At 36.6% G+C, this 260,180-nt stretch overlaps 2 protein-coding genes and 1 long non-coding RNA gene across 4 annotated transcripts in view; 2 read left to right on the top strand and 1 right to left on the bottom strand.

Annotated features, from left to right (window-relative positions):
- The window catches only part of MEOX2 (mesenchyme homeobox 2), a 55,141-nt gene extending 41,419 nt beyond the window's left edge, over positions 1-13,722 (top strand). The window contains exon 3 of the mRNA XM_021388390.1: positions 12,441-13,722. Coding sequence (XP_021244065.1) covers positions 12,441-12,665 — 225 coding nt within the window. The 3' untranslated portion in view covers positions 12,666-13,722. The remainder of the gene's footprint in view (positions 1-12,440) is intronic.
- On the bottom strand, positions 20,913-31,723 carry LOC110394930. 2 transcript variants are annotated; one of them, XR_002436036.1, is made up of 3 exons: positions 31,627-31,723; positions 24,800-25,340; positions 20,913-23,158 (listed from the first exon to the last, which is right to left on the bottom strand). It is a non-coding gene; the product is annotated as an uncharacterized LOC110394930 (long non-coding RNA). The 2 variants fall into 2 exon arrangements; XR_002436035.1 differs by lacking the exon at positions 31,627-31,723 and adding an exon at positions 29,375-29,528.
- On the top strand, positions 31,940-223,005 carry AGMO (alkylglycerol monooxygenase). The gene is given in 14 exon segments (XM_021388532.1): positions 31,940-32,131; positions 32,134-32,306; positions 39,088-39,218; positions 51,398-51,549; positions 109,602-109,705; positions 115,086-115,181; positions 128,571-128,637; positions 131,004-131,069; positions 131,178-131,257; positions 132,380-132,514; positions 132,979-133,095; positions 139,774-139,868; positions 141,896-142,001; positions 219,779-223,005. Coding segments are annotated over 14 exon segments (1,512 nt in total). The 5' UTR covers positions 31,940-32,022; the 3' UTR covers positions 219,860-223,005.

Genomic DNA, 260,180 nt, shown 5'->3' with positions numbered 1-260,180 from the left:
ACAGGCATTTTTAACCACTTTATCTTACCCAATGCTGTGAAAGCAGAGATGATGGAATTTCTTATCACTGTTATTGGTTTCCTGCTCACCGAGCTCTGGTCCAGGAAACACTTCTGCACATGCTCAAGTTTCATTGTGCGTGTTGTCACATTGATTTCTAATGGAAATATTCATGTTAAATACGTACAGAAGTGTTTCAGGATCTCATCCCAACATGCTAAATGGGTGGTCAAGTTACCTTTCAAATAGTAATTGAACCAACATATGCATTTCAAAGATGTGTTTTATTAAAGGCATTTAGAATAACGGACCTAAGAACATCAAATCTGATGAAATGTTACCTACTGTTTTATCACTGAAGTTGAAAGCATTTTGCACACCCATAAGCAGTCATTCTTTCTTCAGGAATCAGTGGTAGACTGAGAGATTGCATTAGATACAGTCAGTAAGATGATATATATTCAAGAGACAGTATTAAAATAACGCTGAGTAGAGATAACTATATGAGTGTGTACAGTCATCAGATCACCCTATCGTTACAATAATAACGTTTGAAAAATATTTGGAGAAATACAGTATGTGCAAATATTTGCACTGACCGTGGTTGGTGATAAGAATAATACCATGAACACTGTATATGAGAAATTATTAAATCAGTTGCTTTGAGCTTCATTAACATCTTCTATAAGTAGACATCTCAATTAGAATCTGTCTTTTTCTATACATGAACACTCATTCACTCACACATGTGAGTGAAACACCATTTTCTTTGAAGGTTTCTAGAGAAATCTTTTCCCTTCCAGCTTGGCAAGCAAAAGCCAACACTTTCTTGTTTGAGATGAAGATGTTACTAGGTTCCACTGAGTCATTTTCCTTTATTGAAATATGTCTGTTTATAAAGCATACAATTTTGTATCAAACAACTGATAACTTTCTGCCTTTTTCTTTTTCAATCTCCCTGACTAAGGTAAGCATAGACAATTAGATTATCTTCCACACCTCTCAGTAACAAGTTAAAGCCTGTGTAAAACTGAGCAGCAACAGCAAAATTTTAAAACTATCTGCTGTGCAATTTTATGGAAAGTAGTCTGCTGACTTCAGAAAACATATTCCCATTTTCAAAAGTGGTGAATTTGACCTGGAATTTAACTATTGTCCCTGATAATTTTTTTTTCTTTAAAAATAAGGTAACAATTTTTTTATTTTTAAAGATTGGATTGATCACGAAGTAGATCAATTAAAAGCATTTAAAATACTGTAAAGGATCAATATTGAATAGTGTCTCTGGAGGAGAAAAGGCATCCTATGCAAGGCAAGTGCAGAGAATTTGTCTGCTGGTTGTCACATGATGACAATTCTATGCATTATCCTGGTAATTGTGATAATTTCTATAGAATTATAATTAGTCTACCTAATTATCTAATCTAATTCTTCTATGCTTCCCCAGATTGTCACAGAGTGATAACTGAGCTGCTAGAGATACCTCCCTTCCTTCCTTCATGTTTCCTTGCTTTCCTTTCTGTCTTCCCTTTTAAAGCCACTCTCACTTAGAAGAAAAGATATTCATCCTCATAGAATTCAGTTCAATATCTTGACAAAATAAGGTCGTATGAGAGGAAAAAAAAAAGTATAGGTTAAAATCTATAATGTTAATCCAAAACAAAAGGAAAATTGAAAGGAAAATCTAGGCATAGTTTTGGATTCTAGATCATACTGAGTCAGGTAATGGTGTCATTTCTAATGCTATCAGTTAGAAATGTCTTTTTTTGAAATCAAATATTTTGCTTTGATGGAAAAATAGTCAAGGAACTGGGAGTGGCTTTCCATGGTGTATGGTAGACTTCAAAAGCTGAAAGTAGTAAATCGAAAGTCTTGAATCTTCTTGCATACCTGTTTCACAGTAGTACTTCAGTGATTTAAAGAATGACCAGAAAAAAACTCTAGGAAGCATCTGCTGTGAGACTAATTTTTATTTCTTTTTCAGTGAAGAAACTGAACTCATATTCAGGACCTGTCTTTTCATCATTAGCAGAATGAATGATTATTCTTGAGTGGGATAATTGCACCCATTTGTTTACATGCTGCTGTTATTCCTTTCTTTTACAAGCTGTTCCAGCTGAGGAGGTCAGATTTGATACCTATTTTAAACATATGAAAGAAAACATTCCTTTCTCTAAAATCATTATTACTAAATAAGAATACAGTGGTGAGGTTCCCCAGATCACTCTCTCCAGTGATGCAGTCTTTTTAGAGAAATGATATTTCTGAAGTAGTTTCCATATCCTGTATTACCACAAGGGCTGCAATATAAAAAATGGTACCTGGTTGGCAGTAGTTCCTTTGTTTGAAATCTTTGAACATGCAAGTAGTTATAACCTCTGTTTAATCACAGACTGTATAACTATTTATGATACAAGCTCCCGAAACACTGAATTTGCACAAAGAAAATTGAAATTTGTTTCAGCTAATGACAAGAAACAGCAGTGAATATCATATGAACTAAAGTATCCCCTCAGAAACTAGATTACAGACCTAACCTAACTCCCGATGGAATTAATTATTTAGCATATTTGATTTTTAGAGTTCTTTCTTTTTCTATTTTTTTCTCTTTCTTGCATGCTTTCTTCTCATTTTTTCCTTGCTTTCTTCTCTCTTTCTCACTTTCTTTTCTCTCTTTCCCGCTTTCTTCTCTCTCTCTTTCTTGCTTTCTTTTCTATCTCTTCCTTGCTTTCTTCTCTCTCTTTCTTGCTTTCCTCTCTCTCGTTTTTTTTTCTTTCCTTCCTTCTTTCATGGTGGGCACCACATTATGTAGAGGGAAGAAGAGTAGAAAATAATCTGAGGAAAATATTGTTGGGTTACAACTTTCAGTTATTTCCCAAGATGTGGGATAAATCATGGAGTCTATTATCTCAAGAAAGCTTTATCTTCCTCTTGACTATAGTAGTAATTTCAACCATACATTGCAGCTTAAAAGAGGCACTGACCAACTAACACTTCATAATTACCTTTATGGCATTTAAGCAAGCTGTAGAAAAAACACGTCTGACTATATTAAAAACTATGTAAGGGTATTACAATTTTCTACAGCCATCAAAGTAAGTCTCCATTTGAATTTTGATACAACTTACAAAATCAATTCAAACATAAACGACTCATTGAAGGCCATCTCACAAAAGTAATAATGAAAAAAAACACACAGCATATGGATCAGGAGAAGGAATTAATCCTATCACTCCCTAAAAAGGAAACCTGAGTTACAAGGCAGAAGAAAGAAATGAAATAAGTACCCCAAATGCCTAGATATTAAGAATGTACTTTGAGAGCATTATAAGCACATCTGGTGGTAGGATGGCTCTATTATGGTGTTGTAAGGATTCCAGAAGTATAGGTACATATAATTCCTGCTCCATGTCTTATGGAGTGCACTCACAGTCCCTGCTCAGTCAGCAGTTAATAATTTTCAGCTGGCAGGCCTCTATTATATTTTGAAGAGCCAGTTAGACTAGAAAATATCTTAGCTCCCTAGATATTTGTAACCTTGACAAGCGCATTCTTGGCTTTTTTGTACATCCAGATAAACTTGGAGAAGGTTTTATTCTGGCTTTTTAATATCTCACTGTGGGATGAGGAGAGGAAGCAGCTGCAGTGGGGTATCAGAGGCGTGGTTAAATGGACATTTTTATGGAGTTGATCTTGCCAAATATAGAAAGAGTAGGAGATCTTTCCACCTCACAAGATCTTTTTGCATAGAGCTAATCAAAAGAGCAATGTTACAGTTCTGCAGGCTAGATAAGGTTACCGGAATAAACAGTCAAAATACGTAATGCTTCTGTTTGCCAACATAAACGGAAAATCCCACCTAGTCAGATTAAATTCTGCTGATGGCAACGAGGTTTATTTCTCCTTAAATTTAATTTCCAATATCTACCCAGAAGCCACCAGTCATTTATAAAATGCCTGAAACCTTTGACTGTGCATTGAGAAGGGATACATTTTTGTCAAAATGAAGAGTACTTTTGCATTTGTTTTTGGCTTTCATATATGTAGTACCAACATGGACAGTGACAAAGCAAGAACTTTTTAAATGCTCCTTTCCATCAGCAAAAGAAGCAGGCAACATTATAATTTAAATACTTTTAGGCAATGTTGATATAGTACCTTGGGCAATGAGGCCATAACACATGCTGGAACATTGAATTGTTTTGGTTTTAAAAATACTAAAAGAAGTTTTCCATGAGAAAGGTTTCTCCCATACAGATGGTACCTCAGCCCTGGATCACAAGTGACTTGATTAAAATCCTTTTCACCATCACTGAGCTCAGGGGAATTTAATCACAGCATTTTTTACGTACTGAACTTGACTGATAAGGTAAGAGTCAATGCAAAGAGAAGGGCTCCACCAGAGAGATCATAAACTGACATGACATGGTTGACCATATCTGTCTGATTGATTGTGCTGTCATGTCTTCTCTGAAAGGCAGCTGCTCATTCCAAGCTTCCATGTGCTAAACACTCTCTATACACGCTATAATAATGAGCCTGCGTGGCTTGAAATCCCTTGGATTGTTTATTTGAAGTAACACCGTTAATAAAATAAAACTCTATAATACTTTTATGTTTGTCTTGAGCAATATAAATACCAGCAGTAAGAGTCACTGTGCTAACTCAATTCATTCTCTTAGGAAAGAATGCTACTAGCAAACTTAATTATAACTAGTGCATAATTTTGATTTGCAAGAGAAAGAATGTACGTGGCAAAACTTCAAATAGTGTGTTTACTTTTGCAATATTGACTGAATTCAAACAAGCAACTCCATGCACAAAGATCCAAGTGCATCAAGCTGTTACTTGTGAATGGACTTTACACTTGCAGAGAAACCCCTTGGAGTTCTGGGTGGGGAGAAACATATGATTGTGATAAGTTACATAATGCAGTGTATGTGATAATAGATATAAGTATCAGCACCTCAGATGGCTACTTTTACAAACATAGTAAGGCCCTGCTATTCCCTACCCCCACCCTTTCCTAAACACATGCCTAACGAAGATTTGGCTTCTTTTGTCACCCCTTAAAGGAGATAGGAGCTTTTCAAGTTTCTGATTTATGGTTACGTGAAGAAAATAAATAAATCAGTTAGAACAAATGGTATTGGGAAGGTACAAATGAACCATTTTTACCGTTTTTAAATGTAGAATCTCTTTCTGATTTCACTTGCTCCTTCTCAGGGAGGCCCTGCTGAACATAGCTGCAGCTCCTTGAGGCTTACTAACTTTAAAATCGGATGTTGATTTTGAGCTAGTTTGCCAGCAAAAGGCTTAAGATTGGCTTACTTTGCAGGGCAACTTTAGAACTGGTTAAAATAAATGGAAGTGGTGGTGCTTCTTTCCTGGACAAGGGTGATGACTTCTATGCCACGGAATCCGTAGGGCTGACATGGGCCAGTAGGTTACTTTCTGCTGTGTCAGCTTCTTGACATTTAACTGTCCTCATCATAAAGTAGTAGAAAAACATTGCCATACTCAACCAAAAGCCAGTCTTATGACCCAGTACTTTTTAACTTTCACAACCTCAGCTGACTCATGCAAAATGAGGGCAGCTATACAAGTTATTTCTTTTTTTAAGAAATAGAAGCTCTACATTTCATTCATGTAAGTAGGTGTTTATGCAAAGAAAAGGCAAAGTTTGTCTCAAAGAGATGTTCCTCACAAGTTAGTTTTCCACCATGTGTTTCTTTTGTAGATTTTAATATATATATATTCTAAGGAATTTAATAAAGGCAGATCCCTCAAAAGATATGTTACAGGAGTGTAAGGTAGATGGGAGTTCTAGGAGTAACCCTCACACGTTGCCTGTCTTTGCCTTTGGACAAAGGAGAGAGACTAATTTTGTCAAAAATACTCCCTTAGCAAGTCAGTAGGAGGAAAACCTGAAATGCATTGTGTCCTGTTCTGTTTAAAGTGTGTTAGCCCTGAAACCTAGTGCAAAAGGGCTTTGAAAAGAGCAGGTTAACTGATTCAGTCTGATTGTGAAAGTAATTTTGAAGAGCACTGGTGAAGCTGGAATTTCTTTGGAGGGAGTAGAGGAAGGTAATTGACTGCTGTCAAAGACTTCAGAAAGTAGAACAAAATACTTTTATTGCTGCTCTCTTCTGAAATATAATGTCTATTCCATCCCTGTCTAAATGTGGGAGGTAAAAAGGAGAATGTGTCACCTAAGCAGTAACCAAACCTCAACTGACTTTTATGTAATGAAAATCCAGAACTCCCTCCTACACCTTCCTGGGTGCCAAAAGTTCCAGCTGTCCTTTGTGCACCTGCCAAACTCCCCTTTTTCTCAACAGCTGCTGCAAAGTACTTGTGAGTATTTGGTGCAAAGTTCTGTAATGTAACACTGAGTAGATTATGTTACATCATTGAGAAGGTGACTAAAGCAATTTTAATCAGAAGGTTTTGGTACCACTCATTAATTTATAAAAGTTAATTTTCTCCAACTGATATATTTTGATACAATTTTGTAATAACTAAGAAGACATTTAATACCCAGACATATTTATTTAAATTGGTTTTAAGTTTAAAATATATTTTAAAATTCTGAGAGTGTTTTTAATTGAAAATGTGAATACTGTTAAATCATACAAGGAAGAACATTGAATAAAACTACCCATGTGTCAGACTATTTAAAATCTCATGTTATCTTTATTTCTGAAGATATTTTAAATTGATAATTTCAATTGTAAAAATAATTTAAAGTTAATAGTTTTGATTCTTGCAACCTGATCCAGTGGAAGGTCTCCCTGCCCATGGCACAGGGTTGAACTAGATGATTTCTGAGGGTCCATTCCAGCTCAAACCATTCTCTGATTCTCTGATGCTAACCCTTTTTTTTTTTTTCATAGATGAGGAAAAGAAACATGCCAGTTTTTTCCATTCCTATTTGCTTTTATAAGTGTTTTGAATAAATTATTATGAAAATGCTATCTCTGTGTATGTGAAGAAGGTAAGTTTCAGCTGTATAACACCAGTGATTTCTGTAAAGTCCAGGAATGTGACTTTCTTTAAAATCTGGCAAGATAAATGTACTATCTAAAAATAACAGGAACATTTTCAAAGCCAAAGAAAATCAAGAAGTAAACCTTTTTTTCCTTTTTAATTTTGAACGATCAGGATTATTTTTTGTTGTCCATACTTTTACCTGCATTCAAAAAAATTCAATTGATAGACTTAAAAAAATAACAATAAAAGAAAAAAGACAGTAGCTGACCTGGGACAGAATGCTTAAAAGGCTTAGTGATTTGTTGTTCCTGACACATTGTTTAGACATAATAAAGCAAATGGAATTTGGGATACTGACCTCAAAGGCTCATACTTAAAAATATGCATCTCTTAAAACAACAGTCTCAAGTGGCACAGCCCTCTTGTTTCTCATACTTAAGGTTTGTGAGGTGTTGAAGCCTTAGGTTTCAATCTTGTATGGGATTCATGCCAGTAAACTCTGGAATAGAAAACTTAATTTTAGATAAGATTTCAGAAAAGAGCTTTTTGAAAGAGAAATATCTATTTTCCTGAAAGAAGAAAAGAAGTCTAACTATTGTAGTTGCACATTTTGAATTCAGTCACACATTTTTCATACACGAATGTCTTTATTCAGGAATAATAATTGCAGAAAATACCTGTTTATCTTAATGCTAAAATCCTTTGTCAAAAGGAAATATCTACATTCTATAGCGCATGGTATAAGTTAACTATTCTTAACTTTTATGTGACTGAAGGGCTCCACTGAAGAAGGATTATTAAATGAGCAGTTTAGGTCATATGTTTGTTTGGAACCAAAATTATGTGTTGATGTCCACAAAATGAAGTTGTACTGAAGGTATATGTAAAAGACAGAACAGTGTGGTTCCTAAGCTTACTAAGGACTTTTACATCTAAGTAGATACTGATAACTTTAGTACTGTAGACTAACAGTATCAACCCCCTTGTTTTGAATCTTGTTCTGTGATTCCTCCAGAGCACTCCTTGAAGTAAATTGGTCACAGCAAAAACATTTCTCTTGTACATCAGGAGACCCGCAATGTGATATCATTTACTCAAATCTTAAGTAACAGCCTAATCATCAGATGTGGAGATGCAGATGCTAAACAACTTGTTGACTAAGGGAAAAGAGGCTGTGCTTTCGTGCCAGTAAGCAGATGTACTCAATAGACTGGCTCATAAGCGCTGATGTAGAAACAGCTGTTAATGCTACCATCATCTTTAATATCATTCATTTCCCTCCACTTCCTTTGTTTTCCATATATACATATGCTTGTTCTATATAGTTATGCTATGCGAGTCAGAGGGTGGAGAAGAGGGAGTGCATTTTAATAAATAATAGGCAATCAGATCCTGATTCTGGGAGGTGGTAAGCACAGTTGGCTCCTGCTGAAGCTAACTAAAGCAGTGCAAAAGGACTCCTACATTGGGGAGCATATAAACAGGAGGGGGAACAATTGTTTATGAGGATGGATAGCGACAGGACAAGGGGGAATGGTTTTAAACTGAGACAAGGGAGATTTAGGTTAGATATTAGGAGGAAGTTTTTCACGCAGAGGGTGGTTAAGTGCAGGAACAAGTTGCTCAGGGAGGTTGTGGATACCCCATCCCTGGAGACATTCAAGGCCAGGCTGGACATGGCTCTGGGCAGCCTGGTCTAGTGGTTGGCAGCCCTGCTCTCAGCAGGGGGTTGAAACTCAATGATCTTTGAGGTCCTTTTCAACCCAGGCCATTCTATGATTCTATGATACACTGTCAATTTTTGTCATAGTTTTAGCTCAAGTTGGCAATGGGACAAACTACTTCTTTCAATGAGAAAAAAATTACAAGGTTTTCAAATTCACGTCTTTAAGCCCACTTTTTTTTTTCTCATTCTGATTTTTTTCATTTATATTCTCCTCTCTTCCCTCCCCTCTCACATTATTTCTCATAGTGTTCTGTTCTGATGCATGTTTTATAATTTTCAAATAATCTGTGCAACTGAAAGGCAGTTTTCCATGAATTCAAACAAACGATACTCTGAAGCACTTCACATAGTTTGCTTCACCTCCTTCCTATTACAAAAATATGGATGGATCATGTATCAGTAACTACTACACCTGCTATAACTGGCTTTTCAGCTCCAAAGGAAGTTCAGAATTCCTATATCTGAATTTGATCTTCAGAGGAAATAACAAGTGAAGGACTTGTCACATATTATTAGCACTTGACCATTAGAGGCCTCATATAGAGTTCATTGAACTTGAAGGAAACACTCCCTCTGATATTAGTGTACTTTGAATTGGGTTAAAAGTGGATTTCAGTATTTTAAAATGAAGGAAATAAGTATATATATATATATCTAGAGAGAGAGAGAGAGAGAGAATACCTAAAGTATTTCCTTATGTGAGAGTACCCCAGTCCATTAACACAGCACATGATGTAAAAATAATCTCACACTATTTTTAATAACAAATTTCACTGAAATTTTTATAATATATATAAATTATATAATACTGCATCATATTATATTATTTATAATAAATAATATTTGGCATGCCGAATAATGAAATTTCTTATTTGATATTCTTTAACTAAATCAGATGTGAGTTGTTTGAAATCATTAACAACAAAAAACTTTTTTTTTAACTTTTTCTTTCTTTTTTGAATTATCACCTGGTTAGGCAGGTGATCGGAATTGAGATGAACTCCCCAGACTGACTTCTTCTGCTCATTATCTAGAAGCTGGTGCCACTTACTTCTGATATTACTGTTGAATCATAGAATATCCGAAGTTGGAAGGGACCCACAAGAATCACTGAGTTCATCCCCTGGCTCCACACAGCACTACACAAAATTCAAACAGTATCTCTAAGATTGTTGTCCAAATGCTTCTTAAACCCATGAAGCTTTGGGCTGTGACCACTGCCCTGGGGAGCATGTCCCAGTGCCCATCACCTTCTGGTGCATAACCTTTCCCTAGCCAGCACCTGTCCCTCCCTTGACACAGCTCCACGCCATTTCTTCTGGCCCTGTTGCTGTCACAGAGCTCACGCTGAGCTCTCAGCACTGCCCTTCCGCTCCCTATGAGGAGCTGCAGCCGCCATGAGGCCTCCCAGAGTAGCTGAGCTACTCTGCTCTGGGCTGAACTAGGGACCTCAGCTGCTCCTCATACATCTTGCCCTCTAGACCCTTCACCACCTTTATAGCCCTCCTTTGGACTCTAACAGCTTTATGTCTTTTCTTCTGTTTTTCTTGAAGCCACTCTTTGTATACACTACTATTTTGTTTTTGTTCAAGGACATAAAGACATTCTGAGAATTACTTAGATTTTTAAAACTTCTCTCTAATGCTGTTATTTCTTTTTACGAAACAAAATTTTATGGGGTGTTATTTCAGAAGAAGGATGAGAATATTCTATTGTACCAGGCTGAACCCAAAGCCTATTGATTTTGGGTGTTTGGACTGTGCCTGTGGTTGCATTTACTATACTTCCCTCCACCATTGTAGTCATGGCTTTTGCAAGAGAAACTTCATTGTCTTAAAAAAAAAAAAAGAAAAAAAAAAGACCCAAAATAAACAAACTGACATCTTAACTTCCCCCACATTGCCCTAAGTGCTGTGCTAATGTGGTAACCTTTTGAAGACTATTTGCTTGGACATGTCTGATATGTGATCCAAGTATGATAATTCCTAGTATCACAGCAACCAGCAACGAATACCTTTCCTTTTACACTCATTTCACTGTACATACCAGATGCTTTGCTTCTGGTGAGCTGACTAAAATAAAGCATGTTTTGGGCTTTGAGGCTTTTAACTAACCTGGAATCATTTTGCTCTTTCCCAAGTGACTAGCTTTAACAGCTCACATTGGCTTTAACTGGAACACAGAGTATAAAAAAAATAGCTATGCCTTTCTCCCTTCCCACACATGTACATACAAATCATGATGCCATCTATCGATTCAGTTGCAGTAAAGTTTTAATATAAAATTCAAAGTGGTATTAAAGGTTAAACACCACAGTGTTTCCTGGATGTATAAGACACATTCAGAAAAACAGCGTTATTGTGGCTCTATTACTCACGTTGTACAATACGTCCTGCTGTGACTGTTCCTTGCTGTTTCTTTTAAAACTCTGAAACACATCCTGCTAAGCACAGCAGAGAATACACCGGCATTGCAAGCCTCCTTGCATTTTTTCCAAGGGAAATGTTGCAGATATTGTTTATTTTTCTGTGGAACCCTCATATTATGTGTCGCATAGACACACATGTATCAGATTTTTTAGTAACATTAGCTCTAAACGGATCAAATCCAGCAATCTTCCCTTCAATCACAAGTAATGTTTTCAGTGACAGTATTATAAGCTGATTTGAAATCAGCCTTTAATCTGGTGGAATATATTTGACAGATGCTATGCACATCCTTTTTATTTTTTTCTTCTGGCTATTGAAAAAGAGTTCTTGTGGTTTGCAGAGCTGGTACTTTAGAACTGTGCAAATAATTTAGCTTTACTTTTTTTTTTTTTCTCCATATATTTCTATACAGAGAACGGGAGGAGGGGAAATGAGTTTCAGCTGGAGTAAAATCTTGGGGTTTTATGTGACTTCAAATGTACAGATATATTTTTAATCTTTCATTCGATTAATTTATTTTCCATTATCATCTGAAATAGTTGATTATTTGCTGATTTTGTTTCCGATTTATAACTGCTTTGCTGTCTGCCTTTGTGAGTGTTTATTTGTGTGAAAAATAGAGTAAAGGATTAATCAACTAGGTTCATGTAAATGCATTTGTAACATAGACAGGGAAGTCATAAGTTTTGACTGTAAGAAATGCTCTTTCAGGCACTTCAGCAAATTAAAAGGAAAAGAGCTTTTACAGTGCTCCACTCCAAACCTACCAGTTGACAGAAACAAACAGGCTGAAAGCACTGAAAATTTTTCAGTGGAAGTTCCTCTCCAAAGTAATTAGCTTCCTTTAAAATGTAATTAGAAACGCACTATAAGCAGCACTGTGGACCCCACACTGGGCTACCCAACAGCTGGGTTCTTCTGTCCAGTCCCTTGTGGGTTCTGTTGTGTCGCTGTTTCTTTATCTGTGGAATTGTATTAATACATTTTTCAAGAGCATGTTAAATTCCCACTGTTTTCTAAAGGGCTCTGAGGTCTTTGCATTGAGGGCATGACAGCAGTGATGCATATTGCAGCTGGGCCCACAGCCTTCTTGCTGTAACTATTTTACTTCCCCTGCAGTCATTATCCTCACCTCCCCAGGGCTCTCATCCCATCCCAGACTTGATCTCTTGCTGCTTAGGGAGCCCTCACTGCACTTTTAACCAAAAAGAGCTATGCTACAGCTAGGAAGATGGTTATCAACCCTCAGTGACTCCATCTCTATTTTCTTGTTTTTTCTTTTTTCCACAAAGGTAAAAGTTTGGTTCCAGAACAGACGGATGAAGTGGAAGCGGGTAAAAGGAGGGCAGCAAGGGGCAGCAGCCCGGGAGAAGGAACTGGTGAATGTGAAAAAAGGCACGCTGCTCCCCTCCGAGCTCTCTGGCATTGGGGCAGCTGGTCTCCAGCACACGGGGGACTCACTAGCGAATGACGACAGCCACGACAGCGATCACAGCTCTGAGCACGCACACTTATGATACACAGAGAGTGTCCCAGCTCCGTTCTCAGGAAAGATGCTTTGCTGGCAAGCCTTACACAGGCATCGTTTACGTATGCAAGTGACTCTGGCAGTGATTTTTAAAGTTGTTACGGAAGATTCAGGCTTATTGTGTCTGCTTTTCTTGATTTTTTAGATGGTTTACAGTAAGTGCCATGTCTTAAAGGTGCCTCAAGAGTGGAGAAGTGGAAGATGAACTTACTTTGAACATTCCAGATTTGTTTGTCATGTTTATGACAGCGGGCAGGTATTTTTGCTTTAGCTTGCACTGAAAATTACATTGCTCTCAACAGACATTATATTCTGAAAACCACAGTGCCACAAAATCACTATCTAGTGGATAAGAAATGTATTTTAACTCTGTATATATTTACCTTACAGCATTTTCCTGTCTTCACTAATTTTAGCAATGCATTCATATTAGCTGATGGCAATAGTCACTCCTGACAATAAATGGCTTTTTGTCTCTCTATTTTTGTTTTGTTTCGCCAAAGACATACAATACATGCAGATACTTTTGTTCAAGTAGAGAAAGTGTCTGCTAGGACACGTCCTTGTATGACAGACAAAACAAACGTTATGTTGCATTTACTATCAACTGCTGCTAATAGGGTATTATTAAACTTACCTAGCTCCTCAATTCTTCTTATCTTATAACTGCAAAAAGTGAGTTTTAGGATCATAAGGATAGTCCAGTAACCTGCCAGAAAATTTTCATGCTCAGTGGAAACCCCAGAAAGGATTATTCACTTCTACTTTGTCATCACTGAGTACATTGATTAATACTGACTCTGTGGAAATGTCTCTTCATCTTCAGTTTAAAAAACAGCAGTAAGCTGAAAGTTATTATCAACTGCTTATGTTGGTAGGAATCAAAATATGAAAGTAACTCAGTATTGTGTCCGCGTGTAAAATCAAGACACATTTTCTGTTATAAGCTTTTGTGTACATACAGGCAAACACCAAATCTCAAAATTTAATGCAAACGATTGTACTTTGTAAAGAAAAATGTTTAATAAATAATCCTTTTTAAATAATTCTGGTCTCTCTACAGTGTTTTCATAGGAAACTTAAAGTGTTGTTTTGTAAAAGTCCTAAAGAACTCTGACTCTTTTCAGTCTTTTCGAACTTCATCTGTGAACAATGCAAAGCTACATTTTCAAATTTGGGCTTTTAATCTTGGATAAACTTTCCACCTTGATCCATTTGGGAAACTCTTTCCTTCAGCAGGAAAAAGGCATCTAGCAGCTAATGATGTCTTCGGCCAAAAACAACAAGAGTCTGTTCAACCATTTTTCCAGATCTAGAGCGAATATAAAGGGTTAGTTTGTTGGACCTTGTTGAAATGGATTAAAATGAATAAATATCAGGAAAGAGATGCACGTTTATGTCATAATGCCTTTATTTGATAGTGTTGTTCAGGAGAAAGATACTAAAATACCTACGAAAAACGTAAGAGATGAATTATACTAGGTTCTGCAATAGAGTGAAAGAAAGAGCAAGCAGGAAATGTGCATGTCCTTGAGAGCATTCACTGAAGCTCTGCCATGTGGAGTAGTAGGGCATCATAAAAATTAAATGCAATCAAGAGATCTGAGTCTGTTTTCCCAATCCTTTCCACTGTAGGTTTGATCTTTCTTGCACGTTAATTGTTGTCATGGTCATTTTAATTTAAAATATCCAAGCAATGGGTAATTCATTTCTTTAAAGATTTCAGAGCACTTTATTGATTCCAGCAGTTAAGGGGTTTTGCTATTTGTTTCTCAGTTCTTTTTCAAATGCCTTTTTCATACAAAATCGCTAAGTGTGTGAGGAGGATAGAGAAGTAATCCAACAACTTGCAAATACTTGATATTTTTCATTTGATGACTAGATAGGAAGGTTTTTTGAGAAGTGGTGGTGATTATCAAAATAGGAAATAAAAAGTGACCGAGACTAAAACTTTTTATTCTTGGCTAAGGTTGCTCCCTGCCAAAGGAAATACACCTAAATTTTAATATTTAGAACAAACCACCTTGAATTTTCAAATACTACCTTCTTATGAAAACAAAGATGTAGTCAAATTTTATGTGACCCATTTTGCAACATAAGAGATAAAAGAATATTGTTATCTTTCAAATACCATCATTGCCAAAATGCCTTTTTAGGCTTACAGAATTGATTGCTGCCTTCCATACACTTTTAAGACTGAACTTGAAGAGGATTCTACAAGGTTTGAGACTACACTTTACAGAACAAATCGAAATAGCTTATTTACCTTACTTGAAATGTACCAGTGATGTCTTCCTAGCCCAAGGCATTTGGAGTGATGCATTATTGTGTGATTTGATTGTGATGCTTGCAGTGGGGAGGCAGACAATATGCATGATGATGGCAAACGTGAGCTGTAATAATCTCATTACAAGGTAGAATATTTTCCATTTGAGGGTAGTCTTTTTCATTTTCCTTGCTTAGCTGGATCTGTAGAGATATAAAGGACAAGGAGAGGGGAGAGAAACGTGCAAATGGATGTAAAGTGCTAGGAGAATTTGTGTTATTTTATTTAAATGAATCTTTAAACAAAGCACCAAGTTATGTAACTTTACATTGGGGTGTGACTGTGGGGGAAGACTAACAAAATTGGTTATCTTCCATGTTTTAAAAGCAGTTAAGACTTTGAATGTGGCCATAAGACGCTAACTGGATGTAGCAACATCTCAGATTATTTGAAGACTTCTGTTGACTTTAAACAAATGTCTTGTGGGTATACCACTGCGAAGTGAAATATGGTGCAGAGATCCCCCGCTGGCAGAAGTTGAAGCTACAAGTTCTAAGCACAGTGAGCTTCCTACCATGATCTTGAAGGAATTTACTTACAAGTACAGCCCCACAGAAATCCAGACATGCCTCTTCCAGATTTCAGCTAGCTCATGTTCAAGCTGTGCGCAGCAGCAGAGAACCGTCTGCTCTTTAACACTGTTTTTTGGGTGAGTGGGTCTACTCAAGACTCATCAGTGCAGACAGTGTTATGGTGGCTTCTGAACACACCAATTACTCAAAATTAGCTTATAGAATCAGCATATTATGACACTGTATCAAAGTTTTAGCATAATTTTGTTCCTGAAAACAACTTTGAAGGCTTTTGAACTATAACTTGAAGTTTTGTTGTACACTCAATAGCTTTTATCTGCCTGCAGACTAATAGAGGGTTCTTTCATCAATCCAGCCATACAGTATGGCTCATACCATTTGACAGATGGGCACAGTCAACCTCTGATATTGTTATTTGCCAAGGCTGTGCAGGCACTTGGTAGAATGAAGTTTGATGAAACTTAATTTGGTATACTTATTTTCATTAGTTCCTGTTATTAAATAGAGGCTGATCATTTCTATGTCTTATCATTGATGAATCCTACTTTTGGGGACTAATACCATATTTCATCTGCCCAGAGATCATCTTTCTTTGATGGTCTACTGTCAGCGTATCACTGAACCACAGATGGAATGTGAATACACAGAAAATCTAACTGACTATAAAAAGGGAGTGATCTCCAACAGTTTAATTTTCAACATGAAAGATGATTGGAATGCATTTCTTTCTACTGTCTCTGGGGTACAAGACTGGAGTATTTGCAGGGTTTCCTTCTCTTCCGTTATGGCTGTTGTCTTTTTATTTTGTCTTGTTTACTGAGACTTCATTGTTTTCAGATTTATTTTGGCAATGGTTGTTCAAGAGGTGTGGTTAAAGTAATACCATTGCAAACGAACTGGACTTAATTACTCATTCAAAGCAGTTTGGGGTTTTTGTTAAAAAATGTATCTTTTCTAAACTTCTTGTCACTGGATCAAAATTAGCAAAAAACGGAACCTAAGGAGAGGCTTTATACCTATGTCTTTCCACCAAATGCCAGATTTGAAGGTAGTTTAAGTTTCCTACTTTCTTAAATGAAGACTCTGAGTGCTGCAATAATGTTATTTGTACAAATAAAAGAAAATAAAATAGCATTAGGACATGCACTCTTAGTTGCTATGAGGTAAGTTCGGGACAAAAAGTCAGCTGAGCCTTTGTTTAGAATTTCCTGGCTTCAGTCAGTTTAAGTCTCTTGGGTGAGCCTGTATTTAATAGGGTACATGCAGTATTTAAGATCATCTACAAGATTCAAGAAATTTTAGAGCAATGTTTAACCAATGATGTACTGTAATTTAATATCATGGAGTGTGTGTGGATTGAAAGGGAGAATTCTGTACATAACCTGATGTCTATATTCATTCAAAAAAGGCAATGTAACTGATAGCCTGTAATAACTGGCACAGGGGTTCACTGATGATGTACACTATTACCTCATATTAATAAGAATTTACTAGAGCTCATTTGCTTTTATGTATTTCTATACATTTTCATTTAAATCCCATAGTTTTTTGACATCATTTACAGCTGAATGGTGCAGTGTGTGAATCGATTTCCATGTTATTTAAGTTTTCTTAAGTTAGTCTTATTATTCAATATGGTATAATAAGACGTTATCACAGTCATTTGTATAAACTGCAAATGTATTAGAGGTTTCTGATTTCACAGTTTTTTATTACTTCTTCCCAAGTTGTGCTTGAAGATTTATTAACTTTTGTTGTCCTTTTCTTGGCTTCTGAACTGTCACAACTCCTATCTGTGGAACTTTGGTGATATACTGCTTGCATTCAGTTGAAAAAAAATTATCCAAGCAGTAAACTTGCTTTGTATCAACCCAAGATGAGCTGTGAATGAAGAGCTCATTAAATAATAATCATAGTTGGGAAAAATCATAGTTCCTTTATTTTTAGGTGCTTTTATGTAGACAGACTCCAAAGAGTTTTTAAAGAAGGGTAAGTTTTAAAGTACTTTTATTGAGTAAATGATGGAGAACTCAAGAAACTTGTACTTTGCTGTGTCATAAGCAAGCCTTATAGGGCTACCAATGTTCTACTAATTGTGTAGCGGACACTTCATTCTGCTCTTTTTTTGGTCTTATTTGGTCCTTGAGTGATTTCCTCTTCCAACCTTCAAGTCTCTGAGTTCTTTTGGCAAAAATGATTCACAATAAAGAATAAATACATGGTTCTTCAAATCACAAATGAAAAGTGCAGTTGAGATAGGATACAGTAATTTGAATAATTACATGAAATAATAATAAAAATGGTATTCTGTTCAGAAGATTGATTTCTGTTGTTTCCATAAATGGTTTTGTGTTTTTGTTCAGAAATATCATTATTTTATACATTTTTATCTATTATGTTTATTTCTATTAAGGTTATATATTTGAATTTAAATATTTAGTTGTTATGTCCAACAAAATAGCATTATTAGTTTTCTCTCAAGAAAAAGACAAACTACTTTATTGCTGATTGGATTTTATCTGTAAATTTTTAAAATTTATCATCCACTATAAGAAAATTTGGAAAAGGTTATTTTATATTCATGAACAACAAGTTTCAGATTCACTCATCCTTCAAGCAGACAACATAATAATTTATTTCCTTAAGAATTTTCTTGTCTTATACGAAAATATTATGGCCTTCATGTTGTAAATGTGTCCTTGTTTCATTTGTCTCATCTGCAAAACTATACGAAGCAATGAAAATGGTAAATATCTATACAAGTGATTTAGTATTTAGGGACATATTCTCATCTCTGGCATCACAATGTTATACAGACATTGTATATGTTTCTTATGTCTGCAGAGTTTTTAGAAATATGCCTATTCTGAATGCTTACTACATTATTTGCCAAGAAAGTCACATGAACAGCTGAGAAAATACTGAAATGGGCATTTTCCCAAATTAAAAATTTATCTTGAAAAGTGCCCTTAGAATATTTTATGCAACTACCACAGAAATGCATTTAGGAGAGTAAAAACTACAGGGGGAGAAAAAGTTTGGAAGTAAGTCACATTATAAATAATTTTATATATGCATTTCTATAATTCTCATGTATATAATTATTCATTGGAATTGCATAAAAATGCACAATTTTTAGTTCATAAATTTTACTAAATATAACATATATTTGGTCCTTTTCTAAAACTAGCATTTATGCGTAAGCTATTTGATTCTGACAACTGATTATTATGAAAAGTTCTCTGAATTCCTTTTATATAGAATATTTTTGCTAAAAAGAAGTAAAACTATTCCAAGGAAGCAAAGGACTTCATCTAAGCCCTATAGATGGCAATGGAAAGATTACGATGGATTTCACAGCGATTTGGATTTAGCCCAAGGTATACACAAAAGTTCATACGAATCAGTGAGCAGTCCAGGATTAAGACATTAGCCAATAATTTCCAAAGTGACTGTTGACTTTGTGCCTCCGTTATGACACACAGTATCCTGATTTCAACAAAGTTTTGAGTAGCCAGTGAAAATTAAGTCCACTTTATAGAAATGTGAGTTGAGAACCCCATATTATTAGCCAGTTAAGAAAATTTTGTTCCTGGTTCTGACAAGAGTTGTATAATATTGGATTTCTATAGCTGGCAAGTCATCACATTACATTATTAAATCATAGGTTTCATAACCAATATAAAAGAAACTTGCTATGTTGCTTTCCTTCGACTATAATTTGTAGCATTAGTAGATAAGAAAAATAAAGCACATTATACAGGGGTAGGTTTGAACAGATGTTCCTGAATGGTTGCAGGGGGGTAGGGGTGTTGAGGAAGGTAAAACTTTCCTTCCACTCAGATGTCTGTCTTGAATTTCTCACAGTTTTTGCAGACAGTTTGGCTCACTTCCAACATACATCGTTGCCTGTCTGGTATGAAAAATGCCATCTGTGGTGTATGGAAGTTCTTTCTTTAAAAGTGGCCTGCTAATTATTGTTCAGGCAGGTGTTACTAAAGTGAAGTCAGGTGTCAAGCATGATATAACCTTCGAATTGCCTAAAATTGCCCTGCTCTCATATGCCGTTCCTTCCCAAAAGAGTAGAGCAGAATATTACAGAGAATTGAAAAGCTGGTTGATACAGGACTGAGATGACTCATGCAATGGTATACATTGTGGTGATGCTCAAGAACTGGAAGTTAAAGGGTGTGGGCTGAATGAAACATATAAATTTTCCAAAATGAATATCCTTCAGATTCTTCCATGCTGACTTGCTGTTCCTTCACATTTACTGTGCAGTCTTGCAAAATGTTAAAAATCCTGATGCTCTCAGAAATTTCAGACAAGGTAATAGGTGGTGGAAAGAATTTCCTTCTGTGCTTTAATAGTCTGGGAGAACTGTTTGTTGAAAAGAGAGGGGAATGATGGCTGTATTTCGTGAATGACACCTGCAAATTCTCACCTATATTCACTCTCCCATACACTCTCACTTTAAAGCTTTTTGAAGATTAATAGGATGATTAATGGGCCAGAATCAACACATGGGGGCTGGAGGCAGGCATTCAATTGATCCAGGAGTCCCAGTTCCCAGGATAAGCACTGCTGCTGCCTCTCATTTACAATACTTAGTCTGCTCCCCTGACTTCCTTACATGACATCAGCCCTCCCAACAGAAGATGAAAACTCACCACACTAGCCAGATGTCTCTAGCAGATGAGTGTTTTTAGGAGGTAAGGGATTGCCACTACAAATGCAAGGCTTCCTCTTTCCTATGCAGTTTTCAGAAGGTCTTTTGAATAAACAGTCTTTTTACTCTATGTAATCTGGGTGTTCAGAATGAAAAACAGTGTTAGCAGTTTAAAAAATGAGGATGAGGAAAATACAGGCACATTTACTCTTTTTGACAGTAAGGCTTTGCACTGTTTGCTCTATCAGTGATGAAAGTAATCCGACTTTTTCTGCAGCCTTATGCAGAACCGTTGACGAAATATTTACAATAAATTGATATGACATCGAGATAAAGTGCAGTCTTTTAAGTAACTGCATATCTAGCACTGTTATATTTTTTATCAACCCTGAGACATCTGGATGGTTTTGAACTACTAGTTTTCTATCATGAAGAGCAGTTCTACTTTCATAAAGACTGCCTCTTGTGTTTTCAATATCATGCTTAGCCTCTGACTGACTTAGCACACTGTGATTATGAGACGTACACAAAGAACTGCCATGCAGCACTACTGAGATGATTTCCTTTCTGGCTCAGCCAGATTCCTGTTAAAAGTTAGACCGACTCTTAAGAGACAAACAAAAGAAGAATTAAAGATTCAGAAACAGCACAAAGATAAGTCTGATGAAGCTGGAGCTAGGATCTAGTGAAATTAAAAGCAGACCTCGTACAAATACCTTTATTGAAACATACCAAAGACATTTCATTCAACAAACAAAACAATACAACAAATAAAAAAACTACTAAACCCAAATTGAATACCTGTCAAAATCTCACTCATTAGATTGAGTTCTTCATGGAATTTGCAGAACAGAGGCTTAGCTGGACACATTTTGATTAGAAAGAAAGTAAAACAAAGCCAAAATCCGCACAGAAATTGTTCCTGTGTGGTAACATGTTAAAGGCTAAAATCCATTAAATACCTCATCATATAATGGATTAAATGTGGATGAAGCCACTAGTTTGTGACTGAGTCCATCCTACAATGGCCTTTCTGAAACACTTTGCGAATACAGTATTTGAATGTTTCTTTCCATTCTAGCAGGAGACTACAGTCTCCTAACAAACATATACAAGAATATTCCACTGTCTGAAATTATCAGAAAATTAGTCCAGTATAGCAAAAGGCTTTTTCACTTTACAGTCCTTTTGTAGTTTTTCTGACAAGTCTGATAGAGCTCTGTGGGACAAGGTGGATGTAGGTTGCTCACAGATTTTGACGGATGAAGTTTATATTATCATTCAGATATTTTAATCAGCTTCTAAAGAATCATGCTGAAAGTTATGGGCAGCTTTATGCAAACTATAAAACCCCATTATCTCTACTTTTGCGCATCACTACTGTGCAGCTCTCTCTGAGGTGAAGATTTGCAGCTGCTTAACAATTCAGAGAATGACAACAGAATGAGTAAATGTGAACAATGATGTGTCTAACCACAACTGCAATTTGTGCAATATAACGATGAATGTTATATGAGATATGTGAGATATGATGTTTCACATATCAGTAAAGCAATAGTAAATTCCTCAGAGAAGCAATAATAATGAGTAGACATTATATCTATCTTGACTGAAAAGAAAGGATGACAATGCAGACAAAAATCATCTCGGTTCCCACTCTTCTCCAAAATGAACAAGCATATATGAAGTTGGCATAAAGCATGAGATTTCCTTTTATAAGTGATACTGTGATGCTCATGGCAATATGTTTTTTTGTCATTTTTAAGGACATTTAAGATCCTTTTTTTTTGTGTGTGTTTGTGAGTTATAAAATCAGATGAAGGCTTAATGACATATCCGAGATGAAATCAAATAATTTATCTGAATTTCATTAACCTTACTCACCAGAACTTCTCATAGCTCATATCTACTACATCTATGTCAAACGTATGATCATAAAGTACTCAATTTGAGAGCTTTTCAAAAAAATACAGTTCTTGTACTATGCAGAATTTTGATATTTGAAATAATTTCTCATTGTAACAGAATAAAGTATTTACAAGGCAAAATTGAGACTTGTGGACATATATTAAGAATGTGGGGTTGTCTTCACCCTATTGCAGTAGCTTTGGTATCTCTCAAAGGTGTGAAACAGAAAAACAACATTAGAGTAAGTATTTATGTGAGCAGTGGAACAATTTGGAGAATTGTTGCCCAGAATAGTGAAGGAAAATAATGTAGCAAGTATTCTTCTCTTCATCTGTCCAAAGAAGAAGAAATCTGTCGGCTTCTGAAATGCCAGTTTCTGAAATTGACATAAAGCCCAAGATGTTTTTATTATGATAATGTCAGTTAATTCAAGATGTTTGTGGAGGGAATTCAGGTAGGAATGTGCTTTACTTGGGCAGAACTATTGGATGCAGCAGATATCAACATTTTACACCCTAATTGCATACTTGCTAGTTCAGAACTACATACCAAATGTTTCAGTCCAGATTCTAATTTTAGTTGCAGTAATATAACACTGAAGCAAACACAGATCTGCATGTGATCACTACGGCTAGTTTCTAGTAGAGGGAAACAAAATAAAACAAACAATAATAACAACAACAAAATAGAAAAAAAAGGAAAGAATATTCTAAGAAGCATTTTATCGATTTTTTTTCTTGTTCACTACATAATAGTCAGTGTTTGCACAAGTTTAACTGTAAAAAACTTAAAAAAATAAAAAGGTGAAAAACTATTCAGAGCTCAGCTGGAGACAAAGACCAACAAATTCCTTTAGCTTTTTGACAGTGCCTAGATGCCAAGGGTACTCCCGTACTCAGTGACACTGTTAGAGAGCCTTTTATATTAATATTTTTCCCTGAATTCTGCAGAGTTGGTAGAGGGAAGTCTGTGTTTATTCTTGGTTTCCCTACTTCCCATCCTTCCTCTCACTGTGTTCCATATCCAAAGATTTTCCTCTCTGTGGTCTGAAACAAAAGATTAACATTGTCACAGAAATGGCTCAAACATGTCAACAGCAGCTTTGCTGATTGAGAACTATGATTTAAAACATAACCAATTCGCACCAAACTAGAAAGAGTTGTGAATTCAATGCATGTTTTTTTTTTTAAATAGATAAATACAAAATAATGTACTTCATAAGTGTTACTGCTTTACTCAGACTATGCAGATTGTACTGGATTTCATAGTCTTTTAAGAATAAGCATGCATTCCCCAGGTAGCTCATCAGTCCCTTAAAAATTAGAGGATGATTCATGTCAAAATTATGGAGTTGATTCTTTGCAAACCTATTCTAAGTAGACAAAACTGACCCAGACAGTTGCATTTGGACTCAAGCAAATCTTTTTTTTTTTTTAATCAATTTTTCATTATTTTGTCTTCCAGAATTTTGAAAAATTGCCACAAAACCCCCATAAGCACTCACCACCTCCCAAAGAGTACCCATACAAATTTTACTATTTTGATTCGGCTTTGGCTCAAGATATTAAATCAGTAAGAGTTTCATGACAGGTAAACACAGAAAAGAAAACCTTACAGACATCTTGATCACAGCTGCTGTATGAATTACTCTGTACACTGGAAGGATTCCCCAAAACTAAATATCAGGGAATACATTCCTTACTTATGACATACAAATTTGAAGCCTATTTCATTCCCTGAACATAAAAAGAGATTAGAAACATTTATGAATATATGGAGAACTAATTTTTGGAACTAGAATGAAAGAGAAAAAAATTGGCAGTTCATAAGTGAATTTTGTAGCAGATAAGTCTTTTTTTTTCCCTCTAAAGTAATGTGCATGAATAAATGAAATTTCTATTTCTATATTCATTTGTATTGATGTAAAAAAAAGAAAGAAAAGAAAAAAAAAGCTTTTGCAATGGTGAATTGTAGTATATGTATTATTTCTAATTTGATTGACAATATTCCAATGCTTTGTTTTAATCAAATGACTTTTAAGAGTTTTTCTGGCATTTTGTAATACATTACAAAGTCTTAGGCATGAAATGAGCTTTAAGCTTGCAAAATGAAAAGCACTCAAGGATTAAAACACTTTGTCTTTAAGTGTAGCATACAGTTTAAGAGCTTATGTATGATGGTAGTATTTAATTGCCTTACCATATGCTACTCTGACCTGAGATCTTTAGCTAGGTATCTGCTCTAGATTTCCAATAGCCTAAAAACATGGTAATTCTATAGAGTTTGGCTTTCCTTTAATTTTCCTTTTTTTTTTTTTTCATTTTTTGACAGTACTATTTTTATTGTAGCAGTTACTTGCAGGTATTATTTTATTATGTCTTGACCTGGTTTTAACACTTCTTCAGTTTGAATTTCAGCTTTTATTTGCTTCCAGAAAATTCTAGGACGTTTTAGAGCCAACAGCTTCAGTTATCAGCTTATAGGGAGATTTAATTAAAAAAGGACTTGCAACACCTGTCTTGATTGCTGATTAGGAAAGAACCAATCTAGTTTAGTAGAAGGGCAGCTATTAGCTCATTTGGTAATTGAGAGGCAGCTGGGGTATGAAGAGTACACTGCAAATGTTTCAGGTAATATCAGGTTGCATGGTATTGTATCGCATTCCCAATGTGTGGCAAGTGGTTTACCTGTACTGCAGCAGAAGAACTGGACCAGGTGGATGCTGTGTGCTTGTAGGTTTGGGTTGTGGGGAGCATTTGGTGTTTCTTGGAGGTGAGAGGTGTGTTTTGTCAGAGGTGCTCCGGCACTGGGTAAAGGAGCAGTGGGAGGAAGTGTTGAGGAAGAAGCGTTGGGGGTGACAAGAAGCAATGGTCAAGTCTTCCTAGAGACCCTGGAGCAGCGTGAGAACCAGTGGTGGGATGTAAGCCTGGAGAGGTGATGGATTCTATGGATGGTGAGGCTGCTAGCTTGTGACTTTGGGTAACAGGAGGGAGGTTCCTTTTTCCTATCGGACCTGAATTAATTGCATTAATTCAATATCTAAAAGGCAAGGAAAGGGAGCAACCTCTGCTAAGGGGGAGTACGGAGGAAGGTGAACTAGAGCTGAGAACTAGCCCCTGAGTGGCAGGGGACAGTGGCAGCAGGCTCACTTCTGTGGAATAGTGGGGTGTCCATCTCCCACCAGGCTGGCTGGCACTGGAGGACTGTTGTCTGCCAGAGGCAATTTCCCTAGAACAAAATAAAAAGAGATTTTCATCTTTCTAAGTAATTGTTTTATTAAAACTTGTTAATTGTACTCAATGTTTATAACTCATCATAGCTTATTTAAGGGAGTCATCCACAGAAAAGAATCTCTCTCTCAAGCAAGAACTAGGGATTTTCAGGATAGGAAAGAACAGAAACCAACTGATTTTCCTAAGGCAAGTAACTTATGCCCCGTTTCTAATGATTAAGAAAAATAGTTATTTAATGCCACATTATGTTTGAACACCACAAGCTTTAAAATTTCACCCAGTGATTTTCTTAAGTACATCTTCTGCTGAAAACTCTCCTTCTGTTGATATATGTGCATAATCTTTATAGTTCTTTAGGATTGTTCTTCATGCTAAAAATGTCAGTGTTCTTCCTAGTCTTGCTTGAAAGGTGGTATTTCCCGTACTTCAACTCAGGAATGACCCAAAAGTCTCCTGCCTGCACACGTGAAGTACCATAACTTGTGTTGAGATGTTTCATAATTGAAGATCCGTCTGCTGTTGATGCACATGCTCGTAATTTAAAAACATGAAAGAGATTATTCTGGTTATGGCAAATAATTATAATCAATGGTCAGATAATGCAAAGACCTACTAAATAAGTTACGACATGTCTGATCAAATAGTTTTGATGTGGAAGATCTCTACCCTGGATCTAGGGTTATGTGCTACAAAATGCTGATATACCATGCAGCATGCAACAACTTGACTCTTGGTGTTTCTAATAAACTAAACTAAAAAGATTATTCGGGAATAAAAGTGTGAAAAGTTTGATAGCAGAGCATGCCAAATAAAATCTGGAAACACCCATAACAGGTGGGCAGGCTGTTCTTCTGAAGTTATTCGATAGGCTTGCCTTGAAGATGGAATTTATTTTTCCAGCAACTCCCATCCCATCCTCTCCCCCACCAAAAAAACAAAACATATTTCTTCACAGAGGGAACAAAAGGTTAAAGTATTTCAAGAGAAGAAAATGCTGGAAAAATATAGTAAGAAAAAAACCTTAAAAATAAGCTTCTGCCTTGTTCCTCAGACTGATTACCCTGATGACTGCTTCCTGACTCATGAGGCAGCTGTACCTGTATCAGAACTGGCCACAGATGAGTCAGATGGTGTGGGGCTGTGCATGGTTTAAAAGCAACTTGTTGGAGGTTGTCCAGAGACAAGCAGCACAAGAAGCCAGCTTTGGGCAACACCGGTTACTGACCGAATGGAGAGTTCACCAGTTATGTACGTTTGTAGCTGAGCACCTGATGGACAGAACAGCCTAGGAGGCCACCTATGGACAGCTGTGCAGCTCAACAGCCAGGAAATGAGCCATGTGGATGAACAATCATTTTAGTCAGACCACATGCCTGTTTATTGAAACATCTTTTTACAGAGTTTGGGCATTAGATACTGAGATATGTTTGATGTTCTCAAGTTCCCAAGCTTTCCTCAGCAGGGCAGAGTCTAGACTACCATGTCTTCCTGATCATCCTTTCCATGTTAATATCTCTTGACTTCAGTTCGTAACAAGTTAAGCCAATTGTCTTTTTGTTTTGTTGGGCTCATCTTTCTGCTGATGAAGCATATTGAAATGCCTCGGTTCAGTGTCTAGTGACCACTCCAGCTTACACAAGGGAAGCAGTGAGAATGTACAATGTGCAGCTGGAAGTGGGGGAGGGCTGAAACCACTGCTTAGGCTCCCTTGGGAAACTCTTGCCATTACAGCACTGTTCAAGAAGGCTAATGTGCAAACAGATTAGAGTGTTTTCTGCTTGTAACTGGCTCCTAAAAATCAGTCAGAGTTTCAGGATGAGCTTGCCTGCCCATCTTCCTTGAAGTCAGCATAGCATCTGCACTAAGAGTTTTCTGTCTGTCTCCCTGTTGTTTTTTCTGTTGTTTTTGTTTTTTGGTAGTGGTGTTTTTTTTTTTTTGTCGTTTTTTGTTTTTGTTGGTAGAGTGTTGTTGGCTTTTTTTTTTTGTTAACTAAAAGTAACTTTCAAATTACAGAAAACTGAGGTTTAGCTCATTGAAGAGTAACAGAAATACGAGCATAAATTTCAATTTTCCTGCTACTCATTTTGTCTTAATAGTGTGGGCCATGATTTTCAGACTCTATATTTCTCATTATTCAGCCTTGTCTGGTTTTCTGTGTTAAATTCTATTAAGTCTGGTCTCCAGGAGAGCCTTCCTCCTGCAGTTCTCAGGCACAGTTATGTCCTCTCCTTAATCAGGCCACTGCTTTCTCACCCCATGCTACATATTCTGTCTGCTATGCTTCATGGACTATACCCTTCCAGCTTTCTTGCAGCCTGGCTATCCATTGTGGATCCAAGGACAGCACCATCTTTCTCTCCTTGCAGAAGATGCCCATGATCTGATGTTCTAGCTGACACACATACAAAGGGTACCAGAGAAAGTTTCTTTCCTGTTCAGCAAAAACCTATCTTTAAAACATAGTATACAACATATATAGCTATGTGAACAGGCAAATAACATAAAAAAACTTCCATCCTACTAGAGGATGGTTTTCCAGAAAAAAAAAATGGATAACTACAAAAAAAAAAAAAAGCAGTTACTAAAGTGATGTAAAGGAAATGTCAACTGGATGTAGCTGCATGCTGATATATGATAACCTGTATTTGGCAAATGCACCGGAGACTGTGACTCCACAAGCTGTTCAGCTGATCTAATAATTTGCTGTTGCAGAAAAGAAGTCCTCTTTCCACACCATCCCCATCTCTGATTTGTAACTGTGTGGTTCTGTCTTCTGCATCCTGCGCTTCTATGAGCCAATTAGCTCACTAGAGCAGTAATAAAGTATGTGTATATATATATACATATATATATGCGCACATGCATATTTTCTGGACTAGTTTATTGCAAAGCAAGTTTGTGAGTTAAATCAACTCATGTGGAATCCTGTCAGTGTTGGCACCAGGGCAAGGTGAGAGGTGGAAGAGATCTGTTAGAAGTGAGAAGGGGGATGGCAGTGCTGTCTACTTTTTCAATAGAAAATCAGCAGCTGACCCACCAAATGGGGAACACCAGAGCCTAAGGTGCAATTGTTGCCAATGGTCTTTATACTTGGGAACGGAGGGAAATTTTAAGAACGACAGAAAAATTCTGTTATCTGAAAGAGAAAGGTGAAAAATACCAGGCACATCACTGTTCAGAATAAATCTTGCAATACGATTAAGAACAGATTGTAACAAAGAAACACGAAGGATGAAGTTCAATGTTTAGTATTACAAAGAGCTTCCCCGACAGATCACCAGAAGGGTCTATAACTTTCTCTGGACATCTTGGTAACCCTTGAATGAACTGAACAATTAATTGAGAATGGTCATATCTGGGGACTGCTCTATAGTTAGCAGTCCTGCATAGAAGAGAGAGAAAAGACTGGAGTTTGCAGCAAGTGGCTAATTGCATGGTGTTAGGATGATCACTATGCAGCATATCCTTGTCTTCAGGTTTCTGGAGTCAATAATGCTGTTATTAAGAACTGAATATTAATATATATAGCTTATTTAATATGAGCAAATAACTTGAATATTTTTAAAAGGTATCCTACATCGTAGGGTTTATCACTTGGAAATATATTTGAAATATTTTGTAATACAAGATTTGTAACAACACCGATGCATCTAGCACTCTCCTAATGACATTCATTGCCAAGCGTAAAAATAGGCACTAAATACTTGGAGCAGAGATACGAGAAAAATCTATTATATCTACACAATATACTTACATAAAGTGTTTCTACGCACAAAGATATCAGTACATAAATAAGAGTACTCTAAACCCAGCCCAGCTCTGGATGTGATTCAGGTTGCTGTGAATGATTGCCAAGGCAGACTATATTGCCCATCCCAATTTCAACCTGCCCTAATTCCCTTTAGGAGTTTATTATTTAGTGCTGGTTTAGTGCTCAGAGAGACCCAAACAGGAAGCGTCTGGGCGTTCTCAGTTCATGAAGTGGGTGGGATGGAGTTCTTTGGAGAAAACAAAATATGATCCACCTACAGACAGTATTAGGCCAGCTCCCCAATTTCCTCTAAGTAGAACAGAGGCTTTTGTTGCCTTGGTTACTGGAATGCTCAACTGGTCAACAGCAGAATCCCAGTCTCCAGACAGAACATCCTTCTGCATTTCTGATGGCAGCATGGGATGTGAAATATATCCTTTGTTTTTGTTGAGGAAAAAAAAAAACAAAACCACAAAACACTATTAACTCTCTGTTTTAAAAAAAAAAAAAAAAAAAAAAAGCCAGCTCCTTGCTGAGGAGGTTGTGCAAGGTCACTGAATGGAGGGGGCATTGTTTAGTGGACGGTTAGACTTTTCACTAAAGCAACATTCCTGGATGTTTAATTTTCCATTCTTTTCTTAGCAAAGAGAATAGTGAGCACTGGAAACTGCATGCCAAATTTCAGTGCTTAGAGAACATCAGCAACTTTGTACAGCCAGATAACTGACGTTTGTTTAAAAATTGTTCTCCATCTCACTAGAGGTGTAGCTGTTTTATTGCTATCTATTCTTCCTTGAGCACAGAAGCTGGAAAACACAACCATCTGCTTCCCCTGTGAGGTATAATCAAATCCAAATGATTTCTTCTAGTTTCAAATGCAAGAATTTCAGTGTGGTGATACTTGAGTGAAAGTTTACACTGAAAAGGGGATCCAAATTAATTTTAAAAGTGTTGAGTCCCAAAAAATTATTGGTTTCTCTTTGTTCCCAGAAGGGTGCAATATGAAGTAGTGGTTCCATTGTACTTGAAATATCCCCAGTAGCCCTGGTTCCCTTGTCCTGGCAGCTGCTCTTTTCACCCCAGATCAATGCCCAGGTACTGGTAACCTTTATTACTATTATTTTTATTCTTTTTTAATGGAATTAAAATGACTAATTTTTAGTCATTTTATCTCTGTGAGATGCTAGTGGAGCAAGATAAACACCAGCAACAGCTCAGTGTAGCCTTCTAGGATGCTGTGAATGAGAATCTTCGTTATGATGAGGTCAAGCAGCCGGAATGTGAGAGTACTGACATAGAAATACCTAGGCTAACCTAAATGAAAATGTGTCTTTTATCATATGACTTTGCTTGTGAGAACTTTTGACACCCTGAAAATCTATTTAGAAAGAAAAGTGTGATTTTGGGTGAATTTGGAAGTTTCATTTTGATGAACTGGGGTTTTAGAATTTAATAACTACAAATAATTTTATAAGAACCTCAAATAGCCATCAATCAACACTGGAGTTAAGAGCACTAGGATGTACTTTTAAATAATTTTATTAAGCTTGTTTATCAATATTATCAACATCATTTTACTAGCATAAACTGTGCACATTAAGAGAATGCAGAAATATAGCTTATGTTTCATTTTTAACTGCTTGTTCTCTGTTCAACTTAGCATAAAATGTTTCCAGTAAACTTGTACTATTGCATGACATACTATTGTAGTGTTACATTATTCAAGCTGTAAGATATTGTTCAAATCTAAACCCCAACTGTTCAAATTGAAGGACATGGTTTAGTGGGCATGGTGGTGATGGGTTGGACTAATGGTCATAAAGGTCTTTTCCAACCTTAATGACTTTATGATTCTGTAACTATGATTTCAAACATCACATGTGCATTACTTCAATTATTTTAATGTCAATTTCTACATGTTTCTTTTCCTAAACAAAAAAATTCAGCTCACAGTACCTGTCACAGTTCCTTTCAAAAAATAAAGGTTATTTTAAGGCAGATATTTTTTCTTAATAAGTAGCAGTATGTGTGGTGAGATCATTGATGGCAGAACTTACAGTCCATTTCTTCTGCAAAGACTGTAAATGGAACTGAACATTTGTGAGGAAGGGAATGTTGGGACATGGTGTTATTTTATTTCTGGTCAACCTATTTTATCACAAAAGTTATGATTTTTACTGCTGACAATCATATGAAATTGACTGACTAACGTTTGATGGGGAAATGCATGTTCCTGAGCTTCAGATCAACAGCCTAATGTACAAAGCCTGTTCTTATTCCAGTCATTTTAAAATTTCTACAGCTAACTAGCATACATGTGTTTTCACGGTTTCTTTACATCACTCCTTTCTTAAGGAAACCATGATAGGTGGTTTCTAGAAACTGCCTAGAGCGTAATCATATTAATCAAAGCCATATAAAATTGAGCTGTGATAAGCCCTTCCTATAACTAAAAAATAGAAACTTTGCACAGGAGGAGTGCTTTACTGACCAGCGTAGCTGATCAGAGGAACTGACAGGGACACCTCACCTTGTTTCTCAAAAACACAAAATCACACAATGGCTCGAGTTGGAACGGACGTCAGAGATCATCTAGTTCCATCCCCCGCCTGGGGTGCCACCCACCAGCTCAGGCTGCTCAGGGCCCCATCCAGCCTGGCCTTGAACTCCTCCTGGCATGGAGCATCCACAGCTTCTCCAGGCAGCCTGTGCCAGGGCCTCACCACTCTCTGAGTAAAGAATTTCCTCCTAACATCTATCCTAAATTTCCCCTCTTCTAGTTTAAAGACATTCCCCCTTGCCCTATCACTATTAGGCCATGGAAAAAGCTGCTTTCCTTCCTGCTTATAAGCTCCCTTCAAATACTGGAAGGTCATCTACATAATGATACAATGAAAAATAATAAGAGGAAAATCTGCATAGCAGCATGAATCCAAAAGAACTAGGCAGCTTCTCTGCTGCAAGCCCACTCAGCGCTACGGGGAGACAAACCGAGACCGCGGGGCCGGGCTGCAGGCCAGGGTGGGCGCGGCCGCGGTGGCCCCGCCATTGACGCACCTGCGGCGGCCGCAGAGCCGGGTCGGTACGGCGCGGAGCGGCGGGGCCATGGGCACTACGGCGGGGCAGCAGCTCCGAGCTCTCTTCTACGTGCTGCCGCCCGGCGAGAGCTCCTTCCGCACGCTGGAGGAGGTGCCCGACTACGTTCAGAAGGTGAGAGCCCCCTCTCCTCCTTTTTTCCGGCAGCATCATTTGCCGGCCCCTCTGCCCACCCTGCACCCAGGCACCACCTGCCTTTTTCCAAAGGTTTGGGGAAGATGTGACTGCAAAAGGGTGCCCAAAGTAAGATGAAATACCTTGTCTTTCACTGTCTGCAAGCTGCCTGTACTCTTCTAATGTATTATAAACGAAGGCTCAGATGCTTAATCCTGGTAGCAGGAGGTAGAGTTTTCAGAGGACCACCCCACATCTGAGCATTGATGTTAATGCTGTTCAAATCGGCAGTGCTGAGTAAAGCAGAAAACACAATACTGTCTTAGGCTATTCAGGCCAAGATCCTACCTTTGCAGATCTTAACACAAGCAAAAAGTCAGGTCTCTGTGTGCCCTTAAAGTTAGTACTACCAGCTCAAAGAAAAAAAAAATTCATATTTAAAAGAGAAAAAAACACAACACAATTCATTTTTAAAAGAAAAAAAACATAAAGGTTGTTTAAGAGAATGAGAACAAATATTTGTGTTGGGACAGTGCTGTCTCCTGAAGCTCCGAGGCAAGAGTACAGAGGTCAAGTGTGAGAGCTCCCTTGGCAGCAATGTGTCCTTTTCTCCCCTCCCACTCTGTGTATCTGCTTTCATGGAGGTACCTTTGCTCCCTTCTGTCCTACCGATTGCACATATCTGTCATGCCACATACCTTGAATCTGCCGTGCAGCAGCTGCTATTGGGCTGTAGTGGGGGTGCTACGGGGTTGTGCAGTGCTGTCAGCAGCTTACCAGGAATCTCAGCATTCAGCAACCCACTGCTGATAGTGGCTATCAGCAAACATTGTCCCTTTGGACAGGATAAGCAGACAGCTGCTGCAAACCCAACCTGTGTATACAGTGTCTGGTTGATGGACTGCTTTCCTCAGAGGTGTTGTGCAACTAAGCTGTACAATCATGTCAAGGAGGTCTGTCAAGAGCCTGACAGTTTTGCTTAGTCAGCTGATTGCTCCCTCCAGTTCTACCTATTGCCTTTCTCTATCTCTTTTACTGTTCCCACGTTTTCAGCTGAGTGTCGTACATTTTCTTGTCAGCACCATTCCTTAGCATCCCTGGTCTTCCTTCTCCCATAGAAGCTTGTGCCATATTCTGCTCAGAACTTGCCCTAACCCATTATTCCTGGTACTGAGAGCACAGTTATGAACATATGTGGAAGAATTCCTAATTCTTCTTAGTGTTATAGGAATGGCTGCAGGCTTCTGCTGTTGTACGGTTCCCTTATGATAAGTTTATAAGGCAATATGTATTCAGCAAAAAACACTAAAAAAAGGTTTCTCAGTGTAGTTATACTTCCCGTACTTGCTGTCTTGGTATAGTTTTAGCAGGAAGCCCTCTTGGTGTATTTGTTGACATCATAATTCTATTGTGTGTAAAAGTCTTATAGTGGTCCAACTATCTCAGCTCTATAGGTTTGGTCTGAACTTAGGCAGTGTTTAGAATTTATTCTGGCTGTATCTTTGTGGGCAAAAGTAACTTCTGTTCATTTCCAGCTGCTTGTCACTGTGTTGAGCTGGTAATAAATGGAGACCTCAGCTCAGATAACTCACACTCTAAAAAAACAGTGGTGACGATGATGTGAAATAACCTACTGATTAAATTAGCGACTCCTAACCTTTTTTTTTTTTTTTTTCCTCTGAGCTACTCTTCAGCTGTGGGTTTTAGATCTTTGCTGTATGGTCTGTCATGTACCAGATGATGTTCCTAGCTCATTAGATCACATGATGCCAGCTGTGGGGATATGCACCTTCCGTCATTAGGCAGGCGAAGGAACCTTCTAGTTCATTTAAATAGTCTTTTTTAGTGATTTGCAAAATAGAGCACTTCTGGTGATTGACAAAATATATCCATTTTGTAGAAGCAGCTCCTTTGAGCTGTACTTAGTCGTGTTGTTACATCTGTGAGGCAAATGACAGAAATGGTGAAGCAGCTCTAATTTTGAAAACTGGATAGCTTAGCCTAACTTGTTCAATGCATTTTCTCACTGTGGTTATATAGCTTCAATTTTCAGAGGCAGAGAGGCCCCTGATCTCTGCACTGTGCTGTTTGTTCGCATAGCTGTATGTGAAGGCCCCAGCTACCATTCAAAACATAGGCTGATCAATTACCAGAGACTTGTAAGCAAAGCTCTGCAGCAGAGACATGGAGAAATAACCCTTCCAGCTGGTCTCCAAAACTCTGTGAAAAGGGGTCCAACTTCTGGACCACAGTCAGTGGAATTTATTTTTATTTGGGCTTCTGTCATGTAGACTTTGAAAGCCATGACTTCCCCTTAGTTCAGGAAAGTGAAGAGGAATTACAAGGCAGTTGTATTTCTCCAGGTTGGAAGACCCTGACTCCAACCATGGATACCAGAGCTTACCTTGTCCTTTTGCAAACATCCTCTGCTATGGATCTAACAATACATTTTGCATGCTCTGCTTCTTGGATTCTCTCACACTTAGCAGATGGGCTGAGAGAATCCTTTTTGATCATTATGGGAAGTTTTCATGAACAGAAACAATTTCACTTTGCTTCTTGTTACTTTCTGGAATTATCTCTTATGCTCAGTAAAGACTTTTCTGTAGTCAGACCTCAGAGGAGAGTGCACTGGTTCCTTCTGCTGAAAGCCCCCAAATGGAAACATTAAGCTTAATAACTGCTGTTTTTCTTTTCTATTTACTCTCTACATTGTAGAGCCTAAAGATTAAGTTCACATTTACACTCAATTCACATTTTTAGGCTTTGCTTCTAAATAATGAGGCACAGAACCTGCTTATTTAGTTCTATGTGAAAGTTGAGATTCTTACATTAGGAGGACCTGGGACTTTAAGAAAACAAACTGTTTCAAGGCTTGCAATAAAATGGTGAATTTATGCTGAGTTTCAACTGAGAGTATTATTTTTTTGCAACTGTATGAAGTAAAAATTGGTTTAAAATGGTCCTTCACATTCTCTAAGTATTGGTTACTTGTAAGGGAAACTCTCTTACTCAATGTAAGGCTTTCAATTTATGGTCCAGTTACTCACAAAACCCACAAAAACTAATGTAAATCCCCATTAAGCATTTCTGGTGATGGATGAAGAGAAAGAAAGTGGAAACAGAGTAAAACATTTATAGATCAGAAGATATCAAAATGGGCCAGCTGCTGTCTCTGACCCGGGAGTCAAACAGTGGCTGTTGCTTAGTTTTATGCCAGTTGCTTGCAGAGGCAGTACTTAAAAATTTTGCCAGAACTACCTGTCCTCCTCAGGTTCCTTAAGTGTCTTTGCTGTCATTATAAATAAGAAAACAGCAAAAAAGCAAAACAAAAACAAAAACAAAAAAACCCGAACCACCAAATCAGTGACCAACCAAAAAGACTACTAACCAAACAAAAAAAGAAAAAAAAAAGAAATGTTTAGGCTACTTGAAACTATTGTCTGCTTTACTGACCACATCCTTTTTTCCAGTTTTAATTATTACCCTTCTGATGTCTTACACCTTTTTGGTTTTCTTTTGTTTGTATGGAGTCTAACTTTTTGAGATCCTAACCTGTGGAAATAACTATTAGGTATTATGTTCATAGAAACTACATACTAGTCTTGACACAGTTGATCACTTTGATCTGCTTTGAACACAGTATAATGTGGATGTGTGGGAGAGAGGTAGTAATTTCTTAGATACCAAGAGGTATGTCATAAATTTTACAAGCTCCTTGATGGGCAGGGGGTTAAGACTGCCTGAATGTTTCTTTATCCTCTTCACTATGACACTCCCTATTTGTGAGTCAAAGAGTGCTGTCAAATCTTGGCTACCTCACAACTTCACAGTGGGAAGAAAATATTTAATGAAGTCAATGGGAAAGAAGTTGTATTAGTATAAAGTCAAGTATTTTAACCATTTCAGAAGTTACTAGGTAAAGTGCTACACAGAATACAAACATCATATATTTCCTGTGCACTATTTTCATTTAATGAGTAAAGAATTCCAGTTGTTCTGCTCTGAGTCCATTTAATTTGCAGTGCAGCTTCTGCTGCTCCATATCTATAACTTCCAACCTGCCAGTGGTCTATGCTAGGGCTGACTCTTAATCTTGTGGTCAAATATTTCTTAGTTGTTCTTACTAAGACCATTTTTATCTCTGCTAGATGTACAGGCATGATCATCTGGCCTGTTTGATAAGTTAGGGATCTGTTGTTTATCTATAGCAACTAAAAGAAAAGAAAAGCAACATGTACTACCGTACCTATCTAGAAATGAAGGAATTAAAACAAGAAGCATTTATATTTTTCTAGAATGCTTCAGTGATTTCAAATGGAGGGTGGTTTTTTATTATTTCAAATATCAGAAGATTTACCACGCTGTTTTTGCTGGGAACTGTTTAGGCTTTATCCTTAGGTTTTCCTTTGCTTTCAAAGGTTTTATATCATCAGCTAGTGTGTATCCCAGAGAGGCCTTTAGATATCTAAAATGCAAGCTAGGCATCTAAATTAAAAAGTGCCATGTTGATATTAATCTCTGTTCATCTGTTATTGTAACCTAACCCTGAGCTGCTGCAGTTTATGAACTTTCACATTTCCTAGACGCTATAAATCTCTTGCTGCTTGCATGGTTTGAATCATCCCATTCTTTTTCAACTGAGCAATCTGGTCTATATCCATCTTAGTCTCTTTGGTGTCCCAGCCTGGTAGGAATTCCCAGATCATGTCTCACTTGGCAATGAAAATGAGCACTGTCCAAAATGCAATGGCATTTGCAGAAGCATCGTACTTCTTCCATGAAAATACGGTATAGTCACGAGCACTGTGGATGGTTTCAGTGTGTGGGTCCATGTGTTTGCAGGTCACTTGAAGGAGGCAGTGATAGAAGAGTAAGGGGAACATGACTGACAGTGTGCTGCTTTCAATTAATGGTGGGTTAAGAACTCATTGGTGTTACATTTCTCTATCCCTTAAAAACATGGTGGGAACTTTGTACCTTAATATCACAGAAAAGGTGACCTAAATTTTCCTACAAAACGAGGTGGTTTAAGGAATGTTCATGTGCACAGAGATCTGATGGAAAGAAAATTGCTGCTTCATTGCCACATGTCCTTTAGTGGTGGTGATGGTGGCTGGTGGGGGCTGGTCACTGCCTTATCGTTACTTTTTCCTCCTGTGAACTGCAAGGACTCCAGCATCAGTAAAAACAAAGCCAAAAAAACCCAACCAAAAATCAGTAACAAAAAAACAACCAAACAGAAAACCCTGAACGCATGTGCTCTGCCAATTACTTCAGGTCAATCTTTTTTCGTTTTTCAGGATGCCGATGAAAATTTGAAAACATCTGTAGCAATCTGTTTGCACTGATGAAGCATGGTATTGTCACAGTAATGTTGCAGTCCTATTACTAGTGATGCCCGTACCTTTCTCTACTGGGTGCTGTTCTTGTGTGTTTTCAGTTTGTCCTGGGATTCAGGATGTACAGTCTGAGTTAAATCCTAAACTGAAGCAGTGTTGTGATTGAAAAATGCTTGTCTCGCACAATATTACAGTTTTCTTCTGGAAGGCAGAAAATGATTTGACAGCTGGTGCAACACAAAAGAAAAAAGGGTGCATTGCATCATTGCCACTTGGTCTGTAAAGAGAACATGTGTTATGGCCCAGATTGGAATGGACTTCATAGTTAGTTCACATAGCTCCTAGGTTCTTTGGTGAAAATGCATACAGAAGAGCTGTTACTATCGGCAGCAAAAAGCATGGCAACAGATTTGGTAAGTAGAAAGAAACTCACGTTAGTATCTCTTTTAGATGGTAGTGTTGGATGCCAGATTCAGTGGCTGAACACTTTCAAAAAACACATAACAAATTGAAAGCAGATTCTGTTTTACCTTGGGGTTAGAGGAGTCCACTAATGTTGCTGCTACTACTGATTTACTTGAATATGAGACATGAGTTTGGAAAGATTTTAGTATTTTGTTTTGTTGCCATTTAATAATTTATGTGCAGATGATATAAAATAAATTAATATGGCATGGGGTTAGTGCACTAGATTTATGCTGTTGTATATATGAAATGACAGCCTAGTAGGTTGTACTTGTTTATAAAATCCATGAGGAGTGTTACTGTATTTATCAGAGTGCAATAGCAGCTAGAAAGATGACAGCCAACCTGTAGTGGAAATGCTAAGTCACAGCTTGAAACAGTGATTGAGCACCTGGTAGGAGGGCAGGGCCACGCAGGGGAGCTCGGGGGCAAGCAAGGCACCTGAGTGACTGGAAGGGGTGCAGCCAGGATCCACCCTTTCTAAGACTTCATTTAAGGGTTGGCAGTGGAGGTGAGGATGTCTTATCTGGAGATCTCTGTCTATCTGAGGGCCTTCTGAAGGTAAGCAGTTCCTTCTTCTTATTTTTGCATCCTCTGCTGTGGTGTCTGAGTGGATCCTTGCTCTCTGCGGCCTGGGACCTTGCTGCTCTGTTGTGCTTTCCATTACGTTACACAATCTGAGAAGTATTTGGTGATGATGTAAGCTGCTCTTTGAATCATAGAATGGCTTGGGTTGGAAGGAACCTTAAAGACCCAATGCACCACCTGTGGGCCACCCACTAGATCAGGCTGTTCAGGGCCCCTTCCAACCTGGTCTTGAATGTCTTCAGGAATGGGGTATCCACATCTTCTCTGGGCTACAGTTCCAGAGCCTCACCACCTTGTGAGTATGAAGTTTCTTTCTAAGGATCCTGAAAAGGTGGATCTAATCTTGCTTGTATTGTGACTTTTTTTTTCTTTCCATTCTTTTCTAGAGTATTCCATTCTTCATTGCTTTTATTGTGTTGGAGTTTGCTGTCAGCTGGGTTCAGAAGCATAAACTGCCAGGTCGAATCAACGATGGCATAAGTTCTCTTTCATTGGGTATCCTGTCTCGACTTCCAGAGTAAGTATGTGTGTTACGTTAGCTTAAGGCACACGATTTAAAGTTGAGTTCAGTCATTATCTTGTCTGATTTCAGTGGACTTCTAAAAGATTTTGATGCTTGACAGAAATGTTGTAAACATGATCATTTATTTGCTCTCTCCTGCATAAAAGGCATAAGATTAACTTGAATTACTTCATGGTGAATGTATTTTGAATAAATACCTATTATTAATTACTAAATACATACTGGTAGGGAATTTGACTAGTTAGTTCTTAAGTGCTTTTCAGGAGCTCAAAATAATTCTGAGGAGTATTGTGTTTTAGATCTTACTTTTCATGATGCGAACTTCCAGATGATAGATTTTTATTACACTTTTTCTGTTTAAAAAGTGGTTAGGTTTCTATTTCCTATGTGTGAATTTACAGATTGCTGTCATTGCGTATAATCTGTTCATTACAGGAAGAGAAGTTTGAATTATTTAAATTTGACTATATAGTATATTTTCAATTCTTTTCAGTATTCCCACAGTTCTTTTCTGAATCCTCAACAGTTTTTCAGCCTTCCTAGTGTTGATGTCTCAAATGCACTCCATATTTCAGAAACTGCTACATCAGTGCCAAGTAATGAAGTCATTTGTTCTTTATTTCTACTTTTTCTTCCTCTCTTTATATATCCCAGGTCCATGTTAGTCCTTTCAGCCATCTTTCATCCTCAGATACTTTTTTTAGATTGTGGTTTACATTCCTCATTCGTAGGCAATGTGTTCTTAAATTTGGCCACACAGAAATATATGGATGATATATTTGATCATCCTAAAATGTTTTGAATCAGTGAAATGCGGTCTTCGCTACTTACGGATCCCTCATTCTTGTCATTGCGAACTTTACAATCTAAGTTAGTGATAAAATACATTAAAAAAGCACAGAAACAACAACAACAAAAAATCCCTACTGGCGAGTCATATCCATTTTCTTCTTACTTTAATTCTGAAATCTGTAAGTCATCGACTTTGTTATTTATTGAAAGTTTGAATTTGTACAGTATTTTTAGACTCCTTAATAAAGGAAATGTGAGAAGTCTATATTCAAACCATTTTCTGCCCTTTTAATACGACTTGTGAACATGATTGTGAAGAAGGAACATGAAGTTTCTTGTCATATTTTAAGCTATGATAAATGTTAAAAAAACACTGGACTTGTGTGCACCAAAACACAACACTAATGAAGGCTTACTCTCATTTTCATGTAGCTAAAACAGAGAGAGTTCAAATATCACTTTCTTCAACTCATATTTTTCTAGACAGTAGTATACTTCAGTTTTACCATATTTATTTTTCTTATCTGAAATATTCAGGACTGATGAAGTTAAACAAGGGGACTGAGATATGTGTGATGAAGTTTAAATGGTTTTGTGAGGTCTTTTGGCTGCATTTAAAGAATACTAAAATGCTTTAGAGGCACTAATTCCTGGAACAAATGCTTGTTAAGAAAACTAATGTTGCATGTGTGGAACGCAGCTTAGCAAGGTGCTGAGTACTTTTATTATTTTGGCACTCATTACTTTGCTGCAGAATTTGGCTTGTGGGCTAGGCAGTTTTCTTTTGGATAAGAAATATTTTGTAAAGTTAGTTCTAGTGAGCTAAACGATCCTTAAGGAACACAAACTTTGTAGGACCAGGCAGATCTACAGGATCAGGGCACTTATTCATTGATTTACCAGCACAAGAAGTCTAGAAGTCTTATGCAGGTCACTTGCACTACTCTCTGATGGCTGGAAGCATGAGACTCTTCTCAGTGGTTCTTTCAAAAAAAAAANAAAAAAAAAAAAAAAAAAAAAAAAAAAAAAAAAAAAAAATGTTAATATCAGAGTTCTAATAGTGCCTGCTTAGAGTAGGTCTCCTTTTATAAATAAGAGGAGTTGGGAATATTAGACTTGCAAAAAGGCTTGAACTGTAAAAACAGAACAGTTTACCCTTCTGTCCTCTGCTTCCGTGGTGTGAAAGAACTGGGTTGGAAAAAAAGTAGTGCACACAAAACCCGTTGCTAAGATTTTCACTTCAGTCTTTCAGGCAGGAAAAAAAAGGTAGGGAAAGCTGACAGAAACTGCTAAAACAATATTTCAGCAGAACCCACAGCATCAGGGGAAATAGTAGTGCAAATCATTAACAGCTGAAGGTTAGATTAACACACCATTGATTGTATCCTCTCCCAGGGACTAATTTTCATTTTCTCAACTAGCAGCAATGGTTTGCCACTTCCTTAAAAAAAATCTGTGGTTGAATCTAAAATGGTGGGCTTCAGTCTATTAGTTAGAATGAAGCTTCAGATGCGTCATTGCATGGAGGTCTTTAGATTTTATGGAAAAATTAGGAGTCACAGACCATATTCATCCTGTGAGCATGTTTTTCCATTTCACAGTCTGTATAACAAGTACTGCATCTCTTCAGGGAAAACAATATTTATTCAGTGTTTCTTACTTCATTGTTAGAGCAAATGCAAATCATAAATTATTGATATTTATATGCCAAATATATATAAAAAAATAGGTGCAAGAGGAAAAGTCTAATCAGACAAGGTAATGTGCTTTGTTTTAGGCTTGTTAGACTCAACAGCATGTAGTAAGTAGAATTGCTTTGCATGTGCATATCACTTCTAAAATAGTCCATACGCTTCCTAAATATAATTTTCTCTGCTTTAATACATACTGTGCATTTCTCTGCATCTATGAATGCTAAATTTTACATACAAAGAAAAGTAATTTGGAGGAAAGGGAGAAATTTGAATTATTAACCTTATTCCCTGCAACATAAATGTTGGTGGTTAAAAAAATTTCTGAGAACTTTATTCTAAATAAATAGCTAACTTCTCTAACAAACCACTGCCAGGAGGCTTGAAATGCTGCTTTAAAAATATTCTCCCAAGAGAAAGTTTATTTTGGGTATAAATATCCACTATACAAGTATGTGCATTATTTCATATTGGCCCATTTCTTCTTTTAAAGCAGCAGAACATAAATCAAAAAGTGTTTGGGGGATAACTGAGGTAGGTACATTTTCAAACTAGTTGGGAAAGTCTCTGTTCTTTATGGTCATGCTCAATTGCCAGCTTTTAGTGCACAGCTCTGCAACACAGTCATACTGTGTGTGCAAATTTATATGTCTAATGGTTTTGTCAGTCAAATCTGCAATGAACTTTCCTATTTCTGAAGAGAACATTACAATTTTTTTATATTAAATACTTTGCTTTATGAAACAGTAGAGGTTCAAGTTCTCTGAAGTGGTGTTGAACATCAGAAAGCAGAAAATGCTTTTGGGTTAGTTCATATTACGCCTCTCAAGATATTTGCACATCAGCAGTAGTTCATTCAAAGGAGTACAAATCCTGTTTCTCCTGTAAACCAGTACCGTTCAATTCTGTACATGATCTGGATTTTGCATAATTCTTTTCCAGAAGCGAGCTTGAAGGGGTGCTTTCACATACATTTTAGGCCAACACTGCTGCCAAATGAAACACCCTTGCCTGACTTGTACTTCTGTTTGCATATTCCTGTCTCTGATCCTTCTCTCCCCTTTTGCCAGCATTAGGATTTGTGTTGCTTTGTGGTGAAGTGGCCCAGGAAGGACACTGAGCACCTCACCCCATCATACTATTCTTATCATGGCTTCACAAAATCTGTGATGAGGTATGGAAAAAAGCAGTCAGGGTAGCAACATTAGAAATACTTGATTGTTTTGTAGTAGTACTGAGTTACCCACTTTGTATGTAAAATTGCAGTCTGAAAACAGAACCTCTCAACCCTTATTAGTTACAGTGTGCAGAAATGATAAGAATGCATTTGGTTGAGATTGGTGCAAGCAGTTCACAACCCCATGGAGCTGGCAGTGTCATAACAGAACACAAAATACTTGCCTGTATTAGTACAACCATTTAAAGTAAGTCTTGGCTTTCTAAAGTACTTCCTAGATACTTCACTATGCTTAAGACTGTAGAAAATTATAATCTCCTAAATCAGTGATTGTATCTCAGAAGAAAACTTGATACGTGCAGTCTCTTGTAAATTATATTTTCACTTCAAGACTTATTAGCTACATTTTTTCTCCACATCTGTTTGAATAAAGCTTTGGGCAGATGTTTACTTAGACCATGGTCAGATGTGTTGCTTCTGGTCCAGCTGCCCTCTCAGATCTGCCAACATAACTGCACATTTAATTGCTCCCTAACCTGGTCCTGACAAAGTGATCCAGCTAAAAGCAGAAACAAAAGCCCCCCAAGAACTATAAAAGAGGTGTTTAAACTCGGCTGCGTTCATTTTGACAGAGCTGGGTCAAGGAGCAGCTATGCATGCAATTATGCTGGCGGGTCTGAGGGCTGGTAACCACCAGACTTAGGGCAGTGATGAGCAGATGGGGCCAAAATGGAAAGGTAATCGCTTAACCGGATTAAATTGCAAGGCTGCTGATCTCCTACACCAACCGAACTTCTGGCTACTGCACTTCTGTCCTTCCGATGTTCATTTACATAGTCCTCCCTTTCTCTTGTGTTGGTTCAGGTGTCCACCTGATCCCGTGCTAAGGTATTTCAGATCAGTATGGGAGCAAAAGGTGTCTCCTGAACTGCAGAGTGATGGGCAGGTGAGCAGGACTGGCAGCCAGCAGCTGGACTGGCTTAGTCTCCACTGAAGCTGCAGACAACTCCATGACTTTAGCAGCTACCTATGGCAATATAGGCACTGCTTGTCAATAGATGTTTCCATAAAATAGGATTTTGATAGGTAACAAGCTTGAAGAGACAGAATCTACTCACCACCCAGTTCCTCCCACTCTTCAAATAGTGTTGCATAGTTATGTATTTCGTAAGAATATCCTCCTGGCTGCACTGTCCTATATGCTCTGCTAATTGTTCCCACATTTTGCCAAAGGTCACAGCTCTGTAAGAATAAGTTTTGAAATAAGTCACTAATTCTCTGTAGGTAAAGCACTTAGAGTAGGATAAACAGCATCAGAAAGCGGGTATGGCTGTGCATGGGAATTGGCAGCATTTTTAGCAGGCAGACTTGCTTCTGGAAAGGAATTTTCTAACTCAGTTCAGTTAAGCTAATAGCAGGGATTATACATGAACAATCTTGGTTTGGTCTAATTCCTTTTTCTTGTTTGCCTACTTCATCATCAATGGATGGAGTGGGGCTAACTCAGTAAATACTTGGTTATTTAATCCACATGAGGGTTGCTACCTTCTTGCTGCACCAGTTTAACACAGCTTTATAAATCCGGTGCAAGCTACACTGTCTTTGGAAAAGTTCAAATCTAGCTGTGCCCGTAAAAGATGCCAGAGCTTCCTGCCTACTATCAGATGTTCATCCCCACCTCCCTGCTCCCCTGTTACCATCTCCACCTCTGTCAGTGGTGGGTGTTCCCCTGGACATGTCAGCGGCATTCAGGAGTTTAAACTGAGAGTTTTGCAGACCTGGTTCATTGTGTTTGAGAAGTGCTGGAAAGCATCTGTGTGAGCATAGCTGCTGGCAGAGCACAGGAGTACCAGTGAGTAGCTGTAAACAGCCTGGCGTGCATAGTGTGCTACTTTCTGGTGATGACTAAGGAAAGCTCTGAGCCAGAGTTTAAGGCTCTGGAGTTTCTAATGAAATTATGTATAAGGTACTAAGTGTTAATGGGCAGAATTCAGGAGAGAGACCTGGGAGAATCAGGATGTTCTCAAACTAATTGACTGAAACAACTAGTAGTCCCTACTATCATGTTCAAGAGCTTGCCATGTTTCACATGAGCCTGTCAGGAAGCCAGTTACTCTTGTGTGTTGTAACCTCTTAGTAATGAGACAGCTGTTTCCAGAATTTGTGTTTGTCTACATCTAGACAGTGGACCAAAAAAAGGGTCTCTGAATTCGTGAATATCAGAGCCAAGTTTTGCACCCAGCATGATTTTAAAAGTAAAAATAATCAGTTAACATTTGTTCTTAGATATATTTGTGCTCTTCTGTGAAAATACAGGCTATGAACTGGGTTTGCTCTTATCAAAAACGTTATTAAAGTCAGTAATCTCTGAAGCTCACAAAATATACAAATTTCTCTAACCCTTTACAGAATAAAAATTTATGCAATAACTATTTTTCATTAAAATAAATTTTATCAGTTTGCATGTGGTTTTTTTTAAAAAAAACAAAAACAAAAACACCAACTCTCTACTATGTAGAGTACTTTTTTGACTAAGGTACTGGTCTTTGCAAAAAAAAAAAAAAATTATTAGGCTTAAATAAGAATTCCACTAGATGGAGCACCGGGGTAGCATTTTTAGAACTGGCTAACAGTTTGCTGGGTCAACACTTAGTAGTAGAAATTAAGGAAAAATCTCTCAATGATTTTATAAATCAGTGAGAATATTAGTCTTGTGTGAACAAAGTCAAACTATGACTTTAAAAATTCAGAAATGTGGCAAAAGCTGTTTGCTATAAATTCTTTTGTAAATGGTTTCTTACTTCAACTTTTGTACTGTGATATCTCACAGAAGCTATTTAACTATGAGAACAGTCACATTACCACTTTCTTTGTTCTAGATAACTCGTAACTTCTGCTTGTACATGACCTTTGAGAATATAATGAGCTTGTTCCTAATCTAACTCAAACGCTGATGCAGATTTGCTGACTGCAGCGGAACAGCCACTCTTCTGCCAGTAGGAGAGATCAAAATAGATTCTTTATTGAAAGAACATACTAAGTAAGCTCTTGTATTACACATGTATGGTGTTATTTGTATAAACATTAAAACATCAGGTCTGTTGCCTCACAGAAAATGATGTTTTAGAATCTCCTAGCACTGCTTGTCCTGAATGTACTGGAACTCAATTTACTGCTCAGTGTTCTGGCTAGGTATAAATAGATCTAAAGAAATGCAATTTCCATTCTTACAAAGGAAGAAGAATAATCTACTATGCCAGAAGTACAGGTGTACAGAAGTAATTAAATTAGAATTTGAAATTTTTTCAAGATGACTTGTACGCAACTTTACCAAGAGACTGTGTATAGAGTTAGGACAGGAGGTGTTACTGCTGTGGGTTGTATCATGAAAGGCAGTGGAGTTTCTCAAGAAAATATTTAAGTATTTAACATTGGTATTTTTTATTGATTGCTTCTTTATGTATGAAAGAGCAAAGAAAACAATAAGTGACTCAAGTTATACAGACAGGACATATTAAGAATAATGACACTGCCTTTTGCTTCCAAAGCCTGTTTTTTCATGTTTAATACCACCCACTATTAGAAATTAATACTAGTGTCTTGAATTGGAGCACCAAAAATGAAGTGAAGCAGGATCAGGTCTGACGAACAACAGGTCAGCTCTGTCAGATGACATCTTGGGTAATAGGGCAAGTAACACAGCTAGTATGGATACCAAATTTACCTCTATTTCACTTTGCACTGGAATTGATAGTTTTTTTTTTTCCACTTGAGGAAAACCGGGGATTTGCATTATTTAGGTTAAAATGCCAGAGAAGAAAGCCATACTGAGGAAGAGGAGAGGCTTTGATTCAGCTTTTGTGTCTGGTGGGAACGTTTTTTCAAAATGTAGGTGCTATTTCCTGTAATCAAGGGCTTTCCAGAGCCTGATAATCATTTCCCAGATGTATCATTTTGGTGAATTATTTTTTAGCCTTAGGTTATTTCATGACTGATTTTGCATATTAAGAATGGGAGAGGATCATATTCATCTTGATGATAGAAAACAGGGAATAGAACTCCCACAGCTCCCTCTCCCCTTCCCTCCATCTTGTGGAAAGTTTGGCTTTGTGCTAAAGCGTGAAAAAAGCCTCGACTGCAGTATGTCAGGCATATTTCAGTTCGATTTGTGTCAACCCTAATAAGTCAGCTGACAAGGTAATAAATTGGGTGTCTGTTCAGGACCTGGCACCTGTACAGGAAATAAAAGGGGATTTCAGTTGCAGGAGGTTTGCTTTGTTTTGCAAATGGACGTTTTTTCAAGGCTCCTCTACCTCCTTCCCCTTTCTCCTCTTTACAGCATTCATGTTATCAAAATGTTTATTTCAATTGTGACTGAAGCCAGTTTTTCATCTGGAAAAGGAAGCTCTATGAGGGTCTTTGGAAATGGAAATCCTTATACTTTCCACTCTGAAACAAAAGCTTACAGAGCTTTTAATTATTCGTGTGTCCTGCTGTTACGTATATAGCCTGAATAATTTCCAATTACGGAGGAGAAACTGCCTTTGTTCAACACTTTGAAACTTTACATTGATGTAGTTTGAATCAGCCTGGGACAACTTAATTTGTTTAACCTAGGGAAACAATGTATTAGTAATACCTCACTATTTTTAATGATAATATAACCTCCTGACCGTGGTGTCTTAACATGTTTCCCTCTGTGTCTGACCTCCAAGGATGCAAGTCTGTTAAAGCCCTTGAGAGCTGAGGCTTTGTAGGTCCAGCTGTAGATCTGTGTTTTTTAGCTCGGGGGCCCCAGGTTGTGTCCCAGTGTGATGTGAGGTGGTGACTGCAGCAGTGGCAAGAGCCTAGGTTGTCTCCTTGCGGTCTTCACTTTCAATATACAGTTCTTTCCTTGTGCTCGGAGAGGCAACAGCTATTGTGAGAAGGATCAGGGGACTTTTGGTGACTGTCCTGGGGACCATGGAAGACTTTTCCTGAAAGCTGATTCCAGTCTCAGAGGTTGATCTGTGAGCTGGAGAAAGCAAAACATGACCTGGTATTCTTTGCAGGGAGTCAGATGCCTGTTCTTCCAGTTGAATTTTCTCCACATTTTCCCTACTTCATTATCCCATTGGGATCTACCATAAGTAGATCTTCATGTCCACGTGGAGGGTTCATCTCCCAGAATTTCCTTCTTGGACTTTTTTAATTAGAGGAAGTGATAATCTGACCCAGTGGAAGGAGAAGGAGGAAATGGTTTATTAAAACAAATACTGTCACATTTAAATAAAGCCATGTATGAACTTAAGAAACAAGGAGATAAAAAACATCTCTCTGAGTCAAAACAGTTGCCTAAGTGCATACTTTGCGCATCATAAGAAGATTTTCAGCAGAAATATTCAAAATCTGAGAGGATTGATCTATGTAATGTATATAATAAGGTTTTCTATGTAGTCTGTGTGTTCTAGGATTTATTGCTCCTTATGCTGAAGATTGGACTAGATGACAAAAGTCTTAGCTATCTGCTTCTATCATATTTATGGTTAAAAACTAACATTTAAGTGAGGAAAAATTTTCTTAAGTTCTCCTCAGTGTTTTCAAGAAGTGAAAATGGAACTTGAGGGAGAAAAAATGAGCAATATAAACCTTTAAAACTCCAAGTGAACTTTCAGAGTTGTAACTGAATGCAAGCTCTGGACTTTCCTATCTATCACACTGTAAATTTTTAAAAAATACTTAGCTAAGCAACTCTTCTTTTTCCAGCACTGCATAGTGATATGATGGATTACTCCAAATTAATCATAGTAATCAGCTGATGGTATGTGTTGTAGAGTTGTGATTCAAGCATGAAGGAAAGAATAAGCAAATTCTGACTTGTATAGCAAATTACTCATTAAAAGAAAAAATGCGTTGTGAGGGTAGCTCAGGTTTTACACCTTGGCTTCAGCTTGTGGAAAAAAAATGAAAAAAAGACTCAAGGGTGAAATATTGAAAGCTGATCAAAAATGGAGGAAATGTACCAGTCCACGTGTCTTTGGATGTACTGCAAAGGCATTATATGTTAATAAAAGCAAAAGAATAAAGTAAGAAAACAGTACCTAATAATAACTGATACTGTATGTTGCAAAAGGTGTTTTAAATTTCCTAGCCATTGAAAAGATGTTAAGAAATGACCATTTCTTTGTGTTTGAATAATATCAGCTCCCTCCTGACCTGTTGTGAAAGTGATTGAGAATTTATACTAACCTTTACAGATGCCTCGTGAGGTGAATTGCAAAAATCTGGTTGGACACATATAATCTTCTTTAAAAATATTTATAGAATGCAGCTCTTATGAAAATTAAACATGTTCCAGGTGTGTAAGGTCCAACTTCTGGGCATAGATCAGTTGTTTTTTTCTTGAAGTTGCAGATACACCTGCCATTGCAACTCAAGAGAAATCCTTAATCTGCCAGCTGCCAAAATGAAAATGGTTGAGTTTTGTTGTGTTTTGTTTTAGCTTAACAGATGAATTGGTATGTTTGTAGTAGATGTAGGAATGAGTTAGTTGTAGGTAAGATATGGCAGCTGGCTGTGGAAAAGATATTATTTCTCATCTTCCCAAGGAGCACCTCCTTGTAAAGCTTCATCTTCTCTGCAAGATGTGGTGGATGTGAGGCCAATCTACTCGATGCCTGATCTTTGGATTTTCAACTTACTTTGTTCCTTGTTAATAATTTTATTTAAAATACCGTTATGGAAAGAGATGCTAATGCTGGGAGCATAGAAGTACTGAATATATGTCTCTGTTAAAATATGAAGGTGACCACAAGATTCAGTGAGAGCATGATTTCAAGATGAAACAGCAGTATTTTTCTGAGATTCCATCCTATTTCAGCCCAGCTACTCAAAAGACAGTGCATGACCAGACTATTTTCAGGAATGTTCAATTCTACGTGACCAGTAGACATATCAGAGTTTTCCGAGGTTGTGAAACAAGGTTTTGGAAGAGAAAGGATATAATATGTTCTCTTTTTAGTTCTGTTTATTCAAGTATTTTTGGGGCTGTGCAGTAAACTAAATCACTGAAATCACCTATATATGAAAAATAATCAAGCTGAAGAAGAAAAAGGCCACTGAGAAGTGACACGCAGATGAGCAGGTACAGATAGAGAGACACATGGCATCCTCAGAATGAGCTCTCATACATTCATTGTGCCAATCCTGGTATTAAATCCCACTCTATACAGAACTCAGCTGAACCAGTCAGGACCTGCAGAAAAGGAATTATCATAGAATCATATAATGGCTTAGGTTGGAGGAAACCTTAAAGATCATCTAGTTCCAGCCCTCCTGCCATGGGCAGGGTTGCCAGCCACTAGATCAAGCTGCCCAGGATCCCATCCAGCCTGGCCTTGAATACCTTGAGGGATGGAGCATCCACAACCTCTCTGGATAGCTTGTGTCAGTGTCTCACCACCTGGTGAGTTAATAAGGTCTTCCTAACATCTAACCTAAATCTCCTATCTTTTAGTTCAAAGCCATTCCCCTTTGTACTATCACTATTGGGCCATGTAAAAAGTCAGTCCCCCTCCTGCTTGTACGCTCCCTTCAAGTACTGGAAGGTTGCAGTGAAGTCTCCCCAGAGCCTTCTCTTCTCCAAGCTTACAAATTCCAACTCCTTGAATTTTTCTTCCTACGAGAGGTGCTCCAGCCCTCTGATTATCTTTGTGGCCCTCTTCTGTGCCTCCTCCAGCAGCTCTGCGTCCCCCCTCTACCGAGAGCCCTAGGCTTGAATAGAGTACTACAGACGAGGCCTTACAAGGGCAGCGTAGAGAGTATGCTCAGCTCCCTCACCCTGCTGGCCACTGCTCTTTTGATGCAGCCCAGGATACTGTTGGCCTTCTGGGATGCAAGCACACTGATGGCTCGTGTCCAGATTTTTGTCATCAGTACCCCCAAGTCCCTCTCCGCAGGGCTGCCCTCAGTGAGTTCTTCTCCCAGTCTGTACTCTTATCTCAGATTGCCTCTACCCAAGTGTAACACCTTGCATGTGTCTTTGGTTAAACCTCATTACGTTCTCATGGGTACACTTCTTGAGCCTGTACGATTCTCTAGTAATTTGTCATACTCATCCTCAGTCTCATATGTAACCACATCATATTTACAATATTATGGTAAAGATCTGAGTTCTTTTGAAATAATCATACATTTGAGTTTGAATTGAAAATGATTGCCTCTACAATTCCAACTTGAGAATTAGTGAGTTTCTTCCAGACAGGTGAGAACAGGAGCACTGTGCCACCTCCAAGGCACAGGACTGTTTAATGGTTGCTTAGTGAGCATGCTTCATGCCAAAACACAGGTGATGAGTGGATGAGAGCTCATTTTAAAACCCTCAGTAGTACTTTTGCTTCAGGTCTGTGAAGTTGAAGTCAGTAGTGGTATTATTACTTGACAAAGATTATGAGGGTTGGACACTGTTTATGTATGTTACAAAAAGACTCCCATGGTAAATATATTGATAAAAACCATTTGGTTTTCTGTTTCAGTGTTTTATTCAGAAGTGTTGACATAGTTAGTTACATCTATGTATGGAATAACTACAGACTCTTTGAACTGCCCTGGGACTCACCATGGACGTGGTATTTGACGTTTATGGGAGTGGACTTTGCATACTACTGGTTTCACCGCATCAGTCATGGTAAGTGTTTGAGTTTTTTGTGTCTTAAATATCAACTGTGTTAAATATTTTGGAATAAAATGAGGTATTTATTTTTGTTTCTTTACTTAATTTACTTGGGGCATGCCTAGCTGCTTTCTTCCCAAGGATTAGCAAAGATTCACTTTCACTTTAAGTATGAAAAACAGTTTGTACGTCATGCAGTATGTCTTATAGATACGACTTCATGAAAAGAGGGAGTATATTTTTGAAAGCAGCACACAGCATGAGTAGCATCTTACAGGAAAAAAATTAAGTACATAAAATTTGTATGTTATAGTATCCTGTATGCCTGTGTGAAAAATGCAGCTTCGTACAAAACTAAGTGTAATAAAAAACAAAGTGGCCAAAACAATGATAGCTTATCTGGATAGCTTCATCTGTTTCTATATAATACAATTGATAAATGAATGAAAGTGTTTTTGTAGTTTGTGTTTAGGTAGACACACATTTTATACATATGTATATACACACCCACATGTTTATAAGGCATTTCAGAAATCCTGTCTGCAATTAACGTTTGACTTAAACGTGATTATTATTCTCTTTTTGAGAAGTACATTTTTAACCTTACTTTGCCTTATACATGAATTTAAAAAGGATTCAACCTGTATTTATTGTAACAATGAAGGCTGTGTAAATCATGCCAGTTACTTCTGTTCTTGTATATTGTGAAGGCATTGTAATATTGATTCCTTTTTGTATACGTTATGTATTTCCCTTCTACGGTGACAACGTATGCTTGCACTAGCCTTTTGCATTCTGCTTGCAAGTGCAATAACACTTTGTATCAGTCCTAATTTTAGGCCTGATCTAAAGCCTGTAGCAAAGAAGTAAAAATCTCCTTCTTGTTTTATATTTTGGACTGGGCCTCTCAAGGCAGAGTGCCCACAACCAGCAAAAGCTGTAAAATCTAGTAAGGAAAATTTATGTAACATGCTTTCAAAAAGCAAAAATGTTTTGATGCCAATAGGTCTGTGGTGAATGTGGAAGTGGGTGAGAAAGCATGAGCTTCTGTGGGGAGTGGGAGGTAGGAAGGGTCCCTCCCAGGTGGGGAGAACAATGCAGGGTGGGTGCAGGGTGACAACAATGGTGTGAGGGGCCAGGGCTCGCAGGGGGATGGGGCAGGAGGTGAGGAAGCGTGGGGAGCTGGAACAATGTGCCGGGGGGACATCACGGCTGGGAGCTGGAGCTCTGCGTGGGTGTGCGCGAGACTGGGAATACACTTCGCAAACAATGACATTAACAGTGCTGGCAGGGCTGCAGCCCCGGCTGAGAACTGGACCAGGGTGGGAGGATATTCCTGTGTTTGTAGCTAAAAAATAATTGCATGAAGGTTTTAGAAAATTGCCAGCCCGTCTCCATTTTCACCAGAGTCAGTGGTAAGATTCCCAGTGCCAGAGAAAGGAGCGGGCTCAGCTCTATGCTTTCTAAAGCAGTTGCACGTTTTTCTGTTCCTACAGCAACTGTGAATTCACTTTCATCTGCTTCTCTGAATCTTGAGAGGAACGTTGGGAGTGCACACTTAGAAATGAATCACACAAGCAGTTTTAGAATTAAAATCCAATACAAATCTCTCAGTATGTAATGAAGCCGTGGAAAACACGTAACAAATGTTACCTGAGCATGTTGACAAATGGTCACAAATGTGACCTGAACAAATGTTGTTCAGGTCTCAAGAAGGTCAGCACTGAGCTATTCTGTAAAAGTGGTTAGTCTTCTAGAGGCTGCAGAAACAGTGCTTGCTGTCAAGTCTGTGCTCTCAGCAGGGGACTGATGCAATGTTATAGAAAATCACTGTAAATGAGGATTTTAGCATAAACAACACTCTTCCTCTGGTCAAGCAGCAATAATATCTGGAACAGGGCAATACAGCTGCAAAAGTAGATTGATTCAGAAGTTGGAAAGGAGAATTTGAATGTAGGATATGCTTTTAAAAATGTAGATCCCTGAAAAATATCTCTGCACTTGGAGATGCTGGATCAGTCTCTAGTATAAGTGGACAAATACACCCTTGTGCTAGAAAGTGACAGGGCCTGATGATTCAGTCTTGGATTCTAGAGCAAATTTACAAATTAATAGCACATGTGTATATCCCAGGAAATTGAAGCTATGTGGACTTTGTCTGGGGATGTAAATAATAGCACTAATTGTTTCAAAATGAAGAAAATTCAGGTATGTTATGTCATAATCATACAGCTTTTCCTGTCTATAAGAAATTACTTGATAAGACAAACTCATGGCTACTTACTACCTTATTTTCACATTGTCTATCCAATAATTGGATTATTCATTCTGCTATTCGAATAAAAAGGCAGAATCCTTTCAAAGTTTCCTCTGTAGCAGAAACTCTAACGTGGAATATCAAGTTTTTACCCAGTACTTGGGAAACTATTTTTTCTCTTTGCTTTATGTGTGTAATAGCTATTATCATAAACTGAAGTTATACAGCAACAAGAGGAAGTATTTTTAGGTGTGACCTCATTTTTTATTTAAAGGATGAAGTTATTCTAAGTATGTGCTTGTATTTTCCATTGTTAGCAGTAGATACTGAAAAGTTAGAAAATGTTTCACTGCTTATTCCAGCATTCTTCTGGGCCTGATCCAAAAGCCATGGCAGTCAATGGGAGAATTTAGTTAGCCACTGTTTTTTCTCTTGGTGTTTTAATGAATTTATAAATCACTGTTTTCAGTGTTTGTTTCAGAAGAAACAATCAGTATTGCCATACTACTAAAGAAGAAAAAACTAAAATAACATCTTATTTTTCTTTTTTTTTCTTTTTTTTTTTTTTTTTTAGGGGGAAGGATATGCGTGGGTTAGGGGATTTTTAGGAGATATTTTAATCTAGCATATATGGATTACTCCTCAAGCTTCCTCTCCAGGTGCAGAGTCCTTCGCAGAGTTATTATTGCTAGAAAATGGGATTCATCGGTCCCAGGGCAGCCCAGAGCCCTGGCTGTGGTGGAGCACACTCCTCCCTGAGCTCTGGCCTCGCTGATATGCCTGTTGCAGACATATGACAGTGGCAGTAAGGAATTTAGAGACTCTGTAAACTAATTTCTTCAGCAGCCCCACCTTTTAATCAGGGGAGGAAATCTAGAGATTTCCAGATCTATGCAAAAACAAGGAGCTGTCACTCAGAGACGCGCTGGTGATGAGCAGTGGGTTTTGAGGACAGTTTGAGGTCTCTCCTCTCTGCTTTTAGGCCCTGGGAGAAGCTGTCCTGGTCTGGTAGCCAGCAGGTTCAGAGAGCCTGTCTCTTTAACTACAACTTCCATCACCTTTTCTTTTGTTCTCCTTTACTGCTGGGGAATTTCCATTGCTTCAGTGTCCCTCCCCTCAGACAACCTGGGAGAAACAAGTTTCCTTCAGCTGGGCCAACCTTGGCGGCTGCATTGTTCTGCCAGGCCTGAGGCGGCTGTGTCAGCTGCCGAAGGGATACGTGACAGGGTCCCTGTCAGCAGCAGGCTGAGCCAATATCAGCCCATGCTTTGAGTTACGTGTGAAGCACATAAAATAAGCGTCAACTGATAAGTATATCCTAGCCGGATTCTCCAGCTGCTATGTAAAGTTTTGAGTTAATGGAGTGTCTCTTAATAATTCTGTTTATTTATGGTGGATAAGAAATAAATTAGGCGTATTCTGGAGCAACAGTCTCTGAGCTCTTCAGATTCTCCCACTCCATAGGACCGTTTGCCTGAAACGCTTCTGAAGAGTCAGAAGACAGAGAAGAAACCTTGAGAATTTGTTTTCGCTTTGCCCCTCAGAAGGCCATGCCTCAGATCTTTGGCAGAATGTCTCAGCTGAGGATGCTGAGGAGGATTTCTAAGATTTCCAAGAATAAGAAATTTTAACTCTCTAAAATACTCTTAGCTAAAAGTTTTCTCTTAACCTTATTTACCTGTAACGTACTTTCTACCTCTTCTCCCAGTAAGCATCTTTAGTTACAATTTCATAGAACAATTCAGCAATTTGCAGCTGCTCTTCCCTACATCACCCAATGAATTCTGAAAAACTTGCTGTGAGGTGACTACGTACATGAAATCACTGAAATTTCTTGATACAGACTATGGGATGCTTTTGGCTTTCTCTTTTAAGAAATCCAACTCTTCTCAGCCATCATGGGGGGAGTTTAGCAATGGAGCAGGAATTGCCCGCTGATGGAGGACAGAGGCAGCATAAGCCCGATTCACTGGCACAGAATCTGTGCATTACCTGGAGACTTTAGAGAGCAGAAAAGGATTTTTTTTGAATCAGTAGTGCACAGGTGGGTAACTCATCCTTATATAAGGAACCAGAGGGATCCATATATGGATAAATTAGGGCAGGCAGTGTCTTACGATTTATGCTGTTTAAAAGAAGGGAATGGGCAAGAGTAGAAACTAGTCCTAATCCTTCTGTTAATTATACATTTATTCTGCAGTTAATAATACTAATATGTTAGCATGCTGGACACTAGTGCTATGCTATGTTCACTGTTTAATGAGAAGATGAGTTTGGACTTGCAAGCTTGTTAAAGAAGGAGACAGCAGAACCTAAAATTTTTTCAGCATTTACATTCGCCACTCTTTTTGGCGAGTGTATTGGAATCATATGATCATGCTATCTTTATTTATCTGACCCATTCCTGCCTTTGAAGTGCTCCTTTCATCTGCATTTTATAATGTGCTTGTCTGAAGTCAGTATATCAGAATGGACTTGTTAAGTAGATTTTATATTAAGAATTGATAGTATATTGAAATAATTTTGGATTTAAGGGATTTTAGTTTTATGGGAAATTCATTATATTAAAATGATGTCTGACTTTTGTTATTGGGAACATGGTCAGAAACACAAGGTTTTCTTTTCAGAAAAACCTTCATTTCCCTTAGAAAAGCAGTAAATGAGAATATTCTTTCGCATGCCAGAGGCTCCATTTGGGGGTGCAAAGGAGTGGTTGGGTGGTGGTTCGTTTTTTTTTTTTTTTTTAAGCATTTGGGAAAATGATACTGTTTACCTGGCTGGCAGTTCAGCGCTATATTGATTATCCAGCATGTTTAATTCAACCCCAGTGAAAGACAGAGAACTTTGGAAACTGTCAAGTGCCTGAATGAAGCTCTGCTCTTTTTCTTGTCACAGCTTGTATTGATTGCAAAGGGAATTGATACCCAGTGATTAAGAGAAAAATATTCTCGTCTTGTGAATTTTAGAGAAAACATTTTTTGTCATTCTAGTAGTTGTTATTTTTTCTTATTACTTAAACAGGCTTGGGAGAGCAAGATATTAAAATGTTGACTCTGCTTGCCTCACAAAAGTAGCAAAAACCGTAGCCGGTTGTCATATTTTCTGTTCTGTCTTCTGATTGATTCTAATCTAATACTTGCAGACAGCATAACATGAATTAAAAATAAATAGAGAGTTCATGTGATTATAATTCATTCCCTGCCTTCCAATTCCACTATAAATAAATGACATCATTCATTGTTTCTATATGCTTATTTTTACAACTGTATCTTTTACATTTCTTTTCAGAAACAAGAGGTGTTCCTTTATCACTTATCATATAATTTTCGGAGTGGGCAGTAAATTTGTAGAAGACCCACAGTCAGTCTCATCAAACCAAAATGATGCCACTTCTGCTGACAGTCAAGTGTACATTTTGTTTGAGAAAAGGTTCTCCTGAAAAACCCTCAGCTGCAATCAGGCTTCCTGACGTGGAGTGGTCCAGAATCCTGTGAAATTATAGGAGCTTGCTTGTATTGTTTTCAGGTTGCTATTGTTCATAATAAGTTCCTGTTGTGTGAAAGTCTGATTTCTTGTATATTGGCAGGAATAATGTCCTGATCTGAGGTGAAGTGGACTTATTTTGGCTGTTAAATTTGTTGTGGCACCCACAGATATTGCAGACCTCCTTCTGTTCTGCTTTAGAAATTGTGAGATAAGTTGCTTTCTGAAAAATCCCTGTAATCTTACAAGCTTAGAAGATGAGAACAAGAGAAAATATGGATTTTTTTTTTGCTTAATTCTCACTTCTAAATATCCAGAAGATGATTATAAGTGAATAGATTTTTCTAAGCATGTTATGTGCCAGAGGTCACTAAGATTTGTAAGAACAAATTCCCTGACAGGTTAGACTACAGAAGAAGGGATCGACTGCTGACTTTTGGCTTTTTAGAACTATTATAGACTGTGTTCTGGAGGAGAAATTAGTACATGACTTGCTGGTATAGGTGAGGAATTAAACATGGTGATCTAGGTTCAACAGCTAGTCCAGGAAGGCATAAAACTGTTCAGTGTTGGATGGTGGAAGGATATCAGAAGAGAAGTTACTGAAGACTTGCCATGATTCTTGCATGTTTTCTGCAAGTATATGATAATTGTCTTTCATGGATCTCTATGGTTATTGTGAACTAAGCCTTGATACAAGAACAAAAGCACTGTTTTTCATGATGTCAGAGACCATGTACCTCTTAATCTTAAATATAATGAAATCTATATTTGTGAAAGTGTGAACTGACTTTTTTTTGACACAATTTTTATAGCAAAAATTCAGATGGCATTTCCTTCCATCTTCTCTCAGCATTGTTTATCTTTTCTCAAGCTCCCACCGTCAAGAGATCTGGCAAGCTCCCCAGTACAAAATGAAAAAGAAACTATATTCCTCCATTTTCTTAGTAGTCTTTTCTTATGGCTGGGAAAGGGGCCAGCACAAAGTTAATGCTCCTCTTAAGCATCGCAGCAATCCTGCTTTGAGGATTTACATAATACATTGTTCTTGTCAAGGCTCTCTATATAGACATGCATTAAGAAGAGATACCTGTGTTTGTCTGGAGGGTGCAGTCTCATCTTTTTCCCATATGCAGAGCCTGAGGTTGTCCGTGACTGCACGGGCCAGAGGAAAAGTTCTAGATCTGCTTGTCAGAGGGCAAGTTAGTAACATGGTTTTTACAGGGAAAAATTAGAAATTGCAAAATAAATATCCTTAAATACTTAAGTCCACAGGGAAAATCTGTTCTTTTTCATCTATTTTTTTTCTCTTGAAGGTAGTAGAACCTAAAGTTTCTGAAGCTTGTCATGAATTCTGAATCATTTGTGAATTGACTGTCTTCTGAGATTCCCCAAGGAAATTCACACAGTGTGTGGATTAAATGAGTGGCTAAAATGAAGAAACTGATACATTGCATACATGGCTGTTGTGATCATGGTGATGTGTCTGACTATTGGATTAACCTGATAGGAATGTTACTGAGCACAAATAAATAAGTATCTTCTTGTGTGAAATGGGAGAAGAAAGTTTCTATAATGTAATGTGGGAAGGCCATTTGGAAAGACATGTGACTTCAAACATTTGTAGCCTTGGCTACTGCTGCCCTCTAGTCTGTGTGTGCATTTTTAAAGGGGAGAAAAATCCCTTTGTAGTCTCAGCGTGGAGACAGGAATGTGAAAATATCTAACACTGTGAAGAAATAGTTCATTTGACATAGTTTTCCGAGTGTGTTGCTGAAAACCAATGAAATGGTGCATAACACTTTATGTTCTAGAATACCTTAAGAAATATAAGTGTGATTATTCAAGTTTTGAATTGAGCCTTTTTGCATTTGGTGAATATGGGGAAAGAGAAACTAGTACTGCAGCAGTTAGTAGATCTTATTCTAAGGATGTTTTACCTGAAAAAGATTTGGAGTAGTTCCACTAGATATACTATTTGACCTCTCAAATGTTACACAACTGTCTTTAAACAAGTGAATTCATAAGTTGAGAGAAACTTTGTTTGGAAGCTTAAGGAAAAGTTCAGCTACATCTGTCTTGTTTTCCTTTTTTCTTGTCGTGAAGTTTAAATATGTATTTTATGTTAGAAGTATATACTTACTCTAAGTGAAAACCCACCAGAGGATATATATTATTGTTTTCCTTTATCTAATTTTAAGCCGTGATACTTATTTCAGTGAAATGTTTCTTACTAACTTAAAGAGAAATTAATATGTATTTCCTAAATAAGCTGCATACAAATCACTTGATCCAGACTTTTTTTTTCCTAAGCCAGTTTCAGTGATTTTGGAGATGGTAGCTATCTGTTTCTGTTACAGCATATTTACATACTTGCTAAAGATCTTTGTCATGGGCTTGAAGAAATGGTCTGTAAGGCGGAAGGTTTGTTTTTTATGACCCTTCAATGTTTTACCTATCTGCTGAAATCAGCAGATCAGCAATAAGAGGTACCAAATGTAACAACAGTTTTTAATTTGTTATATGAAAATGGAATTGTAAGGAATTAGGTTTAGAGTAAAGGCAAAAGTCATAAAATTCATCAAACGGCAGCGCTGGTAACTATTTTTTGTCACTTAAAGTAGAAGCAGAGTCCTAGCGAAATAAAAGGCATTGCTAAAACAGATGGCCCATTTTTGTGCTTGTGCGTTTTCTGTTACAAAAAAAAAAGTTGTATTTCCCCTGCTGTGCTAGTAAAAATTGCCTGGTCATTATTGCTGTTTGTCAGTCTGTATAGTTGTAAAATGGAGAAAGAAACAAGCACAGTACTACCTCTTAGAATCCCTGATCTGAAGCTGCACTTGAACTAAGAGGTGCTCTGAAGTACTTCGCAATTACAAATGGTTGTTTTGAAATTTCTTTGAAAATGCTTCTCAAACCGTGCAGAACTTAACTTTGGGGAAGCCACATGTTGCTCTTTGCAGACTACCTGTGCGAAAAGGTAAGGCAGCACGTGGCTGGAGGTGCAAGGCGAAGACGCGGACCCTGCTCTCTTGGTGCATGGGATAATTCCCTGGGCTTGGATGTGCCCTTCCGCTCCTTGTTGGGACACTGCTTAAAAAAAAACAAAAACAACCATTGTTTAGGACTGGGTGATATCATAAATATCATTATTTACATTTCTTTCAAGGACACATGTTCTTCTAGCAAAGCTTTCTGTAATTAAAATAGCTTTCCAGTGTGTATCCATCCATACACGTATATTTCATGTGTTTATGGTTTTTGGTTATACTTGGTATCAGCTAATGTGATTGACAAATATTTCCAAATGCTCACGACCTGTCTGAGATAATTTCAGAATTAGATATAAATAAATAATACCAATTGACACCTTCTGATTTACTGACTGAAGTGCATTCCTTATGGGGAATAGGTGCGTGATTATTTGAAAATCTTGTAAAGGATATTTTTTCTTTTAAGTTAATACAAATTCTGAAATGGCTATTTAGGCAGACTAAAAGTGCATTCTACCCTCGCTCCCAAATGGCAAGCTGAGCCTTTCAGAGTATTACTTAAATTTCTAGAAGCTGGATGTCTAGTAGTTTTTCTTGCTAAAAAACCTAGTGAGGCCGTTACCATACTTTATTATGTATTTAAAGATTGCCAGTTAACACTTAAAATGCGTTTGGAGCAGACAAAATGTTATTGTATCTGGAACAGGTTCTTTGCATGTATGTTTCCTTCAGTGCATCTTTATTGCCTTAATTGAAGTATTTAAATTGCCAAAATGCTTTTTGAATGCACAGGTTGCAACCTCCACACACTCACTAAATTGATAGTGTGCTGGTGGAGGGTGTAACCTAACAAAAAAGGCTAACTAAAGTTTTACTTCTTTCTATTTTTAAAAGCTAAACTTATCATTAAATACTTTCTGTTATCACTTCTTTTTTCTTTCCTAACTGAAGATATTTAAATAATCCACAACACTTCTCAATTAGATTCAGTCAAGAATTACTAATTGTCAAATCTGAATGAATTAATCAAGGTTAAATATTTAAAAAGTAAAATTACTCTTTTAATCTTAAAAATAAAAAATACTCTAAAAAGAAGATAAGCATCCCATTTGCAAGAAGGGTATCTATAGTGTTCTCATATGTAAAACTGTATAAAAGACATATCCTGAGTAAGTATCACTGAGCTGTTACGATATTCATAGTTGGATTCTGCAAAGCACTTGGATTGGAGCACTGGATATTGGTGTCTGATTTAATTATTTTGATGGCTAAGTGGGAGCTGAAGTAGTCTGAAAATTTCTTCCCATTGCTGGCAAACAGAAATTGTGTATAATCATATTGTATTAGTATGTATGTGTGAGGAAAGGCAAGGTTTTGAAGTGTCCAGGAGAGCACTGAGGTCTTGCTCTCTTGGTTCAGTTGCATTTTTAACAAACTTTTCTTCCAATAAAGTACCATCGTTCCCAGCCTCACTGATGAGGACATGTAAGTGGCCATCATTACACAGATAATCACTATGAATGGCTGGGGTATTCATTACTGAATGTAATACAGAGCAACCAGGGTACAAGAGCTTGTAAAATATGGATGAGAATTTTTTTCCTTGTTACTTTATGGAATTCCTTTCTATTAAATAAATGTATATCAAAAGTATCACTACTGTTCTAAGCACACCTCTGCATTTTATAGCTGTAAGTTCAGCTGTGGCAAAACTGTTGCTAAGAAGGAAAGTGCATGTTGATACATTTTCATAGGGAAATGTTTCAGAAGTCACTGACATCATATTTATGGTTTTCATCAACTCTAAACAGACTTATTAAATTCAGACAGAAAAAAGTATGTTTTTTTAACGATTTTACAGCAGTAGTGTAAGGTGCTTATACATGCATAATATATTTTACATGTTTTTGTATTCTTTTATTTTCTTTTAAATTATAGACACTATTAACACTGAGATCCAAAATACATTCTACATACTTCATAATCATAAAAATTTTTGTGTTTTTTTTTCTTTTTCAGTAATCTGTGGTGTGCTACAGAAGTAAAAATAGAAGGGGCTTATTTGCACAGAAGTGCCTTATAGATTAAGACAGTTTTGATTGGAAATAGCTATCTATGTGTGTTTGTGTTTTATTGCTGTGTTTTTTCTAAAAAAAGTGTTTCTGAGGTTTTTTATTGACTAGGAGTGATATGAGACCAGAACGATCAGATCTGTCAAAGCCATCTCTCATGTCTTCCCCGCTTCTCAAGTTTTCTTGTCCACGTATTCTGAAATGAAATAATTATATTTTTTTCATTATAAACATCATTTTAGTAATTATATATATTTTTTGTTGATTTAAAGTTGAAAAGTGAATCTAAACGTATTACGGAGAATGCACGGTTAAGTATGTATGCTAGTTATATCATTAACATCTTCCCTTGGCCACGTGGGTGAAATAAATCTGAATCAGAAATACTTGGCGGCATTCCTGTAGAACAGCTGGCAGTCTGCAGTGTGCCCACAGTATGCATTAAATAAATTCATATTAAATGTAGAATTTTAAGTGCTATTAATTTTTGCTCTTTTTTCTTTGGAAATATTTATAAGTTTTAAATTAACGGCTCTTTTAAAAGCACTTAAATATCACTAAGCAGAGTTAAAATGGGAAGCAAGATGCTGGTTCAGAGTAATCGTAAATGGAAAGTGAGTGCAACCTCAGGTAAAGAACAGAATTCGAAAAATCATTGCTAGTCTGTATTCTTGTCTGAACAACATTCTGAAATACATTCTGAAAATAATTTCGGAATTCATACCAGCATAGTTATTTTGAAATCTTGAGTCAGAAATAAATTTAAGTTACTGAACAGTAAAAAAAGCTAAACTTACTGATGGAAGATAGATTCTGAAGTGATTGATCACATATTATTTTGCTAAATACATTTGGTAATAATATTTAAATATTTTACAGTGATCATTGTGTTGTTTTTTAGTTTTTTATTTTTAACGAAACTCACCTTTGCAAAACACTTTTGAAGTTAAATCTCTAAAATGAGAGAAGGATGGCAAAGGCAGATGAAAAAACTCTTCTATGGAAATCTTCAAAGGAATTGATATTCACATTTCCTGCTTTGTGACTATCCCAAGTATGAAAGATTCATTGCCATTATATAGCTTATTCACAAATCAGTTCCTACATGTGACTTCAGTAGTTTCCTCTGGATTTTGTTCTCTTCATTCTTTGTAAAATGCGTAACACTTACAGCCTGTTTTAAGATGCAGGAGATTTCGCATGCATTGCAGATATGATTGTGTTATAAATACAATTGCATATGTATGCTCCCTGTGGCGACAGAAGTACATATTCACAGAATAAAAGCAACAGTCAAAGGAATCCAGACTGCTTATTTTTATACTTACTGATATCCCAGGGAAAAAGGTAAAAAGCAGTTTATAAAACCTGGACAAAAGAAGGATGTAACTTTTTTTTTGTACTCCCTTGGGTTGAGTCTCAGCTGAAATAACTGACAGTTTTTGGACTTACTGAAGGAAATGATGAGTGAAGATAAATATCCAGATGTTTTCTGGCCAGATGTATAAGGTTACATTTTGGAAGGCATGAATACTTTACCTGTGTCTGTCTTCTGAGAAGGAGTTTGTAAATAGTAAATGTGCTAAATTATCTCTACAATTTTGGGGAAGAAAATGAGATTCAAACTAAAACTCTTGTGTTTTGCCTTCAATCTAGTTTCTTAAAAACAGATGCAGATTGCACATGCAAATTTACACAGCATGCGAGTGGGATTTTCAGAAGGGTCATTATGTCTGTGTAGCTAACTTAATACTCTGTGCCTTGTTTTTGGGGGAGATGCAGCTTAAGGAACTGTCTTAATTTTCCAACAGGAGGAAATAGGTGTGTCTGGTCTTTGAAAGTTTCCTATTTTCCATTCCCAAATTTCAAGCTGCTTATTTACGACAACAAAAACTTAAACCTTTATTTTTTCCCCTCTTTCCCCCACCCACGCTAAGTCTCTCCCTTTTCCACCTAACATACAGATCTGCTTCTTTTCAAATAAATCGTTGGAAGTAGCTGCCTGCTCGTACACCAGCACAGCTCATCTCAGCTTGTGCTTGCTCTCAAATTTGGGAAGAGGAAAGAAAAGTCTTGTTAAAGTCAAGTAAATAACTTAGCTGCTAGGCAGTAGGAAAAATATTGGATTTGATTGTGTATTATTCCCATATGAGTGAGATATACTTAAAATTGAAAAGAAAACCAGCTCCCTTAAAAGTTAAAGGGACAGAGTTTCAGAAACTGGCAGCCAATTTGCACCTATAATTATACCTTAATGTGAAAGGGATTTTCCTTTGCTTTTGAGGGATAAAAGGGGTCTTGCCACTGAACTTCATCTCTCCCTACTCAGGCTAAAGAGCAACCTAGCTCGGGCAGGTAGGCAGTGTGTGGGAGGTGAGGCAATGCTCCTTTAGAAACTCCAAAAACAAGTGTGTTGGGAGTGAATTTTCATTTTTTTTTTTTTTAATGAAAACCATAATGTTTTTAAACAGTGATCATACTCCTGGACAGGAAAGGAAGTGCTAAGCATGGTTAAGCACTGCAAACTCACTTAATTATTATGGCTTGTAATTTTAAATGGAAACAGCCTTTAAAGTTTTTTTTTTGTTCATTCTGTTTATGTAAATTTGTGCTCTTATTCTTTGTGTGTAAACATTCGGAAACATATCTGCCATATAATTATGAGCTTAGTATCTCCTTAGAAAGGAATAAACTTCAGAACTTCCAGAAATCCATGCCTCAAAGACACAGGTTATCCAACCTCACATTTCTTCTCCAGATGATGAATTTCTCCCCAGTTTTGTATGAGAACAAATGAGCTCTAGAGCATGACCTGGAGGGTTAGCGTTGGCAAGCAAGTAGAAGTAGCTTGTTTCAATTTCTACGCGATCCTCCTGATACTGCACTGAAGTGTCCTGAAGCGCTCAGGAGAAGGGACGCTACCAAAAGACTTAAAAATCTGGAGGTATCACTAGATACAGATCTTTGCCTAGGAGGGGAAGTGACTACAAGGAAGAAGTGGTTGTAGAAGTGATATTATCCTGATTTATATTAAGGCTGGGAGATCCTGGTCCTGGGAGTTCATCCCTGCTGGCAGGGAACTGGAGCCCTGCCACTTACAGCTGTGATTTCCTCATGCTTGTAGAGATGGGAGAACAGAGAAACAAAGCACTTGGTTCAGCTTTGCTAGTAAACTAATTGTTTTTCAAGCATGTCGTGATGGCTCATCTGTGCATTGCCAGTTCTTGAAGTATTTATCATGGCTTTACAGCTCTATTTGCAGTATGGGTTATGAAATAATGTTAATATTACTTTCTTCTTTGGCTTTGATTTCTGTGCCTGGAGTACAAATTTACTTTAGTTTAATTTTTGCATCTAGGAAGATTGAAATAATTTTTATCGTAGTGGAAAGGATTTAGACTACAGCAGGCAAAGTGCTAAAATTTTAGATATTGCAAGAAGGGAGAAGAGTTGGGGAGGCAATAGGAAATTCAGGTAGGAAAATGCTATGGATCTGAATGTGCAAGTGGAATATGGAAGCACCACTAGATATGGGGGAGAAGATGAGGAGGAATGGAAGGAGCAGAGGAATGTGACAGAAAACAGTAGGCGCTTGGGCCATGTGGGGGAGTATGAGTGGATTCAGAATGAGATGAGGAGGAGCGGTCTGAAGTGAATATGAAAGGAGGAAATTTATAATAGATTAGTGGCTACTGCATTACATAGTTGAGGGTATAAAGCCTTGTCCCGTATAAGCCCGGAGAAATTTTGTCATTAATTACAAAGAGTGTGTTTGTGCCAGAAGTGAAATCTTCTTTTCATATCAGTCACTGAGAAATTCTGTATTTTTTGTATACTGCTAGATGAAATGTTGCGGAATGGTTTGGACAACCCTTTTGTGTGCTGAAAATACCCTAGTTGCTTCCTAATTAATGCTTCAAAATCTTACATTTATCAAATGAATAGAAGGGTTTTGCAGTGCATAGAACTGGTGAAAGTGGCTTTTATTGGGACAGCTGGGTAAAACTGCCCTCTACCCTCAGTTACGAATGAAAAGGCAATGGCAAATGCTGGAGGAAAATGTTTTTGTATAAGATCTCCACAAGAACAACTCTTCAAAGATATTTAACATTGTTCATTTGCTTATGTAAAACAAATGGCTGTACTAATATTTGTTAATTACACATAGATTTATATCTGTTGGTTAAGTAATGCAAGCATGTCTTGAGGTGTGCTGAGTGTTAATTTAATTGCTGAAAAGCTTCACGTTTTTTTTGGTGGGAATAATATTCAGTATGTCATGACATTTGTGTGAGGTGATAGCACAAGATTTTACACATGAATCATAATAATTCACAGAGCTTATTTCATCTTCCACTCTAGTAGTATACGGTTACTACACAAATAACTTTTGGACAGGAAGTAAGAAGAATACTGTAATTAACTGAAATTGCAGGGGAACTTAGGTAGTCAGAATATAATTGTGCAAGGCACAACTCTGTCAGGAAACAGGATTAACTTTCCTGTTCTTTTGAAAAATGCCGGATGATTGCTAATATTTATAAATGGTTTTTACACATCAAATGGATGATGATGCCTGTGACAGAGAAGCTGCCTTTAAAATTATGCTAAGCAGTTGGTTCCTCTGACTAAATGATAAGGATGCTTCCTCCACAAGGAGCTGTTAAACTTCTTTCTTGCAAGCTAGGTCTACTTAAAGGTGCCACATCCAAATCTTGAGCCAGTCTTTACTAGCTTTTCAGGGCTAATGTGATCACAGTATATTCCAAGTAAAGTAAAATTGCAAATGACTGAATAAAATCAGTTTTTTTTTGAGGAAAAACAAAATCCAACAACATACAAAACCCAAACAAATCCCACCCCAAAACAACCACAAAGGTTATTCTATTCTGTTACATCAGACACTGATACAGGAAAACTCAACATTGCAGATACTCGTTCAGTAGCACACTTACGTCTAACTTTCAAAGGATTACTACCCTCTCACTAACTTCAGTAGAAGTTGTTTCTATAATCTATGTAATTGCTGGAAATCTGTACTGCGTGGCTTGGAAGTAATGCTGGACAGGTAAAGTCAGAATTAAGGTGTGCCAGAAGAAAGAATGCAGCAATAGCAACTAAGTATTGTCAATTTAAATCCAAAAGGGGGGGAATGATATTCAGTTCGGGAATGAATTTTCTGTATCTGTGATTTGTTCTAAAGAAAAGTTTGGAATGCTAATTAAAACCAAGTATTGCAACACACAGTTCTGACACAGGTGAATGCTCTATTGGCAGCTGCTTTGAATGGTAAATATTAACAAGATCAAAATGAGCCCCAGTGCAACCCTACTTTACACTTTCGATTTCCATACATTAGCAGCTTTAACTGTAAGCCTGTTGTTCTTCAGGCAAGTCATAAATTTAACCTTAGAATATTTTATTTATTACTTCTAAAATTTCTTTGCAATGTTTCTAAGGATTTTATATTTATGTCACTGTCTACTAATTGAATTTTTTGAAGAAGTTTACAATTAATAGTGATTTTGAGATTCGGAATTCTTTTTAAATCAGATTATTTTTTTTAATCCATAACAGTGAATAATCCCATAAATTCTCTGTATGCTGCTAGGTTGATAGTTACTTTTACAGTACGATGACTATTAAATGTCATTTTGTAAAATAACACTTAATATGGTACTGATTACTGTTCAGTGTGTATACAAGTGTTTTAACCTGATACTTCAGGAACACTTTTCTTAATGCAAACAAGAATTGTCAATTCCACACCTAACTTTACTGCATTGACTAAGTCTACAGGGTAAAATTTCAAAAATCACATGCCCATTTAGTGATTTTGAGAGATTTGTTCTGCTCTTGATGTGTGTATTTATATGGAAATAAGATCTCTGTAAGCAATGTTGTTGATGTTAGATAACTGCCAATCTTTCTGATGAAATAGTATTCTGCACTTGTGATCTGAAGTCTGACAGTTCCATATCTTGATTTAAGGAAAGCTAACAGAAAGCTAATATCTGCCTTTTGGACTTTCCTGTAGGGGAGCAGATTAGCAAAGAGATAGAAAATGTTAATCCTTTGTACTCGCTTACGTATGTCAGACATCATGAACACAATTCTGCAGTGTTTCTTAGCGTAAGACTTCCCAAGATGTAAAGAAAACGTTTTTGTGTGGAGTCTTACTTGGTCCTGACATTTACGCGAGGACACAATTCACCACAAACCTTTCAGTTCTCCTCTTCTTACAGAGAATAATGAAAGGAGCCTATTCATTGCAGTCTCTTGACGTTTTTGTGGAAAACTAATAGTTCAGTTGCACAGGCCCACTCCTCATCTGAAATATGAGCAAGGCCTGGAACTAGAGCAATCTGTGCCCACTGCATATTTCTGCCAGGATGCTGGACTGTTGCCATTGTTAATAATGTTGAACCTGAAACCAACATCCACAGATGAAAGAAACAGATAAAAATACTTATAAAAGATCAATGCTTATAGTATAAATATAAAAAAGATTATATTGGAAAAAAATATGTAGGAAAACTGTTTATTATTACATTAGGATTTAAAGTATTTTCACTCAGAAATGGCCTTTCCTCATTTTGTACTTGGGGAATATTCCTTTGGGAGCAATGGCAGGATGTTTTCTGTTAAGCTCATTTTTTTTATTTTTTAACTAGAAAAGGAGAACTGTTTCTAGCCAATTTTTCTTTCTTTTTTTTTCCCTTGTAACTAGGTAATAAACTTGTATCTATAAAAAACACTTGCTAGAAAGTGCTGTTATCTGTTTAAAATTTACGGAAACACTGTATTTTGATGATACAATAACTAATGCTCAATTATAGAGGAATTCCTCCGGAAGAACAAGTCATGACTGCAAGTGCCAAATAAACGTAGCAGTGTGTGACATTCATAGTAAAATTTCATAACAATAGTAATCCAAGCATTATGTTCTTAAAGGAGATTGTGTTGATGGCACTACAGCTGACCTGACTGTATTTGATTTCTTGTATATTTGAGGTATAATGCTACTGAACTGTTGATGATTGAACAGGGGGAATTACTGTACATCAGGTGAAGAGTCATGGAGTTGTACTCCAGGTGAAGTACTTCTTAAAATAAAATCAATTGTATTGAGGCTGTGGAGTTCACAGGAGCATGAGTCTTTCCTGACATTGGTACCCGTAAATGTATTGTTGAAACTCAAATACCTTAAAACCTTTGCCAGGGGCATGATCATAAAAATAAAGCAAAATGCTTTTGTAAGGTCCTATAAAAAGGAAAATATTCCTAACACTAAAGGGAAGAGAGGAATGAAGAGAGCCTTTTTTCAAAAGTTGAATATTACCATATAGAATAAATTTGATATGTGGATCACCACATGGAATTTCCAGGTAGGCAGAATGTACTGGAGAGGAGTTGCAACTTAACACTGAACAAGACTGCTACTGGGACTAGTACAAAAGTTGAAAAAACAGAAGAGAAATTCAAAATAAATGTCATGTTATTATGGTATTGTTTGGTAATTATATTTTTATACCATTATTTTATAGTCATATGTAGTTTTAACAATTCTTCAGTCTTTTTAAAAGCAAATTTAAGTTATCTCAGATAAAATATTTAAGCACTTATTTTTACTAATTCATTAGAATAAAATATTCATTATCTTGCATAATTTTATTGCTATTGCAAAACCCATCAAATCCAAACCTTCAGCAGGTTTTTGTTAATAATTGTTTCATTTTAGAATTTGACAAAAGTATTTTAAAACATTTAATGTTGTGATTTAGGTTTAATTTTTCAGAACAGCATAAATATATATGGCTAGCGTCTGGATATTGTAATTTATAGTCTGGAAATATGGTAAAGATCTAAATTTTTCTCATGATTTGAGGTTTCCAATTAAATGAGACGATCCTTGCAATTCAGAACACATATTTATTGAAAGATGAATTGTTTTCCATTTTAGATTTTTTATTTTTTATTTGCAGAAAGGGTTTGCATCATTTTCATTTAATAACTGAATCAGAAACATTAATTTTTTAGTTGACTGCAGCAATGTGCTATGGCTGTACATAAACATGATTTTCATCCATACAGGGTGCGGAAAATAGATTTTTTCATCTTTAAGAAGCAGTGAATGGTTATTTTATAGTATCTTGGATAATTTATTGGGACTGATACTTCTAAAGAAGATTTGTAGAATCAATTTTTTAATAGAGAATTTATTACAGTTATTAAGGATAAAGTGAATATGTTTTCCATCATTCAGAGTTCCAATAACTTGAGAAGAATAGGTGACCTAAGGAAAAGGTATGAATGTAGCAGCACTTGTGGTAGAGAAACAAGCACGCCTTGTAGTGTAAGGGCTGAATGTCTTAGAAAGGTCCTCCAATTCTCTTCTACTTCAAGAGTCTGTGAACTCTTGCAAGGTAAGAATAGTTGCTGCTATTGCCTGAGAAATTAGGAGGTTGTTTGGGTTGGAGCCTCCCATACACGTGGAAAACGTCAGTGGAAGTGTTGCTAGGGATGTGCTGAGGCTCTAGCACGTCCCCAGTGGCTTAGAAGGGAGGGCCTTTTCCTTACTGATCTGTGACTTGTTATGTACTTTATGTCCAGCTGTAGTGGAGGAAGTATGGAAAAGTCATCTTTGCAGGAAGAAATGTTTTTGAATCTATGCACGTTTAATGGATGGCTATTTTTATATTTTCACAACATTATAAATATATGGAGTTTTTTCTGTTTTAAAATGTTTACTTGAAACAGATGAAAAACTTCAAAAACTATGAGGTTGAAGCTGGTAGAGTAACAAAATTTATTGCTACTTCTAAATACATCAGTTGCTCCAAAAGTAATACCTCCTGATTATTTCCATGGAAACTACAACAGTTACCAAAAGAACAATAACATTATTTGATAGAGCAAATTCTCGCTACAAAACACTGTTTTTCAGCATAGTCACCACCGTTAGCTCTGCTTTTTCACCACCAGTGAACAAGAGCCTGTGTGCTGTACTCTTAAAAATTTGCAGCAGCAGAGGTGACCCACTGTTTCATGGCTGCTGTGCCAGTATCATTGCTAGGAAAATACTGCTTATGCAGTCCATCTGTCACTGGCCCAGACAGGTGGAAGTCAGAAGGTACAAAAATCCATGGGTGTAATAGGACAGTCCAACTAAGATTGACAGTGTTCTCTATGGTCTTCAAACTGGTATGGGGTCTGGTGTTACCACATTGCAAGAGAAATGTTGTTTTCTTCTCTGGCCTGACTCTGGAAGCTTGAGCCTTCAGCTTAGTCAACTTTGTGGCATAGGCATTAGATTTGATGGTTTGTCCTGGAAATCCAGAAGGATCACACCTTTCCTATACCCAAAAGACAGTGCACATCACTTTACCCAGTGAGACCTGTGTCCTGAACTCTTTCTTCAGTGGGGAATTTGCATGTCACCATCCTATGGATTGCTGTGTTGACTTTCTTGTAGTGGTGACACCATGTCTTATCGCTGGTACTTACGTGATTCAGGAATGTCACCTTCAGAGTCGTATTGTTTTAATAGGTCCTGACTAACTTGCATATAATGTTCTTTCTGTTCCTGTGTGAACAGCTGTGGGGCTCACCTGGTGCAAGCTTTGCAGTATTTCAGTGTTGCCACCCCTGTTTCTAATGCTTTGAAGCTGTATTTGATTGAAGCTCTATACAAAGTTCCCCGGTCATAAACAGAGCAGTGCAGTTGAGATGTTTGAGACGCTCTTCATTTCATGGTGTGACAGCTGTTCTTGGCTCCAGAATCTAGCTTGTCTTTCACATTGCTGGCACTACTGCTGAAACACACACATGCACGCACACACACACACACTGCCTCACTATGCTCACATCCACTGTTTGGTCTCCATAAATGTTCAAGAGTTGAATGGGTGCAATTTTTTCTGCGCTGAGGAATTCAGTGTCACACCTTTGCTTCATACGCACTTCATGTCAGATGCCATTTTGTCTGGCTACCCCTGTGCTGCATTCTGTCCCGTGGCAACAAAAAGTGATGGAATGTTGATAGGAAGGTTCAACATCTACTGCTATACCACCAATATTTGCCTGTGACGTAGACCAACATAATAAAATAGGTGGCGTTACTTTCAGAGCAGCCCTCATACGTCTTTAAAATTGTCATACAACTATTGAATGGCAAACAACTTTTGATAGTCAGTGCCCTGCTTGTGTTGAAAATTTCGGGATGTTGTGTTTTTTTGTTTTACCTTTTTTAACTGCTATTAAACTATACAACTGTTGAGTTGTACATGTAAAAAATACCAATAAGTATGACTAAGGATCTTAGTAGACAGTCTTCTTGTCTTACTTTTTATGCCATCCTCAACACATGGAGACTTTGGATTATCACTAGTTCAAGAACCAAAACCAGAGATTTCCATTAGTCAGATTTTCAGATCATATATTAGATAGTCATGGACTTCTGAAGCATCAGACAGCATTCTTTCTGGCGTTGATAGCCTGTGAGAGAGACAGATCACTTCACATAGCCAAAGTATAATCCATATAATTTTTCAACTTATGTTGATCCCATGCTATGATCCTGAGTGAATTTGAGAATAAAACATTAAATGGAAATGTATAGATGTTTTTTTATGTGAGTATCATTCTCAGATACTTTCTGGATTTAAGGGATGTTTTATTACTTTCTTATGTCTGAATGGAACAACATAAGGCATACTTTTTCCACTGAGAAGCTGAAGAACGTTATTTCTTGCAGAATAGCTGTGTTCTGTAGTAATTTCTCCTGTGCAGTTAACTGCTACTTGATTGAGGTGGTTTATTTCTGATGGCCATGGAAACACAAAACTCTAAGACTACGGCGACAAAAGATGATTACTTTGTATTGAATTTTGCTGCTTTGGTTTGTAGTACTTAGAAGAACTACTACAAGTTATCTTTGGGAGTTTTTTCCAATCTGTAGTTACCAACCACCTAAGAAAGTCTTTATGCTAGGTGGCTTTTGTCTCTTATTGCTTTGAGCAAGAATGTTTTCTTTTGCCAGATAAAGTATGCACCTGCTGAAATCACATTGTGCTTCCTGCTGCTCTGTCACCTGGTTTTAAGTGTGGATTAGGGGAAGAACATACCTTAGAGCAATTTGTAGAGCAATTTTTTAAAAATTTGTCTTGTATAAAATCACAATATATTTTTGGGAACAGTTTTAATTGATGGTAGATAGATAAATGTTGATAATATCTTTGTAAAGGGAAATGTATTTCAAAATTTAATACTTTCATATAAACATATGTATGAAATACCTCAAAAGAGGCAAAAATATGGTTTTATACAGTATGAGTGTTGTTTTACTTCTGCCAGCAATTCAATTCTTGAATGAAAAGACATTTCCAGTTACTCGGTGTTCAGAATGAATTTGTTATGAAACATTCAAGTACTGTTAATGTTTTCTTTCTTTACAAAATAATAGCTCGGGGGGGCAATACTCATTCACCTAATTACTTTTAAAATTGTTTCTTATGCTAATGGTTTGTTTCATTGATCTACTCTTTCACTTTCAAAAAAAAAAAAAATACGGAGAAAAAGACAAATTCTAATTTGAGACAGGTTAACCCCCATTTCTATAGTAAATAGATGTGGCAGTGACAAAACCTTCATTAGCTCTGTCTTATTAACTTCAGAAGGTGTAGTCTTTAGTTTAATAAAGGCCCTGTCCTCCAGCTGGATATGTGAAGGGAAGTGCTCCCACACCGAGCTTATTGAAACTAACGTTGCCTTTATGTGAACATGTTATACCTATCTAGACCTTATGGCATTTGATACAGTGAATGCAATCTACTAGTCATCAGTATTTTATAAAAGTGAGCAATTTAGTCCATGATGTCTTAATGCCTCACCTGTCATATTACCCACTTCTATTTATCATTTAAATTATTTGCATTGTATAGTGCTCATGGTTTCTTTATGTTGTTGATTTCTACATATTCACTTTAGAATTTGATTTAAATTCCTTGTGCCTTTTGCAGTACGTTACCAATATATGCTTCTGGCACATTGTTCAGTTTATAGCGGAGAATATTACTTTTTTATTGGTAATTGCACAGCAGATTATTATGTGGTGAAAAAAATCCATTCTTTTCCTAAGGCATAAAACCAAGTTCCTGTCTGTTCTGCGGATGTTAAAAATCCCTTGACACTCAAAGAAGAAGAGTGGGAGTATTAACTCTCAGGAACCCTTGGCTGAGTATCCGTGAAAAGAGTCTTTCTCCTCCCAGCACAGGGGACTAAGCTTGTTAGGAATGCTTACTGTGAAAGAAACACTTTATGTAATCTTAATAAATAAAATAAATTTAAGGGCATTTTCTGAAGCAGGAGGGGAGGAATGGGACCGAGTTCAACTTTTTATGTTATTAAGAAATATGCAGAGTAGGACAGATTATCTGAGGATTTGTCCAAGCTTCTAAGCATGAACTGCTTTGGGGAAAATGACTGTAAAAATAATTTTCCCAACCTATTTTTAATATTTAATAACTGGGGGAAGGGGAGCAAAAGTAATTTTTCTCCCTCTTCCAAAATGCAAGTAGAATAAATAGCCAAACCACCTGCACTGTAAAGGTCATAAGGGTGTTGGAAGAAACTTTTTAAGAGGGTGGAGAAGAATCTCCTAATTATTTGAAATGACAGGAGATTGTCAGTCAAGGTGACTGCTCCAAGTTGTAATATTAGTAGCTGGCACATAAAAATAAAGGTATTCCACTGTAATTCAGTATAATTAGAGTCTCTAGAATACTTGCATTACTTTGTCTTGCAGACTTCTTACAGGCTTTTTGGATTTCCAAACTTTTCCTATATGAGGGCGTGACCCCTCTTGGCTACAGGAGCCAAGCCTTTGGGAACTCGGGGTGGTTCTTTGAGGCGTGGGCTATCTGGGCTGACACTGGTCTGGCAGATAGCAGCAGACAGGGCTACTGTGCCTAGCGGAACTGTTCGCTGCCCGTGCTTTGGCTGGGGCCTTGTGTGAGTCTGTTGTTAAGACAAACAGGGAGAGCGGATGCCAAGAAAGACCGCCCTACAGAGCTGTGGATAGATGTTATTATTTTTAAGAAGCAGCCCTCTGGTGATATTACAGGGCTGACCCTGTTAGCAGAGGCTTCATAAATCTTTCTCAAGTGAAAGTTCCTGGCCGCGCAGGTTGGAGGGCAGACAAAAGAATCAAAAGAGCCAGGATGTGAAGTCTCTGTACTGTACATGCGAGGGCTGCCTGTGGGACTCTGCAATAATACAACAATAGCCAAGATTGCGAGGCACAGCTTCAGTTCACTGCTTGCTTTCAACTGCTTCTAATAACAGTTTTAATTTTAGATTCCTCAAGGCCTTCTGCCTAAAATCTTAAAGCCATAACACTTCTTTAAAAAATAAAAATTAAATGCTATTGAAATGCCAGCTTAGAAAAGTCTCTAATTTTTTTCTTAGCATGGTGATTAGAGTAGAAAACATGAAAAGTTAGAGTAGCTAGATACAAATGATTAATTTACTTTAACTTTCCACATATTTGCTGTGATGAAAAGAATTTCATATAATGTAATATTGGCCAGCCTGCAGGAAACCATTTTATCTTGTTACCACTTGAGCTGGATGCTTTATAGTACAGAACCTTCTTGAAGGTGATGAAGAAGAGGGATGCTGCCAGTCTCAGACGAGAATGAAACTGAGAAACCTTCTTTATGGTTAATATTTGCACCTGTTCAAAGATGATATGTATGTACGTAGGGTATACGTAGCCTGTCTTCCTTCTTCAGTGCTGAAGTCACAGGCCTTGGTGTTTGCCAGCTATTTATAGGTGACGCTGTAAATAGGATTTTCAGGTCCAAAATTCACATTACTTCTTCACTGTAATGCTGGGCTAATAGTATGAGTAAGTTTGTTTTGTGTTGCAGCAGTATTAGAGAAGACATAATCCCTAATTCTAGGGTGTACCTGAAGCTTTTCTTTTACTTCTCTGTGCAGTTGTGTATAAACAGATGGAAATTAATTTTGTTACATTGGAATCCATATTTCTTGAGTAAGAAGAAAGTGATGGGCTGAGAAATGGAAGTATAATGCTTAGACAAATGTGCAGGACAGCTTTAAGGCCATTTAAATTGAGTAGGGAGAGGTTGTGTTTTTTTTTTTTTTTACTTGGAGCTGGGACAGGAGCAGGATGTATGTTGGTAGAGTTTATGTGCTGTAGTATTTCTAGGGCGAGTTTTCCTTTCTTTATTTGCTGTTTTAACATTTCAGCATACCATCATTTACCCAAGTGGAAAATTTACGTGAGGTGAAACATAATGAAAACAAATGAGCAAGGCTTGATTGGCTTTGCAATTTACGTAAAATGTTGGCAAGAGCTGTGATTAAGAGTTTAAATTCACACAGGCTTAATCAAAAAGAAATTAAAATCCTATAAAAAGTCTGTAAGGATTCCCTTACAGAAACCAGAATCGTCAGGAAGAGCTAATTTTCTGTGTTTATATCAAGATCAGGAGAAAGGAGTGGGAAATAAAGCATAATTGGCAGTCAAAATGTAACTAATGTATGTACATCCATATTCTTCTATAAAATGTGATATGCAATGCACAGTATAGAGCTGCAAGCTTGGGGCAATATTATCCAATAGAAGAAACAATCTGATCTGTTGGGGAGGGAGAGGTACCGCTCATGTGGATTCCACCTTGTTGTACATGCCAGAAGTGAATGAGCACAAAAGTAACAGTGGATAATGGGTAGATTTAATATTCCTCCAGGTAAATCTGCCCTGACGTTATCTCCTCATAACCGATGTTCTGTTGTTCAGTAGTTCAGGAAATTCTTTCTGTAAGTGATGGAAAATGTTGGACAACTCATATTTATAACTCACAAACAAAATTAGAATAGATTATTCTCTGTATGACTGTTGCCATTCATGTTATCCACCATCAGAAACACAAGTCTTGATACAATGTACTATAGTATATTTTAATAGCATGCCAGAGAAATAACGGAATAGAAGTCTAATAAGTTTTAAGTGGAAGAAACAAACAGAGAAAATAGGGGGAATTTGAAAAGAGTTAATGCTTGTTTGACAGAAAGATTTACAGGTATTAAAGATGTAGCCAGTCACATTTTTTTATACAGTTTTTTATAGCTTAGGAGACTGGAAAAATGTGATTTTAAAAATGAAAGATAGCATATCAGGAAAGGGACTTCATTATTTCACAATTGAAGTTTGAATTATTCAAGCTAGCTGTTGTTCGTATTTTATTACTGTGGCCTGAGCCACCTATTTATAGCAAGTTTCACACAGGTGCAGATAGAAAAGAATTTGGCTCAATAATTCTAATCGTAGATGCCTGATGGTCCTGTGTTTTCCAGTCTTTACCAAAATGAAAAAAATTCCATTGTTTCCAGAATGTGGATTTATATAAGTCAGTAAGAAGGAAAATGGGCAAGGTAATTTTGTAAATGAGCTTTAGTAATGTTCAGTAAAACTTTTGAACATTATTACTGATTTTTTTTGTTTGTTAATGGAAAATAAAACCTAATAATTATACCAGGAGCGTGTTGTTCCTGGGACAACTAATTATTTCCTTCTTGTGGGTGTGAGCTTTTAATATGTTTGAAGCTGTGATATATTTTTGGCAGACATTTCCCAGGTGTTCCAAAATTTGAGATTTGCCGAGTGTGTGATCCTGATGGACTTTGGGCAGACAACAGCTTAAAGTGAGTAAGAGAAAATCAAAGTGCTACATTTTGGTGTGTGTCTTACTGACATACTAGGAGATCTTTGTTTTAGCCAGCCACAGACCTTTTATATTATGCAGACTGTAATCAATAAATTGTGTGCTAGTAACAACTATTCCATATATCACATCATATTTCTGTGTTTAGGGGCCCGGATCAGGTTAGAGGGTCCCTACATTTTATTTATATTAAACTGTATCTCTTCAGCTCTTAAAGCCAGGTTAAGAAGAGTTGTTTTCCCATTCATGGTAATAACAAAAAAATCACTTCTTTCTGCCAAAGAGTAACAAAGCAAGGCTTTCAAGAGAAAACTCCACTTACCAAACGTTCTCACTCGCCCAACTTACTAAGGAATTGCAAATAGTGCAAAATAAATGGACTACCTTCCTTGTAAGAAATCTTCATGGGCCACTGCTCAGATGATCATTCTCAGTAGTCCTCTAAAGGTAGCCAAAGATGCTTTTGACAGTAACAATTTATATACTTTAAGATGGAGTCTGAATTATCCAGATTTATTTAGCAGGAAAGCATTTATTTAATTTTCTGATTTTTATTATTTTTTGTTTTTAATTAACAAGAGATTCATTGCTCACCCTTCTCTAGTTTTTATTGTGGACATGAATGCATATACTGTATGTGTGGTTCTGTAAAATACATTGACTCTGTAAATTCTGCAAAAATATTAACATGTCCCGCTCTCAGCTTTCAAAACCACATTCATTCAGTAAACGTTCTGAGTATGCCGGATATGTCAAGTTGCACTTTGGCAACAAGTTTCTTGGAGATGCCCAATACTTTGTGATTTAAGTGATGAGATTGGAAGGAAGGACTGTAAAAAATGCAAAATAAAACATCTTGTGATATGCTTTCTGTCTAGCTGTTAGGTAGTCTGTATAAACAGTTGAACGAAGAAAGGAAGCATCTTGACTTAATCAGAATAATTGCCAGAGATTTAAATACTGTTACAAACAAGTAATTTTTTTTATGAAAACTGATTGGAGGGAGCCTGCGTTTAATATAAAAAGCAGGCTTTTCTGCTGGCATTGGAGTGAGAACAGCACTGTGATCTGTGATAACAGCATGTGACATGTCCAGTGTCCTGTGTTCTAGTGGTTGTTTTGCTTGGCCAGCATTGCACAGTAAATTCCATAGGATTTTGTCCCCCATTGACTGTGCTGGTGACAAGATCTGAAGTCAGTCAGCAGACAGAAAATCACCAGCTATTCGGCATATTGTTTGCATGTGCTCGACTCTGCTGTTTGCTGTTTTCTGTAATGTTTATTAGCTGCTTTCATTATTTTTTGTAGTAAGCATTGCACTTTCTGATCCAGAACAAGTTTAGAAAGCAGTAAAAGCTGATTTTGTGCTGCTTTTTACAGTTTTCACTATGTTTAAAAGTAGAAGCACATGACAGTTTATTGAGTTGCATTGATTTTAATGAGTTTTCAACAGCTCATCTTGCATTTTTTTTTAAAAAAGTTTGCAATTCTAATGTAAAATTTCCTTCCTAATCTATCTCAGTTAGTTGTTCTGATTGCACCATGAGTTTTTTTTATTTCTTCTTTACTGGCAAATATCAGCATATTGATTGTTTCTCAGTATTTGAAAAAAATGCTCTAACAAATACCCTTGTTTCTTGAAAAGAAGAATGGGGAGCATACGGTAGCATCTATGTACACACCTGTGAGAAGGAGACAGAGAAGGGACTAGAGCTGAATGCTCACCCACTAGTGAAGGCCCTTCCTGTATGAGCTGTACAGTGGTTCATATGCTGATGCTTTTGTGCAGCCCTCACAACTCAAATACCTCATTGCCTCACAATCATAGAATCATCATAGAAGGGCTTGGGTTGGAAGGAACCTCAAGGATCATCAAGCTCCAAGCCCTCTGCCACAGGCAGGGCTGCCAGCCTCACAGTGTTATATTATGTATTTCCTCCCGTGGGGATATTTTCTTTTCCAAGTAGCTTTTGCAGGTAAAAGAAAATTATAAAGACATCTGTCATTTCTGTGTCTTTTGTTTTTGTTGTTGTTTTCTTTTTTAAATTTTAACACACAAAAGGATTTTCTTTCTGTATTCTTTCCTTTTGATCAAATATTATGGTATCAGAAATAATACAATCAGATAAAAATACCACTTAGTAGATATTTTTTTTTCTCCTATCATGCTGATCCTTATTTTAATCTATATGTAAAAAACTGCTGTTAGAAGAGGGCTTTCTCAGAAAACAGTGATTCATGAATGCCTTTCAGAGATGACCTAACTTTGCAATATTGAACAATGTCAAAACATTTGTCACAGTGGAAGGCATAGACATTGGTTATGTGCTGCGTAGTTTGGTGCCATGTGTAGCACACAGGCATCTTTCACAACAATCTTATGAAATACATTTTTCCATTCAGCATTTTCGTTTCATATTTACTGTCCTTAGTGGGAAGCAGCAAATGAGTGCTAGAAGTTTACCTGTTACTTCCTCTTGCTTTCCCACAACAGAAACAAAACTACAAAACTACATTTCATCTACTGCTATTGACTTAATGTAGGATTATTCAGTAGGAACAGTCTAGTTGAGTTCTTGGCTGTGAGTAAGCCATACTAGCGTTCCAAGAAGAAAATACGTACCTACATGGAGATTTTCACATGGATGTGTTGCCTTTTAACAGTCTAACACTTTATACAGATGGCAGATGAGCTGAGTGGTTATTGATGGACAAATGAGCATAAATATATATTCAAGGAATTTAAAAAAAACAAAAAACAAAACAAAAAAAAAAACCATGCTGGAGAGCAGGATGTTTTTAGTATACTTACACGTTTCCAAAAAGCTTTTTTCATGTCTTTCAAGCAAATTATGTGCTGTGCAGTCTATTTTCCTTTCCTCTTTTTCCTTCAGCTGCACTTCTCTAATGAGTTTCAGGAGGTGGTTCTATTATTTTTTTGTTGGTCTCCAAGTGTGTAGACAAAATGCTGAAGTTATGTGCAGCTTTGCAATGACAAGCAATTAAAATCTTGAGATGCTTTTGGAGGAAGTCTGGACTTGTGGTCCTGCTGAAGACTGGATAGGAGTCGTGATGCAGGAGTCCCTGGGTCTACAAAACGGTTAATGTTTTCACTGCAACACTCCTTGCTATCATACCAAAGGGTTGACTTAAGTGCTTTAAGAAGCAGCATTTTGGGTGAGGAATGCCACTTTCCCATGTAAGGCACAGGTCTTAGGACTGCAGGGAAATGCTAAATCATGAGAAGGACAGGATTTGACAATTGTTGTTTGAATTTTATTTTGCTTGTCTCAAGTTCAGAAGGACATAAGCACTCTCTGAAGTTCATGCCTAATTTTCAGTTTTTTCTGTAATTGCTGCAGTTCTGACTGTGTTTGTATGACTGTTTCCAAATGACATCTATGCTGGGAAAGGTGGGTTAAAAGGGAAGTTAGACAGATGATATAAACAAGGATTACAGTTGTCCTTCTTGTTTTACAATGCCAGACAAAATAACCCAGTGAGATGAATTATCCTACTGAGTGTTACCTGTAGTATAAACTTGTGGTGAATGCCAGAGAGAGCAGGAGTGATACAGGAAGAAGAGGGGGAGACTAGCCTAAGGGTGACACGTGATCATCGCTGCTCTGGTCATAACAAACTATGAGATGAGCTTTGCTGTGGGATCTGACTTCTCTCTGCATCTCTGTTCCTGCGTCTCTGTTCCCCTTCCACAACAAATGCTTACTTTCCTTGTTCCCAGGTGAAAACTGAAGCAGAACAACTCCAGTGTAGCCAGGGTGGCAGCAGTGGGGGCTGTGTGGGGCTGGATTTGGCAGATTTGCACATCCCTCTGTAAATCCTTGTGTTTCTATCATTTGTGATGGATGTGTGTTATTCAGCTCTACCAGAGGAATCACTGCAGAGAAAGCTCTTGTCTTTTCACTGCTGTGACAACCAAATGCTGATGCAGCTCTGGCAGAAGGCGGCGTGTCACTGCCTCCCTTCTGGTTGCAGTTTCAGTGATAGATGTGATTGCTAAGCATTTTCCGCACAATGTTGTTTGCTTTCTTACTATTTTGTTTTTGAGTGAGAAAACACGTTTGGTGCTTTGTTTTTTTTCTGTTTGTTTCTTTCGTTCATTAGAAAAAAACTTCAGCAGTTGTCCTATTGCTTAATTAAAACGTGCCAGTGGGGCTTTAATTCCCTGGCATCCTATGAGGAGGGAACAAAGAACAGTTTGGAACAGCAGCTCCATTGATAAATGGCAAGTCTGATAGCATGTCACTGTTTTTTCTTGTCTTCAGTGTGCTGCTGCGGAGTTCTGATGTTTGATGATGTTTGAGCATTGAAAGTTTGAGTTAAACTTTTGGACAAGGAGATCTTTAATACATCTGCTACACAACAATATAATTAAGTTATATTTCTCTCCTGGCTTAAAATCTCTTTTAAATAGTTTGGACTAGACTAGAAACATTTAGTTTGTTTGCTAGATGTTTGTATTTAAAGTGTTAAATATAAAACTAAGCTTAACAGAATGCAGCAAGTCACCTCAACTCAGATTCAGCTGACCTGTAAACAACTGGAATTATTTTGCATTTGAAATATATCAATAAAATAATTAAAAAAAAAAAACTCTGAAATGAACCTTGCTTTGTTCAAGTATTTTTTTTTCATATTGTGGTTAAAAAAAATCTCTGATCAGTTAAGTATGAGATGTGTTTAACCTTAGTTCTAATCTATACTGTTACTACATTCATTCTCATAACACAAGAGAAATGCCTCCTTGTAAACTTCTATACTTCTAGTGGCCCAGTGGGGTAGAATAAATAGATCTTTTTTTCGTTAGCTATGTATCTACTAGCTGCTTGAAAAAAATCGTAATATAAAGACACTCAGAAGGGAAATTAATATTTTATCTATTTGTTTCTAATATAAAGTTGAAAAGGAAAGTGGAGATTTTTCTTTCTTTAATAAACGAAGGACACATGGATCCGTTTGCATTTATCTTTCCATTTTGTATTCACTAACTCTTCCAAAACACAATATGTCATAAAAATATTCTTTATATAATACATAATAAATATATGCAACTCCAGGAACTCCAGGTACTTGTTATTTCTGAGTAGTCCAAATACAGAGACTTGAAGAATATCCCTCTTACTAGGAAGATAGGGCCACGTGCAAACGTTGGAAGTTACTCTGTTTGAAGCTTCTGCTTGCTTTTAAACCAGTCTAATCTCTGCTCCTTAAGTCACAAAGTAATGAGGATTTTTTTGTGCTTATTGGCAGATTTTGGAGCCAGCTTGTGATGCCCTAGAAAACATAATGAGGTGTCAGACTAGAGCAAATATTGCAAAAAGCTCTTTGAACCATCCAGATTTGAGAATAAAGATTGTTTTCTTACATAAGTTAGGAGAGTTGGCCTTTTCCAGTTCCAGAACCGTGTCCATTTAGACTGTACCCAGAATGTCCTCTGCTTAGAGTGACTTGAAACTTCAGTTTGTACTTCCAGCAAAATGACTGTGTGCCTGATTGCTAATCTGGACTGATTTTGCTCATCTGCTCTACAGACTGAGAGCAATATTTTTGTCAGTCCCTGAAGCACTTTCCATACTTCTCTACTGCAAAAATCTGCTGAGGCAGGAAGCTGAAAACTTCTAGTTCTTTTCATTTTCCTGGGATTGCCTGCATCCTTGTAGAAGAGCTGGAGGACTTGACAAAGAAATCCCACTGCTCTGGAATGATGCTTGAGGAATAAGCTGCGATTACGAGGAAGGTCTCCTGGGAAGAACAGCCCCAGACATGGAGGCCCTTCCCTGCTCTTCCTGCTGCCAACAATATCTGTTTGGAGGAGGCTGTTTCCAGTTTCTCCCCACTTGACCCCAGGTGTAAAGTGTTTTCCTGTTGCCTGATTAGAGGAAAGGCTGCAGTAGGGGGAAGAAAAAAAAAGAGATTCAGGCTTCATTCAGCATGTAGTGGATTATCTATGTCTCTTGAGATGGCAAGTGCCTGCCCAACCCTATTTCCAGGGTGTTTCCAGTCACACCAAATACATTCTAGAAAAGACCCAGGAGCACATTACTTTGCAGGAACAGGATGTTTTTGTTTGCCAGTGAGTGGATTTAGAGACTGATCACATCTGAAAATCTTGGGCTTGACCTTAGGTTATGTACGCGTAATTTGTAGATGTATCCACACAAAGTATGCACATTCATATTATCTGTGTACATAACATGTAGAGTTTGTGTGATTTGCATGTACCTATTTCAGGATATGATAAAAAAGAAGAGAGTGCTGAGCTGTTGTAGCTATTCTTTTTCTTACACAAAACTTAAAATTCTGGTATTACTTCTTGATTGATTCCAGCTATGGCCAATTTGGCAAATAAAAAGTAAAATTTTCCAGTTTTTTTAAGCAAGCCCACAGAGACAATGTTGAGAAAGGAAATTGTATCTGGCAAGTTAAAGCTGCCTGGATCACCGTTCTTTACTTCACTACAACATACACCCACAGAAACTTTGAACTCCACTACATCCTAAGTTCCTACTGGCTTCATTTCCAAAGATTCAAAATATTTCTAATAAAAGAAATAATTGGCCAGCTTTTTCCTCTGAGTTTTTAAAGAAATGGTGTGACCTATTGTTACCAGTTTCCAAAATTAATGGGTGAATCATAAGACATAGTTTATTTTTTGGTTTATAATTTGAAAATGTTGGCCCTTGAGTTTAGGATTTTTTGTTTTCATTATTCACAACATCATTATTATAAATGTGGGAAACCCACTGGGAAAAGAATGCTGCAGACACACATACACAGATCCCAAATCCAACCCCCACATTGTGATTTTCCTATTATTGCCTCACATCTGGAATGTGTAACTTGCAAACTCAACCATAACAAGAATTATGGTTGAGCAAGTTAAAAAGTTTGCATTTTGATGAGTAGAGGAGTAAAGTTCACCCTGATAAGAACATTTTTTTAATTCATTTCAAGCCATGCCTTTTTTTTTTTCTTTTTTTTTTCAGAAAGGAAAAAAGAAAAGAAGAAAATATGTTCTAACTTTTATCCGAAACCCAGGAATCTAAAACCCTGCTAATGAAAGTGCAAGCTCAAACATCTGGCTTGTAATCAGTACTGACTGTACTCCACATTGTCTTGCATGGATATCCAGTCCTTTTTCTTCTTCTTTTTCATCTGTACATTGCAGCTGGAACATAGTGGTTTTATTTCTTTTTTTAGTTCATAGTTCTCAGCTCTTGTTTCAGTGAATAGCATAGTAAAGGGTAAGCTGACAAAAGGGGATTGGATTGGAGGTTTCAGCTTTATCTCTCATTAGACATAACTCAGAATTTCTGTACTGATATTTGAAGGGAGTAAAATGTGAACAAAGTCAAAACAATGTACTTCACCTTTCAGTGCTGATGAAGCCTAAAATGATTATATGTTTCAGAGTAGACTGATATCGTCATACAAAATAATGTTTCATCTATCCTTGATATTATTCAGCTGAACTCAGTAAATGTACTTCATGAATGATTTTCTTCTTTCATCATTTCTAGATGGATGATTAAGAATTACTGTATTTATGAAAACCTTTGTATACCTTATATATATCTGAAATGTTGATTATCTGTAGATTCTGTGCAAATTAACAAAATGCAGTTTGTGAGTGTTGTCTAAATGTGAGTTTGCATTCCCATGAGCTGTTCAAGAGTGTATAGAAAGTGTGAATCCACAGTTGCACAGTAGTTTTTTATCTTCTTTAGTTTCTATAGCTAAGCTCTGACAGAGTTGATAAAATTAATTATAGAATGACCTGAGCCTGATTCAGCAGTCTTACAGACTTTTTAAAAAAGAATCAAGTGTATCCAATTTCCATTTCCATGGTCAAAGTAATTGATTGAAAAATTACACAAGTACTCCAAGAGATCATGACCACCAAGGTATATAAAATTATCATTCTATTTTGTATGCTGATACTGCCAGTTAGAGGCTTGAGTGTTGCCAGAGATGTACTTCATCCTACATGAGTAAAGAAATTGAAGATTTGTGGGCAGAGAGAAGTCAAGAAAAAGCTTGCTAAAGAAATGTAGAATGTCAGAATATTTTCACTATGATTCCCTAAGAAAAGTTTGTTAGGAAGTTATAGTACAGTAAACCTGGAAAGATCTAGTGCATTTCCAAATAATAGTTATTAACTGAAAAGTTTGATTTCTTAACCATAAAAATGATGATTACAATTGAGAAATACAATTGAGATAAGTAAAAAAGGTGGATCAGTATCAAGCCACAGTGAGCACTGAGGGATACAGATGCAAAACTTTATGGCTGCAGATGAATAAGTTATTACAGTTAAGATTGCCACAGCTTCAGACTAATATTTCTATTAACTGTTGATGAATTTACATGAGTTATTCTGTAAAAGAACAGAAAGATCTCTGACTACTGCAGCTATACTCATAATGTGTTACGCACACTTTTTTTCACGTGTGCACAGTGAAAACATCATTCATGGAATAGCTTCCAAACAAGAGCAGGCAATCCTGAGAGCTTAAATCCTTCCACTCCTAGAGTGATCGGATCAGAATGAGGAATGATTGAACACTGTACAAAGAACACTGTAAAGTATGAGTGAACATAAGACTAGCGTCTGCACGCTGGAATTAGCTCATCACCTGAAGTTGAAAACAGTGGCTGTACAGGATAAAGATATTCAGAGTAAACAACTCCCTTTATTCACAAACATTGTATCTTTGACAAAATAATTCAGTCTCATTAGCTACCCCCTAAAGAAATGCAATATATTCTATTAAACTGGCTGTCACTTCCTTTCAGTAGCTCAGGTTCTGGATTTTTCATGTTTTACAAATGCACTGTTATTTCTACCTAACGTAGGGTATTTTTTTTGTTTGTTTCTTTCTTTTCCATTTTAACTGTACATAGATAGCTAATGATGAAATGAGGACAGAATTGGGTGTGCATAAAACTTGCCCCAAATGGATGTCATTTCTCCCCAGGATGGTAGAAGATTGACAGCACGGCAAGCAATATGATTGGTACAAATTTGAGATAATTTGATTTCCAGGTACTGAATCTACTACTTGACATATAAACTAGTCTATTGTAACTGTAGGGAAGATGGTGAAATGAAGACATTTCCCTTTTCACTAGGTTTTCTTTTCACTACTTCCAGACAGGCTGTTGTCTGTTAAAAATCTGGTTCAAGCACTAGTTTGTCCTCGCAAAAAAGATTGCCATTAGTAATATTGGTTATGCTTACCTTCCTGCTGTGTTGCAGAAAAGGAGTCAAACTGACCATCTTCTTCCACATCCTGCAGAGGATCTGGCTTTCCCAGCTCAGTATGAACACATGATGTTAGGATGGGAACAAGAGCTTCAGCATTTCACCAGGCCATTGCTGTACTTCCCCAATAACCATGAAGTAAAAAATCCAAAAAGACTTTAGTACTTTCTGTGTATTTGACAGCTCTTTACTGATTGCAAAAATTAGCTGCTTCACAAAGCAAGCAAAAAAGTAACATATCTTTAGATTGTTTTCAATTTCACAAATCTAGATCTGATTATACAGTACCAGTATATCAATAATTTTCTATATCTAAATATACTTAGATAAAGGAATAAAGATGACACATGGTGATATTTGAATATAATTTTTTTTGCCAAAAATAAAACTGTATCTCATAAATGCAAAGAAGATATCTAAAATAATTACCTAAAACTAATGAGAATTTTTGCTTTCTGTGCTCCATTTTTGTTTTAACCTTGACAAAGCAGGAACACAGTTGTTGTTTTTTTTTTTTCCCTGGAAACTTATAGTATTAGGCTCTTTACCCATTCTTTCTAGTTGTTCTTCCATTAAATGAATTGTTAACTCTAGCATGGGCTTGTGGGCAGAGATTTTCACAAGTAGGCTAGAATAAATTTCAGTTAATGTTTCAGCATTTAGATCGATGCTTTCAATCTGGGGGATGCACAGGTATCAAAGAGGGTTCATAAGGAGGTACTATATGTATGGGAAAATTGTGTAAAATCTCTGGACAACTAGTACATGAGAAGTTGTTCATATATGTTGTTCCTGTATTATTAGTTACCATTCTTCCTCATTCATTATGTTTGGACTCTTTTTTTGATTGTAGCATTCTTGTGTTACTTTTTATCTGAAGGATTTCATATGTATAACTTGGCCAATTCCAGAGAATTTAAACCTGTTTATTTCAGAGTAGATGAGACTAAATATGTGCAACTGAACCTTAAAAATTTACCTTCTTTAAAGAGTTTGTTCTGTAGTTTGCTTAGTCAGTTGCTTAGTCTCATTAAAGGGTTGAGTAAATTTTCTGTTAAACTTCATCAAGGCTCTTCTAGATTTGTGTACCCTAAGCCTGAATTGAGATGTGGGGCCAATGTAGCCGTAGTGCTCAGAGGTTACTGATGTTGAAGTGGTATGAAGTAGTAGTACTGTGTTGCAATGCAGAAGACTGGTTCTACTAACAGAATTTTCTACCACTGTGTTATTAGTATATCTCGTAACTTTAGTACAGATGTCAAAATAATTGCAGTTTTAACTGTTTCTCCTCAATACCCATGAAAAATGTTCAGTCTCAATAGGACTTCGTGATTTCAGAAAACAAACAAAAAATAAAACTAGAAAAAGTGAATCAAGTAGATCATACACATTCCAATATTAAAAAAAAAAACTTAATTTGTTATGGCTTTTTAATCTTGTTAATTTAGAAGGTTGTTTGTGAGTTTTCTAACAGCAGTCTTCCTAACTTAGGGATTGTTCTCCAAGGATGCCTTAAAATGTCAAGAGGACCACCTATTGGAGATGGATAAAAATAAAAAATTGAAGAATATGATTTATCTCTATTAATCTTTTTCTATTTATTTTTATAGCTTTTAAAAATTCATTTATTTTTGTAGTAAAAATTTTAAGTCAGTAAGGTAATTCCAAATTACTGCAACTGAATTTTCATTATTATTCATCAGTTAGAGATGTTTAAAATTTTTCAGGGAACCTTTCCACCCTCAGGTGTACTCCCTTTGGAAGAGTTACTGGAGACTTTAAATCCAGGTCAAAAACACCATACTCAGAAAAAAAAAATACTAACTGGTCATCTTTTCCGAAGCAGTGACAGTTTTGGCTGATACTAAAATTACAGTGACACATTTGAAAGCACAAGCTCAAATCTGCCACTGGATTTTATTTGGAAATATAGCCATATGTTCAACATTCTTTGCTATTATTAAAAAAAATGGATTCCTTCAGCAAGAACGGTGTTTCCTCATTTTTGGTTCGTCTTGGTTTTGATTTTAAAATGCAAAATGGCAGTGTCATACTGAGGACAATGCAGAGCATTTGGGCTAATTTCTGTGATGAGGAAAGAGTCTGGAAATGTTTAATATAAAACTAACTTTTTAAAGCTAATTTTGCTTCCACAAAGCTTCAATAAATACTAAGCTTCATGAAGTCAATAGAACTATGATGCTATGAGTTCCTTTGGGTTTTTGATTGTAAAAGAAATCATGCTAGCTATTATTTTATTTTATCATGTCAGGATAATATGATACTCAAAATAAGGTTGTTCTTTTTCTTTGTTATCAGAGAGTTTATTGTTGGCTTACAACAGCTGTTTATATTATTAACAAAGAAGTGTATTTCTTGAACACAGGAAAAAAAAATTCAATTTGAAGGTATATATTTTATTTATTATTGCTATAAATTTAGCCAAGAGGATTGCTTTATAGAAAAGTGGATTCAGAATTTTAACTTCAAACAATAATACTATTCTGATGTTTGTTACTTAAATAATCTGTTTCTTCCTAATTTTTCATATCCATAACACAAGATCAAAAACTCCTTTCTAGTCCTAGCAGAAAAGCATAATACTAAAGCATCTTTAGACTGTTTTTTTCTACAAATGCTTTCAAATCTAAGGATTTTTTTTTTTTGCGCAGAAAAATTATATTTTAGAGGTTTTTTGAAATTAAAAAAAAATGGAATTTGTTTTGAGAATGGAATTGTTACTGTTGGCTAGTGTCTTGTGAACTGTGAGAAGTGGCGGTGAGTTAGGAGGAAGGTTGTACCCGTCTAGGGTTGAATTTATTGTTACCAAGATCACAGGGAGAGAAATCTGGGTGGAAGGCAAAGAACAAAGTTCCCTTGCTTCTTCTATGGATCTCTAAATACATCACTAGCATCTAGATAGCAGTTTTGTCGCTAAAACCTGAAGTTGGTTTCTGTAGAGTACAGTAAGGTAAGATTTTCACAATGGCAATAAAAACATCTGTTGGATCTTCAGTATAAGAAAACTGATGTCTCTAAATGTGCTAAGGCTGATTGAAGAACAGACCACATCTGTGCAGATTCACTGCAGAACACATCTGCCCAGCAGGTCCCATGAACAGTCCAACTTGATACGTCAGTTCAGGGAAGAGATGATGTGGTCGTTTACCATGACCATGAGCCCTGCAGTTAAAAAACACTCAAAAATATTTAGATTAATAAGTAAAGCTAACAGAGAAAGTTTGTTTGCATGTATGAGTGGGAAGCGCCATTTCATATTTTGTCTGCATTACCTCTTCAAATTTTAATACTGCCATTTGACTTTCAACATGCAAAATGCCTACATGGTGTTGTCAGGTGATTGCATTTGGTTGCTAGGAGACAGGTACTGCCTCTTGATTTTTTTTCCAGTTTTCTAATCACTTCAAGCCCATCCTGATTGTGAGCTGCCTCCAAAGATAGCAGCCCTGATCCCCCCACTTGACTGCCCATTGCTTTCCTCACCCATCTTTGCTCTTTCTGCCATCCGTAACTACTTTGTTGCTCTGGTACTCATCTGCTTTTTCCTTCAGCTGATGCAATTTATTAATCCAGCATACTACCGAGAACAGGCTTTTTGTTTGTTTGTGTGTTTTTATTTGTTTGTTTGTTTTAATGAGTGTAAGTCTCAGAGTTCCAGGAAATGTATTCTTAAACTACAGATAATATAGTTACCATTGTTATCACCTCTAAGTAACTTCACCTAGCTGAAACAACATATGCATTAACTTTCAACATTTTTGTAGGAAATAAATTAATTTTTTTACTTTAACACCAAGTGCCTTAATGAGTTAAGTACAAGATTTCAACTAATAATTTCTAACTAGATCAAATCCATAAAATATTGATGATAAATTCCATTTTAATGAAGTACTTATATTTTGATAATAATATCATTTGCATAAATATACATGCAATATTAAAAATCTTGTTTCATAATTATGCCTTAGTACAGCTTTTAGTATAAGTCCTCACATTTCTACAGAATACTTCCCAGTGGGGTGAATGACTGGGGTGATTCTTATTAGCAGGATAATTTACACTTTGTACTTAATTGTGCTGTTAGTGTTCTTAGTGCCATTTCCCCTGAAAATAATGTGTTTATTTTAAAATTGCACTTATTTTTAAAATATTGGCATATTGAAATTTATCATGATCTTTTCAAAGTATTGTTGACAGTATTTTTTCTATAAAAAGCATCAACTGTCTCAAGCATGACCTTAATTCTATCCGTTACCTACTTAGCCAAGTCATTTATTACTCATTTTCATCTATAAAGAAATGTAGACATTTTGGACTTAGTAAGTAGTTAAAGTGAGTACTTTATGGATTTATAAAATGTAAGTTCTTAATATTCTTAATATTACAACTGTTAAAGTCTCCTTGGAATTTTAATATTAGTGATTGGTTTGTTCTTAACTTACATCTGCAGCCTCTCGTCTTGGAGGATTTTCTTCATAGCTCCCCCAGTAGTACTGAGGCCACACATAGCAAATACATGTTTGTTGCTTATTTGTAAAGGATTTGACCTATCCTTATGCTTCCCTCTTGCAGCTTCTCCCTTATGACCTCATCATTTCACTCAGTCAAGCCTTGTAAAATGTTGTTTGTATGTGGGAAGTACTTCAATAATTTCCCTTGGTTGTTTTTTTGGTCATTGTCCTAGTTGCTATGGTAGAATTGGTTGCACGGATGTATTTTGAGATGAAAATTTTTCATGATAGTAGTGTACGGCTTTCTCAGCCGTCTCTTGGCTGTGACCTTTGACATCTTCCCTCCCCTACTTCTGAAACCATTTCCTAATAGAAGCCAGCAGATCTTGTCCATGATAGATTGTAACTCTGGGTAGCAGCTGGAGATCTCATCAGTTGTGCAGTGTGTTCTGGTGCTCATTCATTAATTCAAAATAGTGGCCATAAGCAAACTCCAACATGCACTTTTAAGTTTGAAAGTTCTGTTGTGCAGAAAACTAGGGTGGTAAATAGGCTCTTGGTAAGATCCATGTTCATAGTCAATCAGAATAGATGCTACAACTAAAATTGTCAGAAATTAGGTAATGTAACCTTTACCTGTGTACCGATAGATGTCTGTACTGCAGAAGTGTTTATCATTAGGTAATACATAGCTATATACTTACACAGAAGTATGCAGAATAGAGCTTGTTTATGGACTCAAAATCTTATGTGTATATTGTTCAGCTGTCTTGATTTTAAATTTGTACAACTTTATCTTCTAAGGAGCCATCCAGTTAAAAACTTAAAATGATACCTAATCTCCTTGTGTCCTTACCTGCATCTCTTCCATATTTTAAGTGCTTCTGTACTGATCTTTTAGGTTAAAGAAACATCAGATCTTGACAAGTAAAGTAACAGAGTGGATATTTGAGAGGCAGAGAAGTGTTCTTGTTCTTTGTCAAGACCTTTACTAGACAATAGAGGATGGTCAGGGATGTAAGGTGGCATTTTTGACCATGCTCTGACTACCATAAACATCGCTTGAAGTCATAGCAACTGGACTGATTCTAGACCAGGATTTCCCTTGAGGGTGTTGATGAGGTAGGGCAAGGCTGTATCTTGGAAAATCAGCTAAGCTACACTGTGTGAGCTGGAGCTGGTAGATAGCTCTTGCAGACCTGGAACTATAGCTTGGCTATTTCAGAGATTGGATTGAGGTGTTCAAAGAACAAAAATTAGGCTCCACACTCATAGAAATTAATTGTAAAGATCAGGGGTAAGTATCTTAGGAAAAAAAAAAACCTGGAAAATTCAGTGCAGAACAGCTATATTTCTCAATAGTGAACTCAATTATATTTTCTGATATGACCTAACATTAGTCAGTAGTTCAGTTCATCTTCTCAAGATTTCCATCTACATTTTGACAAAGTTAAGGAAAGAAACATTTCTACTTTTTCTTCTACTTTTTCTTTATGAAGTCTGTTTCTAAAGGAGACTTTTGCAGTACAAGGAAGAAAACTTTGGTTCTTTATGGTTGGTGATCATCTTGATTTATCTGAAAATTTGATGCAGATGTTTGTCATTCATGGTTCACTCGTTAAGCTGCAATAAGACCACCCCACCTGTAAATTTCCCACATGACCTGTGCATGAGGTCATAAACCTTGGGTCATGAGGTTGTCAATTGATATGTAAGCTCCCAAGATCCATCAGACACCGAAAGTGTGAAATTCTTATAAAGATTAAGTCCCAGAAAGTTTATTACTGGTTTCCAGAGAGGGCCATTGATTCATGGACTTTATATCTTCAGTTGCTCTACTGCAACTCAAGAGAAAACTGAAAGGCTACTGCACGTACAGGCACTACTGAGGCCTCGGCACTTTTCAGAATTAAGCCTTATCTGAAAAGCTGCTTGTGAGAAGGGCATTTTTTTTCTGATACTCAATTTATATGCCTCTTTTGTCTGTTGTAGTTTTATAAAACAGATAGTGGTAAGAATACTTAAAACTACTTAAAACTACGGAAGTGTGTAAGGAAAATGCAGAAATAATATAACAATGTGAAGCAAATCCCTTTTATGAGTTAACGTTTATAATATTTTTATTTATATAGTAAACTGACAATTATAGAAATAATCATTTATTTTTATCCCTAATCTGGATTAAAATGAAGGGCTTCAAAGCAATTTACAGAAAAATGAGACTGTACGTTGGAGTCCAAATATCTTTAAACAGTGGGAAAAAAAATGCTTATCTTCATAGCAGACCCACTCAGATTTTGTTTAAACATGAAATTGTGCGATCTGATTCCAGTCTTATCTGTTCACTTGATTTCTCTGCTAGAAGAAAAGAGTTGAATTAAGTGCAAACAGAATGTTGTAGCCATACTATTCATTTAGAGCTTACGAGAATTCTGTGAGAAATGTGTTTGCTATGTATTTCCCATTTTGGGTGTGTTCATCTGTTGATCTAAGAGCCAAATAGAATATTGATACCCTTGCAATTATGCTGGAAGAGTTATAGAAAAGACTGGAGTGGCTGGCAGAGAAAATGTTTGTGCTCCTTGTTTCTTTTAACTTTTTTTGTGTCTTTTTCTCTTGATATTCAGACTGACTTTACATGTCCCTTTTGCTCTGCTGGGTGAAAACAAGAGGAGAGTTAGTCCAGAATAAATATCTTTATTAAATTGTGCAAGGGCAGAAGAAAATTTATATAAATGAACATCTGTAAGTACATTACACTAACATAATATTTAGTCAGATGATCACATACTGATTGTGACTATGGCCTTTAAGAGAAACTCCACCAAACTACCTCTCAGTATATTTTGGTGCAAAATAAGCTCTCACAACTAAGTTTATTGCATTTAATGCTTATTTTATTGTGCTGAAGTAATGACATTGGATTAATTGATGGAATACATGGATAAATACTAACTTGTTTAGTATTGTTCAGTAACTTATACAAATGCTGTTGAAACTCTACAGTGAGCAAAATAAAAGAAAGATCTCTAAATCCCTGTGATCTTGTTTGAACACAACACTTAAACATACATTTAATCACTTCTCTGTATGTAACACGTCCCCGGTTAACAAGACACTCAAGACAAAACTGCCCCACCTGACTTTCTTTTAAAAGTGACAATGCCAGGATTTAGGACATTCATCTAAAGCTATGCTTTACCAGCAGATACATGTATAAACTAGAACAAGAAAACTCTGAATACAGATGTCCAAAAACGCTGAAATGAAGCAGGCTGGAAAAGGATGTGAAAATCCGTATATTGCCTACCAACTGCATTATTCCAGAGTGGAGTGGTGCAACCCAAGGAAATTTATAGTGACATCTCCATATAATGTTTCCTGTGCCCCTGGGAAGGTCTCCTTCTCTCCACCACCTCAAAAGCTTGGCTTTGGCTATGCTCATTCATCCTGTCACTCCACAGCCTAGTCAGCCATATTTAAACAAAATGTGCTGTATACTGTCGTGATAAATGGCAGACAAATCAGCCAAGCACCCATACCATGTGTCGATGAAAATGCTTGCATCTCTGCGGAATCAGGGTCAAGAAGATGCGTAAAGTGCATTGTTAAAGCTATTGTTGAAATATGATCTATGCTGGGGAGGTGTAGTATATTTTTAGTTTCAAACTCTTCTCTAATATTCCAGAATTGTGACAAAATGAAACAGCAATCAACAACTATGGATATTAGTAGCTGAAGAAATCTAACATGTTTCATACCTGTGAAACATTTTTAATAAGCCTAGAGAAAGAGTAAGTATAGATAAACACTTTTGTAGTTTTCTCTAAGACTCCTAATAGATGTGAATTGGAATTTAGCAGTTAGACCTGCAGCCTCATTCTCCTGCACCTGGAATGCCTGCAGAACAGAATCAATGCTCAGACACTTACCTGGAAAGATGATGACATTTTAAATGTAAATACACATAAATGCAGAATAATCTATAAAGGTATAATTCATAAGTATATGATAGGCGCAGTTTACTCTGCCATAAATATTATAATGTATGACATCAAATTGCAGTGAAGAGAACTATTTTTGAAAGTAAAGATACGTGTTGAATGAATGAACTCTTGCATCCGGTTATAATAATGTTGTGTGTTGCTCCTGCACTATTTTAAAATTTTTTCAGTGGATTGTTAGAATTTTTACAGCATCAGGATATGCCTTGCAACTAGCAGTAAGTTTGCTTTCTTAACAGCAGTTTAGTTCCATGGTCACGCAAAAGCCATTCTCACCTTATCCTGTCTTAAAATAAGCTTTGTATGTGGAAATTGTACAGTTTTGAAATAAATTAATGCAAATTGAGAACTTAGAGTTGTTAAACAACTTCTTGCACCTGTGAAATGCCTTCCCAAAGTTGTATTTACAGATTGAACCGTGCCGTATATTAGATGAAGGGGAGATTTGGACATGCTTGATGCAGTTGTAGATTAATGTATCATTCAATGTGTGACTGACTACAGGTTAGTCATGGCCATTAATTTTCCTTCAAAATTTCATCTTTTGATACAGGAAATATATTTTAGATTTTTTTTGTATCTAGTAGCATTTAGCCCTTACAGGTTAAGGTTTTTGGGGCTTTGTTTTGTTTTGCTTCTCTCTTTAGCTTTCTACATGGCTTGCTACATAATTTGTGCTATAAAAGGCAAGACTTCTGTTACACCTACCAGTTTCTCTTCTGAGTAGGTAGCATTGTAAATTATTAAGTACAACTACGGACAGTGTCATGATAACTTTTAATGTGATGGTGAAGTGAGAGCATTGATCCTATGTAATTTGAGTCAGAAAAATATGAACAGGTAAACTATTTGTAACTCCTTACAGCTGAATAGGAACGTAAGTAATATTAGTAACAGAAAAAAGGCCATCTGGTCCAGCTTGCTTGAGTTTGTTTGATTGGTTGATTATAATCTCAACCACCTGCTTTTCCTCTGAGCTCTACTTCACCAGTCCTATCCTATTCCAGTAACAAATGTATCTGTCTTTTGTACACCTTTATAAATCTTTCCTTATAAGTTTGGTTATTCAGACCTTATGTGGTCTTATGGCACAGGAGGTCCCAAGTCTCAGAAGAGGCGGGGGCTTCTAGATCTCACATACTCAAAAATGCATGGAAATAAATGCTCCTGATTTAAAAGTTTGTAGTCTACATTCAGAACAAGTATACAGATGATTATAAGAGTGTTGAGGTTAAAACTAGAACATCTGTGTGGTAATGTGGTTGCCTTGACCAATTACAAAATGAAAGTGTTTATTTTACTTCTACCCTGAAAAGCAGGTATATGTATAATGTTATGGCATGTACCAGTGTCCTACTAAGACATTTATTATTCTTTTTCTCATTTTTTTTTTCTGGGTAGTACTATGTTTCTTGTAATTTTCCTTGGGAATAAGGAAAGCATTTTGTACCCGTAAACGTCAGCTCTTTTTGCCAGAACCAGAGAGAAGTAAACATTGGCTCCATGAAGCAATATTTTCATTCTATAAAAGAAGGCACAGAGATATGTACTGTTCCATCCCTGTCTTTTAATTCTCTTTTCATTTTATTGAATATATTACTTCTCAAAGGCAGTGGTTAAGTAATTAGGAATATGATTTAAATGAGATCAATACAACTTAAATAACCATTTAAACAATAACTTGCTCAGTTTCTTCAAAATAATACTTACATACATATCTTTCCAGTTCTTTGTAAGTACATGTGAATCTACTGTCCTGATGTGTTTCAGCAGCAGTTGAAATATATCTATAGAATTTGCTTGTGCTCATACCTTGGCTTTCTAAATATTTATTTATTTATTGCTAGGGGTAAAATAATGAGTGTTTTTGTACTATAACCACTAGCTATAGCCTAGATTTTGTATTACTGGCACCAGGTGCTATAAATTATACCACTTTGATTGTCTGGGACTTGATTCCCTTGTGTTACCTTTTAGCAATTCCTCCAGAGTTTTGGCAAAGGATATTCTTAGCCTGGACTGATACAGTTGGGCTGTGTCTCTCTCTGGCCTCCGTTCAGCAGTTGCTGAGTGCCTCTTGGCTGAGCAGCCGAAACCAAGACTTCATCCATTGCTGGGGCCTTCCACCTAGAAATGTTAGTTAGTTTTGGGATGAATACGGGGTAGTCATTTAACTTATAAGCTTTGAGAGCTCCCATGCTGGGTATAGAGATAATGAGTACTGGTGTGCATATAAAATATCGTATGAAATTATACATAAAAACTTGCTGTTTGATATGTCTTAATGCACTGTAAAAATTTGTACTTACAAGTATGTTTTCTATAAAAAAATCAACACTTTGCAGATAAAGAGAGATTTTCTGTTTCCCTCTCCTCCACCTCCAGCTCTGGGAGGAGATTGGCTGTGGACTAGCAGGATTTTTTTGGTAGACTAGAGTTACATTTGGCACAATCTGCCTAAAGAGGCCAACAGCATGCTCTCATTTTGGGTAAGTAAGTTTGGCTAGCAATGGATTTTAACCAGAGATCTCCAAGATGGAAAAAAAAAAAAAGAAAAAAAAATCCTTCTATTTTTATATTTAAAATAAAATACCCTGCACTTGCCAGATAATAATGACACTTTATAAAATAGAGGAGACTATTTTTCTTAGGCAGATCTGTTTCCTATATACAATTTTAGTGGTCGAGGTAAGTCTGCAGTCTTGTGTCTTGCACTTCATAGCTTTAATGCTTATTTTTGTGTTTTTGGAAAGTATGAAGTACAATAGATGAATAGTGCATTGAGCTTCCAGCCTCAGCTTGTTTTTATAGTGTAAAGCAAATGGGTAAAGGATAAAAATTAATTAATTACAGTGAAATATATTACTATGTCAGTTAAAAATCATTTCCGTCTCTGAAATCCTCTCCTTTCTGTTAGCTCAGCTACAAATTATCCAGACATTAGATGTAGGTCTTTAAAGTCAGAAAATGTAACAACAGCCAGGAGATGTGGCTGCAAAAACCAGTGAGCATGTAGATGGAGTGTTTTTACAGGTCAAGTGCTATACCTGTCCTTTAACAAATCAGTCTGAATTAGCAGTTTTGGAGCCTGTTGGTATTCCTGTTCCCCAGTACCTCCAGATTCATCTGTTGGCTGCTGTTGTTTGCAGCCCTCATCTTAAACTCCTAGGCCTGGAATCTGTGTCTGCAGGGAGTGCTAAAGCAGGTTTGACTCCACAATTACCACTACCAAAACTTAAAGCAAACATTGGAATAGGTGCTACAGTAGAAGCTCCTCTGCGTATGCTTTTACCAGTCTTCACCTAGTAATTATTTATTCTACTTCCTCTTTCCCCAAAATATTTATATAAATATCACCTCTGACTCATGGTTAAGGAATAAAACACGGTATCATTAGCAATGGACAACCAAGTAAAAGGCCTTACTGTGGAGCAATTTATGCCTTTTTGCTCAACGTGTCTAATTAAACTGCTGTAGCCCCAGGGATGGCTTCAACATAAAGATGAGCTTGAATTTGTGTAGGGTTAACTTAGGTATGTCTTTGTTCTGTGCTGAAGGGATGGAGCAGGGTGTAGTGGGAGAGAAAACGTTGAAGATTGCATTCTGGTGTTAGAGGTGTCCTCTAGATAGTTCTTGCTGATGGATCTGGAGCTGGGCTGTACCAGATGGATCCTGGCTTGGATCTGTATTAAAGAAAGCGTACTGGACTCTCTTTCACTTTTAAATTGTCGCTGTGTGCTTTGACAAGTTGCCTGTGATTTGGTCTCTTTACCTTATCTGGCTGTATGGCTTCCATGTCCTTCTTGTTCAAGTGATAAATGGAGAAGGATGTTAAAGTTTCAGCCTACTTAATAGTGCCCAGAGCCAGTCTGTTCTGTGACAGTTGGAACAGTAGGTAGCTATTTGATGCACGCAGAATATCTATGGTCAGCTGTGTTTTTTTAGGAATGGGAGTATAAGGTAAACACCAGTGAGAATGCACATTTCTTTTTGTATATGTCACATACACTGAAAATAAGCAATGAGTCTGTGACTGCTAAATAAGCTTACAGTATCTGTTACTCCAAGCGTATATTAGCTCATTATATTTCTGAGATAAAGAATGTGAGACATTTATAAAACAAGCATATAAATAAATATGACTGGCCTAGATGCTAGAACTTGATTTCAAGGTGTTAACAGTCCTTCATTTTGAACTGCATAATATATAATGAACCTGTTTCAAAATCTGGTAAAGATAATGGACATTTTTTAACTGAATTTAGTAAGTTTTGGATCAGATCTGTACAGAACACAGAACACATCTGCATTGCCTAAAATGTCTGTCTCGGTTTTTCTGTAGTTTGTAAGTCCACAAGCTGGTGGGACTGAATTTGTGCATACTCTTCTTCTTTTTTTTCTTTATACATATATATTTTGTTGCTCTAGAATACTTAAAAAGTTGATTTAAGGGGTATGGTGCATCCTGAATATCCCCCAGGCTTCCCTGATATTCTCAGTAAATTTTAATGGATTCCTTTGCAAGTCTAATCTGCATTTCCAAGTATCTATCAGTCAGGAACTTAGTTAATAAATCAATTAAAACCCTGCAGGAGAATACTCTGTAGAACTAATTCTACTTTTACACCTGAATAACTGCACTGCATTATCAGTGTTAAGTCTTACTGTTTCTGATTTTGGAAAAATGAAGAACCAAATAAATGAGTGCAGGAATCCAGCCTACAAAGCTGAAGTTGAATGAAGGGCTCATGGATATTTCTTTTTCAAAAATGTGTTTTTGTCTCTGAGTTGGACAACTTTAATTTCTTCCCTGTTCATTTTTGTTTTCTTTCTTTTTTTTTCTTTTCTATATTTCCCTAGCATTTTTTGAATGTATTGTTCTGAGGGACAAAAAGTAAGATTAATGTGGCTAAATTAATATCAGTTATTGTTTTCTTCCTTATATCCTGCAGCTTTGTTTTTCTGTAGCATATGTGAGTTTAGAGTTTTGAATATTGTGGGAAAAGGTTTCACTGGCATCCATTCTTGCCATTAAAGTGCTTCCCATCTGAATATTGCCTGCCAAAGTATGTGGTATCCTGTGGAGCAAGAGGATGAGGACATAGATTGCAATGAAGCTGAACAGTTTGCACTTCCTAACAGTGACACCAGACATCAATCTTGTGTAGAGACAGCCCAGAAAGCAGGAGAATAAGAACTCTCTCTCTCTCTCTCTCTCTCTCTCTCTCTTAAAAAAAAAAAAAAAAAAAAAAAAGAGAATTATCCGAGGTTTTTTTCCCCATTTCATTCCAGCAGTTTTCTTCTAAGATCCTCCAAGATGAATATGTTTGCAAATCATATAAGCTGACATTTCAGTGGCAGAGAGGCTTTTAGAAAAAAAATATTATAAAAATATATAAGGAATTTGAGAAGTAAAATATGTATCTATAGGCTCTCTAAAATAACTTTTTTTTTGTTTAGAGTTAACTTAGTTCCAGTTCTTTTTATCATCAAGCTAAAGAATAAAAAGTGCTGATTTGGTCACAGCTAATGTGTTTCACACATTGATACCACAGTTTGACATCAGTATTCAGCAACAGCAAGTTATATTATACAGGCTGACAAATACTCAGAACTAAGGATTGCCAGCGCTGCAGTCAGCCATATTTGGAAAGGCTGGACTCAAGTCTGCAGTTTCTATAAATTGACATAGCTCTATAGAAGTCATTGTGTACCAGCTGCTGAGGATCTTCTCCTTTACACAGGAATTTGTTGCAGGTTTTAATTTTAATATATAAATCTAGTTCAACAATGATTTGTGGTTGGGCGAGGACCATATGCTCCTCTTCGTAGTAAAAAAAAAAAAAAAAAAGGTGTGGAAAGGGCTAAGTGCTGCAAAAACTTGCTACAGCGATGAGCTGCAAAAGTTAGTATATATGGTATCACTCACTCAGAAGGTTGTGAGAGTGTCAGGTAGGACAGTGTTGCTATAACCAGTAGGAACTCCCACAGAAGAAAGGGTAACCAAAGGACTTGGGCCAAATTGTTCATGTATGCTGGGAAATGTGACATGGCTTGGGACTGGGCTCACAAACTGGATTTGATGCTACAGTGTAGTTATCTTCTAAGATACTGTGACACTGAATATTTATGAATTTATTTATTTGGTAATAATCAGAGCTGTTTTCAGATTATTAAATGTAAAGAATCTATCATTAAAGCCAGGACACACAGAAAATGGTCCCACTTCTTACAACCATGAAAGGGACACACAGTCGTGTAACAGCTGCTGCCATCATGATTCCTCACAGTCCAAACATACAGTTCTTTGCAACAGAGATCACTCAGAACTCAGGTAAATAAAACTGACCAGCTGCAAAGCTGCACCAAGCAGCTAAAGAACTGGCTCAGGGAAGGTGTGGGAAACAGGTTGCTCAGGCAAGTTGGTATGAAAGAATTTGTGTGAGACACAGCAGTGTACTAAAAAAATTAAGAGTGAAGTCAGAGACTGAGTCAGTGTGAATTAATTTCTGAATCCTTACTTAGTAATTATTTGTGTTTTTTCATGGTATGTGTGGAGAGAGACCGTTCAATTCTCAGGAACTGTATGAAGAACTTCTTACAGGCTGTGGCTTAGGACTGACCTGCTGTAATGAGTTTGGGGTTGTATTTGCATTGATATAACTGTGTTGCAGGAAGTGTGACTCGCGCAGCTTAGCTTCTGAGGGAACTACTCAGTTCCCTCAGAAATAAACAGGAAGTCTTGAGGAGCACTGGGGCTTTTTCTAGTCTTTCCATTGATGTCCTATGCTTATGAAAAAACACAGGGCATCTATTGGTTGAGTGGGCCATTGTTTTTGGCCTGGCCAAGCTCTGCTTTTCTAACCATGTTATATCTTAAATACTTTACAGATTCAGAAGTGTATGACAGTATAATTTAGTCCTCTCAGATTTTTTCAGTGAGGGGATATGATCTAGCCCATTGTTTGTTCTGGGTAGCATATGTAATACTTTGGCTTGTCCTGGGTCTTCCCACGTTTCCCTAGACCATTCTGCATCTTAAGTTTTGCAGATCTTATTGTGGATTTTCATGTGGGAGCAGTTTTGTGTTTTCAATTGGTATGGCAGCAGATCAAACAGGAGATTTTGGCGTGTACGCAGATTCTGGAGGCAGGTTTTATAGAAGGTCGCTCCAATTTTTGGCATGTAAGGCATGGGAGCATATACCATGTATTACTTGATTATAAGTTAGCCCACTCACTAAATAGTTTGCTGACCACACAGAGTAATTCAAGAAGAGAGTTGAAAAACAGATAATACTAAACAAAACACAGAAAAAGCACATCTTGCATCATGGAAGAATCAGTGCATAGTGATATTTCCTAGCAAAGTTGCTGGATTACAACTAAGTATGCTTCAGAATTTCACTTTGGAGCGTTATTTTCTGTTTGAGACTGCTGGTGTGAGATGAAACATTGTCTGTGCTGTAATTACCTGAGTCCTGCAACATTTAATTGTAAAATGACCAAAGAAGAATAGATTGAGGCTGAAGGGATGCTTCTGACTTGTTCTGCTTAACCTCCTGAAACAGACTCTGGGAACAAAGGCTGAAGTAGTCTGGTTCTCCTAACCAGCAGTGGAACTCCTATTTTCTAATTGCTGAGAATTGATCTCATCAGATATATGTGCATAGGGGGTGCTTTCGAATAAAAATGTTCAGAAGAGGGAAGTTCAGAAAACTTTTTAAGCAATACAGTAAATCATTTCTAATTCATGACTCGATCTCAGTTCTACTTATAGTCTTTTGACTATAGATGTTACTGTCCCAAGAATACAAATATTACTATTACTCACTGTAGCCAAGGCCACGATGTCTTGTTAAGATGACTTATTAAAAAAAAAAAAAACAATAAGAAAGATATATACATTTCCCTGTATGCAGGCTTCTCTGTGTGTGGCATGTGATATAGTCTTCCAGATATGTCCTTGGATCTAATCTTGTTCTCGTTAAACCCATACAGCCCTATGCTTACATTAATGTAGCTGAGGGAAGAATTTGTTCCTATAAAAATTAAATTCACAGTATGACGGAATTAGAGACTTTTGGCATACAACCTATCTCACAACACTTACTGAACATTTAAATGAAAAGCATAAAGCAAAGTTGGATCAGAAGAGTAAGGAAAGAGGGACCACACCACAGCAGATGTAATAGGAGTCAGGCGTGGGTCATATGTACTTTTGACATAGAGGTGATGATTAATCTGTGTAGAAAGATTTCTTTCTTCATGGTTTAGTGGGCATAGTGGTAATAGGTCAGTAATTGGACTAGATGAACTTAGTGATCTTTTCTAGCCTTTATGATTCTATGTGAGATATAATGGATTCTAAGGTGACTTCTCAATTTTAATAAAGGCATCCACAGTGTCCCAAGGCACAGGCTTTTTTTCCAACTTTTATTTAAAAAAAAAAACAAAACAGTAATTGTCCCTTCCAGCAATAAAGTTATGAATTTCTGTCTCAGTGGTTGTTCATCCAATATAGATTTCAGGTGGGAAGGATAACCTTTGAAAAAGGCTCTGCATGAGAACAGATCTGTCCAAAGATTTCAGAAGCATGTGTGGAGAAAATCAATTAGAGCAGAGTGGGAAGGTGGTGAGTAATCAAACAGTTGTGATTTTGTAAATAAGCGGAGCTCGTGGTTTATTGGAGAAATTAAGCAACATGCATTCCTCTCTGTTTCACCTCTGTAAGGAGAATAAAGTGCATATAGAAGGAATGACTGGAAGATTTACCTTTCAGGCTACTTTCATCAACTATCCTAGAGCTTCTACTAATTCTGACAGGAGAAAAGTAGTTTCGTGGCATGATCACTTTTCATTTGCCATGCTGGGGTCAGGAGAGACCACACTGTTGGTGAGAATTTCTTGTCATGTGTCTGGCTTTGTGAAGTTCATGGTAATCTGGTAATCTGTAGCAGCAGGCCATGTAATGTTCCTGTTTTCTAAGTATATAACTAGTTCAGTTAATCACTATACAAGGAATGTGTCTAATCTTGTAAGATGGCAAGTGTAGTCAAACTGAAGGTTTTCTTCAACTAGATGCTAAGAAGAAACTTTCACTTGTTCTCTTAGCTACAGTCAGTGTTGACGGAAAGAGAACAAAAACTTTACATGACTCAGCATATGGATATGGACATATTTCTAAATCATCTTGGTTGGGTTTTTTGTGAGTTTTTCTTAGATTCAGAAATCCAAGTGCAGTAAAGCTGCATGAAAAGAAATTGTCCCCTTTTAATTAAAAGATCTATCTGAACTTTTAAACTAACTGAAGATCCATCAAATCTTTATCATCTAATAGATCTTGAGGATTGTGAAAAATTGTTGGTTTAAATGACACAGCTTCTTGAAATTACTAGAGATTATTTGGCAAATATATTTTCTCCAGTTCTTAATCAAAATGTGATGGGATGTGGAAATCACTGAAACAAACAAAAAAGTCTCATTTTGAAGTTCCCATGTGCTGTGTTCTCAAAGAGAAATCATATGTGTACAGTGACCAGTTTCTACCACCACAAGGGAATACTTCAGCAATGAAATATGGACCTGTTGTTGGATCTATCTTTTGGCCTCCAAAAGGATTTCATTAACTGGGGGGAGGGAAAGTATCTAAAGTATCTCACATTTATATTGTTCTGGTATGTAAAACTGAATGTTTATATTTTGATTAAGAAGAGGTGGTAGGGAAATAGGGGATGGGGGAAAAGATAATATATTATTTTTGGCTTTTCCAGAAGAAAGAGAGATTAAAGTATTTCCATTTTATGTACTTGTGATGAAACTTACCCCTAGCAGGGTAAGGGCCTCCTTTGCCAATGTGAATTTCCTTGTCTTCCTTTTAATGAGTGGAGATCGGATACCCTATTTGGACACAGGGAAGACAAGAACAACTACATCTTGCTACTGAAGTTAATTGTTGTTTAATACATCACCTTTATAATTGTACAGGATCAATGAATATTTTCACAAGTCACCTAGTATAAATCCTGAAATATTCAGCATGTAATTCCATGAGAGAATGAGTGGTGCCATCTAGATAGGTAAGGAAGGAAAGAAAATTGGTGCTATGCGTTGTGGATGATGGGTGGGTTATCATCTGGTACTCAGTTTTCACTCTAGCTTGTCAAGTCTACATGAAGTTGTCTCAGACTCAGACTTGCAACTGCTAAATTAATTGGCCTCAGAGCAGGGGAGAGATTTGGATCCTAATCATAATCCTAAAGAAAAATGAAGATTTGCCTTTTTTTTTTTTTTTTACCATGAATCCAATATATTAATTCTATTGATAAAGGAAAGAAAATTAGAGATTGGGTGAACTGAAACAGAGAGAAATAGGCTCTGGTGGGACTTAAATGTAGCTTTGCAGCACTGATAAAGCATTGGTTGTCAAGATGCTGGAGCCAGGCTTTTTGCAGAAGTGCATGATGGAAGGACAAGAGTTGGTGGATTTAAAAAGAGATTCTGACTGGATATAAGGAAATACTTTTCCACCACGAGGACATTCAGGCCTCATGGAATGAGTGATGGTGAGTTTACATAGTTTCTGTCTTTGGAGGTTTCCAAGGCTTAGCTGACCCTCAGAAACCTGGTAGTTGTTTCTGGTGTGAGCAGGTTAGACTAGACATCTCCTCTTGTCCTTTCCAACCTGAATTATCCTGTGATTCTATGATGTTCACTCTCCTCAATCAAAACGAGTGATTTTGTGCCTGTAAGTATTTCAATTAGGTAATTTTTACATTTTCTGTAACAATCACATTTGACTTAGAAAGTATCATCAAAAATTTCTTTAGAGCATTAAGTTCTTTTTTAGGGCGGGAAGTTCTTTTGCCTATTTTTTTTTTCTGTGGCTTCACTGGTGAGTTTGAACTGGAGAGATCTACAAAACGTGATAATACTTCATTTTTCCTTAAACAACAACAACAACAACAAAAAACAACTGTATCTCGCTCTTATTTTTGGTCATTATATACTAATAAATATTAGAAAGTATAGTGAGATGGTCTTTAATGATTTCATTCTCATTCAAATGACGATTTTTCATTTTGCTTCAAGTAATCATCGTTACATATGATAGAAAAAAATGAAACCACAGCTCTTTTATAGGCACGTACTTTGCTGTTTGGGGTAGTTAATGAGCAATCAGCTGTATTCTTTAATGAGTGCTTGATCTGTTTCTTACATTTGTGAGATGTGTTTTAGCTGTAACGGCGGTAATATTTTTAGTGTGCTAATGGTTACAGTCTGAGTTTTGGGGTGATCCATTTCACACTTATTCCTGACATTATTCTTCTGTTTCAAATAAAAGCAATGGATAATCTGTTTCTTCACGTTAATGCTGGGGACAGAAATTATTTCTGACCATCAACTCTGTTATGTCAAGGAATTTAACACAGATGGTGACATTGATGTCAGTAAGAAGAGGGTTTAGGAGGAAGATTTAATTCACTTAACTGTAGCAGAAAAAGTCCAAAATAGCTTTAGCACTTAAATTACTTTTGACATAATTTTTGTTTATGTCCCTAATATTCCTGTGGTATTATTTTGAGTGATAGATCATTTGCAGATCTGAAAGATTAACATTTTACCGATATTCAGTTACCTTGTTTTATACCGTTGTTAGTGTAAGAGGCAGTTTAACTGAAAAATGAATGCTAATAAAATGTCTTTTTAGTAATTCGTTTTGAAAGCCATTTGACCTTAACTAGAATGAAAGTAGACTGTAAAAATCATCATAGATTCTCTTCCTTGAACTTTTCACAATGCAGAAAAATGACTGAGGGAAAGAAGCAAGATCCAGTTACTGTACCCTGTTTGTACAGCTGTACTTCATTGAGTGGAGGCTTGTGTTACACACAGTTTGTGATAGGAAGTAAATGCTTTTAAAACAACTAAGGAGACAGGTCTTTAACCTCCACCTTTTCAGATGCTTTGTTCACTCATTTAGCTTCTGTTGAGGCCTTGGGAAACATTTTAAATACAAATTATTATTGAGTACTGAAGCTCACCTGAATAATTCATCTCCTAGTGAGCTCATTAGGCAGGAGTAAGTCAAGAAGGTTTGTTAGCGTTATTTCTGTGGTTGTTTTTTTTTTTTTTTAAGAGAGATCTCTAATTCTTGATGCAATGAACATTTGCTGCTTCAGCAATAAATGCCGTTGAAGAAGGAAGAATTCTAAGGTTGGGTGTTAAGTAAGTTTTATGATAACTGAACCTACAGTTTGAATTCAGCAGTGGTAAGGATTTTCAGTGACTTAGAGGATACACAGAAATGATGTTGTCATGCAGTATTTCAAAAATCCATCAAAATTCATTACATTTTAAAATCTCATCGTCTAATAACATACGGGTCTGTTACTTCCTGTTTCAGGACTGTCTAGTCCCCTGAAATGGGAAAGGCATCTTAAGATTCATTAAGGGGATTTTTTTGCCATTACTTCACATTGCAAACGCATATTAATCAACAGGCCTGAAGTACTGAATGAAAGCTTGACACTAGATAATTTCAAGCCTTTAAATACACATTATAAGATCATTCTGTGAGTAGCATTATAATAACTGCCAACAGCACTTCTCTAATTGCTCTGGTGAAACAAGTCAGTGGTGATTGTACCACACAGTGAGTGGACAGCTAGTTAATTTGTAATTTCTGTAATCTGCTGAGGCTTTGTGTATGCTTCATCCCTTGGGACGTATGTGACCTTGAATTAGTTTTTGTGCTAAATAGGCATTATTTGATCCACGTTAGCCACCCACTTTCTCATTTTGTTGTGATTAAGGTCTTCCTCATTGTTTGTATCTTTATATCTGATGGCCATGAATGTTTCTGGCTTTCTTTTCTGTTTGATAACCTCCCACTTAAGACTGTTCACATATCAATATCACTGTGAAGAGAGCATCCAAATTTGCACTTAATGAGAAAATGTTTTGAAATACAAACAGGATTTTGAGATATTCTTCTTCACTGTAGTACAACAGAGCTGTCACGCTTTCCAAAAAAATACTGAGACAGGTTTTGCCCTTATTCCAGCAAATTTTATGAACTGTAACACAAGAGAACAACTGCTGTCTTCTGACTGATTCCAGAATTTCCAACACTTACCAGCAAGAAGCCATTTCTTTTTCCATTTGGGTAAAAAGAGTGGGCAGGCAGTGGTGTTTTGTGGTCTGTGGTACAAGTGGATTTACGTGCTCCAGAAAAGCATAAGAATAACAGCAGATGCTGGTTAAGTTGTTTAAATATGAAGCATAAGACTTCTGGAACATTTTGTCACTCCTTCTGGTGTTGAATTATAACTTCAGCAAACAATGAAAGCTTTAAGACACCGTCAGTCCTTGTCTCTGTTAACCCATTGAGCTCCTAATGAATCTCATGTTATCAGGAGACTGAGTTCAAGCTTTCTGACTGTTTAGCTCTCTTCTGACATCTCCTTCTGCTCCTCCAGTGATGACTTTAGTTCCTGCTACAGTCTCACCCTCATAGGCATAAAAGTTACACTGACTTGTATCTTCTTATTGACATTTAACCCAGCCTACTGAAACTCAGCTCTGGACATTTGTTTTTATTTCCTGCTTTGCTATATTACACTACGTTACAATAGCAAAGTGTAAATTGGAGGATTAATAGTATTTAGCTGAAGAAAAAAGGCCATGGGAAACAAGTGTTACTTTATTCTCTGGTACACGCGTCATTAGAAATTATGTGTTTTGCAGAGGTTAATATACTGTGGGCAGCGCACCAGGTACATCATAGTTCTGAAGATTACAACTTGTTCACAGCCCTGAGACAATCCTTTCTGCAGAGATACACCTCCTGGGTAAGTTGCACAAGATTTGACAAACAGTATCAATATGATTTAGTAGAAGTGAAAATACAGTGTTTATTTCTTTTCAAAGAAAAACATTAATTACTTAAGATATTTAACTCTGAAAAGCAGGGGAGATGAAACTGAACAATCTGAAAGTCATAAGCTTTAAAAGTACATTCATCAATGCTTTTAGAGCAAACTTGAAAAGAGATACTGTAGTTAAGTTTAAGAAGGCTAATTCTTTTTTAATATATTCATAATTTCCCAAATAAAAGAGGATAATTTTTTATTTATTCATGCATAAGTACAGGAAAAGTTCAGAGTATAATATAACAACTCTAAAATTTGTCTGTGTAGCTGAGAGGAGCAGAGAAAGAAGTAAAGATTACTTTGGACATGCAAGCAGATTTATTTGTCTCTGCTTGTATCATATGTGTCAGCACTCCAGTAAGTCAAAGAAGTATGCCACCACTTTTACCTAGTTTTGTTTCAGATAAAATTTAAATAGTGATCTGTGCACACATCAAATAGAAAGTAAGATAATTACTCATTTACAGATGTATGAACATATATTTTCAGGTATGTTCATAAATTGAACATACTATCCCATTTTTAGTTCTGAACTCAATGTAACTGCCATTTTTCAACAGTTGCTCTCTGATATTCTCTTTTGAATTTTTTTTAACTTAGATTTTTGTTTCTTTTTTTAATATAATAACTTCAGAGTTTGAACAATCTGCATTAGATTTTAATGTTAAACACACACACACATATATATATATATATACAGTGTATATATATAAAATGTATAAAAAGCTGTGCTCCAGTGATGTGTAATACAGGTGGGTAGAAGAAACCCACAGTCCTCTGGAAATCTCTATCACTAGCCTATGAACAACTGGATTTATGCTCACATAACTGAACATAGATTTAGCCTGTTGTTCATAACTTTTTCAAGAGCATAACATGAGATAAGTTAAAGCAGCAGATGCCAAAAAAAAAAAAGACAGGTTCTTTTGGAACTTGAGAAAGGGATACTATTTCTTAGTTTTATTTCTTAAACTCTTTTCTGTAAATTCTTGTTAATTTTATTCATAAAATAGTCATCGGATGTTAGCAGCAGTGCCTCAACTTTAAATGGCCATAATGAACAATAGTGGAAATATCTCTGTCACAGCTCTGCTTCCTGTATAAATACAGCCATGTTTAAGACTTAACCTTTGAACATATACCCATTGGGACCATATGTTCAAATGCTTAACAAAAACAATAATTCAAAAGAGACAAAAAGCCTGTGTGTGTACAGATGGGTATGTGTATGAGCACTTTGTCTGCTTGCGTGGTTCTGAGGATGATGCCTTTGAGAGCACAAAATATTCAGGGAGGCCAAGATGTCTGGTTTTCTTAGGTTCTGGAGACCATCCTCAGGACCACACTGGTATCACTTGGCAAATAACATGCTCATTTAACATTGATTTGCTTTGAGCAAAGGGAAAACAGTATCGGAATCCATAATATTTTTGTGTGCAGTGTTTTTTTCACCAAATATTTGATATTAACCATAGCATTTTGTTAATGTAAATATGAATATTTTCCTCTCTCCAGAACTTTGGAGAGGTGGACTGGTTTTCTTTCTCCAAAGCCTTAATGTGCATGAACACAGTTCCTGCTAATTCTTGCAATTCTGTTATTTTTGGACTGCTAGACTTTCCCAGAACCCCGTGAATGTATCTGCTTCGAAGCTGAAACTCAGTGAAATCTTTAGTTAATCTCTGAGAGTGGTCTGATGTCACTGAAACTGTACTGTTGAATGCAGTTTCCATCCAGTTTTGGGGGTGCTGTGAGAAAGTTGTGGTGGATGTTGTGGGATCGTGAGACTTTTCTGTTGCCAGATCTGTATGTGTTTTAAGTTAAACACTGTAAGATAAATAAATCAGCATATTGATCTGTGTGGGTTGTGCTTGGGCTGATTGAAAAGATGTGAAATGAAAGAGGAGAGAAAAACGTGCTTTAAATACAATCAGTGGTATGAGCTGTACTGTCCTTGAAAGTGAACGTCTATCGCTTCAAGTCATTTGCTCACAAAGCATTTCCATTCGACCAGTGGACAGGCTGTGGAGAAGCAGACCTACTGTTAGACTGAGAAGTGATTTTGAAGCCCATCTGAAGTGAAAAAGATGGAAAGAATGTATATTAATTTTTAAGAGGACATCAGCAAGCTAATGTATACATTTTTTTTGCAACTGATGAAATGCTTAGGTAAAGTGCAATTGTGAAAGTAGAATGCAGCATATGCACCATGAAAAGATGTGGCTTAGTTCTTTGAGTACCGGTTCTTACCTTTCCTCCAAGGGTAAGATTTAATTTCAAATTTATCTAAAGCTATCTAATTATTTTGGATCTAAAGGATTGAATTATACCTCTTCCTTTAAAAATGGTGGAAATGCCTGAATATAATTTTAGAAGGGAAACAGGTAACTCTTTGTTCCAGCACACAATCTTTATTTCCTGATAAATCCTCACAGAACCGCACCCTGTGTGAACTAGCTAGCTAGCTGGAGGCACCTTTCCTGCAGAGCATCAGAGCATCGCTGTGCCCCATAGCCCCTTTGCTTTGTGCTGACAAGATCAGCAGCTAGTCCCAGAGACACGGCCTGGAGAGAGATGGGCTCAGCGCTGGACCTGTTCAGTAAACTCCGCCCTTCTGCTAAACCTCAGAATATTCACATCTTTCCATCTCTTTGTCGAAGCATTTATAAGCTTTTGCTTAAAAGTAGAGACAGAAAGATAGAGCATGCCCCATTCAGAGAGCGTTCAGCAATGTGGTGGACATACGCAGTTGCAAAAGAGCCAATGCCTTAATTGCTGACACACAGCTGTGATGCATGAATCCCTCTCCGTTTCCTCAGTGACTGCCTTTCCTGCCAGGTTATCACTCACTGTGGCTTTCTCTCAGTTTCTGTTACTGACTCCACACGTGGGAAAAGATTTGAGTGTGACAAACATTTTTCTGCAGTTTTGACCAGAAATTCCATCTCTGAGCCAGGAAAGCTTTTCTTCTCCAGATTAGTGAAAGCTAGTGTGTTCCCAGGAAACGTTTGGTTTGGTGAATTGGTATTTCCAGTGAAAAACTATTAAAAATGATTTTTTTTTCTTTTTGATGTTGATCTTGTTGCAGTGCAACCACAAATGGGAGAATTTTTTTTTTATATATAATAGGTTTTCATCTCTCTCTATGGCTTCATCTTTCAGAAATGATCTTTCAGATTCTTTATTTATAAAATAAAGTTTACGTTGCAAGAAAACATGAGGCAGCTAGGAAAGCATTCTCAATTTTACCTATTTATATGAAATTTCCTTCATCTCACTGTTTAGTAGGGAAATCCCAGTAGTCGTTGTGAGAAGTAGGTTACAAAATAAATGTGAAGACAATCCTTCCTTCCTCTCTGAGTTACCTGTAAATACCACCAAATTGCATCTGCTACTTTTAGGGGAAAAGCATGTTATCTCTAACTCTGCTTTAAATCCTGCGATCGCTTCCATGAATTATCTGAAAACCATCTGTTGTTTTCTTTTTTCAATCAACTTCCTCTCTGTTCTTTTTTTAAAAAAAAAAAATCCTGCTCTTATCATGCCATTAGACAGGTACAATCAATAATAAGAGAAAATTGCAGTAATTTTATTGGCCATGTGTCCCAGTCCTTCCTTGGCTTTACTGTAAGATTTTGAGAAAAAACATGCCAGCCCTCTGGCTGTCACGAGACAAATATCACCCAGTCTCTTTTCCTGGAGCTTACTGCACTTTTAGTAATTGAATACTAAGGGAGTCCAGGTTGGTGATAGTCTGATCTGCATTAAGTATTTAACTCTAAAAGATGCTTCATACCCACCTCAAAATTTCATGCCTAAATGCCCCAGCTCTATGATGACCTTTACTAGGTCCCACCTTCAGTAAGAGTAACTATGAATTTGTGTGTTTACTGAGATTGAGTGATTATGAGGAATTGAATATGTAAAATACACCTTCTCAACACATTTTTCTCTTTTTTGGTTTCAAAAATATTACACAAACACTTCAGTCTTCAAGGACTGATTAAAACAAGATAGTTGATGTCCTCTAAGTTCCAGAAGCTCAGTGCAGTCCTTCTACTACCTTTGAATTCCTTTACATCTTGAAAAAGAACTTCCAAGGCACTTAAACAGGAACAAGGTATGTATAGTTTGTGGGGCAGCTGTGATCCATGAAGTCTTTGAATGTAGCTTTTGAAATCACAGCTGTCCCAGCCCTACCAGGTAATGCAGAAGCTACTGTGATTTAATGGTTTCTTTCCAGTGTTGAAGCCAGCAGACCAAGCTGGAGTTATCCATTGGCTTGTAACAATGAGAAATCACTGTGGTGATTTTTAAGAGTGTCAGTCACATCACAGGGATGGAAGTGCATTTGTTTCACAGCCCCAGCTTGATGTCTTACCTACTGGATAGACCTCTTGACAGAAACTGGGGGAATATCAGCATTAAATACTACGTGTTGTTTTTCTGCAGACCTATGCTTAAGGAATTTCTGGCTCAGGAGGCCTGTCATGGCTATCAAATCACAATCTCTGATATTCAAAGACTATTTTGTGGGCGGTACAATAGGAATTTGAATCTATTTAGGGAAGAATTAACTTCTCAATACAGCTGGTACAATGCAAATTCAGGTAAAAGGGGGGGAAAAAGGTTACTTTTACATGTGAAAGTCTTGGAAGTCTTATCCTATTGCTCAGCCAGTTGAGGAATTGATTGTGAAATTACTGGGACTTTTCTCTAAGAATCCATCGTATTTTCTAAGGAGATAGTTTGCTGAAACTAATTCTGTGCCAGCACGTCTTTGTAATCCAGCAGTATATCCAGGCTTCAAGGGAGATGCTGTGAGGAAGTTAGGGTAAGAATTTATAATCAATTTTGAAAGTGGAGTAAACTGCCTTATGCTTCTGGTGCTCACATAGGGGATGGAAAAGCTATAGTGATATAAATTTACACCTTGCTTACTCTGTCATAATTCTCCCCTAAAAGTGAAGCCTTCATGTCAAGGATATGTTGCTGTCTACTCTGTGTAGTTCAGAGAATAAATGTATCATCTCAGGATTTCTGAATTCTTCTCTTGATTTTACTGCTTGCTCACTTTATGACTTTTGACAAATAAATTTCACAGAAATTTATATCTCACTTGCTATTCTATGTCTAGTAGCAATATAATAATCAGTATCTATTCTATCTAATGTCTACATTACAGAGGCACTTTAAGATGGAATTATCTTGTGCAGTGCTTTGAGCTCCTGAGATAGTACTTCATTATATCATCGCAATTTTAGAATGATAAGTGTATATTTTTTTCTTCATTTTCCAGATGTTCAACTTACCCATGGCTCTTTTCATTCCACCGTCAGTGTTTGCTGTTCATCTGCAATTTAATCTACTTTACCAGTTTTGGATACATACAGAGGTAAACCCCCCCTTTTTAAGCCATGCCTAAACAGTTAGCCTGGAGCAGTGTCCTGGAAATCCACTAGCAGCTGATTTATTGTGTAAGAAAAATCTTTGTCTGACTTCTTTAAGGAGAAACATCTGTTCATTTTTATTCCTTTTTCTGAATATATATAGCAAAGTTTATAAGAAGCAATGAGGCCAGTTGGTCCTAATTAGATTTAAACAAAAAAAAAAAAAGGAAAAAAAAGTAACTGTAGGGAATCAAAATTTTTTGGAATTTTAATACTGTATTTTCCTATTTTGCAGCTTATTAAACATTTCTGGCAGATAACTGCAACTGATTCCATTCCTAAGATAAATATCATATGGAAAAATATCCAAAAAAAGTAATGCTTCTTAAAGATTGTTTGGAGTTGCGATTGAAGTCAGATTATTATTTCCATCTTAATGCGTGTAGTTCTCAGATGAAAAGATTTTGTTTCCTGATAGCTATTTGTTTATGACTATACCTATTTATTTGTTTTGTGAGTGCATATGCAAAATCCACTTTATGTACATATAAAGTTAATAACCCACTGCAATTATTAAGTAGTTTCCCTCATTTCTCAGGTAGTTGAACAGCCTTCTGCCTTCTCCCTCACGCTACTTTTCCATGTTATGCCAGTAGCACGCATGTTGGTAGCCCCTACTGGGCTGCTGGCTAATTACCTCTGCAGTAATTTTACTCCCTTGATTACTCTGATGACTCATGCGTTTTTGCTCCGTAATTTCATTATGCCATCTAAAGAACAATTATTTTGGAAAACAATTTTATTCTATTTATTTGCTATTCTAGGTGATCATGTTGATTAAATTCCTGTTTTTATATTATCTTTTCTGTGTGCTTGCCTAACAGTATATATATATATATAAAACAAAACACCGCAACCATCAAAAAGAAGCTATTTACAGTAGCCCAATAGCAAACTTTTATTATTGACGTTCCAGTTCTGTTGGACAAATTTCTAAAAATAGTTAATATAGGTCTCAAGTTCTGAAAATGTGAATAGCAAAGGTTTACAGTAAAATGTAACAAACTGTACCAGAACTGCACTAAACTCAAGTTAATGTTGCCAAAATACTTTGAGCAAATATGATCCAACAGATTGAAATTATAGCAGATAAATTCTCAGAGTTGCATGGTAGCAGTTTCTTTGACCATGCCTTGGGATCTCCAAACTGGTTTTTAGGTGCTTTATTCTGAAGAAAAATATCATGTGCCTCATTTAGCTGTGCTCTTCTGTCTGAAGCTGTTTGTTCCTCAGCTCAGACGTGTCTCTGGTGTTTAGCAATAAGTTAATGAGTCCAAACACTGATGCCACAACGTACATCTAAAATGAATTTCAGAGGCTTATGAATCACCTAATGTCCTAAATCCTTCATAGGACTTTAAAGCAGTTTTCATACTGTATGAGCCAAGTTTAGACAGTAACAAGAAGAGGAATGAATTTCACTCTCAGTGACAAGATAAGCACTTCTTCCTGCTAAATTATTGTGTCAGTAGGAAAACAATGAATCTTTTATGCAGATCCGGTTGGTCCAATCATAGATCTTTGTTTACAAAAGAGACATATTCTTAGTGTTGACATTATTGAAATTGTAATGCGGCTAAAATCATTTGAAATACTTCAAAGTCATGCTTTATGGTAAAAACTATGTCAAAATAGAAACAGGATTACGCCGTATTCTCTTAATTGTAAGGAACTAATAGACAAGAGAATATAAAGGAGGGGAAATAGCAGCAGCTATTGTAGACATGGAGGTTTATACTCCATATTAAATACTAGCCAGTATTTTTGATTAAGTTAAAATGATTTTTAACTGTTACACTCAATTTTGTTTATTTTGTGACTACTGTTACAATTTAACTTTTTAGAGATTTGCCCTCTGATTTTCTTTTCTTTCTAACAGACCTTTTCCTGACTTTTAACAGCATTAAAGAATGAAAGTATATGAAAGTTTGTTCCTAAGGGAAGGGATTTTATTGAAGTCAAGATTTCAGTTTGGGGATTTTTTGTTGCTTAAAGAAATAGTTCAAATTGAATTTAATAATTTAAAAAGTGTCATTCTACTGTACTGAAACTGTATGCCATGTTTCAGCTTAGAGCAAAAGTTCATAGCCCAAGTATGATCCCTGATATTTTCCCAAATTTTGCTTAAAATATGTTCAGTACTGTTTCAGACAATACTCAGAGAAGTTTCCTGTGTTATTGGTTTGGCATTCTTCACGATTTGTTGTGTCAGTTTTTGGTTTGCTTTCCTACCGTCAGCTAAGGCACAATCCATTTTATTTTTACTCAAGTAGCTCATGTATTCCTGCGAAGGCAATCATAAAGATCATCACATACCCACTCTTTCTGTCTCGGAGTTCTGTATTCTTGGTATGAATTTGCTTTTGTCCTTTTTTTTTAAATAAGTACATGATTTTAAACATTGAAATTTTATACAAGAACTACACTATACCATTTTTTAATAGTAATAAAAGACCTTTAGCACTGAAATCAGGAGGGGCTGGTGGATGAGAAGCTGGACATGAGCCAGCAATGTGCCCAGAAAGCCAACCGTATCCTGGGCTGCATCAAAAGAATTGTGGCCTGCATGTTGAGAGAGGTGATCTATTCTGCACTGGTGAGACTTCACCTGGAGTACTGCATCCAGATGTGGAGTCCTCAGTACAGAAGAGACACTGACCTGCTGGAGCATGTCCAGAGGGGGGCCACAAAAACGATCCAAGGGATGGGACAGCTCTCCTACAGAGACGGGTTGAGGGAGCTGGGGCTGTTCAGCTTGGAGAAGAGAAGGCTCTGGAGAGACCTGATCATGGCCTTTCAGTATCTAAAGGGAGGCTTTGAGAAAGAAGGGGGCAGATTCTTTCACAAGGGCTGTTGTAGGACAAGGGGAAATGGTTTCAAACTGAGAGGCAAGATTTAGATTGTATATTAAAAATAAATAAAATTTAAATAGTTTTTTTTTACATTAAGGCTGGTGAGGCCTTGGATCAGGTTGTCCAAAGAGGTGATGGATGCCACCCCAGAGACATTCAAGGCTGGATGAGGCTCTGAGCAACCTGATCTAGCTGTAGGTGTCCCTGTTCATTGCAGGGGAGTAGAACCAGACCTCTAAAGGTCCCTTCCAACTCAAATGATTCTATAATTCTAGATACAAGTAAGGCATTTCTGTAATTATTAAAGAAATAAAGGGTGCCCAAGAGTGAAAACACAACTGTGTGATTTAAATAAGTTATGCATTTTTCTTTACTATATTCAACAAGTAGAACAATTTCTGCTTCCTGAAGTCCACTTTTTTTCAGTACTTCTGTATGTTAACACACTGTGTACGTAGCAATCTGAAATATCACAAATGTTCCAAAGACTTTTTTTAAATCTCAGAATAACACCTAATAATATTGAAATAATTGCAATCATTGCTTATTTAGATGAGAAAAAATAAAAATGAATCCATAATGGTGAATAAAATCAGGATCTCAATAAATCAAGGGAAAACCATTTTTGGTTCAATCCAGTCCTACTTATGCCAATGGAATGACTCAGTCAGTAGATGTGGCCTTAAATGGGCAGGGAGAAATGCTTCTGTGACTAGACCATGAGAGAAGTTTAAAAAAAATAAATAACTAAAATAATATTTTGGTTAAAGAGCACTAAAAATCTAATCTTTCAAAAGCCACAAAATGTTTCAGGACTGTTACTGACAGGCAGAAATACTCCATTTCAGTTTATTTTCACAGGTGATTTCGAAAGTCTATGGCTTATATTAAACTATATCCTTCCGTTATGCATTTATGACAGCCAATAAGTTAGATGCGTTTATAACCTGATAGACACCTGTGAGAAAACAGAAATTAGTTTCTGCTGGTTTAGCTGTAATTTTTATGAGATGTCAAATTGTATTTGGAAAATATCAGTTGAATCAATCCCTTTTGGTAGTAATTGTGGAGGCAGATTATTGCTTGCCTGTTTGATCTTTGATATGAATTAATTTCTGTTTAATTTTCTAATTTGGGGAAAGACTGTAATTTTTGCCTTTTACCGTACTCATAGAAGTCATATTTCTTGAAACATCTCTTTTTCCCTTGTTTAAGTCTTCCTATATCATCAAAGCAGATAAAGGTGATGCACTCCAATTAACCAGGAATAACATGGCTGAAAAGAGGCAGGAAAGGACTGGGAAACAATTTAGCAGCACCTTATACAGGCTGGCAAAAGGGAATTGAAATTACTGTAGACATAGTCCAAAACGTGTGTTTATATCAGAAAACACTGATTCAGTGCAGTTTAAACTTGCTGTGGAAGTATGCCAAGTATGCCATATTTAATGCCACCTCCCCCCCCCAAATTCACAATCATGAGACACATAGAAGAGCAAAGAGAGCATGATTTCACTAGGACACTCCCGTACTGTGTGCAGGTTGAAGCTTGACTTTCTTTAGCTTTGACTTATGCTCTGTTTTCTTTAATTAAAAAAAAAAAAAAAAAAAAGATAGAAATTGTGGAGACTTCACTCCTTCATAAGGGGAAATTCTGTTTCTGGCCACGCGAAGCACATCAGCTGTCAGTGCAGGTGAGTTGTTGTGGCCCAGTCCTGAAGTCCTTAAGTCCATTATCTCTTACCTAGGAAGACAGCCATATTCAGAAGCAATCTTCAATGCATTTTGAAATGCAGGCACAAATTCAATAAGGAAATTAAACAAGGATGTTAAAGAACGAAGTAAAATTAAGTAAAATACATACAAATGCACATAGTTCTTTTAAGTAACAACACACTTGTGAATACCAAATCAATATCAAGATCTATTCTTTAAGATCTAGTGGACATAGATGTCTCTTTAAGCAGAAGCTATTTAAGACAAATGTCCAATGGGTGGCTGTTAGAAGAATTATAAATTCTTTAGGACAATGTGATAAATAAGTGATAGGGTTAGACAACAGATAAGATATTCAAGGGGATAAGGAGCAATGGTCTTAAACTAAAAGAAGGTTTAGATTAGATATTTTTACTTAGAGGGTGGTGAGACGCTGGCGCAGGCTGCCCATAGAAGCTCCATCCTTGGAGGTGTTCAAAGCCAGGTTGGGTGGGGCCCTGGGTGGCTTGGTCTGGTGAGTGGCAACTCTGCCCAGGCAGGGGGATTGGAACTGGGTGGGCTTTATGGTCGCTTCCAACACAAGCCATTCAGTAATGCTATTATTCTGTATACAGTTATTATATTCTATATTCAGGACCAAAAAAGTGAGATTGATTCTTTATTTTCTTCCATATTTCATATTAACATTTTCTTATGCAAACCTTTTGCACGTGGTATGCTCCGGTCTCTTTTAAATAAACAAGAAAGGAATGGAGAAGCAAACAAGTGTAAAAAGGGTTATTTAAAATATTTTCAATAGTTTAGTGGTTTAAAAGCAATTTAAAAATCTATCTCTTAAAACTGAAAATGAGATTTTGTATTAAAAAAGCATTTCAACAAAATTTAGTTGACTATAATGTGTTTGAGTTTTTGCTTTGGGAAAAGGACGCTTTTGCTTTTTGTGGTTGTTTTGTTGAATGGGAGGAAGATTTTGGTAATAAACTAAATTCTTCAGTAGTATGCAAAATTGAGATGATCTCCTGGTAGGTTTAAAAAAAAAATCATAGACTGTAAGTTTGCAAAAGCATACATTTGTGCTTAATGTGTTGTACTGTGAATAGCTCCTAAAAGGTCAGTGAGTAATGAAACATATTTAATGTTAGAAGATTTTGTGAATGTTTTTGTATATAAGTGCAATGGATCACAGTGAAAACCAAGTTTGATAAACTAATATTGTTCCCTGGCCAAGATGAAAAGCAGGGTGGTTGTTTTTTTTTTTAGTTTAGTGTAGATGTTGGGTTTTTTTTGTCTTGTTTTTAAGTAGACAGTGTTGTCAGTAAAAGGTAAAATCAGTAATAATCTAATGCGTTCAGTATAATTGCAAAATTGAAATCTCTCTTGAATTTTTCTCTGGAAATTCACTTTGAATTCAAATAGTGTATGCCAACCAACTCTTTCATTTTCTGTACTCTAATATGTTGGCTCATTTAGTGAAAGAACAGTCTTCTGTTTAATTCAGTCACTATAGCCAAAAAACATATGAGTCTGTTCGATGTGTGGTTTCAAATCAGAAACACACACAGCTGTCCTATTCAAGTTACAAGGGATTCATCTAAAAAGTTACTGTTCATGAGGCTTTTGCAAAAGGTCATCAGAAAGATGGATGCAATTTAGAGGTGATATACAGCCATTCTCCTAATCCCATATTCAAGTTCGTATCTGATATCTCTCAGTGACCCAGGTGATTGAACTGGGGTTGCTAGAAGCAGTCCATGTTGTCTGACATTCTACCATAGAAGCTGGATATTCTCATTCTAAAACCGGTGGGGAATTAACTAATCACTGATTTGCGTAAAGAACAAAATTTTGTTTTGCGAAAGAAAGTTCTGGTCCCATTCCTGATAGCTGATGCTTCAAAAACTCATTGTTCATCTTCCACAAACTGACCACTCAAGCATTTACAGTGGGGAGAAGGAGAGAGCAAATAAATCAATAAATACTAGGGAGATAAAAATATTTAATGCAGACATGGCCTTTGGAGGTCCAAATAGAATATATACATGATATAGACAGTAAAACTCAAACATGATTCCAAGAAACAAAGAGATCTCACTACTTCAATCCAGTATATATCCCAAAATGACTTCCTAGGTTTTCTGACCAGCCTAGGGGATGCAAGTCGTCTTGTCATTGCACTCGCCAGAGAGCCGAAAAGTACAAAGCAAGCAGCACTATCACTAAGCAGAAGTTCTAGCAATAAGTGCAAACTGTGTTCCACTTTTCCATGATTCACTTCCCCCTCGTTGGAGGAAAAGTATTACCTTTCTAGATATATAAAGCATATAATTTTTTTTTCTGTGTTAAAAGTATAACATGAGAGAGAGATAATAAAACTTTCATAAGAAAGCAGACCTGGGTTAGATATTCGAAGGAAATTCTTTACTTATAGGGCGGTGAGAGGCTGAAACAGGTTGCACATAGAAGTTGTGAATGCCCCATCCCTGGAGGTGTTCAAGGCCAGGCTGGATGGGGCCATGGGCAGCCTGATCTAGTGGTTGGCAACCCTGTCTACAGCATTGGAGTTTGGAACTAGATGGTCTCTGAGATCCTTTTCAACCTGAGCCCTTCTGTGGTAACTTTACTGTTTCTTGTGTAGCTTCTCTTTCAGCTAAGCTGATGAATAGAGAAGGGCTTAAAAATATCTGAATCTTTTAAATGAGCTGAGTAGTTTCCTGAGCTTGCTTAATACATTCTGCAGCTTAGCGTGCAGCTCAGGAGCTGAGATCGTTTTCATTCAAAAACTGCCTACTCAATAATCAGCTTATTTTGGAAGTCTGTGATGGATGGACAATATCCAGCAAAGGAATCCTTCCCTTCCCCTGTTGCAGCTGGGTCCATAGTGAGGAAAGAAATGAAAAGAGTATGGGACAAGAATATAAGCAGAAACTTGATTTATCATCCTAATAATTAAGTCCTTGAGTTTGAGTGCTGACTTCTGCTCCTCACATTAAAGACTCTTCTTGCAAGATACAGCTATGAAATGTTTAGTTCAGCAGTAGTGGGTCTCTCTATTATTAATCTACCGTTAGAAACCCTAAAATCAAAAATCTTATTTCAAGAATTTTATTTAGATCACTCATGTCTATTCTGTCCATGGAGAATTATCAAGGTGAGTGTGAAATGAGATACTTAGAATACATTTCAGTACATTCTGCATTCTGCAAAACAATCTAGACTTGTTTACCAATTAAAGTTAATAGAATAATGAAAGGATACTAAATTAATGAGAAGATAAGTTAGACCAAATTCCAAATTCCAGCCAAAAAAAAAAAAAATTTATATTCTCCACAGTTTAACAAAGTTGCATTTAATAATCTTGGGTTTTGCTCATAGTTGTACTCATTGAGAATCTATTTTAATCGGTTATGGCTTCAAAAAGAAAGTAATATTTGAAAGGCATTTATTTATTTAAAAAATCACAATGTAGGGTGATGACTGTATTTTTTTCTTTTTAAAGAGGACAGTGAAGAGCTACAGTTCAATATATTTGGTTTGTTTCAGGACTGGCATATGATTTATTGCTCTCTGTTTTTTTTTCCCGTGGCCACCAGCATGTATTTGTCAAGCTGATTAAAAAAATACTGAAATTGTATATCATTTTTTCTCCTGGAGTTTGTTTAAAAAGCTTGACTTGATATATGACTGGAAGAGTGACTTTCATTTTGCTCTGCTATTTGTAATATTGCAATTAAAACAACAAGTTAGTGATGGTTTTCTTTCATTGTAGTGGACAACTTGATTGACATATCCAACATGTGCTTATCTTTCTACTAGAAGGCTTAATTAGACCTTAAAATTAAATAAAAAAAAAAATCAGAAGTTGCATTCACTTATTGAAAGTGGTAGCTGAAATATTCATGTCAGATGTCTATTTGATTCAAACCTTACCTTCTGGTTAAAGCGTAAACCAATGAAAAGTGACAACAGTCTGCCTTCAAGATAATTTATTATAAACACATTTCTTAAGTCTGTGTGTTTATTGTATAAACATATCCTAAACTTGACTATCCATTAAAACTAGGCTTTCACCTCCCATTCCTACAATCCAGATTTATCAGAAATTCACCCCCCTATTAAACTCTTTATGATCCCAACAGGCCTGATTCCTTTGGCTTATTTTATTTCTAAACTATAAATATTGTTTTTTCGTTCCTCAGCGTGGAAATTTGGCTACATCCATTTTACATGCTTACTGGAATAGAAAACTGCCTAATCAGATAGGAAAACAGTTGGCGGTATATAAATCAGGGTTTGCTGAGGATTTCAAAGTGTGAAACCGGGCAGACAAGCATGTATCCTAGGAGTTCGGCCTTTCCCTAGCCTCCCCGTAGAGAATTCACATGGCTAATATGATCACCAGGGCCATCTGTATAAATACATGGGTGTGTTGTCCTGAATTAACACAGCAGCTCTATTGGGAATGTAATTAAAGTCTTATATTTAAATTTCCCCACCCAACTGTTTGAAATACAGATTTATATACCAGGAATAAAAATCTTATCTTACTTTTGATGAAGAAATCAATTGTAATACCTGTTCTACTACCAACTAGTCTAGCAGAAACCCTGGATTTAAGTTCAGAGTGCTCCTTAGTGATGCTTCAGGGATGAATTTACCCTCTTCTGTCCTGCAGATCAGTAGCACTATGATATTTAAAGTCATGCTCTGCTACAAACAGCTTTTCTTATACTTGAAGAAAAAAAGTTATTTTTATTTAGCAGTGCTTTTACTGTAACATTGCCTCCTCTGCTCTGTCGACATTCCTTCTTAACATTCATGTTGAAACAGAGTTAAGCAAAGATTCATGTTGTAGTGGTGACAGGAGGAGTTGTTACACAAGATGTAAAGTTTCCTTTGGATTTCATGTCACGATTTTTTCTCATTATTTAAACAAGAACTACATTGAAGTGGTGCAGGTACCAGGCAATAAAGATTTCCCTTGGTGCTGACAAACTCTGAGACCGCAAACGGACGTGCTTACATGCCGCAAGAGATTGCATGATGTTCTTTTCCTTTAGGCAAGGGATTGCTGTCACAAAGGAAACATCTTTATATAAGAACGGCTATTATAGAAAAAGTATATATTTCTCATTTTATATGAAGGTTTCACTTCTGGAATTTTTTATTCAGTGAACTGTGGAAAGTCTGTAAGCACACAGCTCTTAGCCTGCTTTGTTTTTTTAAACTGCTCTTGAAGCTGAAGCTGCTTCAAGTGTTCTCATAGTGATTTCGCTTTATTGTTTAGCCGTACCTTGGTGCTATAATGTAGAAATATGTTGCTTTAAAAAAAAGAAAAGAAAAAAGAGGAATGTTTGTTTTGAGAAGAAATCTTAAAAGTCTTTTCTGAATGTTGTATATAAGATACTTAAATGTCAGAATCATCTGCAGTATATCAAACCTATTTGTAAGGTTTTGTCAGGTGAAAATTGTTTTGTGGCTATATGATGTTGAACAATAAACAAAGCAAACAGGAAAAGTTTTGCAGGAATGCTGCAATTCATTGTGCGTCAGTGACATGAGAGCTTAGGTGAACATGATGTGTTAATTGAGAGAAAAATAGGAGACAGGAACTGATTTAGAACAGTAGTTATCTGTGTCTAGGTAACTAACACAAGAATACCCCTTTCCACCCTATCCCCCAGCCATACTGGTCAACATTCTGTTATAATCATGAGATCATACTAGGAAAAGAGTTGGCATATATCATTTTTTAAGGCTAACTGGAGTAAATTTTCTGTCTCCCAAGATAACTGCTAGATGATAATATATTAGAATTATTTATACTCACAAGCAGAGTCTTTTTCCTTTCAATAAGGAAACAGGGTTGCAATAAAGGCAATAGAGATATTGAGCCATGAAATATATATATATATTGTGAAACTAATTTCCAGTAAAAAAAGGCTGAAACAAAGCATTTAGTGCATGAAAAAGCTATAATAGTAGAAAGTATATTCTTTTTCTAATGAAAATATAAATTGTAAGTCACAAAATATGTGATTTATTCAGATACCATATCAAATTTATTTGATATTTTATATATTTTTAAATTGAATAGTGTTTTTCCAGAAATGCGAAAATGTTTATTCTAAAAAGCCATTTTGAATGGAAACCTATTTTAAGATTAAAATGTTCTGATGTCTTGAATGACTGAGATCTGGCAGTATATATATCTTGGTGATTGGTTGCAACTGCAGAGTGTGCCTGGTTACTGCTACTATAAATATTTACCTACTGCATTGTGATTGATGTTCTTCAAGGAAAATGTCTGGACACAATGACACAGACATCTGCCCCACAGCAATGAGGGTAGATTGACAGCTGAAAGGTTGGTAGCTGGAGCATCCACCACTGCTTTTCTCCTCTCTGTAACCTTCTAGGCATTTTTTTGGACACTGACTGTTGTTCCACCCCATTAAATTTTGTTACAAGCCAACTCCTGCAAAGTTCATTTTTCTTCACTGTGATTTCAGTAGACTCCTGTTAGCTTCAGATGACAGGGTCAGAGAGAGTAAAATCTTGCCTGGCAAGGATTATCTTACTATCCTAGCCCTTGCAGTTTACTCTGATGAAGGATCTGCTCATAGGAATTTTGCCTCCTGTGGTAAGATGGCAGAAAGTAGAAAATGTCAACAAAATTAAAATGTTCTTCATATTGTGCTACTGCAGGAGGCTTCAAAATCCACGGTCACAGAGGTGATGTATTTCTCCTTGTTGGTATTATTTAAGTTTGTATTTATAAAATGTATTGCCAAAAGTTTTCCACTGACAATAGGTTTTTTTTCTGTTTTTTTTTGTTTGTTTTTTTTTTCTATTTTCAAAATATGCAAAGTGTATTGGAGTAAGCTTACTGATAGCAATGGAAATTTCTAGAAATAGCATACTGTACCATTTTGAATGTCTGGTGGAAATCTATTCTTGGTGTGTTTTAGCTGAAGTATTAATTTACAGATTGTTAATTTCAGCATGCTAGATTTTTGCTTGGCCAGGTACAGAGTTTTGTACCACCTCTGAGCTTCCAAGTCATTTGATTATTTTAATGAGATGATATTTCCATCATCGTGTAGCTGACACATCTCTGCAATGGAGGCAATCTGAATGAGTAATGAATCAAAGTATACTTGGTTATCAATCAATAATGATGCTGCAGGGAAGATATTTCAGTAGGTTTGCAGTAGTCATCACCCCCAGAATGATGACATAGTGGGCTGGGAACTTTTTAAGGGACAAGAGTGATTTCATTTTCTAAAGAAAATACTTCATTTAGAATTAGTCAGAAGTAGTCATCTAAAATTTTACTTAAGTTACGGAGGTCCTCGGGGAAGCTCCAGACATGAAGGTATACTTCAGCATACCTAAGTATTATATGGAATTTTGAAAGGATGATGTTTGATTTGAAAATATTAAATTAGTCAGCTGGATATTGAAGACTTCTAAGCCTTTATTCTGAGGACATTTTATTAAAATTCACCTGCAGGCTAAAAGTGAAGACTGCTATTCCTTAGTGAGGAATGTTATTCCCTGCTCTCTTGGCACAGGTTTGATTTATTTTCCCATTAAAAATGTTTAAGAATTGAACTAAAAATATACTGAAACTAAGTAGATCAAAATTAGGTGTGGTTTAATAGATAGATTATTGTTCTTTCAGGTTCTGGGCTATAGTTCAATCTAATACACTCAATTGATTCAATTTAGTGGTTCCATCTCACATAGTTTAATACAGTGGGATTTTCTGCGTTAGGGATGAGGGAAATAGATCTACCATGAATGATGAATTGTTTCTCACCTTTTGGTGGTCTTTTCAGTCTTGAACTTATTTTGAGTGGGTGCTGAGAAATACACATGGCCCTACTTATGTTGTCCTTGGCTTCTGAGTTAAACAAAACAAAACAAACTTGTCCCAGTGTTCTGCTTTTACAGCCAGTGTGCACAGGATTTTGAGACAGATGCTCCAGATGTTGCAGTTCTCTCTATCTGAAGAACTGGACAATTTCTGTACTTCTTTCATTACAGAAATGCTGTGCTTAAGCTAATAATTAGAAGTTCTTTTCATGTTATTAAATATAAACATAAAAATATTAATTTTATTTTTATATTTGATTTTTTCATAAACTTAATTCATAAGCATTTTATGACCAAGCTTGAATCATTTGAGTAAGTTTATGGCAATCATCACTTTGTGTCATTTTTGACATAGCATTGAGAGGATTGAGGCTGGATTTCCTCTATTGTTGAACTGTTGTCCTGGGTGTCAAGTTCACTATGAGTTTACTCTGCTGGGGTAAAAAGAAGGGTGTTGGTAGAAGGAAGAAGCAGTCAAAGATACTGAAGGAGATTGTTTCTGTGACACTGCCAACCATTTGCTTAGGCTGACTTGAATTCAAATTACTGGGATCTTAGAGTTACACTGCTTACCAAGCAGTGCAAATGGATACAGATAAAAATTGTGAGTGAAGTGATCTAAATAGAATCGTAAACTGATAATAAAAGATAAGAAGAAAGTGTGCTGATTGATCAAAAAGAAATTTGATTTTTAACTTGCATTTTACTAGGTTTCACTTATTTTTCCTTGAAAATTCTCCTAATTAACGCATATTAAGGCAAAAAAATTGTGTTCTCATCTTTTTATGCAAGTCTTGTGGAGACAAAAATCTTTATGCCTTTTGTCCCCTTCTTTTCCCTCCTTCTCACTGAGTTTTCAAATTCAGATAAACATTATTTCTTTTCAAGGTTGTCACTAACATTGGTCCATTGGAGTGGATTCTTAATACTCCTAGTCATCATAGAGTTCATCATGGTAAGTTAAAAGCATAACCTCTAATTCCTCAGTGGGCTTTTGCTTGTATTCAGTATTTGGACTGTAATAAGAAAGAATAAAAATTATGTTTTATTATTATAGAAAGATTTTAATTTTGATAACTGCTCCAAAAATAGCTCTTTTTATGTGAGAAGTTACATAGTATTAAAAAATAATTTAAAAAAACTTAGAACTTACATTTAATTTTTAAATCTTTACCTTTGAGGTTAATTACTGAGCAGAAATGAAGCCTGGATAATGTGAGATAATTTGAAGATTTTGAACAAAATAGTTTTGTAAATATAAAGAATGACAGAAAAATATCTCACTCTCCCTGACTGCTAAAACATAATCATCTTATCAATCAGTATCAGATGCTCTCACATTCAAATTCATGCACTAAAAATGCAGTAAGACGTGTTTTTCATTTTGAAGTAGAGCTGTTAAACATTTTGGTGGAATTTAGTTTCAACTGTCTGAATTGTTTAAAAATATCACTTTACGCATTGCACTTGTCAGCTGATATGAATTTCTATCAATATTCTGAAGAATTAGAGATGGAACTACATATCTAAATTTGATTAATAACTCCACTGAATCATGAAAAATGCCATGAACATATCTGGGGAATGGAAGTGGATTTCATAGATGTCATTGTCTCATTCGGAATGCAGAGATAACAGGGAAAAAGTAACGGGAATGGAGAAGCAAAATAATTTGAAACAGACTAAAACGTAGTCATATGTAGAGAGGATGTTATTAATATTTATTATATCCTCCGTGTGTAGAGTGTTTATAGCACTGTGTAGACTTTTTTAAAAGGCTATGGTGCTGTAACTATCTAATCCTTAAAATTTGCACAAGTACTGGTAATCCTGGAGGGAAACAGTCTGCTCTTATTTGCTCTGTGTAAATCCAGACTAATCCTCTGAACCTGATCCTGATCAGAGTTGAGCAGAATCAAGTATTGTACAGTCGCTCCAAACAAACTCCACAGTTTGATTTTAGTCAAACGTTTAATAGATATTCCATATACAAACGCATTCCCTAGCAAATAGATTGAAGGATCACTCTGAATTTAAGCATAGAGGTAGGATCAGATATATAGCATAGAACAGTAGAGACAGCTGAAGGGCAGTAATGAAATGATTGTGTGTAAATACATTTGGCATGCACTTTCTTAGGTATAAATTAATAAGGTGATTTTTTGTTACTTCTTTAATTTTCCTTTGTAGATATATTTTAGGTGAATTTACTTTCCAAATACAGTTTTTGTTGCACAGAAGTTTTCGGTATGACATGTTATATTTGTATATTTGAATCTGAGTAGAAGGAGAGTTGTACGCTTTGTCAGAAAAAAGAAATTTTGTAAATACGTAAAAGGTAGCTAACTTACTACTCAGAGTTACAGAATTGTAGCAGTTGGAAGGAACTTCTGGAGATCATCTAGTCCAACCCTTGCCAAAGCAGGTTCACTTAAGTAGGTTGCACAGGAAAACATCCAGGCAGGTTTTGAATATCTCCAGAGAAGGAGACTCAGCAGCCTCTCTGGGCATCTTGTTCCAGTGCTCTGTCATCCTTACAGTAAAGAAGTTTTTTCTTATGTTCATATGGAATTTCCTGTATTACGTTTTGTGCTTGTTGTGCCCTGTCCTGTCACTGGACACTACTGAAAAAAGACTGGCCCCTTCCTCTTGACACCTACCTTTATTTTGGTAAGCATTGGTAAGATCCCCTCTCATTCTTCTCTTCTTTGGGCTGAACAGTCCCAGGCCTCTCAGCTTTTCCTCATAAGGGAGATGCTCCAGGTCCCTCATCATCTTTGTATCCCTTTGCTGTGCTCTCTTTAGAAATTGCCTTTTTTGAACTGAGGAGCACAGAATTGGACACAGTGCTCCAGATGTGACCTCACTGGGGCAGAGTAGAGGAGGAGGATCACCTCCTTCGACCTGCTGGCCAGGATCTTTTTAATGCATTCCAGGATACCATGGGCCTTCTTGGCCACAAGGGCACACTGCTGGCTCATGGCCAACCTGTTGTTCACCAAGACACCCAGGTCCTTCTCTGCAGGGCTTCTTTCCAGCAGCTCAGACCCTAACCGTACAGATGCATGCAGTTATTCCTCCCCAGGTGCAGGACTATGCACTTGCCATTGTTGAAACTCTCTACTTGCCCAGGTCTCACTGAAAGGCAGCACAGAATTCTGGTGTGTCGGTCACTCCTCCCAGGAGTGCATCATCAGGAAACTTGCTAATTTGCTCCTTAAAACAATTATTAGATTATAAATTGATGCTAAGATTTCCTTTTATAATTCACTTGCATGTATTCTTATATATGCAATGACTTATCAATCATTTTTATTACAGGTAGAAATCCTTACTGCATTGACAAAAATTATGGTGGCACACTCATTATCTGGGACAGGATATTTGGTAAGTAAAACCCAACCAAAACAAGCTGTTCTCTCTCATTTTTAGTTAACGCATCAAACAAAATGTATGTATTAATTTTGATTTTTCTTTTTTTACTTCTTTCGTCAGGAACATTTGAGGCAGAAGATGCTAAAGTTGTATATGGCTTAACACATCCAGTAAATTCATTTGAACCCATCCTGCTCCAGGTGCTATCCTTTGTATCACTGATTGTGTTATCATCAACAAACTCTCAAAAAGAGTGCTTGTTGTTCAAAAGGAACTCTTCTCTGGCATAACTGAGATTAACTCTGCATTGCTACATAGTCAATTCAGTATCCACAGCGTCTTCAGTATTTCATTACTACTTGCTGCACTGAACATATACTGGGCATGTAGAGCCATTATGAAAGCACAATACAGTAAAATTATTAACTAATTACAGTGGAGATATAACAATCCTCTGACTTACCCGGTGAATGCTGTCTGTTTTGACACACACACAGCAATACGTAGAGAAGTACAGACAGAAAATAAAATCTGTTGTTTATGTCTTCTCTAAATACTGCTATTTCATAAGTAATCCCATGGTGTGATATTTTTATTTTTTATCTGTTTTGCATATTTGATCTTCAAGATACTTCATAATGATTTGTGTTGACAGTGTTATATAGCAGCCATCATGTTTTCAACAAAAACTGTTTGGAATAGAAGGGAAAAAGAAGAAAAAGTACTTAATGTGGTTCTTGGTGGATTTCTTGGTCCAGGCTTCACTTCATCTGGATAAAAAATTCTCCATAAAGCTGTCAAGGACTGAGGAGTGTGGAAGTCCCCATTTATTTTACGGGGACTTTTTATGGCACTTCACTCCACAAGGCATCTCAAAGAATTAGAAATTCTACCTGAAGGAGTATCTGGGCTGGAAGCTGGAAACATGGACAGTCTGTACTGTTATATACATATATATATATATATATATATATATATACGTATATGTATATATACATATACATTCCAATCAGCACTGAGTAAGTTAGGAATTGAGAGTATGTTGTGTCAAGGTCCCAATAACAAAATTCTAGTTTAAAGCCATCATAAATACAGCTATACAAAATACTGTTAAGTGTTCTGGATTGCTTATAGGAAGGAAAGATTTTCCTCCTGCCTATTTCACTCAGGTTTTCTGAACCTCTGTCTTCATCTCTTTTTAATGTATTCTCTTTACAGACTTGCAAAAAGTCATTTGTTTAAGAGCTAAGAATGAGGAAAATTTAATGTTTTAATAAATTTTATTTTACTAACAATGAAAAATCACTTGCTCTTTTTTTAAGTTACGTCCCCTGGCTCATATTTGGAATACGTTTTGGGCCACACCTGGATTCTGCAATAAGCTTTCTGTCATATTCAAAGGGCCAGGCTGGGGACCAGGCAAACCTAGACTTGGCCTTCCTGAGGAAATCCCAGCGGTAAATATAACATGTAGAGGCTTTCAGTTTTGTGTAATTTACTTGGACCTCTTAATGCTACTGGATCAATGTTAAGAACTCTACACATGCTATTTTAAATTAGCAAATTAGCAGTCATAAAGGGAAAAGACTGAAGGAAATGAATGTTTTACTTGTGTTTTTCTTTTTATTTGAAGGAAAAATATATCTTTTTGTTTATCTTTTCATTATTCATTTCCTAAAGAGATTTTCAAAATAGTTCTATAGAGTAAGGTAATTTCTCTTTCTGCTATGAATGTGCACACACACACACACACAGTTAAACTGTCTAACAGTAGACAGTATGTATGTTTGATTGTAGATTACCTTTGTGTAATTACCTATGTTCCTTAACCTTTTTTTGTTTGTAATTTTAAGGAATACTAAGGAATAATTGGCTACAGTGGATCACTGTTGAAGGCTGTTATCTGTTTTGCTTCATATAGGTCACTGGAAAAGAAGTTCCCTTCAGTCCATGTGTACCAGCTTATCTTAACTGCTATGCAGTGGTACATTTTGCTATAATAATGGAGTTGTATATTGATCTTCTTGCTACTGTGACTGTAAGTAATTCGAATCTTTAGGTAACGGCATTTCATGCTGACAGTAATATGACACATAACGTGCTTACATAATAAAGCAGAGAGTAGAGACTCCAGTCATAACTAGATTCTGTAAAAGTATAATAATAAATGTGTAAGCATATAATTATACAATACTAAATATATATTAAAATATTTACTAAAATATTTAATAACTATATTAATTATTTGTGCAATTAAAAATAATAAATGTTCTGTAGAAAAAGTAAGCATCTGCAGCAGGCTTTAGGACCTTGTTCAAGGAAGAATTTATCTCAGATTTGAAGTTATGTAGGTTTTAAGATGTCAAGGTTGGTCAGATTTTTAGAGGCCAGTTTTGTCCAAGCCTTTTCCTTCAGGCCATGGCCCTGCCCACCTACCTGCCACTGGTCCCTGTGCTCTGTGCATTAGGGGCAGCTCCTGTCACTGTGCCCTGATGCTTTGAATGACACGTCTGAAACTGGCCAACCAGCAGATTTCTGAATATAAGTCTCTTTTGTCTGACCATGGTCATTCTTGAAGGATGCTGAAGAATTGCCAAAATAATTCAGAGTTTACAGAAGTCTTGTCCGATTGTTGGAATTTTGGTTTTCTGACTTAGAAATTCTTGCATTCAATTGCATGAAGAGACTTTGAATGAAATAATTTCTTGAGAGAAAAAGCAGCAGGCTTATCTCAGCTCTTTTTTCGTTTATTTATTTATTTATTGTTTAGATGTGTTCTGAATAGCACATCAGACCAATAGAATAAAACTGTTTTTAAGAAATATTTAAAAAGTATTTTGTGTAGTGTTCTGATAGAAAGGTAAGTCAGGAATCATAGAACCATAGAATCTTTTCAGTTGGAAGGCACCTTTAAATACCCAACTCTCTGGCAGTGAGCAGGGGCATCCACAGCTAGATCAGATTGCTCAGAGCCCCGTCCAGCCTGATTTTGAATGTCTCCAAGGATGTCCTGTCTGAACAACCTGTTCCAGTGCTTCACTACCCTTATCATAAAAAACTTTCCTTACATCCTATTTAAGTCTCCCATCTTTTAGTATGAAACCATTTCCCTTTGTCCTGTCACAACAGACCCTGCTAAAGAGTCTGTCCCTTTCTTTCTTATAGCTCCCCTTTAGATACTGAAAGGCCACTGTTAGATCTGGAGCCTTCTCCAGGCTGAATAGCCCCAGCTCTCTCAGCCAGCCCTCACAGGGGAGGTGTTCCATCCCTTGGGCCGTTTCTGTGGCCCTCCTCTAGATGTTCTTCAAGAGATCCACATCTCTCCTGTACTGAGGACTCCACATCTGGATGCAGTACTCCAGGTGAGGTCTCACCAGCACAGAGCAGAGGGACAGGATCACCTCCCTCGCCCTGCTGCCTACAATTCTTTGGATGCAGCCCAGGATACCATTGGCTTTCTGGGCTGTGAGGTCATGTTGCTGGCTCATGTCCAGTTTGGCATCCACCAGTACTCCCAAGTCCTTTTCGGCAGAGCTGTGCTCTATCCTTACATCCCCCAGCTTGTATTGATAGTGGAGGTTGCCACGACCCAGGTGCAAGACTTTGCACTTGGATTTATTGAACCTCTTGAGGTTCATCTGGGCCCACTGCTCAATCCTGTTCAGGCGTACTCTTCTGATTAATATAAGTTACAATACACATCACTATAATCACTATCAAGGTCACAGTGCAGAGAATTTAGAGATTGCAAAACAGTGTACGTAGTCACTGTACATAGTCTATCCTGAGAAATTTCTGAAGAAAGGATGTAGTCTATCCTGAGAAATTTCTGAAGAAAGGAAATTAATCCTAAGATGAGCATAAATACCTACCGTATGTACAAGATATACATTGCCAGTGATTGCTATGCTCATATATCAAGAAAAACCTCTGCAAAATTTTCAGGACATGCTTCTGAATTCTTGCATACATGCAAAAACTCATGTTTCCCTAGGGATCAAATAAGTTGTTTATTTTCTTTGTTAATATTGCTTTTAACAGCAAGAACTAACAAGACTAAGAACTAACTAACAAGTTCATGAAATTTTTCATATTTTTTATTTTTTATTTTTGTATTTCTCTGGTCCTGGGAGGAAAAATGGATGGTCCAAATTATTTTCTTTGCTGATAACTGCAGCTGTTTAAGAATTAGTAACAAGTTGAAAAATGCACCCAAACCTCATATGATCATTACATTTTTGCAAAGAGGGGAAATATCTTGAAGATCTACCATGTATGAACTTAGTGCAACAGAACAACTAGAAAGTTCTCTGCACAAAACTGTGGGGTAATGAGGTAGTAAGGATAAGAATGAGAACACGGGGGACTAGAAGCACTTCATCTCAGGACATAAACCTTCAGTGTTGCTGTAGAAAGTGCTGGTCCCAAGGCAGAGTTCCAGCATCTCTCTGTAGTACAGTGGGAAAGCTGTCATGAGAAGGAAGCTTGTGTATGAATAACTTTACTTGGCAAAAATCTCTCTTCAATATCAGTTTTCCACTACACTGAATTATAAAATGGCTATGGATACAACTGGAACTTTCTGTCTGGCTATGAATTATGTCATAACTGTGGCATAGCTCCATAAATGGAGAAAGCTAACTGTTTTCCTCATTTTTAGGTGTAAGTTCCATTTCATAATAGCCATAAGACACAGCATACAGCTATTACATTTCTCAAGTGATTACAGTTGCTCAGTGTTTGGTCTCACGCCCTGTAGAAGTGTTAAGTTTCTCTTATGTGCAGAGAGCAACCATATACCTTCGGTATGAATGACCTACATTTAACTTATGAAAAGAGCAAAACAAGAAAGTACAAATATATATTTTCCACAGGAGAGAGCATACAGTGTTTATTTTCTATATAGCAATCTGTACTATATCCAGAGAATAAAAAATATTTCTGAGCTGTGCACATCTAGATCACTGAAGTAATGGGATTTGGATCAGTCCCAGAGAGAGTGCTAGGAGTGTAAAACTGCAGTACATTCAAAGCAAAAGTCTCATAGCTCCAGAACTGCTTGTATCACATAAATCAAAATGAAGTCTACCTTAAACACATTTTGTAATGTCTTTTTGTTGTTGATAGATACTGTAACTTTTACTGTGATTATAATGCCGTGAATATGTGAGCACTTTTAATTAGATAAACAGTATGTGGTGATATGATAGGTCTCTTGAAAGTTTAGAACACAAGTGATATAGTCATTCAATAGGACATGACAAAGTAGTGTATATGGAATATTGCTAAGTACTCACAGTATTTTAGGAATTCTCAGTTAAAATAAAATTCATACAGAGACACCGAAGAACACAAATTCCATAGCATTGTATTAGCATTCTTCATTCAAATGTTAAAAGTGTCTCATATAAGACAGCAGGGCATCTGTCAAATTATGAAACATGTTGACGTCTTTCCTAGCATTTCTGTTGAAACACCGAACACATTAAGATGAGAAAATGTATTTATGTGATATTTCAGAAGGAAGAAAACTATCTGGAATTTGGAACCTTTCCATTTCCACTTAAAAACACATAGGGCATATTTCCTTTGTTTAAATGTATTTTTTCTTTTTACCTAATTAAAAAAACCCAACACTGTGATTACAAAGCAGTGTAAACATCTTCCCAAAAATGTGTTATCCCCCTTTGTTTTTAAGTCTCCAAGACATTTTTAAAAGCTTTCAGTGAAATCAAAATCCAACAGAAATATTTTTTTCTGTTTAATTATAGCCAATAACTACATTGCAAAGTTGTGGCTGACTCACAACTGAGAAACCTGCTGTGGTCCCTCAGGCTTCTCTGTTTATGCAAGTAATCCAGTACATAAATATTCATTTATATGCATGGATGTAATTTTAAGAGGTATGAAGATGACTAACAAAGGTGTAAAATGCACATTCTTTTCACACTGTAACTTGCAGTATGTAGATTCAATGTATGGTCGCTATCTTAGTGATATAACTCCCAGACTATTTCATTGATTTTGCTAGAGTCATACCAAGAAAATGGATGCCCCAGCTGTCAGCATCCGCTTCACAGGGTGATACAAGTTTAAAAGGAAATAAAACAATCAAGACAGTATGTAACTATACCACTGGAACTGTATGGAGAAATTTAGGAAAGCAAACTAATACATCAATACTTATGCTATGTTTTTCTGGTTTTCTAAAATCTGTTACTCCCATATGGCATCTTGATGTATTTCACTACAAGTTTCCTGGTAGTTCTTGACTAGGAACACAAATGAAGGAACCAATATGTTTGTGATACATTCCTTTTCTGTAAAATGTGATTTTAGCCATATATTGTAAAGTAGCAACTACATGACCTCATCAAAATTTAAGTATTCAGTTCTCTTGTTACCTGACAGAGAGTCAGAGCCTTACATTCCTTTCCTCAGACCAGAGCCCTGCCAGTGTAAGGACATTTTTAAGGCAATCTGTAGAAGCTAGTGCGTTGCACTGCTAACACGAAACCAGCCACCTGGCCAGGACTGTGTTTAAAAAAGATGCAACTCTCCAATTTAAATGTGAGGACAGAATCTAAAGAGGAAAAAGTCTTGAATTACAGCCCCAGTTCCTTGCAAAACCCTTTATCTGACTAGGAACTATCACTAAAAAACATAACAAAGCATTTCTCAGAAATTTGTGAATTGCCTTATACCTGTGCCAAGTCATGTTTTTCTTTGCTATCTTAGCTTTAATTCTTGAATTTTTTTTTACGACCCAGCTTCTATAGGAAGCTTAAGTGGGAAATTACTGTGGCAGGATGAACAGTTTAAGAACTGCTCTTTTTATTAAATTTAAATAGTGGCTGTGCCAGATTTTTATGAAAAAAGTTCTGTCCAAAAATTTTGTCACTTCAAAACAAATTAGTTCCTGTCAACAGTGGAAAATTGCTGTACAGTTTTTGGATTCTATAAACTGAAGTGTTAGAAAAAAAAAAAAGAACCTTCAATGTAATCTTTTATTGACATATTTTAAAATCTGTATTGGAAATTTGAGAATGTATTCTAGTTGAGAAAAACATTGATATAAGGATAATCTCATCGGAGCATTTTTACTTTCTTGACTTAAGCAAGAGTCTCAGCACATAATTGCTATGCTGAGTCCTTCCATGGTTCAATATCCAGCTCAATATCGTGTTTCCTATGGTGACCAGTAGCAGATGCTCTGGCTAATAGTGTCAGAATAGTGTAGGATATCCGTTCTTTAGGTCTTCATCTAGGTAGATGATGACGGTAATCATCAGTTTGAGATTTCATAATTTTACCATGAGGAAGGATGGAACAGACTGCAAATGTAGCATTCCAGTAATGAATTTGATCTACCCTTGTATAAATCTGTGCAACAGAGTGGCTTGACAGGTGTCATTTGTGAGAAGTGTGTTCTGGCTTGTAAATGAGTGAGGCTGCTGTTTAGCTCATGCATTGCTGGGATGCTGTTTTCTTTGTTCAGTAACCGTTTGTTAAGGATATCCAAGTAGGTGCTTGTGATTCTTCAGTGTAACGACAGAACCCTACCCAGCTTGAGTGTGTGGTTTGATGTGTTTTGCAAACATGGGCACTGTAAGTTCACACAGCTGTAAAACTTGAGATTATTCTCCTGTGGCCTCCAACACTCACAGATACTTACCTTAGATCTCTTTGCGAGGTAGGGGCCACCACTGAAGGAAAGTGGGCTTGCTGCAAAGTGGACTTTATTGAAATCAAGGCAGACATTCATAGATTTTTATTTTTCAGTGCCTGCAATCTTGAGGTGCAAAATACTGTTCATAAACTTTATTGCTGTTCAAACCAGAAAGAATTCCTATAACTCAGCAAGATGCACTACTTTCATATTGTTTTTTTTTTATTGTTGTTTTTTTTTTAAAGAAAAAACAAAGACTCTTCAAAGCTAATATTTGAGAGGAAGCAAGGGAGGGAACAAGAAAGATGGTTAAATATTTGATTTGCAAAGGCAGCTGTGTAGAATACAAAAATATTTAATAAATTAAAAGAAAAAAACTCAGACTTCACCAAGGAAAATAATTTTCTTTTCTGATTGTTGTTTCTATTATTTAGATGTAAATACTGAGGACATAAATCCTTATGCTGGTCTGTGTCCAGATAATAAAACACATGTTAGTGTTTAAAAGTTTTCAGTCTGATTGAAGTCAATGATATGAGTTGAGGAGTTTTCCTGAATTGGGAACCAAGTGTTGATTTGTCATGAGGGAACATTATTAATTTTGTTTCTTGTTAGAATGTACCTGTATTGTCATGTCATTTGAATTCTTACTCTCACCGATGTTTGTTTTGGTATTAATTGGGATTTATAGATGGCAACTGTAAAAACGTAGTAACATAAAATAAAAAAACAGAACAGGGCCAAGGTGATTTTTACTTAGAAATATGATTGTTCCCTCCTGGGCTACGGCACAAGGAAATCAAGCAACTTCAGGAAAGCACATGGTGCAGAAGTGTATATCTTAATTATTTTGGAAATAGAGGCAACTATGAAAGTGATTACTGCAAATTTTTGCAAAATAAACTACAAATTACTTCAGAAGCAGACACTGAAATCACTGAGAGAAAGTTGAAGCTGCTGTTCTGTTAAACTCTGTTTCTCTTCAGAAAATTAGCCTACATTAATATTTTTTCTATATTTTTCTGTTTGTTTTTTTTTTTTTAACAGATGTTATCGCAGGAAACTATTTTACTGAGAATTGGCATTATCATTCTATCTCTGACCTCTTTTGGATTTCTTATGGAGAACAGGCAAGATATAAAGCATGTTTTTTTCTTCTCTCATTCTACATTACAAACATTATAAAGAAATCTCAAGTGTGTTCAAAATTATATTGATAAAGAACTGTAGATATACGCTGACATGTATGTTTCTGTCTGTTGACTAGAAGATAAAACATGAACAACCAATGACTAAAACAAGGAGTGCTCCAGTAGCAGTTAGTGGGTATGCAGAAGCACCAGCTGCTCATGTCCTCAAATGTGCTTGCATTTGCTGGGTCAGCATCTCTCATTTTGTGACACTGGCAGGCCTGTAGACTGTCCCAATGCTGTTCAAGCTCAGCCGTATTGTTTCAGTCCTATGTAGTAGCGTATCATGGGTGTCAGATTGGCTAATTGTATATGAAAAGTACATAAGAAGAGCAGACTCAAACTCATGTGAAGGATAGCATAGATTTTCAACTAAATTTGGTCATTATGGATTCAAGTCAAATTGGAGCTTGAGAAATATACCACCTCTGTGTGATGTATGCTCTGGAAGTATTCCATATGAGTGCTGTGACCCTACAGAAAGCTGAATAGCAACTACAGTTTCATACAGAGAAACTATGAGTATTTGCACTGCTAACACAGAAATGTGGAATAGAATCTCCATTGTTGTGCCACTAATGTTTTGCACATGTTGCTCATTGTCTTTTTCAGAAAAGAATACATTTTGCTTGTATGTTCTGAATGGTTTATTTCAGGATAGGTAAAAGTTTTTCAAGAAATCAGAGATCCGTATTGTTTACAAACTTGGTAAGGAGAATTAATAGAAATTTACAGAAATGTGCCAGTGAAAAGATTCTGAGCTATTCAGATGGCAGTTTTCAGAATTTTGCTGTTGTCACTTCTATGATTAAAAGATATGTTTATATGCGTGCGAATTCACATATGTTCTCTGCGCATAGAATCATAGAATCACCAAGGTTGGAGAAGACCCACAAGATCATCTAGTCCAACCGTCCACCTTCCACCAGTATAACCCCACTAAGCCATGTCTCTCAACACAACATCTAAACGTTTCTTGAACATCTTCAGGGACGATGACTCAACCACCTCCCTGGGCAGCCCATTCCAGTGCCTGACCACTCTTTCAGAAAGCAGTATTTCCTAACGTCCAGCCTGAATCTCCCCTGGTGCAACTTGAGGCCATTCCCCCCTTGTCCTGTCACTAGTTATAAGAGAGAAGAGGCTGACCCCCAGCTCACCACAACCTCCCTTCAGGTAGTTATAGAGAGCGATAAGGTCTCCCCTGAGCCTCCTCTTCTCCAGACTGAACAATCCCAGCTCCCTCAGCCACTCCTTGTAAGGCCTGTGCTCCAGACCCCTCACCAGCTTTGTCGCCCTCCTCTGAACACGCTCCAGGGCCTCAATGTCTCAATGCCCCTTCCTTGCAGTGAGGGGCCCAAAACTGGACACAGTACTCAGGGTGCAGCCTCACCGGTGCTGAATACAGAGGGACAATGACTTCCCTGCTCCTACTGGCAACACTATTTCTGATACAAGCCAGGATGCCGTAGAATCATAGAATCATAGAATTAGCTAGGTTGGAAAAGACCTACAAGATCACCTAGTCCAACCATCCACCTACCACCAACAACCCCACTAAACCATGTCTCCCAACGCTATATCTAAACGTTTCTTGAACATCTCCAGGGACGGTGACTCAACCACCTCCCTGGGCAGCCCGTTCCAGCGTCTGACCACTCTTTCAGAAAAATAGTATTTCCTAATGTCCAGCCTAAATTGACCATTGACCTTACTCCTACTGGCAACGCTATTTCTGGTACAAGCCAGGGTGCCATTGGCCTTCTTGGCCACCTGGGATACGTGTGTGTTCTTACCTCCAGAAAATTCAGTATTCGAATTCCATATAAGCTGTATACTATAAAAATGTAACTGAAAGGCCGAGAAAGGGGATTTGAAATAGGTGCAGGATTCACAGACCATTTCTACATTCTGACTTTCATTGAAGTTAACAAGCAAAAAAAGAAATGACATTAATCTGCGTTATTTCCTGTTTCTAGACCCCAAGCAGGAATTTTGGAAATCATCCGCTGCTCAATCTTCTTAGGAGTATACAAACTTGGCTATTTAAGAAATCAGCTTTCTTTGTTGGACTACACGTATGAAGTAAGACATTTATTTTGAAATATTTAAGCTAATGACCTTATAAATTATTACTGTCATAAAAAATGAGAACATTACAAATGTTCATTTGGCTTCTTTATTTTCATCACATAATTTGAATAGAATATTGATTATTATTTTTTTTTCTTTTAAGAAATGAATTTCTTTGATATAGCCAATTTGTATAGAAAGAAGTCAGAAAGCTATCTGCTTACCAGTCATTGCAGAAATATATTTTCATTAGAATAACAGAAGTTCATTCCTGAATTTGAATTGAGTGATTCCTATTTCACTGGAACAAATCTAAAAACTTTGGAGGCTGGAAAAGTTTTAAATATCAAATATTTTTCTCTGTACTTATACTATACCTCAGGAACAGACTTTTAGGCATTCAAAAAGATAGGAGACTGGACTAAACAGGTATTTAATTTGCTTAAGTTCAGTTACTTTTGTGTTCGTAGGGAATGTTTTTATTGTGTTTGTGATATTTGCTTTTTAATTTACTTTCTTTTTTTAAGCAAGGTTGGTTAAAATAACTACTTCAGTGTGACTGGAGTTTGATAACACTGCTGAGCTACAGATTCTGATGCCTTTAACATTCCCAAGCTACCTTGTGCTGGTCACCAGCAAAGTTGGTTATCAGTAACATTATGAACCTTTTTAAACTAGTAGAAGTGTTATCAGAAAGTTATTTTTTTGGCTTAAAAACACACACACTCAAAAAAAAAAAATTAAAAAATAATGATTGAGACTCAGACCTGTTAGTGATTAAATTCAGAATGATTTCTGTGACTTGAAACAGCTGCAAAATACATAGCAACTGATAATTTCTCTAAGAGGATATTTCTGGTCATGGTGCTGATTCTCCTGCTTTTCCCTGAGATCAGGCAAAAGGAGAGCATAAAAATATATTATACTACTGTGTGTCTTTTTCCTTGATACAGGAAACAATAATTAGTGGACAATATTTAATGCAAAATAAACATTTTTTTTATATTGACTGATACCTGATAGCCTACTATAATAGATAGTCTAGAAGTAAAGAATTTTATTATTTGGCAATAAATTCTACAGCCTGTGATCAATAGCTCTCAGACTTCAGGTACTTGGGTTTTCTAACTAAACGTGGGCTGAATTATATGTCAAAATGTACCCTCTAAATTTCCCCCAACTTTTGCCTTTCTGATGTGCATATATGTGAAAGGTTAAAGGAGTAGAAGTAAAATTTTCAGGTTGATATTTCTATTTTTTTTGGAGGGAACTATATGGTTTCCTATTATGTCATGAAAAAAGAAGTTACCTATTCTGTTCCGTATTTGCATCTGTCATTAAAATACTAACCTCTTTGCCCTTTCTCTACTGTACTTTCCTCTGCTTTCTTGTGCAGTTTTTCTTCTTCTTTTCTTTTTTTCTTAATGTTATACTTCTTTGACTCTTTCTTAGTCCCTTCTTTGACATTGAGTAGGTAGTTCATTTTTAATGAGAAACAGGGGAAGCTTGCTCACATTATTTTCTTTGAAAAAACTTAAATGGGTGTCCTCCAAGTTGTTCACTCTCAACGAGACCAAATCAAATAATGCTTCTGAAGAATTCCAGTATGTCAGAGCAAGTGACTTGCATTTTGTCATAAATTATCAAGCTTGTGATATTAATAGCTTTATGATGTTTGTGAGTCTCCCATCTTGATATGCATGTTTTACCATCACAGGCTTTGCTTGTGCACTGTCAATGCATTATACAATTTCTCGATTTGTGGTAGGAATGTTGCTATGTATACTGTAGTATTTTTTAATGGAATTTACAAGAAAAAATTCTGACCAAAAGGAAACTGCCAGAGATTTGACAATTTCTGTTGAAAAGTCTCTTCAGATTATTAATGTTTTCAGTCATTATCCATGAGATCATTTTGAACCATAAGACTCCAATAAGCATAATAAATAAATTGTTTTCACCTAAATTAGAACTAAAATTTGTCCTAAAAATTGTTTCTTGTTCAACATTCATAAAACCTATCCTTCCTAAGTAATGAGATAAGTGCAAGAATGATTTTGCCATACGTTATGTTAAATCATGTGTGACTTCTCTCTTCTCGTGCCTATGGTTCATCTACTTGCATTCCTAATTAGTATCTTATAACCACTAAATAAAATTTCAGAAGTAATCATCCATGTAGTATTATTTGTAGGGTGCTCTAACTAATAAAAATAAGTGGTTAAACTTCAAATGATTGCCTAACATGGGATTTGCTGAATGTGCAGTTTTGAGCTTAGGCTGATCTGAACGGAGAGTTTCACCAAATCTAAAAAATTAACAGCTCAGTCCTGACTACTCCTTTCTCTGTTCCTAGTCCTGTATCCCTGTCGCTGTCTGCCATTTTAGTAAGTTAGAGAAGATCATAACATATTTGATAATTATCAGAACTACTGAAATTTTTACCTTCCGCGTGAAAACTAAAAAGAAAATACAGAAAAAAGAGGAAACAAGAAGAGTAGAAGAAAGGAGAGAGCCTTTTGCTGTTACACTAGCGCAGGTGACTGTGAAAATCGCAGCCAACGACTGCCATTCCATCAGGAGAACCAGCCCTGCCCTCTTTCTCTGGCACCTTAATCTCACTACCCAGCTAATTCAGTCACCTGGCTGCTCTGACAGAGGCAGCCAAAGATTTACCTTCATGTAAATTCTATGATTTAACTTCGTCTGGAGTAAGAAAGTTCCCTAATGCAGAGGTCCACGGAAGTAAAATGCAGCTAGAGGTGGGTAAGAAAGAACTGCTTGTTTTGGTAAAGCTGCAGTCTTCATATAATTGTTTATTGTGTCCACACTCCAATAACCACAGAATTGCATCTGTCTATGCTTTGAAATTCTGTATTAAGTAATGTGGTTACCAGTCTTGGCTCGGTTGTAGCTGAAGTTCTTCCAAGACATATTCTTGAGAGATCTCTCCTGGTGTTTTTTCCTTTTCCAAAGAAGACAATAATTCTAAGTTATCAGAGTTAGAAAAATAATCTTTTCTTCTTGTGGGAGGTGGAACCCTACACATTTCTCAGCATGTATTTTCTATTCCGTGTACTGTGTATGTTTCATATGCTTGGGCAAAAGAAGTAGGCTGTGTTGTTGTTGTGTTTTTTGGTTGATTGTCTTTTAGAAACAAGACATAGTGAAGTTTGAAGAACTTTTTAGATCTTATGAGAATTCTTTCTGGGATGAAGTTCACTGCCCACCTTGGTGATAGAGATATTATATTTGACTGGATATAGACAGTAAGTTGAGAAGCGAATGCATTTCTGTTCAAGGGTCTGTGCTGCCACAGCCTATACTAGTGAGTTTGCTGTAGGCTGATTATTTCATGCCTGTGTAATGTGATGATCATGTGTATTGCTATTGCCAAATCTTTTTCTGTCATACCGGGCCTGGAGTCTCCTAACCACCTGGAGGTAGCAGAAAACATTGCTTGTACATTCAGTTATGTGACATTTCAGCAGGCACAATATGTAAAAATAAATTTGTGATGATGGTACACCTCTTCAAAGAATTTCCATCTAGCTTCTCTGGTTTGGCATCAGTCAGCATATTCCATGAGCTGATTTTGGTTGAGCACTGGCTGTTATTTAACAGTAATACTAATGAGGAGAAAGTAGAAATGAGAGCCATTGACATGTTGTTGGAACTCTTGTCTGAAATATGTTCATTAACTCCCATAGTGGCTGCAGCTCACTACTGTGACTCATAAGCTGAGGGAATGAGAGTGAAGAAAGCTAGAGAAAGAAATGCACATGTCTATTTTGATGTGCCTGTTTGTCTTTTTTTTTTTTTGCTAAGGCTTTATATCTGAGAATAGGTCTGTACACCCAGACTCTTCCTGCACCGCTTGGCAACAAAACCGTCAGCAGTCATGTATTTACTAATGGATAGGAAGGATAAAGATCTGTGACAACTTTCACTGAAGAAAACTGAGAAAAAGAGAGGATGTATGCCTGTGTGAAATCTTGAATGAAGTACTTGTTTTCTATTTTGTATGGGCATGTGTTGCATTAGAAAAATAACCAACAGTGGAAGATATATAGAGTCTTTTGCAGCAGATTATAATTCAATCCTTAACTAATGAAGGCAGAAATGAACTTCTTTGTGGTCAAATTATTTATTTACTCCTCCAGAGCATATAAACTCTGTAGATGCAGCTGTTCCAAACGTTTTTGGAGACAGTATTCTGTACCAAATCTCTGGTCTTCGATGCAATTCTTGTATTTCTTACGAGCATGTCAGCTAATTTGTCTGGATGAAATATATAACATCTCTTTATTAAAGAACTGATTTGCACTGTACTCTGCATTCCACAGCAGTCCCTCTTAATGTGATATATATCCACATTACTTACTTCTCTTTTCATTATACAAAGGCTTGCTGTTGCCTCACTTGTTTCTTAGTGTAATTTCCCAGAGTCAGAATACTGACTTATGAGTACTGACTTAAAACAAACATTTACTCATAAGAACTTATTTCCACATCAGCGATAGTTTTCTGCTCTGCATCATTTTTCCTTGGTCCCTCATTATGGTCATCTATGCCACATTTCAAAGTGCAGCGTATCCTATATTTGGTTTCCATTAAGGTGAAGGCTCCATGCCCTTTGCAATGATTTATAACCTCAGCATTCAGGCAGTCTCTGTGCCCTAACTAGATTGGCTGATGTATCTGAAATGTATTTTTGAAGTGATGGAAGGAAACTACTACCTCATGATAAAAAGCCTTGTCAACACACATGGAATTAAATAAACACGAGTTGTAATCTGTATTTTCTATGTTAGCCTCATTCAGAAAATTCTGCTGTACCATGCAGTAGACTGGACTTTTAATATTCTTGACAACTACTCTAGGGGGAATAATGTCCCTTAGAAAAAGTCACAGTAAAACCTGGTAGTAGATTAAGTTCGTTTCCACTTAGGTGTGACAGCAGTCGTTACTGATTTTAGACTTAGGCAGTTTGAGAATCGGCTTCACCACCATCAACTACAGACTATGATGTATAGTTCCAGATGCTCTGGCCAATTGACCGTAAAATTGCTCTGCATTTCTGGCAGAGCAATGGAGCTGGAGCTTTTAAAATCTCCACTCCCTGAGCTCAACACCCTCCCCCCTCTGCTTAAAAGCTGCTCATTATTCTTCTTCTGCCCACTGATCTTAGCAAAAGAAAAACTTCTGGAATCAATTAGAAGTGTCTGCACTTGATGAGATTTGCACGTGAGTTTGGAATTGCGAGGCTTTGATAGTGTCAGCCAACAGCTGCAGTTTCAGGTGGTAAAATCGGGGAAGGAATTTTCCAGGGTTTATTTACAATCATAAAATAAAACAAAAATCAAGACAAGTTGGAAACTATCTAGTGTATCATTAAAATGAAGCCTCAATTGGGTTATATATTTATTTTGTCTGAAAAAAAAGTAAACCGTTGGTCTATTATCAGGATCTTTTCAATTACCTTGCAGTTATTAGGCAATATAGACTGGTTGTAATAAAATGCAAGCTATGGGCTGCTTGCTGTAGTTCTAACTATGAAAGAGGCATCTGCTATTACTTTTGTCATGTTAATTGCTCAACAAGACAAGGAGGTAGTCATACTTAATGGAAATCAGAAGTGTGTAGTCAAAGATGAAGCAAAGGTGGTATTCTGAACATAGAAAATACATATTCACATATACTGTCTGGCAATTTTGCATTTCACTTTCAGCTCCAGCTAAATAGGTGACTGGAAAAATAACATTCATATCGATAGTTCTGATGTTTATTTTCTGACCCTTCTGAGCAGTTAGGGATTGGCTTGTATCTGCATGAGCTTTAAACATAACAGCCATGCCAAATCGTGGAATCATAGGATCATAGAATTAGGTAGGTTGGAAAAGACCTACAAGATCATCCAGTCCAACTGTCCACCTTCCACCAGTATAACCCCACTAAGCCATGTCTCTCAACACAACATCTAAACGTTTCTTGAACACCTTCAGGGACGCTGACTCACCATCTCCCTGGGCAGCCCATTCCAGTGCCTGACCACTCTTTCAGAAAGCAGTATTTCCTAACGTCCAGCCTGAATCTCCCCTGGCGCAACTTGAGGTCATTCCCCCTTGTCCTGTCACTAGTTATAAGAGAGAAGAGGCTGACCCCCAGCTCACTACAACCTCCCTTCAGGTAGTTATAGAGAGCGATAAGGTCTCCCCTGAGCCTCCTCTTCTCCAGACTGAACAATCCCAGCTCCCTCAGCCACTCCTTGTAAGGCCTGTGCTCCAGACCCCTCACCAGCTTTGTCGCCCTCCTCTGAACACGCTCCAGGGCCTCAATGTCTCAATGCCCCTTCCTTGCAGTGAGGGGCCCCAAACTGGACACAGTACTCAGGGTGCGGCCTCACCGGTGCTGAGTACAGAGGGACAATGACTTCCCTGCTCCTACTGGCAACGCTATTTCTGATACAAGCCAGGATGCCATTCGCCTTCTTGGCCACCTGGGCACACTGCTGGCTCATGCTCAGCCGAGTATCGACCAGTGCCCCCCTGGTCTGTTTCCTCTACACAGTCTTCCATCCACTCTGCCCCAAGCCTGTAGTGTTGCCTGGGGTTGTTGTGGCCAAAGTGCAGGACCCGGCACTTGGTCTTGTTGAACCTCATCCCATTGGGTTTAGCCCAGAGATCCAGCCTGTCCAGATCACTCTGTAGGGCCTTGCTACCCTCAGGCAGATCGACACTTCCTGCCAGCTTGGTGTAGTCTGCAAACTTACTGAGGGATGAGATTGTTAACATTCAGATATGCATCTGAGAGTGTCTTTATAAAGATCAAATCGTGCCATTTCACACACATTGTTATTAAATTCGCATTGCAGACTGGTTTAGTTCATAAGTCAAAGCATAATTTTTCTAAAAGCCAGGAATGCTACAAACCTCATCAAACTGGATTCTTTTCTACATCGTAACACATGGATATTCTCCATACCAATGAATTTCTTCACTCATATAAATCCCTCGTAAGTAGATGTGTTTATCTGTGCAATTGCAACTCCAGTAGTAAAGTGTTAGCTGGCAGTTTTGTTTTTAATGTACAAAAGCATTGATTTGCTTCATACCTAAATTTATCCTATGGTGATAGCACTATTAGGGAAAAGTGTATGTCGTTTTTATCTTCTCTTATTTAAAGGGAAATAGTTAAATAATAAAAAAAAAAATGAGAAGGAGCTTCCAGTGAAGGAACTCATGGAGGCTGCCTTGTTTGTAGAAGTAGTCATCTGTATTTGCACAGTGGTATCTCTGCACCACTATTCAGGCAGTGCTGGCATAAACTAGAGTGAAAGGCAGGTGTAGGGATGGCCCTTTGTGGTTTGGATTCTGTAGAGGAGATGCAAGTGCAGTTAAAGCAGGTTCATGTTTCTTAGCAGAGCTAGTGCTTACCAATCAGTTTATGCTTTCCTATATGTTTTATGTTCAGTGATGATTCAAGATATAGCATAATGTAAAGCAACAAAGGCAAGGGTAAGATGGATGAGAATGAGAGACACTGGCTTACTTGCTGAGATTTTCTTCCCATGTATGTAGTGGGGGAGAGGCAGAAGATGCCTCCTGAATGCATGCATCAGATGATGTCCTTGTCGCTGTGCCATGCACAGCACCCCAGAGCAAGGAGCATGCCAGCCTTACCGTGTATGGCTGAAGTGAGCATGGGCTCTGCAATGTGGCTGTCATTAACCTATCCCACTTGCCTGCATGAGTGTGTTTTGTAACTACCTGATATGGCAAATTAGTGGACTTCTTGCTGAAATCAGATAGTCTGCCACCAGAACTGTTGCAGCTGACAGGTGGGAATTGTCCCAGCAATAAATAGAGGAAAACTGTGCCTGTGTTGCCAAGACCATGAAGGCAGATGTCTTAGTTTGAATTTTATCCTCGACATGACGTGCAGAGGGATTGAATTAGCTTTTAGGAGATGACAGCTTTAATTAAGCCAGCTATTTCTGATGTGGAATAAATCTGGGTTTGGCAGATACAAGGTGACCACAAAGAACCAGTCTAGTGTTTAAACATTTAGGGTATTTTTGTCTCACAAGACTTAAATAGAAAAAAAACTAACTGTAGAAAGAAGGGAGATGAAGGTACAAGATTATTCTTCCTGTAAGCATCTCATTCTATTTTGTAGGAGTAACCATAACATAGTGGCTATAAATATTTAATGTTTTAGGAACATAATGGCTGTGTGGTACTTACAGATCCAGATTGTAACATATGCTATGGAAGGGCCAAATAAATATCTATATTTAGAAAAGAAAAAAAAGTAGTACATTGTATAGTATTTTTTATCAAATTAATGATTGGATTGTTGTTTTGCACAGCCTATATTTTTTCAGTAGCTGTTAATGAAGAGCAAGGAAGGGAAAGCACAATACAAATTGAGTCTATTTTTGTCTACTACGGCACCTGAAATAACCACTGAAAACTGGTTCATGGCATTTTGGCAGTTGCATTCTAAATTCTAACCAGCCAGTGCTTGTTATATAAAGGGAGCAATAGATCAATAGGATAAAATCAAGCTGTTGTCTTTGCTCTGATTTATTTTTTTATTGCTGCCTTGTTTTTTTTGTATACATTCTGTTTTCTATGATGTTTATAGAGTCAGAGGATATAGAGAAAGCAACAATGCTACACTTATTTTTATATTTGGGTATTACGCAAGGCAAAGAGAATGTTTTAAAATTTCCTTTTCCTGCCAATGCCAAATAAAAATTGCCTGATGAAAGAAGATTAGCAAATGCTCTGTTTAACAACTGATTCCCAAATGCAGAACACACAAAACACTTTGTATGTTTAAAAGTTAGAAATAGGTGTTATGGGAAAAAAGTACATATAAAGCTCTAGTTGTCAGTTGAAACTAAGGAAGAACAATGCAGAAACCCCCATAGAGTCTGGGAATCATCACATCTGTCTTGACAGAATTAGTTTGGTTTATCTTCATATCGAGCCCATTAAATGCCCAGAATAAATTGTTTATTTTGCTAATTGGAAGCTAATACACAGCTAAAAATGCCTGGTTTTGGTTTGAATATTTTAAGCTTTTATAAAGAAAAAGTTTCTGTATTTTTTCCATAGCTATTACCTGATTTCATTACACATCTGTATATGAGTATAAATCTAGATATATTTATTTCTTGTTGCCTTCGTGTAAGTTGGCTACAAAAAAAAAAAAAAAAGCCAAGTGTAAGTAACAGTGAATAGCAGAATGTTAAGAAAAAGAATCTGACAGTTAACTGCATTGGTTTATACATACATGTCTCTATATTTCTCTCATTTTTCCTTTGTCTGCAGTCTAGTTATATTATAAACAGACTGATACTTGTCTTTAAGCATACATAAAACTTCCTACCCCACTTAGGTATGCAGTGTAAGAGCTGTCATGGTCATTTCTTCTTTTCAACTTTTAAATAAATGCAACTTAAACATCATTTTTATTATATTTTTTTTTTCATGTGCACATTTTTTTTTCAGTTCTCTGTGGCATTCTCTGAGTACCTTCTACCACAGGAGTCCAATTCTAATACTTCGTTGGGCTGTCTTCGCTCCTCATGAAAGCATTAGTCTAAACTGTGCCCATTCCTATTGTCTTATCAATACTTGAAAGTGTTAATTAATTTCTAGGGTCATCTAGTCCTCATTAAAGCACTTCTCCAGAACATACCATGAGTGAGAAGCAGGAATTCAGCTGTCATAAACTTGTAAATGAGACAGAAAAATGTGTTACCAACATATCAACAATTAAGATAACAGCTTAATAACCTCTAAAAATTAAGGGACAACTGAATATAATTTGCTGTGAACTCTGAGTAGAAGTCTGGCATAAACTTTTATACGTTTAAATATTTTAAAGCATAGAAAAATGTTTGAGATTTTTCTAAGTGAAAGGGACCCATTTTTTAACTTAATTTTCTGCTTTATTCTTTTCTCCTTTTTCTTTTAAATTCTATTTTTTCTATGTGTGGAAAAGGAAATTGAGACAATAAAATAACCTTTATAGAAGAGTTCATTGTAAAAACTTGAAAAATAAAAAGAAGAAAAATATTACAAAACTTTCAAAAATTAAATTCCTACTTGGTTTTAGCAGACTTTAATTTATATTCCAGGCCAATATCGCCAACTACGTCTACTAAATATTGCTTAAAAAGAAACATCACATTCAGCCTTCTCCATTTAACATAAAATTAAATCTTCAACTTGCTCTAAGCTCATTAATCTTAACATCACACATTTTAAGAAATAAAACATTTGAGTAAATTGTCCTACCTCTACTTCTAAGAGTAGAGAGAGAATAGTATTTCATCTGAGTGGCTACATGAGGACCTAAGATTTTCATTAGTGAGATGTGATACTTAAAAAATAAGAAAAAACTGTTAAGTTTTAACACAGTATGTAGCATTGGTACACTGTTAGAGCTTAGGATCCAGATGAGCTTTTTCACACCCTGTTTGTTTCTGTTTTTATACTTTACTTACTGATAGCTCACTTGAAACAACTACTACTAGAGTAAGAAAATCTCAGCAGAGGCTCCAAGATCTTAGGAAACCTTTCAGAACTTGAAGGAGAGCTGAGCTGATCTATGCAAACCAAGCACAGAAATATTTCACATGTGTATGAGGTGCATAGCTGTCGAAGAATTCTATCAAATGAGAAGAAACCATTGAGTAATAGTATGTTATACTTTTATGTGGTTGTATTTCCCATTGTAATGTTACAGTGTTACTCTGGTTAAGAACAATGTATGAATTGATGCCATCCTAACTTTGTCTTCAAGTATCTTATTGGACTATTCATCACTTTCTAAGTATTTACTAATTTCTGCGAAGTACTTGTAGAAGACTATCCATTTGACTGGACGGTTCATCTAGAGTCTCCCTAGCCAACTACTTCTGTTGTTTTGTTTTGACATTTGTGTGGACAAAATTATGTGGCCTTCATTATTTTATTTTGCTTTTGTAATACTATTAAACTATACACTGAGCACATTGCAGCTGTAGAATCTATATGTGTTAGACTGCGTGTATTTAGTCATATATGCCTGTAATTTCAGAGAACCCATAATCCGTTTGGAAGTGGAGATTCTGATTTTCTGAATGTTCATGTGTGGACAAATGTTTAGTTTCTGGGTTAGACAGTCTTCAGTCTTTAGAATGCAGATGGCCTCTGAAAAAATGTGTTAGAAAGGGAGCTGCATTGTTGGATTAGTTGTAAAGAATTGAAGCTATACTTAATAGTTTGCAAAACAAATAAAAGTAGATCTGCTGAATATCCAGTTTTTTTGAAGGAAATCTGCTAAAACAGGACGTACTTATGCCTTCAGGCCAAGGTAGAGTCTTTGAGAGGAGACTTTGAAATTGGTGGCCATAAGGTATACTATCAAATGTAATATTATTCTTGCTGGAAAAAAGGTGTATGTATTCACATATTAGTGAGGTTGAAAGTGGAATGGAAGGAAATGACAGATGTAAGATCTGGTGGATCATCTGCAGCCCATTCAAGGCACAGCTGGTCCCAAAGGTACTGCTAACACAATAAGAAGTTCCTTCTGTGATCTCACTCGTGCTATGTTATAACATTCAAACTTTAAAGAGCTTTACAGGGTTTAGAGAGCTTCATTTCCATAGCTTATATTTTATTCATCCAGTCCAACAACACTGATTTCTTACATGTTTAGTCATATCTTTACATATAGATTGTCTCTTTGTAGACTAGAGGACAAGATTGAAGAGCTATGGTTGGATACAGTATAGACACAAGCTTATAGTATTTCCAATTGTTCATGAGTTCCTGAATCACTAGTTTAAGTCTAAATGTAGTATGAGGATGTTGCTTTGTCCCCAGATGAAGATGAAATGTTGCTCTTATTTGTGTTCATTAGCATAAGTTTTCTTCCTTAATGTTTTTTGAGGTAGTCAAAACCACAGGTTCAGCTAAAGCTGCACTTTTGCCAGGTAAGAATGCTGTATGACTTTTCTTCACCATCATTTCCCTATTATGGTTAATGCAGTCCATCTTACTGAAACCAAAGAGCTATTGCCAGTACACCTCTTAAATTATTCTCAAGCTGCCAGCTGTGCCATTTGGCTTTGATCCTTTCTTTCATGGTAATTGTCATGCTGAAATGTAAAACTAAAATATATTCTGCACCCAAATGTCACCTTTTTTTGTATTTTTAGAAGATATTAATCTTCATGAGATTTCTGCAGATTTTACCTGATATTAATAGTCTTCTCTATGTGCTATTGCTGCCATCAAGTGTAATTATATAATTATGCATGTGTAACTGTTCACGTACTGTGCTTTTTAGGGAATACCAGCTCTCTGGAGCTCATTTTCATCCAGCATTTTCCATACCACTTAGCTTAAAAATAATGCTTAGCATTGCACGAAACACATGAAACACCTAGTCATTTTATTTTAATGGGAACAAAAAAAAATTGAAAAATTCTGGTTGTATGTGCACTTTGAAGTATGTTGCTGAGTGGAAGAATGGAATGCTTTGTTATTAGGTGAAATTCAGTAGTTCAGTGACTTGCTTTTCTTCGTTGTTTTGCCCTTACTGTTAAGATAATTGAAAAAAAATTGTAACATCAATGTAAATAAATTCCCCTTTAATGCAAACAATGATACTCACATGGTAAGAAAAACAACTTTAAAGTAATCTTCTTGCAAAGCATTTTTTTTAAATGTTTTCCAATTTTTTTTTTCTCAGATTGAAAATATTTAAAGGGAAAAGCATTTTTTCCCTGTTTATTTGTTGGTTTAGGGATGTTATTCTTCGGGTGTTTTTGGCATTCACTGTACTGAGGAGGACCTGAAGCATCTTGCTACGCCTTCACTCCATGATAACAACTCAGTATTTTAATGCACTAATGAGAGACTGGACTGTAAGTAGCAAAATATTTCTTCAATACTGCCACTGTTCAATAAAGGGTCTAGAGGGGCTAAGACATTCATTTTTGGGGGGAGCATTCTCTGTGAACAGTAATGAGATATAAACATTTTGGTAAATAGAATTGCATTATTGGAGATATGAGAAGACAAGGTCTTGGATGAGAATCCAATGAGTAAGACTGATTATCTCAGGTATGTTGTTTAGAAAGAATGCTCATCTGGATGTAGTGATCTCAAGAGAGACGGAAATCAAACAGTAAGAGATGGCAAACAAACAGTGATGATGATACCTGGCTTACAGGGAAAGAAGGCAAAATCTAGTTGGAAAGAGAAGAGATAAATAATTTAAATTATATTTAACTTAGGCTGACAGGCACAGAAAAATATCAGGAAGGTTGCAATGTTGTTGGTGGGGTGTGAAAGAGAAGTATTGGGAAAGAGTGGAATCTGCGTGATTTTGTGCTGGGGGTAGTGTTACGTGGAAGAGTTCAAATGTAGAACAGGGACAGAGCTTGCACAACAAAACCATGGTGTATCTAAGCCATAAATAATGACAGAGAAACTTTAAGCATAATGGTATGTATAAGTAATGACTGAAGAACTGAACATAATGGTATAAAATAGACTTTATACAAGATCTAAACAATTTATTTTTCAGTAAAAGAAAAAATACATAAAAATATATTTTATATAAAGAAAAACATCCAAATGTACAACAGATTTATCCTTGCTAAGTTCACCATAATGTAACATATTTATTTAATTGTTTTAGAACACATGAAAATGAAATTTCTTGGTAACTGGGGCACAGCATGCTGCAATATGCTAATACTATGTACAAACCATGTACTTCTTGTTGAAGAGAACTGACTGAGGATTTATCGGGGGCTATTATATAGTTATTCTGCAGTCAGCACTGTCTCTGAAAAAGACAGAACAAATTGAGGAACTGGTGAGAGTGCCGTAAACAATACTGATGACAAATCAGTCACCAGAAGATTTAGAAATTAAACCTTTGCTATATAATGTATAGTCTGAGGTAAACTTCATTTTTTAGCTTTCTACACATGCGCTTAGGTACATAGGTATGTTGTACACAGAGGAAGAACAATGTACACAGAGGAAGAAAATACAGTGTCTTTATGTACGAATACATTACCAATACAGAGGTTTCAGGAGAGAGCTTAAAATAACTGAGTTGCTAGTGAGACAGGGAAACTGGGAGAATTTCTGAGGTGAGGAGGGAGATGTGAGTGATGAACCTGTGTGAGGAAAAAAATGTGAATGAAAGGAAGGAGAAGAGAAAGCAATTTGATTTATCAGGTAAACAGGAAAGTGTTTTGGAAAAGAAATATTGCTAATGATATTGCTGTGACGTATATTCTGGAATCAAACATCACTAGCTCTTCACAGGATTGTTCTCTTTGAAGTTCTAACAGATGACATTAGTGGTAAAACTGAAGTGAAAATTTAATTAACTGCTTGAGGGCTTTTAAAGCAGTAAGTTCGGTGAAATGGTGAAAAATTAAAGAGCAGTTCTGAAGGAAGCTCATCTGAGTTGGTGATTGTATGTATTTTTTTTTTTTTTTTTTACAAGAGAGAATGAAAGTGTATAGGCAAACACCTACAGGGTAAGCAAATGGTACAAACACCCTTCTAAAGTGTTCTTATTTTTTAGTGACTACTACCCAGTGCATAATTTGAGAATGTTCTCAAGCATCTATACCTGAATGAATGGTTCTGAAGTTTCACTGTAGAGAAAAGTAGAGATAGTATTTTTTGCATTAATTAAGTATATATATGTACTTTCAGAGGTATAAGACATTATATACATTGACTTCCATTTCAGTGGCTTATAGAATCATTAGCTTCATGATTAGAAGCTTCGTGAAAAGAAGTGCAGCCGGAAGACTTCTGGATGATGATTATAACATGAAGTTTTGCATGTGTTATTACTGTTTTAAAATAGCCATAATACTGACTTTGTGTGTTTGTGAAAAACATAACTTGGAAATGTTTGCATCTAACAGTGATCTATTTTAAGTAAAAGAAGAATATTGTTTAGCAGCTAGTGAGAAGTGTGAATATTGTGATTGGCTACTGCACCAAAACTTGCAGACAGGTGATATGTAGAGAGCAAATGAATTGCTACTGTGTAAGCTTAAAACTGTAGATGCAAAAGCTAAAATAATATTTACCTATACATGGTATAATGAATCTTTATTGGCAACTGGTATTCACAGACTACTTGAAAGGTGGTATTGGCCAGACACAAGTTATTTGGCAGAGATCTTGCCTAGTATATATTTGCAGAGCCTGTCTGCATAAGGACGCTGGCAGGTTTACCCTGATTTCTATTCCAGGTGACAAATTTCTATCCAAGCATATGAGTGATCAAATATTTTCCACTGGAATCTGGGCACTGTAAAATTTTCTGAAGCTGAGTAGAAAAATTGCAGGATTTGCTTGAACTATAATAGCCTCTGCATACCAGTGTGACGGCAAAATATTTCCACTTGGACAGTATCAGGGTGAACTGTGCTGTATTGAATTAAACATTTTTCTGGAAGACTGATGATATTTTGTTGCCACTTGCCAGTGGCATCCTCTCTTAGCCTAGAAGTTGTGGTCACCATACTCTTCAGTTAATATCTCAGTGAAAATTAAGCAGCGGTGATAGAAAGTACTGCTATACTAACTTTTTCTACCAAAGCAAAGAACGGGGTCCAATCCAGACGAAAGCTATACCATAACCACATTAGCTTATTTTTTTCCTATGTGAAGCCAATTAAGAAATAGAACAGTTTCCATTAGTTTATTTGTCTTTCCTGGAGCAATTACAATTGCTAAACTTTCCTAAACTGTACAAATGTGGTGTCTCCCCTTGTGACAGGTTGTTTAAATTTATAACTTAAGCTAGCATTTCCATCTCCAGTAAAAGCCAAACAGACATTTAATTATGGTGCGTGACGTTTCTGACTAAAATGGAGCCAACAGAGCCTGTCAGACAGCCCTCATTGTTCATGAATTTTGAACAAATTGGAGATCGCTGGATTTATAGCCAGGTTTTTCTCTACTATTGTTTAAAATAGCACACATGGAAAACACGCCATGGGTGTGTTGTAATTCTGCTTTAATGATGTAACACTTGGTTTCAGTCAATTGTTGGAGGATTGCAGTAACACTGGTTTAGTGCTTCAGACATTGCATGTTCCTTAGCAATTATAGTCCAGCTTTCAATAATGGCTTTTGGCGGGATATCCACAAGTGAAGTCATAGCAATTTTGAAAAAGAGCTAATAAAAATACACCTGCCTTGTAGTGGAAAACGAGCCTTTAATATCTTTCTTTGAAGTTGAGTGAAGCCCACAGCATTAACTAACAGATACCAGTATTATGATGCAGTAATCCACTCCCCCAGGGGAAGTCAGGGATTGAAGTATGAAAGGCTGCTATTTTTTAGTCACATGTTATTTAGTCACCATAACATCATGGAGGAAGAATGGGAATAACAAGGTGATAATAAAAACTGGAAAGGAGTGTTAGCTGTAAAGTCAGGAGTATGCAAAGCAATCAAAAACTGTAATTCAGGGATGCTACAATTTAATTGTTATAATAGATCAGTTGTTAGTTTTAATACAGTTCCTTATTTAAATGCATTTATTCAAATCCACTGTTGTTAAAACAATATGTAGAATGCTAAAACAATATTAAAAAAAAAAATTCTTTCACAGTACTTCTCAGCTTTCTATATGGTTTCTATTCTGGATCAGTTTAGCATTTGACAGCATTTTTCACAGGCACTGAATATTTAGCCATTAATAATCCTCATTTGATTTTCTTCACCAAGAGATCTACAATGGGTTCATTTTGACCTTTTGCTAAGCTCTCTTTTATATTCTTTTCTGATATACTTTGCATGTTTTGACTTCTTCGTCATTTTAGGAAGCATGTGTTGTTTAAGCCTAGTGGCACATAAGGTCAAATTATATGTCTTTCTAAGGCAGACCATAATGTAGTAGCTATACAGTTATTAGCTTCTGTTTGGAAGAAGTGTAGCAAAATACATATTTTCAGTAAAAATGGTGGGGAAAAGATCCAACCTCTTTAAGTACTTCTAAAGTTAAAATAAGGACTTCAAGGATCCTCTGTGAGGAAAGGCTGAGCCAACTGGGTCTGTTCAGCCTTGAGAAAAGAAGACTTAGAGGGGATCTAATTAACGTTTATAAATATCTTAAGTGTGGGAATCAAAGGGACATGGCCAACCTCTTTTCAGAGATCTGTGGGAACAGGACAAGGGGAAACAGCCATAAGCTTGAGCATAGGAAATTCTGCACCAGTATGGGACAGAACTTCTTCATAGTGAGGGTGACGGAGCACTGGAACAGGCTGCCCAGGGAGGCTGTGGATTCTCCTTCTCTGGAGGTGTTCAAGGCCCTCCTGGACACCTACCTGTGCAGCCTGCTGTAGGGGGGGTTGGACTCAATGATCTCTAGAGGTCCTTTCCAACCCCTACAATTCTGTGATTCTCTGATCCCTTTCTGCCTATTGCTAAATTAGTGACTAGCAAGTCTCTAGTGACTATTATTTAAGTAATAATATCGCTTATTATTACTATTAATAAGTGACTGTCTTGGTTTAACTGAGTGGAAAGCGCATCCAAGAATTCCCATATTTTAAGGCATTTATTAGGCATAATTACTGTGTTTGTAAGGAGCTTCTTGAATTACAGTGTTAAAGACTTTAAGCCATAGAGAAAGTTGGAATGTAGTAAGAAACACAGTCCCATTTCTCTTCTGTGTTCCACACAAAGCTCCGTGATCTGTTATGGCACATTTGTCCCATCAGAGACAGCTGTGTTAGTCCTAAAGTAGTGAGCCCTCCTGAAGAAACTTTAAGCTGGCTCAACTTAGGCTTACCATTTTTCAGTGTGGTACATTAAACAGGCATTTGGTGATCGCTCTTGGAGGGAAAAAAAAAATCATAAGGTTATAGGTACAACTGGCCTCTGGCAGAATCATTTCTAGATGGAAGGGAAGAGAAAATAAAATGAATAGTATATATATTATCACTACAACAGAATTATTCTGCAAATCATCAGAGCTACTTCCATATTAATCACTACCTATAATTTATGGGAAAAAAAGCACAAACATTTTTGTCAGGAATTTGTCTGAAACCCAAAGCAGTTCAGGAATCTGCAGAATACAAATCTTACAACTAGACCTACAATCTCAGCTATTGCAGAGGCTCTCTTTCTTAAAATAACCAACATTTGAACTATACACCTTCAGGGCTGGGTGTTACTTCTCTCCACCTCACCCACACCCCACCAGCATAGCAGGGTCCTAAGTGGAGAGGTTAAAGATAAAGGGCGCTTAACCCCATGCTGGCCTGATCAAATACCATTCCCTGCTAACACAGGAAGCAACATTCATCAAAGGGGTATCACTTGAGTATAATCCTACAAAGACATGCACACATGCTTAACTTCACATTAATGGGACTCTTTAGATGCATGAAGTTAAGCATGTGTTTCAAATCTTTGCTGGATTGTGCTCAGTATTTTCCTTTCCACTAACCTGATCCCTTTATACAAGGCAGTTACCTTACTGGTCTGAAATGCTGGAAATTCTCTTTGGCTATGGAGGAGCTTTTATGCGTCTGAATTCACTTACTGATCTCCCATACTCACTCTGAGTATATAACTTTATTATGTCTGTGGTTTCTATTTTTGTTTAAGGTTAATAACATTTTTGCAAATTTCAAGTAACTCTTATAGATTGGCTACTTTTTCAGATAAAGTATTTATACAATAATTTTTTCAAACAAATATCAAAATGATTAACACACAAAACAACAAAAAAAAACCAACCCAAGCTATTAAGAATGGCATAAGCATGAACTATTTATTATTTAGTTGCAACTATATAATATGCAGTTTTTATACCAGTTCACAATCTTACATAATTCCTTACCATAATATTGCTGTAACCTAGCTAAAGGTACTATCTATTTTACTGATTTTTTTTTTTAATTGTATCATTCTAGGAGTTGGAAAGAGATGAAAGAGTTGTTGTTCAGCATTAATTTCAGTAAAATAATATAAAAATTTTTTTGAATTGGAGAAAAAATATATCAGTAGACTCCAGAAATAAAAGGAAATATAGTAAGTTTTTCAGCTACTACCACATTTAATTTCATAGTTAAGTTTAAGCACGCTCTGGCATCGGTGGTAGTCACAAAGATTTTGTTGTGCTGAGTAAACCAGATCTATCAGGAAGTTGATCCGTCACACTACTTGAGGACTTCATAGTACTGTCACTCCGCATTTTACTGCTGCTCTTTTCTTTGTAGAATTCAAGTGTGTAATTTGCATCATTGCTCTGAAAGTAAATTGCTGTTGAGTCTTGACACCTGCCAGCACTGGTATTCATTTCAAGCTGTAAAGCACTACTTTGAAATAAATTTTGGGAAACTCATTAAATGTTGTCAGCTATATCGTCCATACTAGCACAAAATAATATAGTTAAATATGTCTGGATTCTGTTTTCTATTAACAAATGATCAAAAATCTTTGCCAATGTTTTCTTGCATTTTAGAAGTATTTTCTAAAGCTAAATCCACTGATTTTTTACCAGTTCTGCACATGCTGTTTTTCCCATATGTTCCTATATCAGCAGTATGTTCAGTTTCTGTTTTTGTACTTAGGAAGTTCAACATCCAATTAAAGGATTAACTGGGCCAAATCTGACAAGGGCTCTGAATGTGAAATTCTCCTAGATTCTGTTATTTCCATGTTCAGATGTAAACTAATTTTAACCATACTAACAGAACGTAGTGCTTGAAGTCAGTAGAACCTGAGTTTTGACCCTAACTGGTCCTGGATAGCTCCCAGCTATTTCAGAGGCATGGACTGTAAATGTCTGAGGAAATAATTTAAGTGTAGGAGTGGCATAATGCTTATGATCACTGGATTACTCATTTCTAACAGGAATCTTCTCTGCCCTGTGAAGCAGATTTATCTTCCACTTTTAGGCAGATTATGTCTAAGCAAATCTGGATTGAGATCTGTCATAATGAAGATGACCACTACAAATGTGAAGTATCAAAGGTGTCTTTAATCGTGTATAGTCAGCATATGATTTCAGCTGAAAAGGGCAAATGAATTGGTATTACTGTGGTGTTGATAGTGTTTTAGTTTTTTTCAGAAGGTTGTAGGAAGAGCACTAGAGGAAGAAAACCACTGTTATCATTAGCTTAGTGTGTCCTTCATACTTGTATTCCCACAAACTAGAGTTGCCAAGTCCATTTCAAGAGAATGTGTTAAAAATACTTTTTTCCACAAAAGAAGCTAAATACAACATAGTAATGCCTTGCCAAATAACTGTTATCAAAACACTTTTTTCTTGAACCTTCGCTAACTTCAATCATAGAGACTTCAAACTTGTTGCCTTAATATTCAGCTACCTTAAAATTCTTGCTGTTCTACTCCATGCTTCTGACTGCATGGAGTCAGTCTCTCGTCAGCTCCTGTTTCATCAGAGAGGTCAATCTTGAGCCTATGCCTGAAAGTTTGTATCTGAGTTCATCCTGTCGAGTCACTCCTTTCTTTCACTGAAGTGATCGCTTAAGTCATTGTTCTGTCTAAGCAGATGATTTTTCAGCCAAAGATGTATTAAGAATTCTCAAGGAGGAATTTGTGACCCCCATAACACTGGTCATGGGAGTGCTTTGCTATGGCTAATAGGAAGTCTTGAAAAAAGGTAACGAGTAGACAAGATGTGACAAGAACCAAATTTGTCTGCTGGTATGTCTAGACAAGTGTCTTAACTTTCGCATGAATAGCTACTAGACACATTAAGGAAGGGAAATTGTATATTGAAAATCTAGTAGTTAATTGCCTAGTGACTAAGCATTAAACAGACTGCAAGATAAGATACAAGAATTTTGCTACTGTTCATAAGTAACTGTGCTTACAATTTTGCGTGCATGTTTAACCTCAAGCACATAATGATTGCTACTGAACTTGATCAAGTTCTTTTAAAGCGCTGCATTTTCTTGGATCTGCATAGTAAAATCCCTGCCATTTATCTGTCCCCATCAGCTGAATCTAGGCATAAGACAGTGTGGGGTAGGAGGGAACAAAACTCCATATTGTTGCCTTTTCAGTCATAAATCGGAGATGTTTTTAATGTTTTACATGTAGAGTGGTATAAATCTCAATGTTTTAACTTTTCTGTGTATGCTCTAGATTACACTTGGCTGTCTGACAGAATGCTGTCAAGTAAATGACCAGTAATAATTACCACTTGGTAAAAATTGAATAGGGATGCAAAACTCATAGATGCTCTGCAGAGTAATATAGTCCTATATGGCTCTCTAAGTTATGGTTCATTAGATATATAAATAAATCTTTTCCATGCACTGTGGAAGTATGAAAGTAAATTGTCATTTTAACTTAAATTCATATTAGTAAGGTAGTGTATACTTCAGTATCTTAAATGTGCTTGTTTTTGCACTGATACCATGCTATTGATATAAATGTCAGTGTTCTCTGGTCACCTAGAACTGGATAGTAATAATACTAATGAAAAAAAAGTGAAATTATTCCATCAATTCTAGTTTTGAACTTTCTTATACCTCTTCCCAGTGTTGTGAACCCAAGAGAAAACAATTCCTTTATTAAGTCTGAAGCCTAAAATTCCACTGCCTCAGCTTTTAAGAGGATTTTAGAAAATGAGGAGCCCCACCTACAAGAGAGGCTGAAGAAGGGAAAAATAGCCAGTTTACAGGCCTTGTGGGATTAATAAATCTTCCTGTATTCCTTGGAATCCCATTGAACTAAAGTTATAGTGAGGCCATAGAGACAAAGGTCTTATGCCTCTTGCTTTCTTGATCAAAGTGGAAAATGCAATGTTATGGAGAGAAAATGTTTTTTTCCCCCTCTTAGATTTATCTCTAAATTGCTACATCCCAGTTGGTTTTATAGATGGAAACTTTGGAATTTCAGGTTAAAAAATTAATTTGCCAAATAAAATATTAAGTCAGTGACAGTGGTTTTGTAACTGCATTGGTTAGGACGTCTCACATATTGAAAGGACGTATTTCTGTGCCAGTATGGGAGAATTTGGAAAACTATTCCATAGCCAAAAATGTGAGCTGTTTTTGTCCATGCTGGAAAAAAGATTGTCAAACTGTAAAGGTAGAATTAAGGAATTTGCCTCTACTTAGACCTCTTGTCCGAGAATTTTATCTGAGAATTGACATCATGGTAATAGCCTTGCAGTGTGACAGTGTAAGAAGAAATCACCTACTGAATGCAGTGGAAGAGCTTTCTGAACCTAGCTGGGAAGGACAGAAGGGAGGGGAAAGTCAGTTGAGAATAGTTACTTGAGATGTGATGTGGGGGGAGAAGACACTTTGTGATAAGAGTCACCATTTCAAAAATACTACAAGCTAGCCACAATTTGAAGACAAATAAAAAAGGGTGGGGATTTGTAGAATGAGGCTGGCCAGGAAACAAGAAAAAAATATGAAAAAAATCCAAGAGAAAAACAATATTTATAGTCCAACAGGAAAAGAGGAAATGAACAACAATAGCGTAGCGCTTGTGAAATGAGTTGAAAGGAGAATGTATAGAAGGGTGAACAAAGATAATGCCTTCACTTTATACAGTGCAAAGGGTGGTGAAAGAGGAGTTTTCCTGAACGTAAAAGGGTGCATTCATAACTGACATGTGCACCTATGTGCCCATCTTGCTTTGCCAGGATGGCAGTAAAAAATGGACAAATTCTGCTATTTTACTTTTGAAAATAGGGCCTTCTTTTCAGCTCAAAAGCCCAATAAATCTCGATACATAGTCATCTCTGTGAGGTATTCTTGTGTATGATTTGGTGTAGTGGCATCTAATTTAAGTCATCACAATGAAATACTGGAGCTGGCCCCAAGAGATTTATACAGGCTGTGTCCTATCGTCTTCTATTAGCATGTGCTAGTTGCTAAAGGCTGTGGGAACCACAAGTAGATTAAAAATGAAATAAAGCTTGGATCTGGCATAAAGAAGCTAGTGGGTCCTTCCACAGCAAATCGAAGCCCCTCTTTCCCACTGCCAAAATGTGTGTCATCTTATGTTTCATAGTAAAATTTTTTTTATTGCATATAAATTTAATGACAGTTCTTTATAGAAAGCTCTGACAATAGCTCTTTTGTTACTATTGTTGATGATGATTTCATGAAGTTATTTGTTTGTTCCAGCATAGTATGTACTCTAAACATTAACACAATCACAAAGCTTTGAGACATTCTTACAGCCGTGACTAAGAACAAATTAGGAAGCAAATTTTAGGAGCAAATTATTTTCAGATTTGCTATATGATGAACTTCTCAGGGAATGTGCTATGTGTACTTTCATAAACATTTATCTTAGAGACTTCAAACAAAGATTTCGTTATTCTTTGCAATATATTTTAGCAATTCAATTGTACTTAGTCAATAGGATTATAAAGCAAATCATGAAAATACATGGTGCTAAGTGCCTTCTTTCTAGACAAAGTTATAGTAAGATACATCCATCAAAACACTGACATCTTCTTCCCCTTCAGCTGAAGTGTGGTGAACCATTTGTTAGATCACCAAGAAATGTTTTGAAAATCAAAGGCAGAGACAAGAAGGTCATTCATGGCTATTTACTCCCTACTGAAAGGAATGTTATTTGTCGTGAATAAGTTAAAAAATAGATACATTTTTTAGATGAACAGATAAAACAAAAGAAAACACATATATGATCCTAAAAATATAAATCTGTGTATGTATATGCATGTGTGTAAAATATGCATTTATATATTTAATATGCATAATGATATACACATGTATACTATATTCTTTGGTATACAGCATGTAGTATACATTATTTATCATAGGAAACACATGAAAAAAGAATTACTATTCGACTTCATAACGACAAACAAGATTATCAGTCTTCATTTTTCTTTGATTTAAATTATTTTGAGTTTGTTTACATCTCTCAAAAATACAGAAATCTAAGTGGTGTCCCAAATTACTAGCACTTACATATGTACTACAGGTTCAAAGCAAAGGTTTGTAGTCACATTAGCTTTGACAGTACTATGATTAAGACAATAAAATCCGTGAAAAATATTTATTAAGAATTAAGTATTTTTTAGGGTCTTGCAAAAACTGTTTTGATCCCTTTGCTAAAAATTACAGATGACTTTTTTTACTTGCATTGCCATGTTTCATGATATGTGTTTGCTTTATTAATGCATCCTGTAATGAACTGCTTGCATGGAAGGACAAATGAAAAAGTTCTTAACTGAAGCTAATGTGTCATCCAGTGACCACCCCCACCCCCCCCAAAAAAAGAAAAAGTGAAAGAATTTGTTTGACAAAATGTGGCTTTAAAACATGCAGTAAAAACATGAATTAAAGTTCTAAGATTGGTTGTAGTCTGAATATAGCGGTAAAGGTAAACAGAAATCAGTGGTTTTCTACATACAAAGCAGAAAAAGGGGGGCGGGGGGGAAGGATAGACTGAATTTCAAACCAGACACTTTCACTGAACTGTGGTTAGGGGGTCTCACAGGACAGAAACCTATAAGGTTACAAAAGTTCAAGAATAAACTAGAAGGGGTTGTGGAAGAAGACATGGAAGGTTTTTGTCTATAGCTGGTTTAGGCATTCCTTGAGCAGAAAGGTCTTAGCAACTTAAGATGTGTGATGCTAAATGTAATTTGATTTCTTTTTTTTTGCATAAAATATGATGGTTACTTTTTTTTTTTTTTTTTTTTTTTAAAAAAAATTTGTGTTTTTTTTTTTTTTTTTTTTTTTTTTTTTTNAGCAACTTAAGATGTGTGATGCTAAATGTAATTTGATTTCTTTTTTTTTGCATAAAATATGATGGTTACTTTTTTTTTTTTTTTTTTTTTTTTTTACCAGTATGCAGGTAGGAAGGAAGAAGTTCTAATATAGCGTTACAGGACTGTAGGCTTTTCTTTGTTTGAACTTTAAATATCAGTTTTCCATGAAACTTTGACTTTTTGATTTTATGTTTGCAGTTAATAATTATATAATTAATTCTTAGTAGGTATCTGCTGGTAATATATAAATTTGTGTGTTATTAAATGCAAACCAGCCATCCACGATCAGAGTTAAACAAAAAAAAAGTGGAAATTTCTTATTGATTCTGGAAACAAAACAAAACAAAACAAAACAAAAAAACAAGAAAAAAAAACTTAAGCCCAAGCTGCTTTCTGTGGGAAACTGATATCCAATTTACACAGTAATGCAGCACAACTGGAAAAAAAGGATGGATACATCAATAAATTTCAAACAGAAATGTGAATTTTGCTTACTATCATACTTACAGTAAAGTTTATGAAAAATATACGGGTAGATATTGATATTTCATGTATGTATGTTAATTAAAAGAAGCTTTCATTTGGAATTGAAAGCTATGACTTTGTTATCAGATGGATCCGTAGATAACTAGATTATTTCCTAAAGTCAAGAATAAGACCCATATACATATGTCACTCTGGAAGTAATGCTTCTTGTTTATTTCCATGAAAACTACAGCAGATAGAAAGAGCACAGTGACACTATTTGATAGAGCAAATTCTCAGCTACAAAACACTGTTTTTCAGAATAGTCACTACCATTAGCTGTGTATTTTCACCAGTGATGAACAGGAGCCTGCATGCCACACTCACAAAAATCTGCATGGCCATCTGGAACGTGACTTGTCTCCATGTCATTGTCATTAGTGCTGAAAACAAACTACCCACCACCTCACTGTGCTCATATTCACTGTTTCGTCTCCATAACCGTTCAGCAAGTGTCAATGAATGTCAGTGGGTGCAATTTTTTCCACATGGAGGAATTCAGTGACGCATCTTTGCTTCGTACACACTTCCATATCAGATGCCATTCTGTCAGACTGCCCCTCTGCTGCCATCTGTCACACAGCAACAGAATGTACTGGAATATTGGTGGGAAGGTTCAGCCTCTGCTGCCGTACCACCAATATCTGCCTCTGACATTCTGGGCCAACATAATAAAATAAGAGACATTACTTTTAGTGGAGTCCTTGTAAAAGAAACCTCTTCACGTTTGCATCTACTTAAGTGGAGTTACAGATACTGTAGGTTGGCTGTCAAGCTGTAGACGGTTTAGGTAATAGTGACAGGAATGATTCCATGACTGCCTTCCAAAATCTTTGTATGACTGATCTCCTGGAAACACTTTCCACAACCCTTGGAGAGCTGAGAGTAAGGGAATTCCAGGGGCGAGGCAAGGCAGGAAATTCTGCTGGCTTCCAGGGTCCTGCTGCTCCAGGGCGAGACAGAATTTAGCTTTTAGTATTTAGTAGCTTTATCACAGGGGAACCTGGAAGTTTCAGCCTTGGCTGTCTTCCTTGGATAAAAAGCTTTATAGAGGCACCACTGTGTGCAGCAGATGGGAGGTAGGATCAGGGATACACAAACAACTCTGTGATTGCCCTCTAGCCTCATGCTGATTTCTCCATTAATCAAGAAGTGAACAGATACTTTGGGTAGCCACACTTGTAGGGATTCAAGGACACCTAAAATTCATCACAAATAGTAAACAAAATAGGGAACACTAAAAAAAAAAAAAAAACACACTAAGTTTTCTTTGGCCCTCTGTTTCCCTTTTTTATAAGAGTTTCCACAGAGCAAGAACCTTCACCTAATTATTACAGCTGTTTAAAATCCTATTGTTTGGCAACCACCTTGTTTCTTTTCTGAAATGCATTTAAAAAGAAAAAAAAGGAGAGGGAAAATACTATTATATGAATGGCACGATGCAAGGCTCATTATCTTGGTGAAATATCATATTAATCTGCTGTGGTCAGGTTAATGCTATATTACTTTAGTGCCTAAGCTAATGCTTTCTCAGGCAGCAGATGGTCTTTGCCCTTGTGAGCAAATACTTAATTTATTGATGGCTTTTTGCAAACTTCAAATATTTTCTTAAGGAAAATAATAAACATCTTCTATTCTCTATGGCAGTGTGACATGGTTCTTCTAGCAGCAATCCAACTTTTGTTAAAACCTTTGGACCTTTGGATGTTTAAAAGGAAAATTAGTGTTCAGTGAACATCATCCACTACGTTTTTGTGAGCAGTGGTCCTACACCAATGAATGTTTTTCCTGTGTATTTGTGTTCTATTTACCCCTATACACGCTCACCACAGTAACTCATTTCCGTCCTTGTTTCTCTCCCATTTGCAATTCTCTTCAGGCCTTGCTGTTCTATCTTTAGGTCCTCCTCATGTCCCATGCCCACTTCTTTCCTTAACATACAAACATCAACATTGGGTACGGAAGAAATGGAACAGGTGTACCCCTCATGCAATGTTGAAAGGACTGTGGCAGAGAACTACAGGTTCATAGAAACAGGATAAGTGAGATGAAGTTATAGTATTAGTAAAAAATAGACACTGGGCTGGATGAACCACTGAAAAAGCCCCCAGTCCTTCTCCATCCCAGTAGCAGGTCAATAACTCTTCCTAACTGCCATCATGGTAGATGTATTTCTAATTATTTTTTCAGTAGTGGTCGCTTCCCAGGCAATGTATTTCAGTATCAAGTTGTTCTCACAATTTCAAAAGTTAGCAAGCCTGAATAATCCTTGTTATCTCTTGTCCTATCCTGTGTGGATATTCTTTGATTTAATTTATTTTTCAAACAGTTATGCTTGTTACACATAATGTAAGTATTTTTGAGGATTAATATACATCTATATATATATATCCGTTTGTAAATTGTTTGACGTTTTCTCAAAGTATGTTCCAAATATTTCCTGTTCATTTTGTCATGCATTTGGAATCAAGAGAAGTTTGTGATTTAGAGAAAATTATGGCTTAATATTCTTTCTCAATAATGACACTTATGTTCTTAATACTGTTTCTTTTAAGGCCCTGAGAACTCTCCTCAACTCTTTTCCCCTTAGATAAGTTTTTCTTCATATCTTAATACCAAATTTTTAAGTTTATTGAAAGCTTCCATTCTGTTTCTCTCTTAGTCCTTCCTCCTATCCCAATCATCACTAGGTGATATTTCATGGTTACTGTGACTTAACAAGTTATATTTTGATATTCTCATTGTGTTCCCTTCAGAATAAATACAGAGGATCATTCTTTCTTTTTACATTAACACTTTCTGATCAATTATCGTGGAGTAGTAAAAGAGCTTAATGGACAAGCTAGATCTTTCTTCATATTTTTTCCCCCCCAAAAAATTCATGATGGTTACGATCTTACTTAGGTTGCTCCAAAAGTAATGTCCCCTACTTATTACCATGGATACTACAAGAGATACAAAGAGCACAATAAAACTGTTTGAAAGAGCAAATTCTCAGCTATAATACACTATTTTTCAACATAGTCACCACCGTTAGCCAATTTTCGTGGATGAGCTGATTGAAATGCTCTTCATTGCATGGTATGACAGCTGTGCATGGCCATTCGGAACGTGACTTGTCTTTCAAGTTGCTGTCGCCACTGCTGAAACACACCCCACCACCTCACTGTGCTCACATCTACTGTTTGGTCTCCATAAACATTCAGCAAGCTTGAATAAATGTCAGTGGGTGCAGTTTTTTCCAGAGGGAGGAATTTAATGGTACATCTTTGTTTCACACGTGCTTCCATGTCAGCCACCGTTCTGTCAGACTGTCCCTTTGCTGCCATCTGTCACACAGCAGCAATGTGTAACGGACTCTTGAAAGGAAAGTTCAGCCTCTCCTGCCATACCACCACCATCCACCTCTGACGTTGTGGGCCAGCATAATAAAATAGGAGGCATTACTTTCCAGTGCAATCCTTGTACATTCTAACTAAGGCTTGTATCATGGATTTTGAGAGTTGCTCCTATAAAACTTCATACTCAATAAAATTAATTCTTAAACAGCAGAGATATTAAATATAATTTTCAATAATACCAGCTTGATTTTGTCTAGACTTAGATGCAAAGTTGACTCAAAATAAAAATACGAGCTTTTATGAAGCTTTGGTATTGCACTGAGTAATTTTCTAGTTTCCCTGAGCAAAGGCATCAGATTTTCACATACGTTCCAAATATTTGCAGCTTTTCTGTTCCTTTTAATAAAATAAGTTAAATGTATGAAGTAAACTAGCTAAAATATTGCTCAGAGCAGCTCTTTTACCATCTGATTTTGAACTTAATTTTGAATGTCGTGTTATAAGCAGTAAGAAGTAAATCACATGAGAATCGATTAATTGGCATTATCAAGAAGTCTGTAAAAATAATTACTGAAGCAGAAATCTTAAAGATTGTGAAGCATTGCAGTACCTGGAATGTGAACAGCAGGCAGTAGAAATTCTATAAACCAGGGATATTGCCAAACCTTCTCAGGCTGAAATCCAAATGAATTTTTTTTAACCCAGCCAGATTTTTTATATTGAACCAAGCAAACTGCAGCCCTAAGAGCCCTCACATGTGCTCATTCACATTGCAAGTGAATGTCAGTCTTTAAGGTGCCTGTATTAGATACCAACAAAAATCTGTGGAAATGCTGGAAACAGTGCTTGTGTAACACAATTTACAATGTGATGTGCATAATGTACAAAGTGAGGTTTTGGTGCTGTGAAAGTTTACATACATTATTAACATTATGATTATGGGTAATTCCTGAAGAATCAGATCCTACAAGTCTCCCTCAAATCACTTTTAGTTGAATGTTTTTAAAACTGCAAGACTCAGCTTGCTTTTCAAAAGGAGTAGGAATCAAAAGGAGATATTCTTATAGGAATAACTTCATTTAAGAAAATAAGCCTACCACAAAATCTTTGCTGTTTATTTGTTCTAGCATCGCTGTAAGCACTGCCACAGTTTTCTTCACTTGATAGTCTCAGCACACTTTCACATTTGAGTACAAGATTTATGCTTTGGTGTAACCGTTACGCTGACATTCCAAAATAGTCTCTGAAACAAAATGTTGTTATTCTTTGCATTCTTAGCAGACTTGAAATTGTCTCATAATGTCATCAAAATATGTTCTATGATTAGAGTTCTTAGATCTGTGTGAGAAGAGGGAAATCAAGCAAATGAGAGAAAAAGGAAATTTTGTCTATGTGGAGCATGACCTTAGTAAGTATGTCATAGTGGCTGAAATTATGACCTGACATGAAAAATGGACAAAGACCTGCCTGTTTTGCCATGACTGCTGAGGCAGAGGTCACTCACAAAGCAATGTCTGGGACAGTGCTATCCAATTGTAATAGAGGAAAAACAAAAAAGCAGTTGCTAATGTGGTTGCAACTGTCCTGTTAAAAAGGAGCCCAAGTAATAACAGCTTTAATCGGTTACTACAACTGAATTCTTTTAAGAGTTTTTAATGTTTGTTTAAATAAAATTGTGGCATAAGTAAATATTCTTTAAATGAAAACCAAACATGAGCCATGTTGTACAGATATGTAGTGGCTCTCTGCTGCAGCTGCTTCTCAAAGAACTACCCTGAGAGAGGGGAGATTTTACTAGGATGTGTAATTGATGAGTAATGACTTATTTCATTCTGGAATGTGATTTGTAGTTTTGACTATAATAAGGGAACAGATGGCTACGTACATTGGCAACATTCAAATGCCCAGGTATATGAACATTCAGTATAAGCATACCTATAAACATGATTTAAATTGAAGTCTTCTTACCTGTTGGATGGGGGCCCCTTCTGTGTGTTTATGAACGTGTCTGTGTTTGGTTATGAGAGACAGAGCTATGCAGAGCTTTGCAAAAAGCTTTTTTTTTTCTTTTATCAGAATAGTGTAATATACTGCCCATTTCATAGTAGTCTAACACTAGTTGCTCCTTTAGTGGGCATAGAAACAGCCTTTGGCTTGCCCTGAAAGTTATGTGTATTTAACTCTCCACACCAAAGAAAGGCTGTCCACATGCTCTTTCTTTGGGGTTGGTTTTGGAGACCCTCCATCAGTTGCTGGACGGGCAGGAGCATTGCCTAGCAGCAGCAGTGCTCTTTTCTTGCACAAGATGCAGCAGGTCAACAGAGATGGTGACTGTCCAGCATCACTCACAGGTCTATTTTATGGTGAAATCTATTTGTTTGTGGAATTGACTTTCTGGATTAATTCTTTGGGAATGTTTAAAATATATCTGTGCAAGATACTGGGAAACAGAATATAATTTTATTGAAATTATTAACTTTATTATCAATAATATGGTCTTGGTGATGATGGTGATGATTTCATTTTAAAGCAAGACTAAATTGAGCAGAAGCACCTCTAGGGCTTAGGATAATGTAAGCAGGACTGGGCCCAGCAGTGTCTGTGGCTGTGAAAAGCACCCTGAGGAACATACTGTATGGCTGTTCAGTCCTCCAGTTCTTCTGAAGCCTTAATAGCAGGTTGCGGAAAACCTGTGTATGTGCAGTCTCACCTGTAGAACTTTGCATGTAGTTGGTTTGAACACTGCTGAGGAGGACATCTTTGTTATCTAAGTGCTGCGCTGAGGTTCCTTATCACCCGTACCTATCTTGTAGCCTGTGAACCTTTCAGGGTTCATAAGTAAAGATTTAGAGGATGCCCATAGATTGGTGTGTGGAGCACAGACCTTTCATTCCCCTGTCTGCGTGCTCAGAGAAGTGCAGTTGCAGTCACTAAAATAATATTTCCACTAACATACTAATTTCTATGGAATGAAGAGCCTTTAGTGTTAGACTTTATATGAAGATGATGAATCAAAGAAGGGCTATTGCCTCTAGCCATAGATACAGTGCATAATCATCTTTGAAATAAATCTTTTTCTTTGGTTTGTGAGTTGGAAATCACTGGAGGCTGGAAGGATGTTCTGAGATACCCAAGTATGCTTGCTCTGTGCTAAAACTCTTCCCTAGGCACTATATTTTGGTCCCTGTTATAAATCAGATACTGAGCTAGATAGTTCTTTGTTAATGTTCTTAATCTTAACCAAGAATAGAACAGCAAAGACATCTGGCAGTTTGTCAAGTAAATTCATTCAAATTTTACAAATATTTTTATGTCTTTTTGCAGGTTTTGCTTGGTCAGTGTGGTCTGTTTTACTCAGTTAACACTTAACGCATGTCAGTGCTACTACATAGGGCACCTTCCAAAGAAAATGACACCACTTTCAAGTGCTATACTCTTTTTTTTCTTTCCAAATTGTGTCCTACGTTTTTCTTACCAAACACTCTCAAGCAAATTCTAGATTCTTCTCCTTTCTGAAAACAAATTCCGAATTCCTTCATTTTTTGTCTGAAGGTATGTTTGTTTAAAAGTAAGTTTTAAGTTCCCCTTAAAACTCTATTAGACAACAACACATTATTGTTCTGAGATTTTAGTTTTATTACCAATATTTGCTCTTACAATCTGCTCTGAGTTTGCCATGACAGCTTATCTAGGTTGTAGATGTGCTGTGCCATAGAGACACTGAGCTTGATGAATTTTTGGCTCAGTCCAAACACTTGAAAAACATGATTGTTTTTTTCTACTAAGCTTTTTTCAAGAGTAGACTAGGCACTTCTGCTCAGAAAGAAACCTAAACTAATGAACTAATTTAGACAAGGGTTGCCCAGTGAATTGCACATATGGCTATCTGAAACCTCCCTGACCCTGCAGGACTGGGGAACACAGAAGTGAGGCAATCCACTTTCTGTATGTCATACTTTTAATGCTACCAATTCCAGGAACATTTATCATTTGGGCTATTGCCTTATTCTTTCACAAGGAAACGGCTCATAACCCGATTTGTTCCTATGACAACAAATCTACTTCCTCCCTAAACTTTGATCTTACAGAAACAAAGTTTAGAATACCATATCTTTGGTAAGAAGTACGCTTATTTGTTCTGTACAGGACAGGTTTCACCTGGACTGACTTGAGGTGAACTTTTCATTGTCTATACCTGTGTTTTCGTATTTTGATTGGTATTGCAGATTCCCAGCGTATCTATATATATATAAACCATAATGCAAGCTGGCTAGATTTTGTTGTTCAGTTACATGAGGAGGAGATACTATAACAAATGAAATAGAAGGGTCAGGACAGAATCAAAGGAGAATACCTGCTTATTCATATTATTCATAGTCCCTCATGTCTGAATTTAAGCTTTAGTAGTCATTATATGTGGGATCTTTTTTAAAATCATCATAGTTACAGAGTAGAACAGAGAATTTACGGGTCTTTTTTCGGTGAGGACTAGAGGAGAGACACTGAAAGACTGCTGATGTTCTTAAACACAGAAGAGATCATAGATGTGGACTCTAGACTTCAAGTGAAGTATATAGACAGGAAAGAATCTTTCTATTGACTTCAACAGAAGAGGGATTTCTCCTGTGGCATGCTTTTCTGATGGTTTTCATTTAGTAAAGAACTTAGTCATTGGTTTTTGTTTTTTTTTTTAATTTCTATTTCTGTGCTATTTCCTCAAGCTTAATATCTTTTAATTTTTTTTTTTCAGTGGTATACATAACTCCATCAGTTGCTTTTAAGCTTTCTTAAGACTCTTTCAGTTTGGTCTGTGTAAGAAATATGTCATTAATTCTATTGCATTGAAGCACAAACTGAACTTTATGCTGGATATCTGTTTTTGCCCCAAAGGTTTTCTGTTAATTTCTAAACAGATTTGAGCCTGTAAAGGTCCTGTTTTTAGATTTTCAAAACCCAGCCCTTGTTGTATGTTGTCATACCTACTGTTATATCTACATACAGTATAAAATTACTATTAGTGTGCTTGAAGTGGCCTGTCTTCCATTTTGTTGATAAATATGTCTTGAAAGTAGTATGTTGTCTAAATGTTACAAAGCAATGCCAGACACAGAGATTTCAGTGGATTTATTATTTATTTATGTTTACATAAGCTAATAAACAAGCCATTACTATTAGAACAGTTTTCCAGAGTACTAGCTATGTTCACAAAACCGATTCTAAAGAAAAAAACAAGCTCTGCTATTTATCATTCTGAATAATAACAACTGGAACCTTCACTTTCTTCTAATAAGTTACTACTGTCATGTGCAAGCCTCCTTATATACCTTGGATAATAAAATAGCTGTCACTTTTGCATGTGGAATTAGGTATGTGGTGATTATATAAAAATGAACACTCTTCTGATTCTAAATGTGAAAAGCTGACCTTTTAAAAACACTTTAACAACTTTTAGTGTTATCATAAATCTTAGCAATTCTTTAATGTTGCAGTTTTTTGGTTGCATATATTACATTAGTTCTTCTACGAGTCAACTTCTGTTACAGGGAAATTTGGGCCTGGGGCCAGGTAGAGCTTTGGAGAGCTTTTAAGTTTGAGAGCCTGTTTCACAGCTGGAAGGCTCCCCAAAGTGAAGTGATCCCAGAAGAATATGTTTCCCATTACCCAAATCTCTACCAAATCATGCCTTGTAGCTCTAAAATAATTAAGACTTTGGAAGCCCCAAGAGGTCTTTTTTGATCCATGAATGAAGTTACCCCAGGTTCAAATAACTAAAACCTGACTCTCTCTTAACCAATGAAACAGAAAACCCCTCCATTTGTCAATGTAACATAAAGAGAATGCTCCAAGATGTCAGTCTTTACACTTTAATGGATTCAATCTCAGGACGTGTCAAAAGTTTTGATTGTATTTTTTGGAGATCAGGTCTGTCCAAGTCCGCAGGGCAGAAGAGTTAACATTCTATAAAATATGATGCAAAAAGACATGTTACTTTATTTTGACATTTTAATAATGATGAAATTGATAAAATTAGAACAAACTCTTCAATTCCTAATGTTGCTACTGTGTTGCTATCTTCTTTTGTAGCAAAGAACACTGTGATTAATTTCAAGAGAAGGGCTTCTGCTGTAAGATAGGAAGTACATGTTTGTAGGGAGGGTAACATACCAATTTATTATTAACCCTTTTACTTATTTTAATAATCAATTAAATTGATACAATGGCTATGGAAGATATCTTACTGAGAAAAGACGTAGAGGGTATCAAGAAGTAATGCTAAGAAATGTTTCCAGAATTATTGGGGAAAGAAATCCACTGGCAAGATTTTACTGGACAAGTAGCAGGATAAAGTTAATACAAGTATTTAAACTTCTTAAAGAGATGTTCAGAAAGAGAAATGGATGATATTCACAAACTGTTATTCTTACAAGATGAAACTCATAGGAAACATAATATCAACATAACTTTCTTCCAGTATTTATTAGAAAAATTCAGTGCTTTTTAAATTTAGTAGAACCTGATGTGGGATGATGCGATGTGTCTTCTACTTCTGAAGTGTCATTTCAAATAAAAGAAGATTTTGCAGGATGCTGCCTTCTGAAAATTACTATTACAACAATTCCTGTATTGTACTTGTTTAGCGATTTGTGGATAGTTGAAAAAGAAATTGGAATATGTAGTGTAAAGCAAAAACTAAAATCACTTAGGTATCTGAGAATTTAAATGTGCTCACAAATCAATCATTCATATAAATTTAATTATGCTTTTATTAAATCGCTGATGAAATTTTAATCCTTTGATTATTTGCACCTGCAAAATATCAGAACTAAATGTGTATTGCTTAACCTGAAAATTTTGTTCTGAAACCAATCCATTCACTGGAATTTCTGATGTGGTAGAATTAATACAGGTGGTATTTATTTTTTATACTCCCATGTTTTAATACAGCATAAACATAGTAGTTAAAGTATTCAGTTAAAGAGCAAAACAGGTAAGCTGGTTCCTCATTTACATGCTTTCCATTTAGCACATGCATATTTATGCTAGTTGGGCTACCTGCTGAATGAAGATAGTGAAATAAAAGTGGCTTAAATGACATTCTATATTAAATTGGCCAGTGTGTCGTATTTTTGGCCAGATTAATGTACTCGTGTTCATTGCTTAGAACCTCTTTTGGAAGAAGAGATGTGAGCTGTTGGGGATTCCTTGTAAATACAAGTATTTTCAGCTCACAAATTGCTGACTTCCCATCAGCTGGCAGCAATTTCAGACACTGGCAATTGAAGGCTAGATTATATTGATGTCTAATGATTTTACAGCTTCATGTAAGTCTAGATGAATTAGGAAGCAGCTAAATACAAAACTGCCTCTAAAAATTTCCTTTATGCCAGAAGTACCCAGATTTCAGCTGCTTTGCTTGTTCAGGACTGCTGCAATCTGAGTATCCCCACCTAAATCTGATGGAGATTAAGATGAACTTTCCCTGCCTGTACCATGGGGACCTCAATTCCAGTATGCTTGTGCAGACTGTGCTTATGACATTGACAGGTTCAAGCTCCCTTCAAGATGTAGCAGCAGCCTTTTTTGTTATAGCACGTACACTATTGGTACTTCTCCCTCTATCCCTTCAATTGTAGTAGGTTGGGAATGAGAGCAGTTGTTCAGGAAGCAAAAGAAACAGGTGTACTTCTTTTTCTATTTGAAAAGACAAATATACATCTTCCATCTTGCAGAGCAGAACTTGAATCACCAGACATTATCTGTATTTTATCCAGTGAATGTCATTTTAATTTGAAGTTGAATAAATCACAACAGAAGCTAAGACGGGAACTGAGATTTCTCAAGCCAGTAGTCTACAGAGCCCCGTTGGCCTCTTTAGGTAGAGATTTCCTCATTTCTTGAGTCTTTTATTCTTGATTCAGCAGGAGGAATGAGGGAGCATTTTCTCTTTTTTCGTATAGATTTTGGGGGGTGATTGGGGCATTGAAATTAATTAGTATCAATGTGATCTAGGAACTGAGGAAAATTAATAAGTAATTTTCCTAAACGATTTTTCTAGTGACTTTATAGAGACAAATTTTTGGAGGGCTACTTTGCAAGGGGTTGTTACAGTCATCAGCACTTGCTTCTCTGAACATATTTTAGGAGTGAACCTTGCTCAGTATTTTGAGGCACCAACAGTTGGGTGCTTCACCTCAGGCAACAAGCTTGAACATCTGACTCTGGAGATAGGCTCCAGAAGACTCTTGAACTTTCTGAATATCTTCTTGAATATCATTTTTTTGCCTTTATATTTATAAAGTGTCTTAAGCAGCTATGTAGAGTGATTGGCATCTGGGTTCCAATTCATAAGCAGTCTCCTAAGGTTTAGGCACTGCACTGTGGATCCAGCCTGGGATTACATTTGAACTCGTGACCCAGAGATGTTTAGCTCCATGTTATATTTCCTGTCTTTTGAGTCATCCAGCTCCACCAAACATATTCTTACCATTACTAAAAATGTACTGCATATTGGCTGCTGACAAGTTAGACTCACTTTTGTCTAATTGCTTCACATATTACCAAGATTTGTACATCAGACCTAGCAGTGTTATTCTTTTGTGCTTGGTCCTTTATGCTTACATATCAAGACTAAAGTAAAGTGTTCTAAAAAAAAACCTTGCCATATAATTAGATTTATTGTTACATTCTCCATTTTTTCTATTAGTCATTAAAAATGGAGGACAAATTTTCAGCTGATGTGAGTTGCTTTAATAAATTCCTTTTCTTTCACAGTTCCTTTAATAAATCATTCTTCTTCTTGAATGTGAACTGAAGTGCATTGATTTATGCTTTGAGATTGAATGGATTAAATTTGACTTCAGCTTTTCATCTGTTGCATTAATCATACTTAGCAAAGACCTATATAGACAACATATTTGTAAGGACTGGATGTCCTTACAGCATGCTGTTTCCCATACTGTAGGTAGAAAGATGCATTGTCAGCAAGCAGCCAATTGTATTTTATTTTAACATTGACAATTAAAATCATTTTTCAGGAACACCGGGATATTAGAAACAACTATGCTACTAGATATTGGCAAGTAAGAGTGTTTACTTATTTTAAAGAAAAAAAGTGAGTAGAATGGACAGTTTCTGAATGAGAATGATTAATCATGCTCTGCATGTGCTGAGTAAGAAGTATTTAACTTGTAATTTAAAGAGTTATATAAATAATATTGGATACTGATGACTAACATCACTTGAAATAGAATTGAAGTAACATGTTGGTATTTTCACAATTATATGGAATAAAATTTGGATTAGTTATTTTAAATACTATAATTAGAAGTTATAATATGTTTTTAAGAACAGCATTGGCCTGAGGAGGGAACAAGGAACATCCTCTGATTAGTTTCTAGAATGGAAATGATTTTGTTATGTGTATGTTTATTTTCATTTTTTTCTCTTATATTTCTTCCTCTTCCTCTTCTGTTCAGCCTTTCATACCTACATGAACAAACACACTTTCACTTCCACAATCAATATTTCATTCTCCTGACTTTCAGCATCATTCATATTCCTTGCATTCCTTTTCAGCAGTGCACACTTACTCTTATAACAAAAACCACTCATTGTGGCTAGGCAGCAGAGGTCAGCACTAGTCTTGCGTCACAGGTCAAACAAGATCACTTACATTCTTTATCAGGGTCAGTTCTTCTCCCTGGGTGGGATATGAATTTTTTATTTATTTTTTTTTTAAGAGGAAACAGCACATATGTCCAACACTCCTTGTTCAGTATTTCTTCTGGATGGTATACCTTCATCTTTCATCTACTTTTCCAAAACAAGGGATGAATCACTCCTAACTGATCCTGCTAGTTCTGCTCAATATTAAGACAGTAAAGTAACTGCAGAGTGTCTTTAAATACACTTGTGTTGTATGCAAAAATTAATTCCATAGTTTCTGAGATATATTTAAAGAGATATCCAGTGTGTGTAACAAACATTTATGGAATGTTCTAATTGTTTGTTAGTTATTTTTTTGCTTTTTTTTTTAAGGAGTTTCAGAATTGTATGTATTTTTCTGCTGCATGTGATTTCAGACTTACTAGTGTAATTTGTCTTAGTATTATAAATATTGTTTTTCTTCATTTCTAGCAGAAAATGAGTGCTTGTTCAAAATAGTACTATTTAACTGGAATTCTGGTTAAAAACATTTACATTGTTAGTCATAATTTTTCCCTATTTTAAGATAATCCGTTTTACATTTTCCAGCTCTAAGAAGGCAGTTACAAGTATTTCTTATTATTCATGTCTTTTATTGATCCTAAAGGAAATAAGGTATTAATTATGCTTTCACCACTGTGTATTCCTCTTTTATGGATGAATGACGTACACACAAGAAGTTCTGTTACCAATCTTCTCATTCATGACTGATTTTTTTTTGCCAGTATTTGTCAGCAAGATCACACTTCTATGTAAATTTATATTATAAACATTTCCTGGAAGATATGGCATTCTCTATTCTGTTTACACTATACTTGTCCTTTTTGGTCCCAAAAGTAGGAATTCAAAATTACCAGTATGAAAACAAAATAACAAACCTTTATTGAGAGGTTTTAACAAAGATAGTCATTTGTTTACATGTTAGATGCTTTTGTTAGTAGGCTTTGTTAGTTATTCTCCAAAAACAAGAGATGTTCCTCATTATACTGTTCACTTGTGATGGGAAGCAAAAATTTTGTCTTTGTTTGGAGACACTGATACAACTGATGAGCCCTAAGAGTTCTCTCATGGGTGCCTGTGTGATATAGCTCTGTCTACACTAGAAGGTAGTGCAGCACAACAGGAACTGATCTCTAGAGCAGACTGATTCATTCTTAGAATTTGAGTTAGCGCTGTGGATGTTTTGCCTTAGCCTGGATGTAGACTGGTGATTGGCCTGAATTCCTGGTAGCTGCTGGAGAGAATCAGGTGTCCCACCAGACGGCATCTTCCAGTTGAGTTTCATCCTGAAGGAATCCAGCTCTGACGCTCTAGAGGTGCACTGTGAACCAAAGTTCAACAAAGTTCTATCGCAGGTAAAGCACTGGACTTTAACATCTTCCTAAGTACAGGAGAAATTCAGTATTTATACCTGATATCAGAGTTCTTTTTTTTTTTTTTTTTCCACCAGTTTGGTTTGTCACCTTTTTTTCCTATATTCTTCCATTTCTGTGTTAGTTTGTCCTTCTTGCAGTCAGGCTCTGAGAAGCAGTTTCCTATTGTATTTTGAAGACCTTGTCAAAGAGACCGAGAGTTTTAGTTTACGTTTTAAGTGGACCAGCATTCCTTACCTAGGTGTTGACAAAGAAAACAAGGGGAAAAAGGAGAAAAATAAGGCTTAAGGGAGGCTGATGTTACTTGTGGGAAAGTGTACTCAATACAAAAGAGACCAGTCCTTTGGTGTATTTGTTCATGTAATAAGAGTAGTTTATCAGTTAGCTGACTTAACGCCACCACCTTATGTTATCAACATTTGCGCTACAATAAAACCTTAGTTTCTGTTGTTTCATCATCCCATCATACGCTACCCTACAATGCGAGAATAATCTATTTTCCACAGTCCATGGATGGAACAAAACTTAATGTGAAGATGAAACAGAGGGAAAAATGGTAAACCAAAAAAAAAAAAAAGAAAAAAAAATCCCAATCAATTTTACAAAACATGCAGTAGATCATAACTCATTGGCAAGGTATTGAGGTTGAAGTAAATAACAACCAGGCAAACATGCTGCAGTATTCACATGGACACATTCTTAAAATTGTTATTTTTGCTTTAAATCACCAAATAAACCAGGGTGTTTATATAGTATGTTGGGAAATATGTGCAAATAATTTCCATGTATATGTATTTCTTCTTCTGAAATCTGCTGTTTCTGTACAAAAACATGTAGATTTACCTCGTGTAATTAACTGTGTTGTTTGATACACTATTTGATGGAGCAAATTTTCAGCTACAATACATTGTTTTTCAACATAGTCAACACCATTAGCTGTGCATTTTCTCCAGCAATGAGCAAGAGCCTGTGTGCCATGCTCATAAAAATCTGCACTAGTGGAGGTGAGTGTTGCTGTCGCCACTGCTGACACGCCACCCACCTCCTCACTGTGCTCATATCCACCATTTGGTCTCCATCAATGTTCAGCAAGTGTCGATGAATGTCAGTGGGTGAAATTTTTTCCGCATGGAGGAATTCAGTTACATGCCTTTGCTTCATATGCACTTCTGTGTGAGGTGCCATTTTCTCAGACTGCCCCTCTGGTGCCATCTGTCACACAGCAACAGAATGTAACTATATTGGTGGGAAGGTTCAACCTCTACTTCCATACCACCATCTGCTTCTGACACTGTGGGGCAACATAATAAAATAGGAGGCATTACTTTTGGAGCAGCTCTCGTGTGTTTCCTTGCAAAACGTTTGTGTATGGCATGTTTTATTTCTTAGTATTTCTCTAACTTGACCCAGAAGGTTACAATGGTGTCAAATTTGCCCAGCAGTACTGTTTTCTTGCAGCACAGCTCTCATTTAAGTGTAATCCACGACCTCAGAATTTCTACTTTGAACTTTCTAACGTGGTTTTACACCTCCAGAATTTCAAGTGTAAATGCTTATCATTTAATGCTTTAAATGCTTTAAAAAAGATTCATCTTCATAACTGTCTTCTGAATATTTTAGTATATATACAGCTTATGTATTCATAAACAGTTTATGTATATGTAAACCAAGATTAGTTGTGGAGATTTAGTAAATGATAATTACTGCTGGAGTATGTCAACAAATTGTTCTGTTTTGTGAAAATCTAGATGCATTTTTTTTATTTATGTAGGTGGAACAACTATGTGCAAATTCTGAGCTCAGAAAAATGAATTATAGATATGTAGAGGAGCAGTGGACCTGTCATCACTCTGCCCAACACTTGCATCACGTTATAATCCTGAAAAAGCTTACTGCCCTGTTTCCATTAATTTTGGTAACTTATTTTGGCTGCTGCATAGTCCAAATCAAGCAAAGTGTCCCAGCATTTAATTTGAAAATTTATGTGCTTTGAAAAATTGTATAAGGCAAGAAATATTCTCTCACTTTTATGCTGTAGCTCAGATTTACATTTCTAGAGCTTCCATCAGCTTTGGCTAAATGAAGATTAGTATGATCCAACTTCTGAAGCTGGGAATTCTGCCAGGGCTCTGGAAGTCTGAGATCTGTGAAAGCATGGTGCTGCTCTATTACCTGAAACTTTTGGCCTTATTTTCAAGATTTTTATGCACTCCTTTTATTTTCAGATATTCTTTTTCTCTAAGGTTGGAATCTGATACTAGTTTTTGCTTAGCATCTTTTGCACATCGCCAAATTCTTTATGAAGCAGTTCCCCAAGTTCAACTTCGCTGGCTCTGGGGATATGTCAACAAACAAGTAGTGGAACTGGCTTTACTATAGGTATTCCGATCTCTTCTGAGTTTTCACCTTGATTAATAAAACAACCCTGAACTTTTAAAAAATGCTGATGCTTAGAAGGAGTAGCCTTTATTTCATCCGGTCAGTTTTCTCGGCACTTGAACATTGACTTTGAGTGCAAAAAATTTTTCATAGAATTTGCAGACATACACCTGAGCTTTAATACCCAGCTGTAATCAATCAAAGTTAAAATGGTGCGGTGAATGAAATGTAGTGAATCAGTATCTCTGGATGAAGTTTATCACAATGTAACCATTGAAGTTATCAAGTACAATGCATTATAAAATCAAATACATGAGGGCTGCTCCAAAAGTAATGCCTCCTATTTTATTATGTTGGCTCACAATGTCAGAGGCAGGTGGTGGTAGTATGGCTGTAGAGGCTGTACCTTCCTGTCAGTATTGGTATATGTTGTAGCTTCCATGGAAATAAATAGAAGGCGTTACTTTTGGAGTGACCTGTGTACATTGTTAGGGGGGGTCTGTTATCTGATTTTTTCTATACTTGTTCTGCAAACTATATGTAAAATAATTTATCAAGATGGTAAGAATACAAGTTTCAAATTTGGAGGTTGCAGATCTCATCTCCTATTTACGTATATTTTCTGAGAATTTCTTCTTATGTTCATATAGCATAAAGTATTTCAGAAACTGCTTTGGAAGCCAAAGAAAGGCAATATGTTCATACATACATACAGAAGAAGCATTTGGGGTAGAGCTACCAACAAAGATAAAACAATACAGAGGAGACTGTTTGTTTTTACTCTTTTTTGTTTGCAGTTAGCTGAAATTAAAATTATCATGAGGCAAAGTTGTAACTGCAAGAACAGATGGAAACCTTTATAAACTGAAAATTTGGCAATTGTCCTTTAAGAAAATAATTGTCCTCTAGGAAGATATCTAAAAATATATATAAAAAGGTTCATTACAAAGCAAATTAAAAAAAAAAATCACACACAAAAACCCTGTGCTACCTTTATTTTCTTGTTCCAAATGAAATAGAATCCAAGGCAATGCTGCTACTTATAATTAAAACATAATTATTTAAATAAAAGCAATTAAGAAATTTTGGGATAAAATAGGGTGATGTTGCTTTGCTTTCTCATATAAGTAAATTGTCATCCCTGATACTTTAGCAGTGAACTTACTACCACTAGAATAATTTGAAAATTGAATATTTTTGAAATATAGCTTTCTGTAATTTTTTTTTTTTTTTGAGGGAGGTTATTTTTGTCTGTTTGCTTTGGGATTTTAGTGGAGTTTTTTCACATCCCAGTTCTGAGTTATCACCCATAAATTCTGTGTCTGGGAGGGTTATTTCTTTTCTAGTGATTAGATGCACTCTTATACATTCAAAAAATTCCAGTGCTTCCCACTTAGTACGTCTTTCTTCTCGTTCCTATCAATGCTCTTTTTTTAGGGGAAGAGAAAGGAAATTAGAAGTATGGGGTGTAGGGAACTCTTGACCCACTTTGAAACACAAGACATAAATCGAACACAAATGACTTAGCCAATTTGTTGCAAATGTTTTCAGCTAATTCTCCAAGGCTTTTCCCTTGACACCAGAAGAACTTCCCACCTTTTTTTTGATTCACTCCGTTGCAAGTGGCCTACATCACATCCGTATGCTTCAGCTTGACAGGTCACAGAAAGTATACACGAGCCTTTCACCTCCAGCTGCCCCTCCACTCGACTTCCTCTAAGCAATATTGGCTTCTGCAGCTAAAAACTGCTTTTCACATATAATGAAATTCACAAGTGCATTGGAGGAAATGTGTTTTTTTTTTCTGCCCCCACAATTTCAATAGCAGTTTATTCCTTTAAAAGGCAAATTGCAGAAGGGAATAACTTTGAAAGCAAACTGGAAATATAAAGACAGGAAATGAGTCTGTGACTGTATAACTGAGTTCATAAATGGGTCCTTTTTTGGTATGAAACTGGGCTTTTAGAGTAGAAAAATCACCTACTTAACAAAACCATTCTCTGTTTCAGCACTGCAGGAGCATGAAATAAATCCATGTTTCTTTCTAATATATCATTCAGTCTATCAAACTATTTCCAAATGACCGGAGTTCTAGCAGTGCAGCAGAAGGTCCTGTACCTCTGCTAAAATTGTGGATTTTTAATATAATCCTTTGAATTTCCTTGTTCATTCTGGTTTACAAAGATGGCTATAAAGCCTTCCTTAACCTGGAGGTGAGACAAGAGCATATTTTGTCTCAGGTCATGAGCTACAGACATCCTAACCTCCGGCAGAAACCTCTTTCAGTTTTTTGTTTTATTTTGTAGTGAGGATTTGTGGATTTTAATTCAAACATACTTCAGGGTAAGTGTCAGAATGTCTGTACATACCTATTCTAGATTAACAGTTATTCAGAATCACCAGGATCACTCCTAGAGTACCAAAATTATTTCCTAACGTGTCAGGAAAAAAAAATATCTTGCTTACTCTGTTAAGGGTAGCACACAACCACCACAAATTTTTTAGTTTGTCTCTAGCTTGACTCCATCTCCCAGGTAAAAATATTAGAGATTAGTTGTTTGTTTTTTCCCCCTCCCCTTCCAGACTCAGTAAGTAAAGAGCTCAGACTCACAAAGCATAGTTATAGTAGAACAGTTCTGTGGGATTTAGGCTGATTTCACTAGAGAGGACTTTCCTCCAAGATCTGCTATTCTTTTTTACTTATTGAAAAGCTCTCCTGGTTTCTATTTTGCTTTTTGTGCTTGTTGTTTAAGCTTTAAGATGAGACTCTCATGTATCTTTCCATAGTCCACTGCTCCATCAGTTTCTTACTGCTTTATGACAACAACTTTTCTTCAAACTCAGAGATTTGAGGCGAAATAAATTTTGCAATGCTTTTTCTGCCAAACCTAAAAAAATCTGGGAGACTTTTGCAGATTTGGGTTACCAGAGATTGTATTGTGCATCTCAAGGTGAAAGTACTGCAAAGCACGTGTACCTTGTAAGCAAGTGAAGGATAAAGGCAGAAATTATTGTGCACATGAAAAGATCAGAGCTGGATTGTGGGTACAGTTTAAAAGAAGAGATTGTAGTGAATGAGAGAGAGAATGATGAATTACTGATTTTGTGTGGATGAGATTAGCAGCTGTGATGGGGGCAGGTTCAGATATTCTGCTTTTAGTAAAACTAACTTTGTGCTTTAGAACATGATTTTTTTTTTTTTCTCCTTAGAAAGCTAGGTGTTCTAAAATGTACTTTATTGCTATAGCATAAAGGAATCTTGATGTTACCTTAAGGTATGTGAAGTGTAGGACGTGCATCCAAAATGTAAGATGACTGAGAAGACTACTGAGTGGTTAATAAGAGTTTCTTTGTGTTTTGTTTATTTGCTTATTTTAATCTTACAAGTATCTATGAAACAGGGAACAATAATGAGATTTTCATGCCAAGCACTGTGACTTTGTATCATTATTAGCTACTAAGAAAGAAGCTATAGAAAAAATGTTGTGTGGGAGAGGGTGTGGAGGAGGGTCATAATAGTTTTTGTTACGTTTTTTTAAATGCGAAAGGTGGCACTCTGAGTCATGTTACACTAGGTATCTGAAAATGGCAGATCAAAAAAACATTGAGATATATTTGATTTGGCATTTAATTCTGGTCAGTAAAACCTGTGAAGCTATCATATTTCTTCCACCTTTAATTTTGCTTTTACAGGCATTTTTGTCTGTCATGTTGTAATGTAGGTTTTTCCTCTCTCTTTGGATAGGCGGTGTAGGAGTGGTGTTTTAATTATTTGAATAGATGGGAACTTTGAGAAATATTAGAATTGTCTTCATTGACAGATGAATTATATTTTTTAAAAGAAAATTGAATGGACTCAATAACATCTTAAACTTATTTAAATATTATATTCTTTCCTGTGTATAATGGAAGGAGTTTCTTTTTTAAATTCTGAACTAAATTCCACCGTGTTACACTCAGACAATTTAGTGTAGTGAATGCAAAATAGAGCTTCTACGATACATTTTGCATTCACAATTAAGTTATGCTAACTACCTCATCATTACCCCAGGATACAGAAATTAGTGCTGTTTAAAATGAAATAGTCTACATTGAGTTTTAGCCATTTTTTACTGCATTGAACCTTTTAGTGGTTTGCAAAACTCGACCTCCTCAATGTTGATTGACATCATTTCATTACATCAGATGTTTGCTCATATTTATTGTTAATAAATGCTTGTGCTCAGTTATGTCTATTTTATTTTATTTTATTTTATTTTATTTTTTGCTGGAAGGGGTTGATTTTTTTTTTTCCTCAGCATTTTTCTCTGAATTGTACTTGAAAGATAACAACCTTACTTCTAGACAGATGAGCATGTATGTATAGTAAATTTTGGATGCTGGATTTCTGAAAGACTGGTTCTCTTTTCTATTTAAAGAAAAATAACTCAAAGTTGGCATAATGCCTTTCCACAAGACCTATTTTATCAGTTGTCTGAAGATACATAAATGTGTTAATATACAGAATATCATAGCAATATTTTTACAGAACAACTTAAGAATCTTACTACTTTTCATGCAGCTACATCCAACATCTTCACTTGCATGTGTTGTGAATTACACTTACTGCTGTGAGGACACCTGTACCTAAGCTTAGGAGCTGGCCAGCTGGGGAAGTGGCTAAGCCACCAGCATTTCTGCTTCTAAATCCACAACAGTCAAGTCAGATACAGTATACAGAAGGTACAACAACCTCCTTCAATTTTTAATTTAAAATGTAAGGTACTTTTTAAGGTATTCAGATTGAAAGGAGAGTTCAGAGTTGAATTAAGGTTAGGAAAGAGATTCCTTTGTCCTTATGTCTTTGAGAGGAAAGTCTTAAGACTCCTGTTGAGCAGCTTAGGTGCCTTTCACCTCTGTCTGCCTGTTTTTACGAATTGTTTTTTTGGGTATTTTTGGATTTTCTTGTGATTTTTCTGGAACCTGAACATCTCAGGCACAATATCTGAAGGTGTTAGTGGCTTAAGTGGCTTCAGGTGTTTGGCTCCCAGTTCCTATTGTTGTCCATGACAGTTAGAACTCTACTATTTTTAAAATGAAAATAATTTTAAAAGACTTCATTGTCCTTGTAATTGTTTGAGTTCTCTGAGTCACCAGAGAAATGTTCATCTGGCTTTCTGTATTCTATTCTATTCCTCTCACTAAGGCATCATATTCCTGGCAGGACTATGCTAACTTCTAACTCAATTAACAAAACTCCCCAAGCTAGCCAGGGTTCAAACCTGGATCCCTCCCATCAGCCTTCTTCAGGAATATTATTGCACACCTATCTGCCAGCTGTCTCCTTCTGACCTTCCTGTTGCTGAAGGTCACCCTCAGGAAAGCTTCCAAAAAATTCTTGTACATCCCCTTCCCAGACATGAATTATCTCCCTCATTCCAGCTTCTGTTCCCTCCCATAGGGAGTGCTGTTCTCTCCATCCAGCAATGCTATGAACTCCCAGGCTTCAGGACACATACTCTCTCTGTGTATCATTTACTTGGATGCAAGGTAGATAGTTAATCACTACTAATAGATGCAATTAATGAGTAGCTTTTTTATGATATTATTCTTACTTATATTGTTTTCCTTGAAGTAAGAGTCATCATTATGCTTAACCTCACTAAGGAAAAGAAATTGTTAATGTACTCAGGAATTTGGTTTAAATATTTGCTGAAAGAGACTGGCAAGAAAATATCTATGAGGGCTGCTACAAAAGTAATGCCTCTGTTCAGAACAACCTACATATGTTGAAAGGGAAAAGGAAGATGCAAAAAATGAAAGACCTATTTGATAATTAGGTTGGGTTTCAATACAGCAGAATAATTAACTTTACCCCGAACTTTCAAAGAACCTTCAAAATTTTTGAACATCACCAACACAAGTGAATGAAGGCATAATGATCAAAGAGATGAGAATATAACCAGTATTTCTTGAACTATGATTTTTTTAACTGTCTGTGTGTATAACTTTGAGAGCAGTTTATAGGACAGTGAAGTTACTATGGCCTTGGGTGTTTCATAAATTACTTTTAAGGACCAGTTGAGAAGTCCCAAGGTTAATGGAGTGAGTTATGGTTATCTCTAAATTTATTTAAGCTATGAAAAATATTATAGTCAGTCAGAGAGCTTTGCCAGTGATAAGACAGATCACACTATGTAGAACTCCTCCTCTGCCTCCCCCAAAAAATCAGTTCTTGTGAAGAAAGTAATTATCTCAAGGATTAGAAATGAGAGAATATATCCTGTGAATATCCTCATGACAATTTCAGGCAGGAACAGAATGTTTCAGATTAGGTAACTCTTCCTGCAGAAGTCCCTTGCACCGTTGTTTCTGTTAAGGAGATGAAGACAAGTTGCTGGAATTCATTATTCTAGGAGAGGAATTTTTTTTGCGTTTCTTCACTCCAGTTGGTTGTCTCACTGTGCAATAACAAGAAATTAAGAAGAGTGTTCAGAAGCTGCTGTTCTTGGTCCTCTGTTACTTCTTCGAGTTGTCTCATTAAGGAGGGTGGGACTACAAATGTGAGTCAGTTCAGGGTTTAGCCTAGTGGAACATTTTCACAAGAGAGAAAGGGAATTTTCTCTAGTTTGCTGGTCCTTCTGGTTACTTTCATACATTCTAAATCTGTCATCTGCTTCAAGTTTTGCATGTGCTTATGTGCATGTAGCTGAATCTTAAAGAAGTGCAGATGTATGTGTATTTCTGAGAAAGACATGCCTATCATTCCTCTTTGAGTTAAATGGTCTTTCAAGCATTCTTCAGATACATACTTTTCTTCATGGAAAAGTGCCCTGTCTCATTAGAGTGGTTCTTCATTCAAGCGAGTTCACGGTTGTTGCACTGATAATTAGTTAAATAATCTTAGAAATTGCAACTACTTAGAAAAGTTCTGTGCATATGGTACTTATGTACCCCTTTATGTGGAAAAGAAAGTAGACCTATTTAGTGTGTGTTTTTTTTCATGTACATCCAGTTACCTGCATGCTTTTGTGGTCTATACACAGTTCTATGTCTTGGCTGTAAAGAGTTAAACATTATTAGGAAATTTCATATTTAAATTTGTATTTGTTCTTTTATTGTTCATTGTTGCATCTTTCTGATTTTTTTTAACCAAACTCTGCTGTCATGGCTGATTCCTGATGGAGACCAAAAGAGTGGATGTGAGCACAGTGAGGTAGTGGGTGGTGTGTTTCAGCAGTGGTGGCATCAACATGAAAGATGAGCCACACTCTGGATAGTCATGCATAGCTGTCACACCACGAAATGAAGAGCATTTCAACAGCTCATCCATACAAGTTGGTGGCTTATGACCACAAACTGTGTACGGAGCTGAATATTGGCTTCAATACATTGGAAACAATGGTAGCAATGTTGGAATATCTCAAACTTTATACCAGGTGAGTCCCACAGATGCTTACACAGGAACAGAAAGAACAACATATGCAAGTTTGTCAGGACCTATTGAACCAATACGAGGCTGAAAGTGAGTTTCCTGGATCGCATCATTACCAGTGATGAGAGGTGGTGTCACCACTACAAGCTGGAGTCAAATGGCAGTCCATGGAGTGGCGACATGATTTCCCCATTGAAGGAAAAGTTCAAGACATAGCTCAGAGGGTGAAGTGGTGTGCACTGTCTTTTGGAATAGGAAAGGGATGATCCTTCTGGACTTCCTGGAGCCCAGGTAAACCATCAACTCTGACTGCTGCATTGCAACACAGACTAAGCTGAAGGCTCAAATTTCCAGAATCAGGCCAGAAAAGAAGACAACCTTTCTCTTGCAGTATGATAATGCCAGGCCCCATGCCTGTTTGAAGACTGTAGAGCACATTGCCAGTCTTGCCTGTACTGTCCTACCACACCCACCTTGTAGTCCAGATTTAGTGCCGTCTGACTTGTGTTTATTTGAGCCAATGAAAGGTGGGCTTTGTAGGCAATGTTTTCTTAGCAATGATGTTGTCATAACAGATGTGAAACAGTGAGTCACCTGCACTGGTGCAGATTTTTAATAGTGTGATATGCAGGCTCTTGCTCATCACTGGCGAAAATGCAGAGCTAATGGTGGTGACTATGTTGAAAAAGAGTGTTTTGTAGCTGATAATTTGATCTATCAAATAGTGTTATTGTACCCTTTGTAGCTGTTGTTATTTCCATGGAAATAAATAGGAAGCATTACTTTTGGAGTGACCTATGTATATTTAGTCTTTGGTACTGAATGATTTTTTGCAGAGAAACTGAAGTATATTTCTTCTGAACTGGAAGATGAAAGGCTGCCCTGACTACTACTTGCAGCAGTCTAAACAATGTGAAAAATTCTGATAGACTTTATCTTAAAAAGAGTTTATCTGTAATACTTACTTATTAATCAATATCCTTCGAGTCAATTTGTTGAGCTGCTGAGTTGTTGATTTTGAATTTCTTTGTTTGCCAACAAATCAACAGAATGTTGTTTGAGCTGACAGAAAAAGAGCGGGGCAATGGGAGAAAATTATCAGTAAAAGCAACAGCTTTCTAACAAAACTTCCATCTGTTCTTTCATGTACTTTTCTTTTTTTATCATTCCAGAAGATCCCATGGTGTCAGATGGCAGATTTTATACCACAACCAATCACGATTTGACCTATTCAGCAATTTCTGAGTGTCAGTAAAACAAAAGCACCAGCAGCTCTTTACAGAAAAACATTACCAGACTTTCTGAAACAAAGGCAGCCCTTGATTTTCATTCTGTAAATCCCAGTAACTCACTGGGTGAGTATGTGTGCTGCATGTCCTCTGAGTACATCACAGAGCTGGCAGCTGGGAGTCGGGCAGCTGTAAGTCTTTGTTAGTGCTGGCTCTGGTCTGCACCGGCACCGGCACTGCCAGCCCCAACGTGATTTAGAAAGTCTTGAAAGGCTGGGGTTACAGAAGCCTGTCTCTAGTTACATCCACTCGGCACTATGGTAGTCGGTCTCTGTTTTGTTATGAACAGGATCATGACCCAGCATCTCTGTGGTGCTAGCAGATTGTCCTGATATAAATGTCAGAGGCCCAGTACTGTCCTACCGTAGCTGGGTAGTTCTTGAAGTACAACTTAGGGCTGTACTTGTATGCATCTGCTTCTGGGAAAATATTGTTGTTTTATGCTTTCTGCTCTTTTGTACCTGGAATGATGAGCGGACAATAATCTTGTCCTTTCTTAACATTAGTAGGTAGTATGTATGTTATTGAAGTTAGTGCTGGTTAGTACTCAGAACTTAAATGTGCTAAAAGAAAAAAAGGGAAGAGTCATTCTGACAGATTCTTCATTTCTGTTGGGCATCTTAATATAATTTTGACTTATGTCAAAGAATATAATTAAACTTGAATTTTAAATGATGCTAGAGAGGTGTTTGCAAGCTGCTTATTATTTAATAATATTAAACTAATTAAATTCTCTCTCTAATCTACTTGTCACTCACTAAAATTCAGAGGGGGAAAATGGTATTTTGAAATCTGGTTAGACAGAAAGTTTCATGCCTTAGCTGTATTTTTTTGTTGTTGTTATAACTCATGTCAAAGAAATGATGTATCACACTAAACCAACTCATATGGAATTTAAACTAGTTGGGAAAAGATTTAAAGATGCTCACACAAGACCACCAATCAGTGTCAGCAACTAGATGTACAAATCAGTGAATTGCTGTGTAAGTGCTGGCATCATCAGCCATTTATATTCAAAACTATGACCACAAAAAATAAAGCAGTGGATAACAACCAACCAACTCAAAAATGGTTAATAGATCCTCCATCATTGCGTGAGCTCCAGGGTAGGCTGTCTGTTTTCTTTTTAGTCCATTATATTTTTTAACACATGAAACAATTTTTTTTACATCAGATTCTAATCTCTTATCAATAAAAGAAATTGGTTTTGATTTCAATGTCCAAAAATAAGCATTATGTTATGATTTTGCTGTCAGCAAACACATTTTATTAAGGGGTGTAACACTCTGAAACTAGTCAGGAGAGAAGACAAAATCAAACGGAAATGCATTCCTCAAAGGAGATAGGCTACTCTTTTTTTTTTTTTTTTTTTCCTAAGCAGTCATTAACAATCTGTTTCTGAAATCTTAACTTTATCAACTGCAGATAGGAGAGTGGAAATATGTGTGGAGAAACTCTTTTTTGAATGAGTTCCATTTTCCCATAACTCCAGTTGGGATGCATGATAAAATTATCAATGAAATGTCCTAATTTGATCCTTAACCAAAGGGATGTTGTCCTATGAATCATCTGTGTTTGTGGGAGGCAACACTGAAGCTAACAGAGCAGGAATGGGACCCAGATGTTTTCTGGGAAGCTAGTTGCACTGTAGGCTGTGTGTATTACCTAACATAGGCAACCATATGGAAGAAAAGGTTGGAAACATCCCATTACAAGTCATATATCATTGAGCTGACAGCAAGGATTTCAGCTTGTTTTTGTTTAAATCATGAAAGCAGCTGCTCAGCTGTCCAGCTGTATTAAATTTAACCCTTTTCTAGCAAATGATTTTTGTTTTATGAAATGGCAGCAAAACTGTTTGGTGAGCATGCAGAAAAAGCCAGGTTAGAGGGTCGTGCAGTAACCCATATCCAGCCAGCAGGACCGCAGTAAGGCTGGCTACATCTGATGTTAGATGATCATGTAGCCTCACGATACACCTGTGCCTTATTAAACACCAGTGAGCCCCCTATCCTGGAAAGGTTACTGAAGAAATACGTACATAAAGAGAGAATCTGTAGATTTTTTTCCTTTTATCTTACTTATTGTTTAATGGGTGCACACCTTTAGAATGAGCCAATACTTTGTGTTTTGTAATTTTTTTCATTTTTTCTTCACCTTCTATTTTCTATTTTTCTTTTCCATCATTGTTGCTTCCTTCTTTCCTTAGTTTTCCTTTCTCAGGGATATTCCCAACTCTGCTTCACTACCTCCTTACTGTACACTGTTTATTCTTTGCTGTATCGTAAAGAATTTCCTTTTTCTGTAGGTTTGATATTTATATATATATTTTTTTTTTAAAAAAAAAGGAGAAAACAAAACAACAACAAATAAACCAGCACTTAGTTTGCAGAAAGGCTGTTCCCTTCAGTAGGAAACAAATTCTGGCCTCCAAATTAATCCTTTTCCACATGTGTGTCAAGTAGCTTAATGATTTATTTTTTAGCACTCTTTTGCTAGAGACTTTAACTGAAGCCTAACAGTTACAGTTAAGTAACAACCATATAGTAAGTACAGACTTTAATTTCCTGTATAGAAACCTGCAGAAGAAATAGAAGGAGGATCCAGCATAATACCAAACCAGTTTAGTAGTTTCAAAACACTAAAACATACTAAAATAGTTTGTCTTGTACTTTTTGCAGGCTGTAATATTTATTCTGTGCTACATCTATGCTGCTCACCTCCATGTCTGAGTCTACTGTTATTCTCTGTCAGAGTATGGAGTTTTTCTTATTTTGCAGCCTTTATATTGCAGCTACAGTCCTTGAAGAATACTTGAGAAGAATTTCTTCCACATTCATAAATCAGAATCTGAAATGGTATGCTTACACTGGCAAGTAACTAGCTAAGTATTTGATAGAAATATTTACATACAGACAGTGAACACATGAAGAGCTTGGCAACACTTGCTTTCAGCCAGTACTTCATTTCACAAGAGGACTGATGTAGATACAATCAGCAGTGACTGAGGGTCTGAAAAGGGAAACATCTCTTCCATTTTTAGGAGGGGAGAAAGGAAGACCTGGAGAACTACAAGCTAGTGAACCTCATGTCTATGCCTGGAAAAATCATGGAGCAGATCCTCCTGGAAGAGATTTTAAGGCACATGCAATTTGAGGAGGTGAACCGAGACAGTCAACACAGCTTCACCAAGGGCAGATCATGCCTGATCAATCTAGTGGCCTTCTATGGTAGAGTGTTGGCACTGGTGGACAAAGGAAGGGCAACTAATGCAAGTTATCTACTTGGACTTCTGTAAGGGTTTGACATGGTCCTGCATGACATCCTTATCTTTAAATTAGAGAGATATGGTCATGAAGACTGGATTTTTCAGTAGATAAAGAATTGGTTGGAAGGTCACAGCCAGAGGGTTGTGATCAGTGGCTCTATGTTCAGGTGGAGGACAGTGATGAGTGGTGTCCCACAAGGGTCTATCTTGGGACTGCTGCTCTTCAGCATCTTTATTGATGACATAGACAGTGGAATTGAGTGCATCCTCTGCAAGTTTGTGAGTAACACCAAGATGAGCAGTACAGCTGATACAATAGAAATAAGAGTTACTATCCAGTGGATCCTGGGCAAGCTTGAAAAGTAGACCCCTGTGTATCTAAAGATGTTGAACAAGGCCAAGTACAAGGTGTCGTGCTTGAGTTGGGGCAATCCCAGATATGTGTACAGGCTGGGAGAAGAAATCATAGAGATCGGCCCTGCAGAGATAGAGATCGTGGTGAGTGAAAAGATTGACATGGGCCAGCAATGTGCATTTGCAGTCTGGAATGACAACAGTATCCAGAGCTGCATCAACAAAGCAAGCCAGCAGGGTGAGGGAGCGGACTGTCCCCCTCAACTCCATACCTGCAAGGCTCCATCTGCAGTACTGCATCCAGGCCTGGTGCTCCCAACACAAGACAGATGTAAAGCTATTGAAGTGACTCCAGAGGAGGGCCACAAAGATGATCAGAGGGCCAGAGCACATCTCCTATGAAGACAGGCTGAGGGAGCTGGGCTTGTTCAGCCTGGAGAAGAGAAGGCTTCAGGGAGACTTGTTGACTTCCAGTACTTAAAAGGAGCTTATAATCAGAGAGACCAACTTTTTACACTGTCTGATAGCGATAGAACAAGGGGGAACGGTTTTAAACTAAAAAAGGGGAGATTTGGATTAGATCTTGGGGGGGAATTTTTCATTCAGAGGTGGTGAAGCACTGAAACAGATTGTCCAGAGAAGTTCTGAATGCCCCATCTCTGCAGGGGTTCATGGCCAGGTTGGATGAGGCTCTGGGCAGCCTGATCTAGTGCCTGATATAGCAGTTGGTAACCCTGCCCGTGGCAGGAGGGTTGGAACTAGATAATCTTTGAGGTCCCTTCCTACCCAAGCCATTCTGTGATTCTGTACAGGCATCAAGATGTATATTTAGTAGCAGTATCAAATTCCTGTTAGTTTTGGAAAAGAAATAAGATCAAGAACCAAGAACTTGCACTCTGGTAAAGAGCAAGAAAAAATGTCTTCACAGGCCTCAGGTGGCCACAGAAATATTCACTATGCACAGGTACTACGAAAGACAGCCAAAACACTGCCCATGTGGACAAGATGTAACTTCTGTAATAACGTTCCATTAGTAATTCCATTCTTGGAGATAAATCTTTCTTGTTATTTTAATACTTTCACTTTTTTTTCTTCTTCTGTTTCCCTTTCTATCTCTGTAAATTATTCTTCTTAAACATTCAGCACTACCTAGGATATCATATATTTTTCTGCCTATAACAGGTACTCTGTTTTCTGCTAAAGACAACTGTTGTGACTTTCCAAGATTTTGATCTCTGTTTTGTCTAGTCCATACTCACTGTGTAACATAAGGTTTACACCCATGTTGAGTAAGACTAAATTTTTTCTTCTGGTCTGTAATTCAGGCTTCTGGTATCACATTAACACCCCGCACCAGTGTCCAGCCTAAGGCAAATAAGCATTTTCCTTGTACTCACAGTAATAGCAGTACTCCACCACTAGTTATAGTTACCTCCCAGAAAATTCTTATAGACAATTCTTCACTTGTACCTATTCTCCTTTTGCAGAAACATTCTTTCTTCCTTCTTGCAGCAGTCTTTTCTCTGTGTTGGGTAGCATTTGTTCCTTTACTGAGTATAATGCGTCTTGGATCTGTGAGGAGAGTGATCTACCTCAATTCATACTCATTTACTTGACCAGCGAGGCTTCTTCAACCAAAATAAGTCTGGAGCATTAAATTTCTTCAGGGAACATACAGAAAAGACTTCTGAAATGTTTTGCTCTCTGAAAATATGGCAGTTTTGGTTAAAAAAAAAAAGTTTGTTTGTGGCTATCATATATTGTCTAACTTTCTGCAGAATGAGTTCTATTTGCATTGCTTTTAAATAAACATTTTGCCTTAATTTTATATTGGATTTGGCTTGACAGTCATTCAAAGAAGCTTCAGGTTATTTTCCTTCCCACATGCAATATGTTACCTGGGTATGTTCTGCACGTTGATATATTCCTTTTGAAGTTTCATTTTTGCTGAGTTGCAAAGTTCTTCAAATCACTGTTCAGCCTAATAGTATGCTCTTCCTCACTTGTTTATAGGTTGTTGTGTACATCTAAGGCCTCCGACTAAGCACTAGCTTCAAAACACAACTGTTTGATGCCTCATTAGATTTGTTTGTTTTGTGTATTTTGTTTGCTTTGGTTGTGGTTTTTTTTGTTTTTTTTTTTTTTTTTTTTGTTTGTTTTCATTTTGGAAAGCAATCTACATGGATTACCTGCTAGCCTGCTTGACTAGCTGGGCATGTCCAAGGCTCTCTGCAGTGTTTCAGCTCTTACTCATAAAGGAGCAGAGGGGAGCAAAAAGGTCACTCCTTACGGCACAAGAGGCAGCTTGAACTCCTAGAGCCCTAGCTCAGAATCTCACCTCAGCAATTCGACCTGATTTTGCCATGAGGTCCTCCAGGTGGCAATGCAGACAAACTAACAGGTCAGAATGTGAGTTTAAATACACAAAACTGGGAATATCTAAAATTTAGTTTAGCAAAGTGAGCATTTTGATTATGTTTAATATAAAATAAGATAAACAAAATCATTTGGCAGGGCTGCCGAGTTCATGTAAACGAGCTCTGGGTATAAAACAAGATGGACAAATGTGGTTTATTCAATTCCATTAACATTATTAGTGATTTCATAGCTAAGATAGAGATATTTTTAATTTAAAAAGATCATAATAACAATAATTAAAACGGAAGCCTCTAAAATTAATCACTGTTATTTTTTATTATTGGCACTTAATTCTTCAAGGTTGTGTATAATAGTTACTTTTTAGTCCATGCGGAATGCATGCAAAACATCACTATTATGATTTCATATTTTTTGTGAAAATTTTGCAAAGCTAGAAATAGATATAGTTACATATGCACACAAAATGTACATGTTTGTGTATGTATACACAAACATATCTGGCTGGTGGCAGGTTTTCCCATATACTTATTCATAAATATTTACGCACCAGAAAATCAGAACTAAACTCTTCACAGTAAGATACCAAAAACTCACCCCAGAGATACATAAAAGACTTAAACAGGATTTTTCCCTATTGTGCTACAGAGATGTTGCAACTACAATCAAAAATGTAAACATGCTCCCAGTGTCAACCTACAGGAGCTGACTTAAATATCTATTAGCTTTTGTGATTATGTGAAAAGGTGATTACCTTTTGCAGCATGCCACTCTAATATATCCTCCAAAATACACTGCCCGCTCGTTAGCATGCCAAGTTGGCAAGACTGATTTGTTAGGGAATAGAACTTCAGAGAAATTTAACCTTCTCAATAGGAATTAATTACCAGATGCACTTCTTTTAAGCTATCCATAAGCTTTTTTCTTTTTTTTTTCAGAAAAGAAAGTCCTCTGGAGTTTCATGAAATGATACTCGATTTCTTTTTTATTTTCTTGAAATTTTGTGCCTGCTTATGCAATTTTTTTTTCACTTTTATTTGTAGTTTTTTGCTGCACTGATATACGTAAAGAAATCTTAAAGGTAGTGTTCCTAACACACACATTTAATTGTATGTTTTCCTTCTGATTTCATCACTATGATATTGCTTTAGCTAAGCATTCCACACATAAACCTACACATTAAATCTTTTGTGATGGATTACCAGGCCACACAATTATTTACAGAAACCACACAAATGCTCCAAGGGGTAATTAATTAATGTGAATTAATAAATATAAAAATTAATGATGTGAATTACTATAATGCTATGTAATTTATAACATTTTCCTCCCAGAAAATTCCAAAGCAATTTCTAGGCTACATTAGTCACTTCAGACACTCTAGTGTTGAAAATATATTTCTATTCTGTAACGTGTGATTAGATTTTATCCAGAGCATGAAGAGTAAAAGCCAGCTCTGACAACCTGATATTTGGGGATCTGTAATTCCATTCTATGTGTGTTTCTTAGTGTGTGATAATGGCTTCCCTGATCTTTTTGTTGTATATAATGGTTGAAGATTCTGTGATTTTTTTACAGATTAAAGGTTAGCAAAGCATTTTGGGAAATATTTTTAGCTTTTTCTGTTCTGTGGGTTTTTCTGAACAAAATATTTATTTATGTAGTTTCTTATCTTTGTGGGAACTAAACTTGATGATTTAGAAAGTTCTTCCAACCATATGTTTCTAATATCTGTATCCCTTGAAACTCCTGTAAATTTGTGTTTCGTATTGTGGAACTGATATATTGCATTAGCATTTCTATTAAATACATACTTATTTATAATGTTCTCATCAGTACAATACCAAAGCAGAAATAACAATTCAAGTTCCAAATGGGATTTTATTTTCTAAGCCTCTAATGTCCACCTGTTACTTAAGTGACTTTCAATAGCTGCATTCATTCATTCATGCTCTAAGTAGAGAAAATTGCACCCTACCTGTGAACTCCTTATTTGTGCTTCCTTTTTTGCTGTTGTCGTTGTTTGTTTGCTTTTTCTTTTTCCATCAAGTGTGTGAGCAAAGCTTGTTGAAACCTGCTGGGGTTTAGTCATTTTTCCTCCAGGCCTTCACTGATTTGCCAATATAAAAAATTCCATCTTTCTTTTTCCCTATTCAAAGTGAACATATCGCTTAGCAAGCAGTTTAGTGATATTCATCGAATGACATCGTTTGGAAGAGACCTTAAAGATCTTCTAGTTCTGACCCCCATGCTATGAGCAGGGCTGCTACCCACCAGATCATGCTGCCCAGGGCTTCATCCAGCCTGGCCATTGAGTACCTCCAGGGATGGGGCATTCACAGCTTCTCTGAGCAACCAGCTCCAGGGCCTCACCACCTTCTGAGTAAAGAATTTCCTCCTAATATCTAATCTAAATCTTCTCTTTCAGTTCAAACCTATTCTCCTTGTCTTATCACTATCAGACTTGGTAAAAAATCTCTCTCTTTTTTTATAAGCCTCCTTTAAGATCTGAAAGGCTGTAGTGAGGACTCCCCAGAGCCTTCTCCAGGCTGAGCAAGCTCAGCTCTCTCAGCCTGTTTTTGTTGGAGAGGTGCTTCAGCCTTCTGATCATTTTCATGGCCCTTTTCTGGACTTGCTCCAACAGTTCCATGTAATTATTGTGCTGGGAGCTCCAGAGCTGGATACAGTACTCCAGGTGGGGCCTCATGAGGGCAGAGCAGAGGGGGACAATCACTTCCTTTGCTCACCTCTCTTTTGATGTAGCTGTCTCATGTCCAGCTTTTCACCCACCAGGACCTCCAGGTCCTTATGTGCAGGGCTGTTCTCAAGGATTTCTTCTCCCCATCTGTATTCGTGTCTGAGATTGCCCAACTCAGGTGCAGCACCTTGTACTTGGCCTTGTTGAATCTCATTAGGTTCACTTGGGTGCACTTTTCAAGCTTGTCCAGGTCTCTCTGGATGATATTTCTTCCTTCTGTTGTATCACCTGCACCACTCAGCTTAGTGTTGTCAGCAAACTTTCTGAGGGTACACTCAATCCCATTATCTAGGTCACTGATGTTGAAGAGCATCAGTTCCAAGACAGACCTCTGAGGGATATCAGTTGTCACTGGCCTCCAGTTGGACATAAAGCTGTTGACTAAACTCTGTGGTGACAACTATCCAGTCAATTTCTTTTTCGTCAAATAGTCCACCCTTCAAATTAATCTCTCCAAAAAATGTCATGTGGGACCACGTCAAGGAAGTTCAGGTAGATGATATCTGTTGGTCTTTCCTTACCGACTTGTGTAGTCACTCCATCATAAAAGTCTGTGAGATTGGTCAGGCTCAATTTGCCCTTAGTGGAGCCATGCTGGACATGTCCAGTCACCTCCTCATCTTGCATTGCCTTACCATAGCTTCCAGGAGGATCTGTTCCATGATCTTCACAGGCACAGCAGTGAGGCTCACTGGCCTATAGTTCCCTGGTTGTGTCTTTCTCCCTTTCTTAAAAATGGGAGTGATATTTCCATTTTTCCAGTGGTAAAACTGGGGGACTTGCTTGACACCCATGATTTTTTAGAATTTGATGGAGAAGAGCTTGGCAACTACATCAGCCATTTCCTTCAGTATCCTGAGATGCACGTAATCTGGCCCCATAGTTTTGTACATGTTCAGTTTTATCAGGTAGTCTTGAACTTTCTCTTCGCCTACAGTTGGAGGGATTTTGCTGCCCCATCTTCTGCCTAGAGGTTCAGAGACACAGAGACATGGGAAGCCTGACTTCCAGTGAAGACTGAGGCAAAGAACTTGCTGAGTACATATTCATTGTTGCCAGTTCTTCCCTCTCATTTATCTGAGGGGATACACTCTTTTCTGGCCATTGTACCTATAGAATCCCTTCTTGTTATTCTTTGCATCCCTTGCCAAGTTAAGTTCCATCTGTGCATCAGCTTTTCTGGTTACATCCCTATGCATCCAGACAGCATCCTTGTACTCTTCCCAGGCCATGTGTCGTGGCTTCTACTGCCTGTGCATTTCTTTCAAACATCTCAGTTTGACCAGCAGGTCTTTGTTCAGCCACACCAGTTTCTTGCCTCCCCTACTTGATTTATTACACATGTGGATGGAGAGTTCTTGAGCTTTAAGAAAAGTGTCTTAAAAGGTTGCTAGTTCTGATCAGTCTGAGTATATAAATATTGTTTCCACAGAATAAAATTCATTCTGACATGCTATTACTATCCATGTGTTCATGAAATCTGATCCAGGATAGGAACTAGGTATGTAGGAGGGAGGGGTTGGTATGTGAGAAAAACACACACACAGTTCTTGCTGCAGGTGGGATGCCACGGCAGGCATCCTTTAAAAATTTTCTAATCCCTAGACTAGTATCCCTGCTTGAGGAAGTTCTATGGTAGAGTGGTTTGCCTATTTACTATCTTGAGAAATAGAAATTCAAGTCTTGTTCCATCTTTATGCAGAAGATTGTTCTCAGTTAAGAAGGCTGCAAATGTCTATTTGATTATTTCAACAGGAGAACCAGGCTGGTCTTCATAAAAGGTTAAGCATATGATTAACGTAGATATAATAGAAAATTCAGTTATTAGTATGATGGAGACACATCAAACATTTGCAATAAGCAACGACTGAACTTCAGGAAAAGCAGAATCCATAAGAAAATGACCACAAAATTTTGAAAAATAAATCTATTTTGAGTTTATTCTATTTCCATAAAATTCATGTGAAAGAGTTGAAATATGTTGAATAAATTATGTCTTCTGAAAGTGAATCTAAACATGCCTCACAGAAACATAGCAAGCCTTTTCATGGCTGAACCATGACAATGCCAAACAGCTGAAGTTTTCAAATGCATTTTTTTAATGTGAACAGAAGAAAACAGAATCTAATCTACAGTTATATCATTTGAATTGATAAATTCTTGTCTGTAATAAGCTCATCATATCAAAATAATGATAAATGTATGTTTGGCCTTATTTCCCAGTTACAAATACACCCCATACGTCACATTTGTTTCCTTTTTAATCAACCACACCTTTTGCACAAATCTCTAGGTTGTTTTTTTTTGTTTTTTTTTTAACACCATCAGGATAAAACATTTAATTTGTTCTTTAGATGAATATATCTGAGTCCAATGCTTCATAAAGGGGACTGCAGGGAGGAAATAATTAGTATAGGTCTGATGTGGTTTGCATAGTTTTCTAACCAGTTCTATAGTGAAAAAAAGCCACACAATCAATTTTGTTAAAGATGTATAATGTTATTTCTTTATCTCTCCAATTTTTCAGCTGGTCATATTTCAGTATTGAATACAAATGCACAGAGGAATCTTCAGACTGAATTCATTCAACAAAACATTGGACACAATTACAAAAACATGCAAAATATATTTTCCATTTTACAGTTATTTCTGGTCTTTATTGTGGATGTATGTGGGAGAAGAACTTTATTATAAACCCTTTCATGGCTTGTTTTGGGATGTTTTATGTAATTCTATGCCTTTGCCACAGTTCCATAGTAGCCTGTGGAAGATAACAGTCCAGCTCACCCAGAGTGCAAACCCCATGCTACAGTTTACCAGTATATATATCAGTATGGGTTATGACCTTGTGAGCACAGTTAGGTATGTTGATCCAGGACAGAGTCCATGGATCTAGCTCAGAATCCATGGGTCAGAATCAGCCCTGTGATACGGTCCCCCAGAAGGCTACTCTCACAGCTAGAACAAACCTATCAATTTAAATTATTTCCTCATGTGGGCTTAGCAAATGAAAAACTCATGGTTGTTCATGTAAAAATACAACATCTGTGTCCAAACATGTTTGGTTCTTTGTCACATTTATCTTTTTTTTTTTTTTTTACTGAATACATTTACATTGTACTACAGCCTGCGATAATCTTGTTTATATATTAATCTATGGATAGCTCATCTATTTCTTTTAGAGGCACCTAGAGGTGCTTTAAAAGCATTTTATGAACCAAATAGTTTCTCTTTTATTCCAAAAATTGTGCTATTATAATAACTCTCTGAACATGTAATTATAATATTAGTAGTAAATCCTTTTAGAAATCGACCAATCTTCCTGCAGGATCTGACAATAATTTCTTTAACAATCGGGATGTGACTCAGATGCTATACTCCAAATTGTCTATAAAAACCTTTCCTCAGGTCCTATTATCTGTCATCACTATAGATGCGCCTATAAGTTTTCTATAAGATTATCTTGTTGCTAAGCTATTTTACTCATCTGGACATCATTTGTTTTATGATGCAATATTTGTTCTCATAGCAGAAAAAATAAGTGGATTTCTCTCAGTCTTTCAGGGTCTATCCTGTATTTTTTATGTGAATACTCCCATAGATTTTAGTAAGACTACTTTTGTGAGTAAAGGTTGCAAAATTAGATCTTATATCAGATATATCTGAATTTGTCAGAAATATATCTATACTTCTATAACCCTATCTCCTTTCACTCTCCTGCTTTAATGATTTTTGGATAACACACTTATTTTCCATATTTTCTGTATGATTAAGTATTTAAGTATGCTGGATTTTAAGAAAAAAAGGAAAGTAATGTTCTATTTGTATAGTACTGCTGAAAGTATGATTTGATTGATGTATATGCATAACTGCAAAAGAGTTTGATTCTGACAGTGCTTTGAAGACAAAAATAGAGGATACTTTATAAAAACTTGAATAATTTGTCATGAGTCAGTTGAAGGATAGAAAAATAATACAAGAGCTAGCACAGCAAAATATTGAACAGCAAAACATTGCAAATAACTAAACTAAAACTAGAGGCAAACATACGCTATTACCTAAGTTAATTAGGTTTCAGCAAAACCTCTTTGATCCTTATTAAACAAATGAAAATTATGACATCGTTACTAAAATAGCTAGCAAGTGATTGACTCTTATTGTCACGAAAGGACACTTTATCTTGGGCAGCCACCTGACATTTTTAAAGACCTCTGCCACTTACTTCGGAGAAAAAAAGGGGATATCGCTCACTTTTCAGGTGCTAAGCTATCAAATGCAGTGTTATGATGACTTGGATGAGAAAACAGAAAGGTCAGGAGCTGGTCCTTTTGGAATTGCAATAAGTGAGTTGCAAAGGAGAAAGTGAGACAGGGCAGAATCCAGTTAGTGTATACTACAGGCAGCAAAATTCCCAAGGCTCTTTCCCATGTGAACAGTTAGGGACAACATGTTGCTCAAATACAGTAGCTCTTTTTCATAATTTGTGATTTCCTTACCTGTTCAAACTCGTTGACTTTTAGTGGTTTTATCAGGTGAAACCACTTTCTTCCTCTTATTCCATTTCTAGATGATTTTGTATGTGATCCATCTTGCCAGTGGTTTCTACCTCTAGGAGGGGAGAAGCAACTTGCGTAGCTGAACTGTGAGATCACCACTCAGAGTAGATCTAAATCCTTTTTCTTGTAGCTTAGAAATAGTGTATCTACCACACTGGATTTCACTTCATCAGTTTTAAAGCTCCCCAGTCTGAAGTAAGCACTCAGAAAATCTCTTCAATAATACTTCTTGCAGGATTTGTCATGCCAAGGCCATTGCTCTGTCTGGGAAATGCACTGGCCTGGAAAGCAGCTTAGCCATTAGCACAAGAACACTCGTGAGATAGTTTGATCAGTGATGTAGATATAAGTGTCTGCTGTGTGGATGGTGATCAAGATGGCCGTAAAAAAAAAAAAAAATTGTTGGCCTGAATGTAAATGAAAAGTCTTGGTGAGTGTAATGGGGAGGAGAGGGAGAATCCTGAGGAAGACCGGTCCATTGCTGTTTGAATAGTCTGACCTGAGTCTTGAAGCAAACATCATTCACATGTCTTACGGGAGAATGCCTTTTTGATTGTCTGATGAGGAGAAGCACTACTTTTATAGAGCTGCTCATTCCCAAAGCACTTTACAGCTCTTGATGGAAAGCACTGATCTTATCTGCTTGCATCCCCTTTTGACTGATGTTTCTTCATTTCATAGAGACTGTGACAGAAGGAGCAGGCACTGACTGAGCGCTGCAGGTAGCAAGCAGGTGCAGCTGTGCATGAGGCTGACAAAGCTGTCCTCAAAAGCAAATGAACTGTAATCTTAACTGAAAGTCTTGATCCACTGAGCAACAACTAATAATTAAATCCAGATTTACAGTGTTATGTGCTGTTCTGCTCTTTACATATCAGCTCTAGCTATTTACTATCCCATTTTGATGTATATTAATTAACTTTGCTCGAATTGGGCTAATTTTATCCTTTTTATCCATAATACTTCAAAATATGTTACTGGAGAAAAATGTTGTAGGGAGTCAATCTAAGTGCTATCAAACATCTATGCAACCTGTTTGGAAGAAAAGGATAGGTATTTTACCTACTATTTATATGGAAAGGTCACTGGTCACCAATATATACACCAAAAAAAAAAGCTAAACATAATTACTTAACAGTTACTATACAGTATCATAAGCTATGTTCTAATGTCATATGACTTCAGTGGAATTTAGGAGGTAGCTGATGGTATATACAATCCTGGTCCAAATCAATATGAAACATAACTTTGCATATGTACTTTCTTTGACTTCTAGGAATTACACTCAGGATGAATACTACCCCACAATTCAAAATCAAATCCATACTGTGACATTCAGCCTACAGTCTGACTGAAGAAACTAATCCTCTTTCTAGAAAATGCATGGGATATATGTACTATCTACATATTTGGATTTCTCTGTGTGTATATATATGTATAATACACACTTCTGTGACTAACATCTTTTCAAAAAAATAAAGTATTTTTTTTCCCCAAAATATTCTCTGCTTTCATAATTAAGGTCTTTATCCTGATCAATAAATTTCTGCTCAAGAAGGGAGGATGGGAGCACTAGCACATGCTCTTACCTTTTTTATAGTTTGAAATTCACAAAAAAAAAAAAGGCTTGTTGAACACTCAGTTTTTAGGTAATCAGTACCTGTGCTGCCAAGGATTATTGAAAGCAGCTGGATGCCTGCCTCTGTACTCCCCCCTTCTTGGAATGGCTGCCAGAACAGGTAGTCAGAAACGGAAAGCAGAAAAATATTTAACCATCTGTGCTCTCTCTCTCTTAGGAAAACAGCTGTGGCTTCCATAGGAAGAGTTCATTTTTTCCCATCAGCCAAGACTGTGGATACCCCTGGGTCCAGTTTTGGCACAGTGAGCCAAGTAGGATGCAGTTTATGGCTTAAAACTTATGAGAGAAAACGTTCAGACAGTCCCATCCCTGGCAGAACATTGAGAGAAATTCCCCAGGCTGCAAGCCACATGTGGGCCTCTGACCTTTTATTAGCACACCATGGGAGAGGTTAACAATTGTTGAGACTTCAGTCCTCCCTTTGACATACAAATTAAACAATACCCAGCAGCCTTTCCAAGGCAGAATCATATTTAGGGCACAACATCCCTTTTAATCTAGAATCCAAGACGGGGGTTGGGGGGAAACAACAAAACTTTAGATTAGGAAGATGATATATTTCTATACAACTGAAGTCTGGATTTATAGTTTTTCAACATTTTATAATTGTTCACTATATAGTGACTTGTGACTTCTTTAAGCCAAAGTAATCATGAGATGGAAACAATTTCTCACACCATTTTTAGCTCTTCATTCAGTCAGCACCCTGATCTATGAAGCTAAGGTTGCTCAATAGCTGGAGCCATATGAGAAATACACTCAATTATCTGATTTTTAAAGATGTCCACTGTGTTTATCCAAGCACATAATTGTTGAGAAAAAATACCATGGATTCAGAATTATCAATATGATGTTTGTCACAAAAAAAAGTCATGAAGTGCCAAATTTGTCTTTGATATGACCTTATTCTTTCTGCATTACTGTAGTGAATGAAATTGTCTTAGATTTTACTGAGATTGGGTTAGAAAGTGCCATCTTTTGGGGGAGATAAATGCTCTCTGTTTTTCAGCTAAGGAGCTGTAAATACTAAAAGTCTAATCCATGGCAAAGACTGCAAACTGAATATCCCAGCATCCCAGACTTTTACTGTAACTCCTTGACTGTTCTTTCAGAGTCTCAGAGACAGATGATTTTGACTATGCAGTGCCATACTTCTTCTGTGCAGAGACTATACAGTGCATAAAATAAGAGTGAGCAAGCTCATGCATCTGCAACCAATCTTTGCAGCTAACATCCAAAGAACCAATGGAAGCTGATCTCTTCCTATCTTCCTGATGGGAAGCATGTTTGAATCTGTCCAATGCTAGAAACTGGGGAGAAAAAAAAAAAAAAGTAGCAGCAGATTTTACTTTTCATCCCCTCAGTAAGGTGACCAACCACATCTGAGAATTAAGTCGATGAAGGTTGGTTATGGCAAAAAATGTTTGCTAAGTAGTGATTGCTTTGTGAGCTAAGCAGTCTCATCATTTTTAGCTGCTGTTGGCAAAGCAGATGGTATTAGCAAACGTTAGTTTGAGATGAAGAATTCCTTTATATTCACTGTGAATAAACAGAAATACCGGACTAGCAGGGAGTCTGCACTGAAGAAGGATCAATTAGTTACAGCATAGACACATGCCTATATAACCATTTATATACCTTTCACAGCTTCCTTACATAGCCAATTCTAATCCTATACCATCCTTCCAGGCAGCAGGTTTTTTTGTTATTTTCTATGAAAATCTGAGATTAAAAAAAAAAGATATAGAACTCTATTTCATTACCTTGAACAGTAACTTTTTTTTTTTTTTTTTTTTTTTGCGTTATTCTTACACATGTCGGAAGATTAATTTCATTCTATCTGCTGTTTTATTTTCTTCAAGGATACACGGAAGAATTTCTTCAAGCTTTCCTACAAGTCAACTTTTCTAAACCCTTTATCAGTTTTATTTTCTACCTCAGGACTATGTCCAATTTATCTATGTTTTCTTTAAGACTTCACCAACTTAGCGCAGGCAGGAATGATTACTGTGTTTTACATGAAACTCTTCTGTTAATATCTTCCACGCTGGTATTGGCATCTTTTTGAATCAGTGCTGTATGGTTGAGGCATGTTTAGCTTGTGTACTGCTCCAACTCTCCAATTTTTTTTTCTGATATGCTCCTGGCTGACCTTTATTTCTCATTCATATTTGGGCATTTGTTTTCTTCTTCTTAGATATAGTACTTCTCCCTTTGATTAAATTATACATTTCCTTCATAATCTCCTGTTCAGTAAAACCATTATGAAATGTCCTTCTATTTAAAAACAAAAAAAGAAAAAAGGTATTTTGTATTTTTTTTTAATGTTAGAAATATTATCATATGTGTGCGCCTATTTTTTCTCTGAAATTCTAATTTCACACTCATTTTGTAGTATAATAACTGATTCATTGATTCTTTCTTACTGGAGGCTTTTCCTCCAGGTTTGTTGTGTACCTTCCATGCAGAACTTTCATTTTATTTGTATTTCTTTACTTTTCCTAGTAGAAAGTCTTGATGGGTAAATAGGAAGATCAGTGGCTTAGCCTATTTGAATGCAACTGTGGTTAATATTGAGTACAGCAACTTTTACATTATCAAAAGACAATGAGATTTGGGAATGGGAGTTTCCCAGAGAAAAATATAAACAACAAGCTAGAACACAGAGAAATTTTGTTGATTGTATGGCAAGAAAGTGACACATCAGTAGTCAGAAGGAGATCTGTTCTTTTTTCCATGTACAGTGATGGACACTGGGCTGGACTGACCTCAGCATTTTTCTTTTCCTTGGAACTTTAAAAACAGTCACATTTTACTGCTTTTGGCCTCAAAAAAGAGTTGGCCAGCACGATGGGTGTGTTCTGTCTATCTTTAACTTGGACATGTATCTTCTATGGCAGGATTTTTCCTTTATGGTATCAATGCATATTAATGTATTTCCTTTGCAGAGAACAGCCTTCTATGTTCTCCATCTTTCTGATGAAAGGATTAATTTATCCTAAAGACATACTGGCTTTCAGAACAATCTTTGTGTCAAATGACTTTTAGCCTTGATCTCTGTCTTCCAGTCTTCCTTTGAATATTTTTCTGGTGTTTTTTTTGTTGTTGGTGGTTTTGTTTTGTTTTTCCCACTGTACTGGAAATCCTTTCTGCTTGTCACTCAGTTGTTTTATCCCTCTCTGCAAATTCCTATTCCCTTCTTTCACATTTGCCATTAGTCACAGTAGCCAGCTTTTTCCCATCACTTCTTTTTGACATCTGCAACAAAGTTTTCCTGTCAGTGATCTAATGTCTGTGGGTTTATAGTTAAAAGCTGGGATTTTTTTTTTCCCTCCACAAAGTGAACGTATTCTGATTTCAGAGCTTGTACCCAGTCAACTTTCTCATAACAGCATACTTAGTACACCAGCGATCAGAGATCTTCCTCTTTGCAGCCACCTTTGTCAGAGAGCTCCAGGCTTACATCACAGTCTTGGTTTTGTTCACCATCACCAATGCACTTACGCACAATAGCCACACTCTGAAACAAAACCCATCTATATAGAAACATTTTTTTGCTTGTTAATAATGGAGAGATTGGACACAACTTTTTCCTACAATAGTGTTGTATCAAATTGATATAAAAATGGAGGGCTTACAGGGATTCATTTATTCCTGTAAGTGCTTATCAGGTGAATGTTGCATAGCGAGGTAATGTGCAATCCAAATTTCAAAATGTTGCCATTATCAATTTTCCTTCTGTGTTCAAACTGCACTCATTTTTTTTGCTGTAATTTTCTTTTATTTTTATGTGAGCATGATGGCTTCAAGGGCAGGTCATAACGTCCATCTTATAAATGAATTTGCTACATTTTAAGTAAAAAATCACTTCACCACAGAAAGATTAAGCAGTATAGTACCAATGATTTTATAAAAACAATAATCTTCCTCTTACCGTGTACAGCAATATACATGTCTAGTCTAGAGTATTGCATTTTAAAGCATTCATTTCTTTAAGTCAAAGGAGAACAATTTAAATTTGATTAGATGTCAGATCACTGCAGTAAACTATTGATTAAGGGAAAACAAACTTCGTATTTTTTCAGCAAAGGAGGATAAAATTCCCTTTACATACATTTTAGCTTATATTTTATAAAGTTAAATACTTCTTTGCAGCAAACATCTCTTTTACTCTCCAACTTGTGTTTGAGCTGTAAGTGATGCAGTCAGGTGTATGTAATTTTGTTACAGCTGCTGAGAGGCATAAAAGTAATTGAGATGTTTCATCTCAATGGGTACACTTCCTTTTTAAATGTTTAAAAAAATAAACTCAACAGCTTTAGCCAAACTGAGACAGAACTATCTCAAATATTTTGTTTCTGCACTGAACAGCTATTAATAACTCTTTCAATCTCATTTGGCCTTGTAGCCTGCAAAAGATTAAACCAGTATGTTTACAGATAGAGATATTTCTAAGATTTGTCATCTTAACTTTATGAAAGCTTTATTTTTAATTGTTTTTCTAAAGTATGCTGAATTTTTTTTTTGCCTGTTGTTTCTCAAATTTGAGAGAAAATGAAAGCTGAAAAAAATGTAGACCTTTTCATTTAAAAAAAAGTGAAGTTCAGAATTAAGTTCTAAAAATGTTGATCTATATCTTTCAGTCCTCCATTGTCAAAAAGGTAAAAAGCATTATTTCACTGATTTTCCTTCCAGCAGTGCACCCTTCAACCAGTCTGGTATGACAAAGCTAGTTAGTATTAGAACACCACACAATGAACAACTCCAGTGATGCTCATCTCTCTTGTTCATCCGGGGCAAGTTATGGAGCCAGCAGCCAAGAGATGTTCAGAGTATGGACTGGATTTCCCTAAGTTATGGCACAGTGCCTGGAGTTTCTGGCAAAATTGTAGTTACTTGTAGAAGTTTCTAGATCGGGTAGGAATGATAATTTTCATATTTTTAAAACATAAGCCCATGGATTTATACATCTGCCCACAATTTTTAATTTTAAGAAATGCTTTCAAAAGAAGGACTTTAACCACTGCAAGTAAAATCAGAAAGCAAATGCAAAGAGCTGCAAAATGTGTTTATCTGACACATGTTTTTAGGTGATACGTCTTTCATGTGAATTTGAAAGTTTGGTTTTAGGAATACTATAAAGCCACCAGGTTTTCTGACATGCACCTAGACATAAACACGGGGACTAATAGGTAGGTACAGATGAGAACTAATTTAAGACTGGCAAATACTGAGAGAGCAAATTGTGGCTCTTTCTTTGTTTCCCAGAATTAGTCATTTAAAAAGATAATGGCAGTGCGGTGGTACGAATTACTGGTGAAGTTGGAAACCTGGGAAATAGCACAGTGAGCTAAGAATGTGTAACAGAGTAAGTAATATGTTTGTATCTTTTATGAGATTTTTAATCTCAAAGGATGATTGACAGTTTATAATTACTAAAGATTTTTCTTAGAATTCCTTTTAGAAAGCAATGTAATGGTGCAGAAGTTATTTTAGAGTGTTGAACATATAAGAAGACTTCAGTTTAACAGAGTTTTGCTTTAGAGGACAACTCAAAAAGGCTAAATGTTTTAGAATAATTTAGGTATTTATGCATGGAATTAAGTAATTTACTATGGTAAGTATTCTCAGATATTTCATTAAAACATTCTGACAACTTTTGTACTGAAGATCATGGGGCGAGTTCAAGTGTATATCAATAAGTATAATGTTGATACCACCTCTAGCTTGCATTAGCTCAATGCAAAGTAACATGCTTTGAAGTTCCTATTCATGATTGACAGCAAAACTTCATGGTTTCAGGTCTTTGTTTTGCTTTGTCTTGTTTTTGTCTTTTCAGGAATTAGGTAAAACATTCTTAATCCTAGTGTTTAGGTTGTGCATTGTTCTTTGACCCCAGAAGAAAGGAATATAATAAGTAACAATTCAATAGGATACGTATACAAGTTATTTGAAAGGCCACGGTCTGGTAGGATTCAAGTTATTTTGCTGGCAGCACATAAGCCATTTTAGATCTGCCTGTGTGAAAATCCTCATGTGTTTCGCTGAGGGATGCAAGGTAGTAGCTCAGGTGCAGTGCCAGGAAAGTCAGCCAACCTGGTGTTGTGCTGAGACTCTTAGCAGCTTCTGTTGTTGCTAACTCAAGCATCTCTGCAGTGCATTTCATTTCATAGTAGGGATGGGTCCAGCTGTGAAAGCAACTGAGGGATATATATCCTGTCTCCATATCTTTCTTTGTCTTTCCTGGATATGAAACATAGGACTTTTAGGATATGAGGGCATTTACAGACTATGTTTTCATGCTTTATCTAGCTTTAGAGACTCAGACCATATTTTAATAAAAGAATAATGTTTAAAATGTTTAACAGAGTGGGCAGAAAATGTACATATCGCTTCCCTATTATTTTCTCATAATCTGCTAATTATGAAGTACAAAACTAATGGAGTATATCACACTAGCAAGAATCCTGTCCATGAGTGAACTGTCAGTATTTTTTTTGTGGGGGATGGTAGTATTTGGCTTAGTTATGTGTGTGCCAACCATCTATTAATACACACTTTGTTCTATGTCTGGGACATACTGAACCTGCGAAATGTGTGCTGCACCAGTAGTCTAAATGTGTATGATGAACCCTCATGGAGAATTTACAGACATCCTGCTACTTCTGCAGAAATCTTGGACAAATGCTGTGAAGCTGCCACTGTTGTAGTTCCCTTCTATTCACAGTTCTCTCACCCCTCCCCCTCAAAAAGATAATACTGATCAGCTTCCCACTTTTTGGTTTCCAAGTACTGTTTTTGCAAATTTTTTGCTAGCACAGCAGTCTACTTGATCTATGCACTCTATAAGTGATTTCAATATCTGCTGCTAAAATTGTGGTATTACTCTACTAGCCTCAGACTGCTCATTTCAAAACACTGACTGCACTGAGAATGAAGACGCATGCAGCTATTACCCAGATCCTGACATCTCAAAACAGTAAACCTCTTGCTCCACTTCTGAGACATATATTTTCCATCTCCTCTGTGTAGTTCAGCACATTCTTGTTTACAAGTAGTCTTGTATAGAGATGTGCGAAAACAGTGATAGTGTTAGGGAAAACTAACTTGTGAAATCTGGAATTGTTTATTTAACCATTTTGTTATTATACTGTATTGTTATTATATTATTATATTGTATTTTATATTAACTATTATATCAGTTTGTGCTCTTCATATTAACTACAAAAGAATAATGATATTATACAGAAACACACTTCTCAATCTAAAAATTATTCTTAATACTCATAATGTAAAATGACTTCTAGTGCTTTTGTAGATAAAGAATATAGAAAAACCTTTGTAATGTTTGATTTGCAATATCAGTTAAACACTTTGCAGCATCATTTACAACAACTGCCAGTACTAGGCCTATTTTATATGTGAACAGTCATCCTCTTGAAGTTTCTGGATGTGCTGATTTTCATGAACCCACACTAGAGCTAGTTGTGTACCCTAAATATAGTGGATTTGTTGAACAGGTACAAACTACCTCTGCAGTGAAATTTGGAGTGAACATCTCTGAGCAGAACCTGAAAAAATGTCAGAGAATCATTGAATGATTTAGGTTGGAAGGGATCTGAGAAATTGTGGTTCAAACCTTTTCCTTTCCTTAAAGTAAGGGTATCTTTGGACACTTGTCTGTATTTCTAGACCAATATCTAAAGTCTTCTAATTCTATCCGGATGAAATCTGCAAGAAAAAACCACAACACTGTGTCTAGGCAACTCAGATCTACAAAAGTCATTACAAAAAGAGAAAATGGCAGAAAATAACATTAGCGATCATTAGCAAAGCTAATCACACAGAATTGGGTGCCTGAATTTAGCTAATTATTTTAAGATATTTTACAGCTTAATAAACTTAGATCATTCCAGTGGGGATTTATTGTGAACAGCAGATTCAATCCTGCATTCAGTCCGTTAGCTAAGGTATCTTTTTCTTATGAATAATGTTATTTACATTTCTGTAGACTTATTCACAGTGGGAACACAGGCTGGAAATAGGAAGACTATAGGGAGAGAAATAATGTAAATATTTGGAAGAAGTCTATCTTCTTCCAGCAGTCTAAAGGAGAGCCCATAATGAGTTTGCAGTTACTTGAACACATAGAGGTAACAAGTACTTATACTGAGGTGGCAAAATGTTTGCATTTTTACTTTCCTAGATATATGTTTGTGAGAAATTCTGCTTTCAAGATTAACCATTGCATTCTATAACTTTTGTTATCAAACAATCGTAGAATGACAGAATGGCTTAGGTTGGAGGGGTCCTTAAAGATCATCTAGTTCCAACCCCCTGCCATAGGCAGGGTTGCCGGCCACTAAATCAAGCTATCCAGGATCCCATCCAGCCTGGCCTTGAATCCCTCCAGAGATTCAACATCCACAAACTCTCTGGGCAGCCTGTGCCAGTTCTTCATCACCCTCTGAGTGAAAAATTTCTTCCTAACATCTAAATCTTACCTCTTTTAGTTTGAAGCTATTCCCCCTTGTTCTGTCACTGTCAGACTGTCTAAAAAGTCACTCCCCCTGCTGCTTGTAAGCTCCCTTCAAGTACTGGAAGGCCACAATAAGGTCTCCCTGGAGCCTTCTCTTCTCCAGCCTAAGCCAGCACAACTCCCTCAACCTTCCTTCATAGGAGAGGTGCTCCAGCCCTCTGATCATCTTCATGGCCCTCCACTGCACTCGCTCCAACAGCTCCACACCCTTCCTGCACCGGGGGCCTCAGGCCTGGACGCAGTACTCCAGATGAGGCCTCACAAGGACAGAGCAGAGGGGGACAATCACCTCCCTCACCCTGCTGGCCAGCTCTCTTTCGATGCAGCCCAGAATGCAGTTGGCCTTCTGGGCTGCAAGCACATGCTGCTGGCTCATGTCCAGCTTTTTGATGTATAATAGCATTTGTGGAGGGACTTTTATCAGTGTAAAAACAAGAAAGTATACTCTTTAATTCTGTCTGTTTCAAAATTGACTAAATTAGGAAACAGATACATAAATATTTTTACCAAGAGGCAAATACTAGTCAGTTTGGACCATTTGAGAAAGAATGATAATTCATGTGAAAAATGTAAATTTATGTGAAAATTTAGATAACTGTAAAAGGGAAAAACAAGCAAACAAACTAAAATCACAGTTAGGATCCTAGAAAGTTGAACAGAAAATTCAAAATATCTATGTGTAATTTTCAGGAACTATGTTTTCTCAAGTATATTAAAAAAAATACCAGTCAGATAAAGTTTAAGTTGCCTGGTGGAATGCTCTTCTGCTGCTTCCTGCTGCCCACACGACTGTCTGCTCTAAATTCTAGCATGTATCAGCTTGGTTTTCCATTACTGACGTCTCCTGACTGCACCATTTATTCAAGTGGGACAAACCTTTTACCTCCAAAATATGTAGCAGCAATCAGAAGAAACTGAACTCCAGCCCCCACAGCAAGTTTCTGCTTGGTCGCCCCATGCAGCTGGCTCTGCTCACTATAGGTCAGCATTATAGCTATAGAGCCAGCCAGAACTTCTGTCATGCAAGGGAGGATGTGGCCTCTTAATTTTTTTCCCTGATTTTTTTTTTCTCAGCCTTGCAGCATTATTATTTCATGAATACGTTGTTTTCCATCGAGTACTGGCAATCCTGACGTTGATAGGCAGTGAATCAATACTTTTATAGAATGATGAAGGCAGACTTGTTCTGCAGACCCACAGTGTGCATTATGTGGTTTTTCATTTTGGATATAACAACTGCAATTTGAAATACACCCACACAGGCACTGATTGCATGCTTTACAAAAATCACAATGAGTAATTTAATTAAGAAAGAAGAAACTGCATCACTCTATTTTTAAAAGAAAAATTCACCCAAGATGTTTTTTTCATTTTCAGTCTATAATCGCAATAACCATCTTTAGCTGAGAACATTTCCTAGGGCTTAATGGCCCATAGCTGTGCTTCTTCAGGTGATCATCATCTCCCAGCAGTCATTAATCCCCTACAAATGCCCTGCATTTCAGTCATTAAATGTGCTTAAGCATGCTTCTGAAAATGAAATACTTCTATATTTAATGTGTCTTCCAGGAATAGAAGTGATCTTTTGAGGTGAGGAATGAAATGAGTTTAGTAGCATGTCAGAGAAGTACTAATTATGACAAGTGGATAAGATCTGTTTCTAGAGGTAGCATGACAAAGAGTTTTTCCACAGTCAGAAGGTGTTATCGTTTTATGTGTGCCACAATTCACGTGAATCTCAGTTGCATAACAGGCAAATCAGAAATGCAGATAGTTATTTATGATTGTTTTTCTTCTACATCTCAGCATAGAAATAAAGCAAATCTCACAAACCATGAAGAGTATGTGCCTGCAGCACTGCTTCTCCACTCCATAGCTGTAAAATTGAGTCACTCAGTGATTTAGTCAAGTTTTACAGAGTTCTTGTGATAACACAGGAAGAAAAAAAAAGTTGAATTTTTCTGAAACTCCTATAAACAAGTATTTTGGTAGAAATTTGTGGTCTTCCTTATAAATGAGACTACAAATATAGCACTAATAGTGTCATCAGAATTTCTAAATATGCAGCCTACCCTTGGTCAAGTAGCATTAAAATCTTCAATGAGAAAAGTTGAAGAGAATTTGCCTTGAAAGAGAATTTTATTTTATTTTATTGGTGTTGAATTGCTATTTTGTGTTACTTTCATGCTAATAACTATGCAGTGTACAGATTATGCGAATCTGTACCTGTCCCAGATAGGTTGTGAGGGGGATCAGACTTCATTCCGTCCCATGCAGAATTAGTACCTCTTAGATATTATGGACATTTTTTATTTATATTGGACATTCAGATCTCATGTTCTTTGATGAATGACTGTGCAGATGAGGACAGTGGTAGGTTTTTGGACCATACATTTTTAAATGGTGAAAGTTAAATGATGATAATTTTAAAATTGGAGCTGTCCTAGTCAGTATTTTTATACTGCAGATAAACCTGAGAAAATTATTATAACTTTACTCCAAAAATCTTTTTAGTTTGAATTTTCTCTGTCCCTTCAAACAAACAAGAGATCACCTGGACAAAATATCTTCCAGGACAAATTGAATGTTCAGTTCATGTTTACTTCAATTACCCATGACTGTCATATTTTTGAAAACTTTGTTCCAAATGTGAAATTCAAAGATTTATATCAAAGATTTTAAAATGCAATATTTCACATATACACATGCACACAAGCGCTTTTTATCTTGCTCTACTTGTTTAGACAAAGGTATAACCTGAATTAGATTCAACCCTGCAAATATTCCCACTTATCCCCAAGTGGTTTTTAGCAAGCAAACTAATAATAATAATTATAAAACAGTAGATTTCTTATTAAAATTCACTGGCTAGCAAAAAATGCATGGGGCAAAGGAAAACACTATTTTTCCTAAATTATTTCAAATCTAGTTTGTATCTCAACACAAATAGTAGGTTGGGGAATAAGTATCTATCTAAAGTACTGCAACTAGAATGCTTCATTTAGCACAGACTGCTTTTAAGACTACATTAGGTATTTGTGTACTACCATGCAACTTGCAATGCTAGCAATCTTCAGACGGTATTTGCCAGAAAAAAAAGTCAACATTTTTGCACCTACCTTCTGTCACAGCTGGTGTTATTGTCCTGTCTTTTTGTATGTAACTCAGCACTCCAAATCCAATGTCTATTCCAAGATAGAGAAGGTCATACAGACTTTACCAGTTACCTTGTTTTGTTACCATTCAGAACAAACAAATTGAAACAAGAAGGTACACAATTAAGAGTACTATAAAAAGAAAGCATGCTTTCTTAAAGTGAATTTATCAGTATGCCTATAATACTTGTGTAATCTTTCCTTTTATGAGTTCTGTGCTTTTATCCACTCATGTTTACAGATAAATATCATTTTTAAAGTATTATGTAGTGCTTATCATTTTAAATTTTGTATTGCAGATCTTGTTTTCCCTCTGCATTGCATTCTGGGGAATTCAAATTATGAAGCGGATCACTTCATCTAAAGATAAACATCTCTGAAAGAACAGATCTGACGCCACTTTAATTATGGAAACAGCACTTCGGAATAAACTCCTAAGTTCCTTGGAATTAATCAGCTATGACTCTTACTGAATCATAGTCATTTTACATATCATAGGAAGGGTTTGATTTCATATGGAGGTTTGAAAGATTCATTGGGCAGCGAATTTATTTTTATTTGATTTTAAAAATATTTGATTTGCCTCTCTATTTAAATAAAATGTTCATCCATAACGTATATTTTTTTGCATTCAAGGTATCACAATGTCTTAGAAGCCATGTAAAATTAATTGCATTTTGCAGTACTTTTATTAGTAGTTTTATTAGTAGTTAACCATATGTGAAAAGTATTTTCAGAATAGGAATAATTAAAAACATATTTGTAGCAATCTGGTATAAAGCAACCGGCTGATATATGAATATCAGTTTTTTCCATAATGATCTTGTGCATTTTGGTGTTCCTAGCATACAGCTTCATGAAGATGAATAGCTGAGGCAAGAAAATTATTAAAAACAGCATGATAAAATGTCTCAAACTAGTATGAGTGGAAATATCTTCAGAAAGGTTGACGGATATATGCATTTTATAATACAGGCTTTCAGTTTAGACTGAATTATTTAAGGAGTACACCTGCAGTTGCCAACCTTAGATACTGATCAAGCCAGCACTTGCACACAAGTATCCCATTGACTAATGTTACTCACATGACAAAATATTTGCAAGGCTGGGCCCTTAATTCCTCGTAATTTCCTGCTGAGGTGATCTCAGGGGAGATGCACATCTTTCAGGAGCTGCTGGAAAGATGGTTTCTACTAAGATAGGAAAATTAAATACAAATGGTAAAGGGAGTCTTCAAACAGCAGGACTGGCAAAAATACTGGAGCTAGGTTGTTTTTCTTTCCTCACGCTCTTCCAACTTCTTTTGGCTCCAAAACTTTTAGTAGTACTTAAAGTCAAGTAGCTAAAAAATGCAAGCTGTCTTGCATGCTTCAAGCTAGCAATAATACTTGGATTAAAAATGGTGTTGTTTTCTTTTTTTTTTTCATTCTGTTTTCCTTTAGGATATTAATGGCATGCTAACAGAATTCTCATATGAAACCAGCCTATTTTTAATTAACGCATTTTTTCAGTCTTTAGCCATAAAAGATGCCACAGACTACGTAATTGGATGATTCCAATAAATCATCAGTCAGACGGTGAAGTTATATAAATGAAATTGAGACAGTGTCTTGTGGAAGTATCAGCATAATTTTATATAAATTTACATAAATTCTTACTTTGAACAACAAGTTTTAAGTTGCTCTGTATTTAGATCAAGTGACTTTTGCCCATCACTTTAGAACCTCAAATACTTAATTGAGAAAGTAGGTGTTTGTTCAGTTAGACGTACTAACATCTGGGCTGCAAAGTAAGGATGATACCTTCCTAAATTTAAGGCATGCTTAAATAAAAGATTTACTTGTGGATCTTCTTCACTGTAAATAATGAGAAGATTAAAAAAGAATGGTCCATGAAATCAGTAGAGGAAATTGTATTTAAAATACTTGTTTAAAAGTTTAATTTGAATGTGTACTCATAAGCTGGTATAAGTAAATATCTGTTTAAGAAATGGGTAAGTACAATTGTATACCTCTGAGTACAATCTCATGATTAACATACTTGTGCAGAAGCCAGTTTCACTGTTTCTGACCAAAACTTACCATCTCTTTGCCTGAATTTCCCCATCTGTGGAATCGCAGTTATGGCAATACTGGTTGTGTCTCTTGCCATAATTAAAGTACAAAATTTGGATCATTTCAATACAAAACTATTACTGGATATTTTAGAAAATGGCAGAATCTGATTCCAGAATTACAACACAATCTACTAACTTTTAAATTTACTACCTAAGTTAGTGCACCTGTACTTTCAAAATTTGTAACACTGACATCAACATTACCTCAAAAATGTTGAGGTCAATTTAGTGACTGAGTACTATAATAAAGAGTCATATTGAAAGTCAGTTTCCTTTCCAAGACAAGAACAGGATAATGGGATAGTATCTTCTAGTTTTCTCTTGGTCAGCTGAGGTAAAACTCTATGTATCTCTTTCTGCAATGGACTTTCAACTCTCTGTCTTACCAATTATATTCAAGACACTGAAAATCTGCATTTAAAAATCCAGTCTGTGAAGGATAATAATGAAGATCTGAATTAAATTTTAAAGATATAATTAATGCCATTAACTTACATGAAGAAATGAAAGGAATGTGATTTCAAAAGTAAATTCAAAAGTAAATTCAGATTGAGATATAAATATCTCATTCCTATCAGTGTTCAGAGATATTTGGACAAAGCCCTCATTAGTATGCTTTAATTCAGCCCTGAAGAGGTCACGCAGTTGGACTAGATGATCTTTGAAAGTCGGTTCCTAGACCTCGAATAGAGCCATTATTCAATATAAATCACCAGTTTGTTATTCTATCACTTGCCTACAAATAAATGAAAAAAATACAGATAAATGACAAATACAACAGGCACAGTAGTTTAAGTAATATATTATTCGAGAGAGAACAGTTGTACCTGTATGGGATCCATTCTAATAAATAAAATATGCAAAATACAGGCATGAGGTATAATCTAACCATATAATTTCTAAAGCCTACTTAGAGAGACTGAACTCTACAGAAGCCTTACTTTCCTACCTTTAAAGTCTCTCACTTCTCAGCTTGATGGGAATTTGGAAATGAAACATTCCTCTGTTTGCCACCCCAATTTGGCCAAATTTTCTTGGGGGACCTACCGCTGGGAATATCTTACATGTCTAACAGGGCTGTGTCCCTTTTAAAAACTTGTAACCTAGTCATTAAAACAGAGGCCAATTTATTTTCTCTTTCCAAGGAATTTTAAACCTCAGTTTCCTACTTCCAAGAGCTGCTGCCATTATGTATTTTATCAGAATAATGGTGCAGGAGAGGAGCAACTTGAGAGAATGGTTCCTCTGGCTGAAGTCTCAAAGAAGTTCATTGTTTTGGATATTCAAGACTCCTGTATTTTATAGTAAAGTCTGCTCTGTATGTATAAGCAATTCTTTGGTTACAGAATGGAAGTGAAAGTTTGCCTTTCCCAGAAAAGAGAGCTTCATGGACAGGCTTGTAGAAACACCCTTGACTGCACTGTTCTCCTATTAGCTATGTGATAGGTAGCTATATCCCTGTCAAGTTGCTTGTCATATTTTTATAATAGAAATTATTTAAATTTTTAGACACCTTAAACCAATACTAGATCTAGTTATACTGTCTCTATTCTTGAATAATCAAGAGGCTCAGGAGGCCAGGTGGCTAATGAATTGAATTATGCATCATTAATATATTACATACTGTTAATTGAATGAATTAAATTCTGACTACAAACATTGCTTATCATTAGGATATATTAGTGACGTTTTGGTATTCCACTCCTCTTCCCTCACATTTTTAAGATTTCGTGGCTTATTTATTTGTTATTTGACCATATTGTTTGGTTCCAACAACTGTAAGTGAATTATATGAGAGTATTAGTGAACAAAATATATATATTTTTTGTTTAGCAGATGTTGTGCAAGTAACTGTTTTTCTTTTAGAGATCCACTGTTCCATATCTCTGGAAACACAAATGTTCTGCAGGCTAAAGCCTTAGTATCACATGTCCAAGTGAGGAACATTATAATCACATTTGTAGTGTATGTGGTATTTCTTGAGACTTCCATTTGGTTTTGTTTATCATTAAAATTCCCAGTGTCACACACCTCTGGGATTAAACCAAAGATCAACAGAATCTTCTTATTTTAGCAAGGGTGTTAAAAAGTGACTTCCCTTACTCTTTCCAGCTGTTGTACTGTCACATCCTTACACAAGGCCTTGCCCAAAGTTTGTACGCAACAATATCAGGTTACTGAAAATCCAGAAGTAAGCAGCTGAATCCTTTGTTCCCTTGAGACCTGACTCTGTGCCACTGAAATCACAGAAAATCTTGTTGCTGACCTTCAGATTGGAACATTCCCTATGTTTCCCTATTGCAAGAATGATGCAATATTCACTGCAACTCAAGCTTTGCTACAGTGCATTAATTAAAAGTAGCACAGCTACTTGTTCCTGTAAGCTGCTACCATGGTTTTCTTTGTGCTGTATTAAAATCAGAGTCTTTAGATGGATAAACAGTGACAGAGGAAGTTACAGCTGCAAGTTCTACATAGCAGATACTAAGGATTGGAGTCCCTTTCATCTTTCCTGTATCCAGATTTCACTCCAGTCTGTGGGATTATGGCATTGTTACCTAAAATTGTCTAAAAGAAAGGAATTGATCTGTTGACATATTCTGAAGTTTCTCTTTAAAGGCAAACAAAGACGTATTTCTGTGAGCTTTCAGGGTTTTATATCACGTAATTAGACACTGCTAGGCTGAGTGGCACTGAAGGGTAAGAGTTGTTCAGAATTTTCTTCTTTGATCTTTAGATTTTGGTACATAGAGCTGTGGCTCAGACATGGAGTTCATCAGGGAGAGCAAAAAATAATTAAAGCATTGCTGTATCTTATGATACTATGCACACTATGATGCCCATAGATTATGTTTTCCTTAAACACTGCCTTCTGGAATCCTATAAATGCTGATTTTGTTTTGTTTTATTTTAATTATTTACATTTATTATGAAATGTTTCTAACTGCTGAAAATGAGCCATAGAAGTTTCAAAATCTTAATACGATTTTATCATAATAACATAATAAGATTTTAACAAATAATATTTTAAAATACTTTCCCTTTTAAACTAGTAATTACTTGAGGCTTGACTAGTGAACTCTTGGGATAGCTAATGGTGGAAATGGGAATGGGAAAGTGGGAAAAAACTATTCTTGGTCACTCCTTTTTCCATAAGTCCTCTGGTTTCAGAATGAGAAAATATAATGAGGCAGAGTTTTCCTGGGTTTCCTGATTCTCTGCTTGTGTTTAGCCTGTTACGTTTGGGATTACAACAAACTGTTCCAAAGAACAGACACTTCAAGGGCCCACTATCCTGAATGATTCTCAGCACACACAACCCTAAGTCATATTGTGTCGTGTAACCTCTCACTCCTAGCAGGTCTGTTCAATGCAAAAGAGAGACATACTGTGTACTTCAGGATTCTGTGTTTCTAAAAAGGAAATGAGTGTAAAAATACAGAGTTCAAAACCAAGATACAAACCACAAGGTGAAGCAAAATAAGATATCTCACGTATTGGAGCAGTGCTTCCATATTAATAGGGCCAATGGAAAACTTGGCTCAGTCCTTTGTCATTTTTGCCCCACCTATGGAAAACAGCAGAAAAATGTGGAAACATTGAGTAAGAATGAACTGCTGAGTGTCCTTGTGTTTATGGTTTGGCAAAGAAAAGTGATACAAAATGAATCCTCTTCTCCCTCCCCTTTCTATATTTTTAATGCTTCATCCTTTATTTCTGCCTGTGTCTTCCCATTGTGTTTATCTATCATTGCAAAAAAATCTCTCCTTCTTGCTTTAGTTGTTTTTTGTCAGTTGGTTTTTTGTTGTTGTTTGTTTGGTTGTTTGTTTTAATGTGTGGAGATACCTAACAATACATTTCATACCCACAGAGAAGCTATGTTTTTTATTGATGAGAGCCAAATATATTTATCTAAAGCTGATGACTTTACTGTTCCTATTAGTCAACATTATGTTCTTCTGGTATTCAAAACACACAGTGCAATGCTCATATATTTTTAATGTTACGTTTATTTATTTCGTATATGTCTGCCTAGTTTCCTCTAATGATTCATCTTCTATTTCCATTCCAGTAACATGGCACAGTCCTTTTCCCATTTTCTACTCCCTTTACTGAATCTTTGGTACTAATTTCTTCATGTTTTTTTTCTCTTCAGTGCTGTGCTTTTAGCTGGATGACTTTGCCTTAGGAAGTACTACTGCAGTTTTTATGCACTATATTTTAACCTGCTGATTTTAGTGTAGCAAAGAAAGACAGTCCAGTAGTAATAATGCTTGATTAAATAGAGTTTGAATGAATTATGAAAATCATGGAACATTTCAAACGCTATGGAATTTATGATGATTCTGCTGCTTAGATTTCTCCATAAACCTTGAACACGTGCACTTTATCAGCACATAAATTACAATTATAGAAATATTTGCCAGGAAAGAAAAATACCATAGGAAGACAATTGATTTACACTTTTTATATTAAAGAATAACATATTAACTTACTGTGTGTGATCGTGTCTCTTATTGGTGACTATCTGCATTGAGGTCACGAGCCTGTTTTTTGAGTATAATGGCATTGCTTCTTTGCTTCAAGTAGCAGCTTTTGTGATTTCAATTCTGACAGCCCTTTACCTTCTCTCCACTTATGACTCATAGCTGACTCATTACCTTTAATCATTCTAAAAGCACAGATTTTATTTTTACTCTTCTGTTTATCACAGTGCAAGAAAATGCTTTGTGGGAATGTAAGGTGTTGTACACTGCATCATTGTAGGTACCAATATGCTTATTTCTGGAAAACTCTGAGTACTCCCAGTTCCCTGTGCATTACCACAAACACAATTCCATAGTGATGTCTAACGGAGGGAAGCCTGGTGATCAGGGATCAGTGGGAGAAATAACAGGGTTGCTTCTGAGACTGTAAATGCAATGTTTGCCATTGAAGGTCAGATCATCTTTTATTTTCTCATATAAAAAACATTTTCCATTACATATGACTGTTATAGAGGAATAACATATTGTTGTCATCATGGCTAATAATGAGATAGCTGATTTTTATTCTTCATTAGCAGTATTTCTGTTGTTCATGAGAAAAATCTTAGAGTATCTTAATTCCTATGATATTTCTAGCATGCATATCACCATACCACTTAGGCAGCAGAGGTCATTTAGGACATACAGAGACCCTGCTGGAACAGATCTTACCTCATGTCCTTTTTTAGCAAGGTGAAATTCAAACTTTAGATGGCCAACCCAAAGCTGAAGGACGATGTTTTCCACTTGCTTTTTTTATTTTTTAATGGTTTTAGCAGTGAAGAGATTTCATACAGTCCTCATCCTCAGGTTCCGCAGAAAGAAAACAAGAAGTTCTCCATGAAACTACTCACTAAGTAAGTGTAAACCAAATGGGTCTTCTAATCCATAGTAGGGTTTTTTCTACCTATCAAGAACATGAAATAAAATGCTCATGGATTTAAGCATTTTTCATTTATTTGCAATGCATATTTTCATGGTCCTGTCAGATTTTGTTGCATTTCTATGCAATCTAGTGAAATTAGGCAAGACGTAGCTCTGGCCAAAGAGACTGTTATAAAAATGTCCAGTAAAATGCATTACAGAGTACACTACTTATCATATTTCTCTAACTTAACAGGATGAGTATACAGGTTTGCATACAATGCTTGTGAATCATCAGCAGAAATCAATTCTAGCTGATAGATGCAGTGAATTTAAATTATATGGTTTTTTTTCTTCATTCCAGAAAGAAGAAAGGTTAAAATAATTTTTTCTAGATATTATTTCACAAATAAAATAGTTGTAGGCAGTGTAACACAAAGTAAGAGCTAGGAAGCTAGTTTTTTTCAGTATATTGAAGAAATTCAGAAGTGACTTTCTGTCAGATTATAGGAGGAAACAGCATTAATAATAACTAATATTACTGTTAATAAGTTTTAGAAAAAATGATAACTGTATTATTAATATCAGTAGAAGTAACTCAGCATTTCAAATTCATTTGCACAGTTTGAGCTGTCAAAATTGCCAAAAATGTGCAATGGGATGTTTTTGTTTTTTCTGGAAGATTTTCTGGAACTTATGGAAAATGTAGTTATGTAGTCTAAATATATTCTGTGGAAAATACTCAACTGTAAGACCCGTTTTCCTGTTAAGGAGGTTTCAGAGCAACAGAACTAGTAGTGCCTGAGTCCTTGGGCATGTCTGGTTAGAAGACATGTATTTGCACTCTAAAATGTGGAGATTTATTCCTGAATTCACGTAGAATAGAATATGTAGATACATTTTTATGTTTTCCAGAAGGCATAGTCATATTTTTCAACTACTCTCTAGTATTTCTGGAGTTAAGTATTTCTTAAGTTATTACTGACTACATATGCAGCAGACAATAAGGTTAAAAGGGGGCAAAATAATAATATACATAGCCTTCTCTTGCTTTCTGTTCCTCTAGGAAATAGTTTCTGATTAGGAAAAAGTGAGCTAGAAATATATAGAAATTTATTTATTTCTTTCAAGCTTTCTGCAACTTATTTGCTTGTCTGGAGAAAATATGTTGTTTTTTTTTTTTTTTTTTTAACTATGCATTGGATGTCTTATCAACCTTTTTCCTCATCAGCTTTTCATAGGTGTGGATGAAACTAAAGGCTATATACAATTATGTACTCCATGCGTTTGAGAAAATCTGAGTTCCATTAATGATTTTGCTGCGCTGTGGCAGTCAGTATTGGAGGCCTCTGACTTCGACTTTTTTTCACTGTATTCTCTGAAAGGTCTCCCTGCCTTTCTTACCCCTTGTACAGGAAAACTATATCAGTGGGGAAAGACAGCTAAAATGCAGCATCAAAATCATGGGTATGGATTACTTGTGCAAGAATTTTTTAAGAGTCAAGAAGAGTTATGCTGTGCTTTTTCTGCTTTCTGGCTGCCCATTTTGCAAAATTTCTAGAGGCAGTCATTCAAGTAAACTCCTTAGGCACAGTGTGTGAAAATCTGAGGTCTACTTTTCTCTAATGATCTGATTCCAAGATGGAGAGTCTCCCAGATAGGACTCCTACTGTCAGTAGCACATGAGAGAAGATTAGTGAGAGACCCTTCTTTAACAAGAACCAGCAGGTGAAAAGTTAATGGAAAAGCACCTTGCTGTGTTCCTTAAGAGCTAACTCTACACTCTATGCGCTCAGGTGCTGTCATTTCTGTAGGGCAGAAACCCTGCTGCCTGAAGTGTGTGCTCATTCTTAGCAGTCTTCAGCAGGAGCTGATGCTTTTTATCTTTGGGAGATTCCCATCACACCACAATAATACTCTTATTAAAATAACAATGATAATTAGGTAAGAAAGAAGCAACAGCTTGTTCATATTTCAACAGGGTTTTACTAAGAAGAGCACAAACTTTTGGTGACATAAATTGGGTAGCTGTGCTGACCTTTGTGTTTGGTTGTTTGTTCTTTTTGGCTCATTCAAATGTCTCACATCCTAAATTCATCAAACTATGGTTCAGCCAAACTCTCTGTAGGAAATGGTTTAAAAAGTAAGTGCAGTGGCATATTGTAAGTTCTGTGGCATAGAGCAAAATTTTCTTTTAAAGATATTTGCATTAATATACAAAAGTTTCCTGGACTGGGAGTCACAGACTTGTCACTGACAGAACCATCTGAATGTCTGAGTCTTTGAATTAATGCATAGTTCTGGGATTCTAGGCAGAGAAAGAACTTTATACAGAAGTAATGGGGGTCTATGCTGGAGAAGTCATTTGCAAAAAATTATTCAGCTGTATTTGTCTCTTTAGTCCTTCAGAAAATTGCTGGTAAATATACTAACAACTTTTTGGACATACTTGTTACTCAAAATAACTCCCAACTGGCACAAGGTTCACAAGCAGAGCATACACAGCCTTCAGGAATGAACATGGGACCTATTTGCATTGGATACTGACATCTTGTGGTACAGTTTTTGGAAGGATAGATCGTGCTGCAGTTTTTGCAAAACTTGCACCAGCACAGATGAAATCAAAATGACATTCAACCAATGGGCTTGCAGATATTTATTAAAAAAAAAATCACAAGTTTTTTGGTTTTTTTTTTGTAAAGCCAGAAAGATTCCCATCCCCGACTGTATTGCCCAAATGGTTAGAAAATGTTTTATAAAGTAGCTTGATTTCCAAGACAGTAGAGCTGGCAGAGTTATCTCAATATCATGTAGTAGACTTTAAAGAGTAGCTACATTGGGTTTTGATACGTTATTCCAAACAGTATAAAAACAGATTGAGAACAGTGAATTGTTTCAACATTCCTATAAACAATAGGCTTTATGTGTTTTAGGGGTTAGACAGAGAGGGCAAGGAATCTGTGTCCTCAATACAAAAGTTGAAATTTTCATCCAGCATGGGTAAATAACTGAAAACATTTTACTCTGAAGATTCAGTTATCCATTTCAAGGAGCATCGTCATGTTTTGACATGTCATTCCAAAAGCAATAGTGAAGCTTCAAAGCTGACTTAATCCAGACATGATCCAAAACAAGAAGAATAAACGGTGATTCTAAAATACATTGCAGTAGTGTGCAAAGTGGAATAAAGGAGAGGTAGGTCATTCGTTATAGTTAAATCAGGAAAGAACAAAAAGCAAACAGGAAAGTACTTACTAGCCCAGGCACTGAATAGGTTCAGACTTTCATATTCTGTGAAACTATTAGATGTTATTGATCTAATGGTGAAAGTTTAAAGAATGAAAAGATGTGCAACTGTTTGGTTGTCAGCTCCTCATTTCAATGCCTATTTTAAAAAATTTTGTTCCCATGCTGGTATTTCATGCAGTCTGGTAAGGCTTTCCTGCTGCCTTTCTTTTTGACTGCATTACACAACCAGCTCTCTTTTATATTTTGATAGTGACATCTATTGGAACTTTGAAGAATAATCTTTTGGAAAAAAAAATCCAAACCTATGTTAGTAAAAGTAATTTTTCTGACAACTAAAATTTCCAGTTAAGCAGGTAGATAACAGTCATAGAAACATATGCAAGAATGAAAATACCAATTAAAAAAAATAGCAGGAGTTCATATCAGTTTCAAGGTAAAATCATGCATTTTTTTCCCTTCTGATGATGGGCGAGCTTAGAAACTCATCCATCTCTCATTAACCAAAGCTGCAACTTTGAAATGAAAGAAATATAGAATTTTATTGAATCTGTTCTAGGTACAGAAAAGACTTTGACAACTATTAGCAATGCCAGCTCTAATAGAGTGAATACAAGAGCAGTTAGCCAGTCAGCAAAGTTTTGACAAGCACCTGAAGTCTGTGTTGTCAGGAGCACACAACCATCCACATTAGTTAGAATGAAAGCAGTTCCATTTCTTTCTGAGCAAGCCATGTTCACAGCTCTGGGTTATATTGTGGATATGGGGCAAGGATCCTGGTGCTAGAGGATTGCTGTTACTGTTCTGATTCAGAGGAGTGAAAATGGACTGTAATGTAGGATACATACACAATGAATAAATGTGGCCAGTGTATTTACATTTTTTAACTGTACATGAACTATGAGAATAGCATTTGGTCCCTGGTATCAGTAGCAGACAGCACTGAATAGCAGTACTTCACAAATCCTCCAAGTAGGAGATTCAGAATATGCAAGGGCAGTGCGTAGTGGTACTCACATCTGCCAGGGGAGCCCATTTCCCTTCTGCCACTACCAGATTCCCTTCATACACGCCAGATAAACAGACCTTATTTTCCTCACACTGTGTCCTTCAATAACATCCATGATGTTAAGAAGACCCTGATATTTCGTATATTTGCTAGAGGTTGTTTCTTTGCATCCTTTCTCTTCTATTCTTCTTTTCTACATGGATACAATACAGAAATCACTGATATTTCTAAGGATTAAAGAAGTAGCAGATTTCTCCACTGCCTCAGGCTACAGATTTTGTTGTTTTGGTTGTTGTGTTTATAATTGTTTTCTTTTATGAGTAGGTTTTGTGTTTGTTTTCTTTTTTTTTGTTTTCTATTTTCTTTTGGAAATATTTTATTAATCTCAGTTAATTCTGATTATTATTTTTCCCTAAAAATTAAATATTTTAGCTATGTTCTTCCTGGTGTTGTTTCACATATCTTACGATACGTTTTTGCTCTTATTTATCCTTGTGTGTCTTCACCAATCTCATTGTGGTTTACACATTATTGACTCCATTGTGACAATAAAAGCAAGGCAGGCAAGGAGCTAGTCAGGCAGGAATCCCACTATGAAAGGAAAAGATGAAATATGATCTTACAGTAGCAAACATAATTGAATCAAAGGATCTGACTGGAAGAGTACTTTCTAATGCCTCAGATAACTTGAATATTTTCTGAACTACATATTTTTCACATTTCTATGTATAAACACTTTCTTACACCAAATAAAACGATTGACAATATCTTCAGTTTCTGTTCTCATAGCAATAATGTATCCATTTCCTCAGCTGCTGGGGGAGATATGTTCAATTATTACAGCTAGCATTATGGTCTCCGCTCTTACTCATATCCACTCTCATTCAGCATTTACAGATCCTTATGGAGAAATGAATGTTAATGAAGTTGTAAAAACACTTTTTATGATGAAAATATATCCAAATTCATCTCACCTTTCATTTATCTAATAAGGATGATATACAATTTGGTGCCTTAAGACTATCTATGAAAGAACAATATAGCAAAGTATCAAGTAGTTTAGCCAATATATTTTGAATTTTCTGCATAAATACTGTTAGAGAAGAATAATCCTGTGATTTGGTACTGTATGTGTTTGATTCTATAAGCAGTTTCAGTGACATCAGTTCACTGAGTAAATGATGTAGAATCACTTTTTGCCATCTAACAGTGCTTTCAGTATCACTGATGGCTGAAATGAATATAAGGACAATACTAGAAGGTACAAATGAAAGCTTCTTTCTCTAGGCTTGAGCATGAAAGGAAAGATTTTTTTTAACTGGAAAGAGTAAAACTCTAAAATCTGTGCTGGGATTACAGCAAATAAATGATAAAAAACAGCATGTAAGGACAGCACAAAGATCTTTTATATACCTTGTTATTGTATGGCCGGGCACTTTACTATGGCCCCAAGCAGACTTTGGAAAGATTTTTTAGACTTCTTTGTACTGTTCTTATCACTCAGTTGGGTGCATTAAGCTCAAAAATGTTTCTGCCAATACTTGCATGATGCTCTGCTAATAATTTTATTGGAAGGTCATAGAATCATAGGATGGTTTGGGCTGGAAGGACCTTAAAGACCATTTAGTTCCACCCCTGCTGCCATTAGATCAGGGGGCCCAGGGCTCCAGCCAGCCTGGCTTTGAACACTTCAGGGACAACGCATCCACAACTTCTGTGGGCAACCTTTTCCAGTGTGTCATACTAAAGAATCTCTTCCTATTATCTAATCTGTCTACACTTATTTTAATTTTAAACCATTACCCCTTGTTCTTTTATCAGACACCGTGATAAATAGTCTCTCCCTATCTTTCCTGCAGGCCCCTTTAGGTACTAGAAGGCTGCAGTGAGCTCTCCGCAGAGCCTTCTCTTCTCCAAGTTAAACAAGTCCTGCTCTCTCAGCCTTTCTTCACAGGGAAGGTGCTCCAAACTTCTGATCATCCTTATGGCCCTCCTCTGTACCCACTTTAACATTACAGTCTGAGAGCACAGGGCAGAGACATCCTGCCAAAGTCCATCCTGTCTTGATAGATCTACATAATTCTCAGGTGTGATGGACTGCCCATGCAAAGCCACATGGATGCCTACTTTCCCAGTACATTCCCAGTTTCTGCAATATTTTAGACTGCAGGGGTAGCATGCTGGTTTTGCCACATCACCAGATCCATGTTGATGCAATGTATTAGAAAGGCACTGCATTCAGAGGAAAGACCCCTCCCATAGACACCTAAACAGGTCATACAACCAGAGGTGCCACAGACTGTCCTGTTTCAGTGTCTGTCACCAATATCAGACTTTGCACAACTTAAACTGCCATTGTGAAAATATGGAATGGACTTTATTTGTAACGATTTGATTTCATATTGAGAAGTAAAGGAAGATTTATCTTGGTGATCTCAGCTATGATCAGAAGCATTTTCTGTCTCAGAAAGGGCAAAGAATGGTTAAAATGTCATTAAAACAAAATGAAAGAATTAGCTATAGTCTGCATTCTAAGGAGAAGCAAAAAATTACAGGGAAAGATCTAAGCCTAACTAGATGAATAAACATATACTAGGAGTAAATCTCAGAATCACAGAATTACGGAGATTAGAAGGGACCTCTGGAGATCATTGAGTCCAACCCCCTGCTAAAGCATGTTCCCTGGAGTGGGATGCCCAGGAAAGCATCCAGGCAGGTATTGATTATCTCCAGAGATGGAAGGAGACTTTTCAGCCAATCTGGGCAGCGGAATGGAAAGAAGAGCTTTGTCTAGGAAGCCAGACAAGAATAAGGCTCAGCTGAGACCTGCAAAGTGTTGAGCTCAGAAGTTGCAAAAGCAAAGGAAAAATAAATTCAGAAAGTATGTGTAGAAATCCAAGTGATTGCTTCATTTCATTTTTAAATTAAGAAGAAGATATGGAGTAAAAGCAGGATGAGGACAGATCGTGAGTTTGAGTTTATGAAAAAGAAAATAACTACTGCAAGCAAAACTAAGTTTAATGAGTTCAACTTTGGGCACCCATTATTCACTGTTCCAAAATAATGAAGAAATAAGGATGCTTTCAACACTGGAAAACAGCAGATACTATGCTTCTATTAAATAAAAGTAGAAAATGACTAAAGTAATTTAATACTCATCAACCTGACCTCAGTAGAATTCAAGAGGGTTTAAAAAAGAAAAATTGAAAATGTGGGGATAAATATGAGACAGAATAAAATGTGGCATGGGTTAATGAAAGTGAGAATGTCAGAATAATTTGCTGCCACTTCTACATTTCTTACACATGGAAAACGAAATGCATCTCATCTATCAACACTTTAAGGAACAACTTTATATGATGCCACATAGGAAATTATTAGCGTAACTGGGAGAGATTATGGTAAATGCAAGAACTGTAAGGCACATAAAGAAATAGACTAAATGAGTGACTAGGTACACTAGTCTCAAGAAAAGCCTGCTGAATTGGAAGATGATGGTGTTGTGTGACATGATGCGATGTTTATGTTCTGTAAAATCACAAGTAGAAAGCATATCAGTAGGGGATGATCAGTAGCTTTTTTAATACTGTAAAATCAAGGTAACATCAAATGAAGTTGTAGACTGTTATGTTCAAAAGAAAGTAGAGTAAAATTTCACCTGACTTAAAGTGTGGAGTTTGCTGGTTTAGAATTTTATAAGTATAAAAAGGTTTCATGGATTAAAAAAATAATTTGAATTTATGGATAAGTTTATGGAATAAAGAAATCTATCATGGTCTATTCAACACACATACTCAAAAAGATCATGTACTATCCCTAAGCATTTAGGTTAGAAGACAAATTTGTGTCTCAGTTTACCTGTTCTAATTTTCTTAGGAGCTGACAAAAAGAAAACCAGGAGTTTTCTCGACAAGATTCAGTCTTGAGGCTAGTATTACTTAGCTTTTCCCTAATTACCTTGGCAGAGAATATTTCAGTGCAGAAATGCAAATAAGCTGATAAAGCTGCAAGACAGATTTGGATATAAGGTAATCTTAAGGAACGGAATAGCTGAAAATGAAATTTAATAACACGAACTGTGGTATCATTCACTGAAGGACTAATGATAAAAATCTGCTGTTAACTCAAAACACAAACAATCAACAGTGATCAAGAAGGATGACCTGGGCTTGCTAGTCAGCTTGAGAAGTTTCTGAAGGTCTGTGCCTGAGAAAGAAGGATTTAATCAGGAAGGTATTAAGTCAGAATTTCCCTGTTAAGATAAAAACGCACTAGTTCTGTTTTTTCAAGGCATTGATGAGATCCTATCCATAATGCCATAATAGCATAGAATCATAGAATCATCGAGGTTGGAAAAGACCTACAAGATCATCCAGTCCAACTGCATATACAGCTCGATTCACCTATACTCAGGAGAAGGCAACGAGACTATTTTGAGTCTGCAGAATGCTTTTTCATTTGAAGAAACAAAGCAAAAACTCAGACATAATATGATTGTATTTTCTTGGATATCTGTAGATTGTAGCTGGAACTGAGAGGGTCCAGTTATTCTTGTTCAGACTGGGGATGCATCAAATGCTGTTTTCTGGCCAGCGTACTTAGCTCTCTGCCCCATAAAGGCAGGATGGAGGAAGATGAGAAAGCTGTGTCTCATGCTGGCATGTTATCAGGACGTGACTGAGAGGCACAAAAATACAATGGATAAATCAAAAATTAATGTAAAATAAAAATTTGAAGGTAGAGGTTTTGGAGTAGCTTGCTAATGTGATTGGTTGTCTTTAATATCAGAGTTCCTTGTCCTTCCTCTCTGGAACAGTGTATTTTTAGCAATATGTGCCGTTTAACAACATAAAGTGAGAAATATATGAAATAGATACTTACTTTTTCATCATTTCTTGCAAACAGAAAGGTAGAATTGTTCAGCTGAAAAAAGAATTCAGTCAGACTGGGTGTTGCTCTGCACAGAAAAAATTAAGGTGTTATTTCATGTCTGAGGCAAATCAAACAGAGACAACAGGAATTTCAAGCCCAATTACATGTATGTTGGTCAGGAGCACTGACTGTGATAATATCAACAACGATAAAAGGAGTAGGAAGTTAAGATTTCAGATTTTGGGTCTCCTCATTTCTGCAATAGTTGCTACTAAGAAGTAGCCATTTACATGTATTTATTGTGTAGGAGGCATCGCATGGTTTTACATGGAAAATAGTATTTATAAATGAGACTCTTCTAAGTGACACTGGTTTATATTCATATGGAGTACAACCTTTCTATTTAACAGCAAGTGAGATCAAGGTAAAAGTTTTTTTTTTGCAGATGGGATTTCATTCTTTCAGCAACTAGATACTGAAGGATGATACACCCATATATATTGATTACAAGTGATTCTGTCATCCTCTCCTAACATGCCCTTAATTCATAACTGTTTCATTCTCTGATAAAGTTGTATTTAACTGAGGCTTTATCTTGAGTACTCAGAACTTGTGATGTTCCAGCAGAATCTGTTCAGCTCACATTACAGACTGTGGGCTTTATTTATGTGGTATAATGCTTTATATATAAGCCCTGAATTGATTTATGTTGATTCATTTACTGTAATGCATTCTTTATGCAAACATATCAAACCATGTTTTCTCAACTGAAATCAGAGGGCTTAGTTTCCAGTATGATTCAGTGTTCCACAGTTTTCCTTTTTTTTTTTTCCTGCAGTGTAGGCTAGATGAATTATTTATTTTCTTGAATCCTAAATAGTACTTCATTATTCTGTAACTGTTCTACTTTTGTTTAAATACTTCAGAATAACTTCTGTTATTTATAAACAGAGTTGTTGCAATTTGTCTACACCAGCAAAGGCAAAGATGTTTCATTGAAGAAAGAATGTAAATTTATTTTCATTTTTATTAATTGAGGTAAAGCTTTGTCATTATTCCTTCTCCCCCCCTCGCCCCCTACAGTTTGCTTGTATTGCTCAAAGACACATGGGATCTTCACAATTCATTCAATATTTGTTACTGTCAATAAACTGAATAACCTATTCTCCTTCTTGTCATTGCATTTCATTGACTACTTTGATCTCCTTCAAGATGTTGCTTGATGCAGCATTAATCCATTGGCTTATCACTATTAAAGTACTTCACAGATTTCTTCTGTTGCTTATCTCCTAGATAAATTAATCATATTACCTTAGCAGTTCCTCTCTGTTAACACTGTTGTTTTTCCTCAAAATTTCTTTCTTAGAATTGTAACAAAGAGCTGCCTCACTAAGACTCTACACCTGAACACTTGTACCTAATTGGGGCTATTAACAGGCTAGGTCTGGGACTTCCTATTCACACCTGTCTTTTTACTGGTATAATAAAAAAGGAATTCTAGACTGCAGGTAAGTATTTTAACATGCTAATGCAGTTGTATAAATACAGAACGTTTTTGGCTTTTGTAATTTGCTATGCAAACAGAATTATTTTGGTATTTCTAATGGTGTACATTTTTAATATGTATGTGTGTAAACTGGAGCTAAGAACCATAACCTATAGTTTTCTTGATGGTTTATTTTTGCTTTTGGATTAGTTTGGTTTTGTTTGTTTTTTTTTTCCTCCTTTTCTCTACATATTACTGATGGATTATTTTTTTCTCTTTGCCTTGTTTTCACATCCTTCTTATGCAAACCTGAGAGTGGGCTGAAGATCTGGTGTTTTTCCTTTCTTAGAAATAGATATTTAATTTTGTTGAGTATTATTCAAGAACTTGGTAGTATAAGAGTATTCATACTGACAAATTACATTCTCAAGAATTATCTGTAGAATTTTGAAGTATCCCATAATCAAACCTGACTTTGTAGAGAAAGTAGTCCTGGAAAGCTGCAGATGGTGATGATGGTGCCCACAGTCTTTCTTCTGAGTCTTGCAAATGACTGACTGGTCCAGACAGCTGTAGCCCCTGTTGCTTGCTAGCTTACTCCAGAAACTAGTCTTACTGTGTTGTTACTGTGTGTTATTTTGTCTCTACTCATCTTTTATCCCTTTAGGGCAGAGACCTTATTCCTATTACTATTATTTAAGATTATGAATGTGAATGGCAATGTTAATATACTTGTAACTCTCTCTCTGCCTATTAATTAACTTACTTTAATTAAAGTTGTGTCTCAGTATGCGTTCTGGGCATTATTTTTACTGAAATATGTAATTTTTCATTACTTTAAATGAATATTCATTTAATTTCCTATCTCACCTTTGAGCCCATTTTGTAAATGTCAAGATTATTCTTACATCCCTCTGAGTCTTAAATACTCCCCTTATTTTAGTATCACCTGCAAATTTAATGATTTAACTTATTACAGCTTTACCTAGACCATTGAATAAAATATGAAAATCTACTGGTGTTAATCTACAGCCAGCCCCATGGGACTTCGCTGCCTTTCTGTTTTCCCTCCAATCCATTTTGCTGTCTTTTTTGTGGTAATGGCTGGTACCTTGTTTCTTCTGATCCCTGAAGGCAAAAAAACTGCATCAAATGTGGAGTCTATTGAAGGTGTTACAGTTCTGTAGGAAGAAAGCAGATGCCCCCCCAGAAACTAAAGTTCAAGGACTGGAAAGAGTCTGATGTCAGAAAAAGGACCTTCAGATGTGAACACAGGGTTACAAGTGTTTGATATTGGAGAAAAGTTTAAAGCCTATTTTAAACAAAGATTTACTCGACTTACATAGAAAAATTCTTAATAATAACAATGATCCATCATTTTGAATTTCCTCTGAACCTTTTAAAAAACCCAGCTATGTCAAGCCTGTTGGTTTACCTGGCCCAGTAATGTTTTTCAATTTTTGTTTAGAAGTAACTGGATTTCTCTAACATGATTTGCTCTTTCCATATCCACATGACTCATAATTATTAAATTTTGCTTATATCATTATATCCTTTAAACTGATATATAAATGTAACATCTTTGTCTTAAAGATCATACTTGGAGGCATGAAACTTCATTGGTTTATCCTTGTAGATATAAAAGAACTAAAGGCGTCCATTACAGGAATGGGCAACAGTCCGACAGCTCTGAGAGAGTTGACAGTTAGAGGGAATTTCTCCTATTTTTATTGGAGAAGTGGGGAGAATTATACTCATGGACTTTGAGTAGAAGGGCTAATCTGAGTGTCAGCTTGATCATGCTCTTTGTAAGAATTAGAATGATAGTGCACACAAAGATGTGTAATTTCCTAAATCAGCATTTGCTCTAGGCGGATGTTGTGAGGGGCTTCTGAGGATGGCCTGTTATTTGTTTAGGGTGTTTTTCAATACCCTCTTTTGTGTTTACATGTCTTTGGTACTATCTGTTACAAAGAGTAAAAATCTAGGAGTTGAAGTTTTTAACCAAGAGCCTGCGGGGAAAAATGTTTGAAGAATTGACAGGAGGTTTCCTTTAATGCAGGAAACAAACAAAGGAAGAAACCCCAAGAACTGGCATTCAGTAGTCAGTCAGATTCAAAACAGCCAAAAGGAGATAATTCTTCTGTAACTGATCTGTAGAACCCCTTGTCTAAGACGTCATGTTGGTTGCAAGCAATCAGTATCTTCACCATGAGCTTGTTAGTGACAAAAAGAAACTGCATGCTGCTCAGGAGGGGTTTAAGATGAAGGACTGGAAGGGTTGGAAGCTGAGAGAAAGCTAAAAAGTGCTCTGTTCTTTTATCTCCTTCTTAGATGTTGGCTTTTGTGTTGTGTTTATAGTTGCTTTTGTGTTGGTCCAGCTGCAAAAAGCAACAGAATAACTATTCCCTTGACGGGGGAGGGGGGGGAGGGCCTTTCTCTCTGAGATGGTCGACAAGATGTGCTGTTAAGTCCCAGCAGCTGGAGCTTTTACAGTGATAGTGTTGGAAATTACCAATATTAGACAGTGTTTACTAGCTATAGAGACGTATAACTTCTGTGGTGAGGTTGCTAAGTGGAAGAAACCTCTTAAAGGAAGAAAGAGGAACTTGGGCTGCATACATCTCAAATGGTCACAGCTGCTGTCCTTCAGGCCTTTCATAAGTGCAGCTTGATAAAGTAGACATACTGTGCACTGCATATAAGAAATGGAAGTAATTTTGAGGGAGGTGTTAATAGTAGGATCCAAGTGTTTCCCAGCCTTGTTAGTTAGCCAGCAGGGGCTGTATTTTCTCTGCAGGTACCTACAGAACACTCCCACACAAACACACTTCCCTGCCCTCCTATTACATCCTCCATCTTATAGGATCATGACAGGGGAATGAAAGCAGGCATTAAATCTTTGTTTTCACATCTTGCAAATCATAGCCTGAGAACTTACAGTTCTATCTGTATTTGTGCCTGTCTGTGAGTGAACTCTAAGAAAAAGGTTTGGGAGAGAATGATTTTACAAGGTTGGTAAACTACTGTTCAATAGCCTTTATTCATCTAGAGGACCTTTTGCCAGCTGATACACCTTACTAGCAGCACAGACTAGGCATTTATAGAACCACTGCTTACAGAATTTCTTTCATGGACAAGCTGTTCATACTGTGAAGGAATACAGCACTAGGCAAAGGAGAATAAGCAATTGTTATTGCGGCAGCAGTGTGACCTCATATCCCACTGCTAATATAGGCATAAAAGCAATGGAAGATTAATTTTCTGTTTATTTCCCTGTCTGTAAAAGTGTATCTCTTCTACATTCAGCTTCAAAGCAAAGAGTGAGATGGAAAATTTCATTGCTTTATTTACTCTTATCCTTACTAGGTTGAGAAATTCTTGTTCTATTAAGTCAGATGATACACAGATTCAGTCTCATATTTTTATAAATGTAACAATATTTTTTAAGTCTCGATGGCAGAAAAGAAAGTATGAAAATCTTTAAAGTAGCAAAACAAATGGCACAAATAAATGTTAGAAAATGCATTATGGGATGGACCCTCAAGACAAAACCATGGGATCTGGACGAAAGGGCTATGTAATACACTTCTTGCACTTAAAATAACCTAGATTCAGTTGATAGGCTGGTAGAAAAGTTGTATCTTATATATAAGATAAGGCAAGTACAGCCTTGTACTTGCTGATAAAAACAGCAAGTACAAAACAGCATATCAATGCAGTTCAAGAATGCTTGACTCATAATAGTAGAAAGTAGGATGTGATATTTGAGAATTAAAACAATGAGTCACATCAATCTGCAATCTACTGTTTGTCCGTATTTGATACTGTAGAAGTTGCTAGTGTAAATTTGTAATTTTAGAAACAATAATGCAAGACCTCTGATTTAACTCATATTAAAACAGCGACTGTACAGTTGATTGTGCATCAGGATAAGGTTAAATGTACAGAAATTTCTAGCCAGTTCTGTATAATGAAGGATAGAAGTTACTGAAGTTGATGCTGCTTATTCTTCACTGTGAAGATCCATAGATGATTGTGTTTGTAGATCTCTGAGACATGGGGCTTATCAGACATAGTGTTTTAGAAGCATCCTTGCTCATGGGTCTTCAACCATTCATTACTGTTCCAGCAAATACTGGAAGATGTTTCCAAACCACTTCAAGCAACAATGGAACATCATATTCAATCAGAAAATGGATTTGGTTTTCTGATCTGCTTAGCCTTTGGTAGTAGCCTTTTGGCAGATACAAAGTGACCCTCTTTTACTGAGGTCTGAGCTCAGTATTCTGTAAATGAAATTGGTTTGCAAGGTGAGAACTGGAGGAGTGATGCCCTTCCAGCTGTAAGTGAGGATAAGTTTGTGACTACCTGAGGAACCTGAACATACATTAGTCTGTGGGTCCTGATGAGAGGCATCCCAGAGTTCTGAGGGAACTGGCTGACATAGTCACCAAGTCACTCTTGATAATATTTGGAAACTCATGATAGTCAGGTCAAGTTCCTGGTGGCAGGATAGAAGGTGGTGTCACACTCATTTTTAAGAAAGGTAGAAAGGACAACTAGCGAACTACAGAGCTGTTAGTCTCAACTCTATGCTGGAGAAGATCATGGAGCAGATCTTCCTGGAAGCTATGCTAAGTCACATGGAAGAGTGGGAACCAGCATGGCTTCACCAAGGGATCCTCCTGCCTGACCAACCTCGTCACTTTTTATGTTGGCGTAACTGCATCAGTAGACAAGGGAAGAGCAACTGATTTCATCTATCTGGACTTCAGTAAGGTCTTTGACACAGTCCCCCACAGCATCCTTCTCTCCAAATTGGAAAGATATGATTTTAATGGGTGGACTGTTCGATGGACAAGGAACTGGTTACAAGATCATACCCAGAGAGTGATGGTCAACGGCTCAATGTCTGAGTGGAGATCAGTGACAAGCAGTACCCCTCAGGGATCAGTACAGGGACCAGTGCTCTTTAATATCTTCATCAATTATATTGACAGTGGGACTGAGCGCACCCTCTGCAAGTTTGTGAATAACACCAAGCTGTGTGATGTGGTCAACATGCCCAAGGGATGGAATGTCATTCAGAGAGGCCTAGACAGGCTTGAACAGTGGGCCCAGGTGAACCTCTAGAGGTTCAATAAATCCAAGGGCAAGGTCTTGCACCTGGGTTGTGGCAAACCCTGCTATCAGTACAAGCTGGGGGATGTAAGTATGGAGCACAGCCCTTCCAAAAAGGACTTGAGGGTACTGGTGGCTGGCTGGCTGGACCTGAGCTAGCAATGTGCCTTCGCAGCCCAGAAAGTCAACTGTATTCTAGGCTGCTTCAAAAGAAGTGTGGTCAGCAGGTGGAAGGAGGTGATCCTATCCCTCTGCTCTTCTCTGGTGAGACCTCACCTGCAGTACTGTGTCCAGATGTGGAGTTGTCAGTACAGGAGAGTTGTAGACCTGTTGAAGTGCACCCATAGGAAGGCCACAAAAATGATCCAAGGGAAGGAACACCTCTCCTATGAGGACAGGCTGAGAGTTCTGGGGCTGTTCTGTCTGGAGAAGAGAAGGCTGCGGGGATACCTGATAGCAGCCTTTAAATATCTAAAGGGAGGCTATAAGAAAGCAAGGGACAGGCTTTTTAGCAGGGTCTGTTGTGATAGGACAAGAGGAAATGGTTTTAAAATAAAAGAGTGGAGTTTTAGATTGGACGTAAGAAGTTCCTTACAGTATGGGTTCTGAGGCACCAGAACAGATTGCCCAGAGAGGCAGTGGATAACCCATCCCTGGAGTCATTCAAGGTCAGGCTGGACTAGGCCCTGAGCAACCTGATCTAGCTGTGGATGGCCCTGTTCATTGCAGGGAAGTTGGACTGGATGATCTTTAAAGGTCCCTTCCAACTGAAAAGATTATATGATTTTTTTAAATGAAGTTGGAAAACATTAGAGACAATTTTCTTTATCCAATCTTTATCTATAGTACAATCTTCTGCAACTTGGTTCAGAAGTAACTTGTTTAAATCTTCTGTGAGCTTGCATAAACTGAACATTAGTCGTCTTTGGGTGGTTAGCAGGGGGAAGGGGTAGACCAGATAACTGGAGGATTGACACTAAAACATTTTTTTCCCATATTTTCCAAAGAATAACACTGCAATTCATTCTCTTTCTCCAGTAAAACTGCAAAACAATTATTTTGCTGACTTTGTGCAATTTTTTTACTTTTAATTATTAGAATTATTTATCTTTTATTAAAAAACTTTCAGTATTTTACCTAAATGTAAAAAAAAAAAAAAAAAAAAAAAAAAAAAAAAAAAAAACCATGTATGCTTGTACCCGGCTGTACTCAGTAGCTGAAGGTGGCAGTCATCCTGGACTCCCTGTTTTCACTATCTATGCCTCTCACAATCAAAAGCTCATAAAGGAAAAATATTCCAATATGAACTAACTTGGAAGAGACCTTTTGGAGGCTATCTTTAATTCTCCTCCTCATTTCCTGTTTATTTAATGGGAATTTAACCCCTTAGTACAATTGCATCAGTGATATCTGTTATTAAGGTAATGCTTAATGCTTGCTCCTGTGGGAGATGAGGAAGGTCACTTTGGTTTTGTTGGTGTAAGCAACATCTTTATAAATGTTCCTCTCCCAAATGGCTGCATTTCTCAGTGAGAAATTAGAATTTAACAATTCTGCACAGCCTAAAGTTACACTGTATGATGATTCTTTTAATCAGCTCCCTACGTTGCTACTATTAAGCTTTGACATTTTTGAATAATAGGATGCTCAAAAAAAAGAAAAAAAGTGTTATATAGTTAGCCTAATTTATGTTTTTAACATGAGCAGTAATTCCAGGACGATTCAGACTGGAATTCGCTTTCTCCTGTCAAACAGAACTGAGAGCCTGCAAAGAGAACATTTGGTTCAATCTGGAATAGTGCAGCTCTTCAGGAAATAAAACTTATGACCTGTCTTCTACTTGAATCAACATATTTCCAAAGAGAATGCTTCCAAGCATAAGGTTATTGTACAGAGCTCTCTTGAAACTTTGGTGACAGATGGAAAGTAAATAATAGCAGAAATTCTGAAAAAGAAGAATTTTGTTGTGTTTTGTTAGGAGTTTTGTTTAAGTGTGCCATTTTATGCAGGCATTGCACTTATGTATGGGATATTTCAATTTGATGTGCTTCAAAAATTGTTGTTATATTACCTTTTGGTACATTTATCTTTTCCTGAGTGATCTTCCAGTGATCTTCCTAAAGTATTTTATTTTCTTTAATTAGAAAAGGTTCCTCCACTACTTGGAAAAAGTTGTTTTAGAAAGGGTAGATTTAAACAGTGCAGGTAGGGAAAGAGTTGACCTAACTTCTATATTCGTGCCACTGAAATAATGGTTTTGAGAGCAACTGATAAGAAGCTGGATAATAGGCTAGCTAGCAGGATGTCTGTAGTCCATCAAGAACTAAATGAGATCTGTATAAAGCACCAGTATAACTGTAAAATCAAGACATGTAGACTGGAAAAGAACCAAAAAAGACATTTAAAGATATGTTGTAAATGGAGCATGCGGTTGTGATAAAAGACTGATAGGATGAGAGGTAATGGCCTCAAGTTGCACCAGGGGAGATTCAGGTTGGATATTAGGAAGAATTTATTTTCTGAAGGAGTGGTCAGGCATTGGAACAGGTTGCCTAGGGAAGTAGTGGAGCCACCATTTCTGGAGATATTCAAGAACCATGTTGTTGTGGCACTTAGGAGTATAGTTTAGTGGGCATAATGGTGATGGACTGATAGTTGGACTAGATGATCTTAGAGGTCTTTTCCAACCTTAATGATTCTGTGATTCTCTGACTGAAACTTCACTATGTATTTAGCATGTCCGTAAAGCAGATAAACTAATTCAAAAAATCTTAATCGTTGCCTAATAACATCTGGTTAAAAAAAAAAAGAAAGAAATCAATGAACATGTCAGGAAATGGTTCTTTCTTTATCAAATAGATAATCAAATGGTTTTGATTAATTATATTCAGTCTGTTGAAGGGGTAGAATTTGGACCCAGTACATGATGCTTCATTTATTGTCTGAAGAAGAAACCCAGCTGATAAAGCCCAAACAGTAAGGTTAGCTGAATAAATATGGTCTCTGGTATAGAAACAGTTTATCCACTTATTAAATTGCTGGAGTGGTTGTGGTGTTGACACACTGGAAGAGGCACACACAAGAGGTCAGAAAAACTGAGGTGGAGCACCCATCCTGAGACATAATACATGGTCCAGGACATTGTGGCTTCGTCACTATCTATACCTCAGTGCTCCCATCTGAAGATGCAGAGAGAGTTGTAGAATCTGTGTTCTACAAACACATGCAGAGAAAACAGAAATGGCTTTTAGCCCTGAGGAAGTATTTTGCTAATGATGTCTTTGAAGATGGTCTGTGCCTTATGCTAGACATTAAAACTCCTACTAAAGAAGACACAAGACATTCTGAGAAGAGAAGGTTCAGAGAAGTATTAATTCAAGCCTTTTTTCTGACTTTAAAGCATGAGAAATAGCTATTTCCAGTTCATTAGATGCAGCAGATGATTATCATTCTATCCAGGTAAAAGATTTCTTAGAGCAGATTCGCTCTACATCTTCTTCCCAGAGAGAATAAAGTTCTCCTGCATGTTACCTTGAGAAGGAATCAAAAAGAGATTAAAATTCAGAAGTATCCATTGAATTACTATTTTTAGGATTGTGTTGTAACTGCTTTAGTAAAGAGAATTTTAAAAAGTTAAGATCTATTCAGGAAGCATCAGAGCTGTAATCATCATGGTATAAAACAGCAGTTTTGCTGCTGCTAAAATAAACCTAGTTACAATAAATCACTTTTTTATTTAGGGTTTTTTAAAACACAGATATTAAATAAAAACCTAGTGCATTCTTGATCTTTCAAAAGCTCTAAAAACTGACACAGAATGCATATTCTCTGTGATTTTTTTTTGTGAGTTCTGTGAAGTACATTGATTTCCTATTATCTTTAGAATATGGATATACAATTTAAATCAACAGTCAAGTATTGTGTGATCGAGTCTCCCAAAATCCCACTTAAATACCAAGGAGAGTTCTTAGCATAAAACAAATTCAGGTTGTTAATCCTTTACATATTTAAAGTCTCTTCACATCATACAGCTTGGTATGAAGAATTCCTAAGTATACAGTTTTAATTGTTGATGCATTTTTTTAATGCCTTTATGGGGAGATGGACACATACAGCGTGTTCTGATTGAGAGTTAGTTTAAATGTTCAAATCTCTTGGAAAGCGTACTCTTTTGGGGAGGGCGTTTACAACCCATCATGAGGAAGAAGATGGTGATCTTTTTCTCTGCTAATCCTATATTCTGAAGGAACTGTGAACGCTAGAGGATAGACCATTGTCAGAAGCTGAAAATAGTAATCTTTCGCTAATTTAAATCACAGAATCACAGACTATCCCAAGTAGGAAGGGAACCATAAGGATCATCAAGTCCAACTCCCGGCTTCACACAGGACTCCCCAAAAATCAGACCATATGTCTGAGAGACACTTCTTGAACTCCAGTAGCTTGGGATCTTGACCACTTCCCATGGGAGCCTGTTTTAGTGCCCACCCTCTCTCTCAGTTAAAAACCTTTTCCTGATACCCAACCTGAGCCTCCCGTGAGGTTTGAGGCAAGTAATTCCATCTGTTTGTTTTTTTCTCGCCTTAGTCCAACTGAGAAGATGCTGTCCTTTTGGGGGATCCTGAGGGAATGGTTATGTTGCATTCAAAGTAAGATGGATAGAGATAGATGAGCCCCAGAGTGATTTGCAGTGGCAGAAAGTTTTAGAAGCTCTTGTCTTGTGGTTCCATAAATAGAAGACTGACTTGAATGACTAACTAGTTCTGGCAAATCAGGACAAATGACTTCAGCACTATGTTTGTTTGCCTTTTTCTCTTGAAAATGGGTATCTGCCAGGGCGGGGATTAGTTGTGTCAAGACAGGCATACAGAATAGTAGTACCAGACTTCTGGAGTCAAAAGAGGAGCAGGCAGGAGGAAAAAGATGCTGACATCAAAATAATTTCAACTAATATTGTGTGAAAGATATATTCAGGATTCTTGAGTTCCTGCTGGCAAATCTTTTGTTTTGTTTTGTTTTGTTTTTATTGTTGCTCTTGCTCCTGTTTCCTCCCACAGTGAAGTGGGATCTAGCCCTAACACTCTCTAATGCTGACTGCTAGTGGGCCTAGCTTCAGCAGAGGGTTTTTTAAGGTGCTTGAGGTGTGGACGGTATGTATTTAATTACCTTACAACTGAATGAAAGCTAGAAAGGGCATCTTATCATGTAGTGCTCTAATCAGCGGAATGATGGATATCTGGAGACCAGCATTGTGAATGACTTTCCTATCGGTTCCTTAAGTTCTTTATATGCCATCAGGTAGACACATGAGCTAGCAAACTGTCCGGAATTCTGTTCTTAACACAGGAGGAAGAACACACCTTAGTCATAAAGAGGTCTTTCTTTCAGAGGTCTTCAAAGACATCTAGCTCTCTCATTGATGAAACATAATGAATTGAGCATGCAAGAGGCATCTTCACTTGATCCCATAAGGAAGTTTTTTTTCTTTCCAGTACTCAGTTTCAGGATTACTGGGGCTGGTGAGCACTGTGAAAGTGTCACAAATTTGCTTTAGTTATATAGAAAATGTGGATTTATTTTTTTTCGTTATAGAATTCAAAAGCCAGTGAAAATTGTTGTTACTGTTTGTGACAAAAACTGCTTTATAAAGAAGCACCGCACAATAAAGCTTATGGAATTGTGTCTAAAATATGTAAACTTATTGAACTCTATTCTTATCTATAAAATACTCAACATACCACTGGTTAACATTTAGAGCCTATTGAAAATGTTGCTAAATCAAAGCTTAAGATTTTTGAAGAAACAGGAGATAAAATAAGAGACAATTTACTGCAAGGACAGGATACAAAAAATAGTTGAATACAGGTGAGATAGAAGGAAAATTTTTCAAACCTTAATAAAATTTAGTTGTTAGCATAGGAAGTTGTTATTATTTGCATGCAGGTAGCTTTTCTAAAAAAAACTTTCCTATTTATTCCTTGAGCCTTGCTTTCTATGGATTATTCTAGTGCATTTTTTCCCTAGTAGTTCATAAACGGATAATTCATCAATCAGTTCTCAAATCAGGAGTAAAATTCTTTTCTTTTCAAATCCATCCATTACAGTAGATCCTACTTACGTCCGATTTAAATCTTGAAAATGTACTGGTGCGTAGAAACAGCTAGGCCAGGTGAGAAAGCATCCGGTACTTTCCTCTAAATTTTGAGACATGGAGGAAAAGAGCAGAGCCATGTGAAACTGGCTCAACTGCCAGGGCCTGCAGCTGTGTCAACACCACATCCTAACTGCTCAATGTCTCTGACTACAGAGAGCAGCTCTTACTCCATATGGGAACAAAGTGTTAGTTTCTGATAAACATTGCCTTCATTTTAATAAATGAAGTATGTTAGGATCTGTCTTAATGGTTTAGTTGGCTTAAAATGACTCTTTACAGACAAATTATGATCCTTTTTGGAATTCTGCTGGGGCACAGGTGAAAGAAATAGCACTGTAGAGCAATGGAACATCAAAGATTCCACTCTCACTGTACTCACACCAGATCTCATTTGCCTTATCTATTCTTTGCTTCATAACTCCCCCTCATATCTCATGGGTGTACACAGTTAACATGCAGCCACAAAACTTCTACTAAACCTTTTACCAGATCATTACTAACAGAAGTAGATGGACTTCTTCAGTAAAATTCTTGTAGCTGCTGTTATAGATGAGTCAGTAGGGAATTAGGCTAAATGCTCATTCATTAGTATTGAGTCAATAGAATCGAGAATGACCTTGCATCTAGATCTCTGTCCCTATGATTTACATTCTCTCGATGATTAACAGTGGTTGTCAGGTAATTAGGGATACCAAGCATTGAGTGAATTCAGGAAAAACTTTAGACAAGTCGTTATTGTGATTCCTTTATTACTTTTTCAAAGAGGTAAACAACCATCAAATAGGAAGAAAAAATAATAATAATTTAAAAAAACAACTAAAACAACAGCAAAGCCTCCCTTCCTGTAATTAACTTTCCTATCAGAAAGAGCCATACTATCATGTACATCTTTCTTGAGCTGTTAATGACATGAGTTTAAGAACATTCATCGAGTAAAAGGTCAGTCTGTTCTGTCATCCAATATTTAGGCAACTATTTTTAGACAATAACAAATAAAAAGCTTAAAGGATATTTTTACTGAATATAAAAGAATACTTGCTCTACTAATAGCTTATTGATTGCTAACAATCTTTTATGGTAGCATAGGATGTGATACAGTCCTGAAAAGACTTTACTGAATGATAGCTTTTCTGACTATAGTTATACAAGAACACACGTAAATGGGATTTCTCTTTTAAAGTTAAGGTAGTGGGGAGTTTTGTACCTTAACACATGGGAACTCTGTACTCTTCTGCACAGACTTTTGTGTTGCCTTATGATCCCTGAATAGAATGATCTACACACCAGTTTAATCTGTTGAATTTTTTTGTGTGTTTTCCCACACAAATAAAAAAAACATTTGACATAACTTTTGCTGGCTTTCTGAGAACCTAGTTTGGCATTTGGCTTTGTACAGATGTGAGTTTCTCCGGCAAAATATATTTCTGTAGCATTACAATAAGATTAATGTAAGCAATTTCTGTCCTTTCACCACCAGCATCCTTGAAAGGGAGAGGCACACTCCTGCCCTAAGCCCTATTCTCTTTTGGATGGGCAGCTCTTTGAATACTAAGAGAAGCCTGTTTGTTGCCTCCCTTTCTTTAGAAACCAGATGTTAGCCCAGTTGGTGCCACTTTGGCATAACTTTCATACAACTGGAGGTATCTGGTGCTGAAGAGTCCCCAGTATTGACTATATTTCCAGGCATTTTAGTTAACTACTGAGGCAGAAACAAAAGCAGTTGTATGTCAAGCAGCATGTGGAGCCCTGTACCTCAGAGTAAGAGGAGGGGATTTGAGCATCATGTTATACTACAAGGGCAACTCACTTCTTAGGAATCGTCTATGCTCAGAGAATTGCACTTTAAGGAGCACTGATTTGAACCATGGACTTGATTGTATATCTTTCCATGTAAAAACTTATTTTAAAAACCTTTTAAGAAAAAGAATACGTCAACTTTTTTTTTTTTTAATTGACAATGTCAGTTTAGAGTAGGTGTTGATATTTTTCATTTAATGAAAATCTGGGGTTTTTTTGTGAATTGAAAGGGAATGTTTATGGAGAAATACTAAAAATTATTCCGTCCTGAACACTGACATGCATAAACAAACTTTACAACTGGGGAAGGTTATAAAGCAGGTATGTTTATTACAGCACTGCGCCAACACTCCAGGTGCAAGGGGGGGTATCCCCATCTTAGCTTGCACATTGAAAGGCAGAAAACTTCCATATTTAAAGATCAAAAGCATACGTATTCATAGCATTCCTGAGGGAGGGAGGGACTATTACAATTAATTCCAAGGAATCATTATAACATGCTCCACCCCAGAGTCACATCCCTTGAGCATGCGTAGTGCCTCCTGGTGGTCATCTTTGGGGGTCGTGGGGTCGAAGGCCATATCTCTTCTTCCCTGTGTACTCTTGACCTTGGCATGGTTGAAGAGGATGATCCAGCTTTGGCTGGTTTTCTTCAGGATGAAGTCTCCAGTTCAGTTCCAAAAACCAATAAGCAGCTTCTAGGTTTCCTTGCCCCATTAACCCACATCCATCTTTTATTGTTTGTTTGAAACTGTATTCTAACCCTTTCCTCCCTCAAGACTGATACAGTAATAATAATTAGAACTAACAAAACAGAAAAAAAAAAAAGTGATATAAACATTTTCAAGGGGGAGTGGGGTTGGGAACTAGATAAATTAAAGTAATATTGCCAGAATTTTTTATCCTCAAAAAAATCTTTCCTGAGTTTTATATACAGGTATTGATTGCAAATTAGAAAAAAATATATTTTAATTTCAGAATAACACTTTATTTAAAGAGTGCGACTATACTGAATCAAAATACCTAATTATAAGGAATCAGCTTTGCTGAATAACAACTTCAGAAAAAAAAAAAGTGCTTTAAACTATCACTTGTAGTACTCTGCAGTCAATTTATAGTAACACATTACTAAATATTAAAATTCCTAAATCAGCAAGTCAAACTTTATTCTAACAATGGGCTAAATTTCTTCTGTTACATCCAGCAAGGAATTGGTGGTGAAGGAGAAAGAGTTTCACAAATGTATATGTGCTTCATAAGGTAATGTGTCAGTGCATGTGGAAGAGATAAAAGTATTCTGGAAAAAGTTCAAAGGAAATATCTTTGTAACTATAGAAACAGAAGTCCTTCTGCCCTATGTTGGGAAGAAAAAAGATTAAGTTAGAGTAAATTAACATCTTCCATTTAGTACCAGTTTGGCTGAAACAGATTTGTCCTCTAGAGCTGATGAGGTTTTGGAAGAGATAATGATGAGATATCTCCATAAAACTGCAAATGTTTTTCTTATGACCTGGGGACAGTCTTGAAGTAAGAGCATCTTACAGCATTGTTCACTCACATATGATTGAAATCAAGCTCAATTTCAGAACAGCTCCATCTTACACTTGGCTGGAGTTCCAGATTTTTTGCCAAATATGGGAATTGGTTATTTCAATTTTAGTATGGATTGGAGTTTTTAAGAACAAATAAATAGAATTCATAAGTTCAATATTGCAGGAATTTCAACTTGAAGAGTAACATAAGAACCATGAGCTTCTATATTCCAGTCCTTAAATTTACCTTTGGGTAACATTTCCTTATATTAATCATAACCAAATCATCCTTATAAGAAGATGACAATATAAAAAAGTGGCTCATGTTAAACTCTTCAACCAGTTTACCACTGAAACAGACATGGAGAGCAAGACCACAGGTATCATACGCTGTACTGAAGTATCTTTTAATTAAAAAAAAAAAAAGTTTTTAGTTGGCTGTTTGTTCACTTTTGTCTTGCTTAGAATAGGCCGACCCTTGAAGAGCTTTCATTCATTTATTTAGGGCTACAAAGATGATGAAGGGTCTAGAGGGCAAGGTGTATGAGGGGCAGATGAGGTCCCTTGGTTTGTTCAGCCCAGAGCAGAGAAACTGAGGGGAGGCCTCATGGCAGCTGCAGCTCTCACAGTGAGTGGAGGGGCAGCGCTGAGCTCTGCTTTCTGGTGGCAATGACAGGGCCTGAGGGAATCGTATGGAGCTGTGTCAGGGGAGGGTGAGGATGGATATCAGGAAAAGGTTCTTCACCAGGGGGTGGTCAGGCACTGGAACAGGCTGCCCATGGCTGTGGTCATGTTACCAAACTGCCGGAGCTAAGGTGCATTTGAACAATGCTCTCAGATATATGGTCTGATTTTTGGGTGGTCCTGTGTGGAGCCAGGAGTTGGACTCATGGATCCTTATGGGTCCTTCCCAGTTTGGACCATTCTATCATTCTGTGATTTATTTTTCTTTCTGAAAAAGAAAAGCATGGGGAAGGAAAGAAAACCTCATCCACTTTAATTTTACCTAGCCCAGTGTCAAGAGTTTGACAGCTGCTAAATCTTACTGGAAAACTATAGGTGTGATTATTTTGTTTTGTTGTTATTGTTGGGTTGATTTTGTTGTGTTAGTTCAATTCAGGATTTTTTTTTCCCTTCAACTTTGACTTCAATTATTTTCCATTTTCATTTGGTTATCAATTTTATCACATCTTATAAAGTGGATTATTTGCTTTTGCATGTACAGAATGCAAATGATTTGAAGAAATGAGTGGTGCATCTGCTCTGTATTACCATTATGTAAAATGTATACTGGAATTAATGTGGTTTTGAAGATATTTCTATAGATTCATCTCTAATGTATTTTAAAATGACAGTATGTTTTTCCTAAAACTTGATTTACACCAAATTTTGAAAATCATCTTCACCTGTTAGTGAGCCACCAGCTATTACAAACGAGTTTTCTAGAGGTAAAATTTTAGATGCAAGTTTTGAAGAGAATTTTGCCTTTCTGCCATCTCTGTGGCATTCTTACAAGGCTCAAGAAGACTGAAAGTTCAAGTGGGGATTTCTGCAGTGAAATGACTGCAGAAAAGTGATCTTAGCCATTCCTTAGCTCATCTCTGAAGCAAAACTATTCAGGAAATAGTTTTGTAGCTGTGGTCTGAAGCCGTACTAGCATTTTTTATTCTGCATTATGAGTTTGTAACATTAGATCTGTAGTGTTGCTCAGAACAAATGGAGTTTACTGTAGGAAATAACTAAATCCTACTGATATTTATCAAGAAAATCTTTTAATTTAGCTAACAATAAAACCTTGCTGGGGAAGCTTTTCAAAGCACTTTCCTCAGAATTCAGGAAACTACTAATGAGATTTGGTTACTGATGTGTTTTCTGTATGTCAAGGGTAAAACTTAAGGTAGCAAGGAAATGACTAGATTACTGTATTCAAAAGTACAGTCAAAGGCATTTTGTTTTCCTCACACATAGTTCATTATTAATGCAGAAGGAACAAAACCAGCCAAAATACAACACACCTTTCTGGTCTATGCCCTATGTAAAATGAGAATTATCATGATTATCAACCTTCTGCAAAGGACTTGGCAATTTATAACTCAGCAGAAATAATGAATAGTTCTTTTCAGTTTGGCTTTGTGGCCCTAGGCAAAGATAAAGCTCTAAGATCATCCCATTCTATTTTTCTACTGCATAATTATTTCTACTACAGCGAGACTTTGGAGCCGTAATCAAGACAGAGATTCCTCAGTGCTGCAAAGTATACAATTACTGAACAAAAAAGTCTTTGTTTCACAGCACTGATGCATAGAGTAGTAAAGAGAGACATGAAATGGGTAGAGACTAATGCAGGAACAAAATGAAAAGAGGTGGTATCAGCCTGCCCATATCAGCTGGAGGTCTGTTTGGGAGTGGAAACAGGTTTTGGCACTGCAGAGGTAAGTTTTGCAGGCTTGCGTGTGGAATAAGAAAGAGGTAGTTCTGCGGGTCTTCATGGGGAGCTCCTCTCTAGTACTTGTGAATGCTGAGGCTGATTGCATGTGTCCTTTCTGGCAAAGAACGGCACTCAAATTTCTTCCAAAATCCTTAGGCATTTCACTTTGCTGGTTGGTTTCCTTAATGAATTTTACTAAAAGTCAGAGCTTTTTGAAATGCATTTCCTGCAGAAATGAGAAAGAAATCTTAATTTAAAATTTGCTTTTTGTTTTAGAAGAAAATTTACTACACTTTTGAACCAGCACAAGTAGGGTGCTAGTTCTGTTCCATAAAATACATTTTTAAAGAAAAAATCATAGCATGGTTTAGGTTGGAAGGGACCTTTAAAACCATCCAGTTCTAACCACCTTGCCATGGGCAGGGTTGCCAACCACTAGGTCAGGCTGCCCAGGGCCTGATCCAACATCACTTTGAATGCCTCCAGGGATGGGGCAACCTGTTCAAGTGCCTTACCACTCTCTTAAGTAAAAAAATTCTGCCTAATATCTAACCTAAATCTCCCCTCTTTTAGTTTAAAACCATTCCCCCTTGTCCCATCACTATCAGATCACCTAAAAACTCAATCTCCCTCATATTTGTAAACACCCTTCACTGAGGTCTCCCCAATTGGAGAAATTTCTATTCTCCAAACTGAACAAGCCCAGCTCCCTCAACCTTTCCTCATAAGAGAGATGATCCAACCTTCTGATCATCTTTGTGGCCTTCCTCTGGACCTGCTCCAACAGCTCCATGTCTTACTTGTGCTGGGGGCCTCAGGCCTGGGTGCAGTATTCCAGGTGGAGCCACATGAGGGCAGAGCCCTCACTCTGCTGGCCACACCCGTTTTGATGCAGCCCAGGAGGCAGTTGGCCTTCTGGGCTGCAAGCGCACACTGCTGGCTCGTATCGAGCTCTTTATCCACCAGAACCCCCAAGTCCTTCTCTGCAGGGCTGCTCTCAATGAATTCCTCTTCCATTCTATAGACATATCTGGGATTGCTCCAACCCAAATGAACCACTTGGCCTTGTAGAACCTCATTAGGTTATGTGAGCCCACTTATTGAACCTGTCTCTTTGGATGGTATCCCTTCCTTCTGTTATATCAACTAACTCCACCACTCAGCTTAGTGTGATCAACAAACTTGCTGAGGGTGCCCTCGATCCCACTATTTAGGTCACTGATAAAGTTGTTGATGAATACATTCCAAGATGGACCCCCTGGGGGTACCACTCATTACCGGCCTCCAATTTGGACCATAATTTTCTGACTGAGATTGTCCAACCAATTCCTCATCCACTGAAACCATTCTTCAAATCCATATATTTTCAATATAAACCATAACATAAGAAATGCATTTCAGATTCACTCAAAACTAATTATCATTGTGACATTTTACTTTCTCACTTACACAATTCTTGTAAGCTTATCTTTGCATTCTAAGCTTTCAGTGCTTGTGAATCTTATTCTTCTAATAATTGTTCTTCATACAATTTCATAATTACAGTAAATGAGTTCAAAGATAATTCATCATTTTAAATGAGGAAAAGAGTCCCTCTGACAAAGTTAAGATTAAATATATACAACAAAGTCACACAGTAGTTCTTGTGCACTGAGGTAGGCATCTAACCTGCCTTCAGTATTGAAAATGAACACAAAAATTGTCCATTCTTTTTCCAGAGCTGCCTCATGCTCTTCAGAATGCAGGATTTTGTTGTATTTTTTTCTTTTTTTCCCCCTTATTTTAACCTTAATGTCACCTTGTTTATTTCTATATGAAGAAATAGTCATGAAAATTAGATGAGATCATTCTGTTTTGTTTTGTTTTTTTTTTAAGCAATCCAATTCGAATTGGACTATTTATTCTTATGTGGATTCTATGTCATACAACATAAAAATTTGACTATACAATTCTGGTAGCCTGTCTGTATATTGGAGCACTTTTCTGTACTATGTTTTCTTACAATTTTATTTTCTTTATGCTATGATATGTATTCTGGAATCTATTAATGATAATATCTGGCTATTAAGTAGTTTCTGCCTCTCCCCTTTCAAATCAATATAAAATTAGAAAAAAGTCTTGCAGTTTTTCAACCACTTTGCCCACTAGTGTTGTGAACTAATCTTATTTTTCTGTCACAATGAGTAAGTTAACTTTGATAGTGAAATTGAACATACATAATAAAATGCCATGATGTATAGATTTTTTCTTGAGAAATGTTAAAAACTCAAAGGTAAAAAAAAAAAAAAAAACACCTTCATTTATTCTTTTAATCACACTTTAAAACATCTATAGGAAGTGAGCAATTATCTTTTGAAGCCCAGACGGGACTGGACACACGTAAGAAACTATATATGAGTTCAGAAATATCCAGAGCAAGAAAAAAAGGGGAATTAGTTTTAAACCACTTTGTGAAAACCACCCTTCAGGTTCTCTTAAGGGCCAGAGAATAGCTCTTTCAGCTTGTTTATTGACAGTAGAACTCCACAGTGGCTTTCCACTTGTCCATTCCCAGTGCTCATTATACAGCAACTTCACACAATTCTAAATCCAGATGGTTGCTTTGGAAGGGATAGTAAGAAGGGAAGAAAATTCTTGAGGGATTGTGTGTTGCTGCCTATTTTTGTTTCTAAATAAGGTCTTATGGGATTCTTGATACTTTTCCAGGTCCTTTACTATAGGAATAAATGAAATAATTTCAGGCTTGCTGATGGTTAAATAAATAAAATTAGGAGTCTCGGTGTTTAGGTTGTTTGTGTTTTTTTAATTACCGTTTTACTTCCTATATTTTCTTTCCTAGAGAATTGCAGGTACAGTTTAACAGTTCTATTATTTATTTCACCGGAGGGAAAAAAAACCCTGCAGTAAGATCATATCAGAGTGAGCTAGAAAATACTACTGATATGGAATAAATTGTATTCGAATAAGATATATCTGTGCTCTTAGACAATGAGATGTTTGTGTTTGTAAGTGCTGTGTAAAACTTCTGCACAAAATATATAGACAAGAAAAAGATTTAAAGGGAAAGTAATACTGACTTTTATTCCCTTTAGTGCCTGCCTAGCTTCAAATTGCCTTGTACAGGTGGAAATGTTCTCAGAATAACATAATTAATCCACAGAGGCAAAAAAGTTCTGCTTGAACATCCCTGTTCCACATAATTTTAGTGGAATCTGCTCCCTCACAGTAGCAAAATAAACAATGGTGCCTTTTTTTACTTTTTTTTTCCTAATACATCTTCAAATGTATCAACATGGGAATTGAAAAATATATTCATTTATTATGCTGATGGCTCAGGAACAGCAGCAGAATTAGGGATGCTAGAATAGAATTTGAGAACAATGGGATTATGGCAATCTAGGTAAGAATATATTTTGTTGTTCTTAATGTGCAAGAAGAAACTTTAAACTTTGAGTTTTAGATTTTAAAATTTGATTGCGCTTAGAAATGCACTCATAGTTATCAGTAAAAGCTGGTAAGAAATCCATTAGAGAGAATACAGGAAAGTTTTAAAGACTTTCTAAAAAATGGTTGTAATCATGAAATACATACACACACAAAATCAAACAAAACAAAAACTCACTTTATAATCTCAGCCACTAATTTTTGACATATGTCCAAATCATCTACTCAAGTGTAAAGGTAAGCTTTTAAAAAGTCAGTCTTTAATTAATGACTTCGGGGAATCACCTTGAGTGATTGAATCACCCTTAAACTTAATTGCTTCTTACTGATACTCTACTTCAAATATAGTAATATAGTGATTTCAGCCTTTAGGTTTGACTTTTTCTGTTATTTTTTTTAAGAACTATTTCTCTTGAAAATATGTTGATGGGCAGTTTCTTTCTCAACTCAAGAAACCTAGCACAGATTGATTTTTATTTTATTTTACTTTAAATTACACTTCTTTGAAAGCATGTCTATCTGCTTAATTTCAGTGGATCCTGAATATTATGTAGTCTCTGTTCTTATTGTTGGTATTTGTTTTATTTCTACTTGCTTGTTCCTAGGTTTGCTCTGTTAATTCTTCCTTTAATTTTCAACTAATTGAGACATGACCAGTGGTTAAAAAACAGCATGGCAGTAAGGTGTTAAGAAAATAGCTTAGAGAAAAAATGAAGTAGATTTGAACAGTAAAAGGTGGTATGATGGTTTTCAGCTTGGAGAGAAAGAACTAGAAGATAGTGGATTTTCATAAAACACTACATTTACCTGCATATAACATATGAAATAAGTAGCTAACAAAGTAACACTTCCAAGGTAGTAATGCACATGTTTTAAGAATCTTGGTTGCTAGAAACAAAGAACGTTTCGTTTTCTCTCCTGCGTACACTTATACTTCTATTGGTCTGAAATGATAGCACAAAAATGAAGAGAAATTCTAGAGCATAAAAAATGGAATAATACATTGCTGAGAGCAGTGCTCCTTGTCAGAGCTGTGTGTATAGCAGGCACAGTAGCGTACAAACAAGCAAGGAAGGAATCCCTGCCTATGAGCTTATAACAGATGTTAGGTACATTCTCAGGGTTCTATGGCAATAGAGTGAGCTGGGGATGTAAGGATAAGAAGAGACCTTTAGCATAGTGTGACAATTCTGTCTTCCCCTATGATTGTCTGATTTACATCTGTTTATGCCGAAAAATCTGAAGAAGAGAGTGCAGCAAAGAACAGATAATCCTACCCGCTGTATTGAGGGCAGTGCTTTGGTCAGCTCTCTGGACCATGAGCAATGTTCACTACAATGCATTCTATCCTACAATTTGGGGTGATTGTACACATCTCTTTGATTATTGCCTTGATCCAGAAAATTCCCAGATCACAGACACTGAAATTGTGGTTCAAAGGATATATTTTCATTAGGCAATGTGAAATAGAAGTGTGTTAGAGACAAATAAGAAATTTTGAGGATAATTTTCTACAGTTTCCTTAGCTGTCTGCAAGCGGGTATGAGCAGAGAAAAATCATACAGGGGAAGGATTAATTAAATTATGGTACTGGCGTAGTGGTAACAGAATTTCGTCTTTTCTGCTTAATAAATATATTTGGTAGGATCAAAAGAGCTACTGGTTTTCACTGATAAACACAAGGCTTATAAAATAGTTAGGAGTGGAAAATAACCTCAGTATTTATTCAAGAAATGTCTTAAGAAATCCAGCCTAGATCCAACTAAGGATATACGAGGATAGCTGGGGAGGGAAGTTAAGGAGTGAATATAATGCTATTACAGTACTATAATCAGTTTTATCAATTTTATTTCCAAAGGAGTTGCATGTTTCAAACAGTGTAACAGAGAAATTGTAGAAAGTAGGTATTTTCAAGAAAATAGGGGGTTGGTTTTATATTTAATGTAACAGATTTGTCCCTATGTTTGCAGAACAAATAGTCAGTTTATGAGTAAATCTTTAATCTGCTCATCTGGAAGAGCAGTTCAACTGTTTCAAGCACCAAATGTTCTAGAAATTCAAAACAGTGATGGAGAATAGAGTAATTGGGGACCATGTTGTATT

The sequence above is a fragment of the Numida meleagris genome, chromosome 2 (genome assembly GCF_002078875.1).
Source record: "Numida meleagris isolate 19003 breed g44 Domestic line chromosome 2, NumMel1.0, whole genome shotgun sequence".
In the NCBI taxonomy this organism is placed as follows: domain Eukaryota; kingdom Metazoa; phylum Chordata; class Aves; order Galliformes; family Numididae; genus Numida; species Numida meleagris.
The sequence above is the reverse complement of the archived record's forward strand: the minus strand, read 5'-3'. Positions and strand labels throughout refer to the sequence as shown.